This window comes from Drosophila montana, unplaced genomic scaffold (genome assembly GCF_035044405.1).
Source record: "Drosophila montana isolate Dmon_TW-CO22-7 unplaced genomic scaffold, ASM3504440v1 contig_1505_1, whole genome shotgun sequence".
Lineage (NCBI taxonomy): Eukaryota > Metazoa > Arthropoda > Insecta > Diptera > Drosophilidae > Drosophila > Drosophila montana.
The window spans coordinates 4,189,330-4,442,121 of NW_026996452.1; the positions used below are offsets into that span (position 1 = coordinate 4,189,330).

General features: G+C 38.7%; 14 protein-coding genes, 2 long non-coding RNA genes and 1 other non-coding gene across 19 annotated transcripts; 10 read left to right on the top strand and 7 right to left on the bottom strand.

Moving 5' to 3' along the window:
- The first annotated feature begins 9,151 nt into the window (after positions 1 to 9,151).
- On the top strand, positions 9,152 to 97,109 carry Nlg3 (Neuroligin 3). Its single transcript, XM_064694337.1, has 13 exons — positions 9,152 to 9,789; positions 49,550 to 49,848; positions 52,023 to 53,006; positions 61,149 to 61,312; positions 84,865 to 85,086; positions 86,614 to 86,811; positions 86,891 to 87,283; positions 88,118 to 88,154; positions 91,119 to 91,331; positions 93,894 to 94,032; positions 94,119 to 94,270; positions 94,355 to 94,467; positions 94,999 to 97,109. The coding sequence occupies exons 3-13, from the start codon at positions 52,267 to 52,269 to the stop codon at positions 96,117 to 96,119; spliced, it is 3,492 nt and encodes a 1,163-aa protein (XP_064550407.1). The 5' UTR covers positions 9,152 to 9,789; positions 49,550 to 49,848; positions 52,023 to 52,266; the 3' UTR covers positions 96,120 to 97,109.
- Positions 21,403 to 22,279, top strand: LOC135435485 (uncharacterized). The gene is made up of 2 exons (XR_010437377.1): positions 21,403 to 21,493; positions 21,548 to 22,279. It is a non-coding gene; the product is annotated as an uncharacterized LOC135435485 (long non-coding RNA).
- A 24,422-nt stretch (positions 97,110 to 121,531) lies between the features above and the next one.
- alpha-Est2 (alpha-Esterase-2) lies at positions 121,532 to 123,885 on the bottom strand. Its single transcript, XM_064694396.1, has 3 exons — positions 123,534 to 123,885; positions 122,854 to 123,320; positions 121,532 to 122,794 (listed from the first exon to the last, which is right to left on the bottom strand). Exons 1-3 carry the CDS (start codon positions 123,578 to 123,580, stop codon positions 121,605 to 121,607), a joined length of 1,704 nt encoding a protein of 567 aa, XP_064550466.1. The 5' UTR covers positions 123,581 to 123,885; the 3' UTR covers positions 121,532 to 121,604.
- Positions 123,886 to 124,948: 1,063 nt separating this feature from the next.
- alpha-Est3 (alpha-Esterase-3) lies at positions 124,949 to 127,122 on the top strand. Its single transcript, XM_064694429.1, has 4 exons — positions 124,949 to 125,226; positions 125,298 to 125,571; positions 125,635 to 126,531; positions 126,602 to 127,122. Exons 1-4 carry the CDS (start codon positions 125,219 to 125,221, stop codon positions 127,058 to 127,060), a joined length of 1,638 nt encoding a protein of 545 aa, XP_064550499.1. The 5' UTR covers positions 124,949 to 125,218; the 3' UTR covers positions 127,061 to 127,122.
- A 600-nt stretch (positions 127,123 to 127,722) lies between these two features.
- LOC135433189 (uncharacterized) lies at positions 127,723 to 132,610 on the top strand. The gene is made up of 9 exons (XM_064689184.1): positions 127,723 to 127,867; positions 127,927 to 128,203; positions 128,260 to 128,410; positions 128,467 to 129,654; positions 130,134 to 130,314; positions 130,399 to 130,672; positions 130,742 to 130,892; positions 131,222 to 131,952; positions 132,068 to 132,610. The coding sequence occupies exons 1-9, from the start codon at positions 127,854 to 127,856 to the stop codon at positions 132,518 to 132,520; spliced, it is 3,420 nt and encodes a 1,139-aa protein (XP_064545254.1). The 5' UTR covers positions 127,723 to 127,853; the 3' UTR covers positions 132,521 to 132,610.
- A 757-nt stretch (positions 132,611 to 133,367) lies between these two features.
- On the top strand, positions 133,368 to 148,142 carry LOC135433198 (uncharacterized). Its single transcript, XM_064689196.1, has 12 exons — positions 133,368 to 133,405; positions 133,465 to 133,741; positions 133,798 to 133,948; positions 134,005 to 135,192; positions 135,672 to 135,852; positions 135,937 to 136,210; positions 136,280 to 136,430; positions 136,760 to 137,493; positions 137,658 to 138,104; positions 146,258 to 146,638; positions 146,696 to 147,601; positions 147,664 to 148,142. Exons 1-12 carry the CDS (start codon positions 133,392 to 133,394, stop codon positions 148,120 to 148,122), a joined length of 5,163 nt encoding a protein of 1,720 aa, XP_064545266.1. The 5' UTR covers positions 133,368 to 133,391; the 3' UTR covers positions 148,123 to 148,142.
- Positions 138,469 to 141,086, bottom strand: LOC135436722 (esterase B1-like). Its single transcript, XM_064694418.1, has 3 exons — positions 140,878 to 141,086; positions 140,352 to 140,818; positions 138,469 to 140,108 (listed from the first exon to the last, which is right to left on the bottom strand). Exons 1-3 carry the CDS (start codon positions 140,922 to 140,924, stop codon positions 138,928 to 138,930), a joined length of 1,695 nt encoding a protein of 564 aa, XP_064550488.1. The 5' UTR covers positions 140,925 to 141,086; the 3' UTR covers positions 138,469 to 138,927.
- LOC135436712 (esterase B1-like) lies at positions 142,194 to 145,133 on the bottom strand. The gene is made up of 4 exons (XM_064694408.1): positions 144,837 to 145,133; positions 144,223 to 144,689; positions 142,545 to 143,725; positions 142,194 to 142,345 (listed from the first exon to the last, which is right to left on the bottom strand). The coding sequence occupies exons 1-3, from the start codon at positions 144,881 to 144,883 to the stop codon at positions 142,545 to 142,547; spliced, it is 1,695 nt and encodes a 564-aa protein (XP_064550478.1). The 5' UTR covers positions 144,884 to 145,133; the 3' UTR covers positions 142,194 to 142,345.
- A 202-nt stretch (positions 148,143 to 148,344) lies between the features above and the next one.
- alpha-Est6 (alpha-Esterase-6) lies at positions 148,345 to 150,297 on the top strand. 2 transcript variants are annotated; one of them, XM_064694365.1, is made up of 3 exons: positions 148,345 to 148,731; positions 148,788 to 149,681; positions 149,744 to 150,297. In XM_064694365.1, exons 1-3 carry the CDS (start codon positions 148,375 to 148,377, stop codon positions 150,203 to 150,205), a joined length of 1,713 nt encoding a protein of 570 aa, XP_064550435.1. In that variant the 5' UTR covers positions 148,345 to 148,374; the 3' UTR covers positions 150,206 to 150,297. The 2 variants fall into 2 exon arrangements, with proteins under 2 accessions (XP_064550435.1, XP_064550443.1); XM_064694373.1 differs by having other exon boundaries at positions 148,597 to 148,731; positions 148,777 to 149,681.
- A 1,042-nt stretch (positions 150,298 to 151,339) lies between these two features.
- LOC135433207 (uncharacterized) lies at positions 151,340 to 168,808 on the top strand. The gene is made up of 10 exons (XM_064689207.1): positions 151,340 to 151,487; positions 154,612 to 154,924; positions 154,992 to 155,142; positions 155,205 to 155,768; positions 155,826 to 155,989; positions 156,962 to 157,432; positions 161,034 to 161,233; positions 165,747 to 166,059; positions 166,127 to 167,011; positions 168,255 to 168,808. The coding sequence occupies exons 1-10, from the start codon at positions 151,441 to 151,443 to the stop codon at positions 168,777 to 168,779; spliced, it is 3,633 nt and encodes a 1,210-aa protein (XP_064545277.1). The 5' UTR covers positions 151,340 to 151,440; the 3' UTR covers positions 168,780 to 168,808.
- Ubc84D (Ubiquitin conjugating enzyme 84D) lies at positions 157,448 to 158,333 on the top strand. Its single transcript, XM_064694450.1, has one exon. The coding sequence runs from the start codon at positions 157,686 to 157,688 to the stop codon at positions 158,145 to 158,147; it is 462 nt and encodes a 153-aa protein (XP_064550520.1). The 5' UTR covers positions 157,448 to 157,685; the 3' UTR covers positions 158,148 to 158,333.
- On the bottom strand, positions 163,690 to 164,545 carry LOC135436763 (uncharacterized). Its single transcript, XR_010437586.1, has 3 exons — positions 164,361 to 164,545; positions 164,201 to 164,270; positions 163,690 to 164,120 (listed from the first exon to the last, which is right to left on the bottom strand). It is a non-coding gene; the product is annotated as an uncharacterized LOC135436763 (long non-coding RNA).
- A 5,149-nt stretch (positions 168,809 to 173,957) lies between the features above and the next one.
- alpha-Est9 (alpha-Esterase-9) lies at positions 173,958 to 190,014 on the top strand. The gene is made up of 5 exons (XM_064694385.1): positions 173,958 to 174,711; positions 186,031 to 186,343; positions 186,426 to 186,576; positions 186,645 to 187,381; positions 188,598 to 190,014. The coding sequence occupies exons 1-5, from the start codon at positions 174,668 to 174,670 to the stop codon at positions 189,060 to 189,062; spliced, it is 1,710 nt and encodes a 569-aa protein (XP_064550455.1). The 5' UTR covers positions 173,958 to 174,667; the 3' UTR covers positions 189,063 to 190,014.
- Mics1 (Mitochondrial morphology and cristae structure 1) lies at positions 180,062 to 181,417 on the bottom strand. Its single transcript, XM_064694438.1, has one exon. It carries the CDS (start codon positions 181,300 to 181,302, stop codon positions 180,196 to 180,198), a length of 1,107 nt encoding a protein of 368 aa, XP_064550508.1. The 5' UTR covers positions 181,303 to 181,417; the 3' UTR covers positions 180,062 to 180,195.
- Positions 190,015 to 190,106: 92 nt separating the features above from the next.
- On the top strand, positions 190,107 to 199,848 carry alpha-Est10 (alpha-Esterase-10). Of its 2 annotated transcripts, none has more exons than XM_064694348.1 (4): positions 190,107 to 190,237; positions 197,935 to 198,247; positions 198,317 to 199,028; positions 199,101 to 199,848. In XM_064694348.1, exons 1-4 carry the CDS (start codon positions 190,149 to 190,151, stop codon positions 199,721 to 199,723), a joined length of 1,737 nt encoding a protein of 578 aa, XP_064550418.1. In that variant the 5' UTR covers positions 190,107 to 190,148; the 3' UTR covers positions 199,724 to 199,848. The 2 variants fall into 2 exon arrangements, with proteins under 2 accessions (XP_064550418.1, XP_064550426.1); XM_064694356.1 differs by lacking the exon at positions 190,107 to 190,237 and adding an exon at positions 193,184 to 193,439.
- A 34,209-nt stretch (positions 199,849 to 234,057) lies between these two features.
- TRNAV-CAC (transfer RNA valine (anticodon CAC)) lies at positions 234,058 to 234,130 on the bottom strand. Its single transcript has one exon. It is a non-coding gene; the product is annotated as a tRNA-Val (tRNA).
- Positions 234,131 to 244,266: 10,136 nt separating this feature from the next.
- On the bottom strand, positions 244,267 to 246,334 carry LOC135433220 (uncharacterized). Its single transcript, XM_064689215.1, has 2 exons — positions 246,320 to 246,334; positions 244,267 to 244,854 (listed from the first exon to the last, which is right to left on the bottom strand). The coding sequence occupies exons 1-2, from the start codon at positions 246,332 to 246,334 to the stop codon at positions 244,267 to 244,269; spliced, it is 603 nt and encodes a 200-aa protein (XP_064545285.1).
- Between the last annotated feature and the right edge of the window lie 6,458 nt (positions 246,335 to 252,792).

Below are 252,792 nucleotides of genomic sequence, written 5' to 3' on the forward strand. Positions count from 1 at the left end.
AAATTTTGCAGAACCAAATCGTTCAGAAATTGCCAACACAAACATGTGCGTATGTAATAATAGTTACTGTTTAGTAGGTATATGGGCATAAAAAGGCAAAATGTCAGCTGGAAAATATACCTAGGGTAGTATTCAATTTGTTTAAAAGTATTTATATGAAGCTCAATGACTTTGCCAACATTCCATCGAGCAAATAATCATTAGAGTGTCATTGATCTATGGATATACCATGTGCCGCTTTAAGTATAGAAACTTTGATAATAAGTGAACTATAAATTAGAGTTGTTCAACACTGAATTAGTTAAATGATGATAATTGCTTTGAAGAGCTGAAATGCACTGGTGCGTCAAGGTGGTCAAGCCAACCTTATGTCAACTGCAAAGCTATTTCCAATTTCAATATATAAATTTTCCGCATTGCCTTTACCAACACTACATGGAAATCTATTAATTCACTTGAGGGGGCAATTTCGCTTGAGATGTAATATTAATTGCATTTCCGCTTAGATTATGGCATGACCAAAATATTCAGCACCACAATACCGATCAGATGCATTCCGTTACGTATCGCAAACGACAAATTAACAATAACTAATTGGAAGCTAATGACCAATAGAAGCTGTCACCAACAGCCCTATATAACATACACCCAAAATATACATACACATACATTGATGTATATATATGTATATATATATAGAAAAGAGGAGCCGCAAGTGCACAGATACTTTTGGCAGGGCGCCCACGAGGCGACCATTTCTCTAGCCAAACATTGCCAAATATGGAAATAGCATATACACTACAGGCGTACATATGTATTTTGGCATAATTAGCAGCCAAGCTGTAGGCGCCCAAATACAAACAAGCCAAGGCTTAAGCTAATAAGAAAACAAGCTGGAATTCAGAAACTTTTGGATACCCTAGCTTGATCGTTGATAAGCTAACTGATTAGATGAATACACTACAGTAATACTCATTAGGAACTTCCAATTAAAATAGTTATCGTATAAAACACTATTTAGATCAGAGAATAAAAGATGCATTTACCAACACTACAGCATAGTGTTACTTTTTGGAATAGAGGGGGCACTTGTAATCCGCTCTAAAAATGGTTTTATAATATTTATTTTACTTTGTCTTAAATTATTATTTAAATTTAATAAAAGGCGTTCGTTTTGTTTTCACCTCTTAACCAACACTGCATTTGACTCAGTGTATTTCGTTATTAACACTAATACGCACAACCATGTCAGGGTTCAAATTGTTTTATTTCATCAACATGTTTTTTAATTTGAATAGCTTTAAGATACAAACGTTTAAAACAAAAGTTAATTATTGTAAGTTAAAGCTTGACAGAATATATATTATATTATAATATACCCGAAATTTAACTACTTTTTAATTGAACTAAAGTTAAAGCGCCCAGACTCTAACACTTTTTTTAATTTTTAAAGCACTTATATGCCGAACGGCAAGCGATATGAAAGTCTTAGCATGCCCTCGGTCTGGCAGGGCAAGCAATGTACTCTACAGCATATTGACGGGCATATGTGAGAATGTGTGTGCGTATGTGTGCGAGCTCAGGCTGGCATACAGATTTGGCGACACGTCCTCAGGCAGACATAAACATGCTCGGCGCAAATGTGTGAAGTCATTTTCGAGTGAGGGATGACTCGCTGGGAGTGGGGAGTGTGGAGCGGAGAGCGGAGAGCCTAGAGAGGCGGCACGAGAAGGCAATTAGAAAATGATTAAGAACAATTTGCGTATGATTAAAAATGGCGCACGCGTATTTCCAGACAACATCATTGAGCTGACAGTCGAGACGGTACAGTGAAACCAGCCCAAAGACAACACGCATAATTGTCATACCAAATAAAACAAATGAATCATGTAAATCATAAATAAAGCTGTTGCCTACTTTGGTGCGTGCCAAGTGAATTGTGAATTGTGAATTGTGAATTGTCGTTTGTGGCACAGACTGTTGCCACACTTAAGACCCGTTGCACAAGTTGCGTCAAGTGGCAGCAGCCACTGATGCGCAGCCGAGTGCCAAGACAGTTTGAATATAGTTAGTTACACAAGGCGCCCAGCCTTTTTACTGTTACGCTGTTGCACATACATATGCATACAAATACCTATGTGTCTGTGGCTGTGTGCGTGTGTGTTTGTGTGCGTGTTGTCTCTGGCTGTGCACGCGCCATTTTGTCGAGTGACAGCCATTGGCGTCGCCGTCGCATCAGTTGTAGTTGTAGTTGCCTAATGGCTGCTTTGCGTCTTAACTGTGGGGCGAGCCGTAGAACGTGTTGGCGGCGCGGGAGGGGTAGCTAGACAGCCCTGAGGTATTTAGGGGCTGCTGCAAGTTTGCTTGGATATATATTTAATGCAGTTGCTGTCGCCGTCACGACTGCAAACGTTGGTCACTGCTTAAAGATGTCTCTGTGGTTACCCTTGAAGCGGTTCTGGGACTTCAAGTGATATTTATTTATTTATGAGCTTCAATCTTGTAAACTAACCCAAATATGTGTGCAGCAGCTGACTCAAGCACGGCATCGATACAACTGACTTTTCTTAATAAATAATTCATGTTAGATTGCATGGCTTTGATTTGCCGTTGCAGCCAACGGCAATCAACATAAAGCATAAGAGTACGCGCGGAAAGTGTATTATAATATTTGAGTTGCGTATGTAACAGGCAGCGGAAGACATCTCTCGGATCTTTTTTGTTTCTATTAACTCAAGGATCTCAGAGCTTGTTGTATGTGGATTTTTATATGGAAACCTAGTACATATTTTTTTAGAATACTTTTGGTATTTCCCTTTTATCTAATACATGCCTCTAAAGAATATATATGTCTATAGAATATTCATGCTTTTATATTCATTTTTGATTTTCGATACTTTACGGAAATTTTCTGTACATGCTTATTGCATCCGAAGCTTTGTCGATTGAGCCTTACCTCTAACTATCTATTCATTTTAAGAAACGAACTTAAGGAGCTCAGACCTTATTATCAAATTAAATTAAGAATGTGTGTCTTAGAATACTACATAAAGATAAGAGTGAATCAAAAGTGAATCTTCGAACCAATGAATTACTTTAAAATCTGAATTATTGTCAAACTTTTTTTCCTTTATATTCAATATTGATCACATAAAGTTAGCCGAAAGCTTAGTCAATTGAGTCTTACCTATTTGTGTAGAAACGAACTTTAGGAACTGAGAACTTATAAGAGCCAGAGCTAAATATAGATAGGAGTGTAGGTTATTTATGTTTACCTGCACACGCTTTCGCTCAAAGAGCTTAAAACGAACTTCTACAATATTCAGATGCTATATAGAGCTTATCTGTTCGATTAAATGGGTATCTCTTTGTCAACTACTCCCACTCCCACTGTCTCTCTCTCCCTCACTCTCTCTCTCTCTCGCTCTCTATCTATTCTTTTTTATCTCTAAATGCTGATTGCACAAACATGGCAAATGCACCGCATCCTGTGCGGCATCCTGCCACACGCACATACCCCTCAGCACACCCTCTAACCCCGCTAGCCCGTGCACATTTGCACATGGATTGCCAGGAGAATTCCGTACAGAACAATAAGTAAAAATCAAATTCGAACGCCAGCGGCAACGCAGAGCTCACAACTCTGAATTTATGGCCAATGTTGCATTTTGGCCAACCAATTGAGTTGTTAATAAATTTGCGCACCGCATTCGCGGCCGTTTGCTGGGGCAGAAGCCCTTCGATTGTTGGCTCAGCTCTTGTAGCAAAAATCAATTTTAGTTCGTCGATCACATACAATTTTCATACACACATTCCGCACGTTTTACGCCCCCGCAACTCCGCACTGCTCCCCCGCATATTGTTTCTGTTTTACACCAATTTCTGGCCAGTTGTTCTTTATTCCGCACGTTTTGTTATTGTTGCCAACATTTTATTTTATGCAATTTTTTGCCGTTTGCTTTTTTTCTCGTCTAGCTTTCGTTAAGCTCTAAAATGTACACCAAACATTTTGTTAACAATAACGTCGAGGGGTCAGCACAAATTGTTTGCCCAGCGGCTTAGTCTGGCAGACAGATGCTCTTTGTCTAAGAACACTTTGCCTCAAATCTAACTAAATTGTTTTTGTATGAAATTGGTTTTCAAATTACTTTGTTATGTTATGCATTTCAAATGGAGCTCCAAAAATAGCCCAAGACAGCAATTAAATATTCATTATTTTAGCTGCAACAGTTGTGTTCGGGTTCAACACGTGAAGATACAATATTTTACTCAATTTATTTGATTGAAATAAATGCAAATATTTACAAACGTTTCATATAATCTACAGAGTTTTATTTGCCCATTTATTGCTTAATATTTGTGCATTTTTCAACATCTTTCATGTCTTTTTGCCACAATTTGTTGCATAATTCTTTCCGTTTAAAACATTTTCTTTGCGACAGCCACGTTACGTAAGATATAATAATTTAAATGATTTATTATGTTGATAAAACATTTATATTTATTTATTTCATCTAGCATTTTATTTGCCATATTATTGTTTAGCTTAAAATTATTTATGAATTTCTTAAAAATCGTTAGAAAAAATACGTCTATAATTGGCTACAATTTGTGTCTAAGTTTTTCTTATAGAACTTCTATCCGCAATTCCGCATAGAACAATCCCTTCCTATTTTGATACGAATAGCAATTTTATTTCGTGTTTATTTCCAAAGTCCGATTTGTTATTGCCGCTAAAAATGCGGAATTGTGTTGCTTTATGCCAACATGCAATTTCTGGTGATTTTTGCATTTAATAAAAATCATTGGAAATCATTAAGAATAAGTGCGCAGCTAAAAATAACGAGCTGGCCAAATACCAAAAGGGTGAAAAAAAAACCAGAGCACAGCCAACTATACACTAGCAACAAATTTGTAAATTTGTAAACTATGAATAAGTTAAAACAAAAAATTGCTTCGCACAGCAAGCCAGATTATGCCAATAAACCGCGGGGGGGGGAGGCGGTGCGGTGCGGTGCGGCAGATTTTGTGTGTATAGACAAGCTGCATGCCTAAGTGCCGATGCCGTTGGCAAGGGCAAAAAAAAATTGTATAAAAGAAATGGGAGAAAAAAAAATGTTGTTTACCTTTTCGCGGCATTCGCGGCGACAAAATGAAATCAAAACACGCGCCATTCGCTTAGTTCAAACACCTCGGGCAGCTCCTCAAGTTGTTGTTGTTGTTATGACCTTAGAGCACAAAGTTGCCAGCTTTGACGCACAGCTTGCCACGGCCCTGTCTCCTCCCCTGCCACCCCCCCCCCCTCCCTCCCTGCCTCATTGCCCGGTGTTATGCTAAATTTAAAGCATGTTGCGGCTGAGATTAGAATAAAGATGGGGCGCGTGTTGCGACTGGCTGTGCGACATGTTCGCTGTTGCGACTGGGGTCCGCACCCCTGCTACAAACACACACACGCAAACACGCACACACACACACACACACACGCACGTCTACAATCTAGCATCTGGCGTGGCATATCACACGCGTGCGCGCTTTAATTAGCTGCTGGGCGCAGGCGGGTACTTTTGTCTTGCGCGGGGGGTGCAGGCCCTGTGTTGCTTGCACATGTCAAATGCATTTCGTGGGCAAGTAATGTGTCAAACACACACACACACACACACACACACACACACACACACGCACAGCGAGTGTGTTTACTTTAGCTGTCCGCCCCATAGTGGCCCCAGCAATTTGTTGCTCTTGTTGTTGTTGTTATGTTTAGATTTTGCCGTTTCGGATTGTCGAAATGCTTAGCCAAATGTTGATAATTTGAAATTGCTCATTGCCGCAGATACGCATGCAAATCGAATGGCCCCAACACGGACCACAAATCAAACACAATTGCCCAAATGCCAAGTTCAAAATAACGCAAACATTCGCTGATCCGAGCAACTAGCTCCAAATTCTGCTTACAGATGTTTACAAAATACATTCAGTCGCATGGCAGAGAATTTGTATGTGCTAGATATAACAAACTTAAATGATGTCTAAGTATATGCAATTATTAACTATGTATTTCTTATTATGCATTTATTAAATAAACATTATGATAACAAAAAATCGCTAAGATTAATATATCATGTTTATTTGTTTGAATAAGTGTTTTAATTGTTTTTTCTTTGTTTACACTAGTTAGTTAGAAATTATGATAACATTTATAAAAAGCTTCTATGAGCCAAGACTTATATGAGAATAATGATTTTATTGCAATCTACAAAAATTTGTAAAGTGTTTTGCTTCTCATCTGGGTCTTCATATATATATATATTTTGTAGCAGAAAACAACCAATACATACATTTGTTAAGTAGTGTTGTAAATCTTCCCGAAAAAGAAAAGTGCTATGTAGTGTCAAAAATCGAACTGTTTATTTAAATATATAATTTTTTTAACACACTTTCTCTCAGGTTTCTGCGCTTCGTCATCTTTACTACACTCACATTTGAACGCTACTAAATCATTTGCACTTTTCAACACTGTTTCTCTTTGCTAACTATCGATAGATGCCAGTCACATCTCTAATCCGAATGGCTCATCAATGTCTGCTTGCTGCCTGTCCCGATGATGGAGGATTGTGGCGCAAATTAAATTTTTGCCGGGCAACCAGCTGCTAGCAAGCAACTGCTGCAGTTTCCATTGCCAAAGCCACAACCCAACCGACCGCCCCACCGCCCGCCCGCCTGTCACAACCACAACAGACACAAACAGAAAGCATTGACCACACACACACAAGCACACCAACACACACTCCAACACACATGACTCGCACTGCCGTAAGAATCTGAACTCAGCTTGATGTCTGCAAATGCATTTCATAGGTTTTTGGGTGTTCGAAAATGTCAGTTGAATCCCGAAAGCTAATGCATTTATCAAAATATTTTTGGTTGTGCACAAAAGGTGTGGCATTTGTGCATAAGTTAGTTATTGATGGCAGCCAAATGAATATCATTCGAGTGCATTCGAACAGCTCAAATCTGGCTCATGAGTGCCAAACATCCATTTCCAATCAACAATAGCTTCATCTACAGCAGATAATCAGCTCTCACACACGCACACTCACCCACACACACAGGCCAGAAATTTTTTTCTTTTTTTTTGATAACATTTTGTCCTTAACGGCAGACAGACGCAAAAAAAATGGAGGCTTCCCAAAGCCCGTCCGGATCGCATTGTAAAGCAGCCAAAATCAGAAACAGAATCAGAAATCAGAAATCGCAGCCGGATTCGGAGTTGCCGCTGTTGCAGTTTTGGCTTTGCCACAGCGTAGGTTAAATTGTCCATGAAGGATTTATTTGCTGGAAATGATGATTTATAAGTTCAGCAGCCAGTTGCATTTACAGCCAACACACACACACACACACACAAACACGCACACACTCGCACACACATACGCATCAAATCAGTCGAGTCTCTGTCCCGCTTTCTTTCTTTTTCTCTCTCTATCTCCCTCTCCCTCTCTCCGGCTTGGCGGATGCCTTTGGGCCAATTTCTTTTATTGTTTCTGGCCATTGACCTCGTTTCTGCAGTGGGTCACAGTTCAACACGACGGTGATGCTGCCGCTCTTCTCCTCCTTCCTCTTCTTCGCCAGAAATGGCTCAAGAAAAATGACTGGCATAAAACCAAAATTGAATTGAATTACGTTATGCTTTTAGCTGCAGGTGAAGATATCTCGATTTCATATACGCATTACTGAAAACTAAGCAAAAACTAGCTCCGAATGCGGCTGCCTCCTGTGGCACCTTCATAAATACCAGACAAAATCATTTTACCAGACTGCTAGAAGCCATCGGAAAATGCTGTGAAAGCCATTCCGACAATTTATTGAGCGATGTTGCAGCAAAATTATCGAAATGGAGAAATATATTAAGGTACTGAAAGAATGTGAAAAGGTTTGAACTTTTTCAGGCCGTGCTGAAGTTTTGAGCTTACAATTTCCATTATTCAAGCTGTTGAATAAAGTTAACTCAAACTTCAAGCTATAATGAAAATATATAACGATTCTACAAAATCTTCAAAAATTCAATTCCATAGATTTTAAATCGCCCCTGTTGTTAAATAATGGAACTAACGACTTTTCAAAACTTTTCCAAAAATTCAAACCAACAGGAAAATAGCTAAAAGCTTAAAGCACACAAGCAACTGCGTCTACAAATATCTTTAGCTTTTTTTGAGAACTTATAAGTTTGGCATTCCGAGCAAGCTTTCGTAGAGCTTTTACTTCAACTTAAATAACTTTTATCCATTATCCTGCAGTGAAAAACTTAAAATCGGATAACTTTATTTTGACACATTATTTTCAGGCTTAAAGCTTACTAGCTGCAAAAGCTAGTTTGGGTTCATAACTCTGCTAACAACAGTTTTCCCCTTATTAAATAGTTTTGACCTTAGAGATTTCCAAAAAAAGTATATTTCAAAAGCTGTGATACAATTGCTCCAGTACAGAAACCACATTTGAAAAAGTATTATCTTTCTTATGCACATACATTTATCATAAAAATAAGAGTCAAAAACAATTTAAAACAAATGTTCAATCGTATATAATTTTTAATTAAATAAATAGTTTAAAAGATAATGTGCGATCTGAAAATAAAAATTAATATACCAATCTATTAAATTGTTTATTGTATATTCTTTTTCACTGCGTACACAATTTATTTTTGTCTTTGCCTTTTCACAGCATGCTATATTTTTGTAAAATAAATATATATATATTAAATTTTGTTTATACTTTATTACAAAGTGCCCACTGTCACAGTGAACATTTCGAAAAAAGGGGCACCAGGCTCCAAATAACCCTGCTTTTGAACATAGAATAGTACCACTTAGTCCCTCATTTCTCCTCCGATAGCAAACTGGGAATTTTTCTTTTGCATTGCCCCACAGCAGCCGACGCTCGACAGAGTACACTGCGCTCGCCGCCGAAGCTAAACTGTAGTTTGCTCAACGGCCGTTTGGCGCTGTTGTGCACTATATTCGAACTCGACTGCTTCGTGTGCTTCGTGGCCAACGGTATATGCCCGAAACGGGCTGAAACGAAGGACTGAAATGTGCCAGCGCCCGTTTCTGGCCGCTTGAAGTGGCGATTTTTCGTGTCAGTTCACGTTCGATATTTGTGTTGTTTGGTCGCGGCAAACGGGGCGCACGAATCGCAGCAGCAGCGCAACGGAATCGAGCGACGCGTCGCGGTTTTAAATATATTCACAACAATGGGTGCGCGTGTGTGTGTGTATCGGCGTGCGTGTATGGACATTGGGCCAAAGCGATTCCAGTTGTTGCATTAACCAAAAACAACGCCCAAATAAATATATATTTAAATTTGACCACAGAGAAAAAATAAAAACAACAACAGGCGGAAATCAACAGCAGCCGCAGCCAAGTTTAAGTGTTTGGCGAGTGTGCGAGTGTGTGTGTGTGTGTGTGCTAGCGTGTGTGCGGTTTTTTGTGTAGCATACGTCACAGGCGCCAATAAGTCCCAACTTGCAAAAGGCGCTGCCTACTTCCAGGCGGCCGCACAAATATAAATAAAATTTAAAGCCCGAAAAGAAGAATAAATAAAAGCACCAAAAAAATACAAATGAAAATTTAGCAAAAATTAAATGCTTTGTGTTAAGCGTGTTAAATCCAAGTGCTTTGCTAAACAGTGTCGAAAAAGAAATAAATAACTAGCATACCGAACACATTCCAACATAGAAAACAGTGCTGCACAACGGAGGACAGCCAGGATTCGGCACTTAAACACGTCTATAAAACGGTAATTGAGTCATAAATCATTCATAATTAAATTGTGGCTCGCTTTGTGTGCCGCTCACTTCGCCACGCGGCATTTAACTTGAAAGAGATTTACAATTTAAGTTTTCAATTTTGGCCATTCGACTGTTGGCTGGAAATTATGACCAGCTAATCTGTCATGCGGCAAGCCGAGCTGATTGATTTGCTGCAAGAACACCTGCTGCGGTGTTTATGGCCCACAATTTGTAGCTGGACGCTTGCCGCCAGTTCAGTTGTCAATAAGCACATTTGCCAAATTGGCAATATCTTGATGCCATTGTTATTGTTCGCTGTCATATTTTTGGGGCCATTTGGTGCATTGTTGACAGCGGCAACAGCACAATTAGCCCACAAGTCGCTCTCTGACCCGATCTGGGTAGGAACTATGCCAATCTTTGGGCTTCGAGTGTTTTGTGCGCGTGCTTTTCGTGCTATTGTTTTTTCTTTTTTTTTTTACATCCAGCCTTCAGTTTGCTGCTTGACATGCTATTTATTTGGGCCAGCGATTGTGATATTTATAGAAATTGGCTGTGATTCTTCAAGTAACACAAGTAACAATAGTCCTCATTGTCGCTTGAAGTTGCACTCAAAATTGATTAATTGGCAATGGAAAAGGACACTACAGACATTCAGTAGGAGAAGCCCAGAAATCTGAATTACAATAAAATGTTTTGTGTTAAATATTTCAGTTTTAGTAACTGATAACTTTTAAATATACTTTACAAAATCAGAAAGAATAAGAAATAAATAAATCTGAGTCTATATGCTTCACTTGCAAGCTTAGCAGGGAAATATTCCTCAGCATATACTCTATATATATATGTCCTGTATAAATATAGAATAAGAGATTAAAAGAAGTACGAACATTCTGTAGGAACATAATAAAGACTTGCATTATAAAAATATATTATTGAATAAAATGTCTCCGAAACGCCAAAAGCATATATAAATCTGCTTTTATGTATATCCTTTTGTTTATTTCTATACAAACTATGCACATCTGCTCAGTGAAATATATTTAAATATTTTATTTCAATTATATGTGCGGAAAATTATTTTAAGTATTTACAATGAAATATTTCAATATTTACAGATGAGATTAAAAATGCTGAATATTATCAGATAAGTTCTTTAGATATTCGCATATAAATATTTTAAATATTGAAAGGTCAAAATTTTTAATATGAACAGAGAAATAATATTCAGGTACAGAAAAATATTTTGAATATTTACAGATTAATATTTGATGAGACTAAAAATGCTGAATATTATCAGATAAGTTTTTTTAATATGAACAGAGAAAAATATTTTGAATATTTATCGAGTAGTATTTAAAATATAAGAGAATAGAAACTGTAAATATTAACAAATAAATAACTAAAGTATTTACATGTAAATATTTTGATTATTTCATGTAACAATTTAAGGCATTTACAAATAAATATTTCAAAAATTAAATATATTCACAGATAAATAATATTTTAATAATAAGCATAATAAAATATAATATGATATAATATTGAAAACATTTACAGATAAATACTTTGGCTTTGTAAGTCATATTCAAATATATTTTGTTCTGTTAATAATTATATTATACTGTCCCCAATGAAACATTATCAACACGGCCACAGCAGATCTCCTGCTTCAAGAGTCGTCATTTTCTAGTATTCTAGTGAATTTATTCGACGTGACGTACTCGACTTTTAATTAAATATTTATTTTTATGCGAAAATAATGTGTAGACATTAGCAGGCCAAGGGGTAGGGCAGCGGCAGTTGGGTTCACAGGATGTGGACCCCTCGGGTGATGACTATTGTAATTATTTGCCAGGGCGGAAGTGCTTAGTTCATGCATGGGAGACCTGCTGCCGCCTGCCGCCTGCTTAGTCGCTGTGATTAATAATGCTTAATTGCAAGTATTTGCGTGGCTAAAGAAACTGGCAAGTGGAGCCCGCAGCGAGGCTTTACCGTACGGCTGCGACTTGTACTTTTGATTGATTACAACATTTTGTCGCACTAATGCCGAGCGCAACAAGAGCGCGAACTAAGCCTCTTGATAAGTTTTGCGTATACTTAACTTAACACTAAAGATTAGTAGCGCTTAACGATTGATAGCCCAAGCGGCAGGGAATGCCAGAGAGGTGGCCGCCGTAGAGCGACGAGCACTGAGATTGGCGCTCAACTTGGAGGCATGCCCCAAGTCGAGGGCTAATCAACAATTAATGAGCAATTAATATGCAATTTGGGGGCGACATTTTGTGTGTGTGTAATCAAGTGTGCCTTAAATGCATTATTAAATACACGCAGACAACTATACTTGTGCCTGTCTGTCTGTGTGACTTTCTCATGCATTATGCATATGGAATAAATATCGATCATTTGATCAACTTCATAAATTAAATAACATAAAAAGGCCAGCAAACTTTAAATTATTATTCAGCCAAGCGTGCCTGCATAGATTTAATAAAATTAAATACTTTTAACTGAATTATTACGATACGTTTGCAGGCAAGATTAAATCTTATTTGCCTTGAACCACACACATCCACATATATATATATATATATATTTATATAGAAATTGTAAAATATTTCCATCAATTCAAATTGCATGTAAGGCATGTTATAATATTTTATGGCTCGCTTTCAAAAATAAGTTATCAAATTGGTTATGAAATGCGGCATAACGCAATTAATATTTATTTATTTACTATGCATTTTTCTGTGCATTTTGTATTCTGTGTCAACAATGTATTCATTTTTCCACACGCTCTGCAGCTAAAAATAAAATAAATAAATAAATGCATCAAATAAGTAGACGTGCTATATTAATTAAGTTTTAATATATAATAAACAAACTGGCGACAAAAAAACGTAATAAAAAGCAAATAAAATGTGCGAATTTTATATTGAATGAAAATAAAATTCCTACCACAAATATAAACACAAATGAAAGCCTATTGTGTTTTTGGTCAACACGCAAACAAATTAAAAAAAACATTTTCAACATTTTTCTGTAAAAAAATAAAAGTATAATCAAATAATAATTTTTTTTAGCTGCGGTTATGTCGGAGTCAATGATAGATGAAGATGGCAAAGCACGCGCCGCTAAGCTCTTAATAATGGCAATCATAAATCACGGCAATTGGCCTTGTCAAAAGGCGAATATAATGGCTAATGCCGAGGCAACACGCAGCACTTGTCGTTCAGTCCACGTGGATTTCTATCACAAAAAGAATTCGAGCACCAAAAAGTGGAGCACCAAAACAAAAATGTGTTGAGCAAAAACTGCGAAAAGTTTTCTCCTAAAAATATGGTTTGGCTATTAAAAATGAATTAGCTTTGAATTAATTAAGAACTGAACACAGGAATAATATAATTGAAATTAATTATTAAATTAAATTCACGCTCGTGTTATTAAAAACTAATTTATATCAATAAAATATTTAACAGAACAGCTAAAAAAAGAAAATTATTTTCAACTTTTGTTAGCTAAGAAAATAAAGTTTGCTAAATATGTTAAAATAATAGCAAAAAAGATTAAATGAAATGTTTCATCTGCGGCTAATTCCAACTCTAATCTTCCGTTCTTTTCTCGCATTGCTTCTCAAGCTAACTGGTTAAATGCTTAATAGAGAATTCCCTTGCCTCATTTCGCCATTTGGTTGCATCATTTCCGCTGCATATAAACAAACTGCCGCACGTGGCCCCATTAAGGTCCGCCGCGACAAATAAGGGCCAACAGTTGTGCATAATTAAATGAAAAGAAAAATGCGCCCATTTCAGCAAGTGCGACTGCAGCTCTGCAGGCTGTGCATTAATTCGATTGTATTTTCTTGTATTTTTTGTATTTGTTTATGGGGCAATTAGCAAACTTTTCTGGCTGGCTGCATAAAAAGCGTATAAAGTGTTGCATACATTACTGCACAAAAACCCAGCATAGCGCAAGGCTGTGTGTGGGTGTGTGTGTGCGAGTGTGTGTGTAAAGTGCATGCTGCTTGTGCCATGTAATTGAATATTAATCATACGCCAGCGACGACCATAACTCATACGACACGTTGGCCCCGGCAGGTAACGAGACTCGTTCAATGCCATAAAGAACTGCACAATAAAACGAACGAAAAAAAAAATGGGAATTGATGCTCAATACTTGTTGTGTGTGTGTGTGTATCTGTGTATGTGCCTGCCACATTTATGTGTGCAACAGCAAACGCTTAAAAAACAAGCAGCAACAACAACAATGACAACTGTTCGTGTCACAGTGTCTGTTGGAAAGGCACATACACAAAGCGAGAGCCATAAATAAATTTGCTCATATTTCAGCACATGAGGAATAATTAAATTCGTTTATATTGCACATGGGAGCTGCTAACCATGCCCTCCACTTCCACTCTTCCAAAGTCGTTTAAAGGAGCATTTCGCTTTTTTGTTTGCGTTGTTTTTGCGCTGTTGACATTTATAATGGAAATGAATGCTGATGCTGCAGCTGCCATGCCCACGCCACTATTTTTTTTGCTGCCGCCCAATTAATTGTTTTTTGCTGCAGCCCAAAAAATGTTTTGCAGTTAAGGCACAAATTATTACACCGCACAGCAGAGTCGAGATTGTCAAGTTTATGGCACGGTTATTTTACTTCTTTTTTTTTTCTTTTTTTGGGGAGGGCATTTACAATATTGGAAATTAATTAAGGTCCCATTTGTGCGCTGCGCAGCGCTAATTTCAATAACTTTTAATGGCTTTTAATATTAATATATGGATACAGCCGGTTCATATTTTTTGACAAAGAGTTTATCGACGAGCGGCCATAAATATTCGTTAAATTCTTTTGTTATGCACAGTTTTCAAGGTCTGCATTTAATTATTATAAATAAATCAAATATGTTTGGCAGAAATATAGTTTGACACTTAAATTTTAAATATATTACAAAAATCACACTTTTTCTTCTTGTTGTGAGAACATATTCAAATAACTTTATTAACCCTTAAAAAATATTCAAATTTTATTTATATTTTTTTTTCAAATAACTTTTATTCAAAGTCTTTGTAATTTAACCCATTTACCCATAGCACTCGATAAAGATTAAATTTTAATTGCCTTTGAAATGATTTTTATTTTTGATTTTCATTTTAATCTCTTTTTTTAATATTTTACCAGCTGATTAATGGTTTGAATTTGGCGGCTGAAATCAGTGAAGCAAATTAAAGCGCTGCATTAAGGACGAATTGAATGCCTTGTAATTGAGCGCCATTGCCATTGGTCCGCAGAGCTGGAGCTGCCTGGGACTGCCAGGACATTCGGTCATAAATTTCATTGCGGCTGCCGTTAAATGAGCAGCCTTTCTTCTACTGCCTCTGCTGCTCGTTTGATTAAATTAAAAAACCGCGCAAACACATGATAAATGCTTTATTGTGAATTGTAAATATAAATGCGACTGTGCTTTGGCTCTGACAATTATCATCTCTTTTTTTTCGCTCTTTAATTATAATATAAACAGCATACAAGCAGGCACATATTGATTTAAATGCTACTGCAAATTTAATTTTCAGACGTCACATCATTACGCATACGCCGCGTGTGTCAAAGTTTAAAATTTCCTTCACAATTACTTTTTTTTTTGACAAGTTATCGTGTCGCTTGCGCCGCGATGTGACAATAAAGCCGCCAAGCCCTCGACATCTCAGCATAAGTCACCAAGGAATCATAAAGTATCAATGCCGAAGCTTTGTCAGCTTCAATTTGCAACGTAACAAAATATAAAACATTAAATGTGCTTGACAGCTGTAAATAATAGGTTCGGGAATTCCCCAAGCAACGCACAATTTCGAATAGGTATTATAGCTAAAGTATGCATTTGTGAATATATGTATTATATATACATATACTAATAATTTACTGTGGTAAAAAGTATCTATGGGAACTATCAGACGAACGGTTTCCATGGTGAAACATTTTTCTAAAATAATTCCATATGCAAAAATTCCCACACAAAAATTAATTTGCCTTTGAAATATGCGTGCCCTGCTTGCCTACAACAATTCCTTTAAGTGTAGCATTTGGTTTTACTTCCTCTTAGCTGATTTGCAAAAGACGCACACACTCACACACCGGGACACACACACACACACACACACACTCGCACGCAGTCGCACACTTAGACACTAGCAAGATGTCGCGTCCTTTGGCACTCATAAAGGCTTTAACCGTGCGACACTTGTCTCCGTGTGAAAGAAACAACAAGGATAACACGCTTGTGTGCCTGCCGAGCATTTGTTCTTTATAACCAACCCCCCTACCTCCGTTTCCTTTAATTCCCAGCCCCCTGCCTGCACAGACATGCTGTTTAAGAATTTACATTTTGAAAATGTCTTCAAGTGCTTGCAGCACCTTCGGTGGCAACTGTGGAGCTGAGCCCTAAGTGACTTTGTGACGAGTTAATATACAAATATTAAAATTCTGCCAATGCGAAAGACAACTTCGAGGGTTTGCTTTAATTATGTGACTTGCTGGAAATATGACGTTCGACTTGATGAGCTTTTTGCCCCGGGACAAAAGAGTCGCATTTGCAAAAAATTAGTTAATTATGCTAAATTATGTTGTTGTTTGATACGAAAGTGATTCAAATGAAAATATATTCAAATTATAATTCATATATGTACGTTTTCTTATTGAAATCAAGTGTTCTCTTAATAATAGGAAGATATATATGCAAATAAGAATTCATATTAATTATTTATTTCTTAAATGTAGCTAGCTGTAGCCAACATTTGTTTGCCACATGCTAAACTCAGTGACTGTGACTAAAATCAGGAAGCACATGATGGGCGGCCACGCCCATGGCGCCCACCAAATGGCGCGTCAAGCTGGCCGGGAAGGGCTTGCTTGGCTTATTTATGGGCTCAGTCAAGTAGTAGACTCAGCCGCACTTTCGCTTTCGCTGCCACTTGTGTGCCGCACATTGTGGCAACAACAATAAAAGCGATGACGACTGATGATATGCATGTGTAGCAGCAGCCAGGAGATTGCTCAAGATAAATAATCAGAGAGGAAGACTGAGTAGGGCAACGCTGCTCAATGGCCATGGCCAAAGCGACGGCACAATGGAAACACTTGATTTATGTTTATTATGTTGGCCTGTCAATATTACGGGCCAGCTCGAGCGCTGGCCAGCCTTTCGGCTGCTTTATTAAAAGACAATGGCGTTGACAGCAAAGAAATATGGCCATGTTTCGGAATGCCAAATGGCAATTAAAACCAAGCAACCCCACACCGAAATAACAAAAAGTGTGCACGCTCGCTGGCAGCTATTTAAGCCAGCTATGCGGTATTCATTTGTGCATTCAATCATGCATTCATTTATTCATGCGCTTTGCATATTCGAGTGCTGCGCCACGCTTTTGTCTGTGCGACAACCTTGAAATGCATGACTTTTTTGTTGCTTTCCAAGCGTGCCCCTTGCCGGGCTGTGATTAATTGAAAATAAACCCAGTCGACAACAATGAATGAGTCCATCATCATCATCATCATCATCATCATTATCATCATCATTATCAGCATCATCATTTGGGTATTCAGTAAAAAATATAGCAAGAACTGTTGCCAACTATTAATATCCATTTGTGTAATGCCAAACAATGCGACTGCACACACACACACACACACACACAAACACCCAAGGAAATAAAACTTTGCCGCCGCATGCGACAGTGCAAAACAGCGAACTCATGTGTGGCAATGATTTTCGGTCTGAATGGTTTTACTCGCATTGTTGCATTGTGGCAGACGAATTTCCATAATTACGAAAAAATAAAAAAAAAAACAAAGAAAAAGCGAATAAGAAAATTGTTCGCACAGACTCTCAAATAGAAGCCCAACCTTGAATGCGAGCTGGGGCCACAAATTTTAAAGCCGACTACGCGGCGTATGCGCAATTTTTATGCAAATACACGAACAATACACACAAACACACACAGAAGCACTCGCACACAGAGAACGGATCACCAAACAAAACCGAAACCATATCCGTATTCCGATGTTGCCCTTTTCTACAGCAACAGAGATTTTCCTTCTTTTTTTTGTTTCGTGCGGCTTTTCTCTTTATTGTTGACGGCGTCAGAGTGTGAAAATGCGAGCTTTAAATAAATTAAATGTAATATATATGGCTGGGTAAAAGGTCGGCGCTGAATATGGCACGCGCTGTGTGAAAGGCGTGACTTTCCATCTACTCGGAGAGTGTATTAAATCAGATTTGCCAGCTCTTAATATGCCGCCGGATGCAAGCGTAAATTTCAATCGAAACCTGTTTGAAATTAGATTGCAATCAATTAAGGAACTTATCAAAGATTTCGATATTGTTCGAAATTAAAATGAGCTTCAAATAATGGAAATCAAATGAAAGCCAAGAATACTTTTAATTGCATCTATTAAATATGATTCACATATTTGACCAAATTCTAATGATTTATCACAATTTCTACAATATTTGAAATTTTAAATTAGCCTTGTCCGTGTTGAGAATTGTGACAGAGCAGCTCGTCCGAGGCAACCGACTGACAACCAGCTGATGCTCATTGTCAAAAACGCATCAAGAGCCAACAATCAAAGGGTTGTGAACGGCGGTGGAGGAGAGGGGGGGGGGGGGGGGCGGGGACTCTGTAAACTGTGCTAATTTGTTTTTGCACTTGTTGTCCTTTGTGTTTGTGTGTCACGGTCAGCTGGCAGCAAAAAGCAAAGGACAGGCGAGCGTGCGAGACCCACAGAGAGCAGACGGCCTGTCAATCAAGCTAATCAAGCTATGGCCAAAAAGAAACAGTTGGAAAAACCAAAAGAAAAACAAGTAAATAGGAGAGGAAGGCACAACAAAAAAAAGACTGTTGCAACTGAATGTCTTCATTTGGCAGTCGCACACGCCGAGAAGAACAGAGCAGGGGAGTGAGGCAGATGAAAGAGGTGGTTGCACAGAGAGAATTGTCAGGCCCTTGGGTTTGTGCTATGAAAACAAAATTAATGTCAGCCGGCGACCCCTGACCCCCAACCATGCCTCCCGCCCGCACTTGACAGAAAGCGTGTAACAGCTTTCTTTCATCAAAGCGAGTTTAGTTTGTTTTTTTTTTTGCTCGGCCTTGTTAATGACAAACAATATGCATAGTTTTTGCAGCTGCCGCTGTTTCATCTGCCATTTTGTCTCACAAAATGGCCCAGCCGCGGGCCACGGGGCACATTCACAACATCAGGCGGCACTCTGCAGGCGCGCCAGCATGTTTCAAGACGCCTCCCGGCCACATCCCAACCATTTAATGGTGCGCAATAAAAAACGAAGCCAAAGCTGCAGACGGCGGCGGTGGCGGTGGCAACTCTGGCAACGGCAACTCTGGCAACAGCAGCTACATAAATAGGAAAACATTATAAACAAAATACGTCCGAGTGCGAGTCCGAGCTGAGTGTTGGGCTTGTTGTAACCCCATTGCCTAGTTGGCGTCCCCCGAACGGAAATGTCAACAAGAGCCAGACGAAGAAAGAGGCGGGGCAGCGGCAACGGGGGGTTCTTTGCAGCATGCTTCAATTTTTCCTATTTTTTTTTTATTTATTTTTTTTTATGGCACACATTATGCAAAATTTGCGTTGCGAGTTTTTATTGGCGTTACAAAAATGTTTTTAATACGCAATCGTCTGGAACCGTCGTGATAAGCCTGAATTCTATATACACATCTCGCTCTCTCTCTCTCTTTCTCCCTCTCCCTCTGACTCTCTGGCAATTTTATGGGCTCCGGGTTGTTTTTGTTGGTGCTGTGCACTATTTGATGTCGGCAAATTTATCGTTAAATTTGGGTCAGTCTGAGGCTGTTGATTGAGTTCTGCTTGGGCAGTGGCCACTTTTTCGGGCAGGGGGGGTGGGGAGGGGGCACGCCAACACAAATGAAGTTGTCGGCAGATCGGGAAAATGTTGGATATAAGGAAATACAAGTTCAAATTGTAAACATGCCCCAGCATATTTTCTCTGTGTGTGTGTGTGTGCTTAGCACGTGTTTGCTTCAAGTTGTTTTCATTTGTAAGGAAAAACGGAAAATAAAATAGGCAAATGTGTTGAACATTTTAGTAAAATGGGAAAAACAAGCGCACAGGCTTGTTGACTGCGAAAATGCTGTGAAATTAAGTGTGTAAAAATGTGCATAGAGAAAAGGCAGCTTCTATGAGCTGCCCTACAGACATTTAAAAATTTAAAACAAATATTATATATAAAAAATTTGTATGCAAACAAAGTATATATTTTGATTGTTAACTAGAGCTCTCTCTTATTTGCTATGAATGAAGCTTTAAAACATACCTAGTATTTCTTGAAACACTTCTTCAGCATTTCTTGAAATACATCCAAGTATTTTTCAAAAATTCAAAGCAAGAACTGGCTTATACTTTGTACCTAAGGATTTTGTTTATCAATATTTCTTTTCTCTAACAAAACTCTAGTCTAGTTGCACCAGCTTTTCAGCTTATGAAGGTTTTGAGAAACTCAACTGTGCATAAGATGTCGAATTCTTTCTGCAAAACTTCCATTTATACGACAGTCCACTCGACCATTTAATCTGCAAAGAAGAGTCTCGAATGTGAATCGAAAATGGGAAAACGTGCAAAAATACCTCGATAGATATAAATTCTTTTATGAGCTTCAAATAGTTGCAGTCACACCCAAGCATTGTCGCACATAGATAGACTCTAGAACTAGAAGACCTTAGCAATTTCTGCACACACACACACACACACACACACACACACACACACACACACATCTGTGCAAACAATAAACGCAATTAAATGCTGCATAGAACGTTTCGTTCTGTTGCTGCCGTTGGTTTATTTTACAGTAATTTCATTGCATTCAATTACATTTTGTGCAACAATAGAATCCTTGAACTCTTGCTTCTGCTACACTGTAGACGACTCTGTGGGCTGTGTGGCACTTGGGCTGACCCACTTGAGAAATTGTTGTGCGGCCCAGCACTTGAAAATGAGTCTCCAAGGAGCGCGGATGGCGTCACGAGTCCTTGTTGCTGCCAGCGCTGCGGCTGCTGCTGTTGTCCTTCCTCTGCGTCGTTTTATAATAATTGCAAGCGAGACCACCGAAAAAAATACACATATATATATATATAACATATATATAAATGCGACCCTTAACAACGGAATTTAAGGCCAACACAACTTTTGCCTTTCATATATTTGAGCTGCGGGTGGCAATTTGATAAACGTGGGCGTGCCCCGATGGGGCGTGTTTATGCCACATAGTAATTATGTAAGTGGTAAATTGAATGGGGCAAAGACTTTTGGGTTTTTGCTTTTACTCAAAATGTGTGTACCGTTTGCTGCTGACGGGTTCCTATTCCAACTTGTGCGCCAGAATTACTTAACTCAATAAAAAGCTGAATACATTTTCATTTCCCGCAATTATAACTGTAGAGAAAATTATAAAATATAAAATGATATGGGAATTGAAAAGACGAAATTAAGGAAATGGAAATACTTTCTAGTAATATTTCGATTACGTTTCTTTAAGCTAAAATAATAAAATTGGAAGAAAATTAAAGATGTTGGATAAACTAGATATAGTTACCTATTCAAAATATGTATATATTCAAAGTAATAATAACGTAAACTAAAAATAACAGTGACATGAAGGAAGTTTTCATGGTTATCAACGTAAGCTGACAGTCACAGGAGAGTTAGGGTCACATTTCCCTATTCTTAGCGCAGCTTCATTAATTCAGGATGTGTTCGGGGCTGTGGTCAGTGCGTGCAAGCATCTGCTGATAACAAGCGAGCACGATTTTCTGCCTGTGTGTGTACGTGTGTGTGTGTGTGTGTTAGTGTTTGTACTGGAAACACCCGCGGGGCAAGACCAGAACAGACGCTCGCCGACTAAAACAGACCGCACAGCACAGCAGGCGTTCGTGGGTTAGCACATGTAAAATGCCAAAAACTTTGAAAAGAAACCCAACCAGTGCGATAGAAATCAGCTTGAAAAATGAAAGCGAGCAAAGCAAACAATGAGCCGGAGCCGAGCCACACCCACCCAACGGCTACACACCGGGCGTATACTTGATGTTAGTTTTGCTCGGGCCCAAACATTTTACAGCATAAATTTTGACAGGCCGTGAGACACGGCAATTGCTTTGGGCCCAACAACAGGAAACAGGCAATAAAAAAGAAGAGTAGAAGACTTTACAGGACGGCAGCGAATAGATCGTAAGCCGTAACAAATGTTGAGCCATGCGTCACTCATACGCCACGTAGCACCAGGCTGCCAGGTGGGATGGCAGGTGACAGAGGTTAGAGGCACCTGCTGTGCGGCATGTCATGTGTGTGTGTGTGTGTGTACTTGAAATGAATGTCCTCTAGTCAAATTGACAATATGCAAGTGTGTGAGTGTGAGTGGGCTGCCCGGCTGGCAGAAAATTTCAATAAAAACAAATTGATTGTTTCGAAGGATTTGCGCTGCTAAAAGGAAATGTAGGTAAGCAGTCGACCAGGACCATGGCGTTGTATTTTTATCAGCAGCTTTATGCTAAGTGCCACCTCAAAGATTGGCAGTCGTGGGCGTCAAAATAACCACAGGCACAAGCCCGGCACGTAGCTCAGCTCAATGGCTGACACCCGGGCTGGCAAATGAGCAGGACGCCTCAGCTTGTTAGCTGCCAGGATTAATGCCAACTCATTTGACTGTGCCACTGACAGCTAGATATTGGCATGCCACGCCAAGTTGGTCCCCAGCTAGCTGCCTTTTACTTAGCCCAGGCACGCAGCAGCCGCCCATAAATACATCCGGCAAATGCGCTAGCCCGTTCGGGCCACTCACGCATGATTCCGATTCGGGCAACATCTACTTCTGGCTCTTTGCGTGGATTTATGTTTCGGTCTCCTTTGGGCCTTGGGCTTGCGGTCAAGCAGGCGGCTTGTTGACTTTGGCGCGCGCTCGCATAAAAAACATTAAAATCCCCTTTTATGGCCCACATAAAAGTCAATTCTGTTTCTATTCCTTGAGCCAAGGCGCCTCTTGGTTTTTGGCGCCAAAGGTGCGCCCCAAGCGCGCACAAATTATATTTGCCAGTGCATTAAAAAATCATGTCCTGCTTGAACATTTGTTCACTTCCTTTTTGTTAGCTGAACATCTTTGGTATAGCTTCGATTTAGGCTTTGAAATTTAATATTTAATGGCAACCCGAGAGATGAAATTTGCGACCGAGCAGCAGCTACGAGACCTGAGAGCCAATAAAAAGCCTGTGATTTAATGTGAAGATCACTTTGTAAGTGCTTAAAATGCTTTTTGAGTGATGTGACTAAATCAGAAAGATTAAGATAATAGATGAATATATATATAAATATAATATGTTAATATTAATATAACTAATAACCAAGAAGTCAGAACTTCCATCAACCAGCACAAATAGTTAAATATATAAATGGATATATAATAACCTTATACTCTTTGTAAAGTCTTTAAATAAGTGGATTTGCCATCCTGCGTGGAGTAAGTCACAACAAAAAGCTTAAGCATTATTATTGTACAACAAAATGTAATATGAAAACGGATTGCCTTGTTTGCAGACAAGTGAACAAATCCTGCCTACTACACACAAATAACTCCTTGTATATCTTTTACATAATCTCACAATCGTTATGCCATATTCTACTTTTTCATTTTCCTTTTTTTTTTGCTGCCAGCACAACGCTTCAGGGCTTTTCTATCCTATTTGCAACATTCGCTGCGCCGATAAGTATGCTAAGAGCTTTTGTCCAACATCCCAGCGTCCTTGGCACGTTTCCAAATCCCGCACAGCATTGCCAGGCCACACAATTAGAAATCCCGGCGACACTTTAACCCAAAAATAAACCCAATTCATACACACACACACACACACACACACACACAGAGAACCACAGCCACTGGCAACCATAAAAGTCCAGGCAAACATTATTTAAATGCGCCCAACAAAATATGCTGCAAAAATCAAAAATAAAAGCGAGAAAAGGGAAAAAGCACGAAAATCAAAATAAATGTCAATTTAATATACTCAACATGCCGTTTTATTGTTTTTGTATTTTCCAACAATTCTTGTTGTTGTTGTTGTTGTTTCTCAGTTGTTATTCTGCTCAAATTGTTATTGAAACAACATAAATTTGCTGCTCGACGTGTGCTCGCCGTTACTTATTTGAATACAGCACACACATACACGCGTAAAACACAACATACATAAATAAAAACACGCACACATACACATAAAAAAAAACAATTGCTCTGGATTTGGCAGCTCATACCAAAGGGTTTTGCTCAACAGAAAATTAAATAAAATGAAATACAAATGCGCAAAAATTTGTTGCCACATGCGCGCATCATGTTTGCATATGTGTGTGTGTGTGTGGGTGTGCCTGTGTGTATGCGTGTTTGCTGTACTCTTTTCCCAAAGGAAAGTATGCATATATTGGTTTAGTTCAATGCCTCGCTGTCATTTCATTTGAGCTTTCTTATGCTTTTGAAACTAGAGACTGCAGATATATAGACCATGTTTAGACCATAGAAAGATCTTGCGATAAAAATGTTAAATATATCCAAGTTGTCGAAACAGATAAACCAAGTTTGACGGTAGATAAAAATATAAAATATTCTTTAAATTCAAATATTCTTCCGTCATGCACATTACAACAATTCCTATTAAGGACCCAATGTCAGTTTCACATTTGTGATTTTATTATTCCGAGCTCACGGCTTATGAGTTTCAAACGTAGATTTTGAGTTTCATAGTCAAAATTGTAGTTTTAAAGCAACATCGCAGTAACATTTTTAGAGCAAGTAAAGTAACAGGCTAAGGGGTACACATGAAAATCACAGAAAATCACATCTTTATCGTATGCAAAACTGGAGGCATACTTTTAACGTATCAGCTAAGAGTCACAGCTTAAGAGTCACAGTTTTAAATAAATTGTACTAACAAGTTATATAAGTCACAGCTTAAGGGCCACAATCTAAGCATTTCGTTTTGGAGCCATATAATTATTGTATCTGTTAAGAATCACAGCTTAAAAGTCACAACTTTATATTCACAATTTTAGAGTCAATGTAGTAACAGGTTAAGGGATACACAAAAAAGTCACAGTTTAAGAGAAGAACGTACAGTTTGGAAGACATACTATTATAATATCCGTAAAGAGTCACCGTTTTAGAAGCATTGTAGAAACAAGTTATAGAAGTAACTGTCGACAATCATTGGCGCATAGTCTTAAAGCCACAGTTTAAGAATCACCCAATTCAGTTTGCATGCTTAAATATGTAATAAAAGCATTATGGCCACTTTACATTACACATCAAACAGAGCATTGCGCAGTCGGTGAACTGCGGTTATTGGGTTTTTGGTATTTTCTTTGTGCGTGCAAAATGTTATCGGTGCGCAAAGCACATATGAAAGAAAAAATCTGAATGACGCGATCGCAAATCCGATAACAGTTCCCAGCGGTAACACAAATAACAGCAAAAACACACACACACTCCCACGCACTCACACAAGCAAACACATGCGTTGGTCAAAGCGGGTGTCGCTTACATTTTGTATAGCATACTTTTCAGAGCCACTGTACAGAGCAGCCAATTTGCTTTATTTAGTTTTGGTCAGTCGCAAATCGGAGCAATCAACGTGCGGCTCACACATAAATAGACCTCCCCCCCCCCTCCCACCACTCTTCACCTACCCCCTGGCAATACTTTCAATTAACAACAATTAAGAGGCGCAATGATGCGTTTGAAGCAGCTGCAGCTACGGGCTGCCGCAACTGGTTGACCCGCACCTTTTGTTTGCTGCCAAAGTGGCCACAGCTGCACACACACGAACTCACACACACACACACACACGCATACACACACACATATAGTTATGACAGTGGGGCGTCGATGTTGCAATTCCGTTATGTCAAAGTTTACTGCCAACTTGTCAGCTGCGCGTTGGCCTGCTTGCGACCAAGTTTATGACTGTCAAGTGGTAATGCAAATGATGCCTAATTAATTGCAAATTAGCAAATGTTGTTGGTTGTGTTGCCACCGAGTTGGCACAGTTTGTAGGCAAAAGTTGCTGGAGCGTTGCGTCAAGTTTTTGCAGTTGCACAGTTAATGAGTTAAGCCAAACTAATTGCTCTCGTCTGCGAATTATTGCTGCTGATTGCTATTAAGCTACATATTAATTTCAACAGTTTTAAATGCTAATTTCAATTAGAGCTAGATGTCAATTTGAATAGGCTTCTTACTGCTTTCACTTCGATTGAATTTTCCTTCAAGATCTGGTGAATTTTCATTAAGTTAGTTTTGATTATACAATATTTCCCATATGAGCTTCAAATGTCTCTTTTGTTTTAGCATTAGAGAATAATAGTGGGAAATTTGTGCACTCCATATACTTTTACTTTTGTGAAATTACAAGGAAAATTCACTTTCACAAATACTTACCGAAAGTAATAGTGGAAACTACTCCGGAAAAGATCATTAGTAGCTCCACTCCTTTGTTACTTTACCAACAGCCATAAATCTATAAAAATAATAAAGAAAAAATATATATAATATTCCGCCTATGCCGCAGCATGACTACCCCTAATAAAAGATTGCAGCGCAGCTGTCAGAGCTGCTGCCAAAACAAATATAACTCAATATGAGCTAAGACTCAGCCAGCATAAAGTCGTAAAAACAACAATAACTAACAACAAAGGATATACAAAAGGATACATGGTATATTGGGCAGCGCGCCTAAAATGCGACATGCGTGCAGAAAACGGGCCACGGCCAAAAACACAAACGCACACACACACGCACACAGATAGATACATGCACACACAGTCGCCCATCGATATCGGCATAAAATAGTTGCGCTTCAATGTGAACAATAATTTTGGAAATTTATTGCACAACTTGTGCATATAGCAATGAAATTTTACGCACTACTTGCTGCAAGCCGGAAACTTTCGCAATAAGCACCAAAAACTCGAATAAAACAAAGTAAACAGGTCCAAAACATTGGGTCACATTTTATGACACAACCCATTCGCTGTCTCTCAACAGCACTAAACCGAAAACAAAGTTATGTCCTTTGTGTGCGAGCACGGTGAAGGACGCACCTCCTTGCCCAGCGATGCGAACGGCTTTTATGCGCTTGCTTTTCACTAATTTCATTTATATGACTCACTTTTGTTTGGCGCACACAACAAGCAAATGCTATACGCACATTTTAATTAAGAACTTTCACATTTTGCACACATTGCACGTGTTTTGCCAGAAAAATATAGTTATCCTCGCTGGCCATCAAATTGCAAAATTATGATGATACATTTAGTTTGCTTTACATAATTTGTGCACAATTTGCATACAAAATAGCTGCAAGTATTTTTAATAAAGCCACATATTTCTGCATATTGCTCGCAGCGCAAGTTTTGATTTAATTACAAGGTACGAAAATATTTCATTAGTTGCAAATTTCACAGATAGCTGAAGTGCTGCGCCCAGATAGCACAGCAACATTAATATGCCGCTCAATGATTATAAAAAAAAAACAGAATATTGCATTTATAAATAGGCATTTTAATCATTTAATACCTTACATTATTTTAAATATTTTTTATATATTTTTTACTTTAATAATTTATATATTATATACATATATTTATTTTATACATTTGTTTTACATTCTCTGGAATTTTTAGAAAGGTTTTTAATATGGCATAAAATATTGATCTTAGTTTAACCTTCAGATTGTGTGTGCATTCAAATTAAATTGAATTTTTTCCAAATGTTTTTATTTGCATACATTTTTTCGGCTTACTTAATTGTTTGTCCGGGGAATGTCTGTTTTTCATAATTTCCATGGCTGTTAAGATTTAATAGCCTGGTCTGGATGATGGGCCTGGTTTGAGATTTCATGTGTTTATGTTATGTGCGCTTAATGAAGCCGCAGGCCTTTCAACATGTCAGCCGCATAAAGTCACACGCCCACAACTGTCCGCCTGATAAGCGCCCCAGCAGCCGCAGCCGTAGCAGCAACAGCAGCAGCAGCAGCTGTCAGGTTTATTAGCCAATTTAAGACACAGACTGCCACACACACACACACACTACCTAACACACACGCCCAAAATAATGCGGCCACTTCAGATGTGGTGCGTTTTATGTGCTGCGATGAATTCTGACGGCGCTTTTTCGGGTTGCCATTCGCTTAATGACTTAACCAGCACAGAGAAGGGCAAGAGAGGGAGGCGTCGACCACGCCCACAAAAGTGCAACTATTTGGGCTTGGGCCCACTCTCTGGTTTTGCAGTTAAAACAGTGACAAGTGCCGTTTTAAGTGTGTTTGACTTTGGTTTCAGTTTTTGCCATTGTGTCTGGCTGGCAGCACATTAATTATACGACTCGTTGACCGCGCTATTAGTGCGACCATTTTGAGCTGGAAAATGTACAAAACTTTGTCATACTTAACGCTTAGTTTATATGGCAACGCTTGACTACGCTCGAACAATGCCAAAAAGCCCCAAGCACTGTACAGATTTGAGGTTAGGAATGCTTTTAAGAGGAGCTCTTGTATCGTTGATGTTCGTATTATGCTTAATTATAATCAATCATCTCTGTTCTATTCTATTTACAGGTACTTTTGGTAGAACCGATGAATAGATACTTCCATGAAAAGGTAATTTTGCAAAATTCAATTAATTAATTTTGCTCACTAGCGCTTAAAAGAGAGAGGTCAACCGAGAGAGAGAGAGAGAGAGAGAGAGAGAGAGAGGGGAGGAAGCAGCTAACACCACATTGCCTAAAGATGAGTTGGTATATAACCACAAAGCTTATCAGCTGCATTGATAATACTGCCAGCAGTTGTAGTTGCAGTTGCCAAATGCAAATTAGCTGGTCAACATAAAATGCATCCAACTGCAGCAACTTTTCATGCATGCCTGGCATTTCAACCCATTCTCACCAGCTATTTCATAGAAATTTACAATGGATTTTGCCAAGGATAATATATAATGCAAAATTTCAAAACCACAGCTGCTGCTACTGCTTCTACTGCTACTGCTGCCTGATGGCAGCTTCCTGCGGTTTGCTGCCGCCTTTTGTTTTGCTTTGGATACTCAGCGCATCTGCTGCTTATTAAGTGCGTCGTACACACTTACTTATACTCTGACAGATTGGCATGTCCATTTTGGCAGCAATTATATTAATTTCTTGGAATTTTCATTTCCCTTTTTTTTTGTTTTTACCAAAATAATTTTACAATTTACCACTAGAAACCCAAGTATTTTGCTTATTGTTCCGGGCAATTGGTTATATATACTTGAGACGAAAATCACTTGGCATGACCATTTTTTTATTTTTGTATACAAATTGCATTGTATTATAGTTTTGTTGTTCATATCTTGCGTTAAGCTGGACAGAATTCCATAAAAATTACATTATTGTTTAGTTATTTCAGCTTATTTAAATAAGAATTTAACCATATATAAAATATTATATTTTAATTCAACTGAATTACGACTGCTTAAAGCGTATGCACATACTGTGTTGGACTTGGCTCTTAATATTTGCTCACACACACAGTGTAAGACAAAAGTCTGCATATAGATAATATGCATGCGGGCATGTATTTCACATGTTTATAGAGCTGACTAAATATTTGTTTTAGTTAGTGCCTCGAAAGAAAGCTTTTTGCACTTGGGGACCACACAGACACTTGGTTATTCCATTACGTTATATCATTTATTATTATTGAATAATTGAATAAGCGGGGCAACGGCTTCAATGAGGATGTGTACACATCTATGAAAATACCTATACATATTAATACGAGCGTGTGTGTGTGTGTGTGTGTGTGTGTGTTTGTATGAGTGCTGAAGCAGCTAAATTTCTAATGCATTGCGGTTGCCTCGACTGCTATTTCAGTTGTGGCTAATGAGGCCGCCCGCCTGCGGTGAGCCCGATCACGCCCAGAAAGGCGCCATTGTTAAGGCACACCTGGACCTGGCAACCGCTTGGGCATTGCTTATGCAGCTCCTGACCATGGTACCTTTGAAAAGATTCATATCCATTAGAGTGCAGCTTTTTCGACACGTCGCAGGCGACTTCGAGTCCTTGCGTATAACCATTGTTATAGTTTATACCCAGCCGTACATTTAAGTATTTATGAACACACACACAAACATATATGCATATTGTTTCACATAATTGAATATGTAAGTTGCATGTAAATGTGCTTAGCCTCCTTGTGTGTGTGTGTGTTCGTGCGTGTGCAAGTGTTTCTTGTGATATAGTTTGTTATCGTCATTTTATGTACTCAGCTGCGATTATTTATTTTCATTGCATTTGGATAATACACATTGTTGCAATTAAAAATGCTAAGCTAAGCAGCTTATTAACTCGTTATATGTGAATGTATTCCTAGTCATAGTTAAGCCAACATTTTATCCCATCGCGTCTATTTAACTAACTGCGTATTCTACAACTTTTGCCAACTCCAATTGGCTGCCATCAATATGTCATATTAGATCGCAAAGCAGCTTGCAAACTTTTACTGCCATTCACGTTAAAACGGAATGAGACAAATTGCAGATAAAATGGCAGAAGCAGCAGGTTTGGATTCAGTTACAACTAAAAACACAGTATTGAAAAAATAACTTTAAATGTTCCAATTTAATTCATCTTTAGTTAAACGCTTAGACGACTCGCGATTAAGGGCCGGGACTAAATAAATCATTTTTTTTTCACTTTTAACATTTGAACAAAATTTACTGACATTATATCATATTATCCAAGAAAAGGAGAAAATACTTTTAATACCTCAAGTATATAGAAATTTACATGGCAATCTGACAAAAAAGCACAAATTTAATAAAGACAAAGGCTAAAATTTTCCTTATATTTGTCAAAGCCTTGACACGCATTTAAAATAATCAGCTGCACAAGCTATCTTATATTCTATACCTATATATATTCTATTCCTATGTATATATATATTTATGTTAATACGCTTATGCAGATGTGACAAATGTTATAATGTTGCATGCTAATTTAAATGCGCAGCGACAACAGTTTTGGCTAGTTGATTAAACGGCTAAGTAGACGCAGCAAATTCTGCTTGCACCTGCTTCTGGCGGTCAGGTGGTTACTTGGCCAGAGTTGTTGTTATTGTTCTTTGTGTCGTGCGTGCCACACATGCAAATGCTATTGGACATTTAGCCTGGGGCATGCCTGCGCCTTAATTATGCTGCAAGCCTGCGACGACGAACACTCAATGCTCAGTCCTGCTGCGAATCCTGGCTGCGGACGTCGTCCGTTCTGTGGAAATGTCAGTTATAAACGTATGACGTACAATTAGCAAACTTGCTGCAGGTATTTCATGCACAAGTTGCCAGCGATAACGACAATAGCAAGAAGACCCTCAATGCCCTCTCTCTCTCTCTTAATTTTTCTATCTTTATCTCGATCCCCCTGTCTTCGCCTCAGCCCCTGCCGTTTGGCACATAATGAAACTTGATTTAGCTGACAGCAGAAAGTCACGTACAATGGTGCGTATTAGCAATCTTCTGCTAACTTTGTTAGCAAGCACTTCTGTATGCCACAGTTGCTCGGCAAAAAGGGGAATTCATGGCAAAGAAAATATACAAAAGAATATGTGAGCATAGTGCACAGCTAACTGGGTTAATGGAAAAGCAAAAAAAGAAAAATGAAAAATAATATAGAGAATAGCTTTAAACCATAAGCTGCTGTTGGATATTTTAACAGCATATGCAACAAACAATATTTGAAAAGCAGTTTTCTCTGCTGCATTATTACAATAAAAAAAACAATTATGTATGTAAAATAAAACAAAGTATTACAATACATTAAGTACTAAAATACCAGAAACAATATACAAATTGGAAATAAAAATAAAATATGCCTGCATTTGTGCAGAGAATTTCATTGAATATTCTAAGCCAATTTTATTTTCTAATGAAAACCACATAAATGTAGCGATATTAAGGAAAGCTCACCCACATATCAAATGCTTGTCAAATTTAGTTATTTCCCCATTTTCTGTATCTTTTTTATCAATTTCCGTGTGGGCCGCACAAATTTTATTGGGCTTAATAACGCAGGACTCGGCCATAAAATCTTTAGCCACGTAGACCGAGCTCATGAGTGAGTACCCCTATGGTACATACATATATACAAGTCGGCAGTGAGTGGCTCTTGCGACAGCTCAGTCACGTGAATTAAATCCACATGGACGCGTGAGTGTTTGTGACTGTCACTTGTCGTTGTGGTGGCTGTTGTTGTTGTTGTTGTTGCTGTTGTCCGGCGTAATTGCTACACGGTTTTCGAGCTAATAGAATTAGAACATAAACCGCTTTATTGTCTGAACACACCCACACAGGCACACACTGGCACACACAGAACTCATAACAAAGCTTTTTTACGACAGCTCAGCGGACGTCGTGAAAATGCGACGCTTTTGCGAGTATCCGCTATTAAACTGAACAATTATTTTGCATGTGTGTGCGTGTGTGTGCACGTGTGTGTCTAGTGGGAGGGGGCATGCTTTGCTGTGCTGCTTAAACGCTGACCGCATCATAGGAAACACAAACACACACACGCACACCAAATTATAGCCCCAGTTGACGCAGTGCAGGTGCTGCCATTTCGCTGGCAAATTTTGTGGAAATACACTTTTTATGTGCTTTTGCTTTTTCATCATTTGCTGTGGCCGCGCATTTGCTGGGAATCGGTTTTATATCAGCATTATCCTGGCAGAACAGGCCACACAATTTTAAAAATTTAAGCACTCTCTTTTATGCACGCATCGTATAAAAAGTTGAAAATATAATATTTTTATAAATTATGTTTATATGGCTTAATCTTTATATGAAAATGTTATACTTCAATGATTCTGCGCTTGGACATTTTTTAACCAATGTTAGCTTTAATAAATATATTAATTTTTCTTAAAAACATCTTACTCTTCAAACATTTCCGTACCTGTCTTTAATATTTGCTAATAAAAGTTTTTTTTTTAATTTCTAGTATTACCCATAAATTTTAATAAAAACATAAATATTTATAATGAAAATATTGACGATAGTTGTGCTCATTGTTCATTGTGATAATTGTTTATAATTATAAAAAATTTGAATATACACAACAAAATATATTTTATTATTAATAAACATTATTCAAGCGTTGCAACGCAAGAGCCCACAACAATTGATGGAATATGCAAAATGTAGCCATATTTATTTACACTTCCTATATGATATGCCATAAAAAATAACAGACAGGCAAAATTTTACCTGTATACCGTATATCGACATATATATAAATGATGTACTATATGCGCTAAAAAAAAACAGTTTTTCATAAGGTGCTCGGTGGGAGCCAAATTCGAAGCTTACTCAACCACATATCATATATTTTTCAACTTGTTTTTTTCGTTGATTTTATTGTTGGAATCTCAATATGACCTCCGACAAATGCCGTTGACACACATATAAAAAGGAGCGACAACAACGACAATTGCAACAATAGTCGTCGGAGTCTGAGTCCTTTGAGAGCACTTGGTTATGTAATCCCCGTCAATGGCATTGCGAAAATTAAGCAAGGGAAAAAATGGCAACATAAAAACCAGCCGAAAATGCGAACAAAACGACTCGCAACACTAATAACACGGAAAAATCGTGGCGAAAGCAACAAAGAAGCAAGGAAAAGGTGAAAATTAAAAAAGAAGTAGAATGAAGAAAATACTGTTGCCGGGCAAGCCTGACACCCCGGGGAATCAAATGGACCAGGGCGTCGGAGCAGCCGGCAGGTTGCGTATAATTATCGGGCAAACTACAGACGAGAATTTCGAGCAGAAAATAAACCATTTGGCCAGAGCAGGTGGCCGGGAGCTGCATTTAAAAATTTACACAAGTTTCCCGCTGTGCATACGCACACCATATAACACCATGCAACATGAATTTAGTTTTCAAATTTGCAATTTTCTTTAGCTTAAACCAGCATAGTCCTTTCAAATTGAGAGCTTAGGATGATTGTTTTTGATAATTGTGGGTACTACACTGTGCAACAAAAGTTAGGTCCCTAAGAATTTACTTGCAGTTCTGTCTATAATAGTTATGTTAATTTTTGTTAAAAAATATCTTTTTTTATAAAATAATAATAACAAAGATTTTGTTAGGCATACAACACTCTGCAGCAAGAGTCCACGTACTCAAAAAGGATTAGAAAATCGTATTAGATATTAGTATAGCCTTTAAGATTCATTGGAGTGATATGGTATGGATAACTACACTATGCAACATGAGTTCAGTTTAAATTCATTTAAAACAACAAATGTTAAGCAAGCAGCAACCAAATCTCATAAGATCTTGCAACATACCTAGCTATAGCTTAACAGTAGACTCTTCTCTAAGCTGGTCTAAAACTTTGTAGCGTAGTGTACTACTACTACCAAGTCATACATAACTGTATCTAGAGCGTGAAGCGACACTCGTGCGCCTTTGGCTTGTTAGCCGGCAGCAGCTGTTGCCATTGTTGGGTAAACCTCGAGGCAAAGTCAACGCGTTTCAGGCCCACAATCGAGCCACATTCTGGCGGTGGAACCGTCACTGGCAACTGCACTAACAAGATTCGACATTTGAACGAGCGTAATCCATCAGCGGGTGGGCGAGCATCAAAATGGATTAAGAAGAAATGTGTGTTTTTACTTTGGCATCAGTTTCAGATCGTCGGCGGCGCAGTTTCACTCTGGCCCTTGATACCCTCGAAATATATGTAAGCTTGGTAAAGTCATTTATGTTTTATGTTGGAGGCTAATGTTCAATCAATATCAATAGCCGAGTCTGACCAGCTTTGACCAGCTCTCATATTTGGCTTGGCATATAAATCAAGATCTAAAATCTTGTATGATATACGAATAATAATATTCGTAAATCTTCATAACAATTCGATTTTACTCGGAAGATCTTATAGACTCTTACGAACAGAGTATCTCTAAGTCGGTCATACTTCCCAAATACAAGCTTCGTTGTTATTTTTTTTAAATCGCATTTAATGTGCGGCATTTGCGTTCGAAAAGCGGATGTGCGGATTTCATTTTTCACAATGGAATGAAAGTTCAATTATTTGATTTGACAGGCGATGCCAAGAGGCAGAAGGCGACACGCAGGAGGCGGCAGGCTGTAGGCACTCAGTAGCTGTGTGGGCGTGGTGCTTACCCAGATTTAAACACAAACAACTGCCAGAGCATATTTTATATACAACATGACGATGACTGCACAATTGAAGTGTAATTTATTAACTTTCCAATGTGAAATGGGATTTTTTTTTTCCTGTGCGTTCAACGTTGAGCAAAACGATAAACAAGGCGCACAAATGCTGTGGTTTTAACAGGAAAAACAGTTCTTTTAAAAAACTTTTATTTACGGTTCTTGTACCCTGAAAGTGCTTTACAGTGTACACAATTCCAAACACAATATCATTTTATATATTTGTTACTTTATTCTAACATTTTACAAACTTATCAATTGCGAATGGAAAATTTATGTTCTCAATAAAAAACTTGATAAACAATATATATATTTGTTGAGAATTGTTTGTTCAAGCGCGAAAACCCAGTCTTCATTTTACTTTATCAAAAAAAAACTGATCTATACCTTTAAAGTTAACATAGTTAAAACTACTCAGTTCATTTCCGATTATTTATTTTAATTTTCTTAATTAAGTTTTAGTTTGTTGTGCAGCATTTTGTTCAGCAAACCGTGTGATCTATTGTCATTAAAATCATTAGTTTACCAGCATGAATATAGATTCCCATATTATTAATCTAAACAAACACCAAAGAGCAGATACATTACAGCCGAATGATTAAGCCAAACCGAAGATGTGATTATTTTTGCCCGAATGTGTGCTCTATGTGCACCCACCCAAATGTCGCAGTCAAATGAGTTTGATGGCTTTGGTTTTGGTTGGCATTGCGATAAACCCCATAAACAACGTGCTCAGCTGGCTTATATAGTCCAAAAGCCTCCGACATGCGCACGAGTCGCACACACATCAATCTCAAAGCCAACCCGGCAGCCGCATATTGAAACCACCTTTTACAGTGTGTCTGTATGTGTGTGTGTGTGTGTGTGAAGGGGTGGGAGCTGGTGTTGACTGTGATAGCACTCTTACAGTTTACAGCACATTTTAATGAGTTCTCGTATTTGCTGGCTGTGCAGGCATTATAGTGCCACGCCCATTGGCCCATCTGTGGGTTCTATAGCTAACCATAATTTGCTTTTGTTTGGCATTTCTAGTTGTTTGAATTTGGCATTGTTGTAGCTGTTGTTGTTGTTGTTGTTGTAATGTGGTATTTGGGCACTTTTTCGATTTTGTTTGTTTTGTGGGCGATAAGTGGTCGTCGTAGTTGTGCCCATTGTTGCCAAACATGGGCTAAATAAATATATAGACCCAATAAAAGGCAACACTGAAAACTAAAAACAACTCTTCAATTGGCTGTTAAATGGACTGAAATAGTGGCTGCAGATAAAGAAAATTAAAAGCTACAAAAAGAAAAGAGAATTAACTGAAATTGGAGCATCGATATATCTTTGTGTGTGTATGCGTGTGTGTGTGCGCGTGTGTGTGTTTGGCATGGATATCAAAGAGTTGCCACAAAGCGTGTCCTGTCAGCTGCTAATAGGCTCAACTGCTGCCGCCGGCATTTCAATGTGTGCAATTGCCATCACTTAGTCATATGGCGTCTTTAACATATCAAGTCCAGACGCCCCCCTTCCCCCCCCCCTCCATCGCCAAACTATTGAAAATCCCAGCCAATTGCCTGGCGTGAGAACCAATTTGCAACTATTAAATGCGCGGCAAAAAGAGAGCACAATAAAAGCAAACAAAAACGTTGCCAACTTTTGTGATTTTGCCAGTGAATGTGCCAATCTTGGGAACTCGAGCCTCCAGCTAGAACCAGAAGCCGAATACGAATGCGAATCTGAAACTGAACCAGAAGCCCGTCATTCCATAGTCAAGTTTCACATGGATGGGTGGTGGGTGTTTGAAAAGTGAGCTACAAATTGCAGTACTTGTATCAAGATAAACTCAAAAGCAGGCAAAAAGTCAACGGCAGCCAGTTCGTGCGGCATGTCTGAAAGGAGCACAAGGCACACACAGTCACACACAGTCACACACACTCGTACACACACACCCCGTTTGCAGCCCCCCCCAAAACATTTGCATAGTTCTGGCTCTGGTTCTGGCTCGGGCTCTGGCTCGGGCTCAGGCTCAGGTTCACTCTTCCTGACACCCCTTGAGCTCTCTCTGGCCCTCCAGATATCCAGCTCTTTATTTGTCTTTGCTTCTCTTTGCCCTCAGGTTTTCATGTGCTCAGTTATATTGAAATGCTTGGATTTGAATCTGCTCTCAATGGGGCACACAGTGCTTAAAGACAATAAGAGCCTAATGCTGAATTCCTGACATAGTTAAGCCAAAAGCAATGGAAGCATCAATAGCAGTCGCATATTTTGACAGCTCTTTGACTTGGGCTTGTGAGCATTATAAACGAAAGCTTGCATAAAAGCTTGAAATTTCCGCAAAACTTACAGCAGTTCTATATAAATTATATATTTTCCCGAGGGCAATAGTTCACATTTATATTCAGTTATATGCTCTTGTAATATTTGATTAATTTGTATTTAGTTTAAATAACAATTTTTTATATAATTTTCCAACTTGAAGCGGACTTTCATTGACAAAGCAGCTGTTCAACTTTACTTCACTGCCAGATGAATAAATTTTATAATGCTTAAATTAGCAAACCCGACATGTAACATGCACACTTCCCGACAAAAGCGCGCCACATACGAAAAAGTTGAAATATATGTTGCGTATACGCCGTGTCAGACGCTTGTTTCCCTTTAGCTTGTTAGTGGGTAAATTGCTTGTTGGCTGTGAAACTAATTAAAATATGCACAACTTGCCAAAATGCTTAAAAGCAACATATGTGTGTGCGAGTTGTGCTCAGGTGTTTGTTTGCGGGCCTGAACGAGACCAAAAAAAAATGCCCAGTAAACGCAGCTCGTGCATTTTTTTGCAATTTTCCACTCAACAGATTTTTGCGCTGCGCCTGTTTCTCGTCCTTTGGCAGACTCTACAAGGAACATGGCTGGATAGGCGTGCCTCGAGCGTTACTTGTTAAACAAAACTCTTTTATTTATGCGCTTATTTTGCACACACACACACACACACACCCGCATACCCCCAACAATTTCAGCTACGTTACCATGGCAAAAATATAATTTATTTACCTCAACCTTTCTCACAAACTACTTTATTTTAATTCTTGCATGCGGGTGCAATTTTTCCACTTTTCCATATATGACATCTACTTGTGGTATATATGAAGCTCGACTAGTGAGAGTGCCCCGAAAGAAGCTACTGGCTTATTAATAGCACTGGCTTTTCTTTGACTTTGATAAAAATGCAAACGATTTTCTGAAAAATGGATAATCTCAGTCCACATGCAAAATAAACATTTGTCATTTATGGCACAAGCCAAGCAACAACCTATTTTGTTTTGATTTTAAGGCAACGAAAATATCTATTCAAAAAAAACAAATATTCCTTTGCTATGCTCAACATTTTCAGTTCTAAATTGTTTTAGAACAACAACGAAGGATATTTGGAAATATATTTAGCTTAAATGTGTCTTCGGATTTTAGAACCTGACACGCAAATCTCTAGCACAAAGGGAGACTTCTACGTTTAGCCCTTACTGTATAAAGTTCGCATAAATTTCTTTCATAACTAGAAAACAAATCTGTTTAATTGTTGTGCACGGCACAGCAAAAAGTTCAACGCCAATTGTTATACAAGTTTTTGGCTTTTACCATTATACGCGCTATGCTCCAGGCCCTTTGTCTCTACCTCTCGCCAAACCTCTCTCCAGCTCTTTCGCTGGCACGAAAGCAAACAAGAAAATTAGTTAAAAACTTTGGCAAAAACAGCGCTCGACTTTCAGCTTTGCCGTGCTTAGTTAAAAGAGCTGAACTGGCCAAGAAAAACTGTGCAAAAAATGTTGTTAAACTTTTACAGGCACGCATATTAAAGTTCATGCATTCTAGTTTGTTGAAACTAAAAATAACAAAAATAAATACATATTTTTCTATAATTTTTCAGTATACATATATGTCACATATTTCTTGAAAAAATATTGGTAAAATATAAACACTGTAGGTTCGTGTTAAATGAACATGTATAGAAATATACTCAAACTAAATATTTCTTTGTAATTTTTGGATACATATAAATTGCATGTAGAAAATAAACAGAAAATGTGCAAAACTTCAAAGCCAGAAACGGCATGCATAAAACTGATTTAGAAACAAAGAAAAAAGTGTAAGACAATATTACAAATTTCTAGACATTGATATATATAAATATTTCTAGAATATAGCTTAAGGTCGAAAGACAAACTAAAAGTTCATGCTTCGTCGGACTTGAATTATGTTTGATACTATAAAGCCAAGCTGAACTGTATTAGGTCTTGGTTGCATTAAGTTGTCTTTGTCTTTGTGAATGCGTGCTTAGTCCTAAGTAAGCTCTTGTTTTATCTAGTTAATTAAGTTATATCGTGCTAAGACTTGTAAGACTTGATCTTATTGAGCCTCGCTGCATAGTCATATTTCTGTGTTGATCTGCTTGGACAGACTTAACACAAGCACGCCGTGTTCATTCTCACGTGAACCGTGTCACGCAGTCGAACACGCCGCGTTGCCAACTCAATTTAAGGCCTGTGTATATGTGCAGCAGGAAATGTGAAGTAATTAAATTTTAAACGCAGCTGCCAACTGCCAATAATTTAATTGAATGTGGCAATTGAGCCGCCGCGCCGCTGGTTATTGGCCAGCCAGTAATTAAAGCCAAGTCAACGGCTACAAAGGACCAAAACACAAGAAGAGAAGCAGCAAAGAGCGGAGGTAGAGCGTGGTCGGCTGGGCTGCTCAAATTAAGCCAAAATGTTTGAGCCAGCTCTTGTCTATGCGTTTGCCCGCATCGCCTGCCGCTGTCAAACCAGCAGGCCACTTGACGCCTAATGACCAGTTTAATGGGGGGTGGCTTAATGCCAGGGGTTGAACAACACCCAATCCATGCCCTGTTTGAGTGACGGTTGTGCGCTCTCGCCCTAATGTCTAAAACATTTGCCAGTGAAATGGTCTAAACAAAAGGCGGCCGCCCGTCGATTACCTTTGTTGGGGCCGTTAATTAAGTTTCGGGGGCGCTGGCAAAATGTTATGGCCAAGTTTTCTATTACCGAGTCGAGCACACGTACCTTAATGAGACACGTAGGCGTATGAGTAACGCACAAATTGCCTGCGTCAAGTGCGCCTTGCGAGCCTGGCAACGTCCTGTTCGGTCCGCAAACGGGGCGTATGCGTAATTGCCGCAAATGTAACTCGAGCAAAAATACGACACAAAAACAGACCTCTCCGACTTCAAATGTAAGCTGAAACAATGCTCATATGCGACAAATTTGCAGCCCATCAGTGTGAGAGCTACAAGAGCCACACACACCCTCTATTAATATATATATATCTATTTGTATATGTATGTATATATTTTGGTTTTTGTTGTTGTGCACAACTTTCACTGGCGGAAAAACTTTTTGCACACGAGCTTCAAATTATTGAAGAGGTTGGGGGAGCGGTTGGAATAACTGAAATCGAAAATTGTTTACCAAGCGGAGCGCTTAGCTAAATGTCTTCCGTGCCAGTTCTCCAATTCTCCAGCCTCACCTCCGCTGGGAGGAAGTACTTCACATTTGTGTGTCGGAGTGTGTGTGGGTGTGTGTGGGTGTGTGTGTATATGTTGCTGTTGCGCTGAACCGAGGCAGGTGCAGCTCTTGTTTGGCCATAAAAAGCAACGACAAGTGCAAATGCTACAAAACCAACAGCAATGCCAGGTTCCCAGCTGAACCTCGCTACCTACCAGTCCGACCCAGTCTCAGTCCCAAACTCCCAGTCTTCAGTCCCAGCTGCCGTTGCTGGTATTTACATGCAGACAATATGAAGCAGCCAGTATATGTTTATAACATCCGCAAATTGTTGAAGATAACAATTATTGTGCATTGAGAGCAAAGGCAAACAGCAGAGGCTGAGCGTATCGAGTCCTGTTCTCTGTGTTGCCGGCTTGTTAGACTTGTGGCACAGTCGGAAATGGTAGTTTACGGAAACACACACACACACACACACACACACACACTCACAGACAGGCAGACAGTAAAGCCAAGTCCAAATAGCATGGAGATGTGCCATTAGATACCAGCTTTAGTTTTGCGGTTAAACACTTGAAAAAGTTGTAAATTTTTGCAGCCATGACATGACTCGGAGCATTAACACAGCTTTTGGAATATAGAATTTCATTGTGCAACGAGCACAGGTGACGCTCATTAGGGCAATAAAGCAGCTAGCCTGGGCGTGGTTAGTTTAACAGGCGTAGATTGAAATAATTCAATGTGCTTGGCCAAAACAGCTCAGCTTATCAGCTACCTTATGCTATAAACATTTATTGATTACATTGGTTACTATTAATTTAAAATTAATAGGCAAATTAAATGAATACTTTATCTTTTAAGGGACAACATCCTGTTCTAAGATTGGATGTATATTGAAACTAAGACCTGAAAAGCTTGTATCCTTTTTTTTGTCAACTGTTGAGGCCATTGTCTAAGTAAGTGCCTGTCGATAGTTTCTATAAACAATAAATAACTGACACAACTATTTCTTTATATGATTGGGCCAACTACTTAGCTAGCCTTGGTTTAGGTATTACATAACTCTATTAGGCCTTGACCCTTTATGGCAGCTACTGCTATTGTTCAGCCATTCGGTAAGTCTTCATTTGCTTTTCCATATTTATAAGACCAGCAGCTATGGGCCAACAAAAGCGACAAGAAATCCATAGAAAAGGACACACAACAAAAAAAAGCAAAGTAACATTCGAGGCATTTGTATTAGCCAAGCGAGCAGAAACAAAGCCAAAAGCGAAACTTATTCGCCCAAAATGACAGTCGGAATACACTTAAGCTTGCACACACACACACACACACACACACACACACGAATACACTTAAAGATGCAGGGGCTGGAGAGGAGCAAGGCTGTCATATCGCAGCAACGCCCTCATTGAGTAAACATTGAGTCAACACTTCCGCTACGATAACATCAACATGGCGCCAACATTATGTAGGGCCAAAAGCGACGGCCAAAATAGATAAACCAGCTAAGATAAGGAAGCAGCTGCATATAGAGAGAGAGAGACAGAGAGAGGGAGGGAGGGAGGTAGAGTTAGTGAGAGAAACCGATGTGCTTAGCTGTTGGCCAGCAATTTTTACCCAATAAATTATTTTATCTGCCTGGACAAAGGACACCCGCAGCAGCAGGCAGCGGGCAGACGTTGAATGCCACGTGGCATAAAATCAAATTAGAGGCACATCGGGATGCCGCGGCGACTGTTTATGAAAATGTCATTAAAATACTCGGCAATAATAATCCGCCCACAGCTCGCCATCAAATGCCCCACAAATGCCTAAAACCCACTAAAAGCAAAAACTAAAATAAAACAAAGCCCGCACAAAAGAAAATTAATTAAGAGACCTAGCGAAAGCTATAGAAATGTGCGTGTGTGATGTGTGTTTGAGCTTGTGTGTATTTGCGTCGGAAATTGATATTCATTTGAAATTGTCATAGTATTTGTCTTTTCCCTTATATTATATAACAATGCCCTGCAGACAGTTTGAGTGAGACATGGTGAAATTTTCATACGTTAATACTTGCTCTAGAAATTTATTACACTTTAATATTTAAGGACAATAAGGCAACTTTTCTAAGGTACATTACTCGCTTTAGATGTATATTGTATGTAATTATTATTATTTTATTACAATATGTTGTTATTTTCTTAAGAAGTACCAACATGTTGTATGCTGATAATTCTATTACTAATGCTTCAATATGACTTCAACTATTTTAATTAATAATCGATAACAAATTCACCAGAAAGCAAATGCTTTGAAATTGAAAGGATTTATAAAGAAGGAAACTAGTTGTAATACCAATCATATTTTTTTTTTTAATATTTCGACATAATCAATTCCTCCAACTTGTTTATGAACATTATTAATGAATTTTTTTATTTTCCTGACTCTACATAATAACATTTTTTCGGATTTCAATCCATACTAAAGAATTATATGAATTTATAGCGGACGTTTAACATATTTTGTATACATTAAAAATCAGTATAAAATGTATAAAAATTTATTTCATTATTTTGTTATAAAATATGGGCATAAGATATAAAATAATTGTTATTTAGACGTTTTCGAATTTATATAACAAGCTAGCTTTGCATCTAAGATATTAAATGTATTCAGGGTGAACTTTGGCTTTTAGACTCCACAAGGCTTTTAGAGTAGAAGAATAAACCACAATTAACACCTTTGATTCAGAATGTTTCAACAAAAGCTACATATCTAGCTCTTAGAAGTTTATGTAGATGAACTAAAGAACACATAATGTCATTGGCTAGTGGTAAGATAAAGAACTAGGGTATTTTCGCTTCGACACTGGAAATTTTTCTTGTATCTTGTATTTTTCTCTTTATTTCGTGTTTCTAGGATAGAGTCCTTGTCGTCGATGTCACTCGAGATTCTTAATTTGCGTTTCTCGTTCTGTTTCTCTTCTATCTCGATTCCATTTCGATTCCATTCGCCTTTTATGTGCTGTTGTAATGTAGCTTTAATAACATTATTTAGCCATTCGCAGGCTACAGCCGGAGGCAAATTATTTTGTGCGATTCGTGTGGGGCGGTGCTCCACATAATGAATTCAATTTGCGCTGCCAAAAATTGCAAAAAGCGCAAGTAAAGTCTGCCGGAAGCACGGAACAGCGCGTTGGAGGGAGGCAGCTCAATATAAAAACTGCTGTTGGTGTTGGACAAATTATTTTCCAATATTAAGCGATAATTTATTTCAGCATTTGCTTTTAAAATTTGTTAGCCGCGAGCGCACAATTTATGCCAGACAGCCAGGCAACACACACACATAATCACACTCGCACACCCTCTCGTATGTAGATATGTAAAATCACAGGAAAATTAATTCTCGTAACATTCGCTTTGGCACAATCACAGGCTCAATTGTGCGCGAAATTTATTGCTCAGCTAATGTTTGGCCCAAGGATAAAATTGTGTGCGCTTTTCCAATTGAAGTTTTGCATATATTATGCTCAGATACAAGACTCCGATTAAATTTGAATTGCATTTTACACACACGAAATTTATATGCATTTTAAGCACAATTAATGATTGCCAATTAAATTCGGTTGGCCAAGAAATTGCCGCATTGCAGTTGACTAGGCAACAAAATTGATGAATTTCTTGGTGCACTGTGCTTAGATTTAACACAATTTCATCAAATTTCTAACTAATTGACTTGGATTTTAAGCGTCAATGAACTTAATTACATACAAATTTATTGCGTCAAAGTTATTAGAATGTAATCTATAAATTTACACTTAATCTTTAATCAAGAGCTGCGGGCAAAACATGTATAACAAGACAAGTATTTATCTTGGGTCCGGCGAGACTTTGTATTTTAAGCTATTTTGATAATGTATATAAATTCATATTTAGAGTGTAAGCTTAAAAAATATTGATCCAATCAGATATTAAAAAAATGCAATATTGCATATTTATCTTAGATGGGATCATATTTTATAAATTATTTTTATATTTAGACAAGTGATATACAGTTTTTCGACTATTTTTGCATATTTGATTCTTTTTTGCAATGCAAGACTAAATAAACTTTATAATTATTGTGTATTCATTGCAATTTTCTTTTTATCTGCATTTTATTTTTACATGCAACAAGAATGCAATAAAACGCACAAGAATTTATCAGAATTCGCTTTGATTGATAAAAAAATAAAAATAAATGGTCAAAATTATGCTGTGCTAAGCAAAAGTAAAATCCTAGAAAAAGAACACTGAATGGGTAAAAGCAAAGGAATACAAATCTTAAGCTGCGCAAAGTCTTTCTGCTGAGAGCTTTAAAACATCGCGGACACTAAATATACATTCGATCTCAGAAATCCCCAGAGTTGACGAACGACATGTAAGGCACTATAAAGGGGTCACGGTCTTGTCTTCTTAGCGAGTGAAAACTGTGGCTATCATATTGGAGATTCACATTAGAGCAGCAATGAATTGAGAATAAATCAAAAAAAAATTTTATACAGAATATTCAGAATTTAAATATTTTTCGTATGTTTGTTATGTTATAGATTTTATACGTAATTAGGTATTTGTATTGTTTTTATATCTTATATGCGTTATCATGATTATTTGTTTAAAGTACTATTGCCCCAACTGCTTATAACTACAACAATCACTATTCATGGATATGACATTTGAGTATAGTGGGCATTATTTTACCCCCTGCACGGCTTAAAAATTGCACTAAGCCGTCGACTGACAGACGCGCTTTTCCTCTTCCTGCAGAGGGCCAAGCTGCTTGTGCTGTTGCTGATGATTTTGATGCATTAGCTGCTTTTATGAGGCGGCATTGTTTTGCCTTTGACTACTTAAAAATGAAAAAACGGCAACTTGCGGTGAGCTGCAAGCTGCAGATACTGCAGAGCCCCTGAGTCCCATATATATATAAATGAAATGCAGTAAGCGGCCGACAACTTAAAACAAAACAAGAATATATATATATATATATAAAAGAAAAAGCGCAGGAAATTAAGATAAGTAAAAAAAGTATAAAGAAGAGGCGGAGAGTAATAATTATAAGCCATTGTTGGCAGGCAGCATAATAGAAGACCGTTGCCGAGCAGCTGGCCACGGGCAGGGGCATGCTGCAGCTCAGCGAACCCTCGAGCTGAAGTCAAGCAGCAGACGCCATAAAAAGCGAAGAATTTTTAAGTAATTTTATCAAGCGTCTGTGACATGCAAAGTGCATTTAAACTAGTTATAAAGTCGCATTATTTGCCATCAAATTCAATGCTCGATGCGAAAGTTTTTTTTTATCATGCTCTTTGTGTACTCCCCACTCGCTATATAGTTTCTCTCTCTTGCACTTTTCTTTACGCAAATTTCACAAATTTTTACATAAATCTGCATGAAAAATGACACGCTTCAGGGAAGCTTGCCAGAGCATTTACTCCCTTTACTGCTGCATTTGCTGTTATCAAAGCATTTCTCGACTCTGGGAAACTATTATTTTCTAGCATTCACATTTTTTGTGGGGAGCGCTGGCTGTCTAGCATATCCAAAAATTACAGTTATTGTTGTAGTTTTAGCCGAGATAGAGAGAGAGAGAGCGAGAGAGTCGGATAAATTTTCATTTGCTTGGCAAACGAAGCACAAAATATTTACACTTATGTGTTTTTTGTGGCTTGCCTTCTGTAGCTAAGCAAATAAGAAAATTGTATAAAATAGTAGCCAAACAAATTTGATCAAAAAATTATATATAATATCAAATGTCAACGAGAGAAAAGAGTTCTTTTAAGGGAGCGACAGAATAAACACACCAACAAATAAATGAAAGACCTTACACATAACGTTAACATTGGGAGAAAAAATAACGAGATGCTCACGACTATTGCAAAATTTAGATAATAACACAAACAACAATAAACTCTGGAAATTGTATAAAACTATTATAAATAAATACACGTAAATTCTACATGAATAAAAAAGATGAATATCCAAAGTTGCCTCACTTTGTGTCTGTAAGGTTTTTAATTAGCTAACTGACGCTAGCTTCAACATTTCTTTTCTCTCAATTAGAGAGATATTTCTATCCTTTCTTATTATTTTTTTTTTATACATTTTTGTTCCATATAAGCTCCCTTAACAGAATCCATTTCATATCTTTTTGCATTGCGCTCTCAACTGTTTAACAATTTTCCCATACGCTGTTCTTTTCCAGAATCCGTTCCTAAATATTTCTGCTGCCCAAAGGAAGCTGCTGATACTCGAAAAATGATTAAATTTTCCGACAAATAAATGTGTATAAATATATTCATATATATATTCATATATATATATATGCCACTCAATCGATATGAAGCAATTCAATTCATGCTCTAAGCAAAAATGTAGGTAAAGATACGAAATGTTACGCATACGCAGCGTGTGCACCAAGGCAGCCATATCGTTAGTTTATCATGCTTTGCTTTTATCAGCCAACATTAATATCTATGGATGTGTGTGTGTGCTTGTGTGTATGTGTGTGTATTTCTCGTATGATAAATGCGCATTGTGCTCGCGTGTATTTTTGTTTGTATTTCATTGTTGTTGTTGTTGTTGCTGCCGGTGGCAAAGTTGCCTTTTTCGTATGCTCTACATATTTTCAGCGTTTATTTCGTTGCGGTCGCAACATTTCTGTTTGCTGTGGGCGTGGCACATTGCAGCTGCATGCCAAACAATTCATGGCTGCCTGCCGCCTGCTGCTGACTGTGTGTCTGTGGCAAAAACTAAAATGAATTATGCTCATGCAACGCATTCATAATTCTGTGTTGCACGCTGGAAAAAAAGCATTTTCCAACACTGTTTTATGCTCAGCATACACAAATCTGAGACAATGTTCGTGTCTGTATCAAGTCTCAAGCAGAAATCCACTTTGAACTTTATCAGTAGACGATGCGCGGCATCTTTGAACCCCCTTCACCTACTAATTGCCCCCGCCCCTGTACACTTTTCTTAATTTAGTTGTGCTACTTAAGCAGTTTAATGCCACGTCGGCTTTCTGCGGCCTCTAAAGACAAATTAATGACCCTGGGTCGCACAATTGCGCTCGCTGCGTATCCTGTCTGGGTCCTGGCGCCTGAATTTATGGGGCAAAGGCTTCGGCCAGGCGCGGAAATTGCAAAGGAATTGCGAGCCGCGTCGCCAAGACGCAGCCACAGTTACACGTTCTTGTTCTTGTTCTTGTTGTAGTTGTTGTTGTTGCAACGCCAACTTTCATCTTGTCGCGTTCTGTGCGCCCTTATCGCGTTTTGATTTTTAATTAAAGCCCAAGCTAAATGTATTTTGCGAAATGGAATTTGGTTTATACGCACTTAAATTAGGCGCACAAACAAATGCTGAATCCAATTATCTTTTTGCCCTGCGCACAAATTACATGGCCAAAACACAACGGCCAGCAAATTGATAAACTCATTTCAAATGCGACTGCGAGCGCGAATGTGAATGTATATACAATAGCAATACGTAATTCCAAAGTTGTTTTCGAACTTGAACTTTTTGACAACTTTTGTTACATTTTCTCGTTACGCTCAAAGTTAACAAACAACAACAAACCGCTAAAATAAATAAATAAAATAAATGCAACAGCCACATTTTAAACATGTTATCAGACTAATAAACTTGTTGCTTGTAATTTAAATGTGATGCTGCATGGAAAAATGGTTAAGCTCTGTTTTATTTTTATATTCTTCTGTTCATTTCGCCAGGTCGATAAAAATTTGATAAATTAAGAGAAAAGATACAGATCAGAGAAAAATTCACGAGTTTTATTTACAAAAGTACGTCATAAGTTTTTACTATTCCAATATTTTTATTTATGAATTAAAACGTCAAGCAAAGCTAACTTAAATATTTATATTTAATTCATATTTTAAATAAATTTTGTATAATTTATTAAAATGTAAATTATTTGACATCTTTTAAAACATTACGAATTTAAATGCACAGACATTTCGGCAACTTAAAGGCAGCTATAAAATTGTGCTTCTAACACATTTATAATAACCAAATAAGCAAACACTACCTAACTCCAACATAAGAGAGCGTGCAACAGTGCGTATGATTTACAATGTTTGCCTGCTGTAAGCAGTGAGAGACAGTCAGACGGAAGGACAGTCAGAGAGCAAAGTGATGGCACAATCTGATGTAATCTACCCACAACAGAGCCACGTACTTGATTATTTGATTGTTGTTTAAGGAAAGTACTCAATGGCTTCGGGAAGAGTAGCCGGGCATTTATTTACTTATGCGACTACGCATTTAAGTGCCAAGCTGTTTGCCTCGCAGCAACGAAAATTCATTCGTATTTGCATAAATAAATTAAAAAGCAACTTGCGCATTGGCAACGCCCATTCACCATGAACTGGTGGGCGTTCGTTAGGTGAGGAAACAGCTCAATTTCCACAAAAACAATTAATTCTACTAGTGAGGAGCACGCTTTGGGGCGGCCGCTAATGATGTGCATAATAATTTGCTTACACTTGATGGCGCATTATAATTAAAAAGTTTTCGCTTCGACCTGCCAAGATACTCAAGTTGACTCTGAAACACTTTAGAGCCCCTTTATAGAGGTAAAATTAGGTAAAATTCTCATATGCGTATCATTATGTTCATCTTAACTACAAAATATAGGTAATATAGCTCTTGTAGCTTATCAATTTCTATCTCTCTCTCTCAGTCTCTCACTTCCTTTCCCAAAAGAAAAATATATTTCGCTTACAGCGCTCGCTACTAAATCCACAAGTCAAGTAAATTGTTTGCGCACAGGGCGGCTACTTAATATGCATTTAAATGGCTCGTGCTTTGTGCGCGCCACTTAATTAATCATAGTTCAAGTATCATATAAGCAAAGCGCCTTACGCACCAGCCCCTTCTCACTCTCTTTCTGTCTACCTCTTTTGCAGCCATGTGGCAGCAGCTGCTTGAGAAGCCAACGGCGGCAACGTTGAGCACGTGAGAGCCTTGAAAAAATGTCCGCTTGCATGACAATTGTAGCGTGCAGGCATTCAGACAACGCAGCAGACAGCGCAGTTGAGCGCAGCGTACGTGAAGTGTGTGCCAAGAACTTGGGCCAAGAGCAGAAACAGCAGCAGCAGCAGGAGCTGCAGACGTGGCAAGGACACTAACCCACATGCAGCATAGAGCACAGGGCTTAGCACCTGCAGCGGTGTGCAGACAGAAGAGCAACGCACGGAATAACTAAGTGAGTACACAAAGGTATACCAAAAATTCCCAAACCCAAAGATAACAGACAGGCCAAGACATGTTGAGTTCGGCTATGAAAGGACATCAAGTGCATTACTCAGGATAACAGCTGAGAAATGTTGAAACCTAAGATGCAAGAGACCAAGTGCATGAGAAAATGTAACAAGAAAAATTTTTAAGCAGCTTAGAAACGGGACGAAAATAATTGAAAATAAAATTGTTAAGACTTTGAAGACCAATGGATAAAATTTTAAATGAGAATGCAAAATATAAAAGATCGAGACGAAAGGAAAAACAAATTATTCTCGAATCAGGAAAAATATATAAATAATATTAAGTATGAAATTCAGAATATAATAGAGAATTTAGAATTTAAACAAATTTAAAAAAGTTCAAATCTGATCTACATTATAAAAGGTATTTACATATTTAGTATATAGTCGCTTCAATGTAATATGCCTGTTAAGATAAAAGTACCAGCTTTTTTAACATACTTCGTAGAAGTGTTCTGTCAGTTCCGTTTAAAAGGAACCGCTTTATAATACAGAAACTTTAAAGCTACCCCAAGCTGCACTTGCTTCAAACCAAAACTCTTACCTCAAAAATTTGTTCGATTGACCCAATGCCATCCACTCGACAAGCCCTGAATGTTGTTAGCTATGCTTAAGGCGCTGCCTTCCCCACCTGCAGCTGCATAGGCTTCATTCATCTGCTGCTGGGCGACTGCCTGACATATCTGGCATATGCAAAATGCCAACTGTATGTCATTGTTGTCGTTGCTGAGGACGACAACAACAAGGGCAAGGACACTAGAGCGAGTGCAAACAAGGTGCTGCACAAAAATAGAAATAAAAGTAAAAATGGAAAGAAGAAAAAAGCGAAAGGCATAACGCATGCTGCAAGAAAGAGAAGAAGCAAAGACAACGCCGCCAGCAAGTGAGCTGATTGGGGCTTGTGTAAAGAGCTACTTCTATGAGGACTTCCAAATGGCATTGCATACTCTTTTGGGGCGGGGGGAAAAAAAGGAGGTCATGCCCAACAAGCTCCAGGCACACTTTGCATAGATCTAAAAGAGCAAAGACGAGATGGAAAATGCTCTCTACAATTTGCACAGCTCAAATTCTTAAAAAGAATATTAAATTTTGTATAGAGCAAATATTTAAGGGACGCAGGAAATGGATTAAGAAATTTAATATTTTTTGGTAGGCTTCGAAAATTAAAATATTTTAAAAACCTTAGAATAGCCAAAAAGTGCTGCTAGGTAATTTAAGACAACAACATTTTTGTAATATGAAAACTAAGAAAAATCTATATAAAAATATGTTTTTATATTTTAAGTTGAAAACTTTTGAAATTGAAATATGCCAGCGCTTGTATGGGCTAATAAGAATAAAAACGAGAAGAAAGGGCTATCTTCGGCACGCCGAAGATTGAATACCCTTGCAGACCCAACCTTTTCATAATTCTCATAGTGCCTTGCCCGTATCTAAGAAGCACAGGGAAAATAGTTAATGACAGTTAATTAACCTACTTTTCGACCGATCTTTCCTTTGGCAGCTATATGATATAGTTGTCCGATCCAGCTGGTTTTGACATATGAACTGCGTGCAACAGAAAGAGGGACTTCTGCAAAGTTTCATAAAGATAGCTTTAAAACTGAGAGACTAGTTCGCATAGATACAGACAGGCGGACAGGCGGACAGGCGGACATGGCTTTATCAACTCGGCTATTGATACTGATCAAAAATATATATACTTTATGGGGTCGGAGATGTCTCCTTCTATCCTTTATAACTTAACTGTGTCTCATTCAAAAGTTAGATTATCGATATTAATGATCATTACCTCTATATATTAACGCACTTTAATTACAAGAACTGAGGTTATAGATTGCTTATAGATTGGTTGGCGCTCTGAGAGCATGGTCTAGACTTTCCATTATGCATTTGTTATTGTGACTGGCATATGTTCCTGTTCGATTGATTTTATAAATGTTGATAGCAGCTATTTATGCGTAATGCAGCTATGGGAGAGCAAACTACAGACTTTCGCACTGACAAAAGCAGAGCACTTTTTATGCTTTAAATATTAAATATTGTATATATTAAATAAATAAATATGCCCAGGCTGACCTATTAATAATGGTTATGTGTGCATCTCTGCTCTTTTCAGTTCGCTGCAGCAGCCATTGAAACGAAATAAAAATAAACAATAATTCGAGCGAAAGTCCTTACAAAATAAAAAAACAACAAGAAGCAAGCGGTTAAAACAGTAAAACAAGAAATAAGGTCACGCCACAAACAGTGCTGTTGCGGTCAATTATACGACAACAGCAACAGACAGCAGCAGCAGCAACAACAAGTACTTTAACGACAGCAACAACATTGCAACAACGCCATTTTGACCAATATTAATAATGGTAATGTTGCTGCAATTGAAGCGACAACTGCCGCCAGCAGCAGCTGCAACAACACTCTCCAGAGCAAGAAGAAAACCATGTGGCAACACAACTGACACTCGGCTGTTGCTGCTTATGTTGCTGTTGTGCTGTGAATGCCGCAGCAGCAGCAGCGCTGGCATCAGCTACAGCAATAGCTCGGCCAATCGCAGCGTGGCGAGCGGCAACAGCGGCGGCCTCGTATTGATCGGCTCCAGCACCGCCACAGGCAGCACTGGCGCCACTACGAATACGGCCACAGCCAGCGCGGTGCCCTCATTATCGCTCACTTCATCATCCTCGGCCGCCTCATCCTATGCCACATCGACTAGCAGCAGCAGCAGCGCTAGCAGTGGCACCGGCACCGGCAGTGGCAACGGCATTGGCAGCAGCGGTGGCAGCAGTTCATCATCGGCCACGGCGAGCAGCAACCGCAGCAGTCGACTAACTAGCAGCAGCAGCAGCAGCGGCTCCAGCAACAGCAACAACAACAACAATAACAACATAAACCATGATCAATTACCCGCACAGCTCTCATCGCGCATCATTCACACACGCAATGGCGCCATCTCGGGCGTAATTGTCCAATTAGATGGGCGGCATTTGGATCCGGTTGAGGCGTATCGCGGCATACCCTACGCCTCGCCGCCCGTTGGCAATTTACGTTTTATGCCGCCCGTCTCAGCGGCCATGTGGTCGGGCGTCAAAAAGGCGGACAGGTAAGTCAAACCCAGCAGCTCCAACAGTTCCTACATTTTAAGTGGCGCTCTCCTTGGTTCGCCCTAAGTTGGTGTGTGTTAGCGGATGTATGTGTGTGTGTCCTGTCCAAGGCAACCGTCTTTAGAAAGTTTTACGCATAAATTTCAAGTTGCCGGATGTGTGTGTGTGTGTGTGAGTGTAAAGTTTATGAGTTGACGCGCTTTTATGTTAATCATACGACCCGTGCGACGGCTAAGCAACTACTTTGGAGTAAACTAGCTAACTGAGACGTGGACTACACAGCCCAATTGGGATTAGGCATAAATTTGACTAAATAAGGTTTTAAATAGGGGCTCGTTACGTTAAACCGGTTCGGGACTGCTTTAAAACTCCTTAAAGACTGTTTGAAGACGGTGTGAAAATATATACAAATATTTTTAGTCCAAAGGGTTTTTGAAGTAAGTTTAAAACTGATTTAAATTTGATTAATAATTGGTGGATTTAAGACGAAAACAAATCTGCTTGATAACTGGCCAAAAGTCTCTCAAAACTGGACTGACACTGAATTATTACTTTTTCGACTATCCTTAAAATCGTTTCAATTCGAATTTAAGACCATCTCAAATTTGTTTGCACGCAGACATGAATATTTGGTACAAAACGGATGGCTTAAAATGCCTTTAGACTGGTTAAAAACTTGTGAGAAAATTGTTTAAAACTGACTTAAAACTAGCACAATGCATGTTTGAAGCCCATCGAAATGCTACTCAAATAATTTTCAACTGGAGTTCTGCTTAAACAAAGGCTATATATCAGGCTAGCTACCAAATAAAGTAATTACTGATAGCCTCGAACAAACCGAATACCCTACTTAAGCTCCTCTTAAGCGAGATTGCAGTACTTTCTTCTGTTTGCTGACTTACCCCTTGAGAGGGTCATAGGAATTGAGACCTTTTTAAAATCTAAATAAAAATCTGTCATTTAGCTGCTGTTATTCGCGCAATCAAAAATTCTATTTCTAGCTGCTCGGACAAACCCTCGTCTAACTAATTTGATGTTGCCTGAAACGAGAAACGAAACCCCAATGCAAATGCGCTGTCAATTTAAATGCGTTAAATCATTTCTCAGTTACTTGAGCCCGGCTGGGCTGGGCTGTCTGCTGCCGCCGGCGGCGCTGAAGAGGGTGCAATTTGAGGCACGTTGTCGCGTGTACCCGAAAGTACATAAAATGATCAAAATGCCATAACTCAAGGGGCGGCCACTCGAGAGGGTCGAGAGCGCAGCCGTTGCCCGGCAATTGTCACCTCAATTAACTTGGCTCATTATTGTCGAGTGCGCTGCCAGAGCCCCAAAATACGAAAGTACTAACAAAAAAAAGCAAACGAAATACTGCAGACTTGCAATAATAATGATAATACGCGTTGTAAGTCAAAGGTCAGCTGTCTCGCTGGGGCCTTCCGCTTGAAATGCCAAACAAATTAAATATTTACGCTGCCGCCAGCCAGCGTCAGCTGCGACACTCGAGCAGCAATGGCAACAACAACAACCATAACGACAACAGCAACAGCAATAACAAGTCGAGGCATCTAATTTACAAACGCTCCCAAGTGGCAAATCATTATTCACAAAGATTCCCGGGACACCGTTGTCCTGCAGCCGCATTGTTTGCTTACCGAAAGGGTGCCGGCCCAAAGGTTTTTCCCTTTTCGCTTCCTTTTTTTAAGCTACACCCTAACAAGGGGTATTCGAACCATGAGTAAATAAAATTCAAAATATATTACTCTCTCTACACCTCACAGCATATTATTATATCTTTCTTGTGTCATTCAAGAAACACATGATATAGGTAAGAAAAATACATAAATATAAATGAAAAATTAAGCTATGTTCAGAAAAATAAACCTGTTTTGTTTCGTTCTAGAGTTGATTTCAATTCTTATCATTTTTTATTATTTTATCATAAGTAGAAATTAATCTAATTGTTTTTGGTTAACCATTGATGGAACATTGTAAATGTACTCAATGAATATTTACGATAGGGTATTGAAACTATACTAGCCCTTCTTTGAGTTTGCAGTTTTTTCATAATTCCCTGCTGGTATTTGCTTCTTTTTTTGCTGGCTAATGGAAAAGGGGACACATGTAAAAAAGGAGGCTTAAAATCAGCGCTCCGCAAATAAATATAATATAATTTTTCAAAAATACTGTTGGGCCAAATTTGATGAATGTCGTTGCCCCCAAAAACGAGCTGTGCGGCACCTGCTGCTGCTGAGCCACGAAATTTTCGGCTGACATCATCGCAATCGCAATTGTCAGGCTAACAGAGATTTGTCTGACTGTGTCTGCTCCGTTTGGAAGCTCTTCGTCGCCATCTTTTGCTGAAGTGGAGCGCGAGACGTCTTTATTTGTCAAGCCGCCCGGCTGTGGGCCTGTTGACAGCTTCAGGCTGGCAGGCCAATAAACTGCTTGAGTAATGTTCCACAGATTTTTCAGCACGTCAGCGTAATAAAGCTGTTCGGACCATCAACGGACTAAGAAACAGACGCGCCGACAGTCGGACAGAGAATCAGACACTGTCAGCCAGACATTCAGACTCAAGGTACAAAAGATCATTAGCCGGCTTTGCAGCCAAATGCGAAAATGGATACGTTTCGGCGCATTTTGTGGTCCAAGCCTCCAGCAATTGCCATCGACGGTACTTAAATGTTATTAGCGTTGGGTAAAATACGAAATAAATTGATAGGCAAATGGTTTTCCAGAGTAAAATAACATGTTTATTTCATTTTAAGGACGCCCTTAAAAAATGTATTCAGGCAAACATTGCGAACAACAAGAGTTAAGATGCCCAATGCTTGGGGCTTAATTCGAGTCTTTCTTATAAAACTAAAATTGTTTGCAGAAGACAAGCTACAAAGCAAGAGGAATGGAAATTCGGCAAGGTTTTGATATCACTCTCTTAAGCTAAGGAGACTAATAAAGACCTGGACCATAATTCAAGTAAAAAGGAATCGTAGCTATTTGTTTCGAGCATTTTATTTACAATCTGTTAAACGTTAAGCAAAAGATATATTTTATAAGGGAAAAGCAAGGGTATAATAGGTTTTTACTGGGAACAATCAGAAGGGAAAGAACAGGGAGGGGCTATTCTCTAAAAGAATAATGAGCCTCTCGAAGTATCTTTTCTTCCACTGTGACAGTTGATATTAGTAAGTCGCTATATAACACTTTATTCTATACCCAGAAGCAATCCATAAAATTCGGTATAACTCTATGAAAATCTCCAATATTAAACTAATCTAAATCTAATCTAAATTATTAATAAACAACATGCATATTGTTGACTTAGTATCTTATTGTTGCTGGGCATACAAATTCGAAGTCCTGCTCAAAATTCCCATTTAAGGAGTCGCAGCTTGTCGCTCGTCATTTTTCGCAAGCAAACATGTGCGCAAATTAGAATCTCCGTGGAAAACAAACAATTTATAGTTTTCGCAGCGGAGCAAAGAGCAAAAAAAAATAAAAAAAAACATGCCATGCATATAAATCACGCGGCCTGAGGCACACAGGTCACAGGACAGCACGCACAGGACATACTGTAGACGCCCCGGACACATGCAATTTGGCATTCCGGCTGGCCGCAAAAGTGGGCGGCGGGTTGGGGTCATGGTCCGCATAATCTGCATATGGACAGGTGGCAAAAGACCAAGAGAGGCGGTGCGGCAGCTGAAGCTGGGTGACACGCACTGTGGCAAGCTGAACAACAGCCGTGCAGAAGTCAGCGACAGACAGACAGACAGGCGGACAGACAGACAGACAGGCAGGACGGTCGGCAGAAGAACAGGAAGGACTCTGGCAAAGCACTCGGAGCAGTTGCCCTGCCTTCGCTTAAATACATCAAACAGAAGCATAATCTCAGCCAAGCGGAAAAATGCATGCGCCAGAGACAAGTTAAGATATTTATATAGATAGAGCTAGATGGAGTTGACGGAAGAAGGGTGTCGGGTAGGAGAGGGGAGGGGGGGGGGGGGGGGGGACAATACCGAAAATGATATGCGACATTGCGGCCACGTCAAGCAAAATAGATTAATTTTACCTGCGGGCAACGGACCAGAAGTCTCGCCCTCGTCCTCGTCGTCGTCGCCAGCCCGCCAGCCAGCCAGCCAGCCAGCCAGCTACCTGTTCACAAATTAGATTGGCAGCCCAGCCACCGTCTACCCAGTAAAGCACCACACCCTCCCTTCCCCCGGCATCCGGCTGCTCACGCATAAAGCTTTGCTGCCGCAGTCAAATTAAATAAAATCCAATTTAAAATGAATTTTCGCAATTTCATTTACAGGGCAAAATCAACAACAACAAACACAGGCGAACCACTCTGGGCAAGAGCAATTTATGCAACAGCACCACCGTGGTGGTGCCACACACACACACACACACACACACAGTTACCCCTTGTGTCACCCACCCCTCTCCCCTTTGCGCTGACTTGCGCTCCGCACTTGAGACTCAAATTGGAATTAACGTTTTTAATGATGGGCACAAATTTATATTCTCTCTCTTTTTTTTTTTAATAATTTTTACTCTATCCCTCTCGCTTGCTCGCTGCGAGGCCACAAAATGCTTGCACCACTGACAGCCTTCAAGTGGAGCACTCATTAAGGTGCTTTTTATTAGGAATACCGCAAGCTTGAGTTTTTCGCAAGCTGAATTTTCTCAACGTTTGTTTTTATTAAAAACGCCCAAGCGTCATGCATAAAACTCTCGCATTTTACTGCAATTTATTACATTTTACCTGGAGGGGGGGTGGGGGGGTGTTGCTAACAGGTAGCCTGGACGCAGGGCGCAGGCAGCAGGACGCAGCCTGTCGCTGCTAATCCGCTTGTATTTCATAATCCTGGCGCTAAAAGCAAAAGCTTCATGACGTCCAAAGTGCAAAGTGGTTGTAAAATATATTTTCAAGCAACAACAACAACTTCAATTGGGCTCTGCTGCTGTATAAAGGGCGTTAGTGGGGGATGGGCGAGGTAGCCAGCCGTTGGGGCAGCCTGTGTGGTCGTGACACACGCGTGACTTGTCAAAGCATCAGCTCTACCTGTAGGCTATAGTTCGTTGCATTAACTGCGAATAAACATATATAGTAATGTTCAACTCAATCAACTCCTGACAATCAGATTAAAGTTAAGGAATTCCGCTCGTTAGAACTCGCTCTTTATGATTGCAATTACTTCTTGCCGTTGATATATATGTGCATAAATTAAATATTAATAGTTTAATTATCTTTTTTTTAAGTTTTAAAGTTTAATTGAAAAAAGCACATATGTATATACTTAGATTACTTAGATTACCTTTAGTATGCACCAGCTTAAGTATTGGAGGATTGTGAAATTTAATACAATTTCTTTTAAAAATATAGTTTGCTGAAATTATATGCATATATATATTTATATATGTAGTATTTCAAGGACTCTTAAAGCGGGGTATTTGTACAAAAAGAAGCACATTAAATATTATATCGATCCTTTTTAATGTTTAATCAACAAAATGTTGGCAGGTTCAGAATGGCTTTTTTGGTATATCCTCCATACCATGCTCTCTCCAAAATCAGATCAAGTTTAGCCAACTATCCTGGCACCTCCTTTATTGTTTGTAGCATAATGTGCTTCAGTTTTTGAATAGTGCTCCCCCTGACCTCCTCACAATAAACACTTTTCTAACCTGTCTATTTGATAATTGCACAACAAAAATAAACCCTTATCTATTAAACCTTTAATCGAATGACAACGCTTTTGGCGGACGTAGTTTGTTTGACACAAGCTCTCATAAGCGTATTAAAAACTTTACAGAGTTGTCAACTCACATTCCGTACCTATCTCCATTGCAGTAAAAATCTGCAATAGCGAAGCACTAGCCACGCCCCTTTCGCTAGCTTCCTAACTGGCGTGACCTCAATTGCCCCGCCCATTTTATTAGGTTAATTCCCATTACTCTTGCGCCGAGAGCCAGCTTATCAGCGCATCTCCAAGCGCTGGCGGGGACGCCGCAAGCGACTGGGCATGGGGTTGGGGCAGCACACAAAAGTCGCATAAACAAGATCGCTGCCACTTGAAAACTGAGCAGCAGTTGCACGGGTTGTGCACGGGCTGGCAGCATTAAAAATTCAAAATGTGACTTTTACGAGCTTGTAGCTGGTGCCGAGAGTTGTACAGTATTGAATGGGCGGGCTGGCTGGTACTGGGTCGACGGGGAGGGGCGTGTCACCTGACGTCAGAAATGTGTTCGGCAGCGGATAAGTGGAAAAGCGAAAGAAAACAACAACAACAACCAGAACTCTCAACTGGCGCCATTCAAACTTTTCACTTTCATTATTTTTAATATTTTGGATGTCCTTTAGCTGCGGCCAGGGCAGTCGCCCGGTTGCAACTTCTTTTGGCCATTTTGGCGGGCAACGGCGAAATGAAGCCGAAAATTAAACTTTTATTACCTGCCTTATTGTTTAACCATAAAATTAATGATTATTATGGCAATCGCGCGGCAACCACAAGCGTCCATTAAAATGCTGGGGTCAAGGGGTCACGGTTTCCCATCATGGCCATTTTGCCATTTCGCTGAGGCGTTTCAAATATAATAAAAAAAAAAATTAAACATACTCCCGCAGCACAATAAAAATAACCCAAAAGAGGCCAAAAAAAAGTTGCACGAAATTAAATAAAATAAATTCTCATTTCGCAATGTCATTAATGTTAATGCTTTTTCATGGGTTCGGGTTTGCCATTAAGGACCCTCGACTCACATAGATATACCCGAAAAGGAAATTTTTAATGCCTCCATTGATTTTCGCTTTATGACAATTTGATGTGCCCCAAAAGAAGCGCAACTTGATGAGTTAGACGGGTTTGCAAAAATGAGAACGGAAACAGATTACTTAAATAGTAAGGCATTGCAAAGGGGTTGCAGAGGAGTAGTTGGGTGTAGGGGAAAGTACAGATACTATGTGAATTTCATAAAACGCAACACAGCTAAACGTAATACGATGAGCAGCAATATTTAAAACAAATGTTAAAGCAGAGTTCAATGTTATACATTTAATTTACTTAATTTATTGTATTATAACAAAAAACGTTTTTCAAAATTACTTTTCTTTTTATTTTCTGTTAATAACATGAAAAACCATAGCATTAACATAACCGAGCAAGTGTGTGTCAACAGAAAACGTAAAATTAACATAATTGTTAACAGAGTTATGTTAACAAGCAGATTTCAGCTGATTTAAGTACTAATAATATATTATATAACAATTTTGAAAACTAATCAAAGAAATCTTTTACGTTGTGACTTTTTGAAAACTGAAAAACAAAGTCCAAGTATTAAAGAAAATGTAACGCAAAAAAATTAAGGCTGACAAATTTGCCGTTTGATTAAGCAAAAGATTCACAATTCTCGGCCACAATTTTAAGCCTACAACGGACATTTTTGAGTTAAACACTTTGCAAATTGCAATTTGTTTGGGTGTCAAACACTAGCAACTCTCTTGGCTCGTTTGGGGCTTAGAGCTACTTAGTTTGATGCCTGTCACACGGCAGATTGAAAACAAATAAAACTACGAATTTGCAGAGAGTTCAAGGCAAATACTAACAGTGTGTAGGGGTATGGAGGGGGGTGGCACAAGGCGCAGCCAGTGCCAGTCATAAATGAGCACAAGGCCAAAATGGCAAGTGGAAAACGCAAACGTTGATGTTGCCATTTGCATGACATGGCCAAAAACAGCAAAGAAATGCACTAAATGTTGGTATTCGAGTAGACAAAGCGGGTGAGAGAAGAGATGGGAGTTGGGAGCAAAATCGAAAACCAATTTCGCAAACTGGCAAAATAAGCTTCTGGCCAATATGGCCCAAAAAATAAATGCAAGCGCCAAAAACTTTGTCGGCTCAAATCAAAAAGTTATTATGGCCTAAAGACAGAAATTGTAACGCGGCGGCAAAGATTACAAAATGCTAGCAAATTAATCTGTTTATAACGACGACTGGGAACGCCTCGCATAACAAATAAACCGCCTTCGCAACCTTTTAAAAAACGAGCAAAAAATAAAAATAAAATCTGTCACGAAAAAAAAAAACTTTTGCATTTAACCCCGCATATTTTTCATCCCATTTATGCTTTACTTGCAGATTCAGCCCAGTCTGTCCGCAACGCCTGCCGGACATACACAATGAAACCGCGGCGATGGAGCGCATGCCCAAGGGTCGCTTGGAGTATCTGAAGCGTTTGCTGCCCTATCTGCAAAATCAATCAGAGGATTGTCTTTATCTAAATATTTATGTGCCCATACAAGGTGAGTGCGCGTGCGAGCGAGAGGCCAAGCCTCGGCTAAGTATGCTATCACTTGTTTTTTTTTTGTTTTTTTGTTGCTGAGCCTAAAACCAAGAAAAATGACGCACATGCTATGGGAAAGTTTCCTCGACCCCCCCTACAATGCCCTGCTGGCCTAGGCATTTTTCAGTCTTGTTTATTTAGCACTTTGTGAGGCATTTGAATAAATTGGCAAGCGGTAAGCGGCACGAAAATGGTTTGGGTAACTTGTTTCAATTTTTCTTCGGCTATGCCCCGCACCAGGCGCTCCCCACTAATCCCAAAGGCCAGCGGCGAGCATGTCAGAAAAGGGTCAGCTTTCCCCAAGTTTTCGGTTTTCCATCTTCTTCTTTTTTTTTGCACGTACATTTTCTGCTTGGCTCTTTGGTTTGCTCCTTCCTATCCATATCGCGCAAATGGACAAATGTTTCCACATTTTTCAAACGCCAAAGAATTTGCTAAGCTGTTGGGCAGGCAAAAAAAAAAAAAAAAACAGAAAACAGCCGCACAAAATGTTAAGGAACCAACACAAAGTGGCCAAATTTATGCAAAAACGTATAGTCCCATTGTCAGTCCGTCTGTCTGTCTGTCCCTGTGGACATTTCATCCATTTACGCGTCTGCCAGCTGATTATCTTTTATTTTCTTTTTGCTTTATGACAACAGTGGATTGAAGAGTGGATTTTTTAAATCAATGCGATATAGGAATGCACATAGCTATTGTATTTCGTATTTCATTAATATGTGCCTGTATATATTTTTATTGGGCACTAAAATTCGTATTTTAAATAAATTCAATCCATAAATCATATTCAACTTGTAAGTAAAACATAGGAAAGAATTCATTCATGTTAGGTTTCTTCTGTTGTGCAAAATGTTAACTCCCATCCTCTGTTATATCTAGCCCTTGGCTACAGTATCTAAATTATGCTCGGTTATACTAGTTCACATATTATGTTAAGTCTTTAAAGTATATTCAACATAGATGCTAACTGTGTTCTGTTATGTCTGATGTCTCATGTTTTATGTTATATCTAAGTCTTGGAAACTGTATGTTAATTTTGCTCTGTTATCTCTAATGCCTTTTACACTTAATGTTAGGTCTTATGTTATGCACGAGTTTTTCTTGTATATATATTATTTATTCTTTTAATTAAATATGAAAAAACGATCTGCTCTTAAACCTTTCGCCACTGTGTATTAATAATTTCTTTATGAAGTACATTTCATCAATGATTTAAGAAGCGCTTCAGCGCTTGAAAATTAATTAGCGACAGGAGAGTGAATTTTGCAGTGAACGTATTAGACTAGTGTCACGACCATGTCAAGTGGCAGCAGTCCGTCATAAACGAAACCAATTTGCCAAACAGGCAGCAATTAGATTATAGAAACCAAAACGGAAACAATTTTGGAGGTACCTTTAACTAACTTGACAGGGCTATAAAAGAACCTTCTGCCAGTTGCCTAGACTCAACGTCAGTCAATCATTTGGTGCATCTGGCTAAGAGCTGCAATCGCCGGCTTTCGACATGGTCGTTAATTACATTTTGATTAAAGCGTAAAGGGAGGGCAAAAGGAGAAAAAAAAAACAAACAAGTCGGAGCACTGAGCAGCAGACTTAATGGAAGCTATCAGCGGCAGTTGCGGCAAGGCACCTGCTTCGCCGAACTCGTTGATATGGGAGTGGAAAAGCTTGTTAGGGAGACAGACGGAGTGCCGGGAAATTCAATTGTCTAACAGCGCACTTAAAGTAAAATTTAATACACAATTCAGCAGTAAGGGAAATGTCTTCACTAGCTGACAAGACTTCAGCCACAGCGCGTCAGGCACTTCACGGCCGCTCGTGTAGTCCATCAGGCCACCAGTCCATCAGGCCACCAGTCAGTCAGCCAGTCAGCCAGTCAGTCAGTCAGTCAATCAAGCTGGCAGTCAGCTATACGCAATTTGCAGGCGCCTTGATTTTGATGGCTGGCAGCATTGCAATCAACTAAGAAATCAATTAGCAGCCATGCGCTTTAGCCAACGCCTTTAAAGGCGTATACTTATATATTTTCTGTATTTAAGTATTTCCACAAACTCGCTTTATTGGCGTTCACATTTACTTGTGTTTGCTTAAGACAAATTGAATGAGCTTAAGTACATACACAAAGTATCCAGTCTGCTGAGCCCTAATAAATTGTTATACAACATTTGATACATTAAATATCATAAAAATACCCAAACATAAGATAAGCCTTAATATAATTCGTGGAAATTCGTCTGTCAATGTTGGCAATTTCATTCAGCTCGAAATATTAAATTAGATTTTGATTACACGCAGAAAATCAACCAATTATCAACTTAATACGCAAACTGAACAAGTTAAATTTGTAAGAAATGGGTATATATTTATAATACGCGACAAGAAAACGTCCAATTAAACGCTTTTTACGGCAGGTCAAAAGGTAAAAAATAAAAATGAAAAGTGTTTGGAAAGGGCAAAAGATGACAAAGAAAATGTCGACGCACGATTTGAGCTGAGCATGAAAAATGTAGAAAATCCTATGTATATATACACCTGAAAATCGTTGAAGTATGGCAAAAATTTACATTCGGCTGTAATTTGTCTTCGATGCCAGACATTTATATGTATATGTAGCAAAAGGTACGTTAAACGCAGAGCGGCCGGGCCGTGCTCTGACGAGTTGTCTCGTCGCTGAATTGCTAGAATTTATGAGAAATTATGATAAATTGTTCAATGACTGTCGAGCCTGTCCCGAGGCAGACGAAGGGTTCAAATTGGTTTTGGTTTTTCTTACGTTTATTTTTCTTTTCAATGCGTGCTTCAAGGACAGCTTATTTAGCCTTGGGCGTTGTGCCCGGCAACTAAGTGGGAAAATTAAATATTTGGCTGGACAATTACATCAAGAGAGACTATTAAAATGTTCTAATACACACAAACTGATTTGAATCTCTAAAGGCTTTCCAAATAACTTGACTACGGCGAAAGGGTCAATGTCAATGTCAATGCCAAGTGGCCATCTTTCAGACGCCGTTATCAGCTCTAAAGATTATAAATCCTAACACAGCAGCCAATTTATAAAATTTTGACAGTTTAAGGCCATTTGCCGCCGCAACAAAGCCAATACACTTAATGAGCCTGAGTGGGAGTCGTTGGCGTGGGCGCGGCTCTCCGGCTCGGGGGTTACCTTTAGTCAGGCGCAAATAAATCATTATTTATTTGGCTGTCATGTCAAAATGAATTGCCAGATAAATTTACAAAAGGAAAATAACAAGTAGACAAGTCCAAATCAAGAAAGGAAAAGAAAAGTAAAAGAAAAAAAAAAAAAAACTCTCGCCTAATGTCAAAATTAATGAAACTTTTGGCAGACAACGGTTGGCTATAGGCTTACACTTTATACACAAATATGCTATGCAAAGTGAAAGTATGCTTTAACAGCGCACACATGAACACACCAAACACACACAGACACACGCACGCATCAAGTTCTTAATAAATCGCCTGCGCCTTTTATGTAGCATACTTTTGCGGGCTGAGCACTCGTCCCGGGCCGAGGCTTCAGTCTGGTATATGCAGCTAGTTTAATCTACTCGGACATGACAATAAAATTTATATCATCTTTCCTTTTCGCCTGCTTAGTGAAGTCCTTTCTCGCCTCTGTGGCTTTTATTTGCCTCTTGCCTCTTGCCGTTTGCCACCGCTTTCTCATTTTATTTTATTCGCTGGCCCTTTTTATGGTCCTGTTGTTGGCATTTCTTTTTTTTTTTAAATCTTGAGCTTGTTCGCGCTGCCGGCTCAAAATAAAAATAAATAAATAAAGCATAATAATAATAAAAAGCAGAAAATGCCACATTAAGCATGATTTGCCGCTTTTCAAGCCAGAAGTCCGCTGGGCTGGCCAATAACAGGCGAGAGTCTGTTCGAGTCCTTTGGGGTCTTTGCATTTGGTCAGTCCGCTCAGCCCTCTTCGCAATCGTCCTCCGCCTTTGTGCTTGTTCGTGTTCAGATTTCAAGTTTATCAGCTGTTTGCATTTTGCTCATATTTTGCGCCTAACTGACTTTTGGCCAGGCCAAAATAAATGAGCTGCCATTGTGCAGCATTCGGAGAGATTAATGTATTGTCATAATTTCTAATCTACAGCATTTCCATGCGATTAACATCTGTTGGCATCACTTAATGGCGCATTATGAAAAGGCATTGCGGCCATTGACCAAACGCCGCCCCATTCAGATTTATATCCCAGCGAGTTACATACGTGACCTTTGCGCCTTCAAGGCAATTGCAACATTTCGCCACAAGTACGCCCCCGGAAAAGAAAAATACATATGTGAAAGATATAATGCAATTCTGTCAGCTCAACAGGCCCGCCCCCTTACAATCGCCCATATAAATCAATAAGCCAATCAAGTGCTCGCAATCAGTAAAGTTTCGGCGCGTGCCCAAAATAAAGCAAACAAATATTCATCATACGCACTGTGCGCCGCATTAAATTGTTATACGCGAACAGCATGTGCCAAATATGTCTTGCTTATGGGCTGAACAATAAAAAGTTGAAGCCAAGAGTTCGAGACATTGTATGTGTGGTGGTAGCACACAGAAACAGTATTGGATAAGATTTCAATGTCCTATCGATAGTTATCGACACGTTTTAAGAGTTCCTGTAGGAGTGAGTTATCGATAGAAAGTAAAGCTGCATTGGCTTAGCGATAGTTTTAGACACATTCTAGGAGTGCATATTAAAGCTTCTACGAGAGTCCAAGAATCTATTCGAAATTTGTCGCAGTTGTCTCAAGTCTCAATATGAGATGTTATAATTTATCGATAACTATCGACGTGCTATTAAAGTGCATGTTGAAGCCATTAAGATATTCCTTTGGAGATTGTTAGAAAGACTTTTGTAAATATTTTTGAACATATTCCATAATATACTATACCTATATTCCGATGCAGTTGCTTGTTAGCTCACCTAACCCAATCTATCCTCTAGCAGAAGGACTCTATTAAAGCGTGGCATATTTTATGAAACAATTTTAACACGTTGCAGCAGGAGCAACAAAAAAGTTGAAGGAAAAAGCCAATAAATATGCAAGTGCGATATTTTATTGCTCAGTTTATATGGATCTATAAAAATCATATAACGTGGTAGCAAACCAAAGTCCCAAAGCAAGCAAGTGTTACATGCCAGCAGCATGCAATATAAGTATGCGTGTGTGTGTGTGTGTGTGAGTGTGTGATAGACAACACGCAATATAACCCCATGATACTAACGGAAACGGAAATGGATGCGCAGTCTGCGTGTTGCATGCGGAAATGAAAATGTTGGTCAAGAGTCTACACAAAAAATAACATATATATAAAGCAGATTTTGGAAAAAAATGTACATGCATACAAAAGGCAAATAGAGCAAGAAAAAAATGCAAAGCGAATCAGAACTGAACTTTTTACTTTGACTTCGAGAGAAACTTTGAAGTCAGATATTTCAGATGGCCCGGGATTTCTGAGCTGGGCGGCAACTGGAGGGGTTTTCTTTTACTGCTGTCTGAGTTCATGCTCATTTGCCTGCGCGCAGACAATTGGCAAGGAACGGCGAAGAAGAGGAGTAACGAAAATTGTTGTAAAATTACATTTATTACATTTTCGCTTTTCTCTAAACTTTTCCCAAGCAAAGTTAACTTTTTGGGCCAGATTAAAGCAAAAGTTCTGCATATAAGTATATGAGTGTGTTTTACATGCAGAATAAAACTCTTTAAGCATTGCAACAAATTGTCAAATGGCCTAAGAATAACAGCTTAGCAAATTGATAATACATTTTTAATTCTCATCAATGCGAAATTTTGAAGGTATTTTTAGTTATGCTAATAACACAATAAATATTTAAACTAACGCATAAAGTTTTGAATATATTTTCAAGCGAAAACTCGAAACTCTGCCCCGTAGCATTCATAAACAGAAAAGTTTTTAATTCTAAGCTAATTAAAAAGGCAATTTTAATGCAAACTAAATGAAACGCGCGTCCGAAAAATTCCGACTTAATTAATAAATCGTTGCGCTACGTGGTCGCACGGTTGAGGGGCGTGGGGGGGGGATGGCATGTTGGTTGGTGGCGCGCTTTGCCCGGAGCTGTGTGCATTGGAAATGAAATGGTTCTAGGTCAAAACAAGCTCCTTATCGTCCTCCTAATTATGCCCGCAACTATGCGAGTTGTTTAAGCAGCGGAATAAAACGAGAGTCTACAAGTTGGCTTTGTTGGGTATTTTTTTCGTTAGACTTCTCTTTAATTTATCTTAATGCTTCCACTTTTTTATAATACCCTGTAAGCTTTACAAGTGTGCAAGAGATATTTCTTCAATTTTAATGCAGATAAATCTATCATTTTTGTATCTAACAGTGGTACAAGGTAAAGTTCTATAGAGCGATATGCGTCTACGAAATCTGCCTACAGGGTATCTTTAAGTCAAACACTTTCGATTCTTATTTCATTTTATGAACTTTTGAGCACTTAGCTGTTATCATCAGCGCGCTTTAGCTCTCATTTCTTTGCTGGCATCAAAAAAAGGAAAGCATAATATATTATTTATAAACAAGAAGAAAAAAAGTACTTTTCATAAATATTAAATAGCTAAAATTTAAGATTTTGGATCTTGAAAAAAAAACAATCGAGAATATATTGAGTGGTTTTTCTACTTCTTGATTTCCCATACTTTGCCAGTTCCAATAGCCTGTAACAACTCCCAGCACATCCTGGCAAATCCTTTTAAGCTGCTCGCGGGGCTCGTGTTGGCCTTTTGTGAGTTGCTGATTGTGTTTGCTGCTTGCGATTGCATATTTCTAGCGACAACAGCAGCAACAATAACTATGGCAATCCGTAAAACTAGCGGCAAGTGCTGATGGAAACCCATAAATACTCCACGCACAAAATAAAAGAGAGGAAAAACTTTTGTCAACTTTGTATAACAAACAAAGCACTCGCACACATATTGACTTTAACTGTAAGCGTTTATATTGATTGTGTTTCTACGTGTGTGCGTGCGTTTGTGTACGCCTGCTATCAATAAATCTACAATACATTTAGTTGCAAAGCCGCCGTTGGCAACTGTGACGAACATTTCCTGTTATCGATTTGCAGTCGATTGTGAGTGAGAATGAATACCTCTCTTTCTATTCTTCTCTCTTCACATTCATAAATGGATATTTTTCTTGTGAACAGAAATAAATCTTATTGGAAGAATTTTATAAAATAAAACTTACGGGAACAAATTTAAAATAAATTCTACAACAAATATTTTAGAATAGTTGCGACCTCGCTTAAAGCACAATCTCTCTCCAATATATCAAAAACAATATAAACGCTTGTATGTATTTTAATACAATTCATTTAACTTAAAAATGAAAATTTTAAAGTAAATCAACAATTATCAATTATTAAGTAAGGCTAAAAGTACAGCATTTTTATCAATTTCTGCCTTTAATAAATTTAAATATTTGGTTAATAAAGCATTCTTGGGCTTAACATAAACATATATTCCTTGCTCCATCATAACTCATATTTATAGCGTATCTGAAAATAGACGCCCTTTTTTATTTGACTTGCAAGAGTTTTTTTTTATGTAAATTTCCATACTCAATATTTGTACAGAAAATTGCGCCTTAAAGTTCATATTTATATTTTCGAGTGCTGCCCATTGAATATGGTGTATTTTTACTTTATTTTTTATCCAGCATACGTACTTTTGGCTTGTGTCTTATGTGCCGCACGCACACACACTCGCAAAGGCATGCCATAAAATATGCATCAGAAATTTGTCACACTCCAGCAAATGGTCGAAAAGTTCACCTTCTCAATGGCCACTTGACCCAGAAAAGTGTAGCCCCACACACACACACTTACAGAGAGAGCGAGAGAGAGAGAGATGAACACACGTGTGCTGTAAGGACGAAGCATTGAATTTAAATTGCGCATTAAATGCGAACCAGGAGGCATGTCCTTTCATCCAACGATGACGCAGCTGTGCGGCCTTTTTCGAAGAAATTGATAAGTCAAAGTTCATAATTGGACGTGCCCGACGGGCTCAGCACAATGTTGACATTCTTCACAACTCAATTTAGCAGCTGAAAATGTATTTTCACAGCCTAACCAAAATAAAATCAACCCCATGACCCCATCTCCATCCCCCCCCCCCCCCCCTCCCACCTAACCAATGGCAATTATGTGACGAAGAAAAGAAATGTGTGCAAATTGAAATGGAAAATGTGAAAAAGCCGCAAACAAATCCGAGGAAAAGCTAACTTAAAATGGTTGCGGGAAAGCCACTTTCATGGCCTGCACTTGGACCATTACAGCACCTATACCATGGCAGTTCCCGCACCCCTCGCCGCCAATGTTTGTGTGCACTTAGCATGTCTCAGTCTAATTACGGGGCGTTACTGACTGCCATTTTGCATGCCACGTGTGCATTAAGCATACGCCCGGTGGCACGAATATCCAGAGGCATGTTTACTCGAACAAAAAAAAAAAACAGAAAGAACCAAAAAAGAAAAATGACCAAAAAACAATATAAAGTGAGCAGTTAGGAAGCTATATTTCTCGCTAGTACCCAGCGGAATTGCATAGATTGTTGCCAGTTTCTTGTGCGGCATTCAACCTATTTGCATTCGCGGCAACACGCAGTTTTGTACAGAAGGCGCCTAATCTTGTGTGTTAGCTAAACAAATCTCAGACTAAATAGTCATTAAACTGGGTTTGATAAGCAACAAATGCTTAGGATACATTACATAAACGCACACACTGTATAAACAATAATTCATAATCAACATTTAACTGACCCCAAAGGACTTCAGAAATCTTTTGATATACAACTTTAAAAAAGCGATAAAGAATGTCTTCGGCACGCCAAAGATTTATTATTACAGATATTTCATTTTTTGGCAGATGTGTGAGAAAAGCGAAGCTCGTAAATGATTTCGATTGAAATATCTTAAAAACCAACTATTCGACCGATCGTTCCTAAAGCAGCTATATGATATTGTGGTCTGATGCTAATAAGTTTTGTGAGTTTGGTGAAGATATAGTAGTTCGTTGCGACATATGTAATGCCTGCTACACAAAGACCTATGCAAAGTTTTAAGCCGACAGCTGAGAGATAGATAGATAGACTGACAGACGAGTTCGCATAGAGTGAGAGTGAGAGACAGAGAGAGGATATATCAATTTTGCTGTCGATTATGATCAGAAACGTATAGCATATACTTTATGGGGTCGACGATGTCTCCTTCTATGCGTTACACATTTCAAGATAAAATTTGGATACCCTCTTTAAAAGAATTAGAAGAAAAATTGAGTTGGGCTGTTCAAAAGGGAATTTCTTATGATGTAAGTTTTCTAGGAAAATCATTGAATATAAAAAATAAGCAGAAATCTTAAAGGCAAACTTTTTGACAGTTTAAAACAATAAGCAATATAGAGCTAAGTACTTTGTTCTTTCTTTTTAAATGGATTTTTTAGGACAATTTCAATAAATATTCTTACATTAATAAATTCCAAAAAAAAATTAAAATTAGTAAAATAATATATATAATGTGTCTTACATTAAAATAATATAACTTTAAATGACGAACTCATCATAGTTTATGGGATCCTGACAGACTATTTGTTGACAAATTAATTTCCGAGCGAGCACTGGGAAGAGTCCATGAAAACAAATATTACGAGTTTATGCGACAAGAACATAAGATACACACACACACATGTCAAAAGTTAATTTAAGCGTTTAAGGCTGTTCAATGTATCAATATTTTGGCTGTATTCAATAACCGTCAAGCATAACTATTCGCATATGAGCGAGCAGCCGCACACCATTAGCTAGAAGTGAATGGGACACACGCACACACACACACACACGTGCTACACACTTAAAGGACAAACAGTGTCATTTATTACCTTCCGTATACTTGGCTGCCAAACTGCCAAGCAGTGTATACAATATTTCATTATAAATTACACACGACTTACGTCAATTTGTTTGAGGGTGGCCGGCAAAAGTGAAGTTGGCAGCAGCAAAAAAAAGAAAAGAAAAGGAAATACAGGAATCTCATAAGTAAGCCATAACACATACACAGACGAAAGACACCCACACATAGAGAGAGTTTATTAGACAGCAACAGCAAAAACGGAAGTGGCCATAATTTACTAACGAAGCCATAACAAAAATGCCCAAAACAGCTGCTGGCACAATGCGAAGCCAAACAAAAACCAGCTACAAAACAAGACAGCAAAGACAGAAGGGGACAGGCCGCAGATCGGACAGTTGGGGCGGCGGGGGGGTTGCAGTAAATTTATCAATCAAACTAGCGCAGAAAAGGAAAACATGTTTTGAATAGTTGTTGTAATACATAGATAACAAAAACAGAATATACACTCAACTTGACGTCCATTAATATTTGACAATTTCCTGTTTATGTGGATTGATGATGGGCCACGTGGCGTATGATTTGATTTTGCCCATTTGCGTATATTACGTATACGTATTAGTTATTGATGAAGCTGGCATGTGCCAGCCATCAATTATGGCTAGCAAAAATACTTAAGCTGACTAAACCTTGCAGCATACAATGGAAAAAGAGAGGGAGCGTACATTTGGCACACACCCAGTAATTCAGTTATCGATATACATCGACTGATCTTAAATATAATCGGGAATACACTTGACACACATTAGGAGCCCGCATTTCATTTCGATTAAAAATAACTCTGGAAATCGAAATCTTAAATTGCGCATTGTTTAAACTTCCAAATAGAAAATTAAAAAGTTTTTTGCTACTCCTAATCGTAATAGTTAAACACAATCAATTTATTTATAATCGATATATATCGATAGTTAAAAAGTTGTCATTTACAGTCGTAAAAATGTCTACTCTTGCACTCTGCCACCCATTGATAGTGCTTTATAATTCCCTTCTTACCCATAGAAAATTATAAGGGGTATGCAAAGAAAAAAAGGAAATATGCATACGCCATGCTGGCTGCGGCACATTGTAAGCGTATTTATCGCCTGCTCCTTGAAATTGTAACGAATGCAAGAATTGTAATCAAAATGTAACTGGAACGCAATTATGTGGCACATTTTGCAGCACATAAACTGCCAGAGCTGATGGATGATGTGGGGTTGCTCTGCAGAAAAAAAATACACAAATAAAAGAAAAAGCAGCAGAGAAAACTATTGGGACTTGGCAAGGTGCTAAACCACTTGCTGGCAGAGAAGGGCTTCGATTGCGGACGAAGCCTTTAGAGTCCGGAGTCTTGGGTCTCGCAACGAAGCAACCAATTTCTGCTCCTACTCATTTTTCTCTTGCTGCAATTTTCTTAAGCAGTTTTACGCCTGAACGCTGACATAATGTTGTTAACCGATAATACGTTGAAATTGAAAAGTGCTGCCGAGGCCAGAGCCGGCAGCAGCTGGGCTGGTACTGGTACTGCTACGAGAGCGAGGGACAGTCCCTGCCACACACAAAATCTCTTACGACAAATTGCATATTTCAATTTGCAACAACATTGCAGCCAGTTGGAACTGGGTTTCCAATTCTGGTCCAGATATTTCTTTTATGTTATTTTCTGCTTTTTTTTTGCCGTCTGACGTTTTCATGCTGCTGCTGCTGCTTCTTCGTTTTGGCCTGCTTTATGCCAGTTAAGGGTTTTTAGAGTCAGGTGTCTGCCGCATATTGGTTTGCTTAAAATGTGCCACACACACACACACACACACACACACACACACACACACACACAGACACACACACACTGTGTGTATGCAAAAAGCCAGCAAGCAGCTTTGCCTTGCGGTAAGCTAAGCCACAGTTAAGCTGATGCATGGGTTAAACTGTAAAATGTATTAAGATTAAGTGGCATTCAGTGCCAGCTGCCTTGCAGTTGCCCCACAGCAGCGCCCGCACTATCAGAATTTTACACTCTTGCCACCCAATGCTCTGTTCCTCTCCATCTCCCTCTCTACACCTCTCTCGCTCCATCGCTCTTCGTACTTTGGGCATACCCAGTAAAGATGTATGCATTATGTATACGCAGCGTATGCCAACCAGGCAGGCAGCGCACCTGGCTTAAAGTTGATTATTTTGTTAGCAAATGTGTTCAACTTGAATGAAAATGATGTTGTAGGTCTTAGCGAAAGGCGCTCTTTATTTTATAAATGAGCCGCTGTTACAGCTGAAAGTGAATACGAAATCAGAGCGAGAGAGAGAGAGAGAGAGAGAGAGAGAGATCTAGCTAGAGAAAAGCTGTAAAATTAATGCATTTTACAGGTTTTTGAAGTGTTCAATTTTATTTATACGACTACAGATTGATAAATTGACTTCAATCAAGAGTTTTTCAAGAAACTTAAAAATTCACAGTAGTTCAGAAATTCTTGAAATTATAGTCGCAATTCTTCGAAATTTGACCAAAATTTTAAATATTTTTTATCTTTTATTTTATATAAAATATGCAATAGATGCTTCGAGTCCTACTAATGCCTAAGATAAAGATAAGGAGCTTAACTAGAGCTAAGCTTCGGTTTAGTTATTGCATTAAATTATTTTCCTATTCTTGGGATCAGCAATTCGATTTTTTGTTGTCGCCGAAGATCTCTTTTTAGAAATAGATCTATAAATACAATAAACATTTATAAATAAAAATAAAAAAGAAATAGATCTATAAAAATCTTATATAGATTTGAAATATACATTCATGAAATCTTTACTATGAAAAAAATGCTCTAAAAGTTCGCGACGCTTTTCATTTAAGGATGTCAGATATGTTTAGCAATAATCAGGCTTTAATATTTCGCTTATATTCCTAATTTTGTTTTGTAGCCTTACAGTTTTATACCCTGAACCCATTGAAAACGTGTAAATAGGGTATAATGTATTTGTGCAAATGTATGTAACAGGCAGAAGGAAGTATCTCCGACCCCATAAAGTATATACTATATTCTTGATCAGCATCAACAGCCGAGTCAATCTAGCCATGTCCGTCTGTCTGTCCGTCTGTCCGTCCGTCCGTGCGTCTGTCCGTATGTAAATGAAATTGATTGAGTTTGTTTCCGATATTCGATAACTTGCCCCGTTTCCAAGTAATCGATACAAATCGATATCGAAATCCTGTTTTTTGAGCAATTTCGGCAAATAATATGAGCTAGAGTTACCAAATTTGACATGTAGCTTCTAGAATAATATATATATATCAAGTATCTTTCCTGTTGGAAGAAGAGGGTTCGGGGTATCCTTTAGTCGGGAGCTCCCGACTAGAACCTCTTACTTATTTTTTATGTTTTAATTAAGTTAAGTTATTTGCCATCCGCTGACCGAAATACATATAATGAAAGGACATTTATTTTGGAATATCTACACTAATGCATACATCAATTTCTAAATGTATTTCTCTAACCTTTCCAAGCGATTAAAGATATGAACATTTAAAAACCAATTGCCATTCAACGCACCGTTTGCAGCGCAATCAGCATTAAATGAGCGTGCAGAATACCAAAATATTGCTCATATATATAAAAGATATATATATATGTGTACATTTATTTATATGCATATATCATACAAAGGATCCTGGGAACATTTCAAAGGTGCAAATTTACAGACTTTATGATTTTTGCCAATGCGAGCCACAGGCAAAAACCAAAAACGCACATTTCTTACACGCACAACAGAGTACGAGTCTGTTTCTGTGTGTGTGCGTGCGTCTGTGTGTGTGTGTGTGTGTGTGTGTGTGTGTGTGTGGGCAATATGTTGAGTACGTGTCTGTTAGTCATCATAATATTTTACATTTTTATGAAGTGCGAGTCGACGCTGTGGGGGCTGTGCAATAAAAATCTTATTTTGTGGGTGATAAAAGTGCAAAGGAATCGGAGAGGTGAGCCTGAAACGGGAGGTGCATGAAAAAGTTGGTTAGCATTTGCAGCAGTTGCCATTTGCAGTTCGTTTTAATGTGCCGCCATCGCTGCCCTTTTATTATTATTATTACTTCTTTTTTTTTTAATGATTTATCGGCATTTAAATGTGGCAGCAGGCGGGGCCACGCAAGTGACGCATCGTAAACTTTTTTGTGCGCCTAATTTAATGCAACATTTTTGTATATTTATTTTTTTGCTTGCTTTACACTTGCTTTAGCATGCAGCCATTTGTCTCTCTCCCGCTTGCACATTATTCTTTTTCACAATGTTGCTATCAGTGTTGAAGCAAAAGGCGGGTGGGTGTATGTGTGTGTGTGTGTGTGTGTGTGTGTACGTGAATGTAAATTGAGTTTGGCGGCTAAAGTACTTTGTAATTTATGGCATGCAATGTGCGTAAGAAGTCACGTGATAACTTCATATACTCTCTCACTCCCACACTCTCCTTCTCTCTGCTCTCTTTCTCTCTCCACCATTTTCTCTTGCTTGCTGAAACACACTCATTATTTCCCCTTGTGTGTGTGTGTGTGTGCTGCGTGTTTATTTATGACTGTTTAGCCACATTTTGCATGACGAAATCATAATTTTCAGCGCTCGACTCTCAACTCTCGACACTGGCAGCCATTTTGACATTTTGTTTGTTTCCTGCGGTTCCCATATAACATATATGTTAAGTACGTGCAATATATTAAATGTTAGGCAAAATTCGCATGTTCAGCTTATTCCCATTATCAGGCTTGGCATTTGTTATTCCGATTACACAGAGATTAGATGGCCCATTTGGAGCTCAACATATTTTGACCCAAGACAAGTATTTTTTTTTTTAGAACAAACGGAAAGGCAAGCCCGGAAAAAAAGAATATGCAAATTAACTTAAAGCTCACAAGCAAAGGATACGCCAAAGTTATAGTATGAAATATTTTTATTAAAGTATCTGTCTCAATCTGTTTAGCTAGTTAACCATAGTTAACATCAACTTTAACAAGCACTTACCTCATGCACAATGATTTAACCAAAAGTTGTCAGCTTATGCAAGTCGGCAAAAGCAATTCAAGCATTACAAACTTTAGCAAATTCGTTGGGGATCTTTTGGCCAACATGATCGCATGTTATGTATGGCATAGGCAAACTTTTGCATTAAATTTGTTCAAAACTTGCAAGTTAACTGTAACTTTCAATGACTTTTTGCATTCAACAGTCCATTTACCTACCCACACACATACTCACATACACACGCAAAGACACTCACACATAAACTCACACACACATGCTCACTGGCTCAGATAAGTTAAACACCAGGCAACGAAAATTTGCTTGCACTGCCTTTGCCCAAAGCTAGTTTAACTAACTTAAAGGGTATTTTATTTGCTTTCAAGTATTTATACATTTATATAAATGCACAGTTAGGAAAATATCAATATTAATGGAGGGCACATAAATCAAAATATATTATATACAAGGAAGCTAGAAAATATATTATTTTTGCCATAGGATATCATTCTATATTTATTTTAGCTCGTTTATAAAAAATAATGTAGAACGTTCTTTAAAGGAACATTAATTTAACTAAAGAGTTGACAGAAATGCTCTCCGAGTTTAACTGAACTCTACGGTTTTATACAACACTGATCTAAAACTTGCCAAATGTGTTTAAGTTTTTTTTTTAGATTTTTAGAATTTCGATCGTTCCCATGCCGAATATATGAAAGTATGGCTAATCGGTATAAGATAAGCTGCATAACCCTCTTTCATACTCTCTCTTTCACACTCTCTATTTCACACTCTCTCTTTTGTACTCTCTCTGCAAAAGCTTTACATTCGCGCCAAAATGTTATTTAGAAAAAAGCTCTGCACTGAAAATACAACTACGCGTGGCTAAACGATTGCTTGAAGAATGCGTGTAAAACTCATATTGAACAGTATGTAAGGCCTTACAACTCGCACTAATCGCTCTTTACACCGTTTTAAGTTTGTCTTTCGTTAGTTTCGCTAGATTAGAAAACAGTTAAACGCACTCGCGCTGAAACTTCGATCGATCCCTAGGGCAGACGCGCACAGACTAAATTGCCTCACTAGGCACGCCCCTTCGCTAAGCCTGCATTTGCTCTCATACAAAAACAACAACAACAACATGAAGAGTGCACAACTATTAAAGCTGCTGCTCTCGCGCCATCCAAAAGCATGCTGGATACACGCCTAAGATAACGGAATCAAAAGCGTAGCGACCAATGGTGTGAACGCAGTGAACTTGCTCTCTGGCACAGCTGCAGCCAGGCATCAATGCCACTTTTCGGCTAAATTCTCTCTGCTCTTTGCGTTGATCTGCGCAATTACGCCAAATGCAGCCGTTGCACAAATAAACATTTACTTGCTGAGATATTTATCCACATCTACATCTTATCAAAAGAAAAAAGTTGTTTACAGAATAACTTAACATTTAGTTGTATAGTTAATTGTTTTGATCCGCCAAATCCGACATATGTACAGCCTGCAACCGATTCGAAGCACATGTTTAAGTAAAGTATTCTAAATGTTTTTCGCCGAACAGCGCCTGGAAAGTTGTTCCCCTGGTTCGCTCTAAGCCCACAAAGTTCAATCCGCCAAATTTGCGCGAATGAATAAACACACTTTAAAAAACAGGAAGACAAATTAAATAAAAAGCCAGCAAAACAAATTCACAGCAAGTTTTACACAGCATAAAAATCGAAAACAGGCAACGGGTAACGGGTAAATCGAAACGCATTAAAAATGGCAAAAACTGAACCTCAAGTAATAAACTGCAAAGCTAAAAATGCATCTCAGCATGTCCTGTGTCCTGTGTCCTTTGTCCCGGCTAAAAGCTAAAAGTTTTGTGCAAAAAAGCCAAAAGATAATAAAATACAGTCTGCCGTGAGCGTATCTGTGTCAGCTGGCAAAAGAAAAAAAAAACCCAAGCCAAAATTTTTGCGCACATTTTTCAAGCCAAAAGCGTCGAACCTTAAATCGAAGACATAAAAAACGAAGAGCGCCGAAAGCGCGCAATTTATTAAATCGATAAAAATAAAAAATAATTTTAGAGTTTCATTTTCTTGTTTCACTTTGTGTCTTTTTGTGTAGTCAACAAATATGTTGTACCTGCACTTAAAGTCAACCTGTGGCGCTTGAATAAAATATGGCCCGACCGCAAATTGCAGCTACGGTAGCACTTCAATAATTGAAATTCTCAAAAGGAATGATGAGATATTTGAATCTGTCTTAAAACTATTTTAAATGACTATCACAAATCGGGGCTTAGGAACTATTAAACCTTTGATGCGTTCTAACGCCTAACAATCCTCCATTATCACTCATTTCTGTTTGACTTCAGATAAGGTTGATAGGTTGACTTAAATATAATAGTACTAACAAAACTAAAAATTAAATATAAATTGGTGTGAGTTATGCCTTTTCCGTCGAATGATTATGCCTAGATTCCTAAAAAGAATTGCATAAATATAAGATTATATTGTGAATCCTTAATTATGTGATAATTATATGAACATTTTGAAGATACTTTTTCTAAAGAGTAGAAAAGAAATGAATTTATAATTGACAAACCGCCTGATTTCAATCTTAGTCAATTTAAAACAGCATATCTTCCCACACTCCAACTAAATCCCCGCTACTGTTATTGTGAATGGTTCAATCGTCGCCATAGTTCACTGTAGCACAAGAGTCAGCACTAAACTTGCGCCGTAACGAAATGAGATTTCGGCCAAATAACATAAAATGAAATGAGCTAGATTCCTTGAGAACTGTGGCCGCATCTCCTCGAGTGGCACAATGAATGGGTTTGAGTTCTCTCGAGCCGGATATCAAGGAGCACAGCCAGACAAAGCTCAGCTGGGGCAAGGCAAGACAATGACTTAAGGATATTGATTTCACCTAGTTTCGTATTGCAGATGCCTGCCAGGCAGCCTTTGACTGAGCTACATGCTTCGTGCCTCGCATATCTTATGTATGTGTGAAAGTGTGTTTGTGTGTACATATATATATGTGTGTGTGTGTGTATATGTGAGTGAAACAAACAATTGAAAGTTCTTAGATCAATGAAAATAGTGAGAAAAAAAAACAATGGCAAGCTTGGAAGAGAAATTTGTGTGTTATTTCTAAAGATTTCTCTTTAAAAATGGTTAAAAAACTTCTCAAGAAAAAACTACAGAAATTAATGTAATCAAGTATTTGACAGGTTTAATTAAAAGTGTTGTATTTTTAGCTTGCACAACTCTGTAAATTTATTTTATTATATTTCATTGGACTTCTCTTAATTGAAGTACAATAAAAGTTCTACAGTAATTGTAACGAGATTCTATGAGAGAATTCTGCATAGAAATCGATTAATTGTGTAGTTAAATATTATAAAAGATTCTTAAAGGTTATTTAAAGTTATATTTTTGTTTGCTTAATGCGTTATGTTTAAACATTTTGGTTACTATTAATCAAAAATATATGCAGAAGTAAATATTAAAGGAAAAGAAATAAAATAAACAAATTAATGATAAAAGAAATAATAATAATAAATTGGTATTAATATGGCTCCGTTTGAATATTCACTTATTCCTTTATACCCTTAAAGAGGGTATTACAATTTGGACATGGATTGTTTAACGCACAGACTGAGACAATATAATATATATCCTCACATACCTGCAATACCGAGTTACAGGCCATTAAATCTTCGGCGTGCCGAGGGTATCCTCACTTTCTTGTTTTATAACAAACACAGGGCATTGGCAAATTGTTTTCTATTTTAAAAAAATTCTATAAAATTTATTTCCAACTCTTTTAGATTGTTTCAATATTTTCCAGTGACATTAAATAAAGTTTGTCAAGCAACATTTGAAACCTTATAGAAACATCCAGATATGCAATTACATATTATGATAGCTTAATTAAAAGTTGACTATTTGTGACCTCTAAATATATATTCAGTCGCATACATTACAGTCTTCCAGGAATTATTTTCACACACACACACACACGCACATTCCGCTGTTGGAATTGGCCGAAAAGCCTTCGTTTATGCGGGCTTTAGGCCTTGGCCCTATGCGCATGCAGATTGTAGCCACAAAATATGATTAAATTTATGCGAGCCGAGGCGTAACATGAAAACGGTTGACTGCTGCAAAGAGACATGCCCCAGGCGGCACACGAGCGGCACACAGCAAAAAGGGTGCAAGTTTAGGCAGCTGAAGCCTGCCACTTGCCACTTGCCACTTGCCACGTGGCAGTGTCTTCCTTTTGGCACTCAGTGCTGAGATTTAGCCCGCGCTGCAAATAAATGGCAAAAGGGTAAAAGGCAAACTAGCTGCCACATGGTTGTAGTTGGGGTTATGGGTTCCTCTGGGCTCGGAGGCGTGGAGAGAGCAAGCGTGCATGTGAATTAAAGCATGTTCAAGTTATTAACATGCCCCGAAAGTCGCATTAGTTTTTGCCAGTTACAGCGCTTGTCTTCGCATTTGTTATGACGGCCCACACCAGGCCATGCAACATGCAGCACGTACATTAAAATTTGTTTCCATTTATTTGCACAAAATATTTACATTTGCCAAAATTATGCGTCAAACTAGTTGGGTCGGGGCGGGGCGGGGCGTGGCGTGGCAAAGCGAAACTATTTTACAAGTTTTTAGGCAACATAAAAGACAGTTGTCGCTGCCTTATGCGAAGGCGGATTGTCGGTTGGGTCGGTTTCTTATGGACGTTGGCACGGGAGGCGTGGCCGCTAGTTTTTATATGTCTGCTGACTTTTCGGGGCTGCCATAAAGTTTTTTGGTTAAGTAGCACCCCCGGGTGCAGCGACATGCAAACAGCAACAGAACAGACGTCGCCAGGCTTGTCATGCCCCCCGCATCCTGTTGAAATGCCATCAAAAGTTTTTGGCCTGGGCTTACTTGTTCTTCTTCCTTTTTTGTTGTTGTGTTTTTTAATGGTGTACAAGACAAGTTTTAAATGCTGTTTGCATGTTGCGCGGTTGCTAAGCCTTCGCGGCCCCACAAATTACTTTAATTTCGCGCCTCATTTGTGAGGCGCAGCAAATTATTTACTTACAATGCCAAAAGACAAACAAATTATAGTGTAGGAGTTATATTTTTAAAGAAACGTTTTTAGCTGCTAAAAATGTGCAATAGATAGGCACATATCAAATATTTAACGCTTATATTTATAAAATTTATTTGAATAGAATTTACTTAAACAACATTTTATTTTATATTTTGTTAATTTTGAACATTTTTGGAATATTTTGCCATTATCAAAAATTTGTCTATTGATAATAAATAAACATATATAAAATATTTTTTTTTTTAATTATTTATGATATTTATTTATATAACATTCGAACAAATTTTTTTATTGTATAAATATTGTGAGCTTCACAACAGTTTGCAAATAATTTGACTTTTTATACAAAATAAACATTTATAAAACATTTGAAACCATAATATTTGATTTTAATTATTTATTTATAAAGAATAAATAAAATGACATTCAAAATGCATGTAACAACTTATTTGCCATTAAACTGTCAAATAAATATGTATGCATAATATTAAGCTTAAATATTTATGATATTTATTTATATATAATTTAAAGTACAATTTTTTAAAGGCATTGGTATTTATTTGTTTTTTTTTCCTATATACACAGCATATTTAAAAGGCATAAAACAACATTTAATTTTTTTGGTTGCTTAATTTTCAACAAATCAAATCTCTGAAGAAAAAATAATGATTAATTAACAACAATTACCTTTATGTTCTTGAAGGATTGAAGACCTTTAAGCAGACCTGCTGATCGTTTAAGAAAACTTTAAAATATACAATTACCATTTGAACTTTATCTAAGACCGGCAAAACAAATAAATTTGACAAATTTAAAGGCGGCAAGGCAACTTTCAAATTTCAATTTCAGCTGTCATTTATGTGTAAAGTTTTGCCATAGCACTGTGATTATCTGGCTTTAAATTAGGGCGTGTGTGTGTGTGTGTGAGCGCTGGCTTAAACATAGCCATTAACTTTACACCTGGCTAGAACTGACGACTGACAGGAACAGCAGCAGCAGCAGCAGCAGCAGGTCGTGAATGAAACTCATTGAATTAGCGTCATGCGAGGTGTGAATGTGACTTTGTGTGAGGAGCTGACTTTAAATAGATATTGACATTGCTCAGATGCGACGATAAGCGAGATGGAGTGCAAGAGAGAAGGAGAGAGAGAGAGAGAGTGAGAAATTGAGCCAGTTAAGCAAGTTTGATGTAGCAAGTTGGGCTTGTGGCATTCATTGTCTGTGACTCGTGTCATGCCTGACGCTATTTATAAAAGTCACTGACACAGTAGCTTGCTTTTGCCTCTGCCTGACCCGCCTCTAAGCGGAGTATGGTGCTCGTTTTGCCACTTCTAATACAGAAACCCCACACCCACACCCACACACATACACACACACAAGCAACTCTTTTTCCGCTTTGATAAGCAAGTTCTTTTGTTCCAGTGTATATACTTTGAACACACACACAAAAAAAAAAGGATGAAAAACTGAGAGCAGAAAAAACACAGTTTTATATATGGGCACGAAAGAATTCATGGCTCATATTCCTTTTGTCTTTTTTTTTCTTGTTGGGGCTGTTGTTGTGGCTTTTGTTCGAGCTTGCCATGTGGCAAGGCTCTGGCTGCTGCTGCTGCTGCTGCTGCTGACTCGTGCAGATACATGCACTCAGATACATGCGATATGGATATGTATCTGCCAAAGATGCTGCACTGCACTAGATACTCTTCTTTGTGTGTGTGTGTGTATCTTAGATGAATGCATTTTGAGTGCAATTTTGTATTTTTAGTTGCACAAAATTTGAAGTAAGTAGAGCAGCTTTAATATCTATGTAGGGCTTGGCTTGGCAAAACTTGACTTGGCCAATCTGGGGTGGTAGACAATCAAAATGCCAAACACGTACATATATGAAAAAACACAATATTTGCTGCAAGTGCAGCGAAGAAAACGACTGGGGTCACTTTCACTCGATTGTTTCGAAGGTCGAGACAGACACCACAAAGGATGATATCAATAAATATGTTTCGAATAACATTTAATATCCAATTTGTTCATAAAAACTGGCAAATATACACAAAGTTAAGTGTTTCCTTGAGCAAATTGATTGTATAATACCTATATGAAACACGTTCAGAAAAAAGTTGTCAATAGAGTCCAAAACACAAAGTTCAAACAGTCAAATCTTGGACAAATTTCATAAGGGCTTTGTATGTTCTAATTGTTTATTTTGGTGTAAATCCGTACCTTTTGAGCTCTACCGAGCGAAAGCCTGTGAAATAAGGGTATATTTATAATGTTTTGTAGCTTACATGGAGTTTACATTGAGGTGTATTTACAATGGTGTGGATACTTACAATGGTGGGGCGATTGATGAAATGGCCTTAGACTGGAAGGTATTTCAATGAATCGCCTCTTAGGTAGGTCGCAGGAGTGTAACCTTTGCAGGCACCTGTCCGTTATCAGGCAGAAAATGTTCTGATCTCCTACTTTTGGGAGACTTGAGACTTGTTCTTCTTCGATGGACCTGGCATTGATGCCAATATTGTGTTCTATTTCTGACAGCTGTAAAGTTTTATGCCGCTAATGATTGCACAAAAGTAAAACTTCCAAAACGTACCTATAATATACATACATGTAACCACTGTCAGTTTTTCATTTGCGCTTAACAAATATTATTTCTTGGTATTCAAAATTGAATATTGTTTATAATAAATGCAGACTAAGTGCTCGTCTTCTGCGCATTTTCTCGATTGTCGACTGAGATTCTCATTGCAAAACTGCATCAGTTTTATTTGATTTAAACAAACATTTTCAAATATAAATGATTATAATACTCAACCATATAGAGGAAACCTTTCTCATAGATAGCTGTCTAACTTTAAGCACTTAAGTCCCTACCTTTGCCCAACTCTACCTGCTCATAATACCCACGCTCATATGACTACTCAACCTTTCTACACTTCGGACAGAGTTGCCAGCATTGATTTTGTTTTGTCGGCCCGAAAGTTAACAAATGTGCTGAGCTCAGACACGTGCCGCAGTTTGCGGTACGACCTGCGTTGACTTTTCGGATCGGCACTCAAAAAGAGTTGTTTTCCAGTAATTTGCCTATTTTGGGCTAAGACACTCATTTGTCTTGGGCTTGCAGGACCTTGTTTGCCTTGACTCTAAGACGCTTGACAGGCGATTGGTTTTTTTTTAACCCCTTAGACATTCATGTCAATGCTGATTAATGGCCAACATGGGGGTTGACTTGAAGCAGAAGAGTTTGAATTGAAGCATTTAAATGCAAATTGAAAACTTGGCGAAAAATCAAAGCTCAACATTTAGCTCGATGGCAGCCATTCAATGCAGCCACCATTACGAACAGCTGTCTGCACCGCAGGAGACTTCAGCTATAACACATTTAATTTATATTTTGTACCCTTTTTTTTGAGCCAAAAACAATTGAACCAAATTCTCAGCCGTTATCTGCAATGGAAAACATATTCTACAATTATTTTTTTTTTCCTTTTTTTCTCTCTAATTATTTTCTAGTGGGCTCCCGGGACGCAACGAGCAGTGGCAGCTCGACGAGTGGCAACTCTGGCAGCTCGTCATCTACCACATCGAGTGGTGGCCCGGCCAAGTATCCGGTGCTGGTATTTGTGCATGGCGAATCGTATGAGTGGAACAGCGGCAATCCATATGATGGCTCCGTGCTGGCCAGCTATGGACAAATATTGGTGGTAACCATAAATTATCGCCTCGGAGTGCTCGGTAAGTGCTCGCACACACTCAAATGCTAATGCTAATTGATATGCTGCCCTCATCGTACGCAACCAAGTGCTGCGAATCGAGCCAAACGCTTGCAACGTGTCCAATGGCCGATTCGCTTTTAAGCCACTGCAGCAATGGCTGCACTTCCGTTCAACAGCAGCAGCAACAACAACAAAAACAACAAAAACAACAGCAGCAGCAGCAGCAACGTGGCAAATGCCCATTCCATAATCTAACTAATTTAGTTAGCATCCAATGAAAAAGTATATACAGCACAGTGGAACTTGCTACATGAAAAATAAATAATACAAAATTTGTTTTCCTAGAAAAAACATTAACATAATTATTGATTAATATAAAAAAAATAAAACATTTGACAACCACAATTAAAGTTAAATATATGAAAGTAAAAACCATGCAATGAATTTAACGTCAACTAAATAATAAATTTTGTTGTTCTTAATTTATATAAAAATAATATAATACAAATTTATTAAAAATTAGAAACATAAAATTCATTCATGTCTAACAACTCATATATATTTTTTAAAATTTTTAAAATTGAAAAAATTTAAATATTTGAAATTTAAATTAAAGTTAACTACATAAAATTAAAAATAATTAAAATAAATTTACAGAATTATTTTATTTTGTAAATAACAAAAAAACCAATTGTACTTAAAAATAACATTTTTTACAAGGCATATATTTCATTATAATAATAATTTACAATTTAATTTAATTAAATTTGAGTTAAGATTACTAAAAATATTTCTTATATGTATTTTTTTTGTGTGTATTTTTTTATATTTAACTATTTAAAGATTTATGGTATATAATAAAAATAAATATAAAAGATATATAAAAAAATAAAATAAATATATTAAAAAAAATATTTAAACAAAATAAATATATTAAAAAAAATTTTAAATAAAATTAAATATTTTTTTAATATTTATATTAATATTAATTTTTTTATATTTAAAAGATAGGTATTATTTAATATATTTATAGTTTTCAGTTTATTATAAAATTAGAAATAAATATTATAATTATACTTTTATATTGTGAATAGACAATCATAAAAATAACAACAACTGCAAGCAGCTAGTTTAACGTCCATCGAAAATGCAGCTTTTCGCGTACTTTCTGCCCATGGTACAAATACAAATGCACACCAAATTAGTGTGACCTCATTTAGAAGCAATGCCTGCCACTGCCGCCGGCACACCCCCCGCCCCCCCCCCCCTTCGCTCTCTTCGCGCTGGTATTGCTGCTGCGGAAACGGAAGTGCTGACATCATGATTTGCACGCGTGACTGTACACATTTTCACAAGTGTTGCGCCCATGTGTCTGACATTTTAAATAGTAGAAAAATCGCTGTGCCGCCATTCTCGATTAAATTTTCATTTGCTGGTGCTGTCGCTGCTGCTGCTGCTGCTGTTGCTGCTGCCGCTGCCGCTGCCACTCATCGATGCACAAGAAAATGCTGATGAATTATTACGGCCATGCCGCAACTATTTGCAGGATTTTTGAACGCCAACACGGATCGCTATTCAAAGCTGCCCGCTAATTACGGCCTGATGGACATCATTGCGGCCCTACACTGGCTGAAGGAGAACATTGCGTCCTTTGGCGGGGATCCGAATAGCATAACACTCGCCGGACACGGCACTGGTGCGGCCTGTGTGCATTTTCTGATTTCATCCATGGCCGTGCCGGAGGGTAAGTGTGCGGAATAAAAGAAAAAACTACATACCATAATTCACATTCCACATTCGTGCTGTAAAATTATAATTATTAGGACTGCTTTTTAATCGGGCCATGCTTATGTCTGGCTCGGGACTGGCGCCCTGGTCCTTGGTCAGCAATCCCGCCAAGTATGCGGCCATTGTGGCGCATCACGTGAACTGCGCCTCGGACCTGCCGCATGCTCATCTGATGAAGTGCCTGCGCGAGAAGACACTCGAGCAGCTGCTCAGTGTGCCCATAAGAGCGCCAGAATTTGGTTTCGCCTTTGGGCCCAGCATCGATGGCGTTGTCATCGATGGCGGCGACTATGTGCCGCCACGCCCTGGCTCCCCGGCCGCCCAGGCACAGGCGCAGGCGTCGACCGCCGCCGGAAATGGGCTGGGCGGCGAGGCGGGCATCGCTGCAGCTGGCGGCTGGGGCACGCCCGGTCAACTGGAGAATATTGGTGAGTGTAAATTGTACATGCTTTCAAATAATAAAGTATTTTGAATCGTATTTTGAATAAAAGCATTGGTCACACCTGAATGAAGGAAATCGTAGCCAATTCAAATAAATTTATCAAATAGATGCAGAGAAGTTTTAAGAGTTTAATTTGAGTCTGATGTGAGTCGATTAAGCAATCAAATGTTTGAAATTGGGATTATTCCTTAGTTCCTGCTTATCATTTATTCAGAGTTCTTAAAATAAATGATACTCAGACATTAAAGAAACCCGATCCATATTCATAATTATATTATTTTTCTCGATTGCCATAAAGTCAAGCTCATAGAGTCAGCAATGTATACGAGAATTAATATTTGCATTTATATTTAAAATAATCGAAAATACCCTCCGTTTGTCCAAAGTCTATAAATATCGCTTATCAGCCAGGTGTTTAAATAAAGTTAATTTTATATTTAATATAAAAGTTATTGAAATGTTTCAAGAGCTTTAGTTTCTATTGCAATTCACATTTATAATTTACCATTGGCATTAATTTGTGTATGCTTGTTTTAGTAAGTGTATTTAAGCTTCGGCTGAAGCTGAAGATCTTCAATTTGTTTATCTCAAATTTGCACTTGAAATATATTAAAATGCGATGCACTTCTGTCAATTTCCTTCTTCTTTTCTCTTCCATCGACGCTGCTGCGGCTGCTGCTGATGTCACTTACAACGACGACGACTTGCACTTGTGAACTGCCATGTTTGTTGACGCCATTAACACACACACACACACTCATACACGCACGCACACATGTGCTCGCACACGCGTGTGTGTTGGCGTTTTTAATTAATGCAGTATTAATGAGAAAAACAGCCATTAACAAGTTGTCAAGGTAAGTTTTTTTGCGGCTTGGCGCTGCGCAGCCAAACCAGCCGCTGTTTAATTATTTTTGCCCTTAACCCATGCTCACCACACACACACATACATACACACTGAGCTGCTGCTCAAAAGTATGCAATATAATTAATTTAAAGTTTTGACTTTGCCGCCTTTTGCGTGCTGTTCAAAGATTTTATCTCGCAACGGCGAACATTCAAAATGGCGTCAGCTTAGGCAGCGATAAGCTTAGAGCTTACACCTACCAGCTGCCATGTTGACCATGCTGTAACGCACACACACACACACACACACATACGCTCACCGCACACGCACAACACGCTCATACGCTTTGTTATTAATTTATGCACATTAACCACGCAAATGCGCGACTCCATTTTGCAATACAATTACAACCTGCTGGGTAGAGGGGCATCAACGGAGATTGGTCTGCAATGCGGTGGCTTGTGGGCGTGGCCTATTGTTTTTGGCACCGTCACTTGATTTATGCACTTTGTGCTATGCCATTAGGCATTGTTAATATATATATTATTAACAGCTAATTAGCTGCGATTTCATAATTAATGCGCCATTTGCGCCACTACGAGGCAAAATTTACAATTGGAAATGGGTTAAAAACAAAAAAACAACAACAACAAATAGTATTACAATGAAATAATAAATTAGCCGAGTTATGTTTAATAAATGCGTAAAGCAAATAATGCTCAAGTGAGGCAAACAATTCAGCATAAAGAATGAGTTGCAACGGATAATAAAAGGCAATGTATTAAGAGGAGTCAGTAAATGTCTCTCAGCTATAGACTATAAAATAATAATATGTAAAATAATACTAAAATAATATAATACATATTATATAATAGAGTATAAATTGTTAAATAGCATTTTATATATAAGTATAAACAATATATATATATATTATATTAAAAATCGAGCTGACAGCCCTGACTAAAAAATCAATAGAACCTTGATAGAAATACAATACATACAACATAAGTATGTATATGTATATATATAAACAATTAACTTGAATAGGGCTTAAACAGTTCAGAGAGTAAGCTTAACTTATATCTATAGATTCATTTAAAAGGAATATTCGGATTAGCAATTGTCTGTAGATAATTTACCTAAATAAAAGAATTGTTGGAAAGGATAAGAGGGGCACTGCAACTGCAGAGCTTTAAGGATTAACATAATTTATAATAATAATAATTATAAATAAAAATAACTCCACGTATAACATAAGAGTTTAGGCGCCGAAGAAGACTGCCAGAGCACAGTCTAAATATATTGGCTAATAAAAGGATAATAATTGTTTGCTTGAATCGAAACTGAGACCTGAAGCCAGCTAAGCCATAAATTAATAAATAATAACTTATTTATTTATAGTGCTCTACCAAATTAAAGTATCATAACAATCCAATTGGTATTAAAGTATTTTAAAATAATAATTACGAAAGGAAACTAAATGACCATTGATTATTGATTGCCTATGTGTAATAATAAACAATGCAATCGCATTAAGGTAAACCGAAAAAAATCTGAAATGCTGCCTCAAGGAGTTAGAACAGAAAAAGGTGTTTCATTAAAACCCAAGCTACTTACTGGGAATTGATGCTGCGGTTCAAGCAACTCGAATGAAGAAGAGCAGCTTGTTAAAAGCATGTGGTATGTGTTGCCGTACATATATATATATATGTACTTATGTGAACACATCTAGCATAGCCACACTTAAGATCTGCTGAGCTGCAGTTTGGCTGTTGATGCGCCTGCCAGCTGCTGCAACTGCTGCTGCTGCTGCTGCTGGCCGTTAAGCGAAAAAGTATTTCATTCTTTCGCTCAGCGCTTTGTAAACTGTCAGTGCCCAAGAGGCTATTAGTCACAAGCTACGTAAGGAGCATAAATATTGCTTTGTGCGCATTTAAAAGCAATTTGCTTTGAGGCCAAGGCACGCCCACACATACACGCACACAAGCACACGCTGATGCCAAAGGAGACACACACACACACATGCTTGCTCAATACTTTTGCAAAGGAATTGCATTAACATATGCAAAAAGAACAAATAAAACAGCTTTTTGGCACAACATAAAATGCAAGCCAAACCAAAAGAGTAGCCAACCAAATATCCCCCCCTAACAACAAGCAGAAGCACAGCAGCAGCTATTTTATCTATGCAGAAAAGCAGAGATAAATTTTTAAGTGCAACTCGGCAAATATTGAAGTGCAGCGCTCGAAACAAACAAATTTTTCAACTAGCTCTCGAGCTATCATGTTTGTCAAGAGTTTTTGTTTGTCTTGCGGCACAGCTGAAGTTCAGCTCTGCTGCAGTGTTTTTGTGGCTGTGCTTCATGTTGCTGGACATTTAAGTTTTAACTGCCAAATTAGTTGGGTAAACTGTTTTGACAATATTCTGTAATCAGTTTCGTATTCAAATAAGTAAGAATGTTGAGATTGGTGTGGAAGTAAGTTTGAAAAGGAAGCTGCCTTTAAATGGGTGCTTAATATAAAGCGTGACAATAGTTTATTTAGTTGCCATTTTAATAAGTTATTAAAATTATCAGTAGTCAAATGTTTTTTTTATATACGTGGTGAAGTATATTCCGCTTTGAGGAGTATTAAACTGTAGGAATTCAACTTCTACTCCTTAACTAAAGAAGACATAGAAGATTCGCTAATACACTCGAATATACTTAAGTCCGACCAACACTTGACTCAAATCAATATATCCTCGGTTCCACTTGGTAACAGCAAATGATTTAACAACAACACAAATTTTTCAACATAACTCTTAGAGACCTCGGCCAGGTCATTTCTCTAAGGGCAACACCAAATAGAATGGCTTTAGTTTATGGGCAACTCAACAAGATACTCAAAACCTACTACAACAAAAAAAAAAGGACAAATTGGGTATCCATAAGATGCAGATACACGTACTTACGCACTTATTGCTCATTTGCAGATACGACCTGATGGCTGGCGTGACACGTGCCGAATCCTTTTTCAGCTTCAATTCCGGCGACGTGCAATATGGCATCGAGGCAGATCGACGCTCCAGAATTTTAAAGGCCTACGTTCGCAACACGTACACATTCCATTTGAACGAGATATTCGCGACGATTGTCAATGAATACACGGACTGGGAGAGACCGGTGCAGCATCCAATTAATATCCGGTGAGTAATTGCGTTTGCTCCACGTTAAACCCAGTTATTGTTGTTGTTCACCCCCCCCCCCCCCCCCCTCACTACGTACCAAGAACGACCTGCGGCTGTGATTGTGCGCCGCGCCCAAATAAATATTTCGTTCTTAATTAAATGCGAGCTGCCTTGTACCTTACCTTCACATCGAGCTGGGCACAGTGGCTGGTGGCGAGGGATTTTTCAATTAAAGCGGCTTAAATGAATCTTGATTTCAATCTTATGCCAAGTGAAATGCAAATTTTTTTGCTGCTGCTGCCATTCTGCCACTCTGCCTGTCCCACTGTCAGTCTTCATAAATAATGACCAAAGCTCGATGCACAATATTCAATGTTCAATTCAATTTGCCGAACATGTGCACCCCGCCTACCCTTTAACTTCACATGTGCAATCATAAATGATTTGCTTTTGATTTTTATCAATATTTATGTTTGCGTCTGGGCCAAAATGCACACAACAACAACAACAATTGCTTGCAATAATTGTATTGCATTTGCATTTACTAGGTATTTTCTATATGGTATTTGTTGAATTTTTGATAACATCACGAGTTCCTTGCATGCATAATTTAATCAGCATACAATATTTGCCAAAATTCAATATAAATACAAAGAATTTGATATACACAGCGGCGCCCACGTCGTATACTTAATATTTATTATTTTTATCCATAACCCCCACCCCAACCAACCGCCCCTCCAGCGCTGACTGTCCCAGTTATGCAAAAGCTGTTGTGCAAACGTGCGTTAAGTTGCCTGCATTGAAGCAGCAAACGGTTCACGCTTGATCTCTGACAGACTGCGAGTGGATCTGGGCATGAGTGGGTGGCTGGGTGGTGGGTGGGAGGTGGGTGAGAGATGGGTGGTTGATGGCCCCCATCAAAGAGAGTCGTGCGCATATTTCAAATGGATTTGATAGAAAGTCAACGATGAATGCAATCAGGATAAATATTTATTAAGTAAAGTCTAGCCTTTTCAAAATGCGCGCCACGTAACCAGACTAAGGAGTTGAATTTTAAATTCCAAATCTATTTTCGCTTAAATTAAAAAAAAAAAATAACTGAATGAAAAAATCATAGAGACATAATTCAAGTTTATTTAAATTAAATTTTAATATAAATACATTTTAAAATATAAACAAATGATAACAATACAAATAATAGAAATATAAATAATAATTACAAGAAATATAAGTAAACAAAATTGTTTTAACTTTTACATTTTTGATTTTAATAAATTTTGCAGCCGGCTACTTAAAAATTCAAATATGTAAAAATAATAATAAATATAACAAAATTTAATAATAATAATTAATAAAGAAAAATATTAATAACGCATACCATATAGTACAATATTAACAAAATTTCTAAAAAAAATTTTTGTTAAATATTGAACAAAATTATACTTAAAATTAAAGAAAATATCAAGCAAAAATAGTAATTTAAATGATAATAATACTAACAGTAATAACAACTATAATACTAATTATAATCAGATTAATAATAATACTTATAATAATAAAAAGCAAAAATATTCTTAAAATTATGAAGAAAAAATAACACAAAGAGTGAAGCAATAATATTAATAAATAAATCCTAATAGTATTAAATATTTTGCAGAGGCAATGCGAAAAAAGAATCCTTGTAATATTATAAAAATAAATACATTAATAAATAAAAATAATTAATTTCATTAATCAAATAAACTAATTTTAATTGAATTATGTTAAGTATTTAAAACTAAACACAGATCATTAACTATATACGTTTACATATATTAATAACACTTTAAATGCTGTAATCACAGCTTTGTGGCTTATCAGGCGGCAAATTGCTATCGAACTCTGAATTCCGACTTTAATAAAAATAAATAAAAAATTATACTTCACTTAGACAAGGCTCAGTGCATTTTAAGAGGCGCTCGTTGTGGCAGCGGCAACAACAAAATTTGCTGTCACTGACAAAGAAAAATGTTTATTTTTTAAATATAGTTTTATGGCTGGCACATAAAATATTATGCAGCAAAATAGCAGCATACTAGACTCTTGCTTGTCACTGCAGCTAGAGAGATACGTATGCAAATGTGGCAAATGGTTTTTATTCAAATTTGGCGACATTGCATTTTAAATGTATAAAGAAAAAAAAAAAACAACGAGCAAAAGAAAAACGAAAAACTTACCAAGGCAGCAGAGCAAAAAAAAACAAAAAGAAAAAGAAAACCAAATGACAGCCAATCAGACGCAAAAGAATATTTTCTAAATAGGCTTAACGTTAAACTAACTTGAAGGCAGCTGCTTGCGTGGCTGCGGCAGCGTGAGGGGGCAGACATTGGTGTGCTCCCCATCGGACAGGAAATCAGGATGGAGTGCATCCAAAGTGGCACTGAAAGTGGCTTGTTAGTTGCACATTTAAATGCAACACGATGCGGCAAATGGCCGGAACATTTTTACGACATCAAATTGTTATTTGATTTGAACACTTGCCTCTTTCGCTCTCACTCATACTCTGTCTCTCTCTCTCTCTCCCCATTCGGCCTGCAGCGATGAAACCCTGGAGGCTCTGAGTGACGCTCAGGTGGTGGCACCAGCAGCACAAACTGTGGACTTACATTCGGCAGATCATCGCAATTCGTATCTATATGTTTTCGACTATCAGACGCGCTTCGGTGATTATCCACAGGTGAGTTTAAGAATTCCGGAACATATCATTGTTGCTCAGCTGGCCACATTCAACTCAATTCGATTCTTTGATTTAACACTTTACAGCGTCAGGGCTGCATTCATGGCGAGGACTTACCATATATCTTTGGGGCACCACTCGTCGGTGGCTTAAATCATTTCACTCGGAACTATACGAAAACCGAAATCAGTCTATCGGAGGTCGTTATGTTTTACTGGTCCAACTTTGTGCGCTCCGGGTAAGTGTTGATTGGTTCTGCGGTCTCCATTGACCCCAACTGTGCTTGTACTCATCCGTGCCACAATTTACGCACACAACACAGCAATCCCAATGAGCAAATGGAAGCCGACCACGGCAGCCGACAGGAACGCAGTCGCTACAAGACCATCGAATGGACGGCCTACGAGAGTATTCACAAAAAGTATTTGAATTTTGGTGAGTGTTAGTAAACGAAACAAACTGATAGATCAATAAAACAAATCGCCGTAATGCACAGTCTGAGTTAACTTAAAAGAAAGGAAAGCTGCACTTTTTCATAGTTTAAACTGGACTGATTAAATTTTCTAAAAGATGTCAAACCATTATACATAAAATATAGCTACATTTTCAAGTTTTATATAGCATAGTTCTTTGTTTACCCCAAGATATAATATAAAGCAGTGCAAGCTCTGATGTTAATCAAAATGAACTAGTTCCCTAACTAAGCAACTCTGTGCGCCCAAGAATCTTTTTTAGAGACCAGCCAGATCCTCATAAAGTAGCCATAAAATACTTTTAACAAAAAACGAAGTTCAAATGAACTAGAGAATTGCTTTGATATTAGATTAAAGTCGAATTCAAATCTTTAATATATGCATAAATTATTAAATATATTTAATAGAATATATTGAATTAGTACAATTGAACCGTAATGAGCTAGTTCCAATTTAACAAATTTAATTACGCCCATCTCGTCTCCCCATACAGACACCAAGCCGAAACTAAAGAATCACTATCGCGCCCATCGCCTCTCCTTCTGGTTGAATCTGATACCCGATCTGCACAAGCCAGGCGGCGATAATGTGCCCGCTGCACATCATCAGCTGCATGACGACGACGATCTGGACAATAACATTGCCAGCGATGCCTCCGTGAAGCCGCTCAATCCCTCCTACACGTCGCGCGGCGCCAATGCAGCGGCCATGGGCAACTATACGATATTCACAAATCAGGTGTTCTCGCTGCTGAACCTGAGCTCACCCTCGTCGTCGCTGCAGCGCAATGGCACACGCTACGGCGGCGGCAAAATCTATCCGGACGATATGCTGGATGCGGAGCATGCGGGCGGTGCGGCAAGTGCTTCGCAGGATAGCGATGGCTTTGCCGCCTACTCCACGGCGCTGAGTGTGACCATAGCCATTGGCTGCTCGCTGCTGATACTCAATGTGCTGATCTTTGCGGGCGTCTACTATCAGCGGGACAAGACGCGGCTGAGCGAGCCGCGCCCGCAGTCCAAGCTGAAGCGGCAGGAGAATGGCCAGATGCCCAACAACATATGCGGCGATCTGGAAACGCTGACCATACACGCGAAAAGCGATCCGGCTACCATATTGTCGCATCATCATGCTATGCAGCATCATCAGCTGCCGCCGCCGGAATTTGCGGACATACCGCATCGTGCACCGCCGCCGCCCAAGCACATGAAATCCTCCATGCAGGATGCCGGCCAGGGTGCGGTCGGTGGGATGCTGCCGCCGCCACATGCGCTGCAAGTGCTGGGCAATCCATGCGGCACGCTGACCAAAAAGAGCTGCATGAAGCAATCGCAGGCAGCACAGGCGCAACAACATTCACCCGCCCAGCAGCACCAGCAGCAACAGCAGCACGTGGTGACCCATCAGCAACATATGCAGAATCATCATAATCAAAGCATGACCACGGTGCTGACCACGGCCAGCGGCCTGATGCCAGTGCCCACGCCACCCACAGTGCCCGTGATTGTGGCCACCACAACGCAGCAGCACTCGCAGCAGCAGCAACAGTCGCAGCAACAGCAGCAGCAACAGCAGCAGCAGCAACATCCGCTGATGGATGAGCTGCGTGTGTGACATTAATTGACGGTGCGCTTCAAATGTGATCTATAGGCAAAGATCTGTAAGCGCACAGTCCACAAAACTGTTTCAAACTGCGTGTGCGAGTGTGTGTGTGAGTGAGTGAGTGTGTGAGTGTGTGAGTGTGTGAGTGTGTCTGCCTGCTGTTAGGTCAGTCAACTGTGTTACATTTACTAACAGAGTTTGCTTTAACTTTGCTGCCCGCTGTGAATGTTAATCCACATATGTTAAATAGTTGATTTTAACATGAAATTTTATTGTATATAAGCAAAGTGAGGTTAAGTTTAGATGTTATCACTTCTAAGACAAAAAGCAAATAATTTAAATACTCGACAAAATTCGTAAAACTAATTTTGTTTTTAATTTATTTACGTTATTATTATTTCCATTATATACAGTTCTATCTAGGACCAACTCACAGTCAGAGAAACTATTTAACTAAAATCTTGTGTTAATTCGACAAATGTTCACAAATTGTAGCGCAAAAAAAATATTATAATATATATAAATATATGTATGTATAAAACCGATATAAATGTTATTCTTCCAAAGACTGAATTCAAATTGTGTATGTGTGTAAATAATAAAAAGTCTAGCTATAAAGCAACAACTAATCCAACAACAATTTTGATTAAAATAGCATAAAATATACGCAAAAATACATTTCCAAAATACTAACAAATTGATATATTTTGCTGTTTTTATGTCATGTACAAAAATCGTTGGTCTGGGTTTTGAAATTTTCTTGGTATTGCTTAAAATTTGAAACCCTTCTCGAAAGCAGCTTTCAAAAACCTATGTAGCCAATTCCAATAGCAGAAACTAAAAAGCTTTCAAAAATCAGAGATGAAAAACAAATATTGTTAATGGTAATCCTGCAGCTACTTTGTTATGTGCATAACTGAACTACATAAATATTTATATAGCTATTAACTTTAAATGCATATACTAAATATAAAACAAAAACAAAACAAATAAAAACAAAAATACGCGCATTAACAGGTAAGAGTGCGCTCGACTAGCAGATGCCCTGTACCCAAATGTGAAATATTATAGGTACATAGATAGATTTGAACTCCACAAAAGCTAATTAAGACTCTATTGAATTTAACGCATTTATAAATATTTTAATTATATGACTTTGTTTTGTCATTCGCATTGCGTTACAAAGCACTCATTAAAAATCTTAAACATATAGCATTTAAAAATCCACATACCAAATTTCAAGTCCTCAGCTTTTATTGTTCCTGAGTTCGAACAGGTCAGGCTCATGGGTACAGGGCATGGCGGCAAAATAAAAAAGAAAAACAAATGAGAACTGCATAAAGTTAAAAATTCAATTAGTACGAAAGTGTATAAGCGCGAAAACATACCAAATAAAATGTTCAGTTTTTAATTTTAAGCACCCTATTTACTAGTAAATGTCGAAAATGTAATTAAAAATGAAAATGAGTTGCGAAAATGCGCAATAGAGCAGTTCATTAAAATGAAACAGTGCGAAAATTACAACAATTAAATTTGCGTTCATGTAAAATATAATTGTAAATTATATAACAGCAAACAACAAACAGAACAGACAAAAAAAAAAACAACAACAACAACAACATATTAAGAGGCAGTAAAAACAAATGATATAGTAAATTAAATGAATATGTAAAACTCTATAGCTCCATAGCTTATGTGTATGCGCATATATATATATAAATAAATATTTAGTTAATTGTAATGATGTAAAACTAGCATAAATATAGCAAACCAACAAGAAATACCAGAAAAAATACCGAAATATATATATACATGCATATTTATAGTGTGCTGCATAATTGAACAGGAGAGAAAAACCAAAACGATATAATTAAAACATAAATTAATTCAACTTAATTGCATTAGAAATGTGTACGAGTGAAAAAAAATGTGAAACTGTTCACTAAAGTCTCAAATAAAAAACGTTAAGAAAACCAGAAGAAATAGAAACAATTAAAAAGCAAATAAAACCAACTGTTAAGAAACTGTTTAACAAACAGTTTTTAAACAATGAAAAAAAAGGGCATTCCAGATGGAAACCCAAAATTTGAATACTAATAAAGTTATAAAAATGTCAACAAAACAAATATTAAAAACTTATTTTATTTTGCGTTAAATCTTTAGCATTTTCTTCAAAGGATTTAAAGAAGTTTCTTAAAGCGCTGCCAAAAACAAAAGTGCTGCCAATGCAAAAATACAAAGTACGCAAAAGCGCTTGCCAAATGCTTGAGTAAAAGATGGCTATAACGAGGACTTTAAGAGGCAGTTAAGGCACCGGATCAATGGCATGCGATGGATGTATGCGTGCTTATGCGAAACAAATATGGCTGCACACACACACACACACTCTCTCGTGCACAGCTGTTAACCAAATATGCTGATGGTCTGCCAACTACATAAAAGAACTCCAAGTCTCATAATGCTCACATTGATACGTAAAGACAGCGAACGATAGATAAAAGCTGAATACACACACACACACACACACACACACACACACACAGGCAAAAAAAACCATTGAAAATAGATTTATTATGCAAATTTGCCAAAGCATAAGTGAATACATGCCAGACAACTCGTTTGAATATACCCTGTAACCAATATAAGTGTGTGGCAAAGGTAGTTCTGCTAATAAATGTAACAGAGTCTGGCATGTCAAAGCTTAAAAAGATGCATGCGTATAATAAACGATCATTTGGGGTATTTCCAGACAATTTATACTCTATTCATTTCTTCAACCTCGTTGAGCTCAGACTGTACGAACAAGACTAAGAAAATTTGGTATGCTTCCAGACTTTCTCTAAAAAACAAAAAAAAAAAGAGAATTGCAATTGGGCTAAAAAATGTAAATTGTGATTTTCTCAAGGATAATCATATAAACATACTTATAGGGTATCTCTTAGTCGCGCAATCTCAGCTCACGTGGCACTTGCTTGTTTTATAGCGTGCATGGTGCAAGGCTTAACTGCTTAATTTGTAAAAACAAAAAAATAGCAGGCAAGTTAAGAGCGGGCGTGGCTTTATTCTATTCGAAATGTTTGCCCTTGCCAAGCCGGGTGGTGTCTGGGAGGGGGGTGGGGGAGTATGGGTCTGTGGGCCGTCTGGAAGTATGCTCTATGTAAAGCTTGCATAATTCACATGCGTAATTGAATAAAAACATTTTGGCTAAATTGCTGGCAGCATCGTTAGCCGCTTTCTAACGATTTTCATTTTTTTGCTTAAGATTTGCGTGATTTTTATTAGTTGCGATTTGTAGCCCGGGTAAATCCAATAAGTATAAGATACACGCGCACACATGGACGGGGTGTAGGAAAAAGGCAACGAACCATGAAGCGGAGCAGGCATTGAGCCAAGGAACTGCTAGCTGGAAACTTGGCACATAATCCCTTTGAATGTCTACATCAAGCTAAGGGAAACGGGCAGGGTTTTTATTTCAACAAAAGTTTTCGTATTTTTGTAGTTTTTGCATGTGTTGTGTTTCGTTTATATTACACAGCACCAGCAGGGGCAACAGTAATGGGCGTGGCACACTGTGAGTGGGCGGCCGGCTGCCACATGCTGTGCTTAATTTATTAGCACAAGCTTGAAAATTAAATAATAAAAGCCCTTGCAAGTGGCTCTGTGTGAATTGAAATTATCACTTTTAATGTTGCCAAAAAGGTCACGACTCAACTGAGTTTTAGGGGCCAAGCAGGCGGACGGGCGGGCCAAGAGCCATTTAGCTGGGCGTGGCGCCAGGAAAGGGTAACGCTTAGCGTCGAAAGTTGTTAATTTATGTTGCCAAATCTGTTGGAAATTGCTTTATACGCTAATAAAAGTATTTGCAAAGCAAGCAACTCAATTGAAGGTGAGTGAGACTTAAGCACAGCTAAAATAAACTTCATGTTAACTTCTACCCGGCACATTTCGAGTAAATGATAATAATGCAATCTATTAATACACTTACAGAAGGGTAAATCTCATTACAGACGATACACTACGCTGTACAATTAACAATACAATGATCTTATAATTTAATGCCAGTGCAATGTACCATACACTGAGCCTTTGCCATGTACCCTGCAATGAACTAACAAAGTAGTAGACAGAATACAACCTATAAATTCTGTATATTATCTTGAATCAAATTTATAAGCATTATACTTTAGTTAGGGTGTTAAGCAGCTAACCTTCCAAGAGCTCACATTTCTTCGATTGTCGCTAGCAACATACGAAAAAAAATTTAGTATTTCACGCTAAACTCCATGGCAACGACTTTTGTCCAGTTAAAAACTTTTTAGCACATTTCATTTTATTGCACATCAACGATAATCCAAACCAAAATTGAGTGCACGGTTCGGCACAAGAAATCCAATTTGAAGTCGAAAAAAATACCCACCGAATCCCACACAAATTCATGCTGCAAAAAATAAAAATAAACTTAAAAAAAAACGTGGGACATATTTAAAAATTCCGCACAATTTGCACAACTTTTGGGTGTTGCTTCGGAAAAACTAGATGTATAAAAAAGTTTAATAGAACTCATGGCAACGATGAGGGAAAAAAATGCCGTTTTACACATTAAACCACTTTGAACGACAAACTTTATTTCCAGCAATTAGTTTGTATTATTTTTAGCAGCTCACTTTTGGCAATATTTTTATGTTTTTTCTTCTCGTTTTGGCCGTATTTGTATTTGTTGCTACATTTTGCAACTTTTCAAATATTTATATACGCTGCCTTTTCCACAGTCAGGTGGTGTTCGCTACGCCGAAAGCAGAAAACCATATGAGTTCGTGCTCTACGCTCTTTGAATGCCGCACAAAGTTTTATTAGTTGTTGACCGATATCTCTGGCTGTTGAGTTCTGTGCACTGAGAAACAAAAAAAATAGCCCTGGCCAAAGCAAACTTTGTGCTTTGTCTTCTCGCTGCTAAAATACTTTTGCCAAATAACAAATACACGTTCATTGCGCCACACAGCTCACCCACAATTCGTAAATCCAATCGGAAAAAGTTTTCAACTCGTATCATGTCATGATGTGAACGCAAAGCTTAAGAAACTGATTTTTATTAACTTGGATATATCTCAACACAGATTTGGGGCTTTACATAAATTGTGTTAACTCTCTACTAATGAGCAAGGATCTTGGCAGTTGAATATATTAATATTTTCTTTACTTTTGTGTATGTATATCAAAATAATACTATAATGCTAAATAGTTAGCATATTTGGTATGGATACATGCTTTTACTCACATATGTTCTTTCACACAAAACGCAGATTCAAATAACACAAATTTACTGTAAAATAACTGAAACGCGCTTGAAAATATTACCCTTCTATGTGATTCTCAAAAATTGAAGTAAGACATGGATTTTGTATTTTAATTTGTAATCTCTCTCTCTTTGAATCTCTCTCGATCTCTCTCTCTCTCTCTCTCTCTATCTCTCTATCTCTCCCTCTCTCTCTTTATATCTTTCTCTCACTCTCACTCTCACTCTCACTCTCCCTCTCTCTATCTCTCTCTCACTTTCTCTCTATGTGTCAATTTATTTTTCTGGTATGTAAAATATGTATGTATATCAAAATCGTGCGTATGTATGTGATTTTTTGTTAAACTACATAATAGCATATATATTTTGTATACATGTGAAGGAAATTCAATCCTGCACATATTTTTTCACATAGTATAGTAATATAATTTAAAGTTTTATTTGAATATTTCATAGCATCTACAAACTCTCTCAATATCAACTGAGCTAAGTTTTCTGTCCGGCGGATTGCAAAAAGAGTTGAAGCTTTTCGATACCTTGGAATACCCCTAATTAACCATATGCATGTGAATGTCTGGCTGTGTGTGTGTGTGAAATCGTATTTGTGAGAGCTTCAAAGAAACCAGAAACCTTTTCAGTTATAACAGGATAATTCCACAGAATTTTATTCAATATGGAATCGAAAATCTTCCATGTAATCTACTTGAGCAGCACAAAGCATTAATCAATATTTCAAAGTAATATTTTGATACAGCTGCAACTGCTTTGTGTAAACGAACCTATTTATTCGACATGGCAAACGCATTACGCAGATACACATATACAGTTGGGGCCAGGGCCAACTATTTGTGCTTGCAGCACGAAACCGAATTACAAATGAGAACCGGATAACCCCCACACGCAGCTCTCAGAAATGCGAATAGATATCGAATTGTGAAATTTTGTTTGACCGGGTCATTGAGATGAATCTCGGTGCTGCGTTCGATGGCTTTGACTGCTCCAACAAGTGTCGCATGTTGTGCTATCTTATGTTAAGCTACTTTTCATGTACCCAACATAATATAAGACCCCTAGCACACCAACCCCAACCGCCTCTCTCACTTTAACGATGCGCACGAACGGCGAATTCGAGGAAAATCTGTAACAGCAGCAGCAACTAGAGCTCATCTAAGTTCTCCAGAGCTTTCAACGACCGTTAAGCATCACAATTATTCATGTTTATGATGCGATGACATTGTAAACTCATCCCACCCACCCGATGCCCTCTGTCCCACTCTTTACCTTTACTTTAGCTGCTGCTCGCTTGCCCCCTTGACTTAATACTTAATAATCAGGTGCTGCACAAATTGGCAGCATCTGTGTGATGTTGGCAGAGCAAACTGTTTGCATTCGGTTACCGTATTGGATGGGTTTGAATTATAATCTATGCCGGAATACAAATAGCTGTGCGTTATTGATAGCACAGCTAGCTGACACTTGGGGTTAGTCTGACTAAAGAACAAAAACAAACTGTGCACACAATTAATTCGAAGCTGCAGCGGCACTGTAAAGTAATCGATAGTCAACTTAAGGTTATCGATACAGTTTTACAATATAAACAAAAGTCGAAAGCGAAATCTCCATATCTGCGCATAAACGATAACAACTGCTAATACCGATAGTTGGACCTCACTAGATTTTTAATGAAATATTTTTAATTATCGATAGTCATTTTTTTGCTATTATCGATCGACGCCATAATCGATAACTTTGAATCTGCAAAGCTATGGCTATCTCCATCAGATTTTTAATATTTTTACGCTTTTGGATTCTCACATTTATCGATTGGAAAGCCATAGTATATAATTTTAGACAATTGGTCTAAGTTTTCTAAGAATCTGTCAAATTTGACGTACATATATGGATTATAATTTTTGCTACGCTCCAAAAGCTGCAATTCAACTTCATTTGACTCAGTTATGAAAGTTTTTCTTTATTTTACATCAATATAACAGGCAGACTTCAACAATCGAAGTATCGATGAAAATTAACAACCTGCTGTGGAAATTTTACAAAGGGTAGTACGATAACTTTGAAGCTACATAATGCCGTACTTGAGCAAGGAGCGTTTGATTCCGTAACCCGGTTGCACAACATGTTTAACTTAGCTAAGACAAACCCACCGTGTTGCCACCTTACAAACATGATTTTAGCTACTTATAAGCCACAATCGAGACACACAACCACACACAGGCAGCAAGATTTGATTAGAGACCCGCTGCAACGGGGAATCGGGCGCAACTTAAGAGTATTTCGTATGGGCATTATAAGCATGAAACATGAAACTAAACCGGCAACAAGAAACTTCAATTAGAGCCAAACATTTTAATTAGGCCAATATCCGTCTGAAGTGATTGGTGAAAAGGACCGTGATTGATAAGTGGGCAGAGGTGCGGCAACGGGCACTCGAGATTATCTGAACAACTGCTGGCAAGGCAATAAAAGCAATTGGCTAGGTGTAAAATATGAAAACAGGTTGAAGACTTAGACTAAGAGATACCCTAACCACACATAAGCTGAGAGCGAAAATGAGCTATGTTCATTGTAAAAGACGGCACAGGGATTATATTATATTTAGGGGCGTGTTTAGTTATTTTAGATTAGAGGTAGACCCCATAAAAAAGAGTCCATACTAAAAAATTCTACTTCTATTTTAAAAGCTCTGCATATTTCTTTTGTTGACAAACATTCTTTTCGGATTTGGATCAAATATTAAACATCTCTATAATTGCATTAAGTCAGAGATTAGATCTAATTTACTTGACGTGACTTCAAGAGTATCGGATGTACGGGCATTAAACAAGTCCCATATACCCAATTTGCCTTTTGCGAACAGAAAACATAAAAAACACTTAAGTGAAATTTGCAGGTTTAATGGAAAAAGTTTTGATGCGTGGCAAAGGCGCGGCTAATTCGATTGTCATTAGCCAAAGTATGGCTATCCAAATCTTGCAGCATGCCATATATCCACACTTTATATAGTATATATATCCGAAGTAAGGTAATGCACATAATTGAATTTTCATACAACTAAAATGCCTACACAGAGCGCGCCAAATGCTTTGTTACTAGACACAAAAAAAAAATAAATATGGAGAGAGCAGCGAGCGCAGCGCGGTAAAATTAAAGTGAAATTGAAAAAGTTTTATGAGCTTTTTCCCTTCTGCCATGCAGCGGGGCAGGACAAGCGGGGGCGTGCGGCATGTGGCAGGACAATGAAAGAAAAATATTACACAGCCGCCACCGATGCGTTAAGAAGACAAAGGCGTCGCCCGACGATTTGCCGCTGTTTCAATCCTTGTACTTTATGTTTCTTTGTGGTTATTGTTGTTGTTGCTGCCGTTGCCGCCGCCACTAAATTGCCTTCCTGTGCCTGGACCTGCCCCACAACTTTGTGCAGCAGGTTGCTTAGGTAACACCGTTTTTTACGTAGTTATCCCCAATGCCTCGGACCCGGTACGCGACGGCGGCGTCAGCAGCCCCTGTAATTGCATAATAATTGCAGCGACTGCGGCAGCATCTGAATCTCTCGCCTCTCGAACGTCAGCGACGCGCGCTTAAACTAATTTTCCCATAGAATTACTTTGGATGAGTTTGGTAATTAATGGCAGTAACGGCAACGAACGCCAGCAACTTTTTCTTATGAATAATAAAAGCACTGACAAGACAAGCTCTAAGTAGCATATCATATTTATAATAATAGACCAGCTTCTATAATGCAACTTAACTTTAAGAGTTACAAGTTTTAAGCATTTTTACATACAATTTGCACAGTTTCAGATAAGTTATTTATTTCTATCTGTTTCAATTAAGGATTTTTACCTAGCCTAATTAGCCGATAGTTAATTATCTCTACATATAAATCTGTTTGGGGGTGTACTCTAAGACGGGTCGGGAAATTGATGAAAACTTTATATCTAAAATGTTAAGCATAAAATTTGCCACGTCAACAGTCGCTACATGTATATATGTTTGTTTGTATGTACATATGTATGTTTATATGTACGTACGAACGTATGTGTGTGTAGGTTTATATGTTTGAGTGCGTGTATGTATGTATGTATGCATGTTTGGATGTATGCATGTATATCTGTATGTATGCATGTATGTATGTATGTATGCATGTTTGGATGTATGCATATATGTCTGTATGTATGCATGTTTGGATGTATGCATGTATGTCTGTATGTATGCATGTATGTATGTATGTATGCATGTTTGGATGTATGCATATATGTTTGGATGTATGCATGTATGTATGTATGCATGTATGTAAGCATGTATGTAAGCATGTATGTATGTATGCATGTATGTATGTCTGTATGTATGCATGTATGTATGCATGTATGTATGTATGTATGCATGTATGTATGCATGTATGTATGCGTGTATGCATGTATGTATGCGTGTATGCATGTATGTATGTATGCATGTATGTATGTATGCATGTATGTATGTATGCATGTATGTATGTATGCATGTATGTATGCATGCATATTTGTATGTACGTACAAATGTATGTGTATGTACATACGTTTGTATGTATGAGTGTATGCATATGTGTATGTATGTGTTTGTGCCTGAATGTTTGTATGTATGAGTGTATCTATGTGTACACATGTCTGTTTGTTTGCATGAAGGTATGCTTGTGTGTATGTAGGTAAGCATGTATATGTGTTTGTTCGTGTGTATGTATGTATGTATAAAAGAATTGTATGCTTGCATGCATACACATATATGCATGTATGTGGTGATCAACGCACAGCGCAAAACATAAGAGCCATGAAGCTGAAATTTTAACTGTACCTACCTTATTTGAGGGAGGTGCAATCTGAGACGGAGTATAGGGAAATTCCTGCCGCAAGTGTGGAAAAATCCCGAAATACCTTTGTACCGCATGTCACATCTATTTAAGTCAACATTACTCTTATATATTTTTTTAAATATCTATACGTGTGCTATTTAAAATGAATACACAAAAATCGTACAGCACAGAAAAACGGTCGGGCAGCTAGATTTTATGTAAGAGTCGAAGATCCTTTTATTTATCGCATTATTTCTCTACTTTATCTGGACGCAATTCTTTTTTTTTGTAGCATTCCGAAAGTTCAGTAAAGTTAATTGCTAAATTCTGCTTGTTTACAAAGTATCAAGAAATATTTGCAAATTTATCTCGAGGCCCTGGTTCAAGTGCTTCATTTTTTTTTTTATTTTTTTTATCTATGCTCTTGTTGTCGTTGCTTTGTGTGTTGGCTGTGTCATATGCAGCCAAATTATTTGCACAGAATTGTAAAGCAATTTTTCTTGCAAATGTAAATTCTTCTGGAATTCGGCTCGCTCTGAATTTTGTTGAATTTGCAATTTAAAGTTTTTTTCGCACAAGAAATGCGCGGGCGGGTCAAAGGGGCCGCCTGGTGCTGGATTTTGTCCGAAAAAGTCCCTTTGAGTTGGCGCAAAATTGGGCAAGTGCAGCGAGAGTTTTGTTTGCGTTTATTTGCTTACCAGTGGACGGCGGGCGGCCACGCCCAAGCAGGACTACAACTAAAATGCATTTCGAAGGCAATATACATATAAATCTACATTTCTTATGCCACACTGGCAAACTGTCCAAAAAGTGTCAAATCCTTTTGCATACATCCTTTTGGCCTACAGCAGCCGCCACACAGCTAAGCTGCAACTAAAATGCTGCCCTCCGCCGCCGCCTCACCCGACTGTTGTCCTTGCTGGGAAACTGAAGATCAACTATGTAGCAGCTATTGAGTCTGCTGCCGCCTGCTGCAACTGCTGCTGCTGCCACTTATGCTCGTCTTTGCTGCGGTTTATTTGCATCAAGTCGCTCGACGTGGCAGCTCCTCCTGTTACACGTTGCCGCTCCTACGTGTCCCTGAAGTATTTTTCCTGCAAATACTGCACGAAATTGCTTTATTTGCCTGTTAGCTGCAAGTTGGTCTCAAGTACCCACAGAAAATAAAAAGAACGAACTCTTCGTGCTAAATGTCATCCAAGCAGCTTTCTTAGGGGGGAGGGTTCCGTCTGTCGTGCAAGGATTGGACACTGCGTTAAATCCTGTTAAATCTTAACTGCTTAAATCTTTTGAGACAGGTCCACATACAGTTTAACTTATACTCATATATGATTGCAGTGTTCTGGGTGGACAAATGAGTCGAATCTAAAAGCATTACTAGAAATTGCAGTTAATTACGGCTGTTTTTCCTTTAAATATCTTATTAAAAAGGATCAGCTTACCATATCGCACAGCTGCCATTGTTTTCATTCGCTTAAAGGGAAATCTGACATTGTTTCCGTCCATTCGCTTAAAGGCAACTGCATTTAGTGCATCCAAAGCCTGGCTTTATATTAAAAAGGAAAGCTCAGTCTATAGATGCAATAAATATTGTATTGCCATATAAAGGACACACACAGGACTTTCACTATGCTGGCTGCTGGGCATTTGTAGATTTAAGCGTTCGTTGGGTTTAATCAAGTGCACGGACCAAAGCAAACACCAACCGACGCTCAAACCAGCAAAGGCACAAAAATACAAAAAAAAAAAAAAATAAATAAATCAAATTACAAATTGACGAAGTGTTTGCAAATATCAAATATTTACACTTTTAAATGCAGTTCACTTATTTTTGTAATTATTTTTTTTTCATTAGTTTTTTCTCTCTAGGGTTTTAGAAAATAGTTTTTACTTATTTGTTTGCCGTGTGATTATTATTATGGAAAAAGCATTTGTTTATCTAAGTTTTTGCAGCGCGAACACATAATTTAATTGGAAATGGAGGGAAGTGCGTGGGTTTAATCGTCAGGCGTGTGCTCATTTCATTGTTCTGTTTATCTTTGCCGTTTAATTATAGTTTGTCGTGTTTGCTTGGTGTTAATATAAAACATTTAATTATAATATGAAATCGTTTCAGCGTTTTATACACCTTCTATCACGTGATGTTGTTGTTTTTTTTTTTTTTGTTTGGCAAACAATGCCAATTATTTATTGGGAATTATGCGATTTAAGCTGACGCGGCGTATGCGTTATATTTACTTTATAGTGCAAGTTTTGCACGTTTATCGTTCTTATATATAGATAAAAATAAAATAAATACGCACATGCCACATATATTGCAAAAATAAAATAAATAGACTAAAATATGAGTAAAATATAATCGAGAAAACTTAAAAGTTGGCATCAAAAAACAGTTGTCCACATATATCTATATACATATAAATATATATCGCGTTAAGCTCAATAAATTCCATAATTAATGAAAGAAAGAAGAATTTTCTGTCGTGCATAACAGCAAACAACAATATTAACTGGAATGTAAAAACATATCAAATACATTTAATAGTTTGTACCCGAGGTTCAATGATGGGATTGTTGCGTGGAATGCCCCGCTTAGTTTAATGTTTATTTCAATTAACAGTAAAAATTTCAAATGAATCATTAAAATACCAATTAATATTTATTGAGCGACATTGCAAAAGACTCGGCTCACATTTATGCAGCAGGATTTTTTTGCCCGCCAATTGTCGCTTATCGATTAAAAAATGTAAATAACAAAAAAATCCAGAAAAAATTAATACGAACGCCAGCGGACGATACGCTTCGCGGGTCAATTTGTTTTTTGTTTTGCATAAATTTTAATGCAGCGCACGCAAAATATTTATATGCACATATTTACATAGCGCCCCATTGCACATTTGACCAGCCGGCAAGGGTGAGCCGGACTGGCATTCAGCTTTATTGGCTACGCTTGCCTGGACTCAGAGGCACGACAATCCATAGAGTGCACAACGGGCACTCTATTTATAAAATTATGCCGCCATTTTTGGTGCCGAACCGCCTTCAGCGACAATTGTATGAGCTATTTTCGGCTATGTGCTTCTCTATGCGATTCTCATGATGTAGATGTGGTTTTGTTATGTAGCTCTCTATGCGCTTCTCATGATACAGAAATAAGTTTGTTATGCAGCTCGTTATGCGATTCTCATGGCATACATATGGTTTTGTTATGCAGCTCTCTATGCGCTTCTCATGATAAAGATATGGTTTTGTTATGCAGCTCTCTATGCGATTCTCATGGCATACATATGGTTTTGTTATGCAGCTCTCTATGCGCTTCTCATGATAAAGATATGGTTTTCTTATGCAGCTCTCTATGCGATTCTCATGGCATACATATGGTTTTCTTATGCAGCTCTCTATGCGATTCTTATGTCAGCCATGAAATAGAAAAACTGCAAATTTTTGATTAGGGTTGTTTAACTAAATAGAAATCTCTGTACTTACATAATTACATCGGTTCAAAATGTATAAGTCTTCCAACTACTTTGTTAGCTGTCTTTTTTTACACACATAATTCACACATCCCATTGAACAGATCATTAATGTAGAAATCTGTTCAGTGTAACGTACGAATCATGTAATATAAACACTAACTGTTTGCATTAATAAGTTTTCATTTCATATGTTAATTGCGCAATCATTCCATTGATACTGTGAATGGCAATTTTCTAGATGCCTTACTACCACTCAGAGTCTCAATGTGACGATATAGAGCAAGCAATTGAAATAATTTAAAAACGAAAAAAAAAAATATAGTTTTAAGAGATTCCAGGAAGTTCTTCCGTTTGAGCTGCTTCTTATTTTACTCGGTGCATTTGCAAAATCGTCGAGTAATTCGAAAAATCCAAATACATTCGAATATGCTAGAAGATTTACAAAAGCACAAAGTTAAATTATATATTCAATATATAATACTGAAGAATCAAGTAATTTAATTTTATAGAATTGTTGAATTTTAAGTAATCTGAAAAGTTGTTTTTGCCTGTAGACTTAGCTGTGTACCACCATCAACTTTCTGTACTCAAAAACTCAATTGAGAAAATTGATGTGGTTCACCGCTGAGTCTAGACAGCACTGCTACGAACACTTTACAACACTGACACGCTTTTTGCTCGAGATATTAGCTTAGTGCCGAAGCACAATCAATAGACAATATGTTGTTAGTAAACAATATTGTCTAATGTTTATGCGTCAGCAAAAAGTTGACAGCCGCAGCCTGATACCCTACGATTTACGACTGTAACAAAAACAAAAAGTGCCCATTATTTAGATGCTTGTTTGTTCTACATATTTAAAGGTAATGGCATTAAATGGTTATACTCACACGATTCACGAATACGCAAGGTAATTCAAATACATGCCGTGGGGTTTTAGTATTGCATACACCCAGACATACGGCAAAAATCCAAAGAATCGTTGGCCATTTAGACCCAGATTTGTGCGCACAAATGCGATGCACACAATTTGTTTGGCTTTAATTATTTATGGGCATGAGTGCATTCATAATAAGTAGGTCCAGTTTAAAAACCAACAGAAATTAAAATTAACAACCCGGCAAAATGCATTTTACGTTTAATTTGGACCATTTAACAGATCTTTGTCTCGCAACATAATACAAACTGAAAATCAATCTAAAAGTTTGCCAATCTAAGCTGCATAATTGCCTGCAAATTGAAATTTCCTTTAAGCGCGCACACACTAAACTCGCGATAAACAAAAACGAAATTGTTTAAACAAAATAAAAGCAATGAAAAAAAAAAAACAAATGGCACATTTTGTGCCTTGTCCTGTTTTATGCTAGGCCTGGCCAAAATAAGCAACAAAGCGGCATTTGCATAATGAGGCTATTATAATTTCAATTAAAATTTCTCCCTCTTGACCATTTTTAGGGACCCCCCCCCCCCCTCCACCCAGTGCATGACTAACGGCACAGAACTAAAACGACAAACATAGCGCCCTGATTTCTTTTTATCCCCCCCCAAACAAAATGTGCGTGGCTGCCAAAGGCAACAACACAAAAAAAAATCATCACCCGCACGCATGCTACTTTAATTACATAAATAAATAGACGCGTAAACTGGAAAATAAATGTATTTGTTGCAGAATTCGTTGTTAATGAGGTTACCTAAGGCTTTATTCAAACACTAAAACGCAAATCCTGCTGGCGATTGCAAATTATCTCATATTACGTATACGCCTGGTTAAACTGTGAAGGCCAAATCACAAAAATCTATGATTAATTTACAATTAAAATCCAGTTCAAGTCCTTGATGTTTAGTTGCCTGAATGAGAAAAAAAATAAGTAAAAAAAGTTGAATAAAAAATTATTTATATCAATTTAATGAAATAATATTTCCAACATTTTTCTGCAGCTCACACGTTTGTTGTGTATATCTTCCAGTTAAATCACAGTAAACTAGTTAAATAGGAACAAAGTCGATTTTGAACTGAGTTACGAATTGTTCTGACTGATCTCATCGAGCAAGAAACAAATGAAAGATGAGACGGCAGCAAGAACAATTCGCAATCCAATCTCTTGCATTCCACTCCAGTAAAATTTTGAATACTTTGCAGTTAAGGACCGGCTTACATATTATTATCGCTTCTATTTTCTTCTGGCTTTGAACAGAGGTAGATTGGCGAGAATACTACGTACCTCGCACATTATAGCCACAACTATGCTGCTCTTTGTCCAGGGTATCAATTATTCTGACTGATCTCATCTTGGCAAATACAAAGAGGAGCAACCGGACAGAACAATTTTAACCAAGAACAAATAAAATTGCATTGCCTATTATTCATCGTGTTACATACTATTCTGGCTGATGTCATCTTCATGAGATCACAGAGAAATCATTCGCAAGAATAATATGTACCCCGAGCATATCTCTCGCTACGAAACTGCTTTAATTATTACAGGTATTTATTATATTATTACTCTAAGTACAGTATACTTCTGTTTTTTTTCGAACTTTCTCAGATTTAAACTATTCCGATCGAGCAGCCATTCATTTAACCTTCAATTGAATTAAACAGATATCGTACGTAAAATTGAAGTAAACAATTTATGTTTTATATTCATCTATTATTACGCATATAATTTTTATATGTTCTTACGATATGTGTGAAACTAAACTGATTTTTAAACGAATTCTTTGTCAACTAATCATAATCTGAATTAAAGACACAAGTCATAATCAAAGTCTAATAAAACCTTTGGAATATTCAAAACCTAAACAAATTCTTCACAAATAAATCTTCCATTTGAAATTATATCAGTATTAAAGAGCTCCAAACTATTTCAGAAAAAAAATATACGGTCTCAGCTACATATTTTCAATATTTTTGATCCTCTGACGTAGCCTGGCAAGAAGCCAGTATTGCCAATATCATTTTCCAGGGTTCCTGGAAATCAAATGAAAAAAATGTATATACAAATGTTAATAATAGTGAAAAAACAATTCAAAATGAGGATAATTCATTAACTGAAAGCTATAGCAAAGTACATATAAGATTGAATTGGAATATATCCTAAGGAAGAAAACCGTTTTTGATTAATTAAAATAAAATGATTTGAATTTCTTGTTTATCAGTCCCACAATTGCAAATGGTGTCACACAGTTCGCTACATTTACATAATCCATTTGCTGGAAACGAGGAATATGTCGAGTTCCAGGCTCAACAGAGCAGAGGATAAAGAAAAAGGGAAATGGTTGCCATATATCCAAGCTGCCAGTGTCAATGCAGCCGAACGCAATAAATTCTTGCAACAGCCACAGCCACAGCCAACAACAGTCGCAGCAGCAGCAGCAACACTCCGATTCCCAAGCAGGCCAACCTCGACACCAGCCCAACCGACCCACTTGTGCGTTGCATGCAACCAAAACTGAGGCGCATCGCAAATTTAATGCCAATAAATTTAAATTAGCAGAACGTCGTCTCTGTCCGGCCATGGGGCACCAAGAACAACAACATGTCTGGCCGGGCACACAGTATTTATGATAACAGTACATGGAGTAGGTATTGAGGACATCCGGAGAGCGTTACGAGGACTTGTACGAAAGTGTGGCAACGCCAGCCCATACAGTTGCCATCTAAACAGCAGCAAGTCGGACAGTCGAGCAGGTGTCAAACACCTAAGTCCGTTCTGCTGTCGTTGCTAATTAGCGTTGTTGTCGTGTGGCTCGGACCACGATGCGTCTAATTGGGACTGAAAAGTATGCGACCGAAGTGGATTATGGAAATTACCTAGTTAGATGTGAGCTAGACGTAGTTCAGGAAGACAAAGTATAAGTACAAGTTGGTACAATTTGGAATAAATAAGTTTAAAATGGAACAATAAATACGAGACAATGTGGAATGGAACAGTAAACATACGAATCTTTGGTATGAAACAGTGTATAGTTCGAGAGAAACAATGTGGAAAGAAACAATTTTGAATGAAGCAATGTGAAGTTTGGAAAGTGAAACGACAAAAGAATTTCGACAGGCAGCAGAGAACAATGCGACAGTTTTGGATGAAAAAATGTATAAATGGAAATATAAAATGGCAGCTAATAGAGACGAAACATTTGGAAAGCAGGCAGGAGATCTGTTTGAAATGTAACAACTAGTAAAAAATCTGGAATGGAACATTTGGGAAAATGGAACATTTAGTTTAGTTCCTAAACATATGGATATTTGAAAAGTGGCCAATAGGCAATAACTTTTTTAACTTGGAATGAAATTTATAGATGTTATCAATATAATGTCATCTGAACTGCAAATCAGGGCCTGTTCAGGTGTAATTCAATTGCATTTTCCTGGGGAATGTGAAAACGGAAAATTCCCAAAGTGCCTCGCTATGCAGCTATATTCAACGCCCTTTTTATGGACATCCAGAGGAAAGCGACTTGAATGTATATAGAATAGCGCAAATGTTTCAGAGAGCAAAATGTGTTTTTACTGATTGGCTTCGTGATGCAGCATCTGTCAAAGGGCCGTGGCCAGACTCTTGACAGTTGAAATCTCAAGGATGAACCTCAGAGCTAACTTGACGCATTTCTCAGCTGCGATTTACCAAAGTAATGAAGAAAAAATAAAATAAAGGACAAACCGCAAAAAGGGACTAGGCCACTTTGGAGTGAAAAGTGAAACGTGACTCTCGCCTGGCGAAGGAGGCAATATAAAATTTTAAATAACCGAGACTGTCATTAAATATGTTGGCGTACTGTATAGGGGGGGGGGGGGGGGGGGGTGTAAATGAAGCGTCGCGGCGCGAGCTTAAATCCGCCGGAGACTCATCAATATAAGTAACTTGAGCAGACACATCTAATGACAGCATAAAATGTAAAATGAACTCACAGTTCAAATGCACAAGTGGCAAGCAGGCGCAGGGGGGGAGGGGTTGGGCACGGCAGTGGGGCAGCTGGGCGGGTGGCGTGCGAGGAGGACAGTTTATCATTGTGCTGAACATGCCTAGCAAAAGGATGCCGAATCAGCGAGAACGACGAATGACCATCCGCAACAGCAGAAGCAGCAAGGACGCCTGACTGACTCGGCACTCTGCTCCTTTACCCAGCACACCCCCCTCCCCCCCTGCTCCACTGTCGAGCAGCGTGTTGCTTGTCTGCTTCATTTATAACCACCAACGAGACGGCAAAGGACACAAGGACGACGCTCAAATGCAAGACCGCAAAACTGTTTGGGTTTTTCTTCATCCTTGCATTTGCACTTCGCACTGACCTCCTCGCCCCCACCCAAACAACTACAACAACTACACAAAGAACAACAAGCAGCTGCCCGACAGCTGTCATCATGAACAACGAGCAGCTAGTCCTGCAGAGCGACAAGTGGAGGGGGGGAACGGGGGGAGGGCGACGACGGGTGTAGGTGAAGCCAACCAAAAATAGCAGTTCACAGAAGTCCACAGAAAGTAAAAGTTTGTCAGTCAATTTTGTGTTTGACATTTTAGCACGCCCATCCGAGCGCCCACCCTTCCCCCCCCCCCCCCCCGCCGCCCACCCTTCCCACTTTAGACAACTACAGTGACTGAGAAAATTTGACGTTAAATGTGCGAATAAGTGATGCATTAAAAGCAAATTCAATTATACTAGAAACTTAGTAAAAAACTATGCAAAACTTTTTTATCAACTTAATTTTAAAATTGTTGAATAAAGCAATTCATAAATTTGGTTCCCAAGGGCATGACATACGATCTCGTCACGGAAAAGGAAAAATATTTAAATGTAAATATAAACAAAGACAAGTACGTATAATTAAATATTATTCTACAAAGTTGTTGGAGGTGCAAAATGTAGAATGAGAAATAACAAAGATAACAATAACTCCTGCTCCGAAGGAAACAAGCACAAATTATTGACATATTAAAAAATTTTAAGCAACTTTGTGAAAAATTAAACAAATTAATAGTGTGCTTATTATTTGTATCGCATTTGCATATGTTCTTTATTTATGTACATACTAACTACAGCCGGATATGTTGCAAGCACTTTTTTGTACCAAAGATCTCAAAGCACTTTTATGGCCTTGTAGAGGGTATTGTAATTTTGTCATAGTTCCTCAGTTTTGAAGCTATCCGCTTGAAACTTTGCCCAGGTCTGTCTTTCCGTTGCAGTCAGAAGTGTATATCGGAACCGTCCGAATCAGACAACTATATCATATAGCTGCCATAGGAGAGATGGGTTAAAAAGGCTATATGAAAAAAGGTTTGTTTTTCAAAATATCTCAACTCCTCTTAGCTCCTCGTATATATGCAAAATCTTACCATATAGCTGCCTTAGGAACGATCGAATCGGTCTACAATTAAGTACTTGTATAACTTTTTTCTTTTTGAAGATACCTTGACCAAACGCGGTATTTAAAAGTTTTCCCCACATACAAATCCTACCACGATCGCACAACTGTATCATATTGCTGCGATGGAGACGATCTGTCGAAAGGTAGGTTGTTTTATGGAAAACTTTTTTGTTCATTTCATGATATCTTGACCGATCCCAGCATTTACTACTTAAACTAAGCTGCTTTTATTATATTAATATATCAAATAGCTGCCATAGCAAAGATCGGTCGAAAAGTAGGTTGCTGCATGGCAACATATTCAGTTTTTCAAGATATTTTCATCGATATTAGATATTTGCAAAAACAACCGTAAGGCAACTGTCTACAAGGGCATTAAATCTTTGGCGTGCCGGGAATATCCTTACTTTCTCCATAAAGGTAACATTAAAACAATGTCATATATTCTTGTGGAGCATATAAGGTTAAGGTATCTATCACAATGCTCCAATCGAAATGCATCTATTACAAAAAACGATAAATTCCGTATGTTACATATTCCATATTACATTTCCAAAACTGAATATTCTTCCTTTTTACAATCCACATGTCACGAATAACTGAAACAGTTTGAGGGCCAATTAATCAAATACCATTGAATATAAATCAAATTGCAATCAACATGCCCGATAACCACATACCAGGCCAAATGCGATAGTGCGGGTGGTGCAATGCCTGGCTCGACCACACAAAAAGTAGCCCGACTGTCAGACAGGCGGACAGATGGGAGAGGCGGACCAAAGGCATCGCAACAAAGCGTGAAATTTCAATTTGCCATATTAATAAGCCCGAAACCTTGCAGCTGAAAACCAGACAATAGTCAAACAGACGCCGCGGTGCTGTTGCGCTGCTGTGGTGTCTTCCGGCAGGACAGGCTGCATGGCGACCGCAAGACAGTATTGGAGTGCATATCACAACAGCCGCAAGAAACTCACATTCACATAGCTGCCGCAACAATTCTCATTGCACTGAGCAGCCGCAGCGCAGTGGGGGGTGGGGGTGGGGGTGGTGGTGGGGTAAGCGACAGCAACACTTCCGTTTCCGCTAGCTTGCGCTGATTGTTTTATATCCTGTCAGAGGACACGCTGCAGTTGCCGAAATTCACAAACTTGTTTTGCGCTTTCTTGTCCAACTTCGGCGCCTGGCTTGACTATTTGACTTGTGCAAGAAGGATACTGGATAAGTAGGACGACAGCCACTTGCAGTCGTTCGGAGTCTCTGCTGCCACATTGTTGCGGCATTTTAATGCGCTGCTCCCCTCCAATCCCGGCCCCAGCCCAACCAAATGCCCAACGCTCTGCATATTTAATCAAAGTGAATTACAAATGCCACAGACGACATTCCGCACAACGCGATGCCCGCCCAACTAGACCATGTCCCACAAAAGTTGGCAAGTGTTATATGGCAGGCAAACGACCGCTAGGCCCACCCATATTTTCAGTGTTGTAAAGCGGCGCGTTGTGGCGTGTAATTTGCCCGGCAGATCAAAAAGCGCTTTAGTTAATAAGAGTTCATTATTTGCCAATTGACGGCTACGTTGACTCCCTCTTTTGCCAGGTTAATTTATGTATTTTTTTTTGTTTCTTCTCTGCCCTCCCCTCCGCTCACCCCCCCCCCCCTCCCCTTGACCACTCATCGTAATTTATTAAAAATGCTGCTCAAGTTTCACTTTTCCTATTCCTGGTTGCGTTTGGCCTCGTTTCGCCTTTGTCTTGGCCAAGTTTGATGTGGCAACCGTTTTGGGTTTTTACCTTTCTCAGCTGTTTAATAATTACTTATTTGTTTTTTAACTAAATTACTTTTCTGTGAAATATGACAAAAGCATCAGACGCTTAACAGCAGCCAGCTCCAAGAAAAAAAATCTAATTTATATTAACAAAAAAGTGTTCTTAATAAAGTTTGCCCTTTTGGGTCTAGGCTAATAGGCTTTTGGGTATTGTTTCGGGGTTTCGTTCACTGTTTAATTATGAACGGGATTCAATTTGGTAGCCGAAAAAGAATAAAAAAAGTTACAGATACTTGAAGCCAGCTTCTTGCCAAGATGTGTCCCAACTGATAATGGAAATTAAAATTTGTTCTAAATATATTTTAATATCATTTTTGTTTTTGTTAGAAATCAGTTTGGCTTAACCTGAACTTCATTTGCTGCATTCGTATAAAATATGTTGTAATTATTTTAATTGCTGCATATTATTTATTAATCTTTTGATTTGCAAATTTTGTTTGCCCTCAAGAAATCAGAAACTGAAAATTGCACTTAAACTAATGAAATAATTGAACAACATTTTCTAACGTTTTCCGTGCACGAAAAACTTCAAACATTTCCCCACTCGCCCTCATCCAGAACACAAAGCTCTGGCAAAATTGAAGCTGTTTCAAATTCTTTAGAAAATTCAGCAATCCCCCTTTCCCCCTGGGCCCACAACAGTGGGGCGCACAAATCAATGTTCAATTCTTGTTTTTGTTACACCCTAAAAACTTGGCCTCACGCACAACAAAAGCCGCATAATGCGAGCGCATAGAAATTTGTCTGCAATTTCAGATTCAAAATAGTTTTTAGAAAATAATATGAAAAAAGAAAAAGCTAAAGCTAACATTCATAGAGAAAATTCCCTTGACTGCAATAAAAGAAGGAAGAAAAAACCTAGAACTTGTACCCAAATTATTTTTATGCGCTGCAGTCGTTTTTTTGATGCCCATTCTGTAAATGGGAGCTGGACTTTATGTGCTTTGATTTTATGGCAAAGCAGTTATGAGTGCTGCATATTTTAGACATTGAAAACTTAACCCTTTGACATTCAATTTACTTACGAGCGCTTGCAGTCAGTCAAATTTGAGTGGAGTTGAGCTTAAAGTGAGATTAGATTGCTGGCTTGACGTTCACAGCCGTCGTTATGTGTACATAATTTAATAAGCCTTTTGGGTATCCGGCGAGCCTGCGAAGCCCCAACGGCTTCCCGAGCTGAGCGGCATGTTACCCCAATGGGAAGTTGCGCTTCGTCCTGACAGCAGCTTAAGCCTATAATTTACAAGGTTTCGGCTCACATTGACTTGCCGGCCTAATTTACATTTTTCTTTGTGCAGCACTCACGCCCTCCCCTACCCCCTGCTCCACAACCCATCCCCCTTTGCAGCTGAAAATTAAAGTGCGCGCAAGTGTAATTAAGTACTTGAGCAATACGCAAAATCCGTGGGCATGGGGCTTGCTTCGGGGGGGGGGCCCAAGACAAATATAAAAATAGGAGGCTAAAGGAAAATGCTTATTGCCATTTCTCAGCAGCCCAGTCGAGTGTAAATGGGGTTAAACTTCAGGGGATTTATGACAATTTTTAATTAACAACAGCCGCCGCCCGCTTAAGAATTAAGCACATAATAGACATTTTTACTACAATATATATGTGCACATAATAGACATTTTTACTACAATATATATGTGCATATAAACGTTATATTTTGATAGCTCATCAAAATTTTCACTTGTTACTGGCTCACAATTTTCCGCAATTTTCATAATTTCCATTTCGCTTTCATTTTGCAGCTGAAAGTTTGGCAATTTCATCAACATTGTTAACATTTTTATTTTATTTTTTTTTTTGTAAAATGATTGGCACTGTGGAAAGTTTTATTGGTTTGTGGCATTTTTTTTTTTTCATTGATTGAAAATTGTTGTGAAATTGTAAAGCGACGTTAAAGTTAAAAAGTTAACAAAAAAAAAGGCGCCATAATTGACAAATGCAAAAAGTTACGCACTGAAAATTGAAAGCCACCGCAATACAGCATTGCCAGCTCGTATGCAATATTCTTATGCGCGCTGGCAATGCTGCCGCTGGCTTGCACAGGTTGAAGCGAGATGCAGCTAGATGCCAAGCGCAATTAAATGTGCATGCATGTCGATTGTGTTTGTGTGTGTCTGTGTGTGTGTTGGCAGTGCTGCGAAAAGTTTCAAAACTATGTAAGGGAAATGTTAAAATTGTTGAATACAAAAGCATTAGCAAGAATTAATTAAAACTTTTTCAAGGCGAAATTATAGTTATTCATTTAATCTGACAAGTTAAGATATTTGGACGACGAAGTTTTTACCTATGTAAGGCCAAATGTTAAATATAAACTGTTAGAAATTTTATTTAGTAATATTTTAATTAATTGTTAAAATATAACAACTTCTAAATGCGTCTGTCTTTCGCACTGCATATCATAAGGTCGTTCCGTCTGTCAATGAGTTTCTATTAAAATGTTTGTGTATAATTATGAAGCCAAGCTATTGTATACATGTATACGTACACACACATACTTGCAGCCATATTACTATACACACACACACACATCGGCACTTGTTTTTCAGCGTCTGCGCGCATTTCTTAGAAAACGTGAGACATCCGGCAATTGCGACGCTTTCCAAAATATTTACATTTGTTATACACAAAAGAAGCTCAACAAGGGCAATTGAAGTAAATAAATAAATGCAAGAGCTCAATTTTATTTACATTGAGTCTTATTATTTTTGCAAATGCACTAAGATGCGCTTACCCCTCGCAGAATTCGCGTGCTCTCATCTGTGCTTATTTCGTTTTTTAACTAAAGCTCCATCAAATGTTAACACTGCACTGATTTTAATTTGAGAACGAATATGCTTTTTACATATCTCCAATTGCTCAATTCTTCAGGTTGGTTTGCTCTCGCCGGCTTTCAAACGGAAAAGGAATTTCGCTGAGTTGCCGGATGTCAGAATTGACATCGACTTCAGAGTTGTATTCCGCTCTATCGAATTTTCAAGCAATGTAACAATTAATCGATGGACTTGGAATGTCGTAACGTGTGTGCGACACACATGGCATGTGATGTTTGATTAAATGGGAAAATAATCATTAGAAATTTAATATTTGTTGATGACAATTTTAGCATAAGTTTTATTATTATGGAAAAAGTCTGTAGAATTTATACATAGTGAAGATTTTTTTAAGTTATGCATAAATTTAAACATATATGTATGTTTTTATAGATTTTAAAAAATTCGAATTTTTTAATTTTCTATTTGTCCTCTTAAACAGGAAAATATTTGTAAAAAAGTGTCCTATAGTTTTCTTGTTTACAAAGTATGGAACAAGCTTCTACAAAATTGTTTAAACATTTTTCTTTCTAATATTAATATTGCTTAAATTAAGATCTAAATTAACTTCATAAATATGATCATTTAGATTTGATTAGTTTTAACTCAACATTTAATAATCATCATACTTAATTTAAGCACAATTTAGTTTGAATGTACTCTGTTCCTTTGGGATTCAAATATCGGTTACTTATACAAGGAATTTGGTTATGCTTTAATATAAATTTTTCTCATCACATTGGTACTTATCACATTGGTACTTATAAAAAGATATGCACATACACACATTGAAGTACTATATCATATAGTTTGAAAATTCGTATCTTACCTACATATATACATATCTAGCATTGGAATCGAGCTTGGGTTCTGTTTTTAGTAGAGAGCTTCTTTGTCGTAAAATGTATCCCAGACGGCCAGCGTTGTGGCCTCGGGCAGAGCCATCATCTCCATTTCGTCGCTAATGTTGTAGCAATTGTGAGCGCCGTCTGGTGTCTGCTGCACTGGCGTCCACTTGGCCGATGCTGTGGCCCGGCAGTTGGGATCGCTGCTGGCCGCAAAGGCCGTCCACATGCCGACCATGCGCTTTATGGTGCGATACTCTTGGGAGGATTTGTTCAGTTTGGTGGCCAGGACATTGTAAAAGAGATAGGACAACTCATCTGCGTGGGAGACACCGCGCACGCGTTCGCCACAGACGAGCCAGCGGAATTGATTGAAGTGCGGCGAATCGAAGTCGAAGCGATATAGGTAGGTGGGCGTGGCGGGCGCATAGGTTAGCCGGGCCATGACCATGCGATGCAGATCATGCCAGATTTGCCGATGTGAGAATATATAGAGAACCTCGAAGAGCTCCATGCGCTCGCGCTGCTCGTCCCCAAAGTAGACCTGCTTCAGGCGGCGCACCAGCTGCTCCAGTTGCTCCGGTGTGCTCGACTCGCGCACCTCGCGTGGTATTATATTATCAAAATGGGTCATCACCCAGGGATCGTTACGGACGAGCTGATACGAGAAGAGGCCCTCAAACGAGTTGCCGCCAACGATGAGCGGTATGCTATTGCCCCAGGCACTGGCCAGCATCTCCTTGTGCGGCTTGGGCACCACACAGTGTGCACTCTCATAGGGTTCAACAACGGGTCCGAATGCAAACAGATAAAAGCTGCGCAGCTCATCTTGCGTAACAATCTCCTGATCACTCGAGGCGATTTGACGTGCAGATGCCTTGCTCAGATACCGCAGCACATCCGCCTCCGTCTCGCTGCCCTTGTAGCCGCCCATGTGCCGGGCGAGGCGATAGGCCCAGTTGCGATCCGGCGTATCCGCCCAGGCGGACAGCGCACAGCCCGACTGTAGTATGGCCTTGTGGAACAGTCCGCGCGACTGCTCTGTGGTCATCATAATGTGCGTGGATGCGGCGCCCGCGCTCTCGCCCATAAGCGTTATGTTATTGGGATCGCCATTGAAGCGGGCAATGTTCTGACTGATCCAGCGCAGCGCCAGCACCTGATCCTTCAGCCCCGCGTTGCCCGGCACATTCAGCTTGGGATCCTTGAGACTCAGGAAACCTGCAAGGTAAACAGAACATGGTTAGGCTGCGCGTGCGCTGCATCTGCTTGCCACATACCCAGCGCGCCGAGCCTATAGCTGATGGTAACAAAGACCACCGGCTGCTTCATAAAGTAATCCGGACTGTAGATATCTCTTGAGGCTTCACCTTTCTGGAAGCCACCGCCATAGATCCACACCATGACGGGCAGCGGCGTCTCCGATTGCATCCGCTTAACATACACATTGAGATATAGGCAATCCTCGGAGCCCTCAATCATGCCCAGCACCATGTTACGCTGCAGCGGCTTCTCGCCGTATGTGGTGCAGTTGCGTACATTCTCCCACGGCTCTGGCGGTTGCGGTTCACGGAAGCGCAGCTCACCCAACGGCGGCTTGGCATAGGGTATGCCCTCAAAGGCATAATACGGCTCCTCATCGTAGATGGTCTTGCGCTGTAGGCCGCGCACTCTACCAAATTTGGTTGTCGCGATGACTGTGTGGCTGGTGGAAAGACGGTATTGCTGCACCTTGTGGCCGACAAGTCTGTGGGTGGCAGAGCGTGAAAGACGATGTAGTTAACGGATACAGATGTACATATATGAAAAGATAACAGAGTCGGCTGTGGTCCAGGTCCAATGTTCAAGATCAATGTCACGGACAATGCGCCAGTCATGGTGACATTGAAAAACGAGAGACCAGTTGTTCCCAATGTTCACCGCTACGCGGATACCCTGTATGCCCCGTATCTCTACTCACTTGGCGCCCATTTGCAGCAGTTTTGGAATACCAACGTGCACCTCCATGATAATTGCCCTTTAATGTATGTATGTATGTATATGTGCGTATCTATGTATGCATGCACATAAGTACACGTGTAATATTAGGTTTGTTCGAACAGTTTATTTTTTTTATTTCGAAAACAACTGTTTGTTTGCTCTGCTTGCTCCAATCCTGTTGACCGTCGCAATGCAATTAACAGAATTTTGTTACGTTGCCGGCAAATTTAATCAGTCCCGGCGATGTACATATGTGTGCAAATTGCACACATGCCTATATTTATGTACGGCATGTATAAACATATATATATATGTGCGTACAAGGTGCTCTGAACGTCTGGTCAAAACTTATCTCTCTCTCGCTCTCAATAGAAATTTGTGCCATCGGCGTAATAAAAATAGATTGCGGTAACACGGCATTAACATTGGTGCCTTATCTTTACATTAACAGTACGCGTCACTCTTAACAGCTGTTAGTGTATATGTAGTGTCAAGTGTGCTTTGTTTTGTTTTGAACATTATGCTGGAATGACACGTGAAAGTTTATATGTAAACCTAAATGCAATTGTAAGAGATTAAAATAAAGCCGTTTTACATTTATTGTTTATTTATTAGCTGTGTTTATATAAATGAATTAACTATTACATAAAAGATAAATAAGTTAAGCATATATACCACGACTTAAATTATTTTCAATCTCGTTTTAAATGCATTTTTTCTATTAAGTTTTCTAGACATAAAGCAGCAAGCCGTTTACGTAAGCTGTTCTAATATGCAAGCACATTGACATGTGATATAATTTTTGCACTTAACGATATTCTACGTGAAAAGGTTTTACATTTACAAACACCTCGCCAAAAATGTCTATAATATATGTGTACTGCATTTTAGTAATCTAAATTTACACATAAAACATGCTAATAATAAATTCAGTTTATCTGAGCAAAACAAAGCCTAGACGCTAGGGCTTAACAAAATAAATATAATAATAATAATAATAGAGTGATTAAGCAGTATTTTATTTGTTGTTTTAACTTATCATTGCGCCTATCTTTCAGTGTAGCCCCCACATTCAAGTGCACTTGAATCAGCGATTCGGTTTGCCAGGGCTGCAGCAGCACATAAAATGTAACTGCGTAAATGCTTTCAGTTCAATATTAAAAAATCAATCACATTATATGTAAAATATTCTCATTAAAAGTTATAGTTTACTATGGGTATAAGAATAAATATAATATTTGCATACGTAATTCTGATCACAGCTTTGAGATCATGCTAATGTGAGTTGGTGCAGCCCTGGATAAAATAAATAAAGAAACATTCGCAGTCGCATTCAGCGCCGACTTCGTCACCGGCAGCGGTAAAGCGTCGCATGCATTGCTGATAGAAAGCAGCCACAACCGTTACGATGTCAGCAGACGTAGCATATATAAAATTTAGCCCTTGCCGAAAACAAAGCAGCTAACACAAAATCACCCTGTCACTGATAGTTCAAATTTGATATTTTATTTTTTGGCTTTGCACTTGTTGTTCAGCTTATATTTGTGTGGTGTCTTGTGCGTTAGCGATAAAAACAACCGCTATAAATGTTTTTACCTAGATAAACAAAAAAAAAAAGCGCCAATAATAACTCGAGGATAAAAACCGCTCAGACCACAGCTGAACATGGCGAGGTGAGTAACTGCATCGATTGGTTGTCGAATATATTACGATCGTATCATAATTTGATTATATCATTTTGCAGCGCTGCCGACGCCGTTGTGCAGACGAAAAGTGGGCCGGTTGTGGGCAAATATTGTACGAGCATCTACAGCGATGATTACGTCAGCTTCGAGCGCATACCGTACGCGTTGCCGCCCCTGGGCGCGCTGCGCTTCAAGGCGCCACTGCCTGTAAAGCCGTGGAAACAGGCGGTGATCTGCCGGCAGAAGGGCGAGAAGCCGCTGCAGTTCAATCAGTACACCCAGCAGCTGGAGGGCGTCGAGAATTGCCTGTATCTGAATGTGTATGCCAAGTCGGTGAGTCACGATTGAAGTTAAAGTTCAAACAATTAATTGGTAAACTGCGCCGCCTCGCTACAGCTGCACACGAAGACGCCGTTGCCGCTGATTGTTTTCTTCTTTGGCGGTGGCTTTGAAAAGGGCGATTCCACCAGAGACTTGCACAGTCCCGACTATTTTATGATGCGCGATGTGGTTGTGGCCACCGTTTCGTATCGTGTGGGCCCACTGGGCTTTCTCAGCCTGAAGGATCCGGCGGCGGGTGTGCCCGGCAATGCTGGCTTAAAGGATCAACTGATGGCTTTAAAATGGATCATAAAGAATGCATCCAGCTTTAATGCGGATCCAACGAATGTAACTGCATTTGGTGAAAGCGCTGGCGCCGCCTCAGTGCATTATCTTATGGTGAATCCGCATGCCGAAGGCCTCTTTCAGAAAGCCATCATGCAGTCTGGAAATGCTTTGTGCTCATGGGCGCAGTGTGCGGTGCCCAATTTGACGCGGCGACTCGCTGAAAATCTGGGCATGCAGAAAATTGAGCTGGCCTCGGATCTCAAGGTTTTGGAGTTTCTACAGAGCGTGCCCGGCGATCAGCTTGTGAGGCCTTATCTGCTCAGCGAAGCGGAAAACTTGGATGACAGTGTCTTTCAGTTTGGTCCCGTCGTGGAGCCATATGTCACCGAGGGCTGTGCGATATCCAAGAAGCCCATTGAGCTGCTCGCTAATGCATGGGGCAATAATATTCCGCTCTTGATGAGTGGCACCTCCTTTGAGGGTCTGCTAATGTATGGACGTGTGCATATGTCGCCCTATTTGCTCACCAGCCTCAAGAGCCAGCCGGAGCATCTGCTGCCGCTGGAATTGAAACGCACGTTGCCGCAGGCCTTGGCCCGTACGCTGGGCAAGCGTATACAATTTATGCACTTCCGGGATAAGCCATTGGAGCTGAAGCCCGACAGCGTGGCGGCCTATTGTGAGGTTGGTGTATACTGTTCCTTTATATTGAATTGTATATATATAAATTAATATTCATTTTCCATTCTTGCAGTACGCCAGCTATAAGGTCTTCTGGCATCCCATATTGCGCACCATCAAGGCACGCCTAGAATGCTCCAAAGAGCCCACCTATCTATATCGCTTCGATTTTGATTCATCCACGTTCAATCATCAACGTTTGAAATATTGCGGCGATAAGCTGCGTGGCGTTGCCCATGTGGATGATCATTCGTATATTTGGTATGGCGATTTCTCCTGGAAGCTGGACAAGCACACGGCCGAGTTTCAGACCATTGAGCGCATGATTGACATATTGACCACATTTGCTAGCACTTCAGATCCAAATTGCAGGACTGTTGAATCCAACTTGGCCAAGGGCACAGTTTGGGCGCCACTAAGTAAAAAGAATATGAAGTGCCTAAACATTTCGGAGGACGTGAGGGTGATCGAATTGCCCGAGCTGACCAAGTTGCGGGTTTGGGATAGTGTCTATAAGGCGCGAGTGAGATAACTCTGCCTAAATATAAACGAAATTCTAAAATGACAAAGCCATTAAATTAACAGTATATACAAGTGGTTTTTATAGCTCTAGTTTAGTCTATTAGCTTAGCCAATGTTAAAGTGGCGTTAACAGTGAGCTGTTAATGTGCTCTTATAAATGGAAATTGTGTTAACATAAGCAGATATTAGTCTTATTAAACCAAATTACGGACTGGGAAAACTTGGATTATAAAAAAAAAAATGCAATTCATATTGTCAGTATGTTGGAGCTTAAGCAATAATTATGAGCGTTATATAGGTCTATAAACTGTTATTTGTCTTATCTTTTTGTAATGTGTGTTATTTTGGCTCATAGTGATGGTACTCTTAAGAAATATCAAAAGATAAACTTATCTTAAACTTATATTTTACTATAATAAAATGTTAGATTATCTAAATTCCCCACAACAATCGCCTTACCAATGCCAAAATTGGCAATCAAGTTCTCACCACAACGCTAGACATTAGTTCTCACCACAACGATCTACTAACCACAGCAAAAAAGTAGCTGAATTAGCATTCTAGCCACTAACTAGCTACAGAGTTGCCAGATGAGATGCCAAAAAAAAGCCAAATCTATTGAAAATTAACTTATTCCGGTTAACGAACTCTGCAATTAGCCACATGTAGCTAGAAGATAACCAAATTGGCAACACTGGCTCGCAGCTTGGAATTTCCCCACATTAGATAATTTCGGCAATGCGTATGCGTCTATAAAAGTGGAGGGTTTTTTTGATTTTCAGTTAATTTGGGCCAAACCTGAAATGGCAACGGACTAGTAGGTAGCTGACGGATAAAAGACCAACTCCAAGACTAACCGAGTGGAATCATTTGCAGCTCGGATACTTCGCCTGTGGTGCCTACCACGCATGGTGAGGTGCGTGGCGCGCTGCTCACCAGTCTCTATGATGAGCTCTACTATAGTTTCGATGGCATACCCTACGCCCAGCCGCCATTGGGTGAGCTGCGCTTTAGAGCTCCGCAGGATGCGCACACTTGGCTGGGCATACGCGACTGTACCGAGCCGAAGGACAAGTGCCTGCAAGTGGCCAGCTTAACAAAGCAGGTTGAGGGTAGCGAGGACTGCCTGTACCTGAATATAGCCGTGAAAAGCGTGAGTTTTTAACCAATTGCACGGATTCAGCTGTATTACGATATAATTTAATATAGCTTAGGAGTGAAAAGCCGTTGCCTGTGATGGTTTATGTGCATGGCGGTGCCTTTAAGAGTGGGGATCCGACAAGGCGCTTCTTTTCACCTGACTATTTCATGCGCGAGCAGGTGATCTACATCAGCATTGGCTATCGACTGGGTCCATTTGGTGGGTATCCGCAAAGAAATCTAGGGCTAAAGCTAATGCTATGTGAACGTGCGCAGGTTTTCTGAGCTTTTCGGATCCGTCGCTGGGCATACCCGGTAATGCGGGCATCAAGGATATTGTGCTGGCCCTCAAGTGGATAAGGGCGAACGTGGGCAGCTTCAATGGCGATGCGAATAACATAACGCTATTCGGGCACAGTTCGGGCAGCTGTTTGGTGCACCTGCTGATGGTGAGCCCGCTGGCGGAGGGACTCTTCGACAAGGTGATACTTTTGTCTGGTTTCCATCCGGATACATGCAATCGGCCCAATATGGAATACGAGCTGGCCAAGCATTTGGGCTACGAGGGCGCCAACAAGGATGTTGAAGTATGGCACTATCTAAATGCTGCAGATCCCAAACTGTTGGCCAAGTCGGACTTTCGACAGTTATACGAACGCCTGCAAAGCTCCGGGTTACCCCTTTTTATGCCGCGAGTGGAGCCGTATGCCACGCACGGTGCTGTGCTGCTGGACGAGCCGCGGATACTGCAGCGCAGCGCTTGGAGCAATCGCCTGCCGATCATCATTGGCAGCACCAGCAACGAGGACTTGTTTAGTAGCACATGTGATATGACAAAGGATGCCGAAGTGCTGAAAGCTTGCCAGGAGCGTCCGGAGTTCATGCTGCCGTATTCCATGCTCCGGCACTGTGAGCCCAGCACGTGTCGCCACCTGGGACAGACGCTGGTGAAGAAGTTTTGTGGCGTGCACAGTTCGGATCTGACAGTATCGCATGCTTCAGGCATATCTGAGATCTTCGCGCACAACGTGTTGCACTACCAGCAGCGGCTGATTAGCGCTCGGCTGGCCTATAGCCAGGCCGAGAATTACCTGTATCGCTTCGACTTTGATTCACCTGATTTCAATCTCTATCGCATACGCTATTGGGGACCCGAAAGGCGTGGCCTTCATCATGCCGATGAATTGTGCTATATTTTTAAGTTGCCCCACACCTTCAAGCTGGACAAATCAAGAGCGGAATACACGACCATTTGCCGCATGATTGCCATGTTTACGGAATTCGCCCGCAGATCCAATCCGAATGCGCCGCTCATCCAATCATTGGTCGACTGGCAGCCTGTCACACAGAATGAACCCACAATGTGTCTGAATATTAATGAGCAACTCAAGTTCATTCCACAGCCGGAGCGTTTGAAGTTAAAGTTCTACGACGAATTGTACAGAAATGCTAAAATGGAACTCATTTAGCGTTGAATCTGTGAGTTCTGATAAGTTACGATAAGAAACCAGCTTGTGTACTTATAGATAATGTATAATAAAAATAAAAATATAATAATAAGTAAACATACATACATGTTATGTCAAATTCCATTTGTTAACATTATGTGTGCATTTTAACATTAAACTGTTAATTACTTGTTAATGCATATGCAAAATTACATGAAGCTGTTCAAAATGATAGATTCAAAACTTTATCTTATCCATTTGTTCACCACTGTAAATAGCATAGCACTGTTAAACTAACATTTAATACAGCAGACAATTGCATTTAAACTGTTAACATGCCGGATCTTATGCTTTGTCCACTACTGTATATCGAATAATATAAGTTATTCGCCAAGTTTCACTAGATCCATGTAAGAGTATTTAGAGTTCTGCCTGGCTGTTTTCCCCCCATATTTTTAACACAAAACAAAAACCTGCTTAATTAATGATAATGAGCCCAACAAATGCACGATAAATCGGTTTCACAAGCCACTACGGTTGGTGTACATGTTTTTATTGCCACCTGTGTACACTCTTTAGCTCTGCGACGTTCTTTTGATTTACTCGGTTTTCAGTTGACAAGCGGCACGCGAGCAGAGCAGACGACCGAGAGATTGTTTAGCATAATGTCAGAGAGGTGTCTACAAGTCATAAAACATAATTAAATACTAATTTTTATTATCATACACATAATAAACAAATATTATAATCGTTATTTTAGCCTGGAGACTTTTGAAATTTCACTGCCCGTGGGCCAGATAAAGGGCGTCAAACGTCGCACTCTCTACGATGACGATTACTTCAGCTTCGAGCGTTTGCCCTTTGCCCAACCGCCGCTGGGCGAGCTGCGCTTCAAGGCGCCGCAGCCGGCAGAGCCCTGGTCCGGCGTGCTGGACTGCACCCACTATGCCGAGAAGCCCGTGCAGAAGGACATTTTCAGTGGTGTCATCGAGGGCAGCGAGGATTGTCTCTATCTGAATGTGTACGCCAAGCAGGTGACTATCTAAAAATCAAATATAACCTGTGATGGATAGCCATAATTGCCCATGTTCCACTGATAACAGCTTAAGACGGCAAAACCCCTGCCTGTTATGGTTTATATTTATGGCGGTGCATTCTCCATGGGCGAGGCCACCCGGGAGCTATATGGGCCGGATTATTTTATGGCTAAAGATGTCGTTCTAGTTACGCTCAACTATCGCGTTGATTGTCTGGGTAAGAATTAAATATCTTATCGTTTGACAATCTCTAAATTTGGATTGTTTTGTTATTGAACAAGTTTCTGTTATCGCTGATAGCTTCCAAAGGGTATAAAGTTCGAGCTTTAGTTAAGATATTTTTGCTTAGATTTGAAAGTTCACCCAATTTACACCTTTTATTGAGTGTAAACAGAAAGTAAAATGAAAATTGATTCCAAGTTTTTTGTAGGTTTTCTTTTATGAGAAAAAACTGCTTTGCTACCTTCTGTACTCGTTTTTTAGCCTTTTCCAGCTTTTTTCAAGCTAACCCAATATATGCTCTCTTCCTTGTTCTCATTCTCACAGGTTTCCTCAGTCTGAAAGACCCCAGCTTGGAGGTGCCTGGCAATGCTGGTCTTAAGGATCAGGTTCTAGCTCTCAAATGGGTCAAGCAATATATTTCCCATTTCAATGGCGATGCTAACAACATAACGGTATTTGGCGAGAGCGCCGGCGGCTGCTCCACCCACTATATGATGTGCACAGAGCAGACGCGTGGACTCTTCCACAAGGCCATACCCATGTCGGGCACCCTGCACAGTAGGCCAAATACGCCGCCCGCAGATTTCGCCTATCGGCTGGCCAAGGCGCACGGCTATGAGGGCGAGAACATTGATCGTCTGGTGTTGGAGCATTTGCGCGGCGTGCCGGCACATCAGCTGGTTAACCACAGCCTGCTCACCGCCGAGGATCGACGCAATGGCCGCAATCATGCTTTTGGGCCCACCGTCGAGCCTTATATCATGCCGGACTGCGTGGCGCCCAAGCGGCAGCTGGAAATGGCGCGCGAGGCGTGGGGCAATGAGCTGCCCGCCATGCTGGGCGGTGTCTCCTTCGAGGGCCTGTTCATGTATTCAGCTCTGAAGGCCAATCTCAAGGACTTGGATAGCTTGCCGCAGGATCCGTTGCGCATCGTGCCCCACGAAGTGCTTGTGCTCAATACGGAAGAGCAGAATCTGGAGTTCAGCAAGAAGCTGATCAAATTGTACTTTGGTGATGCTACACCCAGCTCCGAGCTCATCATGAATTTTATGGATGTGAGTTTGAAACACTTTCTTGAATGTATGTTAAAGACAGCAAGAGGCAACTCCGACCCCCCGACTAGAGCACTCCTTATCTCACATTCTGTACAATTATTTTTGCCTCTTTCAGTACTATTCCTATAAGACCTTTTGGCATGGCTTTCATCGCACTTTGCAAGCCCGCCTGGCCTATGCCAAGGCGCCCACCTATTACTATCGCTTCGACTTTGATTCGCCCGATTTCAATTTCTATCGCAAGATGTTCTGTGGCGATGACATTAAGAAGGGCGTTGCCCATGCGGATGAGCTGAGCTATTTGTTCCGCTGCTCGCAGTCCTGGAAGCTAGACAAAGCATCGGGCGAATATCGCACCATACAGCGCCTGGTGGACATCTGGACATCCTTTGCGGCCACCTCCAATCCCAACTGCGCGGGAACCGCGCATCTAAACTGGCAGCCCGCACAGCAGGAGCAGCCACAGCGTGTGCTTAACATTGGCAATGAGGTGGAGATCATCGTTCAGCCCGAGCACGAGAAGCTGCTCGTCTGGGATAGCCTATATAAAAAAGAGGATTTGTTTTAGGCCTGCTCCAGGTTGAAAGGCTACCTCCAACCTCCTACTCTTGCGCTGAGTGAGTTGTAGCCACATGTAAATAAACCGTATAATAGCATATGAGAGTTGTTTGAAATTATTCACCTCTTTTTGGTACACCTGTATACGATAGGGTTTATTTCAAATTTTGAAAATTTCAGAAATATTTACTCAGAAGTACACAATATTTGTATAAAGGCCCCTCTAATATAGTATATTATAAATTTCAATTAGCACTCTCGACTATAAAAAGCTTTTTAAGAAAATAAAAGAATTCAAATGAGTCTCAAATTTAATAAAATGCAGTTCATTTTGTCAGTATGTTGCAGCTTAAGCAATAATTATGAGCGTTATATAGGTCTATAAACTGTTATTTATCTTATCTTTTTGTGATGTGTATTATTTTGGCTTATAGTGCTGGTACTCTTAAGAAATATCAAAAGATAAACTTATCTTAAACTTATATTTTACTATAATAAAATGTTAGATTATCTAAATTCCCCACAACAATCGCCTTACCAATGCCAAAATTGGCAATCAAGTTCTCACCACAACGCTAGACATTAGTTCTCACCACAACGATCTACTAACCACAGCAAAAAAGTAGCTGAATTAGCATTCTAGCCACTAACTAGCTACAGAGTTGCCAGATGAGATGCCAAAAAAAGCCAAATCTATTGAAAATTAACTTATTCCGGTTAACGAACTCTGCAATTAGCCACATGTAGCTAGAAGATAACCAAATTGGCAACACTGGCTCGCAGCTTGGAATTTCCCCACATTAGATAATTTCGGCAATGCGTATGCGTCTATAAAAGTGGAGGGTTTTTTGGATTTTCAGTTAATTTGGGCCAAACCTGAAATGGCAACGGACTAGTAGGTAGCTGACGGATAAAAGACCAACTCCAAGACTAACCGAGTGGAATCATTTGCAGCTCGGATACTTCGCCTGTGGTGCCTACCACGCATGGTGAGGTGCGTGGCGCGCTGCTCACCAGTCTCTATGATGAGCTCTACTATAGTTTCGATGGCATACCCTACGCCCAGCCGCCATTGGGTGAGCTGCGCTTTAGAGCTCCGCAGGATGCGCACACTTGGCTGGGCATACGCGACTGTACCGAGCCGAAGGACAAGTGCCTGCAAGTGGCCAGCTTAACAAAGCAGGTTGAAGGTAGCGAGGACTGCCTGTACCTGAATATAGCCGTGAAAAGCGTGAGTTTTTAACCAATTGCACGGATTCAGCTGTATTACGATATAATTTAATATAGCTTAGGAGTGAAAAGCCGTTGCCTGTGATGGTTTATGTGCATGGCGGTGCCTTTAAGAGTGGGGATCCGACAAGGCGCTTCTTTTCACCTGACTATTTCATGCGCGAGCAGGTGATCTACATCAGCATTGGCTATCGACTGGGTCCATTTGGTGGGTATCCGCAAAGAAATCTAGGGCTAAAGCTAATGCTATGTGAACGTGCGCAGGTTTTCTGAGCTTTTCGGATCCGTCGCTGGGCATACCCGGTAATGCGGGCATCAAGGATATTGTGCTGGCCCTCAAGTGGATAAGGGCGAACGTGGGCAGCTTCAATGGCGATGCGAATAACATAACGCTATTCGGGCACAGTTCGGGCAGCTGTTTGGTGCACCTGCTGATGGTGAGCCCGCTGGCGGAGGGACTCTTCGACAAGGTGATACTTTTGTCTGGTTTCCATCCGGATACATGCAATCGGCCCAATATGGAATACGAGCTGGCCAAGCATTTGGGCTACGAGGGCGCCAACAAGGATGTTGAAGTATGGCACCATCTAAATGCTGCAGATCCCAAACTGTTGGCCAAGTCGGACTTTCGACAGTTATACGAACGCCTGCAAAGCTCCGGGTTACCCCTTTTTATGCCGCGAGTGGAGCCGTATGCCACGCACGGTGCTGTGCTGCTGGTCGAGCCGAGGATACTGCAGCGCAGCGCTTGGAGCAATCGCCTGCCGATCATCATTGGCAGCACCAGCAACGAGGACTTGTTTAGTAGCACATGTGATATGACAAAGGATGCCGAAGTGCTGAAAGCTTGCCAGGAGCGTCCGGAGTTCATGCTGCCGTATTCCATGCTCCGGCACTGTGAGCCCAGCACGTGTCGCCACCTGGGACAGACGCTGGTGAAGAAGTTTTGTGGCGTGCACAGTTCGGATCTGACAGTATCGCATGCTTCAGGCATATCTGAGATCTTCGCGCACAACGTGTTGCACTACCAGCAGCGGCTGATTAGCGCTCGGCTGGCCTATAGCCAGGCCGAGAATTACCTGTATCGCTTCGACTTTGATTCACCTGATTTCAATCTCTATCGCATACGCTATTGGGGACCCGAAAGGCGTGGCCTTCATCATGCCGATGAATTGTGCTATATTTTTAAGTTGCCCCACACCTTCAAGCTGGACAAATCAAGAGCGGAATACACGACCATTTGCCGCATGATTGCCATGTTTACGGAATTCGCCCGCAGATCCAATCCGAATGCGCCGCTCATCCAATCATTGGTCGACTGGCAGCCTGTCACACAGAATGAACCCACAATGTGTCTGAATATTAATGAGCAACTCAAGTTCATTCCACAGCCGGAGCGTTTGAAGTTAAAGTTCTACGACGAATTGTACAGAAATGCTAAAATGGAACTCATTTAGCGTTGAATCTGTGAGTTCTGATAAGTTACGATAAGAAACCAGCTTGTGTACTTATAGATAATGTATAATAAAAATAAAAATATAATAATAAGTAAACATACATACATGTTATGTCAAATTCCATTTGTTAACATTATGTGTGCATTTTAACATTAAACTGTTAATTACTTGTTAATGCATATGCAAAATTACATGAAGCTGTTCAAAATGATAGATTCAAAACTTTATCTTATCCATTTGTTCACCACTGTAAATAGCATAGCACTGTTAAACTAACATTTAATACAGCAGACAATTGCATTTAAACTGTTAACATGCCGGATCTTATGCTTTGTCCACTACTGTATATCGAATAATATAAGTTATTCGCCAAGTTTCACTAGATCCATGTAAGAGTATTTAGAGTTCTGCCTGGCTGTTTTTCCCCCATATTTTTAACACAAAAAAAAAACCTGCTTAATTAATGATAATGAGCCCAACAAATGCACGATAAATCGGTTTCACAAGCCACTACGGTTGGTGTACATGTTTTTATTGCCACCTGTGTACACTCTTTAGCTCTGCGACGTTCTTTTGATTTACTCGGTTTTCAGTTGACAAGCGGCACGCGAGCAGAGCAGACGACCGAGAGATTGTTTAGCATAATGTCAGAGAGGTGTCTACAAGTCATAAAACATAATTAAATACTAATTTTTATTATCATACACATAATAAACAAATATTATAATCGTTATTTTAGCCTGGAGACTTTTGAAATTTCACTGCCCGTGGGCCAGATAAAGGGCGTCAAACGTCGCACTCTCTACGATGACGATTACTTCAGCTTCGAGCGTTTGCCCTTTGCCCAACCGCCGCTGGGCGAGCTGCGCTTCAAGGCGCCGCAGCCGGCAGAGCCCTGGTCCGGCGTGCTGGACTGCACCCACTATGCCGAGAAGCCCGTGCAGAAGGCCATGTTAACTGATGTCATCGAGGGCAGCGAGGATTGTCTCTATCTGAATGTGTACGCCAAGCAGGTGACTATCTAAAAATCAAATATAACCTGTGATGGATAGCCATAATTGCCCATGTTCCACTGATAACAGCTTAAGACGGCAAAACCCCTGCCTGTTATGGTTTATATTTATGGCGGTGCATTCTCCATGGGCGAGGCCACCCGGGAGCTATATGGGCCGGATTATTTTATGGCTAAAGATGTCGTTCTAGTTACGCTCAACTATCGCGTTGATTGTCTGGGTAAGAATTAAATATCTTATCGTTTGACAATCTCTAAATTTGGATTGTTTTGTTATTGAACAAGTTTCTGTTATCGCTGATAGCTTCCAAAGGGTATAAAGTTCGAGCTTTAGTTAAGATATTTTTGCTTAGATTTGAAAGTTCACCCAATTTACACCTTTTATTGAGTGTAAACAGAAAGTAAAATGAAAATTGATTCCAAGTTTTTTGTAGGTTTTCTTTTATGAGAAAAAACTGCTTTGCTACCTTCTGTACTCGTTTTTTAGCCTTTTCCAGCTTTTTTCAAGCTAACCCAACTTGTGCTCTCTTCCTTGTTCTCATTCTTACAGGTTTCCTCAGTCTGAAAGACCCCAGCTTGGAGGTGCCTGGCAATGCTGGACTTAAGGATCAGGTTCTAGCTCTCAAATGGGTCAAGCAATATATTTCCCATTTCAATGGCGATGCTAACAACATAACGGTATTTGGCGAGAGCGCCGGCGGCTGCTCCACCCACTATATGATGTGCACAGAGCAGACGCGTGGACTCTTCCACAAGGCCATACCCATGTCGGGCACCCTGCACAATTACTGGTCAAATACGCCGACCGCAGATTTCGCCTATCGGCTGGCCAAGGCGCACGGCTATGAGGGCGACAACATTGATCGTCTGGTGTTGGAGCATTTGCGCGGCGTGGCGCCACATCAGCTGGTTAACCACAGCCTGCTCACCGCCGAGGAACGACGCAATGGCCTCATCTATGCTTTTGGGCCCACCGTCGAGCCGTATATCATGCCGGACTGCGTGGCGCCGAAGCGGCAGCTGGAAATGGCGCGCGAGGCTTGGAGCAATGAGCTGCCCGCCATGCTGGGCGGTGTCTCCTTCGAGGGCCTGTTCATGTATCCAGCTCTGAAGGCCAATCTTAAGGGCTTGGATAGCTTGCCGCAGGATCCGTTGCGCATCATGCCCCACGAAGTGCTTGTGCTCAATACGGAACAGCAGAATCTGGAGTTCAGCAAGAAGCTGATCGAATTGTACTTTGGTGATGCTACACCCAGCTCCGAGCTCATCATGAATTTTATGGATGTGAGTTTGAAACACTTTCTTGTACCCTGTACCCATTCAAAATGGAAAAAGGGTATATTAGTTTTATAAGAATGTATGTTAAAGTCAGCAGGAGGCAACTCCGACCCCCCGACTAGAGCAATCTTTATCTCACATTCTGTACAATTAATTTCTGCCTCTTTCAGTACTATTCCTATAAGATCTTCTGGCATGGCTTTCATCGCACTTTGCAAGCCCGCCTGGCCTATGCCAAGGCGCCCACCTATTACTATCGCTTCGACTTTGATTCGCCCGATTTCAATTTCTTTCGCAAGAAGTTCTGTGGCGATGACATTCAGAAGGGCGTTGCCCATGCGGATGAGCTGAGCTATTTGTTCCGCAACTCGCAGTCCTGGAAGCTGGACAAAGCATCGGGCGAATATCGCACCATACAGCGCCTGGTGGACATCTGGACATCCTTTGCGGCCACCTCCAATCCCAACTGCGCGGGAACCGCGCATCTAAACTGGCAGCCCGCACAGCAGGAGCAGCCACAGCGTGTGCTTAACATTGGCAATGAGGTGGAGATCATCGTTCAGCCCGAGCACGAGAAGCTGCTCGTCTGGGATAGCCTATATAAAAAAGAGGATTTGTTTTAGGCCTGCTCCAGGTTGAAAGGCTACCTCCAACCTCCTACTCTTGCGCTGAGTGAGTTGTAGCCACATGTAAATAAACCGTATAATAGCATATGAGAGTTGTTTGAAATTATTCACCTCTTTTTGGTACACCTGTATACGTATACCAAGTTTATTTGGTATTTTGAAAATTTCAGAAATATTGACTCAGCAATACACAATTTACTAGTATTAGTATTTTATAAATTGCAATTAGCACTCATAACTTAGTATTAAAAGCTTTTTAAATAATGTTTTTGAAAAAATAAAAGAATTCAAATGAGTTTCAAATTTAATATTCCTAGGTATTACTTTATTTAAACATTTCTTAATTGGACTCTTCTAGGCACTTCTCAATTAGTTTTAATTTATTTTGTTTTTTTTTTTGTTATTTATTTTTTTCAAACCTTTATTAGTTGATTAGGAGATTTCTTTCATACGCCATTTTAAGAGAATTTCTCAATTTGTTACCATCGTTTTCTGAAGTTTTCCTTTTTTGTGATAAGAAAATCATGTACAAAATGGTTTTCTGCGTTTTTGCTCTCCTGTCAATTTTCAACTAAACTTCGTTTGTCTCGCCTTATAACATGGCTCTCTTTGTTTTCAATTCTGTATAGTTTTCGTACTACAATTTTTTTTTGATAGTTTTATAATTTGATACGTTAAGCTAGCTCTGAAATTACTATTCTGCTTGTATTGCAATTAGATACTCTCCAATTGAGCAACAAGGTTTTACAGCTTGTTGAGCCATCGTCTGACCTTACGGATCATAATATCAATCTTCTCTTTTATCTTTATATACTTAGTATAGTTTCAATTTCTTATAGAAGGAATCCCACAAGTGCAGTTCCTTACTCTCGGGCAGTTCAATAAACTGAAGATTTGTGCCAATGTTAAGGCACATTGGAGTACCGTGTGATTTGAGGGCCTCCCAAGTGGCAGGTTTGAGAATTTCGCAATTGGGATCATCGTGTGCCGCGAATGCCGTCCACATGCCTATCATCCGTTCGATGGTGCGGTATTCAAACGAGGTCTTCTCCAATTTGTAAGATGGTATGCAGTAAAACAAATAGAGGAAATCATCGGCATGGCAAACACCACGCTCATTGCGTCCACACACCATGATGCGAGCATAGTTGAAGCTATGCGAGTCGAAATCAAAGCGATAGAGGTAGGTGGGCGCGCTTGACGCATAGGCCAGCCGGGCGAGGACAGTTCGATGGATAGCATGCCAGAAGTGCTTGCAAGAGAGCAGATGCAGGCACTCCTTGAACTCCATGTGCTCTCGGGTGGCATCGTCGAAATATGAGATCTTCAGACGTCTAACGTGAGCCTGAATCTCTGCCGGCGTGCATGAAAAGCGCACCTCTCTGGGTATTAAGGCTTCGAATGCGCTCAGCATGTACTCCATATCACCCGTTATATGCTGGTAGAACACCAAGCCCTCGAAGGAGGTGCCTCCAATGATAACGGGTAGCTTATTGCCCCAGGCGTGGGATAGACTCTGGCAAGGCGGCATGGAGATCACACAGCTTTCGCTCACGTAGGGCTCAACGACGGGTCCAAACGGAATCAGCACGTAATCACGTTTATCCTCCTTCATGATCAACCTTCTACAGCCACTGATGTCCTTTGCTGGGATGCTCTGCAGAAAGCGAAATATTTCCTGGTCATTTTCATCGCCTTCGTAGCCCAGCTTACAGGCCAGCCAATAGGGCTTGGCGTACTGGGTCTCATCGATCCATTCACATAGCGATGATCCCGACATGAGAATGGCCTTGTGGAAGAGTCCTCGTGTCTGTTCCGTGCTCATCATTATCTGAGTGGAAGCAGCGCCCGCACTTATGCCCATTAGTGTAATGTTGTTTGGATCACCGTTGAAGTTAGCGATGTTTTTGTGTATCCAGCGCAGGGCCATTACCTGATCCTTGAGCCCAGCATTGCCAGGTACATCCAAGTCCGGATCCGAGAGGCTGAGGAAACCTGTAATAAGAGAGATTAGTCTTGATACCAGCTAAAATAAAGGCAAGCAAAGGAATGCAGACTAAGTGTAACAAATTTTGCAAATTCGCAAATATTGCAGTTTATTTCTTCCCCAACCATCCCGCCACCACAGAACTCGAAATTCTATATCATCCACAGTTTAAACATAGAATGAGATGATGAGATCCTTCTAACAATCGCTTGCAATTTTCTTTCTTATTCTTCTTCTATTCGTACACTCACCCAAAGCTCCCAGCCTGTAGTTAAGTGTGACTAGAATAACTTCCTTTTGCATAAAGTAATCTGGACTGTGAACATCCCTTGTGGCCTCGCCAATCTGAAAACCCCCACCATAGATCCAGACCATGACGGGTAATGGGTTTTCCGACTTAAGGCTTTTGGAGTACACATTTAAGTAGAGGCAATCTTCCGAACCCTCGATCGAACGCAGCACCAAATGTCGGTGCATGGGCTTTGAACGTGGATACGTGCAGTCCAGGATGTGGGTCCACGTCTCCGGTGGTTGGGGCGCCCTAAAACGCAGCTCACCCAACGGCGGCTTGGCATAGGGTATGCCCTCGAAGGCAAAGTAGAGCTCTTCGTCGTAGAGAGTCTTACGCTGAAGGCCGCGCACCCGTCCGTACTCGGTGTCCAGGACCGTTTCGATATCAGTGGCCAGATTGTACTGGACCATCCTGTGAGCGATGCTCCTTTAAATAAATGAAAATGCATATTGAGTGTCCTCTTATAGCAAACTTGTGTCACCTACTTGGTGGCCAGCCTAAAGCGCTCCGTAGCACACACTTTCACATTCATTTCGGCGGAGTATCACATGCTTGTCGCCCCATTCAGAAAGAATGTCTTACTTATTTACAGGACGCATAAGGATATGTTTATTGGGTATCTCTTTCATCTAGTACAGTGTGGCTGCCTGTCAGCACTTTTCCCCCCTTCACTTGTTTCAATTTGAAATAGAAAATATATTTGAAAATATTTCGTGAGAAACAAAGTGCCTTGCCTACTTTTTGAGGCAATCAAAACTATTAAAGATTGTCGAAATATCATTTATCAATTTTTTGCTTTTTTTTTAAAGATCGTCTATAATTTTAAAAACAATTTTTTGTATTTGTTTACCACATGATAAATCCAGTTTAATCTTTGCGTACTTCAATTAAGTAAAACAACAATTATATTAGCAAACTAGTTCTATAATTGTTTTGTGGCTTATAAAGCAATTATATATCTATACTAGCGGGTATTGCCTGGCCTTGCTCGTGGAAAGTTTTGTGCGAAAATTTTTAGATATTACCTTTCCACTAAGTATACGGCCGTGGAAAATTGAAATCTACCCGTCTTGATCTCTACTTCTATTTAAAATATGTTTCAAGTGTTCAAGAATCAACGGTTTCCCGTCATGTTAGACTTGTGGTGAACATTTTGAAACTGATGAACAAACTTTCGTGTGGAATTTCCGAAATCGCTGAAACACGTTTTCATTAATTTCATTAATTCATTTCATTAATTATGTAAGGCTTTGAAAATAATTTTGAAGCAAATCGGACAAAACTTAAAACTTCTCCAAAAAAATCTTAGAATCGCACTTTCCACCGAAGAAGCTTAGATTCTGCGAAAAGTGTGAAAATGAATTTGAGCGCGAAACGTCACCCATCAAATCTTTGACCCCCATTTCCACCTAAGAGGATTGCATTTTTCGAAAAGTGTGAAACACGCCTCAAATAAATTTGAACAAAGATCTTTGAAAATGAGATTGAGGCCGATCGGATGCTAAACAAAAAGTTGCATACAAACGTTTTTCGCGATTTTCCCACAATTGCGGGTGGAATTTTAACGTGTACCTTTATCATGTAAGGCAACTACGTGGAGAATGTCAGCTTCCCAGCTCTTACGATTTGGGCTGTGCGGTGATCACCAATCAATCAGTCAGTCAGTCAGTCAGTCAGTCAGGACAAACATTTTAATATATAGAGATAATACAGCAATAAATAAACTTATGGCTTCGACTCTGGACGAAGTTGGAGATGGGCGCGTGTCGTGAATGAATGAACGTGACACGAATTTTCATAATTACTTTGATAAAAGGCATTGACGTTTATTTTGTAGTTCACAAATATTTTATATAAAATTATAAAATGATTGGATAACAGAATAAATAAATAATTTCCTTAAAATATATTATTAATTTTGGTCAACCTTTGGATGTTTTCCGTTTCGTCTGCCTATAAAAAAGTATTACGACATGCGCTCTTATCTTATTTTACAATTTACTAGACTATATGTATATATATATATATATATATATATGTATATATGTATACATATATATATTTATTTAACCAACGATCTCACAAGCCTCTTAAACCTTTGATGTGATGACCCAAATATTATACAATATCAAACTGTCGACCTTACGCTCACCTAACACAATTTCAGTTTCTTATAGAAGCTATCCCAGAGTTTCAGCTGCTTGATCTCGGGCAATTCTATGAACTGCAGTTGTCGTCCAATGTTTAGGCACTTTGGAGTAGAGTTCGAGTCGAGGGCCTCCCAGCAGACAGGCAACACCTGAGCGCAGTTGGGATCATTGTGCGTCGCGAATGCCGTCCACATGCCAACCAGGCGCTCGATAGTCAGGTATTCCGGCGAAAACTTGTCCAGCTTGTAGGCTGGGACGCAGTAGAACAAATAGAAGAGATCATCCGCGTGTGAGACGCCTCTTTCATGGCGGCCACACACCATAATGCGATAGTGATTGAAGGTGGGCGAGTCGAAGTCAAAGCGATACAGATAGGTGGGCTTGGTCGGCGCATAGGCCAGCCGGGCGAGTACGGTTCGATGGATACCATGCCAAAAGTGCTTAAAGGAAAGCAATTGCAGGCACTCCTTGAACTCCATGCGGCCTCGAGTGGGATCGTCGAAGGATGACACCTTGAGGTGTCTGATGTGTTCCTTAAGCTCCGCTGGCGTGGACACATCGCGCACCTCTCTGGGTATTAAGGCTTCAAAGGCGCTAAGTAGATGCTCCGTATCCCGCATTACGAACTGGTAGGAGAAGAGGCCCTCGAAGGAAGTGCCACCAATGATTACGGGCAGTTCATTGCCCCAGGCCTGGGACAGCATCTCCTCAGGTGGCCTGAAGATCACACAGTTGGCGCTCACATAAGGTTCTACGACGGGTCCAAAGGGAAACAGTATATAATCACGTAACTCCTCCTGGTTTTGCAGCGTTGTACAGCTGGCAATTTCTCTAGCCGAGGCTCGCTGTAGAAAACGAAAGACTTCCTTCTCATTGTCGCTGCCCGCATAGCCCAGCTGGCAGGCCAGCCGATGGGACCAGTTGTGCTGGGGCTCCCGGGCCCAGCCACAGAGCGATGAGCCCGACATGAGAATGGCCTTGTGGAAGAGTCCTCGTGTCTGTTCCGTGCTCATCATTATCTGAGTGGATGCAGCGCCCGCACTGATGCCCATTAATGTAATGTTGTTTGGATCACCGTTGAAGTTAGCGATGTTGTTGTGTATCCAACGCAGGGCCATTACCTGATCCTTGAGTCCAGCATTGCCAGGTACATCCAAGTCCCGATCGGAGAGGCTGAGAAAACCTGTGACAAAGGCATGTATTATTATATAAATTACATTCGCAAAATATAACATATTTATTATTCAATTACAATTCCCTTTTTGCCATTTGAATTTTGGTTTTATAAGTAGTTTGGACTGTAAGGCATTCTGTTAAGTTAACAGCTTCAACATTTACATAGCTTTAACATGTCTGTTAGCTAACCCATATATAAGCATAAGCATGTAGGTAAAGAAAATCTGGTATACGTATGCCGGGTTGCTGTTAACTTTTACGGGAATGGAAGAGAGCCGCACATATTATTAATACAAAATTAATAATTATACTTTTTATCGCAATACAGGTGGGTTGTACGCCCAATAACGTTAATCACAGCATGTAATTTAGATTGCCGACACGCTAACGAGTGCTCTACTTATACATACACAATAAAGAGTGTGAGAGTGAGAGCAAATTTCACAGAATTTCGAAATTTTACCGCACTCTTCAAACTCATCCTGAGATTAAATAAGCACTCACCTAAAGCGCCCAGCCTGTAGTTAAGTGTGACTAGAATAACATCCTTCTGCATAAAGTAATCTGGACTGTGAACATCCCTTGTGGCCTCGCCAATCTGAAAACCCCCACCATAGATCCACACCATGACGGGCAGGGGCTTTTCCGACTTAAGTTTCTTTGCGTACACATTTAGGTATAGGCAATCCTCGGAACCCTCGACCACATGCATCACAAAATGCTGTTGCATGGGCTTTGCGCGTCCATACGTGCAATCTCTGATGCCCTTCCAGGGTTCTGGGGGCTGTGGCGCCCTAAAACGTAGCTCACCCAACGGCGGCTTGGCATAGGGTATGCCCTCGAAGGCAAAGTAGAGCTCCTGCTCGTAGAGGGTCTTACGCTGGAGGCCGCGCACCCGACCATATTGGGTTTCGAGCACCGCCGTGACCTTTGTGGCCAGTGTGTATTGCACGATCTTGTGGCCGATGAGCCTGCCATTGGATTAGAGTAGAGCAATCGAAATTCATATTATTGGCCTGATAAACGAGTTGATCGTATCTTATCGCTGAACTTTTGCTGGCTGTTGGCATTTACGATGCCATTGACAGCGATTAAATGGGAAGACTCATGTCACCTACTTGGTGCCCAGCTTCAGCAGATCCGCAACACCCATTTGCACATTCATGTTCGATGGGTATTACGTCCAATTTCAGTGACTGGCGTTGCTTTCACTTCCGTCCCTAGCAATTGACAAGCTGCAACTGAACGTTCAACTAGAATAGGGCCTATCTACGAATGCTCGTACGCGCACCCAATTTTCATACACAGTGGTAACTCGCTAACGGCAACTTGGTTATTAATTTGTGAAGAGAAATGGACTCGGAAATGCTTGACAGTATAAATTTTGATAAATTTTTGACACATGATGCTTACATTTTGGAATGAAATATAATTAAATATATGATCTTTTAATTATTCGCTGAAACATTTGCTGTTAAATTTCATGACGTTCTTATGTTAATTGAAAATTTGCCTTAGCCAGTGTTTACTGTATGTAGTTATTACAATCTTCGAAGCGGCCGGAGTCTCCCAGTTGATGTTTTAATCACGAACGACAAAAGCGACCGCTTATCTCGATAGACGACGCTGTTGTTGCTCTTATTGAAAAACATATGGCAATGGGAGCATGAAAACTTTATTGATAATGCCCGTTGTACCGGGCAGTACAGAGAGCGCTACTACAACAATTTCCAGACAGCTGTTCGTGTTGTTAACGTTTAATGGGCCGCAAAACCTGGTTGACATTGTTGTTGTTGCTTGTTGCTTGTTGCTGATTTAAAAAATATAAAAATATAAGTGGATTTTTATGTGTGCTCAGGTTGTAAGATCACAATTAACACTATTAAATATTATTTTATCTACTTGAGCAAAAGGGCATACTTGCATCACAGACTAATTGCGTTCTTTCCAGCTATTAAATCAGTTTACTGTAGTTAAAACGAGGTTTTAAGTTTAGCTGTTATATTGGTATAACAGTTTTTCCTGTAGGTAACACTAGACTCTCTGCTTAACAGAGCGCTGTTAAGTTTTAGTTACATGCAGTCGCATAACATGCTCGAAGTGTTTTATTACTGAAAAATATTAGCATTAAATATAGATAATTTGATTATTTGGTTTATTTGTGTAATTTAATTTTATAAATTTATTAGCTCAAAAGGAATTTGTTCTCTGTTTTGATTTGCTTATAAATATAAGCTTATATTATAAAAGCTGATAAAGCTTTTTAAACTGCAAAAAATACTTCACTGCCAATAAACATTTATTTATTTTGAAACGAACACACGATATGCTATTTTGATTGCAGTTTATTGAACTCAGGTAAGCTTGTATATAAAAGAAAAGTAAACATGAATGAGGATTCCCAGCTGCGCAACATTTGTTTCAGCTGAATTCAGGGATTCGAACACGGAACTTTCTTGTGCAGCCGTTTATTGGAACTTGAACCTGAAAGATCTGACTGTTCGGAGTGAAGCCAATTCATTTTTAAACAAAACTATGTTTAGTTTCGGAACACACACATCAAAATTATAATATGTTAAAATTAAGTCGTGGCCACAGCTCTAATAATCTGGTAAAAACTTTAATACTAAAGTACTCGAAATGCACAGCCACAAGCACTGTAGAGCTGCCCATGGGCAAGGTAAAGGGCACACATGAGGAGGGTCACTGTGGCAACGACTTTTACAGCTTCAGAGGCATACCCTATGGCAAGCCTCCGATCAGGGACTTGCGTTTTAGCCCAACGCAACCGGCGGAGCCATGGGGCAATACCGTTCTAGATTGCACCAAGGATCGCCCCGTACCCATGCAAGTGGGCATGTCTACAAACCAAATCACTGGCAGCGAGGATTGTCTGTACATAAATGTGTATACCAAGCATGTTAGTAGCCATCAGTTTCCATTGTGTTGTGCATTTACAGGGTATTCGTATTTACAGTTCGATGAGTCTGAGAAGAAATTGCCGGTTATTGTGAACTTTACCCCTGGTGGCTTTTGCACGGGCGGCGCCATAACCGACAAATTCGGTCCTCAGTATCTTATGCGCGAGGATATCGTGTATGTTATGTTCAATTATCGGCTCAGTGCGCTCGGTTTCCTCAGGATCAACTGCCCAGAGTTGGGCGTATCCGGCAATGCCGGCCTGCACGACCATCTGACCGCAATGCGTTGGGTGCAGAAATACATCTCGTACTTCAATGGGGATCCCGATAATATAACCATTATGGGCACTAGCTCGGGTGGGGCCATGGTGGACTTTATGATGTGCGCACCACAGGCGTCTGGCCTGTTCCATCGGGCCGTCATGATGTCGGGCACAATGACCTGCCCCTGGGCTATTTTGCCTTATGCAGATGATCACTTCTGCCGCCTGGCATGGGAAAGGGGCTACAGGGGTGACACCAAGGCAACGGAAATACTGAAATTCCTGCGCTCCCTGCCCGCCGAGGAGGTAGTGCGCCTGAATCATTTCGACGACTGCGACTATCTCTTTGGACATCTGTATCCGTTTGCGCCACTGGTTCAGGCCCCATCCGGCAACGGTGGCGGCAATGATGCTCTGATTAAGGGCTCCGTTGTAGAGATGTATCGCACGGCTTGGTCCGTGGATGTGCCGCTGCTGATAGGCGGCACCTCGTTCGAAGGTCTCTTTATGTATCCCAAATACAGGGACAGCAAGGGAAAAATGCTGAAAATGCTAAAGAAAAATCCGGCTTTTGCGCTACCCTATGAAATCCATACGAAACTATCGAAGAGAGAGCGTGAGGAGGCCGCCGCAGAGCTCTTGCGCTTCCATTTTGGACATCGTCCCATAGATGAAAATAGTGGAATCCAGCTGCTAGATGTGAGTAGGGCTTACTCGTGTCTTGAAGCCATGTCAAATGTTGATTTGTCTTTATTTTTCAGCTCTTCAGCTATAAGCTCTTTTGGCACGGCATTCATCGCGTGGTGCTCTCCCGACTCGCTCATGCCAAGGCGCCCACGTATCTTTACCGGTTCAGCTACGATTCGCCCACGCCCATTGTGCGACCCTATTTCACCGGTAAGGATATTACGTGCGGCGTTTGTCATGCGGAAGACATGGCCTATTTATTCCCACTCAAGAATCGTACGCCTCGCATGAGTGAGGATGAGAATCTTATCACACAGCGAATGGTTGGCATCCTGACGACATTTGCTCGCACCGGAAATCCAAATTGTGTAGAAACAAAAAGTGTATTATGGAAGCCTTTGAGGAATGAGGATCCGTTCCAGGCCATGTTAATCGACCAGAAGCTGAAATTCGGCACTCAGTCTGAGAAGGATGTCTTGTTGATGTGGAATAAGCTATACGATAATCACAATAGCTTACTCTTTGGTGGATGATATTCGCAGATGTGAACAGATTTTTATTTAACAATATACAGATATACAAATGGTCGAGTAGGGTTGAAATAAATAATACATTTTTGGTTAGCTCTTTGTGTTTGTATGATGCACGTACATATAATGTGAATTTGGACTCTGGCTATGAAGAATAGAAATTGGTCTCGTTTTGGAATAACAATTCAGTGCGCAGTAGCGCAACCAAGTGGGCTTTGCCTTAGCTGAGCTTATTATTTTACATTCGGCAATGACATGTTTAAATTTGGCAGACCGAGAAATTGTAAAGTTCTGCACTTGGTGGCCAGCTGGCCGAACTTCTTCCAGAGAGCCACTTGCGAGACAAAGATCGTGGATCTGCCCGTGGGCAAGGTGAAGGGCAAGTTTCAGGTGGGCATATGTGGCCATGAATACTATAGCTTTGAGGGCATACCCTTTGGCAATCCGCCCATTGGGAAACAGCGCTTTTGCGCGGCCCAGCCGGCGGATCCCTGGTGTGGCAAGGTCTTGGATTGTCTGGAGGAGCGTCCGCGTCCCGTACAGTACGAAGACTCATCAGGCGGCTCGATAGGCGCTGAGGATTGTCTCTACTTGAATGTGTATACCAAGCATGTGAGTGTTTGGATGGGAATCGCAGCAAATTTAATTAATTCGCAGCTTAAATTCAGTTCGATACGGCAAAGTCGCCGCTGCCGGTCATAGCCTATATTCATGGAGGTGGATTTCAAACAGGCGGCGCCACAAGGATTAAGTATGGTCCAGACTTTCTGATGCGCGAGGACATTGTCTATGTGCAGTTCAGTTATCGTCTGTGCGCCTTGGGTTTTCTAAGTCTTAGCTGCCCCGATCTGGGCGTACCGGGCAATGCCGGCCTGCATGACCAGCTACTGGCGCTGCGTTGGACCCAGAAGTATATCTCGCACTTTAACGGAGATCCAAAGAATATAACCTTAATGGGCACCAGTGCGGGTGCCGCCTCGGCGCACTTCATGATGTGCCTGCCGGAGGCATGTGGTCTCTTTCAGCGGGCCATCCTAATGTCCGGGACCATCACATGTCCCTGGGTTCAGGTGCCGAATGCGGACTCCTTGTTTTGCCGTCTGGCCTACAGCAGGGGTTACCGGGGCGTCATGTTGGAGTCGCCAATTTTGGAGTTTCTACGCTCGCTGCCCGCTGAGCAGCTGGTAGAGCACGAACTATTCGGTCCGCGGGATTTCATTTTTGGGCACATGTTTCCCTTTGTGCCTACGCTGGAGAGCCAATCGAGTGGTGAAGGCTTGCTAAAGCGTCCCTTTCTGCATTTGATGCGAGACGCTTGGTCTAAGGAGGTGCCTTTGCTAATGGGCGGCACCTCTTTCGAAGGTCTGGTCATGTGTCCCCACTGCAAGATCAACAATTGTCACATGCTGCAGCTGCTCAAACAGGAGCCAGCGCTGGCGCTGCCCTATGATGTGTACCGCAGGCATACAATGAAAGACCTGACTGACCGCGCTATGGAACTGATCAACTTCCATTTTGGATCTGGGAACATCAATGTCAACAATATCATGCAAATTCTGGATGTAAGTCAAGACAATGCCCCAAATTTAATGCTCAGCTTCAGTTTGGATTTTCTTTATTTCAGCTTTTCAGTTATAAATGCTTCTGGCATTGCATACATCGTGTCGTGCTCTCCCGACTCGCGTTTGCGCAGGCGCCCACCTATCTCTACCGGTTCGACTTCGATTCGCCTCACTACAACTTGATGCGGATCAGACTATGCGGGAATGACATTAGGCGTGGCGTTTGCCATGCCGATGAATTGGGTTACATGTTTCCCAGGGAGGGCCTGCGAACGCAGCCCTTGAATGAAGCTGAGAGTTCGACCATACACCGAATGGTGGGTATTCTGACATCATTCGCACGCACAGGAGATCCAAACTGTGTGGAAACCGAGACGGAGCAGTGGAGGCCTGTGGATAAAGAAAATCCGTTTAATGTCATGAATATTGGGCACAAAGTAGAGTTCCAGCCTCAGTGTGAAAGGGCCGGTATTCAAGTGTGGAATAGTATCTACGATAATGACGAACAACTTTATGGTGGATGACAATTGCTTTGAGCTCGCTATAAATTTCTAAAGTATTTTGATTTCAGGGACAAATTCTGATTAATAAATTTGAATGTTATTTTATACAAAAATCTATTTGAGTACAGACCTATGTTAGTTAACAGCAAAAGATCTTCGACAGAGCGTTTGGACTGCTTTCATACTGTTAAATAGACTTCGACTGTTATTGAAATGTCAACTGTTAAATATGATAAGCCTGTTAACACGTGCAGCTGTTAACCAGACGACATTATTACATTGTATTACATTTTGCCCTGCTGCAAATTAGCAACATTTAATTGCAAATGTGGCTGTTATTAGGTAATCAGAAAATCGACTAAAACACAAGTACATACCTGATATGCCTAATAAATTCGTACAAAAAATATTTAAAATGCAAGGCATTCCATGCTATCTGCAAGTGTGTGTTAAGTTGTAGCTGATGCAATATTTCGATCCTCCACTGTACGCTGTGCTTTGTGCTTTAAGCTCGTTCGGCTAAGCTTTCTGCGGCGATGCCCCATGAAATGCAAAGCGTGTTGTTAACAACGCGCCGGCAACAATAATTTCTGTTGTTTGTTTACACTGTCGGCGCGATCAAGTGTGCCGGGGAGTCGGCCGCGCAGCGCCCCCCTCTGCCCTAACAAGTCAGCCGGTATTTGCCTTACCTCAGCTAAACAGTTAAAAGATACTCGAATTCGTGTTTGTTTGATTTGTTGCTAAAAACCGTCTGCGGTTTGGTGCAGCTCGTGTTGTGTGGCTATTGGCAAATCAATTGATTAATTATGCAGTCGCTTTAGGCGCGTCTACAAGTGGCCACAGCCATAGGCAGCGGGCGCCCCACTCGCCCGCCCACGATCCCACGGCTGCGTATCTGTATCTGTGCCGGTCCGCGCACTTGAAATTCAAAGTTGTTATTGTATTTTGATATTTTTTTTTTTTTTGTGTTGTGTTTTCTTTTTGTTTTGTTCAGTTTTTATTCTGATATTTGCTTTATTCTATACGGTATATACTTATACACATATATGTTTATTTCCCTCGCTCCCCAACCCACCAGCCACGTTTCGCTTGTTTTGTTCGCCTGAAGCGTCGACAACTGAACTGAATATGGAATAAAAAAGTTTTAATTTCAGTTTCAGTTTAGCGCTGGCGCGTTACAGTCCAAGCGATCGGTGGAAATACAAAAAGAGCCCATAGTTATATAGTTCGTATATGGTTGATTGTCTATTCTAAAGATGAACAAAAATATTGGCTTTGTGGAGCGCATACGCTGGCGTTTCAAGTGAGTGCGGCTCTGACCCACAATTAATCCATTTTCATTTATTTCATTATTGCTTAGATACTTGGTTGAATAGATCAAGTGTCAATCTCTATTGTTCGGCTCTCCTCATATTCATATTCATATTCATATTCATTAAGACGCATGACTTAACTTTTTGACTCATTCTGTGAGCTAATCAAAATATGTGATAAGTTATTTTTGTGCAATATGATGCCAACACCTTGATTACCAATAAATTCATAACAGATACAAACACATGTGTAAAGTGCTGATTAAGCAGGTTCACTTCGACATGACTAAGTATAGTTTAGGTACAAAATAAATTTCAGCTTTATTTATTCATGCAAATGAAAATATACTTTGCATGAACAGAAGCTTTATTTAAGCTGATTAAATAATTAATGGATCTATATAGCAAAAAATAAAGCTGAAATGGCATTTTAAGGAATTATATTTATGAAAATAGAAATATTTTGTGCATGATTTTAAGCAAAAGCTTTTATTAAGCTGATCGATAAATTAATCGATCAGTGTAACAGAAAAAAAAGCTCAAGTGTTTATAACTCAATTTATTACCACGATGTTATAAACAGGTAGATTTAATTGTTGTTACTTTTTTATCTGACTTTTATATATTTTTATTAATAATTTTAAACAGAAAAAGTTAGTTTTTTATTTGAGTTTTAATATTGTCTGTTAGAAATATATAATTGTTAACTTATGAACAGCTCGCATTATTAAGAATAGTTTTTTGTGTTATAGATAGAGTTTTTATCATCTTAATGAGCTTTACCTGGGCATGACTTTCGAATGCTATGAAATAAATAGAGATTTTTATTTGTAATAAAAAAAAGATGTACTTTTATCGCACAACTTTTTGCCACAAATTGCAGTTGAATAGTTTTATAATTAATAGCTATTTAATAAATCAACTATGATTTGTTCCGTTAGCATAAACTTGAGATATCATATTTCACAAAAAGTTAACGCTTTAGTCACACAGATAAAATGCACACCCACATATCGTACAGCTTATAGTAAATCAATAAAGTTTTTATGTTAATCATAAAAATGTCACATAATCCCTTAATTTATATCCCTCAATCGTTTAATGCGTTCGCCTATTTATCGCTTAATCAGTTTAATGAGTAACATATTTTGTATTTACGGCCTTTCATTAAAGCATAGTTCGCCATAATCGAAGAGATGTGCATAAAAACATTTTGTTTATACAGTCAAATTTTATGTTAGGGTCTGTTGATTTTATATATCAATTTTTTTTATGATATGTGCCAAAGTCAACTACGCACAGCATTCTTTTTATACGACTCTAACAATAAACAAATAAATGCAATTGTGTACTATATATTATTAATAGAATTATTCTCTAAGTATGCCAAAGGCGTTGAGTTTCAATGGGAAATGGCCCGATATGCGCATTGAATATGATATTATTGGGCATATCGCCCCCGCCTTAGAAACATTCATGCCTGACATGCACCCATTATCACATTTCTATTATATAGTATAAATATACGAGAGTTAATTCGCACGTTTAAATTCCCCGGCAATTTAGCTGACATCTGCCCATGTTAAATGAAACGTTGTTAATTAAATAAACGTTGGTAATTTGATTTGTTTATTAAACGCAAGCAAATATAATTATTATTGAGCAAATGCATTTATGTAATGGTAAAGTTTAAAACGCGATCTATGTGCCGAATGTTGAATACCTTTCAAGCTGGTTCTCACAATTAACATAGATAATAAAGTGTTATTCACTCTCTTATGCAGAAATACGTAGAGTATAAGCAGAGCTGATCGACGACATGATGACATTGATAGAACCATTTCTTAGTAACATAACCAGAGAGGTAACTCAATACAAAATGTGTAACACATGCGGTTTATATTCAGAACTGATTCAATCTATTTCAGCACATACAGTGCCTATTGAAAGCGCATTTACTCATAAGGAAATGCCTCTCTGTTTGGTAACTCCCTCAATACATGTTACAATATAGAAACACAATACCCTCCATATATTTACGAGTATTATTCTATTTTGGCTGGGGTTTGCTTTAGAAAACACGACCCGACTGATAAGTGCTATTACTTTAACAATCATTATATAAATAATCTTGGCACTCTATAGTAAGTAGATGCTGTAGCCCTATCTCTATATATACATATAATCAGAGCTGTTTTGTGTCCCGCTGATAACTGAGTGCTACTCGACGACACAAGGTTCAACATGAAGTGTGTGCTCGGACTCGAGAGCTACTTTAAGTGAGGGCAGGCCGAGCGCCCAGTGTCCACTGCCAGTTGAGTGCACTGTAGCGTGACCTGGCCGGTTTGTCAGCCGGTTTTCATTTATCACTGGCAGACGTGCCCAGTTAACGGGATGTGCTACATAAAGTCCTCCGCTGGATGCCAATGCTCCAGTTAGCCTCAAAAGATGAGGCTGTTGTCTAGTTGATGAGCTGACGATATGGTAAATAGCAGCAACAGTAGCCACAGCAGCCGCATCAGCAAAATAATTTCAATTTAATGCTAATTGAAACATGTATGCGTATGCGAGCTCGACTAGCAGATGCCCTGCAGCCAACTTGAGGGTGAGATGGGCAGAAAGAATTCATAAGTAAACATTAAACAGCGAAAAAAAAATAGAATTGCGTTTGTTAACAAAAATTGCATTGAAAAGTCTCAGATCAGATGGGGAATAACATATAGTTGAAGTCAAGATGATTATTTTTTTCTAATTAATGTTAACAGGGTATCATGCACATAACTACCCAGTAGCCAGCTTGAACAAAAGATATAGACAAAGAAACCGACTCATAAGATTAAATAGCGAAGAAAACTAGATCTACATTTATGAGAAGTTAAAGTCCATAATCAGGTATAAATATAAATTGTACAGAAAAATCTCAGATGAAATATTCTCCATTTCTGCACATAACACATAAGATAGTCAAGTTGAGTGTACCCCATTTTGCCTCAACAATGTTTACAGGGCATTATGCACGCAACAGTGGACAAAAAGTATTATATTAACTAGGCTAATATGTATATGTATGCAAGCTCAGACTTCTATTATTATGTTAATTTTCACATTTTGCAGAACCTTTGAGCATAAAATCCAACAATATCGCCAGACCACAAACGAATCGGTTATAGCCGACACCGAATATGGCAAAGTGCGGGGCGTAAAGCGTTTGTCCATCTACGATGTGCCCTATTTTAGCTTTGAGGGGATACCCTATGCCCAGCCACCGGTTGGGGAGCTGCGTTTTCGTGCACCGCAACGACCCACACCCTGGGAGGGCGTCAGGGACTGTACGCAGCCCAGGGAGAAGGCGGTGCAGGTGAACTTCATCTACGACAAGGTCGAAGGCGCCGAGGATTGCCTCTATCTGAATGTCTATACGAATAATGTAAGTTATTATTGTAATCCCAATCGATCTTTGATCCGAATCAAACATAATTTTGCTGCATGCACAGGTAAGTCCTGCCAAAGCACGTCCTGTTCTGGTCTGGATACATGGCGGTGGCTTCATCTTGGGCGAGGCCAATCGCGATTGGCACGGTCCGGACTATTTTATTAAGGAGGATGTCGTCCTGGTTACCATACAATATCGCTTGGGTGCCCTGGGTAAGTTGTAAGCAAGAGCTCATGGTCCAAGTTCATCACATCCTCTGTTCCTCTGCCCGTAGGCTTTCTCAGCCTGAAGACGCCCGGCCTGAATGTGCCCGGCAATGCGGGTCTTAAGGATCAGGTGCTGGCACTTAAATGGATTAAGAACAACTGCGCCAGTTTTGGCGGCGATCCGGATTGCATAACGGTCTTTGGCGAAAGCGCCGGAGCTGCGTCCACACACTACATGATGCTCACCGAGCAGACGCAAGGCCTCTTTCATCGCGGCATCCTGCAGTCGGGCAGCGCCATCGCACCTTGGGCCTTTAATGGGGACATCACGCATCGCGCCTTCACCATTGCCAAGCTGGCCGGCTACAAGGGCGAGAACAATGAGAAGGATGTGCTGCAATTTCTGCAAACAGCCCCAGCCAGGGATTTGATACGCGTAGAGGAGCAGGTACTGACGCCGGAGGAGCATGCCCAAAAGGTGATGTTCCCCTTTGGACCTGCTCTGGAGCCATATGCAACGCCCGAGTGTGTGCTACCCAAGCATCCGCGTGACATGATGAAGAACGCTTGGAGCAACTCGATACCCATGATGATCGGCAACACCTCCTTTGAGGGGCTGCTCTGGGTGCCAGGTTAGTGCAGTCTCAGATAACCCCAAAGGAACACATGCTTACGGTGTGTCTTTGCAGAGATCAAAATGATGCCACAGGTGGTGCAGCAACTGGAAGAAGGCACAGCCTTCGTGCCGCGTGAGCTAGCAGAGCTCGACAGCGAGAAGATTAGCAATTGGGCTCTAAAGATACGCGGTGCCCATGTAACTGGCGAGAAGGCCACACCAGATAACTACTTGGATGTTAGTTGCAGTAACAAAGTTATACTTGAAAATCAGACTTAATTGATGACTGATTGACTGGCGAAATGACTGGATGATTGACCAGAATACTGATAGATTGACTGAGTGACAGATTGATCAACTCATTTTTTTTTTTGACTTTCAGGCTGACTGATTATAATCAATAATTATTGACGTGAAATCCTGACTGCCAGATAAGCTGATGGAGTGTTTAAGAGGCTGACAAATTGATTGAGTGATCAACTGACTGACTGACAAGAGTGACTGATTGATTATTAAATTGATTGACTTGTTGAATGACCGACAGATGGATTAGCCTATTAACTTACTGACAGATTAGAAGATTGATTGACTGACTGATTAGCTGACTAATTGATTGACTGCCTGACTGATAGCTTGCCTGAGTGTTCGTTGATGAGAAAGACTGATCACTAGATCGACCGATGTACAGACTGAAAGTTTGATAAATTATTTGACTGACTGATTGACATATTAAGTGGTTAACTTGCTGAAAGATTGACAGATTAATTGTCTGACCACCAATCAATTAACTAACTGATAGACTGAAAGATTGATTGGCTGACTAATTAAATGATTGACTGATCGATTTATTGACTGACTGAATATTAAACTGATCGAGTGGCTGACTAATAGGTTGACCTGAAATAAGGGACTAATTAAATAACTGAATAGCTGGCCGGCTGATTGACTGATGGACTGACGACTGACTGGCATATCGACTGACTGACTTTTCAAAAGATTTATAGATTAATTGGCTGACAGATGGACTGACAGAACTGACTGACTATTCAAAAGATTGATAGACTAATTGGCTGACAGATGGACTGACAGAATGCCTGACAGATTGTGTACTGCCTAACGCATATCCCCTACTCAAATTAAGAGTAATTAAAGTTGGGTCTAGCCATGCCACCTATTCTTAAACTATCTTTCCCATTCTCTTGCTTGCAGCTGTGTTCCATGGTCTACTTTATCTTTCCTGCTCTGCGCGTGGTGCGCTCTCGACATGCTCACGCCGCCGGCTCGCCCGTTTACTTCTATCGCTACGATTTTGACTCGGAGGAGCTAATATCCCCCTATCGGATAATGCGTTTTGGGCGTGGCGTGAAGGGCGTCAGTCATGCGGATGAATTGACCTATCAGTTCACCAGTGTACTGGCACGCCGCATGCCCAAGGAGAGTCGCGAGTACCGCAACATTGTGCGCACGGTGGGCATCTGGACGCAGTTTGCGAGAAGTGGTAATCCCTATAGCTCCGAGATCAACGGCATGGATATGATTACATGGGATCCAGTACGCAAAAGCGACGAGAGTATAAAGTGCCTCAATATTAGCGATGAGCTGAAATTTGTGGAGCTGCCCGAGTGGTCCAAAGTAAAGATCTGGGAGAGTCTCTTCGATGATAACAGGGAGCTGTTATTTTGAGAAGAAAAGAAGTTATTGGCATATGAATTTGTGCATTAGTCAAGCTATGTTGATATGATTTTAAAGCATAAAACCATTGGTGGATTGTTATTGTAATTAAAGGGAAATATTTATGTATATATATGTGTGTATATATAGACATAATAGGCTTGAAAAACTCACTCAGCAATTGCCCAAAATTATTTGTATTTAGAAATTTAACAGCTGACATAAAAAAAAACAAAAAAATCAAAAAAAAAAAAATCAGACTATGTCCGCCTCACGTCGTTTAAGTCGCGAACTAAGCGATATTCTGGCTGCCAAGTCGAAAGTCCTGCGCAATATCGAAGCATCGGATGAGTCCTTGCTGCTGTGGACGGGGCTGTTGGTGCCAGAGAAGGCGCCCTACAATAAGGGCGCCTTTCGCATTGAGGTTAGCTTCCCAGCACAGTATCCCTTTATGCCCCCGAAGATACTATTTAAGACCCAAATCTATCATCCCAATGTCGATGAGAAGGGTCAGGTGTGCCTGTCCATTATAACAGTCGACAACTGGAAGCCCACAACGCGCACTGAGCAGGTGTTCCAGGCTCTCATTGACATTGTGCATAACCCCCAGCCGGAGCATCCATTGCGCTCTGATTTGGCCGAGGAGTTTGTCAAAGAGCACAAAAAGTTTATGAAGGCCGCGGAGGAGTTTACCAAAAAGAATGCCGAAAAGCGTCCCCAGTAAATAAGAATTAAAAAAAATAATATAAAAATCATCGCCAAAATCTGGCTACAACTGGAAGAACCTTATCTATGCAAAATTCCATATAGTACATGGTCTTCAAACTATTTATTGCTGTCCTTTGTTGAAAATTCAATTAAATTTAGTAGCTGCTCACACATAATCCTATAAATACAAACTGAACTATTACCTTTGGCTACCTCAACTAATCTAACAATGCAAATGCTTAACCTGTGCCAGCATGTGCTCCATCTGTCCAGTTATATATAGGCCAAAACTCTGCCAGCCTGGCTATTGCATAGTTTACAGTTAGCAGACTGCAAGTCTGACAATTGCCGAGCTGTGCCGTTTGGCACAGCATTTGCAATGGGGACTTACCTAAATTTAATGTCACACTCTGTGGTTAGCTGGGCGCCCAGAAATGTGGATTCGTGTGGCTTTGTTAATTAATTGAAAAGCTACTCAATTTTGATGGGGAACATTGGTTAAGATATATAGATACATCAAAGATATACATCAAGAAATGTTGAAAGTTGTGTATTTAATTAGTTTGTCTATTATTATAATTATTGTTGTTTAGTTATGATATTTTGTAAAGAGTAGGATTGAGGGAAAGTTCAGTTTATAACTTAGGATAGATCGGATAGATTTGCGTCCATATCATACATTTTTCTATAAGACCTTTCAATCCGTCTGGTATTTAATATCTAAACAAGCACTAAGTGCGCAATGTCAGTTTGTCATTGAAAATGAATTCTATCAAGCCTGCAAATTTAATATTAGATATAATTGCTCATCAACAAGTAATAATTGACTGTTCAAACAAGTATAACTACATACGAAATGATGTGCTTATTATATAAAATTAAATAGTGGAAAAACACGTTCGAGCTTGAAATAATTTTGAAATTAATAAAAGCGGAAAAGCCAGTTGTAGTAGCTAGGGCAAGCTGTATTAAATCGTCAGCATTTCTATTATATAAACTTTCATCATAGATTCTTGGAGTTCTTGGAGTTTATATAATTTATAAAAATATTATTCCTAGTAATTGTTGATAAGCGACTGTTAACCTTAACAGCTTAACTGACAAGACATTAATCAGAGATTACATATGCAATATGATAACACTTATCTATCAAGCAAAAAACCAGGAATTACATAGAAACAATATGGCAAACTTTATAATTTAGGGAAATTAATTTTTAATAATATCCAATTTTTGTCAACAAATATATTTGCGTGCTTTGCCTTTTAGCTGAATATCAAATAAAAGTTTAAAGCATGTAAAGTTAATTGCATTTATATAATTTATAGCAACTATTGATGGGCGTATATATATAAAATATACCTTGCCTTTCCGTCAATATAATTGCCACGCATTTGTAATGAATTGCCTTGTAAACACATATCAATTTTATATTCATATTCCATGATGGATTTCGTATCGCACTCTCAATTATATAAGCATATATGGACGCTCAATGTTCAGCTAATTGAATTGGATTAACCGTTTTAATAACTGTAATTGCCGTTACTAATGACATGTCGTATCACATGGGCAACCTAATATTAAAAGCAGAACATGCAACAGTTTTGAATTGAGTGCAAAGTGAGGTAGAAAATAACGTATTGAGCAGGTAAAATACACTCAATGTAATTGAAGGAACAACTATTTATTTTTGCATGAGAGAAAATACTTTGTTGCAGTTGGTAAAGAAATCTGACAAAAGGCTTTCATACAGCTCAAATATATGCAAGTTTTTCAAAAGTTTTTCAACTGTGTAGAATATGAAGTTCTTATTTAACTTTGTCATAACTAAACTTTACTTCCAAATGTAAATATTATCAATATATTTAAAATAATATTGTTCAACATATTATTTCAATCAACAAAACAATTAACTTAGAAGCTTGCCGGCAAACCAATTTGAACTCTAAACTTGTCACAAACTGTTGATTAACACAGGCCCCATCCATAAACAACAATGTACAACAAAATGTTACACATACGCCCTGTGTGACAAAATAATAAAAATAAAAAACTGTAAAAATACACACAGAAAATAAAATAACTTCAAAACCGAAAGTCAAACACACAGCAAACAAAGCCAAAAGCAACAAAAAATGACAAGTGCAGTGGAAACTATTTTGTGTGCTCGGGTGTGTCCATACTTGTGTGTGTGAGTGTGTGAGTGGGTGTTGGTATGTGTGTGTGGACATGCTATAAACTATAAACAAAGGCAACAACAAAAACGATAACGTTTAAACAAAACAACGGCGCCCAGCACACCAAGCAAGCGAACTCACTCGAGCAGACAATGCCATGGGCATTTGAGTGCGAAACATGGCCGGCGCACAAGCACGTACACACACACGCACACAGACGCATCTAGAATATCACTCATACGCCAGCCAGGCCCGGCAAGACTAAATGAGTGGAAGCCGCATGTAAAAAACTGTGCTTGTGTGCGTGTGTATGCGAGCGCTGAACGCCGACCGTCGAGCGTTCGACGACCACTAAACCTAGCCGGCGCCTACTTCAAATGCTTCAGTTGACGCGCAACCCCTGAGTAAAACGCAACTCAAGCCCGAGGCCCCAAAGCCGGCGTTTCATTAATCAAAATAAATAAAACGCAGCGCATTCAATTAAATAGAACCGCGCGTATGCAAACGCGTCTTCAATTGGCGGCAACAAGTGCGACGAGTTGTGTTTAATAAATAAACAAGAATTTAGCTAAATTCAATTCAAAAATCAAACTAAAACTTCAAAAAGAATATCGAACAACAAAAAATATAGAGCAAAAAAAAAAATCAATCAAATCGTTTCTAGCAAAAGTCTGCGAAAAGGGCACGTTGCGCATACGCCGCGTGGGCGTTGAATAAAAATTCTTATATGCTTGCCACTTGAAACAATTTGGCCTTGTCGTGCTGATATTTACTGTGATTTCAGGCAACTTTTGCGAATTGTTTTTTTTTTATTGGCCAGCAGCAAGGAATCAAATTGTGCTACGTTTTGTGGTGGTGCGAAAACACAGACCGACATGTCATTCGATATTGCCATCGCAGATCAGATGCGCATTGCATTAAAGTAAGTGATTATTAGCCATATTCATAATTGAAAAATTGCAAATTGTCCATTTTCATTTCTATTTCTTTGTTTATACCTTAAAAGATTGTGCATCCAGCTTGAATAGCTTAATTCCTTTATTCATATTTAAGTTCAATCAATTCCAATAATAATCTAGGCCAAATTCAGTTTAGTTGCATGAGGTCGCGACAACGAATAAAATTTAAAATAAAACACAGATTAGTTTTATTTGGCATTAGAAACGTGTGAACTCTGTGACATTTGCGAGCGATGCATAAATAAATATTGCAATCAAATTGCCTTAATGACAATCTAAAGAATAGTTCAAATGTCGATTGATCTCTGACGTCTGTCCCTGCGCTCTGTGGCCCAGTAACATGAGCATAGCTTATCGCAAAGTCTTGAAAAAGTTGTCGAAATCTAGAAGCAGCTGCGTCAGAGCTTGAGAATGCTGCTTATCAATTGACAGATGCTGGGCCTATCGAGCACCCCGAATCCGGTTCACATACAGACAGGCTGGAGGTCTTATAAATAGCTGAGCATTGCATCCGCGTTGTCTGCACTTGCGATTCACCTTGCGGAACCGGGTGATCTTCGGCAGCTAATGATAAGATTGGAAATCTGTCTGGTTCCACTGTACTGTGAACTTTGTTCCCAGCACCGTCATAATGAGTACACATAATTTCAAAATGATTAACAGTCGGTTTTTAGGTAGGTAGGTACTTATTCAGTCTTTATCAGCTTAAAGGTTCTTGTTTATGTTTTTTCTTCTTCTCATAGTATTAATTATAAAATGTCAATATCAAATTTTCTGATAAGAGCCGCTCCTGTGGGCGCGTTTTATTGTTGATATTAGTTGAGTGTATGATTTTTTCGGTTTATTGTCCGGTTGCTTGAAACGCGTCAGTCTGATTTTTGTTTTTTTACGACACTTGGCTACATAAATCACACAGTTTAGTCGGCTTACCATGTGACATTGATAATTTCACTATCAGCTGCAATTTCAACCAATTAGTGTGAAATTGAGCAACTGTCAAATACACTGTCTAAGGGGCCAAAGTCAAGATCAACAGCTGTTGCGTTTTTGGATAGCTGCGAAAAGAACACGTTTGGTTGACTTCTGCAAATGTCAGGGCTATTATAAAATTGTTTTGTAAAAAATCTGTCAACTCTGCGAACTGTGTCACATCAGCAGCGGCAACGAATCGAAATGTCAACAATATTTTTGATCAAAGCCAACAAAAAGAAAAAAACAGGTCTTCTGCCAAGCATTTTTTTCTTGCCTGATTCAAGTCGTTTTGTGCAAGTCTTTTATGAAAATTTCTTGGAAGTAATGTTTTAGTGCCTACTTAATGAAGAACAATTATGATTAACACAGTGTGCGATTCTTAAATTTTGAAAAGTTCAAGGTGCAATTAAATATGGCATTTTAATGAAATCAACTCATTAAATTAAAATGTCTCAATTTAGTGCTCTTGTTTTTGTTATTCTTAATTATTTAATGAAGGTTTTTTGTTACTGTATTCTTTTATTATTTAATTATAACTGGAATTACATTTTGTATATATATTACAAATAGTCAAATTCCAAACGGATAATATTGCAATCGAATCAAGCAAAATAAATGTAAATGGTTAGCACAATTTTGTAAATTTAATATTTCTCCTTCCTTAAGTGCATTGTATATCGATTGTTCTTCGGCGCAATGAAATCCATCAATGGCTGCTTAAATTGCAATCGTTTTCATCTTTTGCATTTGCATTGCTTTACACATCGTTGCATGATTTTGATTAATGGGAACAATTTTCAGCAAATTTCTGGCAGCCAAAATAAAATGTGCTCTACCGAAATGCCATTGACCTACAACGTTGTTGCCGATTGATGAATTGAAATATTGATTGATTTTCGATGGGTTTCAGTTTGAATAGAACAATATTAAGTTTTAAATGAATTTTCCAATAATGATGATGTTTGAAAAAGCAAAACGAACTAATTAACAGATTAAAGCAGTAATAAGCTTGTTTGTAGTTATGTAAAAGGATATAATGGGTATGGCAGAGTGGCACCGGTTCCACAGCCACCTAAAAATTGAGATTTAATATATGTCAAATAGAATCTTTGAAAACATATATAATAACCTAACGTAACAAGAAGAGAGCTTAACAGTATAGAAACTGAACATAACATTATATACTATAGCTAAACTTAACATTGTGTACTATAACATAGCAAAACATAACATAACATTTTTATAACATAAAATAAAGTAACATAGCAAAACATAATAGAGCCTTACATAACCTAACATATCAAAGTTTCCTATAACATAACATAATTCACATAACATGATATAAAGTATAACAAAAGATAACATAACATAGACCGGTACAGAATATAACATTTTAAAACATAACATAACATAGCATAACATACCATATAACTGAACAAAACACAACTATAACATAACATAATTATATTTTTAACAGCCCTATTAAGTCACAAATCCTCTAAAACATAAATTATTCCCCCGCAAGGGCATTTATTTATATCAAAACTAACTGTTTACTCTGGTTAATAATTATAAATGTTCACACCATCGAAATGCAAAAGCGTTTACTTACTGCTGCTGTTGACATAACCTCTTCCGCCGATTAACTTATGTATACTATATTAGTTATATGCATATCTAATTAACATACTGTAAATTATTAATGTGGTTAGTTTTGTATGCAAAGTCAATGTCAGCGATTTGTTAGCGTTTCTTCGTGGTTCCATTCGGCATACAAATCGCTTCCACTTGTCTATGATAGACCCAGAAACAGATTCGGCCCGGTTGTGGGATATTGCGTCTCAAGTGCGACTTGATGTTTTGATTATTTCCAGACGACTTCAGAAACGCGAGCAATAATAAAAGCAATACATGAATATATATTTTAGCATATGAATACATTTAAGTTAACTGCTCACTGGAGAAACCAGTTCCATGTCAATATTCAACTAGCTCGGTTTTTTTATGTAGGCGAGTCTGACCTTGAACCTGGCGGATGTAATTAGCACACGATATATAAAAGTACTATAATTCACACCAAGTACTCATGAGAGATTTTAACTAGAATTATGAAAATACCTTCAAGGTTGTGCACTGCCAAACAAGAAGAAGAAGAAGTTCGCCAGCTGCTAATTAATTGCAGCTCGAACTACGCATAGTCTTTCGACTGATTTGTAGTCGTATGAATTGTTTGGGATCGTGTACAAATCGTATATATTTCTATATTGAGGCGCCTCGGTCTGCTGTGGATCGACTCACGCATCGTTTAGCTCGCACGTTTCTAATGGAAGCGCACTTGAAATATTAAATGGGGCAGCGCCGCGTCGTGCTGCCTCTATCCAATATTTATGCACGTAATACCCTGCTCTATTAAAAGGCTAGACTGGGTCTTGATTGTTTTATGGATCAACAGTTTTATTTCTGGAGTTAAATTGATAAGTCTTTTGTATTTTTCTTTGTGCTGATTAGAAAGCTTCCTTTTGTTCCTAACGCCAGTGAAGTGCCTTGATAAAAGATAGTGTCCGATTTTTTGATTTGTTTTTTCAATATAAAGCTAAAAGTATAATAAAAACACATTTATTTTAAGCTAAGTCGCGGATTCTTAGTTATTTTTATTCAATTAGCAGATTTAGATACTATAATATAATAGCTGTGATTGGATTGTTTTTAAATCTAAAGATGCATGCAGATATTTATACTAAGAATCTTAATTTAATATTAAGACCCTTAAAACCAACTCTCAGTTCAAATGAAATATATCAAAGAGCATTGTTTTGTGTATATATTTCGGTATAATAAAATTTGAATACATAGAAGGAATTTTGTCGGCTATAATCTAAATATATATATTTTAATTTATTTCATTTTATTATTGGAATTTGATTTGGTTTTATTTGAAATTTTCTGCAAATTTCCATGCATAGAAGAAAATTAAGTTAGTTGTTATATATTTTCATTTATACCTGTTGTTATTCTGTGTTATCTGTGTTATTTTTGTCTGAATTTAATCAGAATTTAATTTTTTTGTGTTTCGGTTTAGGTTTGGTCGTGCCAGAAAAGCAAATCATTTATAGATACTTTATGTTGACTGCCAAATATATATCATTAAATTTTGCCCAGACTCTAGGAACTGATTTATCGAAATGCCTATGAGCCTATAGTTTTCGCTCTAGTTGAGTGTTTTATATTTATAATTTCTATTAAATTCCTTTCCAGTTGTTCAGTAAGGCCCAACAAATTATAATTCGAACTTGTGCCATTTTTATGTTGTTTGTGTGACAAGGGGGGCAAAAAGTAGCTAAAAGCCCGCCCAAAGTGTCTGTTAAATGTTTACAAACAAAGCGCCTAGAATGTTTATCCAAACACTCGGCCAATTTGATTGGCTCGAAGTGCACTCACCTGTCTGCTGACTGGAATCGCATTAACAGCTCTCACCTTTGTTTTTTTTTTTTGTTATACTAATAGCTATGTCAAGTTCAAGACAAAGCAGCAGCGTTTGCGGAGCAACGATAAGGTTATTGCGGATACGATTTACGGCAAGGTGAAGGGGGTGAAGTGGCGTTCGATCTATGGCAACAACTACTGCAGCTTCGAGGGCATACCCTTTGCCAAGCCCCCTGTGGGGGAGTTGCGCTTTAAGGCGCCCGTCGAGCCGGATCGCTGGACGGAGGTGAAGCGTTGCACACGGGAGCGCACAAAGCCCTGCCAGGTGAATCTGGTGCTGAAGCAGGTGCAGGGCAGCGAGGATTGCCTGTACCTGAATGTATATACCAGAGAGGTGAGTTCTATATGGATATACATAATTGAATCTGCAACTTATTTTTGTATTGTCCGCTCGAGCGCAGCTGCATCCACAAAAGCCGCTGCCCGTGCTCGTCTGGATCTATGGCGGCGGCTTTCAAATGGGCGAAGCCTCGCGAGATCTCTACAGTCCCGATTACTTTATGATGGAGCATGTGGTGCTGGTGACCATCGCCTATCGCCTGGGCGTGCTGGGCTTTCTTACACTCGACGACGAGCAGCTGGATGTGCCCGGCAATGCGGGCCTCAAGGATCAGGTGATGGCTCTGCGCTGGGTCAAGCGCAATTGCCACTTTTTTGGCGGCGATCCGGATAACATAACTGTCTTTGGCGAGAGCGCTGGCGGCGCCTCCACGCACTACATGATGCTCACCGAGCAGACGCGGAATCTCTTTCACAAGGCTGTGCTCATGTCGGGCTCAGCGCTGTCGCCCTGGTCCATAACGCCCAAACATAACTGGGCATGTCGCCTGGCTCAGGCCACGGGCTTAACGGGTGAGCCGAATGACCGGGAGATTCTCAACCATTTGCGACACTGCAAGGCGAGCAGCATGCTGCGCATGGCCGAGGATATTATCACCATGGAGGAGCGGCATCAGCGCAAGGTAATGTTCTCCTTTGCGCCCACCGTAGAGCCATATGAGTCGGAGCATTGTGTGATACCCAAGCCGCCGCTGGAGATGATGCGCAACTGCTGGGGCAACGATATACCACTCGTGGTGGGTGGCAACTCCTTTGAGGGGCTGCTCGTCTTTCCCGAGGTGCGCAAATGGCCGGAGCTGCTGTGCGAACTCGGCGACTGTGAGTATCTGTCGCCCGAGGATGCCGGCCTGGATGCGGATCAGCGACGCGCCTTTGGCAAGCAGCTAAAGTCCACGTATTTTGGAGACAAACAGCCCAGTCAGAAGACAATACTCGAATACAGTGATGTAAGTATATAAGGAACATATTAATCATATACACAAAATTAACGGGCGGATTAAGAGAAAATTAAATGTATACATCATTCAAAATTTAAACAAAAAATATTAATTAAATTAAAAATTTAAATATACATATTTTCTCAGAGAAAAATATACCGAAATTGCAATAAAATATGCGAATACATAAATAGATTATAAAAATATATACGTCTTCCAAATTATAATAGAATTAAATTAAAAAATTAAATATATATATTTAAATATATATTACAAACTTGGAAAGACGTATATACGATAGATATATGAAAAATTAATTATATATATTATATTAAATTTAATAGTTATTTATATCTTATAAATATCTATTTGGGTAAAAAAATATATCATTATAGTTGGACAAAAATTTATTATATTTTAGGAAAGAAGATTGACAGAAAAACAAGATTATTTATTCCGGACAAGTAAATTGTATGTTAATTGTGCAGTAAACTAAATATAATTTAATGATAGTAGTTAATTTTTTTATTAAAAGATAAATAATTAGATAAGTTGACAAAATATCTATATGGATAACAAGTATGGGTGCATATGAATAAATAGATTCTTAATTAATAAATATGAAGAAATTCGTGAATCTTGAGTATAGACTATCTGTCTCTGATCAGCGGATAAATATATATATATAGTTGTTAGTAACATTTTGAGCATTTTGTATTTATATTATTATTTATTTAAATAACAAGAAAACAGAATTAGTAATAGAATAATAGAAAAAGATAGTTGTTTAAGCAATATAAGCATGGATATATGGAGAATTTTTCGAATCATCTAGTTATGTATACATATATATTTAGCCATTCATCCGAGTATAAATATATGGAGTATATGTCGAGCCATTTAGCTATATACATGTTATCCATACTCAGATGGACAGCTAAATATATATTTGTTTTCTATTACTAAAAATCCAAGGTTAGGCAGGAAGATATCAAGACATATAAGGAGAAAGATATGTATACACGGTTAAATAAATATTACTAAGAGCATATTATATAAATCGTTTATTTATATATTTAGTTCTATATACCTTGACATAAAGCGACATACCCTGATAATTATATAAAAATACTTATATGCAGCTCAATGTTAACTATTCCCCTCGTGCATAGATCGATAAATATAATTATAGAAAGACGCAAAGTTTAATTTAACTAGCATAAGCTTTAATCAAATGCTTTAATCGTTGCAGCTCTGCTCGTATAAATATTTCTGGCATGGCATACATCGGACGCTGCTGTCGAGGAGCCTGCACGCGCCCAGGTCGCCCACATATCTGTATCGGTTCGATTTCGACTCGAAGCATTTCAACATAATGCGAATTATTACCTGTGGCCGCAAGGTGCGCGGCACGTGCCACGCCGATGATTTATCGTATTTGTTTTACAATGCGGCAGCCAAAAAGCTGAAGCGCCGCACGGCCGAGTTCAAGACGATTAGACGTCTGGTGTCCATGCTGGTGCAGTTTGCCGCCACCGGCGATCCCAGCATACCCCTCGTCACGCACGAGGAGCCCAATGGGGAGGCGGCCCAGTCGCAGTCGCAGTCGCAGTCACAGTCGCAGTTACAGTCACAGGTCTGGCTGCCCATATCGCGGCAGGATGCGGTATTCAAGTGCTTGAATATTTCACATGATGTGCAGGTGATTGATTTGCCCGAGGCCGACAAGCTGCGGCTCTGGGACAGCATGTACGCCGACAAGCAACTATTGTACTAGACATATGGCTGCAGCCATCCCCCCCCCCCCCCCCCGCAACCAATGTACCCCCTGCCGCACTGTTATTTACCTATATAGCTTTAAGCGATGGCCCTCAGTTTGGCCCTAAATGCACAGCCACAACGCAAATCGGCGCTGGCATCAAATCTACATGTGTAAATAGAGGTTTTTTTTCTCTTGTTTTATAGCTAGGCTATTAAAAGTAAAGAAAAACACACGTACATACACATACAAACTCGAATGTGAGTGTGTAAATATTGAGCATATTTTTTAGAAAGACCTTTGGCTATTTATATTTTGATTGAATTAATCTTAAATGTGAACATAGTGTTAATATAAGTCGATTAAATATATAAAGGAATAAAAATCAATATTTAAGCTTTAAATTCACATATATTTTCGTACTCTCAAATTCACAATTCAACAAGGTAATTATACTATGTGAATATTTATATTTATAAGTTATGTTATTCAGCTGTTTCGTCAAATTTTTGTAATATTAGATTAAAGCATCTAGAAATAAAACATAGATTTACACATATTTTGTATCATTTTAATTTTTCATTGGCTTTCCAGAGATTGAACAAACCCTACGTAGCACTAAAGTGCCGCTAAGCCAACCAATTGGAAAAACCAACCGTAAAGTATGCTACGCGTTATGGTATTAAAAATTCCTAAAATTCTCAGACACCTGCACACAAATGCACACACACCGACACGTGCATTCAAGCTGTTTGAAAGCCAAAGCTCATATTTACCTGTTTCACATACACGCACATCCCAACTCAGCTTGGAAACAAAAATTCCACGTGTGTTAGGACGCTTCTGTGCTCTACGAAAATGCTTCAACATATTCCAGAGGAAAAAATTCAATTTAAAAAAATCAAAAAGGCAAATGGAAATAAATCAAAATAATTGCAAGATACATTTTGATTAAATCCGACTAAATTTGTTTTTATAAAATATATTTTGCTACAATTTTATTAAATACAAAAATTACACCGATCTAAAATAAATTTTTAAAAATTGTTTAAAAATATATTCAATTAAAATTCTTTCATTGTTGATTATAACATAATCAAGTATTTAAAGAATGAACAGGTCTTCTCCTCAATCGGTTACAAAGCTTGTAATAAACTGATGAAACCCTGTAAAATGTTAAATTATTGGCTCGTATTTTCGACTCTGAGCGCTTTAACCGAAACAACAACATTTTGTAATTTGTTTGTGCTACACGTTCTATGTGGTAACTTGAAGAGTCGTTTTGTCTGGCTTAAATACAAAACACAGGCCCCATCGGGCCCCGTCGCCCCAACGCGCCTGACATTGATTATAATTAACAACTTACACGTGCTTCACATTCACTAAGCTGCGTGACCTACACCAAAAATTCCACATAGTTCGTGTGAGTTACAGAATTTCTGTCGTTTATTTGCTTGTAATATTTTAATTATTATTAACAGTTGCTTTGTAAATTGCTTGAAATGTATTTAAATGTTGCCGCAATGGCGCCGACGCCACAGCGGAGCATCTTTTAGGCGCTGATTGAATTACAGATTTTGTTTAAAAGCTGCCGCCTGAAAGTATGCTGCAATTTTTTCGAGCTTTCTAGTAAATGTAGTAAGAGGTTTTTAAATGCAGGTTGCAGCATTTGTATGTTTATTTTACTCATGACAGCTAATTGCTGTACAATTTATGGGCAAAGAAAAACATTTTTTAAATATTACGATTTAGCTTTTAATTGAGTTGAGTAGGATATCGGTTTGTACTCTTTGAATGTAAACTACAAACTCTGCCAAAACTTAAGATTTAAGTAAAATATTTCCAAGATATATATGTAATCTATGCAGACAGCGATCTATGAGGAGAGCCAATGCAAAGGGCTAGTTTAGTTAAAGCCTTTACCCAGAGCCATCTGACCCCTCATGAAGTCAAGTTAAACATTCGCGCCTTTTGCCTGAACTATGAAAAAACCTTCTGAATTCTTAAAATCCCAGACAATAGTTTGATTTTTTTCTTTCTTTTTACATATTTCACGTGTGTGGGCGAAGCGGAAGATGGGTGAAACCAACACAAACGTGCAGCCAAAACACCAACAAAACAACATACATACATGCACCATTTCGCTGTGGCGCCGCTGCCGGAGGCACGAGGACGACGCATGTTGCCCATGTGCCATATTCGAGGCACGGAATGGCTGGGCAAAAGTCACGCGAGATTGTTGAACTCTCTGCAAATTATGATTGTGGGGGTTAGCAATTGCTATCCCTAAAGGGGGGCGTGGCGGGTGTACTTTTGATTTGATTTTGAAAAATTCATAAGTACAATGTTGAGACTTCGTCCCTCCCCCTCCAACTGGGCAACTGTCACGCTGTTTGCTGTCCGACAGCTGGCATTCACTCGGTCTTCTTATCATTTGGGTGGGACGTTCGGGACGTGTGTACGGATGGGGTGCATAACATTTAATTAGGAAGTGTTTGCCATAGAACTCATATTGTGTATTTGTGAGTATTTAAAGCGATTTTCAGAAGGAAACTTCTGATATATTTGGAATTTTGCTTGTCACAATTCGCATTAATTCTGCCTACTTAGGCTTAACGATTTTTGAAAGATTTAATCCATGTGGTTTATATGGCTGTGCATTTTTTGAGAAATACTTTATGGGATCTTTTGATGGAATCATTTTATAATTAACTAATTGTCTTGGTATTTAAAAATGTATTTGTTCAGTCCTGGAATTGCCTTACAAATATCTCAAGACGACTTATCCAGAAAAACAGTTTTTGCTCTAGTTAAACGAATTTAGTCAGTTTTAAAAAAGTTAAAAAATATCCAGTAAAGTTCTGCTGAAAATGTAATTTCATAGGAATGAGCTTGCCTTTATTTCCATCAGATTATTCAGAAAGCGAACTATTGAGTACAATATGGTTTAACTCAATCATTTCTATGCATAAATGAATAAGATTTTGTGTTAAATTTATTTTTTGAATTTGAATTTGCATTAAATTCAACTGAAAATATAATTTCCATTCTAGTTGAGAATATTCGAAAAAAAAACTGACGGGCAAAGTGCAAAGTTCATATAATTTTCATTCAATTCTGTACACAAAACCATAAAAATCATTTGGTCGGGACAAATAATTTCAAAGAAAGGGGAATTTGGATCTGTGATGCATAAACAGATGGCATAGATCAGGTAAAAAAAAAAAAAGACATAAAATAAAACCCAAGCAGAATTTATAAAAAGCACAGCGAAGCAAATGAAGAGCTTAATTTAATTAATCAAAATCATTTAGAATTTAACAATGTGCAAACTAAAGCCACAAATAGAAGCAAATTTTCAATTGATTTAAATGAATTAAACGCAATAATAATACAAAAAAAAAACGTGCCAAAAGTGCTGAGCACGAGATCGTAAAGAGTGCAGGAGAGCGGGAGAGCGTGAGAGCGCGCGAGTAATTCTGACAGCGCTTGATCAAGTTTTGTTGCGCTCTTGCAAAAGCTTCGCGAGCGACAGCTGCACAACATATGACAGCATAAGTCACGAGAGCTTATGTTTTAAGCAGCCGGCGGTTTTTATTTTTGCGGCGAGCATTGCCCAAGGTCACACATTTATCGTATAAGTGTATGAGAACAATGTGAGCGGCAGGTAGGGGTTGCTACCCCGGCGGGCGGACGAAATAACATTACTTTTATTAAGTTTAATCAACTTTGATTTGAGGCAGAGCGCGCGCATTGCGTGCGAATACAATATAAGGAGAGATTTTGCGATTAAGCGTGTTCCTCGGTTGCGTGCAGCCGACTAAGCAACGTTTACTAACGGCAACTGGCAATAACTACCTATAATTGCTTGGTCCGAGCAATCGGCTGACCCCATTTTGAAAATTAATACGTTCAAAAGCGCAGCACAGCGAAAGCTTAAGCGGAAGCTTTAAGCGTGGCAAAAGTTCGCGTGTGGCAACAACAGCAACAGGAGCTCATGGCCTAGTCCCTCAGTCAGCTGTTAAATCCTTCTTCGTGTGTGTGTGCACACTTGATTTGTTTACATTGCGCAAAAAGCTTGCGGCGCGTGCAGCTCCACAGCAAGCATAAAAAGCACATTCATGATATATGTACACATACATATGACTTCATTTTCACCAAATAATAAACCACTTTTGAGGTTAGACAGCATATCTTGAAAATCTTTGTAACGGCAAAATAAATATGATATTTGTACAACAGAAAAGCCTTAGATAAGATATAAAGTTGAATTTCAGGCATGTCATGGCAAGGTTGGCCGAAATAATTGATATAATTATGCCTTATAGCTATGAACTTTGCTCTAACGCATTTCAAAACGCCACATTGAGTTCCCGCGACTGGTATTCCCTGTAAAAGACATGATTCATTCGCGACCGGAATAACTGACGCCCAGTTGAGCAAACGTCGCCTTATCGATATGATTTATACATGTACATACATATGTATTTTTTTATGATTTTTTTCAGAAAGATTACAATGCGTGTCAGCAAATAAGCGAAATCACAGTTTGCAAAATCATTTTTCGGAGCACTTGACGTATGCATATACAGTAACAACAAAAAAATACTCATTAACATTTATCAATATTGATAAGGCGAGTACAATATGGCCCATTGATTGAGGCTTAACGATATCGTAATAGTGAATCATATATGATTCAATAGTAAATTACCTTTGCCACATGAAGCTGTAAGCCTATGCACCATCTGTTGTGATAAGATAAACACAGGATATAAGGGCTCGTGAGAGAAAGCTCAGCTCTAAATGCTTAATACTCAATGGGGAAGTCCCAAACGTTGATTATACCTAGCTACATGCTTAGTTTTGGCGCGCCATCTCTCTCTCTCTCTCTCTCTCTCGCTCTAGTTCGCTGTCTCTCTCTTAGCCCATGCATGGATTACAGCATGACTTTTAGTTCGCTTTAAAGCACCAAAGCGTCCACGCATAACAACAAGAACAGGTACTGAGATAATCAAGAAGAAGCATAAGCACGCACAGCAACAACCACAACAACAACAACAACACCAAGAGCAAGCAAGTCAGCAGCAGCTCGTTTCGCACACTCTTTATGCTCGACGGAGAGCTTTCGCATATGCCTTGTGCTTAGAACTTTAGCGTGGTGCTTTACCGTCGTCGTGTGCTTGCAAAACAGTTGATGAGCTGCCTTCAAGCCAAACGGACGTAGCACAAAGTGTAACTAAAGAGGCTAGATAGAAGCAACAGCTAGCTAATACAATATCAACAACAACAACAAAAGCCACAATAGCAACAAAAACAACAATAATACAATATAAACTAAACTATAATAGAATTTATTTAAATTCACGCTGCCTGGCAACAACAACGACAACAACAACAACAGCAACAGCAAAAATAACAACAACAGTTTTCGTGTAGTTCTCATTTCGCTTGAAAGCAAAAGTTATGTGATAAGCAAAAGATTCGGTGTGTGCGTGTGTGTGCTTTTTTCGCAGTGACAATATCCTGCGTGTGCTTGTGCGCGTGTGCTTATAGCTGCGCAGGACGTGCCAGCCGAAAGCTGCTTATCAGTGTAGTAGCTGTTGCTGCAGCAGCCTATCTTGTTTTTGGCAATCAGGCACAAGGTCAACAGCCCAACAGCTGGCGAAGGACCTAACAAAAACAAACAAACCACACAAAAGAAAAACACAACAAATCTTTTTGATAACAATCATTTTTATGGTGAAATTAAAACATAAATATAATAAAAAAAAGTATTTATTGATTTTTATATAAAAATATATATATACAATATATATATATTCTAAAAGCAAGAAAAACAAATTTTTAATAACAATTACATTTGACGAAGTCGCAGAAACTACAACAAAAAAATACACAACAAAATGTCTTCCATGGCTGCATTTGATCAAATCAAAATTGGACTCAAGTAAGCACGACAATAAAGCCCTATATATTTATATATATAGTTTAATGTATAAATAATAATAAATTATAGCTAAATGTACTTTGCGGAAAAATCTTGTACAGCTTGCAGCGATTTATTTGAATTGCATTTTGCCCAGCAGCTGATTAAAGTCGAGCTGATTCAGTTTGTATAGATCATTTAATCGATAGTCTCAGCTAGTCTGTTTTGGCATTTAATTAATGTCTAGTACTTGCCGTAATTTATAGACTTTAATGCACCTTAACTGTTTATTATGGTTGCCTTTTACAGTCAGTTGAATGACATCAGCGAATTGTGTCATCTATAAGAAACAATAAGATTTTACATATGGATAAAATATTCCAGAGTGTAAATGACAATGTTGCTTGTACAAAAGTTACCCTATACACAGTCTGCAGTGCAGAGTTAAAAAAGTTAACCACAAAAAACTTAAAGAAAATCGATATAATTCGTAGTTGCTGATAAATAATGTAGAAGTCTAATTGGGAATTGTTTTATATATGGAATTTGCCAGGATTAACGATAGTTCTTACAAAAAGTTACATCTTCTTATTATTCAAGGCTTACATACCAAGTTTATAGTCCTTAGCTCTTATAGACTCAGAGTTCGCCGAGATAAATATTATAAACAAACTATTTTGAATATAACCCCTTACATATTACAGGGTATTAAAAAGCTACCTACAGTCTACTAACCAAACAAGAGATATAATATATGCATCTAAAGTTTAATTTCAATAAAATGTCAAGAGAAATCAGCTTAATGAAAGCACTTATATACATATATATATGTGTATATATCTCTCAACTTATAGGTAGCGCCGTATATTGTATATATAGACACATATTTGCCCAGATAAGCGAGGCAAATATAACTCGAGCAAATCCCGTTGATCAAATATTTATATAGCTAACAAAAGCGCTTTTGTCTGCGCGGGCGTTTGTTAATTAAACGAATTTTTAAAGCAAATTGCAGCAATTTGTGTGTTGTTTGCCCCCAAGTCCTTTGGCGACTAAGGACCAAGCACACGTCGCCAGCCCAGTGCAAATGAGTTACATTGTGTGTGTCAGGCCTTAACGGCAATATGTTGACGCCAGGACCAACAATTTTCTGACAGCTCCTGCTAACTTCCGTCCATATTGTGCGCCATGCTCTACGCACGGTTCGCCCCGTTCCATTGATTCCCGGGCACTCTGTAATTTGTCTGCATAACGAGTAAACATAAACACGGCGAATGACAGCGCCAAGCGCACAGTGTCATTAGAGACGCCCATTGTCATTTTTTGGCCTTTTTTTTTCTTTGTTCTCTGTCTGTCTCTGTCGGCACTTAAACTACGCAAATAATTAGGTAGAGAACGGCTCTCAAAGCGTCCCGCGGCTGTGACATTAAAAAAAAAAAACAAAAAACAAAATGAGTGTGATCTAATTGAGCGTGTTTGACAAGCAGATACCCTGTACTCAGCTGTGCCCGGTTGGAGCGTACTTTCGAAGTGCCTTCTATGCGATTTTCACTTTAACCCATGAATAATGTATTCTTTAATAACTTCAACGTTCAATTTTCGTTTTACATACAATCTTTTGCACTTAAAGATATCATTGAAATGCGTGTATATAGCAAAAATATTATAAACTGGACAAAGATATTTGATCATTTCGTTATCGATTACATTTGTTCGAGTTATCGATTGTTTATTATATAATTAAAATGTAGTTTGCTTTTGAGTCTAATGAAGTTAGTTAACAATACATACTTCCTACTCAGATATCCCACTAATATATAATATAACGCCATCAACCCCTTTCCTTGGGTATAGGGTATGAGAAAACTATAGAAACAGCAACCTATTTATGTAAATTTTGCCTATTGTACAAAAACTCAAGCTGAGTCATTTGTGTCATAGCGAAATGTTTGAGAGAACGGGCAAAGAGATTGTGCCATGAGATCAGCAGCAGAGCAACAGGTTTGCTTGCCAAACCATAAAAGCAACTAATTTGATAATGTTGCTGCCTACATCAAATGGGCAAGTTCTGGCGTGTGGAGCTCCATAACCCGTAAGCTCTATTAAAAGCGAAACCCTAAATACCCTTTTAGTTCTCGCATAGCACAACACAGAAGTTCTACATTGTGAAGCCTCACTGTATGCCCTAAGGAGCGGACACATAACTGTAGTAGGCTTGGTAATAATTAATAATTGCTCATTTCTGGAGGGGACTCACAAAAGCTCACAGAAATTGAATTTGAGCTTTCTCGCTCGCTTGAAATCATCAAACTATTTTTGTACCAATAGAGTGGACCAAAAGAGCTCGTCAATTTGTAACTCGCTTGGAATTCCCAAAGAGTTTTGGCAGCTACAGCCATTTGTAGTTAAAGGTACCTCACATAATCGATTGCAATGATATTACAATCAACTGTTTCATTGATAGAAAGCCCTTAATTGCCATTTTCAGTTTGCATATTTATAGAGAAATTTATTAATTTTCATTTTAATAGCCTATTTTTTTTTTGGTTTGTGTTTTTAATAAGCTGTATTTGCATGGGAGACATTTTTAGCAAAATATATATAAATTCATGTTTTAATTAAGCCATTTTTTTTCATTCCATTTTTACTTTGTGGCCATGTGCAACATTTCGATGCAACTTGCGGCCAGCCGTATTTTATTTCGCGGAACAATTTGCATATTCATTGTTTGGCTGTGATTTATTCCATGGCATTTGAGCCGGGCAACCGGGCAACCGGGCAACCCACTCGTCATTTATATTCATAAAGCATTTAATAAATTCTCGATAAAGTTCAGCAGTAAAACTTCAAATTGTCAATTTATTTGCTACGCAATATTGACGTATTTTTAGCCATTGTTTAATTTGATCAATTGCTCTCGTAATTGAATAAAACATATATATTTATCGTATATATCTGGCTATACATCACTTACGCCCATTAACCTTCATCTTTGTTGCATTTCTCACACGATTCTCGGCGCACGTGTGGCATTTGACCAAATTGAATTAAACATTTTGCAGCTCAGCAATTAAACTGATCAAAAATTGGCCTTCGTCAAACAAAATTTGATGCAACGCAAAGCATTGCGCTGTGCGCGTCTCTTTGTAGTCTGCTAATTTCATTGCTTCAATATCATTTTTTTGTTTTCTTTTCTGATTTTATTCATTCTAAACGTTAAATAAACACAAATTTCCTCATATTTGCGCTGGGTGCCAAATATTGTATCTGTTGTCTTTTCTCATTTCGGGAGCTATTCGACATTGCTCATACGCCGCGTGTTGCGTTCCGCAGCAACACTTTTCGTGCATTTGTCGCTGTCGCTCTTGCTCAGCTCGAGCTGGTCGCCCACACTACTCAGCCACACACACACACACACACACACACATACACAGCTTTACACATCTGTATCTGTCTATACACATGTATCTGTGAGCTCGTCAATTTCATTTAATTTTGTCGCGTTTTGTATGTCTCTTTTTCCGTGAGTCTTTTATGGCGAGCAAAAAATTAGTTGCCACAGCAGCAACGGCAGCATTTTATATAAGCCTATTATGTGTGTGTATAATAATCTCTTTTCTATTGAATTGTATATATATGTGTGTGTATATATGCGTATATTTAAGAGGCTATTTCTTTGGCTAACACGTGAATTAATATGAAGGAAACATAAAACCATAAATTAAAACTTAGAAATTGTTATTTGAATTGCATTTTCAAATATTTAATTAATTAATAAAAGCAACACAAAATCCAATTGCACACAATTTTGATTTATTTAATATTTACAAAATTGAATCAGCAACAAACATTAAACAAACACAATTAAACAATTAGAAATCAAATAATTGTTTCAATATTAGTTTTAATTTCAACTAGCTTGCCTTAGGGCCTATAATTTATATAAAATATATGTATTTAATATAATATTGACAAAGTGCAGATCTATTAAGCTAAATTGTAGCTATTTTTTGGCTAGCTTTATGTGCATTGCGGCTGCCTTTTCATATTAATTGGATTGTGAAACATTATATAAAATAAAATAATTCAATTAAACCTTTGTCCTCAATATTTGTTTTAACCAAGTGCCGTGAAATTGCCGTTAGTCATATACTAAATATTTAGGCGGTAGACACTCCTTGACCTCCTTGGCTGACATCAGAGTTGGAAAAAAAAATCCGAGCGAGCAAGTAACGCTTACCTTGTGTTTTAGTTTTATCCTTGCGCCACTTGCGAGCTTTTATTCCATAGGGGCAGCAGGGGCTGTGTGCCTGCGATTCATTCATAAGCAGCGCCAGGCGAAAAAAGCTCGCGCGTGTAAGCTTTCGCCTTGGCTGCCTTGCGTGTCAAGGTCAACAGGACCTCTGCCGCTGACAGAGTGCTTATGAGCAGCAGAATGGACACAAGCTAAAAACTAAACAAATAGTGTCCAAAGTTTTTCCTTGTTACGGAAATTATGCGACTGCGCTGATGTGGGTTCGCTTTTTACTTTTTTATATACAAATTTTGCTGCCGGTCTGATATTTTTTGTTGTGATGATGATTATAGCGTGATTTTTAATGGTACTCGGCTTTTGACGAGTTTGCCTTTTGCTGTTTAGCTTGTCGGCGCACATGCCTGATAAGTGAGGTGTGCGGCGGGCTGATGAATGGATGTGGCCTGACAGCCAGCCGACTGACTCGTCAGAGTATGGACAATTAATGCAATTATTACGACATATTCTGTTGCATGACGGCGCTTATCACTAGGGGCCAGACAGTGAGAAAGTCAGAGATAGAGAGTGCCAGAGATTACAACGATTTTATTTGTTACAGTTGCTGTTAGAACTAGCGAGCAAAGGTGCTATTGTCTGTGCTGTTCAGGTTCAATGTGGTTCAATGACACAAGCTGAAATTACTCACTTAAGCATGGGAACAAAATTAACAATGAAAGCAACTGTTCAGACTGAGAGTCAACCACGGCAACTTAATGTGCACTTGAACTTTTTAATGGTTCCGTGAGATTAGTTCAAAGTGACACTTAAGTCGAAGTACTATAGAAAACTCTTCACAGTTAGCAAAGTCGAGCTTTAAGATTTGATTGAATTTATTTGCGTGTACTTGTGGAGCTTTAGGCCTTATTAAGTGAATTGACTGCGCCTATTTGTGCTTTCAAGCTGGTTCTACTCTAAAATTGTTGTGTCAAATACAATTGATATTGCTTAAAGCTTCTAGTTGTGCTTTAATTGCTTTTTGAAAATATGTTGTAAGCAGCTTAACTTTGATTTTGACTATTTCAATGCTACTAGTCCTTTCAACTACAAGTAGTTAATCCCATTTAAAACAATTCCGAATTTCCGAATTTCCATGTGTACTTTAAATCGATTATTGCACAATTTTGTAACAAACTGCAACCAGAATAAAAATATATACTAAAGCAATTTTGAATATCTACGTTCCGTTGTCCTCGCTTCGCCCTGCTCGATTACTACTTTTTGCGCTGATCTCCTTGGGATAAAATGATGGCAATGCGTATGAATATATTCAGGGCGTCCATATAAATGGCAAGTGCATTGTTGATTGGATCGTAGCGGACATATCCGTGCTCCGGATAGCTTTCAGCTGCCTTAACAATGCGCTGCGTGTCGTGAAGCAGGAAAGCGCTAAACAGGATCAGGCCGCCGTATAGGGATATGGAGGCCAGGCCGGCGCCGAGAGCTGTGGTCGGCGGCAGCCACATGGATGCCAGCGATGAGGCAAAAATGACGCCCAGGCCAATGGCCAAGGGGCCACCGATATGCAGGAATCTGTCGCTGGGCGCACATGCGGCCACCGTGGAGAGAGCGCCCACAATGCCGCCCGTGTAGAGCAGAGCTCGCACCAATATCGGACCACCCAGAAAGCACATGGGCGCCACAACAGCTCCCATGACGGCGCAATGCAATGCCCAGGCCAATTGTTTCATGCCCAGGCCCGGCTCATATTCCAGCGCTTGCGTCAATGCGCCCGTGCCCATGACCAGACCCATTGTCACCAGTGTAGCCATCCAGCCGCTGCGCATGATCAGCTGCAACAGCTGCTCCGATTGAAAGACAGTGGCTGCCGATGCCGCCGTGACGGCACAGGAGGCGCCGAAGTAGGCATAGGTGGCGTGTATGCGATCTCTTACGTACTGCGGCCACATGACCGAATGATCGTAGATGCTCGGCTGATTGGCCAGGCCTAGGCCGTAATAGCAGAGCCCGACGAGACCCATGAGTGCCGCGCCCGCCGCTGCGCCCTTGCCCATGGAGTAGGCGTTCTCGCTGGGCGGACCCATCATGCGCTCCTTGAGCGTCGGTCCCTTTGTGCGCTGCTCCAAGTGGGATCGATTGCGATTATCCGGCTCCTCGGAAAAGTTACGCCTCATATTCGGACGCATTGCTTGCAGCAGCGATTTCTGTTGCTTGGCTGGCGCAACTCTCATTGGGCTGGGTCTGCCTCTGGGCGCCTGCAGCGTTGACTTCCATAGTCCTTGGCCGCCGTTGATGGGCGCCTTGGACAGCAGCCGTGTCGAACGCGCTGGCAGGACATGCGCCAAACGTGCCAAAAGCATTTCAATAGGATTTTGAATATAGATATCGCTTTGTTCGCTTTAAGAATTTCCCTGAATTTATATTTTTTCGATTTAAATCACAATGTACCTATTGGCCGGCTGTCGAAAATTGTTTTCAAATATTTGTTTTTTGAAGAGAGAGTCAAATGTGAAATGCTCAATCTAGCTGTGGGATTAAAAAAAATAAAAAAATAAATAAATATATATCTCTGATGACTGACTGATTTTCTGATTTTTTGGCGAAGTTTTAAGTTGTGTCCGACTTGTGTCAAACTTATTTTCAAAGCTCTACATAAGAACTTAATAAATACGTATTTCAGCGATTTGGGAAATTCCACCCGCAACAGTGGTAAATTGGCGGAAAACGTTTGTATGAAAGTTGTTTGTTAACCGTCCGATCAGTTTCAAAATCATTTTCAAAGCTTTTTGAGAACATTTATTTTATAACATACGTGCCACGGAAGTACATATATATATGTTATTTATGCATGTATCTAAAGTATATACCAAATACTTCTTACAATATTTATTTACAAATTAACCAAATATCATTATTAAATATTAATATATAAAATTTGAATCAACTTAAGATTTATGTGCTAAATGCATGGAAAATGTAATTTAGTTTTTATTTATAATATGTTCTTTTGTATCAGGGTAATTTTAAAATACTGAAAAATTAAGCATATCTTTTGCAGGCCGAAGATTTAATACCCTTTTGCAGATATGTGAGAGTAGTGAAGCTCGTAATTGCTGTGTTTGATGAAAATATCTATGCCCTATTGTATAATATATATGCCCTATTAGAATCTACTTTTCGACTGATCTTATTTTACCTTTCCAATGGCCGCCTTTTTTTTTTTAATTTCATTATATGTTTTATTTTTGCGCTTCTTATCGCTACCAAACAAATAACTAAGGAAATGCTGTATATACTATTATGTAACTTATATGATATTTACAACGAAGCTATTTACAATGATGGGGAAGGAGATGTTTAAGTAATACGCCTCGTAGGTAGATCTTTTGTTTTGTAACCTTCGGAGGCGCCTCTCTCTGATGGGATCAGCCAGGTCGGGTTTAAATCTATATAGCTATAGCTATACCATAAAGTGGCCCGATGTTGTTTTCCATATATATGAGTTTTAAGTTCAGAATTTGTGCCAAAGTTTATATGAAAAAGGTTTCCATACCAGTACCTACTTTTCGGACCTATGCAAAGATTCAAGATGATAGCTCTGAAACTGAGAGAGATTAGTTCGCATAGAAACAGACGGACGGACGGAAGGACGGACGGACAGACGGCTATGGCTATATCAACTCGGCAGTTGATGCTAATCTAGAATATGTACACTTTATGGGGTCGGAACTACAAAGCTATTAAATTAATACAAATTTGAAAACTAACTAGAAAAAAACTTTATTTATAATTGTATTTTCAGATAGTTATCAAAAGAAAAATACAAATTCTATTTAATATATATCATAAACGACCAACTTCCAGCTATAAGCAACGTTTTCCACTAATTTAAATAAATTATATTTGTCCCTCATAATGCGACAATCTCTTGGGGCTCTTTATTCGATTTGACTGCAAACTAGTTTCAGTTGACCAAGTCGGAAATTCCTTCAAGTTTTTGGCAAATGTCAGCAATTGTGTGATACAAATAAACTGTTTTTGAGTGTATATATGAGCCAAAGGAATGCCAGAATTGCAGAAATCACAAATTTTGCACACACAAACAAATATTCGAGCACAAATCCGAACTCGAATATGAACTGGTCGTCCACTTGTCTGACGGTCCATGCGATGCCTTTTGCTTATTTGCCTTTTAATTGCCAGTTGTTTTTTTATTTTTCATTGCTGTCGTCAGAGAAAGAGCAACAAGACTTTGTTTATTTTTGCTTATTTGGAAATTTTATTTTCGTACGCAAAGCTCTAGAATTTTGTGCGAACACGTAAATCAGAGGCGAAATTTGAATTGAATGAAACGTACATTTTCCACATAGATCATGTCCCCTTAAGATACGTTAAAATTGGCCGAATAGAGCGCAGAATTGGCTGCATTTAATTAGCTGCACATAACAATTTGTAGAACGCACAAATTTATGGCTACGAAATATCCCCAATTTCGGGGTGTGTCCCTCGTTGCCACACGCAATGTACTTTTTTTTTATGACACGCGCCCCGTCATGAACATTTTTGATATTGACCTTTCTTTTTATGGGACGCTGCTGGGCATTCGGCTGGCTTTTCACGCAATATTTCTATGGCAAAGTTCAGGGCCAACGCTGCGATAGTCAAAAACTCACAAATCTATATATGCCATATATGATAGCCGAAAAAAAAATAACACACCAACAAAATATACAACAGCTCGACGGGCTATTAATAAGCATAAATATGACATATTTTTGCCGCTTTTGCTGACATGCGAAAAAAACTAAACTGAATAAAATAAAAAATCACGAGGAAACAACAGCAAGAAACATGCGTAGGTTTTTGTTGCTTTATAGCGCCGAATACCTAAGATTTGCTTTAAAATTATAGCACGTTTCATTTGATGGCCAAATGCAGTCAAACCTGTAAAATCCTATGTCTACAAACATTTGTAGACAAGACAGTTGAGGTGAACACATAAGATACTTCTTGTAAGCCAAAAGCTTGACTTTCAGCCAGAAGGAACAGAGAGAGAAAAGTATATTGAATTATGCGCACTTATGCGATAGCCTTGAAATCTATTAATAAAAGATTTGTAGTATTTGGTATAAATATTTAGATATATATTGCAAGAGTTGAAAATATTGTCAACTATTTCTAAATATTGTCTATAATGTCTATTGATCATTTCATAACCTTGTAGAGTGTATTAGAGTGTGTATGAAATGTGTTACGCATGGAAGGAGACATCTCCGACTCCATAAAGCATATATATATTCCAGATCAGCATCAACATCCTAGTTAATATAGCCAAGTCCGACTGTCCGTCTTTGCTGTTGCAGGCAGTTCATCAGTCGGAACTGGCCGGATCGGACCACTATATATCGTATAGCTGACTTAGGGACGATCGGTCGCAAAGTAGGTTTCGGTATGGAAAACTTTTGTATTTATAAAGATATCGTGAATTATTTGTTCCACTGTGCTCTTCATATATATGCAAATTCTTTTCAACATCAGACAACTATATCATAAAGCTGCGATCATATGGGAACGGTCGGTCGAAGAGTAGGTTCTTGTACGGCAATATATTATGGTTTCCAAGATATTAACATCATATTCAGCATTTGCGAGCAAACGTCTAGAAAGAGCATCAAATCTTCTGCATGCCGCAATTCACTTTCCATTTATTTAATTTTTATTTTACTTAAATTAAATTTACACGTGATGCTATACAATAAAAAAAAAAAAAATAGTTCTTTGATCTCATGATTTGGAATTTATTAGTTAGTTAATTTCACGGCTTGAAGTTTTTCAAATACGAAATTAAATATTTTTTAAAAAGTATGTAACAATAAATTAAGAATTGCAGAAGATGTGTAGTTGCCACTTAAAAGATAATGAAAAATAAATAAATTTACATTGAAAATATTTGAAAACATATTTTTTTGATAATATTTTAATATATCCACATGCCCAGACTTATTGTTAAATGTAAAATTTTTATGGCTACTTTAGGCCAAACAAATTTGAATTGTTTATATTTTCAAATAACTAAATTCCCAGACTTTTTTTTGTACAATGTAACCTTTTTACGGCTACTTAAAGTCAAATAAAAAAGGGAAAATATTTGAAAACAAATTTTGTTGTTAATATTTTAATATAACTGCATTCCCAGACTTTTTTTTTCAATATTTTGTAATAAACTGCACCAAAAATTCAAGTGACTGAAATATATTGTTTTTAATGCATTTTATCTGAATCAAATCTGAAGAGTATGGATGAAAAACGTGCGTCTTATATTTTGTTTATCATCAAATGCAAAGCAGCAACAATTTGTTTTGGTAAGACGTTAAAATGTGAACAAACTAAAAAAAAAAGATTTATAAACAAGCAAATGGAAACACAATTTATTGTTTTTCGCTTTGTTAAGAGTCGGGCGACGCGTCTCAATTCTTGGGGCTGCGGCTGATAAATCGCAAACACCTGGCTCGCGACGCGGTGCTGATAAGGAATTGGCTTTATCACTGGCCGTGTCCATACATATACATATATGCATTAGCTGAACAAGGGAAAGACGGCCCATCAATAAAAGCATAGATACCGGAAATCACATCGATCATTTTGACTGATTAATGGCGAACGGAGTCTAAAGTACAACAGGAAAGCCCACACTTAGATAAAAGATATATACCCTGTTTTTAAAAATGCCTGATTGGAATTTGAATAAAATCTCGGAATTATATAATACAAGGCTGCAAGGCTACAGTCGTATATAAAATAGACCCTCCAAATCCAGAGTTTAATTAAATCATGGATTGTAAGGCTTATAGACTTAAGAGTTTAAGTGCTGCAGATTCATACCCTGTAAATAAAGTGCTCAATGGGGAGCATTAAGGTTTTAGACTAAAGCTAAAATGCGATAGGAACTTGAAGTCAGCCTTTTGGTATACCCTGTAAATCAAGAGTTTTCAAATAATAATTCTTCTATTCTGTAAATTGATCCCAATGTAAACTGTTAATTGCAAATCTCTAATACTTTCTCTTCACTTTCTCCCTCGCTCTTGCAGAATGGTCGACTTCAAGGTGCAACAGCGTCGTTATCGTACCAGTGAAAAGACTGTCGTCAGCACCACCTACGGCCCCATTAAGGGGGTCAAACGCAAGTCCATCTATGGCCAATCGTATTTCAGTTTCGAGCGTATACCCTTTGCCCAGCCACCCGTCGGGGAGCTGCGCTATAGGGCGCCACAGCCGCCAGAAATATGGACTGAGGTCAAGAGCTGCACATCACAGGGTCCAAAGCCGCTTCAGAAGCATTTTGTATTCGAGATGACAGACGGTTCCGAGGACTGTCTCTATCTCAATGTGTATACTAAGAATGTAAGTGAAAATGAAGCGATAAACTCACCTGTTCACAAAACTAAACCATATAATATATATGTATATAACTTTTATCGCACAGTTATATCCCACTAAACCAATGCCGGTCATGGTCTGGATCTATGGCGGCGGCTTTCAGTTTGGCGAGGCCTCACGCGAATGCTACAGTCCGGACTATTTGCTGCGCGAGGATGTGGTCGTAATATCCATTAATTATCGCCTGGGTCCACTGGGTGTGTACACAAATCGAATGCTGTATGAAATATATAAAACCTAATTGATAATTTCTTTGTGGCGTTAGGCTTCTTGTGCCTGGAGGATCCCGAGTTTGATGTGCCCGGCAATGCGGGTCTCAAGGATCAGGTCTTGGCCCTGCGCTGGGTGAAGGCCAACTGCTCGAGATTTGGCGGCGACTCGAATAATATAACAATTTTTGGTGATAGCGCGGGCAGCGCTTCAGTGCACTACATGATGATAACTGAGCAGACGCGTGGCCTCTTCCACAAGGCCATCTGCATGTCGGGGAATACCCTTTCGCCCTGGGCCGTAACGCCGCAGCGCAATTGGCCCTATCGACTGGCCGTGCAGGCGGGCTATACGGGCGAGGCAACGGAGCGTGACGTTTGGGAATTCCTGAAGAATGCCAAAGGCTCTGATATAATCAAGGCTAATGGCGAGCTATGCATCGACGAGGAGAAAAAGGAGCGCATTGGCTTCTCCTTTGGCCCCGTCATCGAACCCTACGAGACCAGCCACTGTGTGGTGCCCACCAAGCCCATCATCATGATGCGCACTGCCTGGAGCAACAGTATACCCCTCATCCTGGGCGGCGTTTCCAACGAGGGTCTGTTGCTCTACTCCGAAACCAAGTCGAATCCCAAGTGTCTCAACGAGCTCGGCGACTGTCGCTACGTCGTGCCCATGGAGCTCAATATGGATCGGGATAGCGAACTGTGCAAGGACTATGGCGAGCAGCTGCGTCAGTGCTACTATGGCGATAAGACGCCCAGTCTGGACACGCTTCACGAGTATCTGCAGGTATGTGGTAATTAGATAACAAAGATAATACATATCAGTTATCTTTGAAGTGGTTCAGATTAATTACAGTCTGGCACGTGTGCGATACTGTATTCGGATCTCAAAGAGCATCTTATCACAGATCACAGAAAGCTATCTAATGTTTATTTTTAAACAAAAAACTACTATGTGATTGATTGTGAAGTGAAGAAGACAGTTTACTCAGAATTTTGAAGTATCACATTTCTCAACCGTTTCCCAAAGGTTTTTTTGATGCTGAGTATTTTATTGTGAAATGATAACATTTGTCAAAATTGCTAATGAGAGCTCCAAAAAAGTGTTTCATGCAGGAAGCATATTTTAATCGGAGCTATATGATAAGCCGTAACGATATTGATAAGATATAGTCAAATAAAATTAAACGCAATAAAATTCTTTATTGCTGCTTCTGAGGAGAACGCCTTTTAGAAGATAGTTATTGATCGCTCTTCAGAAAATCACAAATTACGACTGATAGTGCCTATGGCAGCTATATAATATAATGATATTATCCGGCTATTCGCTATATATAGTATTTCCAGCAGCATAACCTAGTTCATATAGAACTTCCCAGCGTAAAAAGAATAATTTAATATTTGTATACCCTGAACCCATTGAAAATGGGTAAGGAGGGTATATTGTATTTGTGCAAATGTATGTAACAGGCAGAAGGAAGCATCTCCGACCCCATAAAGTATATATATTCTTGATCAGCATCAACAGCCGAGTCGATCTAGCCATGTCCGTCTGTCTGTCCGTCCGTCTGTTTGTCCGTCTTTCCGTATGTATGAACGCAAGGATCTCAGAACCTATAAGAGCTAGAGACTTGAGACTGTAGGTCCTCTTAGTCCCCGCACAGATCGAGTTTGTTTCCGATATTCGATAACTTGCCCCGTTTCCAAGTAATCGATAAAAATCGAATTTGAAATCCTGTTTTTTGGGCAATTTCGGTAAATAATATGGGCTAGAGTCACCAAACTTGACATGTAGCTTCTAGAATAGTATATATATATCATGTATCTTTCATTTTATACCTATCGCCTGTTGGTTCAGGGTATCCCCTAGTCGGGAGCTCCCGACTAGAACCTCTTACTTGTCTGTTACTGGTATTGTAACTAGATATTTAGTGAGATTGTACTGCTCTCTAAGAGATGAAAGCACATTCACTAATCTTTAACTTGTTCTCTCTGCTTTCCAGATGGTCTCGCACGAGTACTTCTGGTTCCCCATTTATCGGACAGTATTGTCGCGCTTGGAGCACGCGTCGAGCGCACCCACCTATTTGTATCGCTTCGATTTCGACTCGAAGCACTTTAATCATCTGCGGATACTCAGCTGCGGCAAGAAGGTGCGTGGCACCTGCCACGGCGACGATTTGTCGTATCTGTTTTACAATTCGCTGGCGCGCAAACTGAAGATTCATACGCGGGAATACAAGTGCATCGAGCGCTTGGTCGGCTTGTGGACACATTTTGCCGCATTTGGCAATCCCAATTATGATCCCGAGCAGTCGGAGCTGTGGGAGCCCGTGTCGGCCAGTGCAATTGAGAAGCATCAGCTGAAGTGCCTTAATATATCCGATGATCTGAAGATAATCGATGTGCCCGAGCTGCGCAAATTGATGGTCTGGGAGAGTTTCTTTAAGCGTGACGAGCTGCTGTGAACAAGGCTGTGCTGTGAGGGGATTGGGGGCCTCTACTTAGCATTAGCATTAGCTTTATGTTGAAAACAATGCAAAGCGTAGCTTTGAAGTCTAGAAAAAACCATCTATATATGTATGTGCTGTTAAGTTTGTCCAAAAACGAAATTCTATTTAAGCCTGTTCAAGTTTGATCCCAGTCTCCAATGTCTATAGATCGCTGTTAGATTCAGATGCTAATTATTATGATTGAGGTTAGTTCTAGAGAATGATATAAGTCGCAACTGAAGTACCTTTTGAAACGGCTTAACTTATCCGTACGGCCAATGAATGCGCATAAGAGAAATGTTCCTTACTTATATCAAGCATATATTTCCTTTATATATATGCAAAAGGCTGTCAAAGCGCCCTAACACTATGATTTTTCTTGTATTATATGGCGTTCGATTCTCTTCCGTGCACAAAAAAAATGAAAAACTAACTCACCCATATAATAATATTTTTTATATATTATATTATTTTTGGAATACAAAAAACAACAACTCACCTATATAATAATATTTTTTATATATATTATTATGTTTGAATATGTAAACCTTTTATAATAATCTAATTTTTGAATGTGTATTTGTTCTTTTTGTAGTATACAATTTACCAACCAGTCCAAGTTTTACATATTTAGGAATATGATTCTTGTTTACATATAATAATATATGTTTAATTATATATATATTTACATAGGACTTGAATTTGAATTTAAATGTGTCTGTTGACTCAAAAAACACCTTGAAATGTTTTTCGAAATGCACAAAAGAAATGCCAATCTGAAATCTTTGGAATTGGCTTTTTTTTTTTGTATAGATACCACATAGAGCATTCTAAGACGAGCTCGATAAATTGAATTTTCTATAAGCTTCAAATATATTGTGATGCCACAAATAAAAAACTAAGAAATTTGAAAACCCATATTTTAATAAGAAAATCAAACAAATGAAAAACAAAACCAACTGAATGTATTTCAAATAAAACAAATCATTTATTTATAATATCTTGAATGTTGAAAGTTGAATTTCTTCTCAGCCAAAGTTGTCAAAAAAAAAAAAACGAAATATGACAAAGTACGTAATTGCTCTAAAAAAACTGAAAGTTGTCTCCGCGCATTCCTCTGGCATCTACACGAACTACGACCATGTACAGAAGTAAGTATCATAGCACATTGATTGACGTAATAGAACTGTTGTCTTTTTTTATACCCTGAACCCATTGAAAATGGGTAAAGAGGGTATATTGTATTTGTGCAAATGTATGTAACAGGCAGAAGGAAGCATCTCCGACCCCATAAAGCATATATATTCTTGATCAGCATCAACAGCCGAGTCGATCTAGCCATGTCCGTCTGTCCGTCCGTCTGTCCGTATGTATGACCGCAAGGATCTCAGAACCTATAAGAGCAGAGACTTGAAATTTTAGCTGTAGGTCCTCCTAGTGCCCGGGCAGATCGAGCTTGTTTTCGATATTCGATAACTTGCTCCGTTTCCAAGTAATCGAAATCCTGTTTTTTGGGCAATTTCGGTAAATAATATGAGCTAGAGTCACCAAACTTGACATGTAGGTTCTAGAATAGTATTTATATATCAGGTATCTTTCATTTTATACCTATCGCCTGTTGGAGGAACAGGGTTCAGGGTATCCCCTAGTCGGGAGCTCTCGACTAGAACCTCTTACTTGTTTTATTTTGTGGTTCTGCTACTGCAGCGCTTATCGCCCAACTGAATCTGAATCAGAAACGCGTCTGGCTTGCGATTTTGCTTCTCTTTCTGCACTTCTCTTCTCTTTTATTAGCTTAAACAAACCACGCGTATCAGCTCAATGTCTACTCTGGCGTTCGGCAAAACAAACTTGAGATAAATCCCATAAAATCATAAAATATAAAGAACCATTAAAAACAATCACAAGTTATAACGTCGCGTGACTAATTCAAGTGCAAATTGCAAGTTGTTAATTGGGTTTCTTGGAGGTGTGACTACAATGTCAGTTGATAATGGAAGATAAAAGCAATGGCTGATATGATAGAGCTGAATCATATTCCAATATGATTTCTGCGTTGATATCTAAGAGAGCTATTAAGATATGCTATAGATGAGCTAAGTTTGGCTTAAGTGGTAAATCGCAAATGGCATTTTTAGCATTCTAAATATCTTATTAAGCATTGTTAGATTCTCCAAGAAATTGTACTCCTTAGGTTTTGAGGTTATGTTAGCCTAGAAAACAGGTTAGTTTTTCATTAAGGTTATCCTAGAACATAATGGTGTGAGGTATACAATGAAAAAGAGTTTAAACTGCAGATAATGATTAGATTGAGATTGGAAAAAAGTTAGTCTATGAAAAGTTAAGCTAGGTTAGGTAAGGTAGTGATTGGTTAGGTGAGGTTATGTTAGACTAAGTGATGTTATGTTAGACTAAGTGATGTTATGTTAGACAAAGTGGGGTTATGTTATGTGAGGTTGTGTTAAATTGTAGGTATTACATAAACAATTACGTATATGCAGTACATAATATATGTATGTATTATTCTCGGGATGAGAATAAGGAAACATACTATATGTATTATTTATTTATTTATTTTTAAATGGTCGACAAAACGAGTGTCAACCTTAGCATTTAATACATTAGAATAGCAAAATTAAAAACTTAAAGCCTAATCAATGCAAGGGATGAGAATAAGGTAGTTTTTCTTGGATTCAAGTTGATTAGTTTCCGCCTAATTAGACTAAGTACTACCTAAAAGTACAATAGCTCGGTAGTTGCTAATTCTTCTCGATCTTCACTTTTTATCAACTACTTTGCAAATATATAAAAATAATGCTAATAAGCAAATTAAACAAGCCATATAAGTACTCGCTAAGCATTTGACGCAAATTATTGAGTTAGTTGCATTCAGGAAACTAAAGAGAAAAGTTGAGATGTGTTCAAAGCTGCAAGCCCTATTCTTGCTCAGGTTGTATTAATGGAAAGTATAACAAAAACTTTTCAATTAACTATTCTATATTCTATTCAGCGTTCTGGCCATTTGCCTGCATTTGGCCATGAGCGAAGATGTGTCAGCCCCTCAGGTTATAACCGAAAGTGAGCCCAGACACACGACCACAGACGATTTTCTGTATTGACGGCGATATTCTTTTTATATTTTGTCAACAGTTTGGAAAGAGATATGAATCTTAATACCAGGCGGAAAGAAATAATTACGGTTGAGGAAAAAAAATGTTAAACTTTCAAACAAAAAATTCCGTTAAATATTGCTAATAGAAACGATAAACATTCATTCAGGTCTCTGGTGTATGATTAGACCCGACCAAAACTGGTTTTAATGAGCTGCGAATATGGTAATTGCAATTTGTTCAACTTCAAGTTCAAAGTCAACTTCTAACTGTAATTTACCAGTTGTACGCCTGGTTATACGTAAAGCAGTATATATTTTTAAGGTCTTTGCACTCTGAAAGTACTTTGGCTAAGCTTTAATAACTTTGGGGCGTTTGCTTTGTATTTCGTTAAAACTCAAGGTGGTTTTTTATGTTCAATTAGAATTTATACGCTATAAATTGAATATATGTTAAATATATATAATAAAAAGAAAATGTTTCACGTTTGTTTTTGCAAAAAAGTGACCTTGAAGCAGCTTGAACTTTATATAAATATTTGTATTAATCAGAATTGTCCCAATTGCCTACATTTTGTCTTCATATCGATTAATTATAAAAGCTCTGTACAATACATGGAAGTACAACTTTCATAACAGACCACTTAACAGCGATCTACAGCTGCTATGTGTTTGTTTAACAGCATGCCGCTTAAGCTTTTTCTAACAGTGCTTTGTATTAACTGGCAACGCTATACAAATGAAAAGCTCTCAACTTAACAGTAGAGGCAAAAACAACAATACTGCACGCATCCGCACCGATTCGCCCAGAGCACAAGCAAACCACCTGTTGAGAGCAAGCAGAAGCGGAGAGGCGTGCGTGAGGGAGCGCGTTCGAGTTTGGTGTGTGGTGTTTACGTTTCGAGAGCCGCTTTCATTAGTGTGTTTATATTACGCCGCTCACACAACTTCCTCCCTGCCAACGAAAAGGCAACGCGATCGCGCGACTTCACTCAGTTGTTGACCCACTCTCGTGCAGAGCGGTTCGTCTGGCGTGTCTCTACAAGAATCGAAGTGTTTGCGTGCGTGAACTGAATTCATTTATTTACTTTCGCTACACAAGCCGCGCCTGATACAAGCGTAGGGCCGTGAAATTTGCTGTTGGCTTTTATTTATAATTAATTGGTGTGTGCGAAAAGGTGCTATTATTATTATTGCCCTACAATGGCTGTGCGTTTCATGGATATGTTAAAGCTCACCTTTAAGTAAGTATTTGAACAGTAATCAATAAAACAAAAGCACTTAGGTCCCCTCTCTGTGGCAGTGCATGTGTGTGAGTGTTGCAGCAACATTAACAGATTTCTTGTTCGATCGTTAGTCGTTATGATGGTTGCTCTCGCTTGCTCTCACACATGTACACACATCTGCACATATCTCGGTGTCTGCATGTGTTTATAACGGAGTGTTGCGTTGGTGAAATTGTTGCGCAAGTTTTGCAGCTGGTTTTTGCATAAATTTATCGATGCCTTTTGTTTTCTTCATTTCGATTCAGCTGTGATTTTTTTTTATTTATTTGTCCAAATTCGTTAGTTTTTTATTGCTATTATTTGCACGTTTTTGCCCACATATGAAATTGTTGTTTTTTTTTTTTGTTATTGCTTATATTATGACCAGGCATTACAACAGTATTAAAAGCGGGCGCCTTAAATATCAATTGGTCGAATTTAGTTTATAGCTAAAGTTGAAAATCAATAGCATTTTTAGGGCAAATACACATATAAAAAAAAGTTAGCTAATCATAATATAATATAAAACTAATAGACGGGCGAATTCTTTATTTGATTTGAAAAAGATAAGTATGTAGTACTATATAAAATTATAATATGCCCTTAAGTAAGGGTTGATGGTACTCAAACGATCATATAATATGAAATACAGCTAACGCTAAAATATTTTAACTACAAAATGTAGAATTATTAGGACATTAGAATCGGCATAATATGATATCTGATATATATATCTGATATATATTGTAAATTGATAATATAATAGCCAGTTTAGTATAATTTCAAGAAAATCATTTAAAACGCAAGTATTCATATTTTTAGGGGTACCTACCTGAGGTATGTACCTACTTTTGAGTATTCTTACGTGCACTTGTACCTACTTTAGAGTATTAACATGTCTGGAGTAGAAAAGGTATTCAAAATCAGTGTAAATTTCCAAGCAAACAGTGAACACTTGTCTTAATTAGCTTAGCTTGAATAAAGGTCAAACTGCTTTTACAGACTTTTCCATATTTCAATAAGAAATCCTAGCTTCTCTGCAAGTCTTATTACTCATATGAGTCCCACTGTAGGTACATATGCGACAACAGATTGATAAAGCCCGTCAGGTGCATAGTTCGTTTAGCTTTCAGGTAGAATATTTGCTGGATTTTTTTTGATTGTGCTCCGAATTGCTAAATAGGCGTGACATGGCAAGTTTTAGTCATATCATGTATATTTAATTTTTATTCGCATGCTAATCTATTGCTTAGATATTGTAGTTACAACATTTTAGTTTCCATCCATCGAAATATATGCACCCTTTGCTGATTTTGAAGATTTCTTTCGCTTAACCTTCGCTTTTGCAAATGTTTCGGAGAACTTCGTTAGTTTGCTGATAAGAATTACATAGAAATCAATACACATGCAGCTTATCAGTTGTCTGATAAACAGCTGTAGATATGGACATGTGTGTGTAGATTTGTATTACGAGTCATCTACAACATGCGAAATTTGTCGGGCGATTTCGTGGAATAGACTAAAACTAATTATATATCATGCGGTAAGTCCATTAGAGCAATTTATTTCATATAAAGAGCTGATAGATCAGTTTAGATATCAGAATATTGCTAAAATGTTGTCTACCATAAAATATATATCTTATCAATCAATATATATTTATAGATATATGCATTTTTATTTGTTTTATTAATAATAAGTATTCATATTTATATATTCAAATTTATATATATATATACATATATATAAAACAAATAAAAAATGCATTCCATACACATTTAAGTTCCGCGAACAAACCAGATTGTTTTGTCGTTAAGTCTCTATATATGTATATGCAATTAATAATGACAAGGCTGATTTGAATGGAATGAGTTAATAATACAGCTATCTAATAAATGGATTAGATCTTAACTTGAAAACGTAAAAAAAACAGGTTAAGTAAAAATTGATTTAAAAATTGGTTACATTTGCACTATGAAAGTCATTCTCAAATAAATAATATTTTATGTTAACGCTTGTTGAACTTAAAGCTCTAGAAAAATTAATTATATCAATTTATTTTACGCTGTTAAAGTTGTTGCCCTGAAAATCTATAAAATATACAAGTAAGAGTGCTCTAGTCGGGAGTGCCCGACTAGGGAATACCCTTAACCTTCTTCATATACTACATAAGAGAAACATATCGAATTTGGGGACTCTAGCTCTTAATAATTAAGAGATTTGTTAAAAAAAAAACATGATTTCCATTAACATTATACCCTTTCAATGGGTTCTGGGTATAGAAAAAGAAAAATTGTATACTAAAGCCAATGCCTTAAGTAATACTAAGTAATGTGTTAAGCGATTTATTTTATCTTGAGTTAGTAAAAGTTTATTTATTTCTATAAGTAAGCTTCTAAATAATAAAAAACTGAGTCACAGAACAATTGACAAAATCTGTCTTATGGGTAGCAACTGACTGCCCTGATTGACTGACTGACTGATTGATGACAAGCTCTCAGCCCGAGCCGTAACAAATATATAAAATTATATTTATCACTAATTATTTATTACATTTCGTAACGTAAGTGAATAATAAGCAACACTTTGAGAAATAGCCGGAAAATGCTCTATAAATAAATATTAAATAGATAATAAACTGTTAATAGATAATTTTTGACTTCTTTCGATTAACTTTAAATCTGTTTCGAAAATGTATTGCTGGTTTTGGCGCCCTTTCCATTTTCAAATAGTTATTTAGCTGGCTCGAGGTCAAATTTTGAACATCTTTCTTACTAATTCCGCTTGATACATTTTTCAAAAATTATGTTGTAGTAGAAATTTCCATACGATCCGCATTAAGCCCAGTTTAAAAGCCTTACATATACAATATATTATTTCCTGTATCAGTTGTTTATGCAAGCTTAAGAAATCCTTTAAGTCTGATGTGTATAAATTAACTATACCCTTCCTTCATAGTCTGTCGCTTGGTAGAGATCAGAAGGTGTATATCGATTCCAGCGCAAAATAGAACAAATTGAAATTAAATTTCAGTTACGAAATATATTTGTAGCTTATGTGATCTGCGATCGAAAATGTCTACTAGTTAGGGTATACTTTAACGTATATTGTTTGTTAATGGCATTTCTTCAGTTTGTCTCCCTTCTCTTTCTTCGCTCCTAACTGTAGACTGCAATTTACCAGCTCCATTTCCGTCACGTACTGCTACTCTAATCTCGTGTATCTGATCTCTCTTTCTCTCTTTCTCCCCTTGCCCCCGTCTTGTTCCTTTCTCTGAAATGAGCAATTTGTATGCAATTTCGTTGTTATTGTTGTTGTTGCTAAAGCTAAACTATGTCAGTGCATTGGGGCAATGCGTGTTAAATATAAAATATGTGATTAATTTTTGAGCTGCGCAATTGAAAAGAAACAAATGCCATAAAATGCATAAATCGCACACCCACAGCTGAGAGCGCAGCAATAAAAGTTAAATGCAAAAATAAAAAAAAATCACAAACAAAAACAATATTGAAAATAAAAATTAAATAAATAAAAAACAAAAAAAAAACCGTAAATAGAAAACTTGTCGTGCATATTAAGCGTGCAGCGTTGAGGTTGGTCAAAAGGCGCGACTTTCAAAACAAAACAAAAAGCACCGAAAAAAAAACATACCGTAACGCAACCACAGTGTGGCATTGAAAGCGAACCACCCAACCACCCAACCACCAAGCCGCCGGCAATTTGTTGAGTGCGTGACTGATTTTAGGCCAAAACAAGTTAGATGAAGTTGTCTACGAACTATCGAAGTCTAAATGCCCTAACATTTAGAAAATGTATTATATAAAATATTGTGACCTGCTGATATTAGATTTGGCATGCTATAATAGTTAGATAACAAAATGTAGAGTTGGCTTATAATATATATAAAAATATATTAGAATAACAAATTTTGGTCCCTTAGTTCCTATAGCAGCCATATAGCATAGTAAGCCGAAGTGCATGATATATTGTTTATTGTTTATTGTTTTTTTTGTATTATACTCAGTTTTGTCGGAGTTCATATAAAGAGAGTCGAAAGTTCATATAAATCTCTGAATTGGATTGATTGGCAATATGAATACTCTAATTTATAGTGGTCCGATTTATACGTATTCAGAAAGAAAAGGCTAGATCGACTCGGCTGTTAACACTGATCAAGAATATATATAAAATTGTCTTAAATAAAATATGCCGGATTTCTAATTTGGAAGGTCGCCAAATCCAGCATTATATAGGATATCTATATATTATATATCTCGTTTATATCTCCTACCTTGCCTCGCACATTTCCTTACATAACTGAAATCCCCTTTGTAAGTGTATATTTATTGCAGCAAGAAGTGCGCCCCACAAACTGCGGCTTCAATCCCAACTATGTTTTCCACTCTCACTCACACTTACTCCCTCTCTCTCTCTCTCTCTCGCTCTCTCGCTCTTTGTCTATTTGCCTATACAGGGTGCTCAGCTTTAAGTACGAACAGCGTCGCCTGACCACAGCCATCTATTCGGTGGTGAAAACCAAGCTGGGCAACGTGAAGGGCGTCAAGCGCAACACCATATGGGGCGGCAGTTATTATAGCTTCGAGAAAATTCCGTTTGCCAAGCCGCCGCTGGGCGAGCTGCGTTTCAGGGCGCCGGAGCCGGCGGAGCCCTGGGAACGGGAGCTGGACTGCACATCGCCGGGCGAGAAGCCGCTGCAAACACATCCCTTTTTTCGCAAATTTGCCGGCTCCGAGGATTGTTTGTATTTGAATGTGTACGCTAAGGATGTGAGTAATTGTAGCAGGCAGCTTTTAGTCAGCAATTACTAACTGCTTCTCTTTATTTGCGTTTAACAGCTGCAGCCAGCGAAACCGCGTCCTGTGCTGGTCTGGATCTATGGTGGAGGGTTTCAGGTGGGCGAGGCCACGCGTGATATGTACAGTCCGGATTTCTTTATGTCCAAGGATGTGGTGCTGGTCTCCATAAGCTATCGCCTGGGCGCGCTGGGCTTTCTCAGCCTCGAGGATCCGGAGCTGAATGTGCCCGGCAATGCGGGGCTCAAGGATCAAATTATGGGCCTGCGTTGGGTGAAGGATAACATCGAAGCCTTCGGCGGTGATCCCAACAATGTGACCCTGTTTGGTGAGAGCGCCGGTGGCGCCTCCACGCATCTGATCACGCTCAGCCCCCAGACAGAAGGTCTGCTGCACAAGGCCATTGTGATGTCCGGCAGCGCTTTGTGCCCCTGGGCACAGCCACCGAACAACGGTTGGGCTCTACGCCTGGCACAGAAGCTGGGCTACACGGGAGCCAATAAGGATCGGGAGATATTTCAGTTTCTGCGCCAGGCCAGGGGCGGGGACATTGTCAAGGCGACCGCGCAGGTGCTCAACAAGGAGGAGAAGCACAATCGCGTGCTGTTTGCCTTTGGACCAGTCGTGGAGCCCTACAAAACGGAGCACACGGTCATTGGCCAGTCGCCGTACGAGCTCATGCAGCAGACCTGGAGCCGGCGTGTGCCCATGATGTTTGGTGGCACTAGCTTTGAGGGGCTGCTCTTCTATCCAGGTGAGTTGTAGTCCTGTTGCCTGGCTGTTGCCAGACTTCTTGTTTATGCTGATCCTAACCCAAAACTTACAGAGGTTACTCGACGTCCTGCTACGCTGGATGAGGTGGGCGATTGCAAGAATGTTTTACCCCTTGATCTGGGCGAGAATCTGGATCCCAAGCTGCGCGAGAATTATGCACTGCAGCTGAAACGCGCCTACTTTGGCGAGGAGTCGTGCAATCAGGCGAACATGATGAAGTTCCTCGATCTGGAATCGTACCGCGAATTCTGGCATCCCATCTATCGCACAGCCGTGGCCCGACTCCGTCTGGGCAGCGCTCCCACCTATCTGTACCGCTTCGATCACGACTCCAAGCTCTGCAACGCCATACGCATTGTGCTCTGCGGCAATGAGATGCGTGGTGTGTGCCATGGCGATGATCTCTGCTACATCTTTCACAGCATGCTGGCCAATCAGGCGGCGGCCGGCTCAGCCGAGCACAAGATCATCTCCGGCATGATTGACATCTGGACGAGCTTTGCGGCCAACGGGGATCCCAACTGCGAGAGCATCAAGCAGCTGACATTTGCGCCGCTCGAGAGCGAGACACAGATTCAGTGCCTGAACATTGGACAAGACTTTGAGTTCAAGACGCTGCCCGAGCTGGAAAAGCTACAGCTCTGGGATAGCTTCTATTCTAGAAATAAACTTTAAGCTAGATTTGATCTGGGTTGTAATTGGTTTTATAGCTTTAGCTAACAGATTTTGAGGCCTCGTTTGTATCGCATGTAAATATCTTGTATATATTAAATATGTTACGAGCATTTTGTATATTTAAACTCAAGTTTATTTTTATTTATTCTGGCGAGCTGTGTTTAGTTCAATCTTGCTCCATATGCAGCAAATAGAATTGAGAAATAAACATTTTTAATATGATTGTTAGGAAACACAATTTATTAATACTGCAGTGATCTTTTATAATGTCTAATACATACAATGTTTTTAATTGATTACTTTCTTGGGATATTAATTTGACATGAAGTTAAATGTTTACGTTGCCACTTGTTAAGGAAATGTTAAATTTATAGGCAAGTATGGCAACGCCGTAAGCTGAAAAGTCTGAACAATGCACAGTGGTTCCATGCTGTAAAAAAGTTTTGAAGAACATGCAGTTGGACCTCTCGCTATTTGCACGAATAAAATAAATAATAAGAATGCATAAAATAAATGCACCTATCTTATAAAAAAGTGTGCACTATAAAAGGATCAAATCGTATAATAAGCTAGATTATAAATGTGCAATACAAAAGGATCATATGATATAATAAGCTAGATTATAAGATTATAAAATCCAATGGGCAAAGTGACACGTTGAGCGTTGCCATGTCAGATTGTGTTATTTTCCATAAATTAAAAGGTGGCAGCACTGCAATAATTTAACATGTAGATAACTGCATACAAATGACAACTATATTTATTGTTTTTAGCGGAGACAAATGCTGGCCAAGTTTTAACAAGTAGGTCACTTAGCTTAACAGAAAATAAGTCAACGAGTTAAAGTCTTATATGTTTAACTTGCTGTTAGATTTGACGGCAACAAGATGCTTGGACAGGCATCATTTAAATTGTTAGCAGCCGAACTAAATGTTAAGCTTATTGTAAAGACATCTCGCATATTTGTAATTTCTTGTAATTGTGCTCTTTATAGGCTGTCCCTAGTGGATTTTGTTTTTAGCATAGTCTGCAGGACTTTTGCTGCACGTCAAGGTGACCGCATTTAAATTTCTCTGCTGCTTTTTAATCATTTCCTGTAGTTGGGACAACTTTTCACTCAAGCTGACAGTTTCGTTTTTCGTCAATTGTCTGTCCCTTAACCCCAAATCGCCTCCTAGCTCGTTGCTGTATTGTGTCTTCACACCTACACATGCACACACACAGACACACACTCTCTCTCGTGGCTGAATGTAATATGTGTAAGCCGATGCTTGACAATCAAAGGGTACAACGACAACAATTTCCGCAACGCGACCGCCAACATCGACCCCAGAGAGCGAGTAAGAGAGCAAGTGTAAAATAAAATTCCATTAAAATTTTTGCAAGTTTTTAATCTGCCTTTTTTTTTTTTTTGTTGTTTTGCTTGCTCTTTTTTGGGACATGCCAAAATGTTTGTGTGGTAAATACAAAAGGGCTGCCCACGTCGACCGTGGTCCTGGCGCGTGTCCCGCGCGACGTGAAAATTTCATTTGTCGACGCGCCGTGCACCAAGTCAGAGTTTTCATTCTATTTGCTGTTTTACATATCTTTTTTCCGATTTCGTTTTTTTTTTTGAAGGTTTAGATCCGGGTTATGGTTGGGACATGCGGCGGGGCGTGTCCCTTGAATGTTGGTCATGTGCGCAGCGTGTAAAAATGGGCGTGAACTCAATAAATTAGATTGTTTTTTTTGGTGCAAGGGATTTTTATCTTCTTTTTTTTTTTTAGTTTTAAGAAAGTCGGCGTGGATTCGTTGATAAAATATTTTTGGTAGCTATTTTTTAAACCCTAAATGTTTTTATTTTTTTGTTTTTGATAAACTTTAATTGTCTTGTGGTTTCAATAACTTGAGTTTTGGTTTGTAAAATCACACACAATCAAATAACATACACATGCATAACTATGAAATCCTTGCATAATACCAAATTGATTAAGGACTTTTTTTTATATATTAAGCCAAGTGCTACTTGGCTTTTAAATAATAATAACATTAAAGGCTTATGGTAATTTGAAAACAAAATTGATTGCCATTAAAATGTTTTAAATATTTGATAAATAAATGTATCAAAACTGTCCGACATATCTGACTTATGTATATTTAATTTTTTAACTTTAAATATTAGCTGAAATTTGATGTAATATGCTGCAGCAGCTGTCTATTTTTTGCGTCATTTTTTTATCTTAAACACATAATGAAAAGCTGGTTAATTAACGTATTTATATATGCCCCTTTAAATATGTGTATATATGTATTATTTATTATGTATTTAAATGCAGCCACATTTTGGCAGCCGCAGTCCGAGCGCTTTTTTGTGGGCGCACAAAAGTATGCAACGCTTTTTTGCTTAAACTCTGCTGTTGCCATGTGCCACCAATACCTGTTTGCACGTGTGTGTGTGTGTGTGTGTGTGCGTGCGGGCTGTTGTGCATACATAAGCTTTGTTCATCCGTCCTGTTCGCAGTTGCTGGTGTTCGTTGTAGTTGTTTTTGGGCTCGACGCAGTCAGCTTGATGTCTGATCATATTTGTTTGCGGTTTTTCGTTGTGGTTGCCGCTTAACAAAAACTGTACACACACACTCGCACACTAACACGGGCACACACACTGGCACAACCACAATTATAATGGCCTAGCCAGCTTTGGCACTTATTGAAGTTCAACTTTTATCAAATTAAATTTGCCGGATTACAGGTATTTAGCGCTGAACAGTCTGCGGTCTAGCGACCGGGCAATACAAGTGGCATTAGCGGTTGTAATTGAATTTCAGCTATAAATGTAAAATTCTCTCGGTTTTTTTGTTAACCATGGCGGCTTAATTGAATGTACAGCGCATTTAAAAAAACGAACAAAAAACATGCAAAACAAAAGCGACTAGAAACAGCTGCCAATGTCGATTTTTGTATCGTACTCTTTTTATTATTTCTAGTTAGACTAATTGAAAAAGCATATCGGCATTGAATGATGGCGACAGCGCTTTGTGTCAGTGTTGGTAAACGTTCGTTTGAATAATTGTCAGTTGCACAAATTAAATTAATATTAAATATATGTAAAATTTCTAAATAAATGTGTGCTTGGCTTGGGTTTAGCGCTAAAAAGATAACTGTTGATAAGTTTTAGATTTCCTTTAACTCACTGCCAACCACTTTGACTGACCCTGAATGCTGCCAGGCTAACGGTCTTAAGTGCATCTCTCTCTCTTTCTCCCTCTGTCTGTGTGTGTTTTTATAATGCTGCAAGCATAAATTATTTAGCTGAGTGCCTTGAATTACCTGCAGAAAGGCAGCAGCCAGCAGGTTTCACCAGAAAATCACTTCGTGGCAGCTCAATTTGAGCGTAAATTTCGTTTTGCTTGCACAAAACAAAAACAACAACAACAACAGCAGCAACGGGCAACAGCCAACAGCTTTAATAACAAACACAATTTAAGTGCACATAAAATGACTGAAATATCCACTTACCTCCCCCCTCCCTCCCTTCACCATTCCGCGATCATTTACAGCACCTTACACACTTGCACTTGGCAAGGAATTATGCACTCCAAGGATACGACCCGCGTTTTATGCACTCGCCAGTAAAGTTATTGAGTAATCAGCTTTTGAAATTCTGAACTAGCTGCTGCCCCCAGCTTTGGGGCGTGGCTGTTGTTTGTTTCTTGGTTGCAGCTTGCTGCATGCCCCATAAAATGCGCAAAATGTATGCCCAGGCACGTGGCAGCTGAAAATGATTGCGCGACATGCTTGCTTTATGCTTTTTGGGCGCCACGATTTATGTGGTTCCCACTGCCAGTTGCGAAGCGGTTTGCGAGTGGCTGCGGGTGGCTCTACTACTACTTGCTGCCTGCAGCCAGCTGTAGCAGCTGCTTAGCATATCGCATTGCCCGCCGGCCCACGTGACGTATGGGTGTTAATAACTTTTAACATGTCAGGCTAAAAAACTAATCAGCAGCAGCAGCCGCAGCAGCAGTTGTAACGAGGACTTTGTAACTAATCGTTCGAAAATTCAACATTGACTACTAATAGCCTTCAGCATTTACATTTTTTAAATTAAAATATATATATAAAGGCAAATAAAATAAACTGTTCAGAGTGCTTGAGGCTCTGGGCTAGACTGAAAGATACCTAGATGCCAGCTCCGAAGCAATAGCTCTTAGTCTTTGTGGCGAGACGGGGATGCAAATCAAAGGTATGCCAGCGAAATGTAAGCCGTAATAATGTTAAAATACCCTATTTTTTGTCTTAGCATTAAAAAAATATATCAACCAAATCTAATTTTGATCCGGCAAATACTTTATCTGCTTTCCGATTTTTTCTTCTGCTTGTCACATGCATAATCACAAATAAATTAATCTTTTTTTCTAAATAGAATTTACTGTTGAATTTATTAAAAACTAAATTTTTTTTATATATATTTTTTAACAGCTAACAGTTTATACGGGCAGTTTTTATTCAGGATATGCAAGTTTTTTTGAATAATTCTTTTAAAGTTCATTCAGTTGCTTATTGATAAGCAAATCCTTCTTCCAGAATAAACTACATATATATTTTCGTTCTGATTTAACATTAGTATTTTTTAACTTAACTTATATGTCAAATATTTATATTTGTATAGCTTTCGAGTCAGTCGCCGTAGTTGTAACTTATCGTGCCGCTGCTATTGTTCAATTCTGACAGGGTATTCGCAACTATTATTTATTTACATTGTCTGACCAAGGGACCGACATAAATAAGACGCAGACAATGGACAAAGTAGTGCGCCTGTTGGTACACATTTTTTTCTCCGGCTCGCCCACACTTAAGCGCTTGCATTTTTGTTTTGGATTTTTTTTTTGTTAAATTTTTTTTGTATGCTGCTGGCAGACTCATTAAGCCCCAGTAATGACACTTTAGCGCTGTGAGCACGTTCTAAGCGCCAGCAATAATTCATGCCACTGAATGATTTGTGGTAGCCACCGCAACAGTCTTCGGCCCGGAGAAGAGAGCCCCATCGAAGTCGCTGCCCCAGCGTCGAAGTGTGAATATTTCGAGTATTTGTTGGCATATTTAAAGGTAAACGTGAGTGGCGAGCATTTTAGGGCCACTTTTTGGAGCAGCTGCCATGTGCCTGAATTATTAGATAATTTTGTTCATTTACTCGCAGTTAGCTATATAAATAATAATTGACTTAAATCATTTTACGGGCGAAAAATGAGTGAAAGTATAAAATCTGAAATTTTTGGAAAAGCATTTGGTCATTTGGTCATAAATTGACCAAGTACTATATAGCTGTATATACTATAAAATATATATGTATGCATGCAGACTGGAAAAGGGCATGTTTGACCCAATTTTGGAGTGTAGCACATAAAATATTAAAGCCGAAAGCTTTGGCAGCACCCAGTAAATGGGCCAATAATGTGCACCAAACTGAAACTGAATAATTTGATTTTTATAATAAAAATCGTGCCAAAAAAATGAACCCCAAAACCGAAGCTTTAATGTGCGATAGTGCAAATATTTATATACATGTGCATATATATATTTGTTTGCATGTGTGTTGCGGTCAGAAAATACTATAAAATGGGCGGGGCTGTGGGGGCGGCGCAGAGCGACACATGGGGGCAGTTGAAAGTGCATGAGGCAAAGCGGCCGCAGCCAGCAAACCGCAGCAAACTAATAATAACCAGCAGAGCCACACAGAAAAAAAAAGAACAGAGTGTTGTGGTGGGTGGGGGAGAGGGGGGGGGGGTGTGTGGAGAAGCGGGACATGAGTTAAGTGCGGCGAGTGTGACGTTGGTCGAGCGCGGGAAGTGGCGGAGTGTAAGTTGACTAAAGGCGTGTCGGTTCGCTAACAACACAGCAAACATAATTGCAACCACGAAATTTACAAATAGCTTTTAGTGTCAGTGCAAAATACATGGCGCACACTAACACAAATGCACACACACACACACACACACACACACACACACACACACACAGGGACGCGCATAATGCACATGCACTCAATGCATATCAGCAGTTGGTTCAGCGTTGCATGTTGCATACTTTTGTGGGCGGAAATGTCGTAAAACAGCAGAAAGCAGACAGCAGCAGCAGACAGCGGCGGAGCCTGGCAACAGCAAAAGGACCCAAAGCAGCAAAAAGGACTAATATTTTTGCCCCGTTGCCTTGGACACTCTCCAGCGCATATCTAATTTGTCATGGCGCCTGGGCGCTTGCAGCAAGAAAAATGTTGCAACATGCAGCACCGAGCTAGCGAGCGGTTATCCTGCGCGCTCGCTTGTCCTTGGCCACTAATTAATGCGGCTTGTTTTGGCTCTGGCAAGTCCTTGTGCCTTGCTGACTCCTGTAGCCCCTTGAATCCTTATGGCCTGTCGAAAAACTTTGCTAGCTGCAAATTAATTTTTCGCTGCAGCGCTTCAGCACAAATTCCCGCAACTTGTGTTCATTTGCAACTCAATGCTGTTGCCCACGGCGCGTATACGTAATATTAATAGCTGTAGTCGTTCGCATATGCTTAGCTTTTGCCAGGCTGCCAACATCAGATCTGTTGCGCTTGCTGAATGTTAATTAAGACTCAATTTAATGGAACCCGTAATATGTCAGAAAGTTGCCACATGTCGAGTCGCAGTTGGGTTGAGCTTAAGTTACACGAAATGCCCAGCCCAGGCTCGAGCTACAAACTATTAACATGGTATACCATTAAAGGCCTTGCAAATTGGTTGACAAGAGTTTTGAATATGTTGCTTGGCAAGTATGAAAATGATTATATAATTTCATTCAACCCATTAATCCACTTGGATAGAGATCGAGTTTCAATTTTGGTTTGTATTTGCATAGAACAAAGGCTACTTTTCAAAGTTGCTAAAAATATATATTAATATTTATATAATTATTATATTTTTTTTAAAATTATATTAGCGAACATGTCACACTTAGATTAACATATTGTTTTTAGCTTGTAATCTAATTAAAAGTAGAATTGCCAGCAAATTTATATGCAACTAAATGACAAATGCTAACAAGCCAGCGGACAACGAAGGCATTTTTTGGTCATGCCAAAAACTTTTCCCATTACGAACATGTTGGCAAAAAGCGAAAATATGCTCCACACCCTCGCACAGTGCAAAATGCAACAAGCAAACATTTAAACAAAAGTAAAACAATGCTCAATAGTTGGCTTTCTGTGTTTTTTTTTTTGTTTTGTTTTGTTAGCCCATTTTCATTTGAAGTGCCAACTTTTGCAGCGAAACAAATGGTAAACAATAAAAGTGTAAGCAAAATATTTGCCATATGATAAAAGTTGAAGCCACCAAAGCCAAAGCCCTGAATAAGCGCCATAAAATTATATATGTATGACCATATAGAAGTTGTAGCAGGCAATGGGCATAGAAAAAGCGCTTACACTATGCAATCAAATTAGCTAAATGCTAAGCAACGTCATTTCCGTTTCCGTTTCGACACGGCTTTTTAACTGTGCCATTGCCACCTGCAAATTACGTATACGAAGGGAATGCAATTTTTATTTTGTTAAACTTTTTTTTGGTTGTGCCACTTGTGCAGACAGCAACAATTTCCTTTTGGCTGTTGTCGTTGCAGCTACGATAAAACTAGCCGAGTCAGACACACGCACGCACACACGCACACACACAACACACACTTATGAGCATCTGCAGCAGGTGCTGCAATTCTTGTGTGCAACTTTATTTCTTCTACTACTAATTATTTGCCTCTTGCCAGCTGCCAAGTGCCGCTGCAAATTTGTAGGTTTAATCACAAAGTAAATTTATCTTTGAAAAGACGAATATAAAATACCCTTGCTAATATGTTGAGTATCTAGAATATCTCATATGCAGGCTGTCTGAATTGAACTAAATTCATAAGATTTGTTTTTTTTTAAGTGGAATTACATAAACTCCTACTCAAATTTAAACCTTTTTTTGCAGACCATTTTATAAAAATTATATTTAATAAAGCGTGCAACTTCTTTTGAGCTATAAAGTCATGTAAAAGGAGATCATAAATAATAGATAATAAAGCGGCTTCTATAGAGATCTTAAAGAACGATTCTATATTCTAACTATTGTCCTTACCCAAGCTATTTTATTTATGCCTAATATTTTATACTCATCATCTTAAACCTTATACTCTATGCTTTATACCCTATACTTTCGGTATCGTAGCTACTGTAGAAAATAGCAGCACATTTAAAACCTCTTCCCCACTTTTTTTTGGAAAGGGCGTAAATTGCTTGAAGCATTCACATTTCCTGTGCTTAATTAATAGTTGAGCCTGCTGCTTGCCTGCGAGCCACTATAAATTATAAAACTTTGCAATTTGTGAAAACTTAATTTCGTGTTGAATGCTTGAAAATGCACACAATATATATAAACCAAATATAACTTGTAATCTCACAATAGATATATATATATATATATATATGTATAGATATATATTCGCAAATCCTTTAAGATGCAGCTTACAATTTCGAGCACAGCTGCCTTCGGGCTAGATGCAACAAATAAAAGCGGAGAAAGCGTCTTGCATTCGAGCTTTCGATTATCTGGTAAACACATTAAATTGTGTGCCAGACAATGGCGGCAGACACGAACACCAACACGTTCAGCTACACGGTAGTGTATGGTTCTGCTGCGGGGGAGGGGAGCTGTAGAGGGCAGAAGAAATAGTTGGGGGCCAGGCGTAACGAAAATCGCGTGCCAGGCGAAAAATATTTATTGGCTTGCAGCGAAGCGCTGGCAGCGCTAAAATAGAAATCACAGCTAAGGAAATGCTAAAGAAATGCTAAAGAAATAACGGATATACAAAGTTGAGGTATCAGACCAGGAAGCGCATATCGCGTATGGCAAATGCAACAACAATGCGAGCAGCTCGTAAATAAAATGCAATACAAATGTGCGCTGCCAGAGTGCAAGCAAACCAAAAAGCTGCTACCAAATCAGTGACAGCCGTACAGTGAACACTGGCTAAGGGAAACAAGTAAACAATTTTCTAAATAATTCTATAAATTTAATGGTATTAGAGGTATTTATACTTTATATTTTAAATTTATTTCTATACAATTATATTTCCTATTATTTTTATTTATTTTTCTTCAAGTTTCACCCATTTCTTTTATCGTGCATTTACTGTGTACTATGTTAGAGCGGCAAAAAAAGTAAATAGACAATCGAATGGAGAACCATATTATGCCCCCTGCCCATTTCTGTCCGCCGAGGACAACCGCAACTGAATGTCTTGATATGCCGGAGCTAAACTTTATTTTCGGCATTTGGGAAAATTGGAAAATTGTAAATCACGTAGCGTCAAGAAATAGAAATGCGCGTTTTGCGTTTTTGATAAGCACTCGTTCGTCTAGATTTAATCTCATGCCCATTACGGGCGTCTGAGGCGTGGCCAGGCTCTGTCATAAAGACTGCATTTTTATGGACGCCTCCACCGAGCAGCGTTGCCAACTTGGTCTGGTTAGCTGGTTGGCCTTAGCTGCAGCTCATTTGGTAAGCAATAAAAAAAGAACTTGTTGCCAGACTTACAATGTTTGAGCACAGCCACGGCTTGGGCGGCCTCTTCCACTGCTCCATCCCTGCCGTCTGCCAGTGTATTGTTGCCTGTGCATAAGTCAGCGGGAATTTACATTTTCTAAATCAAAATACTTTTAACATGGCCGCAGATACCGCCCGGTCGTTGCCCCGCCGCACCCGCAGTCGGCCTGCATGTGTCAACAGCAAGGGCAAACACGACGGTAACACAGCGTTAACACAACACCAACTTAACGGTAAGCGTGTGGGCTGAGCGCCCGCCTAAAAGTATGCAATGTTTGCTTAGGCGCCTCCGCAAACACTTCCCGGCCTTCAGCCAGCCCCATTTGTTTCTGTTGTGGGCGATGCTGAAACAAAGTTTATTGCGAGCTCTTTTCTCGCTGTTATTTTAAAAAAAATGTACAAAAACGAAACAAAGTTAATGGGCGTGGCCGAGGTGAAAGTTTTTACCTGACTTGAGCCTGCCCAGCTACAAGCAATAACGGCTTCTTGTTTATCACACACATTTGCACTTGGATTTACGTAAGCTCCCACCCAAAACTGATGATGGCCAAAAGTGACCAAAATGTCGTTTCTCTATAGTTTGTGGTTAATGGCTTATATAAGGGCTTGTGTATCAGGCTAAAAGGTGTGAAGTCTGCATGCATATATACTGAATCTTTCTCTCATACATCATTTGCCTTAAATAATATAATTTAACTTTTTGGCACAAATTGATCAAAATTGAAGCATCCTTCAAGAGGGAGACATTATTTTTTATTCTGCTTTAGATTGTTTTTGCATACATTTGTTCTGTTGTTGGAAGAAATAAACATGTATATATACTATATATTATTTTTTGATTTAAAGAGTAGAGTAAATAAAAGATCAAAATTGGGTACTACAATTTTTGTAAGTCGTAATTTTTATGAAATATAATTTAATAAAACGCTTGTTAAGATTCAATAAATGCATAAGACTTATAAATTATTAAGCAATATTTTATAAATTTATTTAGATTTCGTATATATAAAGAAATATTTATGCATTCATAGTGAATGCTCAATTAATGTTTCTGACCTTACCAATTGGTGCAGGCAGGCTACAAACATATTTCAATTACATCCAATTTAACGTTTAGCTATTGTTCATTAAATTGTTTTTAATGAGTGCCAATAAATTAAGCGTTTAGAAATTTGTTACATGCTTATAAACTTTGATTGGCTGTTATAATTACAATACCAAACAGCTCAACGACTTATGACTAATTATATTAATTATAATAAACAACTTCTATGCTAGGAATAAACTGACAGTTCAATAAACATGCACAATTTCATTCGAAAAATGTACGAATTGCAATTGCAAATGCGATTTGCAATTAAATACATTAATGCGCTAACTGATGGACGCTTTCAATTTCGAATTTTTATTAAATTTACTATTTGATTGCAGTGCGCAGTGAATTGAATTTAATTGCCAATAGAAAATGTGTGCAGAATGCTGTGAAAAATGTGTTGATTAGCATTTGGAAACTTTGTTGTACTCTGTAGATTTTAATTATATGCATATTCAGTGCACATTTATTATCCAAAGCCAATGTGGCACATCTGAATCGTCCGTTCTATTGCTAAATTAAAAACCGCAAAAATGTGTGATAATGTTCACATATTATGCAGTAAACAAATCAGAAATTAGAGACAGCGTTAAATTAATAAAAATTCAGTTAAAAAAATATGTATATATATATATATTTTGGTACACTAGTAATGAATTAAATTTGTTAGGATTATAAAAAGTAATGCTTAACAAAGATTTCGCATTTCAACAAAATTATTTTTGTCTTGGCTTAAATTCTTATTTCCGCAATTTTGTATATATCATGAAAATTATATATTACAAATTTTATTCAATAAAATAAATATAATTATAACAAAGTTTCCATTTCGCAATGGTATTTCGTTGGCGTAATGAAACATGGTTTATATCTCAGAAAAATTATTGAACTTAAAGAATTTTACGTAATAAAATTACTTTAAATACTTATATTTAAATTTATATTTAATTGTGCTGCATAATAAAAAAAAAGACTCTTCTCCAGGTAATAAACTAAAAATATAATAAACAAAAAACAAAAAACACTCACACAGTTACACTCATGTAGCTACACACAATAGTTAAAGGCAACAGCTTCGCAAGTTGTATGCACATTTGTTAATTTTGTGCCTGCGCACTTTATAATGCCAAATTGTAATTTCTTTATATAATTGTCCTTGGCCGTTCGTGCCTCCTCTTCCTTGCCCCACTGGCCCGCAATTTTTCAAAGTACACAGCAGCTGGTAACATTTTAATTACGCATTCAGTTGGCGCGAAGTCCCGAAATTATGACGAGGTCTTCGAAAGAAACACATTACAAGCTGTGTTTAACATCTTACGCTCTTTATTTATAATTTTTAATATATTTTATTATTTCATATTGTTGTTATTGTGAATGGTAAATGTGAATATTAACTATAAAGAATATGTAAAAGTTATGTTAAGGACATTGTTTGGCTTTGGGGGGGTTGCTTGAAGTAAATGTTTGATGTTGTTTGCATTTGAAGTGATGTAGTTCAGTTGATGTTTTTGCTGCCTAGCCAAGTTTTATGGCACCCCAAATGCACATAAAATCTTGACAATTCCCGCACCGAACATAAAAACTAGTTATGCATAAAACATTTACCAACTCCTCGCATAAAACATTTTAAGTTTAATGGCAATTAACCTTTCGCGTTGCTTAAATTAAAATCATGAGTCTCGAATAACCCGCGTAACCCGAGCGGATCCACATAAATTTTAAGGCCTTAGTATATGGGGGTAGCAGTTGGCAGACATGACATGTATTTATAGCTGGCCGTAGACCTCAGTTGGGCATATTGCTAATACGCCATGTTGGCTGCGCGGCTTTGTTTTATATGCACGCGCGTACAGACACACACACACACACACACACACACAGACAGTTAGCTTTGAGTGCGACTCGAGAGTCAAGACTTGACTGCAAGACAAAGCAAATGTCTGCCAATGCTATCCTTGGGAATGCACTCACACACACGCACGCGCCTCGTTGCCCCTCACTCCTCTGCGAGCTGTTTGGTCTTTTTGCTGGCGAGGCAGCAGCAATTGGCTTTGCAGTTGCTGCTGCAGCTCGTAAATTGAATAAAAGTTCAAATGTTGGCAATTAATATAACGAAAAAGTTAATGCCACATGTGTGTGCGTGTGCGTGTGTATGTACGCTGGCTGCTGGAGTGCGGCCTCAATTGGTTCCAGAAGCAGCTACAACCAACTGTGGCTGCGCAGCGTGTGATATGTGTGTGCGTGTGCGTGTGTGTGAAGTGAGTTACCATAAAACACGAACATAGCTTGTAGCAATTGTCTAGGGGCTATAGTTTCTAAGGAAATGGGGCATATGGAAATGCAGCTTGGAGTAAAACTTAGTTAATAAAGAAAATGACTGAATATATAAATTAATTTAAACATATAAATTAATTGATACATTTCTATTGTATTTAATGGTATTTTATTTGTACAATTAGCTTGCCTATGTCTGTGTATTTTCAATGCAATTAACAACAAGAAACTGTTTAATTTTCATTCTGCAACTTCAAATTATTTTGTTATGCAAGCAGCTTTTGTATTGGCCGCACTCTACACACGCACACACACACACTCAGATAGACAGAGTCAGATAGAGAAACATTCATTTAGAATCACATACACATGCACTCACATGCACACTCGCATTCTGACTCGCATTCGCAGCTTGGCAATTCATTTGCTCGCACTGTATGTGTAGCTGTGTGCGTGTGCATCTCTGCTGGCATTTGCAGCTTCCTTTTAGCCTTTTGCCGAGATTGTGGCACACGCTAATTGCTCGAAACGTTTGAACCCCACCAGCACCAGGACCTGGCCACGCACCACCCTCCAACTGCAACTCGAGCTCCACCCGCCGCCATATCACCATTTTAGCACTTTGCCAGCCAGGCGTATACGTAATATGGGAGCTTAGGGGCTGCAGCTTTGGGGGCGATTGCATTGAAGACGTGCTCCATTTTCAAATCGCTTCACTGGGAGCTCTAAAACAATGCCTCGTTATTTTCCCAAAGTTATTGCACATTTGCTGCAGTTAACACTTGTTCTGATTTTCTTTTCTCTTGTTGTAATTTAATTGTTATCTGTATATGTTGTTTGTGGCGTTGTTGCTGCTGCTGTTGTTTTTAGCTTTGTTTGCTGCGATACGAGTTCCACGAGCGGTTTTCACTGTACTCCTCCTGCACTCATGTGAGGTTCTTCAATTGCAATTGTCCCAGCATTTATTTCAAAATTTATTTTTATTTTTAGTGCACTATGCTACGAAAATTGTATTTGCCAAAGCCAAAAAGCGTTTGTTTGGTATACGCCAATTGGAATATTGTTTTCGCCAAAATAAATTCATCTCATTTCTGGTAGTCAAACTACAAAATTTGGGTCGAGGGGTACTTAAAGCTTGATAATATTAAGTACATTTTTTCAGAGTCGGAAAAACCTGACTTAAAAAAATAAAATTTGTTTGTCGAGAAATTAAATGAAAAGTATTGAAAGCTGGCAAGCAAAAATATTTTTTATTTATTTCTTTTATATTGCTACATTTTATTTAAATAAAATTATTATTATTAATTGTTTATTCAGCTTTTGGCTCTTCATAACGCCCTTCTTCACCGTTCTTTTAAGAGGGTCAACAGCTTTTAAATAGCTTACACACACAATTATTGCCAGCTGTTAGATAAATAGCCAAATTGATGCAAATTGAGGCAACTGTACTTAGTGCTTGTGGCAACCGCATTAGTTAAATCACTTAGCTGCTTCGCTCGTAAAAACATAATTTGCATAATCCTTCTCACACACAGACACACTTAAGAACTCGTGTATGTGTGAGCAATGGGAAACACGTTTTTAATTCCCAGTCGTCAACAAATATGCGACTTGTTGTTGTTTGTTAAATCTCCAAGCACACAAGGCAAAAGCAAATCTAATTTCTAGCAGACAAAAAATAAAACATAGAAAAAATGAAAGGATGAGTCCCAGAAAAAAAAACCAACAATACACAAGAAGAAGAGCGTCAGACAGTTGCGCCCCAAAAAGTATGCAATGCATGTGTGTGGCATAAATCAAAGCTAGACAATTTTGGCAAGGGAAACACAAGCTGCGAAGCATAAGAACTGAAAAAATATAGAAATATTCAAGTAAAAAGTATTCGAGCTAGAGATACTCAGTGTGTAGATAAATATAATTTCGGCATATAAAATCTAGACAATTAATATTAAATACAAATACATTTATATTAGCAAATTGATTGCGCAGGGTTTGACAATTCTCCTGTTGCATACATAAAGCGAGTATTTTGTTAGCCTTTATATCCATTTCTGTCAGCAGGGTATTCGTGGCGACAGCACAGCGGCCGAAAAAATCTCGCGATGAGGCGGGAAGGAAATCAAAAGTAAGTGACAAGCCGACAGGCAGACGCACATAAAACACATGTGCACCGCAAACAAACAGTATGGCCGGAGTTCTATACTATACTATATAGGGTACGGGGGGCGACTAGCAGGCAGGGTAGGCGAGCGAATTGCTGTGCTGTGTGTCAGTGACAAGTCGCCCTTTGAATATTTACAGGGCTCTGTGCGGCTGCTGATGCGCCTAAGTACTTTAATTGTTTGCCCCGAAATGCTGACAGTTGGGAATATATGGAGACGGGCTTCTTATTTAGTTATGGGCTGAGAGCCGTTCAGGTGAGCTCAAAGCCCGTATGAAGAAAGGTTGTCAAGATCAAAAAAACATTAAGAAGATTTCCGCAATTTGGCAACCAACTGATGTGTTGTACTTTGTGCTTAAGTGTGGTTAATTATAAATGAATTGTCGCAGATGAATGATAACTAGATAAATGGCAATTATATATCAAAGTTTCTGCAGTCGGCCACATATAAAGGCTGCTTTCCTTTCTGTCTGCATCCTGACTGTTGCTACGCTTTAACCAATTAAATTAGTTTGGCAACGAAAAAAGCAGAGCGGGTTAAAATGGAGTCTATTGAATATATTTAACCTTAGCATCTTTTGTTACTTAAGATAAATGCTTCAAGTTTATGTTTTTCCAACTTGTTTTCAAAAGTCTTTTGTTCCATAAGCTTCCCTTGACTAAGATTTATGTCTCAATCTGCGCTTTTTTATTTTATTTTGTCTTCCACTCATTAACTTTAAAGCTATTTTAATAGTTGTATTAAAGCCATTTCAATACACTATAATTTTCTCTATAATTATCTTCCGTCTATTTAAGTTAAATTAAATTGTTTCAATATTACTCTTAAAGCTCTTTGAATACACTACGGTTTTTTTTCTTTAGAATTTTTGCTGAACTAATTTATTCTTTCTGTGCACTCTTTTGTGCTTCTTTTTTTTTATCATAACAAAGATGTTACATATATATATATATTTTTAAGCTACTTTGCTGCTGCTTAGAGTTGCTTAACCTCTGCGCTGACATTTTTAATCATCGTACGCTTATCGCTCCCCGCTGTTTCTGCGCTCTGGCTGCTGAGTTTGCACAACAAAACATTTGGGCAAAATGCACAGCAATTATGACTACTTTGTGACTAGCCAAGATGCAGACAATGCCAGCAGCTGTCAGCCACATGCGCTGTCTGCTTCTCACAGAACGAATGCAGTCGGCTTTGTTACCACGAGAGGTTGAATAGGTCTCACAGTTGTTGTGCTCTATCAAATTATGCGCATTGCTCAATTGGCGGCCAAATCAAGCGGGTTTAAAGCGACATCAAGAGCCATTTATATAGATAAAGAGAGAGAGAGAGCGCGAATTTTGCATAGAGCAATTGCAATTGGTATGCTGCCTTAGAGTGTGTGTGTGTGCATGTGTGGGTGCTATTTGTGCAGCTAAGTGTGCAGACACACACAGAGATCTAGCCAATGTGGCAAACATGTGCATACAAATTCAATAAATTTGATTGAACAATGCACGTCGAGCAACAATTATAATGGCAAATGGTCAACAATTGCATTTCCCATTGATTACGCTCAGAATGCAAAACCATTATCAGCTGGTCATGTCTGTGGCTGCCGCAAATTCAACAAATGGCGATCAGACAGACACAAATAGAAATATGCATGATTATCTGCCTTGGCAGGAGTTTACTTGTGCTTCAACAAAAACCAATTATATTATTTTGATTTTAATCACAGACTACAAAGAGTTTTGTGTATGGCTATCGGCTGACCGCATTAACCACATGGGCATAGATGACCACAAAATAAACTAATGCAGCTTATGCATGTTATGCGGGATATATAAAGAGTCAGGGGACAGGTTTAATATAAATTAATGGGCAGCAGAGAAATGTAGCGTTGGCCAAAAAACCAAATTGAATGCATCAGCGAGCCAGTTAATATTAAATTGCCGCATCGATAAGCACAACAACAACAACAACAACAACAACAACGACAATAAATATAAATGAACAAAAAATGAAGGAAAACTATGCACTGATTTTCTCTTGCGGCTTTACCGTTTCTTTTTTGTTTTTGTATTTCCCTTTGGTTGCGCAAACATCAAAAGCTTCATAAGCGCCCAAAAAAAAAAAAAAAACAGAAAACAAAACCTTACGACTCCCAGGAGAGACACTTGAGTGACTACAACAACAAGAACAACTGTAGAAATGGCTGCAACTTAACTGGTTACCCAGCAGCAGATCCAAGAAGCTGCCGCACAATAAATGAACAACAAAAAAACAACAAAGTCATGCCGGAAAAACCGAAACTATTTCTTTGCGCAGCGTTGTGGAAAATTAAAAACGCCCAACCAGCTGCCTATATATGGGGCAGAAGTCTGAGCGGGACTTAGTTCGAGTGGGTAGCGGCGCACGCTGATTATTAATAACTGTAGCTGCAGCAAAAGAGTTATTAGACTAACACACTTACTGCACACACACACACACACACACAGACACATTTGACGCTGCATGTGTAGCCTATAAGTAACTGCAGTTGTATCTGCATCTGCTGCCCTGGCTATGGCACAGATCAGGCCATGGGCCATTGAACTTTCGATAGCGTCTAATGAGAAAAATTCAAACACTTTAACACACACACAGACACACACACATGGGCGCAAAATTACATATTTTGTTTGCTGTTTGCTGCCTCTAATCAGCTTTCACATTGCGTATACGCAATTTTATTCTTTGTATAGTAACGCATTTTATATATATATGTGTGTGTGTGCGTGTAATTCTGACAGGCCCATAGACGTGCGATTTATAATATTTTTGCATTTGCATAAATTACAGGACAGTGTCAATACAGTTATATTTGATTGACAACGCGGCGTATGCGCAATATTTGCATGTGCATAGTTATAAATCAAAAGATATGTCAATGCATCAGCTTAAAACATTTAAAATAATTTTCTAATGTTGGCTGAAGTTGATATTGAATTATTTTTTCAAATACATATCTTTATAAAATTGAAACTCTGCAATCATCTATTGTTTTAGATTTGAAACTTGTTTTAAAGTGCTTAAAAGTTTAAATTCATAGTTGAAAACATAGTTGATTGATAACAAATAAAATACGAGTATAAATAATAAATAAAGAATAAAATAAAAAATAGTTTTTAAAATTTGTATAAAGTAGCTTTAGAACCATGATAAATACCAGCTGATTTCTCTTTTGCCCCATTAACTGGTTACCCTAAACGGTCTCTTCTTTGGAATTGAGACGTTTTCTGCTCAGTAATTACTACTCCATTTAATATACATACAACTGGTGTTGTTGCTGGCTTTGTCATGGTAACCAGATCCAATCGACAACAACAGTATACAGGCATTCAAGCAGTCAATGCCAATGCGTTCGGCCAGCTCTCAGCCTTGTGAGCATTGATTAAAGTCGAAATGAAGCAAGAATTGCGAAATGAGTATAAAGAGCTGAAATTGCTACTGCCAATGGGGTGGGGGTGGTGTGTGTCTGCTGGGGTTGGCACAATGGATAAGCCATGGCGAACATCATTTTTTAAAATGGCTTCAGCATTCGCGAACGCGGCCGTGCGGCGAACAGCGCGAAACCAAAACGCATTCAGGCAAACAATTGCAATTGTAATTGAGCCGAGAGTCGTCATGGCCATGATGTTTATTAGTGTGTGTGTGTGTGTGTGTGCATAGGAGTGTGTGTGGCTATATTCGTGTGCTGAGTCTGTTTGCATTGTTATTTCAACGTTGGTCGCTTAGTGGCAATAAAAAGAATGTGCATTCCATAGGGAAATTATGAAAGCGGATTTCTTTTGTTTAGAATCGTTTCTAGATTGCATGCAGCATGTGTCTGCGTGTGTGTGTGTGTGTGTATTTGAGTGTGCACAGCTTTATAGCCATTTCTGCTTATTGCTAATGCGACTGTTGCTGCTGCAAAAGCATCCGCGGCAGCAGCAGCTAAAAGTATCTGTGATTAAGGAATCCCCAATCCCCGCACTCTCAACGATATTTTGCTGGGGTTCTTATGTCTAATGTTGCTGCATAAAATATTTATTAAGTTTTGTATTGCTCTTTATTTGATATAGACTGAAAACCTTAAAAAAAACCTTCAAAAATATCTTAAAATATCTATCTTAAAATAAGTAATTAGATTTCATAGCATATATATATTTCATAGAACATAAAAAATAACACATTCTAATTAAATGAAATATTGAAATTAAATCAATATTTGAGTTTTCATATACATGAAGAAAATGTACGAAATGTAATATTTTATTGATATTAATAAAAGTAAAATATATTTTATTTACTAAATATTACTATCCTGTTATAGAAGAGAATTGAGCTTATTGAAGAAATAACCGTTCATGTTTATTATTTTCCTTTGTTATATATTTAAATTGTTTAGTATCGTGATTTGTGCATTCTTATTTTATTCATCTGTTTTAGTTTTCATTCACAAAAGTAAGCAATATTCTCTAAGTTAAATTGCATTTATTTATGCAGTCTTCAAATAACATTTAGTTTACAATTTTCGTTTTAGGGTTTTTTTTGTTATTTGCCCAAAGCTCTTAAGGGAACAACAGCCAAATATTTCAGACTTGGGTTTTATGAGCTCGTTTCCCCCCATAATGTACGACGCCAAGTAGCTTGCCAATTGACAGCCCCCGATGCAATGTGCAGTGCTCGTCATCAAAATGTGCGTATGCTCGCATGTATATGAACATTTTTACCACTTTTCCATCAGCCTCCCACTGAGCACGCCCACTTCCTGCTACCCGCAATGCATACTTGAGCCAGCTGGAGTGGAGTGGAGAGTGGGGAGTGGCAAGTGCCGCATGAAAATCAAATTTTTTATGATTGAGCAGCCAAGCAGCATGAAAGTGGCATAGTTGGGGGCGTTGCATGCCCCATGCATACAATTGGTATGTATGCCAATTGGTTGCTATTTTGTATCAGTCAAGCAATGCGGCCCGGAACGCACTTTGACTTGATGCCAATTTCCAGTGCAACTTGCTGATTTCATTTCCTTCTTAAGCGCCAGCGCGAAAATATAATTTGCATGCTGCCGATACAGCTACAGATACAGATATAGATAGGAAGCTGGCAACTGCCAGCGTTTGCTTTAGATACATTTTCAAATGCTGAGCTCTGCTCTGTAAAATGTGCAATGTTTCGCTCATAAGGGAAATCGAACTTTTATCAAGTGTATCAATTTGTCGTGCACAACGTCTTAAAGGACAATGCACTTTGCTCCACAGCGGCCTGATTGAAGGACGCCCTGGGATGCAACAACTAGGGAGTCAGAGTGTCAAAGTGTTATTCAAAAATTAACATAAAATATTCATATTATTTTTAAATATATATATTATATATTTTTATTTATTTATCATATGTTAATTCTTTATATTTATATAGAATTACAAAGTTTCTTTATTATAATATACATATTTAAATAACATAATATTTAAAGCCATTTCTTACTTAAATTAAAGCTCAAACAACGATGCTTATTGCAAATCCATTAAAGGGGATGCAAATTCGTTGCACATTTAGGATATAAACTGTGCATAGATTTGAATAGATTAACTTTTTCATATTTCTTGGCATAAATATGTATATAATGTTCAAGTTGAAGAACAATAGAGTTGACTACGATTTGCGCTACACAAAAACAATGGAATTAAGATAAATATTTTCACACGCGACACTTTCAGTGCTAATGAAATTTTGCTCTCAACTAAATTAGTGTACGTCTCGGAAGAAAGGCAACAACAGTGGCAAGAAAATAATATTAAATAATGCAAGCACTTTTAGGTTAATTAAACTTGAATAGCAACAAACTGGCAGCAAACGATGCAGCCAGACTCTAAGCCAAAATAGTGTGAAGAGCTGAGCTGAGTCGTAGCTGGAGTCCTTCGAAGCGGTGGACAACTTCAAGGATACCCAAGTGCAAGGGTTGCCTGCTTACGTTGTTGTTGTTGCTTCTGTTGTTGTTGCTATGGTTGTACTTGTAATTGTTATTACAATGGTTGTCCTTTTGCTGCTTCTTCTGCCAGTTGTTCTCTGTCTGCCTTGGCCTGCACTTTTCCACATAATTGTGTGCCTGTGGATGCCCAGTCTACAGGCCGTTTCATGCATTTCCAGCAGCACACGCCAAAAATTTGCCAGCCAGTGGCTACAAGAAGTTCCATAAAACAATATCGCCTTAAAAGTATATCAATGTACTCTTTTTTATATATAAATAATAACAAACATTTTAAGTTAACTTCTAAATTATATGATTTAATTAATACATTTTTTGGTTGAAATTGTTTAGTGGAATACATGAAACTGAAGTATACAAAACTAATCAGCAACTTCATATAATAAAAAATAACAGACGAAATTACGGGGAAATCATTTGCCGGAACGCACGTCGTGCGGTTTTAAGTACTTTTAGCTGCTACTGAAGTGTGTAATATAATCAAGAGTTGATCATATAAAAGCAAAATGTATTTCTCGGCATTTAATGTAGGCGAAAATGTGCAGAAAATGCTTGCTAGAACTATGTTGATAAGTATTTGATTTAAAATTTTGCTAATATTTCAGCCATCTTTAAGAAACTCGTGCGAAACTCAGTTAAAGTATATATTCTTTATATTTATTTAATGTTTAAAGGCGAATTCTGTTTAAATATTTATATCAAGAACCTGTGAGAAATCGAGTCGAAATTGTTTTCCGGAACGCTGGCTCTTGCTGGTTTTCTCACTCGTCTGTTATTGCTGTTTCTGAAGAAATGTGCAAAAGTAAACAAAACTTGCCATAGACAAATACAACTGACAAGATACGTTCCCAACTGCTCTGTGTGTGTGTGTATGTGTGTGTGTAGGTGGGTGTGTGGGTGGGTGTAAGTGTGTGAGCTGTAAGTGCTATCTGAAGGCTAGAACAAGTTCCTTTTACTGCTGCCTGCCGGTTTGCCCAGCTTATTATAATTGCCGGCGTTTTGCTTCGTCTTTTGCAAGTTGTGGGCGTTGCAGTTGCAAGTTTTTCGACGGCTCGTGCAACAAATGAAAGCAACGAAATTGATGCTGTTCCCCAATGTTTCATTGCATTCTTTTCAGCTTTTCTTTTTTTTTTATTAATAAGACAGTTGCATTTGTACCTTTGTTGCAAATTTACCAAAGATACACGTATATTATATGAATACATATTTATTCAATTGCATTTTGGGCCATATTTATGTAGGGTAGGGTTGAGTTTTCAAAGCTCAAAGTTGAATGTTTTAAAGTTGAAAGGGCCCTACAACAAATTGGTTTATGAACTGAGAATTATGGCTTCTAAAGCATGTTGAAAAATCTGGCATTTTTAAGGAGCTTTGAAGACTCATGCTAAGCTCGGCATGTCTGAAGCTTAACATATGTTTTGTGCTCATTCATAACTGCATTGCCTTGAGCTTGTTGCATGTTGCCCTTGTGTTTGTAATCGTTGTTGTTATTGTCGTTATGTTGCCATTTGTAGCGCATACAATTGCTAATTGCTTTAAATGCATTTTAGCCGGAAGTGGCTTTACTTAAGCCGCTGGCAAGCACACACAGATACAAACGCAGAATCAGTTGCGGAGAGAGATTTGCAGATACAGATACACAGCTCGTGTATAACAACAAGAGCTGCAGCAGCCAACGGATGCAAGCCGAATAGACTGCACATTGGCTGGCATTATCTGGGCTTTGGTTTTATTTTATTTCATTGTGTTTATTTATTTAAAGCTATTAACTTGGCTTACCCTTAGCTGTTGCTCCGACTGCAGCTTTGCATATGTAGTATTTGCATTGTTCTGCCTGTTCTGTGCTGCCACATTGCGTATACGCAATGTTAAACAAAAAACCATTTTCTTATTTACAGAAAAAGTAACTGCACCAAACGGCAGCCGCCTCCCAAACTCCTCCACTGATCCTGTTGACTTGTCAACGCTCTGGTTTGATATTTAATTGAAATCAAAAAGTTTATGATTGTTTTTCCCATGCATTTTCTATATGCTAGTAAAATATGCATGCATATTATAGCTGCTGCAGCCATTGTTTGGCCATTTTGTCTGGGCTCGTCTTTGTCCTCTTGTCTGTTTGTTATTGCCACCCGGCTCTTTTGTGTTGTGGCATAATGTGTATATTGCATGCTGCATAAATAAGTTACAGGCACAAGCAATTATTTGCTTTGTACATGAATTTGTCAATATTTATCAACGAGTGTTCAAAATTGCGTTAACACAATGTCAATTTACACAAAATAAAATATGTTCAAATTTAATTAAAATAAATACGCATGGGGTAGTCATACTCAATCAATTAATATGATCCTTTTAGGTATACAATAAATCATTTTTTCTCTTCAAGCAAATTTGTGTATAATGTTTCTTTCAAGATAAAATCTATTTTTAAATTTATAATAATTTTATTATTATTTTTTTATATAATTCTCTACTGATATTAGTCAAATTTATAAAATAATATACAATAAACAATATACAATAAATTCTTAAAAATTTATTTTATAAAATACTTTTATATATTATAGTATGTAACATGTAATGTAATTCTAGTGGAATAAATACTTTTGAAATATTTAAAAAAGTTAAATTAATCTGTGTATCTGCCTGGCCATTAAATATATTAAGGAGCTTTTATCATAATAAGTATATTAAGTTTAAAGTGCCAGCTATCTGTCATAAGAAAGCACAGCATAAGCAGCGTTTATTCGCTTAATAAAATTGATTGTGTTTTAAGACTTGATACGAGGCAGGCGAGTGAAGTGTAACCTGCAAGGAGCCAGTACTCCACATACGCACTCGTAAAAGATTGCTGCACTTTAAAAGTGCGGCTTAGAGGAAAGTTGAGAGCTCGTTGGGTTACTTATGCGCTGACATTTTTATGGCTATTTTATGGGTAACGAGCGGGTGTGGCAGAGACAAAGCTAAGCTGTATTTTTATACTTTTCGAAATCGATAAAAATGCAAATTAAACAGCGCAAATGTGTGGCAAGGGCAGACTGTAAAGAAAACAAATAACGTATACAGAAAAGTTGCGTATGTGACTGGAGGAGCATCGGCTCGTTAAAACCAAAGACAAGTCAAGAAAATTCAAATTCCGGAAAATGGCTTTTGTTTTGAGTATATGGTGCACACATTCAGACATAAATATGAAAATATACAGGAATGTTAAACGGAAGCAACTTTTCAAGTCACTTGCATGATGGAGCACATGCCCTGGCCCCAGCACGGAGATAGTACCCAAAGGGGAAGCAGTCGAGCGACAAATGAAAATTGTAAAAATGATCGGAAATGACCAATTTGAAATAAAAATGTAGCCAAGTGTGGGCGTGTGTGTGTGGGTGTGGCTGCTGCAAATATTAAATGCAGTTTAAGATAAGGAGAGACCAACTGCAACCATGTGTGTGTGTGAATGCGAGTGTGCGGAAGTGGAGCGCTTGACATGCACAGACACGCACATCAACACAGGACTAGGAAGCAAATGCAGTCGAAGGATGCGCCTGGCACTCGGTTCGTTGGCCCCAAGGAAGCAGCTCAGCATTTCAGACGACGATTTTCCGGCTTGAGTTTGTCACATGTAAAAGTCATGTGCATGAATCGCACTTAGAAATATGTTCAGATCATAATCTCATCAAGACTGACCCAAAACTTATTGCCAGCCAGCGCTGCTGACAGACAAATTAGAAATTTGTCAAGTGTGTAGTGCTGGCCACATATCATATCTGGTTCAGACTTCGCTCGTAAGTATTTCGCTTTTTGTTTTTTTCGAAGTATTTTTACGGGTTTCTTGAGGGTGCACTGACCTCCATATGGCACGCACTCACACTGATGTACAGCTCATAACTCAAGGCTGTCATCTTAAGTCCGCATCTGAAAACAATAACACGCAGCACATAGAAGATTTTTGCATTTATACGAGCTTTTTCAGTTCGCCAATAAATCAAGAGAATCTTTTCTTTTCATTTTAGCTTCAGCAGCAACAAACTTAAATCTAACCCTTTTCAAAAGACGCCCCTTAGAAAATTTCCTTTTTGTCAACTGCTGGCAAGCAATTCATCAGGCATATATTATGGAAAACAATTTCGAGTAGAAAATAATAAACATTTGTTGAATGAGAAGGCATTCGAAATTATTGTGTGTGAAAATTAGAAAATGTTTTGTGCATCTTTTTTATACAGGAAATGTGAAGATTTCTTATGGAATTGATGCAAACAAAGAAACTGGAAATTTTTGCCCTGCAGCAGTTCTATAAAATACGAGAAAATGCTTTTTATGGACTGTGAAATCAGTTTGTATTTGAATTTTTCACAAAGCATAACAAAAATTAAAACTCTTTTATTCAGAAAATAAGTTGAACTCTAGATAACTAACTTACATATGAAGGCCATATTTTATTGAGAAAAACGACAATATTTTCACTCGCAGGCATATGAAATAGATATTTATTATATTTTCTAAATTAAAATATATACAAATTCTTGATATCTTGAGTAACTTCTCAAGCTGCAGAAATAAGTATACGATTTTTATTTAAAAGATCGCTCGCAACGCATCTTATTTTTTTTGATGCGTCATTCGGTTCCTTTTGTGGCAAGGTTTTAAGTACTTTCCATATTCTGAGTGCAACTATTTTGGCCAGAAATGCACAAAAGTGAAATTTTGGTTTCAACTTTGGCGCTGTCAGCAGTTTCTGCTCAGCTCTCTCGCTGACACTTTTCGGGCAATAACAATTTGTGTCTGTTTGGTTTTGTTGTTGCCGCTGTTGCAGCTGTTGCAGTTGTCGGGCTGCAAAAAATGTGTCAACAGCTGCGCGTCGCAATTAGCAATACGCTCGCAAATATGGCAACAACATTTTTTTGCTCGCCCTAATCAAATGAGAATCTTGTACATGCCAAACGATTGGAATGCCAAAAGGGCCATAAAAAAATTCGCCAGTCCATATTTAGGCACACACGCACACACACTCACAGATAAAACCTGAACTGCATGTACAGAAGCTCTCGCACAGCTGCAAATGTCCGCTTTTAGTTTCGTTTTAGTTTTATTAAGTTTTTAATTAATGTATGAGCAGTTAAAACTTGTAAAAGTGCTGTCATGATAAACTAAAACAATATTTCTCACATGGGAACCCAACGTCCCACACACACACACACACACACAAACACACGCACACGCACATGCACACACGTCCACTCATGTCGACCAGGACATGTGGGGTTTAGAGTGGGGCAAAGGCGAAAAGCTGTTTAAATAAATGAAGTTATGGGCTGCATGCATGTGTGGGCGTCTCTCTGTGTGTGTGTGGGTGTGTAAGTGATTGGTTGTGCCATTAAAATATTTTCGCCTCATTATTCACTCAAGTGAAATTTGTGTTTGGTATATTCGGAAAAATGTTGTTTGCGTTTTAACTTTCCACGTTGAAGCATGACAAGCGTTTGAAATATTAAAAATGTTTAAAGTTAAATACGTTTAAATATTAAGATGATTAAACAAATATTAAAGTAATGTATTAAACCTATATATAAGATTTATTATTATAAAAAAATATGAACATTTCATTTAAGTAACTTTGTAAGGAGGCTTAAAAAGACCTTCCCTGCCGACCTAGCCAATCGACGTGAAGATGCATGCACACCCTCAACAAAATAATATAACCCAAAAAAAATATACATAAACTTTCTTTTATATGTAAATATCTAAACTGAACTATCTTAAGGCAAATTGTTACCATGACTACAGTAACAGCATATCAATTAATAATAATATAGTTTTAAATTTAAAAAAAATATAATAATAATAGCTATTTTAATGATGTATATTTTTACTCTGCAAGCTTAAGCCTGAGCAAAATTTGATTCTTGTTCGTTTAGATTCAATTTAAATGTACTCCACTTTGGTATTCTTTGTAAAAAGCACTTACAAAGTGTTCTTCTATACCTCACTATTTGATTATACCTGTCAAAGGAATATTTTTACCTTATTACTGTTTATATAAAGAAACAGGTTAAAGGGTTTGTGGCTTGCCATTTTGGAAACGGAAGAGCTCTAGCTTATCGGGAAATTGAATTTGTGGCTGGCACCCAATGAGTGTGCTAAGTCATTTGGCAAACAGACTACAGCAACTGGCACAGAAGCTTACGTACACACACACACACACACGCACACGTACGCACACACATTTTTCAGTAGCCTTGCGGTGTAGGATTGTAATGTAGGGGACAGGGGCAGGGGCAGGGAACATTTTGCAGGGTGTGTTTGTGTGTGCCTCTCTAATCCTTTATGCATTTTGTGCCCCAGACACAGACTGACCCCATTCACAAAATTTAGAATGCCATCTATCAGCACGCACACATACAAAGAGGACGCACACAGGACATGCAGGCGACATGGTCAAAACTTTGCACAATTAAAGTTTAAGTGTTGCACAAACTTGTGCCATGTGCTTGAGAGCGGCAACAAAGACGATGATCGCCATGATGATAATCCCGTTGACAGGGACAATGCATAAAATGCATTTTGTTATTATAGACTTTTCTAATGGCATGGCACGAAGGTGTATTTGCCTTTGCCCACAAAAATAGCACATATTCGAAAAGTTCGGGACGCAATAATAAAGTGTAATTAAAAAGTTAGTCAACACTTGCAAAAATAATGTAATCGATTATAATGCGACGTTCTGCTTAAGCTTCAGCTTAAGTTTGTGTGGCCCAAGCCCTGAATATCTAGCAACAATCGAATTCAAAACGATAAAATACAAATATTTTGCTTGCCAATTGCATTGCTCTCGCTGGCCATTGTTTTCGTGACATTTTTGTCGGTCTATCAAATGCCGGCAGCTCGTTGTGCATTCATTGAGAAGGAAAGAATCCAGGAATCGAAGCAGACTATTCTAATAAAAAAAACGGTCAATAAAAGCATTTTTGTGCATTAATTTCTTTGGAAAAAGCATTATTAGAGGGTGAAATTGAGTAACTAGAAACTACCCTCTAAAATGGAAGAGTTTAAGGCAGTTAAATTAAATCGATTTGGCTCTGCTTGCAAACCAAATTTTGTATATTTAGCTGATATAGTGAGGTGCTCGAGGACTAGAAGGACTCAGCTATTCAAAAATATTTACTTTATAGCCACAAAAAGACTTTATTCATTTTACTCAGCCTTACTAAGTATACAACATTGGCCGTCTTCTATGAATACAGGGTATAAAAAAGAAGGAAAATGGAAAATTCGCAAATGTTAATGCAATTGCTTGAATCTTTTTGCTGGTTTACTTACGCATTACGAGAACAGAGTTAATCTAATTGAATATTTAAGAGTTTTTCGGGTCAGTTCAAGTGCTGTTCAATGGCAATTGAGAAGTAATTTGTTAAACGAACTAATTAATGCAAGCTATGCTCACTTAATGGTCGTCAATAAAAATGGAAATGCATTGCGATTGTAAATTAGTTGAGGAACGGAACTTATGGAGCATACCCAATGGGTATTACCCGTTAAATACATCGCCTTTGGGCACTGTGGGTATAAATATATATAGCTATTAATTGACATATTTATATAAAGTAGGATAAATATTAATAATATCCATATATATTAATAATATCCAACCACCACACGCATGTCATTATTAATTAAGTACAACGCGTTCGCTTTATGCGTGTGAAGTGTAACAATTCGGTCTGTTATTGATTTCAGGTTAATCATACATTTAAATTTACATAATCTGTTATTAATAAAGGAGATTAAGCGGACAAAAATTGAGCGTAAAGGAAAAATTGTAGATTCCAACAATGCCCGACCATTAACAATATTAATAAGCTGTCGAGTTGATGGAACCTACATATTATTAATTGTATCTATAAGGAGGATTCAATAAATTTATGCAACGAACAAAATCATTTTTTTCAGCTACAAGTACCCACAAGTACATTAAATGTATTTTATATTTAAACTGTATAGCTATTATTTTTATTTAAACGAACAACAAATATAAACTTATATTATGTTTCTGTTCTTTATTTTCAACATTATTGAAGTATTAACATTTTTAATGAACCAATCTGCAACTATAATCATACTCTGCATATTTTGCATATTTATTGTTAATCGGATAAATTTAATACTTCACTTTTCTGGCCAGCACATTCAATGTGCAAGGAATATACAACTGTTGTAATTTTTAATTAATTATTCAGGACGTAAAAATTATTAACAAGCCCCCAAAGTCATAAATAAATCCAAGAGAAACATGGTATGCAATTGCATATAAATTATATTTAAAACGCCTTTCTTAACAACAAGTGAAATATATTAATAATAAAATGTAAACGAAATAAAATGAAATACACGAAAAAGCCCATAGAATGGTTTAAAGCCAATAAAATGATAAACAAATGATGTGTGCAAAATTAATGTATGCTATAAACGTAACAATAAAATAACTTTTTTAAGCGGATATAATGAAATTATGTTAATTATGTAATGTTCAATTTAAGCATAAAATGCAAAAGTACTGACTGTTTTGTCTTTTTGACTTAATACTTTATAAATGCGCATTTGAACGCTTTTTCTACATTTTATCTTCACTTCAAATACCAACTGAATTGTTTTTGTATATCATGTATTTGCTGTTGAGTTGAAATGACATTTTCACAATGGGCTTTGCGTTTCAATATCAATTTAAAAACAATTTTAATGTTTGCGATGCATTTATCTCGTCAACATTTTGAATTTGTTTGCACGTTTGCGTCTATCCACATGAGTGGCCGCTGTTGTGTGCGACTGCGAGTGCGAGTGTCTGTGCAAGGCATGTAGGCTATTTGTTGTGGCTGTTCTGCTGAAAAGCCGACAAATGAATAGTGTGGTTTTAACTGAGCAGCAAAGCGGCTGAGCAGAGCCAGATCCAAATATGCGTACAGGAATGCATGCATATATACATCCATATACAGATACACAATGTCGAAGGCATAGATATTTAAACATATTCAGATACAGATGTAGAATAGACCTAGTAGATAAGACATAGATATACATAGATATACATCCATATACAGATATACAATGTCGAAGGCATAGATATTTAAAAATATTCAGATACAGATGTAGAATAGACGTAGTAGATAAGACATAGATATACATAGATATACATCCATATACAGATACACAATGTCGAAGGCATAGATATTTAAACATATTCAGATACAGATGTAGAATAGACGTAGTAGATAAGACATAGATATACATAGATATACATCCATATACAGATACACAATGTCGAAGGCATAGATATTTAAACATATTCAGATACAGATGTAGAATAGACGCAGTAGATAAGACATAGATATACATAGATATACATCCATATACAGATACACAATGTCGAAGGCATTGATATTTAAACATATTCAGATACAGATGTAGAATAGACCTAGTAGATAAGACATAGAATAGATACAGATAATGACCAGCAGCGAACTAGATAAATGATATAAGTATATTGATATTGACATTTAAATAGCTTTCCATATAAGTACAGCTGGAAAAGGTATTGTACAGACATAGATATATTTATGAAAAAACAGTTATAGTTAAAGATACAAAAGCAGATATGTGCATAGAAAGTCGGATACATGTACAGGTAAGATTTAATCGATTTAAGGCACGGGCAAAACAACTTGCTTCAGCGTCCTTTTACCATTTCTTTTTCGTTATTTTTTTATTTCGGTTACCCAAATCCAAAACAAACACCTGCGCCATAAACTTTAAATCCGAAGCAACAGCAAACAAAGTTTTACGTAGCTTAAAACGAGCAAAAGCCCAACCAGAAATAAAATCATTCGAGTGTAACTCAAATTTGTGTTGTGCGTGTGCGTGTGTGTGTGTGTGTGTCTGTCGGTGTGTGCGTGCGTGTGCTGCTGACAAAAATAAAACTTTTCGATTTGCCGCATTTATTAAGGAGTTATTTTATTGTGCACAGCTACGGTCGCCGAGTTTGTGGCTTTAAATGCAAATAAGAAAATTAAATGAAATTTCGTATTCAAAATTATGGATACCCACTCGTTTGGCACTCACAGCACATTCACACCTGCTGCGGATGATTATTCACAGCGTGGACTGGCGGAATAATCATGCTGACAATGCAAATGTTAAAAGTATCTTGTCAGCTGCCAAATGTATTAAGCTGAGCTGTAGTTCTATTCTGGCAATTATTCGTATTATCATTAATTTATTAGAGCTAAAATGGCTTTGACACACACACACACACACACATACACACACTTAGCTCAGACTGTGAACAGCGAAAAATTTCAATGGCAAAGTCCTGGCAACAATCATGTTTGCTGTGTCGCACATTTAGCTGGTTATTGTTTTAACATTTTGCAGACCCGCTTGGCGCTGTCTTCGCTTTTATCTTATCATTATTAACGTTCATTTTATTGTCCTGCCGCTGCTGCTGCTGCCGCTGCTGCTGTGTGTCCTGCCACAGCCACTCGTTGTTGCCATCATGTTTGTTGTGTATTTTAAGAGCGCTTTTTATTATGTCATTATTGTCATTTACTTAGCTCCTTGGCAACCCCCTGCCGTGCCCAGCCACTCTACACACCCTGATCACTTCGCTGGCTTGCATTATTTTGATTATTTGTGACTTCGCTTGTAAATGGGCGCTTTCAGCACATTATGCTATGACTCCAGCTCGGCACTGCGACTCGTTGATATTTTGATGGCACTTTTCATTTACAGTTTCATTTTGTCTAAGGCCCCTTTAATGACCAACATCGTGTATTACTTGTCTTTGGTATTTTCGCATTTTACTATTTAGCTGTGATTTACATAGCCCGCAGATTATTTTAATGACACACACAAATTTTCATGACTTTGGCTTAGCCGAATAATATCTCTTATTGATGCTGAGCACTTTTTTATTTGCTTATCAGTATATTAATTAAACATGAGCAATAGCTTAACCAGTTTATTGACCCCTAAGTTCACAATTGTAGATGAATTCAATGCGAGTAAGAGTTAGAGAAATAGCAGACAGATTCTATTCACTCAAACGAGGAGGGTCACAATATTAAATTAGGAAGCATAAAGTAACGAGTTTTAAGCAAATAGTTTGAGAGTATTGACGAGGAAAAGAGCACTCATCTGCATGCCTCAATTAACTAAAGGTGCTGCACTCAACGAATTATAATAAACCAGATTCTATAGAAATAAAGTGTATTAACAAAATGAGCAACTTTTTATTAATATTCTGCAACTTTTCTTCATATTAAGTCTTAAGTGGAGGTTGTAAGTATCTAGACGAGTAGCACTTCAATTAAAAATTATTGTTGAGCCAAAGTTCGAGTGCATCGTTAATGCATTTAATGCGAATTAAAATAATGAGGGTAGTCAGTAAACAAAAATGCGAATGCATAAATTGATTACAGTATCAATTGCTGAACTCATGACTTTTAATTAAAAAGCCCGCGCACACAATAAAAGAATCGACTGGCAACTGTGCTCAGTTGGCAATTTGGCTTAAAAAAAAAAAGGATTGGAAAATGGCATGGAAATCAGGCAAAAGCCGCGAGAAAAACGCATATACAATGTTTGTGCGTGTGCCATAAAGTAGCCTGGCGGGGGCGGTGCTGCTTGAAATGGAAAAGCAAACAGGACGCAGTGTTGGCAACAGGAAAAGTTAAAATGCGACGCTGGAAAATTATAAATCAATTTAACATGGCCGACCGTAACGCTGGCCACACACAAAAGTGCGACTCGCATAAGTAAATGTGCGGACAAGTTTCCATTACGGGCAACAGCGCCCACCGAATAACTGTATAAATTGCCAACTCAAACGGAAGCGCAATGACACCGGACGCCATTGACCGGGCCGAGACCGGGTGCGGGCAGAGGCACGGGAACGGGAACGGGTCTAGAGGCACCGGCCTGGTCCGTGGCTGTAACGCATGCGCGGCATGGTGAGCCGCTACATCATCCGGCTTGTCGCCGTCGCCACGGATGTACGCGCTTTAATCTGTAAGCCACAAACGTTCGCATCAGCTACAGATACAGATACAGCTATAGCTATAGCTATAGCTATAGCTATATAGAGCAATGGATACAGCAGCCGCAGCTACAGCTTTGCTGGCTTCGCTTTGCTATTGGACGGCTGCTGACTGCGGCTGCATTTTAAGTCAAGCAGTTAAACAACTGTTTGTAATTGCAGCCAACAGGGCAACATTCCCTGATATTGTGGTTGGGGTCGTGGTTTACGGTTTGGGGAATGTGGGCTGGATGCTGGCATTGGCTGCGTGCTTGGGGGATCAGAGTTGAATACTTACTGGCAAAAGTGCTTGTTACCGGATGTTGTGTAATAAAAATGCAAAGTATGCAAAAGTTTCTCCCCAATGCCAGAGCTGAATGGCCGAAATGTTGGTGCTGCTGCTGCTGCTGCTGCTGTTGGTTACGTACTTTGGGATAAGGTTCGAATGGAGCAGAGCTACAATTACGTACGCTTTAAATGATAAGCACGAGAAGCGGTTTAAGCAGTCGGCAAATATTATGAAATCATGTAATTGTGTGCATTACATAAACTATGTTTAATTTAATATTATTGCTGTGCAGCATTTTGTATAAGTGTAATCCATTTAAAACAAAATATTTATACGACAGAATCTGGAACGAACCAGAAGGGAATATCATATTTTTTTTATTGGAAATATTAACATGCTCAATATAAGTTAATATCAATTCGGCTTAACACAATCCAAATAAACCAATTTAAAAGGAAAAAAAACGAGAAAGAAGGGATATCTTCTGCACGCCGAAGATTTAATTCCCTTGCAGACACAACTTTTTCATAATGCTCTTAGTGCTTTGCCCGTATCTAAGAAGCACAGGGAAAATAGATAACGAGTATAGTCAAGATATCTTGACAAGCAAAAATCGTGTACATACATGAACTTACTTTTCGATCGATTGTTCCTATGGCAGCTATATGATATAGTGGTCCGATCCAGCCGGTTCCGATAGCGTTAAAACTGAGAGACTAGTTCACATAGAAACAGAAAGACGGACAGACGGATATGGCAATATCGTCTCGGCTGTTGTTACTTATCAAGAATATATATACTTTATGGGCTCGGATATGTCTCTTTCTATGCGGTACACATTTCGAGACAAAATTATAATACCCTCTGCAAGGGTATAAAAATATTACCAAGCATTGTTGTTCCCGCCCGGAATCGAACCGGGGACCTTGTGCGTGTGAAGCACACGTGATAACCGCTACACTACGGAAACTTGTCGATTTGCAAAGCAAAATATCAGCTAGAGAGATAAGGCTAATAAAATGAATATATAACTAAGTATGCCATAAATAATGAAATTTTATTAAAATTAAATTACTTTACTTTATTTCATTTGAGGAGAAAAAGCCAAATAAATCCCAAATCCCAGTACTCATTGAGTAACTGGAAAGGGTTTTATGAGATTTAAAATTGAATATAAGTCAAAATAAAATGACAGAGTTGTCGGGTCTGAAGTCTCGTTACCCTTGACTAAAGTCTAGTCTCCCAACTGCTTTCAACCTTTCTGCATAACAGTTAATGAGCCATGATGTTAATAAGCGTATGGCTGTAATGCAAATGAATGGCAGCTGATGTGCCAAGCAAATTTTGCAGTCAGGAGTCGATGAAAGCGGCAGCTCAATTCGTGGCTTAAGAACTTAATGATACAAATGTGAAAATCACAAATTAAATTACTTATTTAAATGTGATTATGCGCATTATTTACGAGTTGATCGGCCAAAGGGCACGGGGCGGCACGATAAATGCAGCGCCAGAAAAACGTGTGCTGCATTTAAAGCACACTGGGCATTACGTATACGCAGCGGATGACATTGAGCGACGCTTGCGCTGGCGCTTATCGTATGCACGTCGCAGTTGCTGCTCCAGCGAATGGCAACTGAAATGACGCCCTGTTTGGCATAATGAGTGCCACTCGTACCCTTGCAGCATGCGGCATGCAGCGTGCAGCGTTCAGCATTAGCGTGCCAGGCCATGTGGTACGCCAGGCTGGAGATGGAGATGTGGCTGGAAATCCTAAGTACGGAACGTCAAATAGCAAACAACGTCTTGCACCTGGAATGCATTAAATAAACATCATTATCGCTAAGACTGGTACAACGTATGCACCCATACTATGTGTGTGTGTGTGTACCCGTCTTAGCGACACACATATGCACACACGCACACATTTGCGCACACATACAAAGGCGCGCCAAACAATGCAACTCTGCAAATTCGCACTTTCTCTCACACACAAGCACACACGCGCGCAGCGCATATTTGGCAAGCAAAAGGATTTTGTGGATGGATTGTGTAAACATAGCGGGAAAATGCTTGGATGGATTTTCAACTCGCTGCTGCACACACCTAACACACACACACACATATTGAGAGAGCTCGGTTTCATTGCGATACGCATTTAACTGGATTTTAGATTTATGTCTTTAATTTCAATAGATGTTTAAAAAACTGTGGCTAGAAATGTTTAAATATTTTAAACACTTAGTTTATTTATAGTATTTAATTCGATGAATCGAATAAGGAAGTCGTCTTTATGCAAATCGGGATTTTAAATAATTTTCATTTGCCCCAAAAATTAAATTCATATATATTTTTTAACTATTTGTCAATTTAACTGTTTTTGCATTTAAAAATTAAATTTCTTTTATTCCTTTTATTTACAACTTTTCTATGGCTGGAAAAGTTCTGTCGCTAATGTGCTGCAGGCAAGAAATAAGTTTATTTACAAATATTTGTCCATTTTTATTTTCACACATTATGCGGCATTTCTTACGCTTTTTTCACACACACACATACACACTAACACACTAACACACTTGCACACACATACAACGCGAAAACGCAGCGTGGCCATTTATCATTTTCGCCCTATTGAAGTTTCAGTCTCGCGTCGACGACGACGGCGACGGCGACGGCGACATAAAGCAGCGACAGCAGCGGGAGCCAGTGCCTGGCACGAGGCCGAGGAGGCGTGGCAGCCATAAGCAGAAGGCGCGCTGGCCAGGCGAAGACACAAAACAGCAGGGTTGCCAAAAAAATATCCCAAAAACGTCGCCGGGCACAAAATAAAAAAACGACGTGCAAGTAGTTCAAAAACTTTGGCCTAAAACCGAAGCAAAGGCGAGTCGAACAAAAAAAAAGAAAATACCAAGAAGAAATGAACGCTGGGGGCGTGGCAGCGTTAGGGCAAACATTGGCTGCCATTTGTGAGCGTATGACATTATTTATGGTTTGTTATTTCTGCAAAGAAAAAGTATGCAAGAAAATATGTTGCGACTCTTTCATAATTTTCCTCGACTCTTTCGTTTTTTGCTTATGCTTTATTTATTTTTTTTTGTTCTGCTTTGGGTGCTTGCACGAATGAAACAAAAGTTTGCACACACGCCAACAGTGGGTGCAAATGATGCGAAGACTTTAAGCATAAAATTTAAGTCAATAGCGAGCAGTAGAAGGGGGGGGGGGGGGGGGGGAGTTTTTGGGCAGTGTAGCCGGGCCTTGGCATGCATTAATTAAAAGTGCAAACACAAATCGACAGCAAGAAAATGTTTGGCAAAGTGCTCGCTGCAAATTGCGCATAAATTAAAGGCGCTCATTAAATATTTTCATATTAAATAGAAAGCAGCGCCTCAACTTAATGACCATAAATCGAAATTAATGACATTGCCAAACGCTGTCGCTGGCCAATCCCCGGCTAAGGACCATGGCCTGCAGCTCGTGGCCTTCAGCCTTCGTTTACGAGCGACCGCAAATGGACGCACCTGCTGCTTTTGGTGCTGCCGATGCCGGTGCCGATGCCGATGCCGGTGCCGGTGCTTCCGTCCGCCAGCCGAGGCTGGTAAATTGCGAGTGACGTTAATGACACCTGCGAGACAATTTCAATAACCAATATGTGCCGTTTTGGGGTCTGTGAATCAATGGAGCCAACTTAAATAATCGATGTTCGTGGTGGATGGTGGCTACGCTTTCATTTATCAGCGTATGCTGTGTACCACAGTACGTATACTGAATACATATTACGTATACGCAAACAAAATGTAAAAAATCGAAAAGTATTTTCTTAGCTACAGCCAAAATATGATTAACTTTTACGTTTAATTAATGGATAGCTATTTTAAGATTTTTAAATTTTTTAAGAAGCCCCATGAAAGATAACTTCTTTATAAATAGTTTTTCGACCCCGATAAATTTTAATATACCCGTTGACTTATAGCCTAAGAGAAACTGCATTAAAATTAAATATTTAATTTTATTTAAATCAGCTACTTAACAGATTTTAAGCTCATAAACAAATACTTTTAGGTAGTACAATTTTTATGCCCTCGCGAATTTGCATATTTTATCTTTTGTTTATCATTCTACCATTATCATTTCTCGGCCGCTTGTTTGAAGTGCCTTTCCACACTTTTGACTTTAAAAATGTGCTTTAACATTTAGCGAAAAAAAAGAGAAAATAGCTTGACAGCCGCCAGGCCACGCCCACAATATAACAATGAGGTGTCAAAACAAAGAAAATTTCTTCGCTTATTTTTCCTCGATTTTTTTTTTCCGCTGACTCGACTGGATTCGTGGCCCCATTTGCAGTTACTCGACGGCGTTCTTCCAGCTGTTTACTTTGTTAATGGTCTTTTTCAGCTAAGCTTGTCAGTCGCACGCGTCCTCGAGCCACCCCTCCCGCCAATATCCCGCCAAGAAGGCCCAACCATTGAAATTTTGCTCATTTTTTGACCTCCAAAACGCGGCATTGAAAACTGAGAAGCTTTTTGATTTGTCCTGCAAAGGACTTTTTAAATATATATATATATATATACCTTTTTTTCTGTGTGCATGGGAAGCGTAAAATAATTTATACAAAGCTCCCGTTGATTTCATTTTGCTTTTGCTTTTGTTATACTCCGATATTTAATGGGCAAGCGGAAAAGCGAACAGAAAATGTGTATGCCCCGCCCGCAACGCCCCCCGCCGCATTGCCTTGTTGATTTTGTTAAATACTTATTATTTTTCTTTGGCAAAGGACATTTCATTTGTAGTGTGAAGAAGCCCAATAACAAAGGCGCTTGAGGAATATTTTTTTTGCGTTAACTTTTCAATGGCACTGTGTGCTTAAAAAGTTTTAAAATATTTAAGCTGCCTAATGAGCAGTCGATATGGAATACATTCCTTTAACTTAGACCTAACGAAGTATATACAATTTAAATGTTGAGAGGAACATAAATTTAAAATAAGTTTATTGTCGCAATATTTTGCACTTAAATTGAAGAGAAACAAAAACTTACCTAAAATCTTATTCATAAATAAATAAAATATGTCAACAGACAAATAAATGGCAAAAAAAAAAAAAACAAAACAACAACTTTTGCAGAGTTTGTAATTTGGAAAACTTTGTAAGTAAATTACCAGACGAAAATTCATTTCCTTTTTTAGCATTGAAATTAACTCCCGCCACCCCGCAAAAACGGTGAGGGGCTGCGAACATGATTTTAAATAACATAAGCCGTTCGTGTGTAACTTTTGTCATTGATTTGGCCCGCCCCGGCAGCAGTTTGTCGAGCACTTAGTACATCTGACCCCACGACAAAAGTGAACCGAACCCTTAGCCGTATTTTGGATGGGGCGCCGGTGCGAATGGGGGGATTCGGCAGTTGCTCAGATTCAACGCCTTGAAAATTTATTACATTTTCGAGTATTTTTCCGGTTCTGTTGTCCGGAAATTGCCGAAACGTGTGGATGGTGCGCCAAAATCCTTGAAATGTGCTGAAATAAATTATTAATAATTTCTATGACGCTGTCAGAGTCCGCCCACAGCCTGACCCCAGAGCGCACAGACTTTGGGAAATTTACACGTTGAATAAATGAATTATTTATTTTAATGCCAAACGTTTCGGCTAAGCTAACTGGTTGCTCTTGTTGTTGTTGTTGTTTTTTGTACCAAATCTTTAGAGCTATTTCCCTTATCGAATGACAAACTGTTATGTCATTTGCCAAATTTGTTTGTCGCTCAAACATAAATTTATAGTTAAAGTTGAAGTTTGACAGATGCTTGGCATTTATAAGCTCACAAATAAACTCCAGTCAGCTTTAATATTCTTATTTCTTATGTCAATCGTGCAATTTGCAAAAAAAATTGTATAAGCCGCAAAAATGTAACTTTAATTTGAATATGTCTGTGACATCGGCTGTCAGCAGATGTGGGGCATGTGAGAGTGACGCATAAAAGCCGAGACTTCAATTGCAATTGAAATCTATGAAGTGAAAGACGCATCCGATGAAAGGAAATGTAATTCAATGAAACGCTTTCACTTTTCAATTAACATGCCCAAAATAAAAATGAAAAATATGTATATGACAAGTCAAAGGAAAAACCTCATGCTGTTGCTTAATATAGGAGTCAAGGTTTTGCAATTTAATTTCAATAATTTCGGAGACATGGCAAACTGTCAGACATTTGTCGAATGGGGGCATTCGAAGTGGAAGTGGAATGAAATCAAATCGATTGGAATTTAATGATATTATATCAATATTTTCGCATTGTTTTTTTTGCATCACTTCTGGTTTGTTTTTTGTAATCGTATGCTGTAATGACATGCAATTATTTTCACATTAAACCCCGTTTCCGTTATTGTAGCGAGACATTAACGCCCGGCCACATCCGGTAAACAGCTATGAGGGCTGTCAGTTAATGGCCAGCAAACAACATTGACGTTTCGTTGATTAAACAATCAATACTTCAATCGTATGCTCAATAGTTTTTTCCCGCTGCTGTTGCTGCCTTTTTGAATGCACAATTTTTATCTCTGGCTTTTATACCCTGTAGCCATGGGCTTGCGTAAGCAGGGAATCACGGAGCTCTACAGGTAGAGTCGGGCAACTGTATATTGCATGCATATCCTCTCAGTATCAGACCTTAGATGTATTTGTCGGAGTGTAAAAACTGCTATATGCATCCTTAGCATATCCCATTGTGAAGCAAACCGCATTCCATATTTAGCTTTGCGTGATATCTGTACTTTGAGCATGCTCGTCTAGAACATTTTTACTTATTCTGTCTGCTATTGTCTCTTCGTAATTAAAGTGATATGTAGGTGGGCAGACAGTAACGGTTCTGCTCCGTGCTCATCAGCATTAACATTATGATAACTATCTTCATTATTATCAACAAGAGCCGGAGCTGGAGCTGGAGCCGGAACAGCAGCAACAGCAAGAGCAGCCGCTGCGTCCTTGCTTGGCATCCAACATGCGCATATTAAAAATTATTTTTGCATATGCTGGCAAAATGAAAATGGGCGTGGCTCAAAAAGGAAAGCAAACATTTTTGGAATGAAAAAAGTTGCGGAAAATTGCATTTTAAAGCGCGCGAAGCAGCTGGAAATGTTGCAGGCATTGCTTTAATAAATACCTATTTTTCATATATTTAATATCAATTTCACACTCTTTGGCTTATTTCTGCTGGCAGGACACACCCAGTGCGATGCACTGCAAATTGTCTTTGCCTTCAACGGTCAGAAATATTAACATAACATTTGTCCGTGATATTTTCATTTAATTGTACTTAAAATGGATGCGAAATTAACTACAGACAGTATATTTTTCTGCCGCAAAAGGAAGTGAGCTTCATAAGTGGTACTTGCTCTTTCAAAATATTTTGAGTGGCTTTAAAATGAAAGTGTATCATTACTAGTTCACATTGAGTTGTTTGGCAAACCAAGTCGGTTTCTATCTGATTGTAGCCCACAATATTGCATACTTTTGCGCTGAAAATTAAATAATTTCTACTGCATACTTTTGCGCTATTGCGGTATTTTAAATATAAATATTTCATAACATATAGCAAGAACTTTCTTTTCCATTTCTGTGACTTTCAAAGGATAATCTGCTGCGCAAGCATCCAAACTTTATATTTTGGCTTTAAGGGATTTCTTTTATTTTGTATAGTTTATATATATTTATTGAATGAATTTTATTTCGTTTTAAATTTACCTAATTGTATTGTTTACCTTAGCTCCTGCAGATTGTGTGCCCCTTTAGTTTTTTTCAGGTTATGCAGTATGCTTGTCGCTTGTTATAATTTGGCCATGTCTAGACACTTTTAATATACACTTATAAATACTTCGGCCTTGGGCACATGTGTATTACTCTTGTTGTTGCCCACTGCTGTCTGCGTTTTAAAGTTGAAAACACTCGTACGCCGCAATCCCCACATAAATCTTGCCAACGAACACACTTACAAACATTTGGCCAACTATGCGTGTGTGCGTGTGTAAGCATGCACATTAAAAGTTTGCCTAAGAGCTTATGGCGCCATTTGTTAAAAGCGATTTTTAATGCAGCTTCAAAAACTCAACCCTCACATTCATCCGCACACACACACACACACACACACACACGCCTATGGAGATTGGCACCCCCAATGCCATCGCTGACACATCTAATGGCTTTGCACGCATTAGAAGCGAAAGTTTTTTTTTATAATGAGCGCACATTATTTTCGTACACTGGTGCAGAGTAATCGAAAAAAGTCGATGGAAATGGGAGAACATGTTTTAAATATTCCTAAAACGTTTTTCAGTTCTAAAGAGAGTGGGCAAATAATACTTAGCTCTCCTGTGGCTAGAATTTAATTTAAATATTACTTATATACAAAAGTCTCACCAATTCGAATGGGAAGTTCGTTCATTTTTAGGGTTACACATCGGAATCAATTTTTCATAGAGATAAAAGAATATTTGTGTGCTCTGTGTACTTAATTAATTTATATAAAGTTAAATAGAACTGTAGCAAGCGTATTTGGCATTCGTTATGATAGTCTTTTGACGGTGTTTAGCATATTTCAACTGATATCCAGTTTATTGTGTGAGGCTGGTGGGTGGGCAGAGCGGGCGGGCACCGACATTGGCTGCTTCATAATTAGCTGAAGCGCATTAGAATGGAATTAAATGATTTTTGTCACAGCTTGACATTGGCGGGATTTAGCTGAAATGGAGAAGGGATTAAAGAGCTTCACTGGCAATTGCTGGCGCTTAATCAATTTAACTGTTTCAACTGCTCATAAAGTGCTTCGGCTGCATTTCCCGCTGACATTTTAATTGAAAAACTAAATAGGATGAAATGCCTCTGCATATCTGAAATTAAATCAAATGTTGTCCGCCTCCTCCTCTCTGCGTGCCTGTGTGTGTGTACGTGTGTGTAGATTGTTTTTTGTGCCAGTAAATATATTAATATTTCAATTTCATGCTAAGTTTGCTTTACACAAAACAAGAATCATATAAATGATAAATAACAAACAAACAACAAACGCATTTAAAAACTTGTATAGCTATGAGTTTTGTTTGCTGCAACATTTAAGCATAAATAAATGAAATTGAAATTGTATGATATATTTTGCTTATCACATAAATAAATAAATTCCTGCAATTGCCTGACAAAGTGTACTGCAAAATACTTTGGACATGACAAATAAAATTGTCAAAATTTGTAGATTTTTCAAAGCGTAGAGCGCATTGTGCAGAATGTTGATAAGTATAGTATACAAAGGATACCCTACCCTTGCAGGCCTTTTGGAATATTAAACAAACTTTAGGGCATTAAAAGGCTGGCGCCCATTTCAAAAGAAACATTTTCTGAAATGTTGCAATAAAAATTATAATAAATATGAAAAATCTTTTTTTTTTTTGTTTAAGGCTAACAAATATGCAGAACGCCATGCTATTAAGAAATATGTGTATTAAGCATTAATTGAATGCATATTATGGCAGATTAAATTTATGTTAATGTCATTAATCAACGAAAAACTGTTTGCTACCAATTTGAGTGCAACATTTGCCTGAGGTCAGCGTAAGGGCAGAGTGAGAGAAATCATTTAAAATCATCTGTTACACTGACTGCAGCAACGCATTAATGTCAATCAGCTGTGTAATTAATGCGGTTAACTGAGCAGCAAGATCATCATCATCTGCAGCAGCAGCAGCAACAGCAACAATTGCAGCTGCAACAACAACAACAACAACAATGAATGACGAACGTTGGCTAATATGGCTAATAATATGGCTAATCTGTCTGGCACTGATTTGATTAGAGCTGAATCATTTGCCATTCAGCTCTGGGCCGTGCAATGCGATGCAAATGCGACATATTTGCGGTAGCTCGAATGTCAGCAACATCATCAACATCAACAGCAGCAGCAACAGCAACAGCAGCAATAGCAACGCCCAAACAACAACAACATTGACATCAAACACGTCAGGGCGAGGGCAATAATTAGCACTTGACAGCTTGTCGTGGTCTGTGTGCAACTACAAGAATTTTGTATTTGTATCTGTTAGTTGTATCTACATTTGTATATGCGGGCATGTTTTAGCCAGTAGTCAAAAATGCTTTCAGTGTCGACCGGCGTCGTCGGCAAAGTTATTTGCCGCGGGCAATTAATTAAACGCGACGCCGTGATAAATTCTGTTTTCCGCAAATGCTCTAAGCACAAATGGATGGTTAGACTATTTGAAACGCTTTGTTTAAGTTCAGCACGTGCGAAACCTTGCTATTAAATATGCTTAATTGCCGTACATTTTGGACATAGAACCCAAAATTAATGGCTTCGCCTAAGTCACACAAATGGAAACGGATAATATTATTGTTCCAATTAGAAAACGGTAGCACCCAATTGGATAACTAGTTTTGGAGCTTGCATTCCCAACAAATCAGAAATCTTTTTATGTACTTCTCATCGTAGGAGCTCAAACCAAAAATATTTAACTCGAACTTATGTAAAGAGAATGTATCTTATGTCTAAATCTTGATCTAGGCTTCAATTGGAAAGGCTGGTTCTGAGGAACTATAACTTATTGCCACTCCGTAGAGTTGAGAAAAGAAACCAGATGTTTCAGTGCCAGCTTAATCAGACTGCCTTAATCTTTCGAAGTCGCCCTGAAGAGAGAGAGAGAGAGCTGATTCTGCTTCTTGGAACTGCGTTCAAAAGGGCAAACGTAGAGTAAATCTTTAGTTTATATTTTCACTCCTACAACAGAATAAATCATGCATTCATTTGTCATATGATCGATGGACTCGACTGGTAATTTCCATTAGCTACAAAATGTTCAAGTTTATAGATTTTAGAAATACACATAATTTTAATGCAAGCTAATAATGTGTTAATAAAAGCATATTTTTGTAAAATGTGCACAGACTAATTTTTGTTTCTAGCTTATTTTTGCTTCTGCATAAATATCTAAATATCATAAATTGTTGCTAATAAATAAAAGCTCAACTTAAAAAAAAGTTCAACTCATTTTTCTTGGTTTCTTTGTATTGTTTTAAATTAATTTTATTGTTGCACTGCGCTTAACTAATTTAATTAATTTACTAGATTTTAATATGACGTGGAAAGGGCGTTAGCGTTGGCAGCGGACCGCGCGGCGGATGCGGCGTCGTGGACTGAAAATATGTTGCATACTGACGGATGAGGTCGGGCGAGAAGCGCGAAGAGCCGGAGGTTTCGCTGGCAATGCTGTTGGTTCTGGCTGCCACGCGTGCGCTCAGCTGCTGCGGCTGTGCAACATGTGGCACGAGCGGTGGCACAACCGGTGGCTGCTGCGTGGTGACGGTGGTTTTGATGATGCTGCTGCTGCTGCTGGCTGCCTCCACTTGTGGCTGCACCACATCCGCAGCGAAGGGCGGCAACAAATCCAAGGCGAGCGTTGGCTGCTTGGCGCTGGGCTGCTCAGCCCTGATGGCCGTCTCCTTGGTCCTGGCCTGCTGCTGCTGCTGCTGCTGATAGTATGACTTTTTGGTGGGCTTTGTGGCTGGCGTCGAGGCCTCCGTTGTGGACTCCTCCAGTGGTGGCGGCAATAAATCATTGAATGGCACCAGTACGTCCTTAGGCGCCGCTTGATTTATGTGCGCCACATCGGCGGCACAGTGGCAAATCAATGCGGCAGCTGCGATTAATAACTGTAAAATAGTTGGGAAATGCTCTTAAGTCATGTGCGGACGATACGAAAAATGATCGATGGCTTTTGGCGTGTGTTATTGCTTTTTTTTTCTTTGTGCTTCTATTTATGTTTACACAATATAATTAGCTTTGCTTTTGGGCACAAATTATGCAGTCGTTTCTGCTTTGGACGGAATTTTATGGCACAGCTCATTTGGTTATAGTCTAGATTTGAGTTGTTTGTTCGCAGAGTGGGCAGCGAACATTTCGAGCTGACCTCGAAAGCAATATCGTGAAGGGGAAACATCTGTAACCTTGCATTGTATGATAATTTGTATCACATTCCCCCTTAAGAACATAAATATCGTACATAACTTGGGTGCTAGCTAAAGGAGACACGTGCTTCTTTTAAAGCTTGCTGAATTTGACAGAAGTTACAATAAATTATGCTTAAAATGGAGTGCAAGCCAATTTATGGCTATGTTTAACCTATTAGCCAAAAATAAACGCAAATTCACTTTTGGCTATTTATATTATAAACCTGTTGTTCTACATGGAATTTGAATTTTTGCCAACAAGGTTTTGCTCGGTTATGCAAAAATTCTTGTATATTTTTTCTTGCATTATTTATAAATTGACTTCATATTTCAAATTAATTGTTGTTCATCAAAGCATCCGCAATATGCAAATCACTCTGGAACCAGAGGTCTATGCACGCTTTAGGAGTTATCAAAACAAAAAAAAAGAGGCAAAGAATAAACCTGCAAGTTGAACGCCCCGTTTGGGCTTCCTGCATAGTTTGCATTCATCTAGCATATTATTAAACATTTGTCTTTGTGTATACAAATTTGTTTTCAGCATGTTATGCAAATTCAACACTGCAGAAACAAACTTGGAATTTTTCCAAATAGTTGGTCTTATCAAGATGCTTGCCAGAATAACTTGTTATGCCTAATCGGTACTAATCATGCGCTTCAAGAGACTCTTATATTGACGTCACAAATGTATGCCAAATTGGACAAAGGAGTTTTATTTAGCTTTTAAAATGCTTAGCCACTCGACTACCTGTTTCTATGCAAATTACTTTCTAATATATTGCAGATGAAACTTGGTACAGATGCAGCTTATTGATGTGGCAATCGTCAACTGGTCTGTTGGGACAACTTTTGGGAAAAAGTAAATGTATATAAATGGAATATTTAAATTTGTATCCCGTTTAAATTCATTAAACTCAGCAAATATCACAATATCATTGATACACAAGTTAGCAATCAAGTGAGTTTCTTTGTCAACATTAACTACACAGAGTTCATTAGATCTCTTTTTGCTTAAAGATATTGGTATCAGTCAGGTAACATGTTTGCAAGGTTGCTTCCACATTTTTAAGAGCTTCTCAACACAATTATTTATGTTAACCATTTAATTTAAATTAAACTCCAATTATAAGTCCATTATCGGACTTGCATCTTCATGCTCTACACTCACAATGCGAAGCGTCATAATTCGTTAACTGTCTTCGAGCTGTCGCGCTTGGGGAATTAAAGTCGACTAAAAGATGCGCTGCGCATGCGCCACGTTTTTATAGACGCCGGCTCTAAACTAAAAAAAAAAACTTTAAGCATATATTTTAAAAAACTGAAGCACTTTTAAAGAGCGAGAACTTACGCAGAGCGGACGCCGCAGTCGAGCAGCAGACGAATGTAAAGTTTAATAACCGGATTAGGCCACGTTTGTTAACGGGTTTCGCGGTTCATGTTGTTGTTGTCGCTGCTGCTGATGGAACTGCTGACCAATTGGGGGACAGTGGCAACTTATGTTTTTGTACAGGTATGCGATGGAGTCAGAGCTGCAAACTCTGTCTTGGCTGATAGATTTGAACTCTGTTGGTTCACGGACGTATCTGATAGATGTATCTAAATCTGTATCTGTAGCAGGTGCCGTTGAAAAGTTAAGAGCGGGACCTATATTTCAGGCATTAACTGTGCTTGTTGCTGTACCGGATGTAATTTATATTGTGGTGGTTTTAAATTAGCCGCAGACAACTTCCTACTTGCTACCTGTTAACAGTAGGTGCAAATTTGTTGATGGTATTTCTGGGCGCCCTAATTGATTTTCGTTCGACTCAAACTGGTTCTCTTTCTAAGCACTCTTTTTTGTGTTTGAACCCAAAAGCATATTAATTTCTTTTCAGTCAAGTGAACGCCCCCATTTGCATATAAATTGAGGGGACCAAGTAAATTAGTAGCACTTTATTGCTTTGTGCTAGGGGAAGATCCATTAATTTGCTATCCATTTTTGCACTTTCTAAGCTTCGGCTTTTACCGGCTTCATTCGCACTGCGATGCATCTGCAAATTATGCAAATTATTTGGTGCTGATTTTTAACACCGCAACTCTCAGTGTGAAGGCCCATAAATTAAATAAACATATAAACTTGCCAGCACCGTTGAGTGTTATTGGCCAATGTTGAACCGGATTTCGTACAATTTAGTCCATGCGATTAAATGCTCGACAGCCCATTGTTAAGATCAGGCTTATGACATTTCTGATAAGATACTATTTCTATCTACAAGCATTTTGTCGGTCATTAAGCAATTATTTATGGTCTTTCTAATTATGATTGTCGACTTGACAAGCTTAATAAAGATTTAACTATTTAAATTTTATATATTCATGTATTCATGCATTCATGCTATAAAAAAGATAAATTATTTGCGTAAATTTATCTGTCATAATGTTATAAATCATTAAAAGGAAATATCAATACTTTTTTAAAGGTGTTATTAAGTCCAACGACCAAGTTCTCTAAAGTTACCAGCAATATATATTTACGCGAAATAAACATACATATTATTTGAATCAATAAGAAATTGTTAAAATTATTGCCATTTATATGATCCCATTGATGTTTTAACTAGATTCTTCGTAAAGGTTTTCTATACATTTTTTTTCTCTAAATACCGAATGCAATTTGCTTTGTGTCCTTTATATTTGATTCAGCTATTGCAGTGAAATCGCTTTTGTCAATGGAAACGAACTTAATTTTTTTAATTTGTTTTCATAGTGCAGAATTAATATTAGCTCCATACATTTTTATTAATTTCTTGTCTTCAATTTTAACCCAAAATTCTTTCAGCAGCACAGTTAACCCTTTCAATTTCGTTAAATTATTTATTACTTTTTACATATTAACGTGCCGCAATTTCATCAAAAGAAAATTATTTATGCCGCAAGCCTTGTGGCGGGCAGGCGCTGCTTCAAGTGTTTCAATTGCCAGTCAACGGCTTGTTGTTTTTTATTTTATACCCTGAACCCATTGAGAATGGGTAAAGAGGGTATAATGTATTTGTGCAAATGTATGTAACAGGCAGAAGGAAGTATCTCCGACCCCATAAAGTATATATATTCTTGATCAGCATCAATAGCCGAGTCGATCTAGCCATGTGCGTCTGTCTGTCCGTCCGTCTGTCCGTCCGTCCGTCTGTGCGTCTGTCCGTATGTATAAGAGCTAGAGAAATTGAAATTTTAGCTATAGATCCTCCTAGTCCCCACGCAGATCGAGTTTGTTTCCGATATTCGATAACTGGCACCGTTTCCAAGTAATCGATAAAAATCGATATCGAAATCCTGTTTTTTGCGCGATTTTGGTAAATAATAAGAGCTAGAGTCACCAAACTTGACATGTAGCTTCTAGAATAGTATATATATATCAAGTATTTTACATTTTATACTTAACGCCTGTTGGAAAAAGAGGGTTCAGGGTATCCTCTAGTCGGGAGCTCCCGACTAGAGCCTCTTACTTGTTTTATTTGGATTTCTCGCTGTTGTTGTTGTTGGCGTTGTTATTGTGGTTCGATTGTGCTTTATACGGAACTCCAACTCCCATTTGTTTTATTTATTTGTATGCATTTATTTATATTTATGTGTATGTGCGTATGTGTTTGTGTGTGTGTGTGTGTGTGTGTGTGTGTGTATAAAACGACAGCTCGCACGTGGGCCCATATGAGAGCTGGCTGAGTCCGATTGGCCTGGTTCCCCCAGCAGGACTCTCATACGTGGCTCTTGTATAACCTGATTGACTGACTGCCTGGATCTCTGCTGGTATGCCTGAGTTTCCTCAGTTGCTTTTATACCCTATAACCAAACAACAGGTATGATAAATCTATGAAAGAGTATGCAACTTTCATAATATATTCACTCTGTGCAATTAATTCTATACGACATATAAAGTTATTTTCTTAAGCATCTTATAATTTAATTTGCTTTATTTCAAATGTTTAAATTGTTTTATTTTTTTTGGAGATGTATATATATATACTTATATATACACAAATCTATGCAAAGGGTAAAGGATAGACATATATAGGGTATCCAATAGCTTTGCATGCCTGCCACTCGTCATTTATTGCTGTTATTTTTTGGGGTGGCATATAAATCGAAAAGTTGTTGTTGTTACCAGACGAAAGGAGAACTGGGACCAACGATGCCTGTCAACGTGTGGAATAAACAATGTTTAAGCCGCCATCGAGAGTTCGAATCCTCCAAACAAGCCCGCCAAAGTCCCATTTCAAGCATGTAATATAAATGTCGCATATTAGAAGCAAATTCTTTAATAGCAGCATAAATATTTTCTTTGTATTTATATGTTTATTAAAATCTAACCAACTGTCTAGTCTCAAAGTCGAGATTCTGTTTATCTGGTCATCGTAGCAACTCGGTCACTTTTAGATGACATTTCTGTCAAGGAATATGCACAATAATAATATGTTTTTATATATTTCCGCAGTTGCTGTTTCTGTTTCTTAGCTTGTGTATCTACGAAACTGATTAAGTGCTTGGCACTCCTTGTGCCGGGTTCAAGGCAACAGCTCGAAGCGCGCTCTGCCCGTTGAGGCAACGTCTTTGGGTTTGTGCAACGTTCAACGTTCAACGTTCAACGTTTTACTTTGCAACCGGAGCTGGCAGTTGTTGTTTTTGTTTTTGGAGCTCGTAGCTGCCAGGTAAACAAGCCGAGGCAGCACTTCCTACTGCCTTGTATTTTGACCAGGCGAGGTCGTTTTGCCTGCCAATCTGTTTGCTCACGAACTGCCCGCAGATGGAGCAGACGCAGCTGTTCAAAGGGGAAGGGGGTGAAGTGACCGTGTGGAGTGTGCTATGAAAGGGGAGTCCAGTTGTCGGTGCTTTTGTTTTGGCTGAGTCGCTTACAACTTCCTGGTCACGCTTTTGGCCTTGCCTTGGGTTGGCTTGGCAGGGCTTGGCAGGGCTTTTGGCTGCCTTCGGCTTGTCGTTGACTTTTTGGCCCGCGTGCCCTGCTTCTGTCCGTTTAATGCTTGGCCCTTGTTGTTGCGCTCGGCCACAAGTTTGTTTTCGTTTTCGGCTGTTGCCAACTCGAGTGCCCCATCCATCAGCTGCGGCCAACTCCAGCTACAGCTCTTAGCTGCCAGTTTCCTTGTAATTAGCACAAAAAAGAGCGTAACCCAAATGTTGGCAACTTTATGTTTTATTTTTATTATTTTTGGGGCATGGCAACCCGCTGAGCGACAGAGACTGCGACTTTGACTCCGGCTACGACTCAGAATGTTGCATGATTTGCGGGCACAAGTCGAGCCACTCGCTGGGCGCACTCGAAAGTCATAAAGTGCAAAAATTGTTACACTCAGGCAGAAATGAATTATGAAAGTTGTTTGCAGTTTTTGTTGCACTCGCAACTAGAGAAAGATAGAGAAAAGCGCCGGACAAAGGCGCCGGAGATTGCGGGGCTACGGCCCACCAAAAACTGTATAAGACATATTTTCTTCTTATTATTTTTATTTTTACTTTTCCTTTTTTTTCCACTCTCTGCCCAGGAAAAGTTTTAGGTTCTGGGAGTTTTGGAGTTTGCAAGTTGGGTGCATATAATTTAATTCAATTTGACTACAAAATATTGCAGACATAATGAAACAAACTTAATAGAGTTTTAAATACTTCAACTTTGTCAAAACATAAATAAAGTTAGGTGAAATTTCATTTACACCATGCACACCTCAGAGAAATGTTTTCAACAAGAAAATGCTGAATAAAGTGTTATAACTTTGTATAATTTTTGTGGTGTCAATTGTATAACATGAGGTTAGTTTTAGATCTCGTTGTTAAATATTTCATTTTGAATAGTTAAAAGTTAAGTTATATCTTATCAAAGCCTTGCTTCAATATAATATTAAATAAAACAATAATTAATTAGCCTCTGTTTGTATAAATGTGAAAAATAAATTCATTTTGGCTGTGATTTTGGTTTGTCACGTCCAGGAGTTGGCGAATTGTAAGCGAATAAATTGAATTAAGTTTGTGTGAACAAGTAAACGCAATTTTCGCAGCCACTGTGGCCGTCATAATAGGCAGGGGAATCAAAAAAATAAAAAATAAATAAATAGAAATAAATACAATTTTAAATAGCTATCCCATTTAAATTGCGTTCATTTGTCTGCTATTGATTGGCCATATGGGCTGACTAATTGGCCTGGGGGGGTTAATTAAATCTCAACTTCAAATGCAAATGATTTCGAATCGTACCCAAAACATTGCGCACTGCGCCTAAAAGTCGACACCGGAAAACTTTGCCGCACACAAAAACAAACACACGTGGCGAAACTTGAGAACTTTTTGGTGCTGATGCTCGACATTAGCTGGTAGCGGGGTATTTGAGAGAGCGGCGTGCGGGTTAGTGCGTTAGTCGGCTTGCGTTATTGCCAGCACAAAAACTTTAATTAGAAAGTTTTGTCACATGCTGGCTGCCAATGCCATCATGTTACCAAAATGTAACTTTACATATTGGGCGAGAGGGTAAGAGATATAGCCCATAGCCGTCGGTAACATGGCTGGAAACATGATGAAATCTGTGCACTGCAAATTTTTGGTAGCTCGCACCGGTGCCAAAACACAGAGACAATCTAAACTTTTCGAATCAATTTTAATTACCATAAATATGGCTGAGCTTTAGCCCTGCCGCAGACACTCAGACACACTCACTCAGTCGCCCAATGTAGAAATGGAGGTCGCGTATTCGTCATTTTACTGCCACGACCTGGCTCGGATCTGGGATCCATGGGGAGCCAAAGTTTTGTATCTTTCTGTGCACCTCTCGTCGCAAAGTTAGCGCATTCAGCATACAGCTAGCTGGCGTGTATTTTGTTTACATTGCGTACAACATTCTCAGTTTGTGCCACAAAATCGCGCTATTTATTTGCCCCTAACCATGGCAACATGCGGGTGCCTGGCGTCTGAGCTGCATATGCTTATGCTGGGATATATGCATGATAAATTGTCTCAAATGACAGCCAAAAGTGCGGCAAATGCAAACAAACTTTGTTGTCGTGCTTCTAAATTAGTATTATATTCGTATCACATTCGTATCACATTCGTATCACATTCGTATGCTTCAATTATTTGATATATTTTTTAATGATTTCTTTCTAAAGTATTCCTGTCACTTGTCACTCTGTTCCCATTATCGAATATTATTAAATTAAGGGAGGCTTTTTTCACAATTTTGTGTTGCCGTTTTTACACACTCGTCGGGTACAGGGTATAAAAAGAGAGTTTTCATTGCTGGCATCACGTAGGCACTCGCAATTGGAATCCCAATACACAAAGGAATTTATAGTTTGGTATTTTCATTATTAAAGCAACGTTATATGTGGCAGCTTCATGTGTCTGTCGTTCGAAGCGAATCGACAGCTCAGCTAAGCTTCAATGTTGCAAAATTTCATTATGATGAATGCTTCGGGGGGCACCAAGCATTCAGGTAGAACAGAAGGTAACAAATTGTGAATTCTGCAACTGTATTTGCCCCAAGAAGATCCTGGCCAAAGTTCTGGCTGTCAGAAATGTTGAAAACTGCTAACAATTAATAGGCAAAATGTGTTACAATATTTTTGATGGTTCTCTCGACTGTTGACAGCTTATGGCACGGCTTATGACTGG

What these genes read in the sequence shown, in the direction of transcription:
- LOC135436722 (XM_064694418.1), bottom strand. Translation starts at nt 140,924, where the DNA reads ATGAATGTGAAAGTGTGTGCTACGGAGCGCTTTAGGCTGGCCACCAA. An exon ending in CGCTTTAGGCTGGCCACCAA is followed by an intron (nt 140,819 to 140,877) that starts GTAGGTGACACA and finishes ATTTATTTAAAG; the next exon opens with GAGCATCGCTCACAGGATGG. An exon ending in CTACAGGCTGGGAGCTTTGG is followed by an intron (nt 140,109 to 140,351) that starts GTGAGTGTACGA and finishes CTCTTATTACAG; the next exon opens with GTTTCCTCAGCCTCTCGGAT.
- alpha-Est6 (XM_064694365.1), top strand. Translation starts at nt 148,375, where the DNA reads ATGTTTAAATTTGGCAGACCGAGAAATTGTAAAGTTCTGCACTTGGTG. An exon ending in TGAATGTGTATACCAAGCAT is followed by an intron (nt 148,732 to 148,787) that starts GTGAGTGTTTGG and finishes GCTTAAATTCAG; the next exon opens with TTCGATACGGCAAAGTCGCC. An exon ending in ATATCATGCAAATTCTGGAT is followed by an intron (nt 149,682 to 149,743) that starts GTAAGTCAAGAC and finishes TCTTTATTTCAG; the next exon opens with CTTTTCAGTTATAAATGCTT.
- LOC135433198 (XM_064689196.1), top strand. An exon ending in CTATCGACTGGGTCCATTTG is followed by an intron (nt 133,949 to 134,004) that starts GTGGGTATCCGC and finishes GAACGTGCGCAG; the next exon opens with GTTTTCTGAGCTTTTCGGAT. An exon ending in GTGGAATCCAGCTGCTAGAT is followed by an intron (nt 147,602 to 147,663) that starts GTGAGTAGGGCT and finishes TTTATTTTTCAG; the next exon opens with CTCTTCAGCTATAAGCTCTT.
- alpha-Est3 (XM_064694429.1), top strand. An exon ending in TGAATGTGTATGCCAAGTCG is followed by an intron (nt 125,572 to 125,634) that starts GTGAGTCACGAT and finishes GCCTCGCTACAG; the next exon opens with CTGCACACGAAGACGCCGTT. An exon ending in GCGTGGCGGCCTATTGTGAG is followed by an intron (nt 126,532 to 126,601) that starts GTTGGTGTATAC and finishes CCATTCTTGCAG; the next exon opens with TACGCCAGCTATAAGGTCTT.
- LOC135436712 (XM_064694408.1), bottom strand. Translation starts at nt 144,883, where the DNA reads ATGAATGTGCAAATGGGTGTTGCGGATCTGCTGAAGCTGGGCACCAA. An exon ending in CTGCTGAAGCTGGGCACCAA is followed by an intron (nt 144,690 to 144,836) that starts GTAGGTGACATG and finishes ATCCAATGGCAG; the next exon opens with GCTCATCGGCCACAAGATCG. An exon ending in CTACAGGCTGGGCGCTTTAG is followed by an intron (nt 143,726 to 144,222) that starts GTGAGTGCTTAT and finishes CCTTTGTCACAG; the next exon opens with GTTTTCTCAGCCTCTCCGAT.
- LOC135433207 (XM_064689207.1), top strand. Translation starts at nt 151,441, where the DNA reads ATGAACAAAAATATTGGCTTTGTGGAGCGCATACGCTGGCGTTTCAA. An exon ending in ATATCGCTTGGGTGCCCTGG is followed by an intron (nt 155,143 to 155,204) that starts GTAAGTTGTAAG and finishes CTCTGCCCGTAG; the next exon opens with GCTTTCTCAGCCTGAAGACG. An exon ending in TGAATGTATATACCAGAGAG is followed by an intron (nt 166,060 to 166,126) that starts GTGAGTTCTATA and finishes GCTCGAGCGCAG; the next exon opens with CTGCATCCACAAAAGCCGCT.
- LOC135433189 (XM_064689184.1), top strand. An exon ending in TTTAGCATAATGTCAGAGAG is followed by an intron (nt 130,315 to 130,398) that starts GTGTCTACAAGT and finishes TCGTTATTTTAG; the next exon opens with CCTGGAGACTTTTGAAATTT. An exon ending in TGAATGTGTACGCCAAGCAG is followed by an intron (nt 130,673 to 130,741) that starts GTGACTATCTAA and finishes CACTGATAACAG; the next exon opens with CTTAAGACGGCAAAACCCCT.
- Nlg3 (XM_064694337.1), top strand. Translation starts at nt 52,267, where the DNA reads ATGGTAATGTTGCTGCAATTGAAGCGACAACTGCCGCCAGCAGCAGCT. An exon ending in GCCATTAACAAGTTGTCAAG is followed by an intron (nt 88,155 to 91,118) that starts GTAAGTTTTTTT and finishes GCTCATTTGCAG; the next exon opens with ATACGACCTGATGGCTGGCG. An exon ending in CAAAAAGTATTTGAATTTTG is followed by an intron (nt 94,468 to 94,998) that starts GTGAGTGTTAGT and finishes CTCCCCATACAG; the next exon opens with ACACCAAGCCGAAACTAAAG.
- Ubc84D (XM_064694450.1), top strand. Translation starts at nt 157,686, where the DNA reads ATGTCCGCCTCACGTCGTTTAAGTCGCGAACTAAGCGATATTCTGGCT.
- Mics1 (XM_064694438.1), bottom strand. Translation starts at nt 181,302, where the DNA reads ATGCTTTTGGCACGTTTGGCGCATGTCCTGCCAGCGCGTTCGACACGG.
- alpha-Est2 (XM_064694396.1), bottom strand. Translation starts at nt 123,580, where the DNA reads ATGGAGGTGCACGTTGGTATTCCAAAACTGCTGCAAATGGGCGCCAA. An exon ending in CTGCTGCAAATGGGCGCCAA is followed by an intron (nt 123,321 to 123,533) that starts GTGAGTAGAGAT and finishes TGCCACCCACAG; the next exon opens with ACTTGTCGGCCACAAGGTGC. An exon ending in CTATAGGCTCGGCGCGCTGG is followed by an intron (nt 122,795 to 122,853) that starts GTATGTGGCAAG and finishes TTTACCTTGCAG; the next exon opens with GTTTCCTGAGTCTCAAGGAT.
- alpha-Est9 (XM_064694385.1), top strand. Translation starts at nt 174,668, where the DNA reads ATGTCTTCCATGGCTGCATTTGATCAAATCAAAATTGGACTCAA. An exon ending in CAAATCAAAATTGGACTCAA is followed by an intron (nt 174,712 to 186,030) that starts GTAAGCACGACA and finishes TCGCTCTTGCAG; the next exon opens with AATGGTCGACTTCAAGGTGC. An exon ending in TTATCGCCTGGGTCCACTGG is followed by an intron (nt 186,577 to 186,644) that starts GTGTGTACACAA and finishes TTGTGGCGTTAG; the next exon opens with GCTTCTTGTGCCTGGAGGAT.
- alpha-Est10 (XM_064694348.1), top strand. Translation starts at nt 190,149, where the DNA reads ATGACAAAGTACGTAATTGCTCTAAAAAAACTGAAAGTTGTCTCCGCG. An exon ending in AACTACGACCATGTACAGAA is followed by an intron (nt 190,238 to 197,934) that starts GTAAGTATCATA and finishes TTGCCTATACAG; the next exon opens with GGTGCTCAGCTTTAAGTACG. An exon ending in TGAATGTGTACGCTAAGGAT is followed by an intron (nt 198,248 to 198,316) that starts GTGAGTAATTGT and finishes TGCGTTTAACAG; the next exon opens with CTGCAGCCAGCGAAACCGCG.